General features: G+C 33.7%; 1 protein-coding gene and 1 long non-coding RNA gene across 5 annotated transcripts; both read right to left on the bottom strand.

Moving 5' to 3' along the window:
• Positions 1-18,556: 18,556 nt before the first annotated feature.
• Positions 18,557-24,012, bottom strand: LOC146996279 (uncharacterized). The gene is made up of 3 exons (XR_015041896.1): positions 23,890-24,012; positions 21,296-21,385; positions 18,557-18,698 (listed from the first exon to the last, which is right to left on the bottom strand). It is a non-coding gene; the product is annotated as an uncharacterized LOC146996279 (long non-coding RNA).
• A 49,065-nt stretch (positions 24,013-73,077) lies between these two features.
• On the bottom strand, positions 73,078-214,081 carry LOC118185135 (uncharacterized). Of its 4 annotated transcripts, none has more exons than XM_085820624.1 (15): positions 213,847-214,081; positions 129,040-129,103; positions 128,329-128,523; positions 125,534-125,649; positions 122,169-122,364; positions 121,146-121,325; positions 119,065-119,301; positions 114,584-114,835; positions 107,186-107,457; positions 103,067-103,254; positions 100,074-100,254; positions 99,642-99,746; positions 92,062-94,397; positions 76,412-76,650; positions 73,078-74,195 (listed from the first exon to the last, which is right to left on the bottom strand). In XM_085820624.1, the coding sequence occupies exons 2-15, from the start codon at positions 129,077-129,079 to the stop codon at positions 74,182-74,184; spliced, it is 4,551 nt and encodes a 1,516-aa protein (XP_085676750.1). In that variant the 5' UTR covers positions 129,080-129,103; positions 213,847-214,081; the 3' UTR covers positions 73,078-74,181. The 4 variants fall into 4 exon arrangements, with proteins under 4 accessions (XP_085676750.1, XP_085676751.1, XP_035210824.2 ...); XM_085820625.1 differs by having other exon boundaries at positions 125,534-125,646; XM_035354933.2 differs by lacking the exon at positions 213,847-214,081 and adding an exon at positions 130,481-130,722.
• Between the last annotated feature and the right edge of the window lie 74,277 nt (positions 214,082-288,358).

Here is a 288,358-nt window from a genome sequence, read left to right as displayed (position 1 = left end):
ACTATTTAATTTGCGTTTAGTAAAATAGAAAAAGAGACCATTTTTTTTGCGTGTGTCAAAGAAAGACATTGCTTCATTTAATGTTGCCGAATTTTTTGTGTTTTTTTTTAAATGCTATGAACTGTAGATTTGGAATTCCTTATGCCTAGAGAGCATGATACATGCCTAAAACTTACAATTTAGTCACCCATTAGCTTGATATTGTTCTCTTTTGATATATTAAATCCGAAAGGCAGCAAAGATATTTAATGTCATCTCATTCAATTTTAAAAAATTAAAAAGGTTATATTGGGAGCATTTAAGGAGGCCTTAAATAGTTAACATACTTTTTCAATGCAATTAGGCCATATTTCTTTCACCTTATGTCACTAATGTTTTTTATGTCCCATATTGAATCAAATTCAAAACCCCACCTCTTCCATTCAAATGTACTAAATGACAGCTAAACAACATGATCCGGATGTTTTAAGCAAATGATTTATTATTCTAGAAAAAGAATTCCCAAATGGGACTGGTATTGATCGCCTGAGGGTCGAGGAAAATTTTAAAAGGGGCGGAGGGAATGAGGATATAGAATTCAATTGGTGGTCGACAGCCTAATGTGCACTGGCAACTGATCGGCATACTCCACTGGTTTCAAAAAATTATTACTAAAATTGATAACTAATTGTTTATTGATATATATATATATATATATATAATGTAGTAAGGAAGAAATCATACAATCACTAATACACAAAAACTATGGAACATTTTAAAAACCGACAACATTTTGTTAAAATATATAATTTTCATGCAGTTAATGAAATATAAAAAACGTAAAACACCAGAAAAGCACAACCAAAAAAAAAAAAAAAAAAATACGAAAAACGCTAAACTTTCCGAGATACAAATTACTTGAAAAATTTCTTTTTCTGATATAAATTATTTCTTGAAAAATTTAAAAGAAGATTTTAACGATCACTTCTAAGACACTGAAAACTTGAATATGCCAGCATAGCTCACAGAATAGCTGATCTGCTATATTTTTTATTCTGATATTATGTTGAAAGAAATGTTATTACATTGAATGAGAATGCACAAACTTTACTCAAACCGTATGGTTACGCTAAGTTTTTGAACTAAAAAGTCATGCGAGTAAAACATCCCAAAGCAAAAGTTCTTACCGTACCAACATTACTAACATTCCCTCTTCTTACCTGGTGGAAGCAAGTTTTAAAGTCAAATCAATAATTTACTACAGAAAACGAGAAATAGGTTAAAAGTTTTTGAACGAAGATATTTAAGAATTAAGGAATTTTATGCCAAATATTTTTTTTTAAAAATCAGTCAAATACAGTCATGGGATTAATTATAATCAGATCACTCAACATCAAATGTAGCCATCAGATTAATCATCAAACTTTTGTTGCATTCAAATTTGAGATTTTGTTTTCGAAAACTTGTTTACATTATTTGTAAAATAAAAAATAATTAAAAATAAAAAAGATAATAAAATGTAAATCTAATAAATCATTTTTTCGAAAACTTTTGTTCATATTCTTAGTCTAATTATTATCTTCAAGTTATCTATGCGTAATTATTTGTATAATTATATTGCACGCTGTATATTAAAAAGAAAATTGTAAAGGGGTCGATGAAGAAAACCATTCTTTTAAAAGGGGTCGCTGCAAGAAAAGGGTTAGGAATCCCTGTTCTAGAAATATAATCAAAAATCAAAGTAAATTCGGCACTCCACATCTGCCTCTTTAGAATTTTCGATTCAGTATAAAAATTCAGGCCTTTATCATTTTGGAAAACACTAAACGTAAGTTCATTCTTCCGCAATGAAAATGTGCCTAAAATATTTGGCATGCTCACTCCGAATTACTTTAGGAAATAGCCGCTCTGATTATAAATAAAAATTGTTGGAGGCTTAGGATTGATATTAGACTAAGTTCAGTATATGCCCATTTATTTAAAAAAATACTGACAATACTATGAAGTAAGAGCAATTTCAATATGCCCAGATCAAAGAACTTTATTAGCCTTAAAACAGTATCCCGTTATCTCATTCAAAAGTTACGGTAGATAAAACATCACGAAAAATCTAGAATTCGAGTCGTTTTTCCAGTACCCGATAGCCCTCGTGTTCTTTCGTAGCCCACGGCATGACAGGCCCACTTTTACTTAACACCTCTCCCGGAAGTGGGGCAATGACCGCAAGTAACCCTGACCTTGAGCGCTCTGCTTTTTTATCTCTCTTTTTCTTTCGAGTTTCATTTTTTTCCCCTCTTCTTCCTACTTTTTTTCCCCTCCTGTCTGAAGTCTTTTGATGGAGACACGACCCAGCGAAATTGCACGCTAAGTGTTTTTATTTCAGAATCATCTTTTTCACCCGTGTTTTCTCTGAAACAGAGAGGAGTATTGTGAAATGTTTTCTACGGCTGGGCATTAAAAATTTCCATCCGATTTTGTGATGTCACAGACAGGAACTAAATAGAGTACGATGACGTAAAATTTCAATGTTTAATCTTGCTGCGATTATTCGAATCATAGAGATTTAGAAAGAGAAACAGAAAACGCATCAAGAAATAGTAGGAAGCATGCATTTTTCTGTGTCTTAACAACGTATGATCGATTAGGATGATCGCTTATATATATATATTTTTTTTTTTCTTGTAATCATTACCCAATAAAATCAGGCTGATTCAAATCTGTCAGAGTATATGCCCTTAAATTAGATATCACTATTTCACTATTACAGACATTATCTCAATTCCATCCTTGTGCCTTAATGATATTCATTGCATATCATTTTTCTTAAAAATTATATTGATTACACTGATATTTAAATAAAAATTTCAAACTATTATTTATTTTAAAATCAGGTTTATTAAATATTCATTACCTCAGATTTATAAATTGATCTGATTGTAAATTTTAATTCATTAATTTTGATTAATTTATGATTTATCAATTAATTAACTTAAAATTAATTTGATCAATCGTGATTTATTAGTTAATTTGATTGATACTCATTTATTAAGCTCAGAATTGTTAGTTATTTATTATTTTAGCTTAGATTTGTTTCCAATAAATTATTAGCATTTCAGATTTTTCTCAGATATTGTATTTTAAAGGTAAAAATCTCTTATTGATTTTAAAAATAAAAGTCTTAGATTTTTAAATTAATGAATGAAATATAATATATTTAACGTAAAACCATTTTTAATTTCAGCTTTTTTTATATAATTTTTATTTTAATAAATTTGAAATGCTTCTGCAATCGGAAGCCATAATTGAAGCATTGGCTTGCTTAAGTTAAGCTACTAGCTTCTTTAAGTAAGATTACATTTCAAAAGCTGAGCAAGAAACCAATAATTAGAACAGATATTATTACTGAAATATGTTTTTGACCAGTGCAAACCACCAAGATTTGAATCTGCCAGTTTTGAGTTAAAGATCAGAAAACTTAGAGTGATACTATAAGAAATTTTTTCGCTGCAAAAAAGGATGAACAGTCTTCCTCCAAACTTCACTTTTGCTATGATTATACATAGGATTTTTTTTTTTTTTTAATTCAGTTTGTTTTAAAATAATTTTCCTTTCCTTTCGAATCCGCTATTTAGATAATATTTTTTGCTCTTTCTAGAGGCAAATAGAACTCAAATTATATCTTACCAATAGTAAATTTAATTAATCCCGATATTCAGTTTTTATTTGAAACTGATTTAATTAGTAGCCTTTTTTTAAGCAATTCATAGCTTGTTTAATTCGTGCTTTTTAATTTACGGCAATTAATAATTTAGCAGTTCATGGTAATTCTTAATATTAGTAACTTACAGTAATCGTAATCAGTCGCATTCACAATGCTTATTTTATCAAGAATCTCTTCATTTCCGCTTTTCTATTTCCCATGTTTATTATTCCATTGAATAAAAAAAACTGTTTCTTGTTTGTTTTTCTCTGAGAAATCTTTTGTAGGTCATGATTTTCATTATCTCAGAGCTGTTACTATTGAAATAGGTACTTCTATATTTTGCACTGATTAAGCATTAAAAACAATTTTTGTTCTAAAAATCGATAGCATTCTTCCGTTAAAGACTACCACAAAAGCTTCTCTTTTATTCTGAAAGGATTTTATGCGGTTTGAATTTAGTTTTCTAATGTTAACAAATTTCGTTGCTTAGTTCTTTAAAGACCGTTTATTAAATTTGAATTCTTCGTTGTGCAGTTTCTTGCCAGCACTGCACTTTATTCCACAGCTTATAGATCAAACTTATAGAGTCAGAATACTTTGCATCAACAAATGTGATTCTTATCTTCGAAGAAAATAATTCAATAAATATTATGTTGTTTACACTGTCGGTGGCTTGAAGATATATTCAAATTTTCGTCTGCAATTTCGTCTTAAAATTCAAATTTTAAGTTATTCAAAAACATTTATAATAATTATCATAACCTTCTTATTACAATAATAATTTTCACAGCCTTCTTATTACAATAATAAGTAATGTGCTGCTATAATTTAGAAGATAAATAGATAACCTCATGGCGCACACAGTTTGACACAAGGATTTTCTTTGCAAACTGAAAACAATACCTCTTGAATAAGTATTGGAGGAAGGGTTTAGGGTAAGGGAATGGAAACACCAACATTATTCAGTTTTATTTTTCATCATTATTAACTTAAAGGAATTGAATTTCATGTTAATATAAAGAATATCGTATCGTCATGCGCGGTCAATTTTTATGAAGCGTGTATTATTTATACTATTAAGGTGTACGCGCACTTTACCAACTGTACATTTTATCAACTGCATTTGGGAAGGAGGGTCAGGAACAACGATATTTTATATGCATGTGAAATCGGCCTTAATTGATTTTTGTTAGGTGTTTTGTGGTATAATACATAAACTAGTGAATAAAAGTTTTCATTTTTAAAGGCATTGGCATAAGAGAAATCGAAATACCATTTTAAATAATGGTTCAGAGAATTTGACAGATGTCTCGTTTGTCGTCGTAACTCCCCATCCCTTCAAAAGAAGACTTACATCACACCTCCCGAACTTCCGGTCAGCCCGGCGGAAGTTCGGCCATCGATATCCCTTTAACCGGACATGGCAGCAAGCAAATCCCTTTCGTTCTATGTCCAAGTTAATGATGGGAGAATGGGGACTTAATTTCTGCTGCACTGGGGCATAGTTAGAAAGGTAAATTTATTAGATTCGCTTCCGGTCAATGTAGACCCAACAAATCTGTGGAACTAATGCTCGCTCGTAGAAGAAATGTTGTGAACCTATGAAAAGAATCAAGCAAGTAAAGTAATTGGTAAATGGTTTGTAAAAGTTCCCCTATCGTACTCTGAATAGTCTATTTTTAGAGAATTTCTGCATTTGCTGCCGTAAATACTTTTAAAAGTAGATAAATGTCTGGAAAATCAAAATTGTACAAATATACTGTAAATTAGAGTTACACTGCTCTTGCACTGGGCAAATTCTATAGCAGTTACCAGAAGCTGCAGGCAGTTTCTGTTTGGACCAGTATTAGTGCTATATCTGACGAAAATTATTGAACACAAGAGGTGGGAGGTGGTCGTGGATGCATAAAAAATTGATGGAAAAGAATAAGAAGTAGAAATCGCCTCGCGGAGGGGAAATTAGCGTAGCTTTTAATGCCGAGGTAGCTAAATTTTCTTATTATAATTACAGAAAGCTTTATTTAATACTTTTTTAAATGCTTATTAGGAATTTTAAAATGACTCTAAAATATTTCTTGCTATAAATTATAAAACGATGAAATCCTTCGATTTCATTGTTTTAGAATTCTAACCAGAAAATGCACTGCGTTCCGAATTTTAGTGATGATAACGAAATCGAAGATTTTAAGATCATGGTAAAAAATTGTAGGGTAGGAAGAAATAAACAAATCTTTCTGTAAATTTTAAGTTAATTGATATGGAACTGTATTGTCACTTCGTTTCGTTAGCTCTCACTAGGATGTAAATGAGATATGTATATTTAAGATAGAGTTCTTGAAAGTTTAGTCAGAAAGCTTTTGTCTGCGAAGCTCACTATAGGACTTATTATTATTTTGCCCAGCTATATAATTTAGTTATCCGGCGTTAACCATTTTATTAGACCAAGTCAACAGCGTAGTTAATAAATTTGAGCCAACGCTTGCTAGGCTGTTTGCATTGCAGTCTTCAGCATCTAATTAGTTTGAATTTTATATTCACGTTTCTGTTAATCGATCGGAGATTTAAATTATAAGTCGTGGATATTTTCAGTTTGCAGTTTTAAATAAAATGGTTATTTAAACCTTCTTCGTACTCAGTTGTCATTTATATAAATGGGGCAATAACTCATCTGACTATCTTAGTAGGAATTAAGAAATCAAGTTAATTGAGGACTGAAACTCTACAGATCTGTGAATAAATCCAAAGAGATAAAGATTTTTAGTTTACAGTTTGACCGTCAAATCCCGTTGAAAGCTCTTGTTTACTTCATTTTCTAACACTTATTAAATACGAAATTATGCATAAAAACGTCGTTTTATTTAATCAGTTAAAAGGTTTCATATATTAAAAACCTTATGTGTAACTGAAACAGTGGAATTTTAAACCTGTAATCGACACTTATTTTCATATCATAATATCTGTCATCAAAACTCTCGATAAAATTCCAATCAGTTTGTAAGGATCCTAAGTTTTACTAATGTTTATTTTATTTTAAAACTGTACTATCACTTCTTATTTTCTACTTCCGGCCAGAATTAAATGCCTTAACTTGTTTATGCAAATTGTCTTGCTAACACCCAAGTATTTCAGTTGTGGCTTTTTGCCAAGAGAGAGAGAGAGAGTGAGGAAGCGAGCCGCTTGCCACTGCATTCTTACGAGTTTTCTATCGGTTGCTGCTTACCTTTAAAGCCAGAGGTTTAGCCCTCTTGATATTTGACAAACGTATTGTAGTTTCAGCAGCTCGGCGTATTACATACGTACCCTTTTAAAAAAAGGCCAGCAGTCTTAGTGTTAAGCATTTGTATACTAATTTAAAGTTAGCTTTTAGTTAGAGATTTAGTTAGTAGTTTTATATTTTTACGTTCAGACCACGAGTGGTTGGTCTCTGTATCTCGAAGTACGGGAGCACCTGTAAAGTAATAGAGAATAAAGGGTTCAGTATACCCTTCCTGCTTGTGTCGTCTATTCCACACAATTTGGAACAGAACTTTAGTAAGCTCCTTGTTCTTATTCAGGATACGTGATGTTCCCGAAGCAAGTTAAAAGACATAAAACTCCTGACAAGTTTGCCAGTACTACAGTGTACTATCGGTTATATGGGTGCGGATATTCAGTTAGCGAATTATCCGTGCTTGGTGGTGTCCACGCATACACACTCAACGTGTGTAAAAAAGAAACACGCAAATCCAAGCATCGAAAAAAAAATAATCGAAATTAAATTAATTATAGAGAAATCGGAGATTTATCTAATTATGAAGAAGTTGAAGTAGTAATTGAAGTTATATGCCAAAAAGAATTGAAATATAAAACTCTTCGAAAATGTCTATCGAGAAAACAACTGAGGTGGTTCAGTGGGCGATTTGACTGAGCTGAACTTTCAATGCTGCAGTGATGCGGATATAGTTTCAAATAATCAGAAGAGGCAGAGAGTGATACTGAAAATACAAGCGAAGAAGATACTGACAATTATATTACTCTCGAAACAGCAATAAATTCTTTTGAAACTCTGTTATACTTCGTCGACCAAACGGAATTCGAAATATATGATAAAATAACACTTAGGAAAATACGCAGTAAAATTTGACAGCTATTTAAGCATTCTCAAAAACAAGTTAAATTACTGATTTTTATAAAAAAATAGATTCACGAAATACGTATGAAAATTCATAGTTCGGATTAACCGTGTTTTTTAATTCTCCGTGACCTGCTTGCTCGGCGTTAACCTGGTTAAAGGAGAGTACACTGTACTATGAATACTTTGAAAATCTGATATATTCTTTTGTGCTGAAATTTTAGCACGTTAAATAGAAGTCCGTCAAAAAAATGCGCACAATGTTATGTAGCATTTTTCTTTGGTATGATAGAGCAATGAAATTTTGTATGGTGTGTGACTTTGGATTTTTACTTAACAATTAATTGACTTTTCTCTTTTTTCTGTACCGAGGCGTCATAATGAGCAGAAGTCAAAAGAAACTGACGTCAGTATCTGTCAATAGTCAGCGAATGAGTCTGTTTACATTTGAGCAACACAACTGAGCCAAAGGTATTTTTAGGAAACTTCTGAAAGTGAAGGTGGTGGCACCACAACGAGCAGTAGTAATATGTATAGAAATGTGGCCTGTCAGGTTGTGATGACTTCAGTTTGTAAAACAACCTACTCTTCAACATACCGCACACCATCACAAATATTGACAACGAAATAAATACGGATACTCTCATTCAAGAGAACAGTTCGAAATAAGGCAGCTCATAACAAACATTGGAATGTCTAAGGGAAGTGTTGTAACAATTATTCACAGATTAGGTTATAAAAACAGCTGCGCTCATTGGATTCCGAATCTATTAACTAAGCAGATCATGCTTCTGAGAAAGTATGTAGTTGAGGATTGTCTTGAAAATTTTAGTAGTAGACAAGAAAGTTTCTCTCGTGTTATTAATGAATATGAAACATAGTTGTTTCGTCATGACACTAAAAGTAAACAGCAGTCAGTCGAGTGGAAGCACCAGAATTCATTTCCGAGAAAGAAGCGACTAATCTTGACACTACATAAAGAGATGGGGAAGATGGGGACTAGTCATCTGGTATCAAAACTGAGTTATTTTTATAGACGTTATAGCATCAACAAAGAAAGATATGAATAAGTGAACAAAACTTAATCGTGAACTGCAAAACAAGAGACTAGAGTTACGGAACACTTATGGTAAGCTGCTCCCGGACATTGCCAGACTTCACACAGAACACATGACAACATAGATGATTGCAAAACTGAGATGAACAGTACTGCTTTGAGATCTTTACAGTCCGAACTATCCTGTATCAGACTTCTACTTTTTTTAGGAAATGAAAAATTTATTTGCAAGTTTATTGTTTGCGTCAGAGAATGACGACCAGCTTCGGAACTATGAATTGGGGAACTTTAAAAAAGTTGCCAAAGCACCAATGTATGTACGAGCAATAGATCGTTAACTGAATGACATGATGCTTAGACTAAAGTTCCAAAACTACATCACACGAAGTTTCATTCTTCTGTCTCTCAAACACAAAAATTGCATAGAAATGTTAGATACGCTTTGGCTGCCATTTGTATAAATATGCATATATTAACTTGTAATTTATCTGGCAATTTCGAATTTAATTACATTATTATTTGGTATCTTGTTAATAATAAAACAAATGATTTTTTACAAGGCACAAAATATGCAGGTTTTAAAAATATCTTTTGCTAATTGCAATAAAATTGCAAATAATCATAAAAATTAACATTTGGATGTATTGTATATTAAATACAGTCTAATTTATAGCAATTAGCTATATTATTACAATTTTTTGGTATAAATGAAAAATTCCTTAGTAAATGTTTATGATACAGCATTGGAAATACCTTTAACTAACACTGGCCGCCCAGACGATATAGTAGTTAGAGGAGCTACTGCGATACCGAAGGACCCGGTTCGAATCTCGAAGAAAGCATGGATGTTTGTAAATATATAGTGTCTGTGCGCCATGGGGGATCTCTAAATAAATAGTCCAACCGAGAGATTGGTGATAGGGGAAGACAAGGAGGTTAGAATAGACTTCCTCCTCCTACTCTAGTCTCCTTGGGGGAAGAAGGGCGAGAAACCTCGGGATGCTGACTTTCAGAATTGGGGACCAGTGACCTAAGGATTAATGGTCACCGATATGGTACGGCACAGCAAATTACCAAGAAGTGCGTTTGTTGCTTCAAATCACTTGGTTTGTTAAGCAATTGTAGATTAACCAGGTGGAAAGCTAACGTCGATTTTCTGAGATTCTTTTGTGTCAGTTGTCCGAAAACGTTCTAAGAACGGACTTGCGACACTGCATGGAAGATAGATTAATCATACCTTTGACCTCTCCTAAAGACGTCTCTAACGTAATAAATAAATGTAAAATAAAACATAATTACAAAATAATTCTTTTGAGAACAAAACACAAACATGCCTAGTTATTTTCGCGCATTAAGCTGCAGAAAAATTATCATTAAAGACACAAAGTAAGAAATTTAGAACTAATATTTCACAAAGACCAGAAATAGAAATTCATAATTAATAAATTTGAAATAATACGAGCAAAAGTAATTAGGATAATAAGCTCAAAACTCATAACATCGTTAATGAGCTAAAAAAAGGAAAATAATTATCATATAATTTTATGGAAACAAGCAATTAAATAATTCTTTGTACAAAATTCATCTAATGTTATCACGAATAAGAAAAGCATGAGGCGCTCATAATAAATTCATGAAAATAATGGTTTATGCTTTTTACAATGCAATTTGATTATTAGATTTCATTCTTTAGGCGCCCACGCTTTTATTATTCGTATTATAAAATGGTAGATGCATTTTATAACTAGAATTGTTTAGTTTATTTTCCCCCCTAAACAATAAGAAAAATTATTCTTCTCCTTTTAGTTTAATTATTTTATAAGTTTAACGTACGCTTGTTTTAGTAAAACCTTCTTTTAGTATTTTTTCTTTCATATTTTTAATCTCAATGATAATCAAACAGATTATCAAACAAATTATTCAATTTTAAAACTGTTTTTGCAATAATGACTAATCTGTTTTTTTACTTAAGTAATTCTACTACAGCAAAAGGTTAAAAAAAAAATTCCAACGATTTTGCAAACAAAATCAGAAATTACGTTAAGATCGCATATAAACGTCGTTTAAAAGTTTTTTTAGTTCTATCCGATTGTGAAAGAGTAAAATTCTGATACTTTTATTTGGTTCGTTAAACGAAAATATGAGCGAGAAAGCGTTTCAACATTAAATTTAGAAAATCTAAATCGAATTTTGAAAAACTCGCTTCATTGTGCTGTCATCCAGAAACAGTAGGTATAAAAAATTTTAACACAATGTGGTTTAAAAATCGATGACAAACCTTTGACCATAGCTAAAAATACCATGAACGAACTAAATAAAAGCTTATAAAAATAGTTTCAGATTCCTTTCAGAATAATGTGTAAGAAATTTCTAGCAGTAAAATAACACCAATTCTATTTCTTATTCATTTAATTAAGACAATTTTTCCAGAATATCTCCTTTAGAATAAATGAAATAACACTATGCAATCAAATGTAGCCTTTCAGTTTTTGACATTAAAGGTCAAGGAAAGCATTAATTAAAATAAGCTAAATTTTGCTTTAGTAGTTTTGCTAAATTTTACTAATTTTGCTTTGCACCGAAATATGAACCATATAAGCAACAGCTGCGAGTGTAACAAATGTTACGAACAAAAAATGCAGGTATCAGTTTGTCGATAACATGCTATCATCTCTAGAGTCCTTCAAGGCCAGGTCACTGACCAGGAGTGACCGGGGCTTTAGCGTGCTCAACAATCCCGTCGTCCACTCGGGAGTCCCCCACTGCCCTTTAACCATGAAATGGCCGGAATCGAATACACGGTCTATTGAAACTCGGCTCCCCTTTCGGCAACGGCAAATAAATCATTATGTTAGACTCTTTTCTTGGAAGCCTTGTTTTTACCTGAACCTTATCCTTGTGGGTCAGGGAGTGAAAGGGGATACCTGAAGAAAAAGGGTAACTTGTAGAGGGGTGGGATCGCTTCATTGTTATATCTGAAAGTGTAAAAAAGAAAGTGCATAAATTTCTCTAGTTTCAATTTTTGAAACCCTATCATGAAAATAGCAAAATATTGTTAGTACCAGAGAGGGCCATTACTCTCAGTGTTCATTTTTTCGCCAAATCACTTTTGCGGTGTACCACTTTTCAAACCAAAAATCGATCATATATAGTACACATATGATCAACTTTTGATATCTATCTATCTATTATATATATATAATATATATAATCGGCCACCATACATATATTAAATATGATGGCTCTTGGTCGCCTTAACTGCAGTTCGCGAGTGACATGAGGCTCTTTGATCCTTTAAATGTGACTCCTGCATTAAATGGTATTTTATTTTCAAAATTCATTTGCATTTAAAACAGATGTCATGCAACGACAAGCATTTTTATCAGTTAGTAATTTAATATCTTAAATTACACGTGCATAATAATTTAATCGATTTCGAACTGCCCGCAGTGCGCTAATTGTAAGAGTACCAAACAAAGGAGTAAATAATTCCGATTCTACAAATTGCTACAGTGACCACCTTTTTAGAGCATGTAATGGTCATTGAGATAAAATGCCAAGGTCATTTAAAAACTAATACTCTCTAATCCTCCACCCCGCTTAGGGTTTAATTTCGTTACTGTTTCTCCTCACAGCTTTTCAGTGACGTCTTCTGTCTCGGAAGATTTGTTTTTTCGCTTTCGTGTTTCGGAACAGTTTCGTTTTTATTTCAGTCTTCGAATGGCTTGGATAATCTCTAAAGAAGCCCCTTTCAAGAAAGAAAAACGCAATACATTGGAACGCTTTCAAGTTTGAAATGTATATGAAGTCTGTTGAAACCAAGTGTAAACTTTACGGTGTATGAGGTAAAATTGCTCACTTTAACTTGATCAGCAAATATGTGACAACCTTCCCACGTAGTGATATACATTAGTGCTCAAAATTTCCATCCTCAGCATCATTAAACAAATCAGGTGGAATTTTGTATATTTTTCTGCACAGTTTTGAAAACCATTTATGATAATATGCTGTGCTGCAGTCACACGTTTTGCAGATAGGATATCTTTAGCAATACTTCCTCGGTAATCCTAAGCAGAGATTACAATTACTTCATCTATGATTGTAAAAGTTCAGATTTTTGGGATCATGGAAAGAATGGACTTCTTCATTAGACTGATCGCGATTTCCACTCTGGTTAAAAATTTCTAATTCTCGTTTAGTTAGATTATTAGAGACAGAAATCTTTCACTTCGAGTGATTCCTTTCAGAATAATGTGTAAGAAATTTCTAGCAGTAAAATAACACCAATTCTATTTCTTATTCATTTAATTTTTCATTTCATTGTAAAATTTTCATTTCAGTAAAATAGCAACAAGCAGTAAGGAACCGACCGGGCACAAACATTTCCTTTCTACAAACAGCTTTTCTCAAAATTTGGTATACCAATGGCGGGGAAATAATTGTAGTTTGAGATGTTGCTTCCCATGTTTCTGAACGATGTCCTTCTTTTCCAACACGTTACAATTATCACACTTACTTTATCTGCTAATAATTATGGTCTTCCTGGTTTTCGGTTATTTCTACCTGATTTATTACACATTATTTTGTCACATTTTATTGGAGTGTTACAAAATAAATTTTTAAGCTTGAAATACATCTGTGATTTTCTACAGTCTATCCCAGACATCTGTAGTTTTACCAAATGCACACAACTTTTCCTGTTATTAAGGGTTACTGTTTACGTACCTCGCATTAGAATGGCGCCGATATGGATGACGCAGTTTCGTTTTTTAATATCCTTAATAAATTCAAGATTCTTGGTGTATTTAAATCAAACTGAAGACATTTAATGATATAACATTCACACGTAAACATTTAGTAATAATTCAGCAGTACAGATAAGCATAAAATAATAATTACAACAGTTACAGGTCAGCTACGCTTTTAGCGACCGAATTCTACGAACGACAAACCTCAAAAGCGTGTTGCCAACGCAGGGTAACAAAAAGGTAGAAATTAATTCGACAGGCGTGGAAGTGAACATACTCCCACCCTATCAGGTTTAGTCCTGATACACAGGCAAAGGTGAAAGTTTATTAATTGCTCTCTTGAAAACACCAGTTTTAGTTTTGACAGTGGCTACGCGAACTAAGCCGTCCTTGCCTGGATGGACATCGATGATCCGTCCTATAGGCCAAGCTAAAGGTGGAGATCCATCTTCGATGACAAGAACCACAGACTGATGTGTTTCTGGAAAGGAAGTCAAAGTATCACCTGTAATAAAATGAGAAGGGGTTAAAACATTAATAGAGTCAATATCAGTATCGTTCACGTAAGTAAGTGGACGTGAATTCAAAATAGCCTCGATCTGGGTAAGTAGCGTTTACAACTCTTCGTAGGTTAAAAGAGTCTCTTTCAATACTCTTCTCAGATGAAATTTCGCTGAGCGAATGCCGGCTTCCCATATTCCTCCGAAGTGGGGTGAAGCAGGCGGTATAAAATGCCATTCAATAGATGACTTAGTTAGACCAAATCTGATTTAGTTCTTGTAGTTTTCGGCATGCTCCCACAAAATTGGTACCGTTGTCACTGTAAATATGCCGTAGTGCACCGCGACGTGAAATGAAACGTCTAAGTGCAGCGATAAACGAGTCTGCCGTCAGGTCACTGACTGCTTCTATATGCACAGCTTTAGTCGACAAGCAAACAAACAGAGCTATATAGCCTTTCGTTGTTTTAGAGCCACGACCCTTATTAAATTTCATGGTAATAGGACCAGCGTAATCCACACCAGATGCGTAAAAAGGTCGTTCCAAAGTCACACGATGTTCAGGTAAGTCACCCATCAATTGCGGATTTGAAGCAGCTATAAATCGATGACATATTAAGCAATGGTTGACACAACTGCGTATCAGTTTCTTTCCTCCAATTATCCAGTAAGATTGTCTGATGAGGTGTGATTATAAAGAAAGACCAGCATGAAGGTAAGTAATATGAAGTTCTTTCACTTGTAATTCGCTAAATTTATTTCGAGAAGGAAGTATGACAGGATGTTTGACGTTAAATGCTAAAGATGAATTTCGAAGACGTCCTCCCACCCGTAAGAGACCATCTTTATCTACGAAGGGATATAGAGAACGTAGTTGGCTCTTCTAGGGTAAAGGTTTCTCTTCTTTAATACATTGTAAATTCTGAATTCAACGAATAATGAAATTTTCTGCTACTCGAATCTCTAGAAAGGTTAGCGGCATAAGGCAGCTGGAGTTAATACCACTACGTGAAATGTTCTGAGTAACATGATGCTTCTTGCAATTAGTAATAAATCTTTGGCAGTAAGCCAGAATACGAACAATTTTACAACGCGAAGACTAATGCTCGAACAAATTAGCTAATAAATCATTCGATTCACGTATATGAGAAATAAAAATAGGATCAGATCTTTGTTCGGCCTTTACTTCAGTATCATCTTCAGATTTTAATTCATATTTAGGCCATTTTTCCTCTTCCTGACGCAACCATGGTGGACCATTCCACCACAAAGTACAATTTGGTAGGAGTTGAGGTTCAATACCATGAGAAGCAATGTCTGCAGGATTCTGTTTAGAGGGAACATGATTCCAATGTTTAATAGGTATCACTTCTATGATTTGAGATGTTCTGTTTGCCACAAAAGTTTTCCACTTACGTGGATGAGCTGATAGCTAAGACAGAACTACCTTGGAATCCGTCCACGCAAAGATTTCAAAATCAAACTTCTTTAAAATGTTCAATAGAGATCGCATTAATCTGGTCAACAAATACGCAGCACAGAGTTCTAATCGAGGAATGGACACTTGCTTTATAGGCGCGACTTTAGTCTTTGATACCAAAAGATTAACCTTAACCGTACCATTGCATTTTTGGCGACAGTAAATGGCTGCTGCATAGGCCTGCGAAGATGCATCAGAAAATCCATGTAGTTGGATAACACTGTCCGTCGTAAGTATGACACATCTCGGAATTTCACAATTATTGATTTCACTGAATGTCTCTTGAAATTTAAACCAATCATCTCCCACATAGCACAAAAACATCCTTGGGATATCCCAAGGATGTTGCTCGCGGGATATGCGCACATCCTTAGGACATCCCGGAATACCCCGCGAACCTCCTCCCGAGTGCTTAATGTCACATCCCGGGATATCCTCAGGACATCCTAACCAAGTCCCATCGACAGCGTGCGGGATGTTATTAGGATATGAACTCCTACTTACTACATCCTCAGGACATCCTACAAACCTCCTAAGCACATCCCATTATATCCTAAAAACATCCTATCTATGTCCCATCGACAGCATATGGGAGGTTATTAGGATTTAAAGTCCTTCTTACTACATCCTCAGGACATCCCGTAATATCCCAATTTCCTCCTAAACTCATCCTCCTGAGCGCTTAATGTCACATCCCAGTATATCCTTAGGACATCCTATCTACGTCTCACCGACAGCGTATGGGATGTTATCAGGATTTGAAACACTAGTTACAATATCTCTTTAACCTCTTAAATACATACTCTCAACTGCTTAGTGTCACATCCCAGTATATATACAGAGGAAAATTCCAGTGAAAGTATGATGATCTAAAATCTACTTTTTTTACACAGATAGTCTCAAATCCTTTTCCTATGGTTGCTATGGAAAAATCAGAAATGTTGAAAATATTTATACAACTTATTTTGTTTTTAAATCTGAATTTGTGAATATATTAAAACTGAGCAAGGAATTTAAAATGAATTATTAATACAAAATATTAAAACTGAAAATTTTGCTTTTATTTTTAAGATATTAAAAATCTTTTGATCATTTTTAAACATCCAATAGACCCCAAATTGAATTATTCATAATTAAATTATTTTACAAAATCAGTTTCTAATTTCAGTTAATTTGTATTAAAAATTGAATAATAAAATAAGCCATTTAATAATCTTTACATAAATGAATCATCTTTCTTTAAAACATGTAAGGAATTTATAGTGTTTTGATGACACTGTTGGGAAATTGTTAAAAGAAATAAATTGTATTTTTAAAACTAAATTCCTAGCCTCAGAATAAATAAATATGTTTTCGTAACATGAGAATGCTGCAGGCTTTTTTATATATTTAATATTTAGTCGTAAAAATTTGACATTATGTTAACAATTCTTTATATCATTCAAAAGGTAACTCAAGAAGCTCTTCTAAAATTCTATTTTTCTGCTCACACAATTAAAAAAAAAAATCTGAAAGGCCTCAGATTTTAGCAGTCACTCAAAGAGGCTAAAAGTTTATGAATGCATAGATTATCAATACAGATGGGGCAGTGGAAATAGCAAAACATTTTATAAGATACTGACACCAGAAAGTTATATATCTTCTATATATTTGAAAAATGAAGAAATATATCATGTAATTATGTAAAAATATTAAAATGTTTTCAATTAGATATATCATGAATTAAATGCATTTTAAATCAATCAGATTAAAAATTAAAAAAAGCATTGTTAAGAATTGTGTGTAATGCTTTTAAATAGCTTGGCTTATTAGTCAATAATATATTAGATTTTAAAGGTAAATATATTAAATTTTGCCAAATGACAAGACTTGAATGAAAAGCGAAACAAGTTTACGATTGACAATATGAAGTCACATTTCAAAACTAATAGCCCTTTTAGATTAAAAAAAAGTTCTGAAAATAATCTGCAATGGTTCATTGGTATTATTTTACGCAAAATTCAGTAAAATGAAATTTACCCGTTGAAATCAGCACCAAATTAAAATTTGGCATGTTAAAGGCTTTGTAAATTCTAGCGCATGTTAAAAGGTTGTCTCATCCATAATTTTATTACTAACCATTCATTTAAGAGCAAAATAAAACAGTAATTGCCATTTATATGACAATCAATATCAAAAATTTAAATCTGCATTTTACGCAACATAGAAAAACTTCAAAAGATCTACTGTTTACCATGCAATTAAGGCATTTTATTCTGCAATCAACTCCACCAATTATTAATTCCATTAAGTATATTCAGTTTACACTTTCTGCTCAATATATGCTATGTAAAATTTTCCATAAATTTATTAATTCATTTTATTTTGAGGTGAGCTTTTATTCAACTCTCAATGTCAACGAGAATGTTTAGTTCATTTTTTATTCGGTCTCAAAAGAGAAATCAAAATACGTGGATTTATGTACGTGTATTTATGAATCAAAATACATGAGAAATCACAGTGAGAAAAGCACTGCTACCTTAAACTGTGATTATATATAACAAATGCAGTGAATTATAGTTAAAAAATAGTGAAAATATTTATATTTATGGACTATTTCATATATAACATTTTCAGTTTCGCATATGTGGCATTTAAGAACTTTACGTATACCAATTTTTTGAAATATCTGCAAATTTTTGTATTTTCAAGGAAAGCTTATTCTTTCATCTTTAGTATATAAGTAATGGTAATTTACCAGATAAAATTACTTAATGGGGAATACAGAAAAATATCTAACCACTTACCTTTGTGACTTCATCTGCAGAGAGACTAAAAAAGTAGTTCAGCTAAATCTGCTATAATAAATATGTATAATAATGCTAAATTATGCAATATCTATTAATATGACAAATTTTTGTAAAGCTATTTATTTGGATGAAAAATAAACACATTCAGAAATTTATGGCACTATATTATGATTAACAGAGGAAAAACACTTTTCAAAATTCAAAATAGTTTTTATTAATCCAATTTATCACATTTTATTTGAATTCATGAAAAACAATCTTATATCCATGTATTCTTAAGTATATAAGAACTCTTGATAAATTGGATCTCTGTCATTGCCTTTCACAGCACCTAAAATAAAAAAACACTCACAATTACTATATGTGAATATAATTCATAATTAAATTTAAACAAATGACTATTAGAATGCAAATTAAAGGAAGCATTTAAAATATTTTAACATTTAGCACCTATAAACAGAGTAGCAATTATTTGATTTTTCGATTATAGTAAAATAAACATGGGGGATGCCTTTTAAAATTTTTTATGTCAGAAAATAAACTCAAACCACCAGCTGAACATATGAGCAGTTTTATCAATCAGCCACTGGTAGGTAACCTGGATACTGAATCAACATATAAAGTTGCCAAGATAAAGAAAGAAACAAAATTATGATAATCACATCTTACCTATTCATAAAACTATTTTAAATTTAATGTGTAGGCAAGTCCAAAAAGAGTGAGAATGAATTTATTTTGCAACACAAAGTAAAGTCTTGCAGGAGCAAAAAAAAAACTTGTCTCATGAGATTGGAAGTAAAAAATAATTAACTGCATCTGGTAACATTTATCTGACAACTCATAAGTAATTGTTAGCTACGTGCAGAAAATAAAATCTGATCATGTTAATGCAATTTTAAACTTTTGAATTTAACTGCAGAAATTTACCAAAGAAGTACTTGTAACAGTAGTAAATGAAGATGTGGCTAATCTTTACTGTATGGTACACTTCGGTTTCTGTCTGAAAAAAAATCGCAAAGTGGTATTGGTTGTTTGTGAAATGTGGAAGCCCGTTGCGTCAAATAAGTTTTTCGGTAACCCTAATGTTGGTGAAAGTAGCCTTTGGGGGGGGGGAAACCATCGTTTGAGTATGTCTGAGGTGACTAAGAGACGAAAAATTTAATTGAATTGCTTACCTGGAGGATGGTGGTGGGAAGCCTAAATATATGCATGTGAAAAAAAAAAGGTATGTTAAAAAAATGATGTTTCATTTATTTTTTTGTCTCTGTGTGTTAATTTTTGTTAGAAGATTTGTTGTTTAATGTTTTTATGCTAGGAAATATGTATTTTTGGTAACTTATTCCTCTCTGTTTGTGTATTTTTGGTTGTCTGTGTGTTAGGCAGTGGCAAATTTTTTCTGGTAACTATGATATTTTTAACTTTCTGATTTTCTTAAAGTGAAAATAGATCAATGTGTACATGGACAAAGTTAAGGCAGTGCACAATGCCCAGTTTGTGCAGTTCTCTGTTTTAATAGGTCGATGTGTACATGGACACAGAGTTTGTGTATGTCTTTGACTTCTTATTTTGGTTTTGTGTAGCGGCCACCTTGAAATTGGTGCCGATCCTCTCAGGTGACGATCTTGATATAAAAAAAAAAGAAACGATTCGCCAAGGGTTACATTAGAGTAAATTTTTATCAAAGATGTTCTACCATAATCACCATTTCAGTGGTTTAAACACTAGGTGGAGCAGTAGGCAGAGATGAAGATTTGAGTTTTGTTTACACAGCATGATGGTTTAGGCACTCCAGCCATTACAGTGAACAAAATTATAATAAACATAGCCACAATAATTGTCTATAAATATTGATGTATAACACTGCATTAACTAATATATTTCTTATGCTAGTATATACAGAATCCTTAATCGAAGGGAAAATCAGAAGACTGTGCATACATTTTCCTTTAACTGAAACATGGATTTGACCATACAAATCTCAGTCTTACGGGACATGCCACACTATGCAGATAGACAGTAAAAAGTGCTTGTGTTGTTTTTATTTGTTAGAGGTATGAAATAAATATACTTCTAGATTTTAATTTTTCCTTTTCTTGTTTTACATTTGGATTACCTATCAAAAAGTAAGCAATTTTGATATTATTACAATATCGGAGTTAAAATAACAATTATTGGACATGTTAAAGTAATGAAAATTTTAAATTAGGTTAAAAAGTAACCCTTAATGTGGCATATTTTTGAATTAAACTCTATCAACATTAAAAACAACAAAACGTCCCTCTTTATTAAGGACTTTGATTAACTAATTTTAAATACGGAGCTATGAATGAATTTTTTCCCTTGCATGTTATAATAACTGAAATAAAATTACTCTGATACAGTCAAAATTCCTAAATGCAAGTACATAAAATTTACTTTAGCAATTTAATGAGATGAGACACACTGAACACATGAATAAATTTCTATCAAAGAATAATTTATTAAATTTGGCCCATTCCATAGTAAACTTTAACCATTAGATTACATTATTACACCATGTTATCAGTTTGAAAAGCAAGTCATATGCCAGATCTTGGATGTAAAAGAAATGCACAAAATAATATACAGATTATTGAAAAATGATGTATACCAATGTTTATAGATATGATTAAATGTAACAGAAAATTTACTGTCACAACCACATTTTTAAGTGAAATGTATTATTTTAACATTTTACAATATTTAAGGTATGGCATTAAATGCAACATTATGTGCCTGGACATAAGTTAGTAAATTAAAAAAAAATAATAATCAAAGAATGAATGTCATGAAAAATTTCAAAAACAAGCAGAATTTAAGTTAGAAGACCTTTAGACACTTATGATAAATAAATTTGAGAATTCTTCACCCAAAATTAAATTATAATTAACTAAAACCAGTTTGACTGACCTTCTACAAAATCCTTCAGCTGCAATTTTTTCTAGCTTGAAAACCAAATTCTTCTCCACATGGTAATAACATCTCAACCAGTTGAAATTTCTGCAGAAAGTTTGATAACACAGTAACAGAATTAATAGAATAGAAAAATTAACACAAAAATATAGAACATCATTTAAACTTAACATTATTACAAATTTTGGTGCTTTCTGACTATCTGCAAAGCTGTGAAAATTGGCAAAATGGTTAGTTTATGGTTCATATCTACTGCTCTGTTCACAAGTAGTAATTCAAATAAGCACTTTATAAGAAACAAGAAATTTTAGGATGCACACACACAAAAATATATATATTGGGTCAATATTCACATATTTTTCATTGAATGGAATACTATTCAGAAATAAAGATTAAATATAAAGCATGTAAATACATGTGTGTGGTATGCATATTCATAGTTTGCTATTATCGTGTGCATATTCTTGCTGTTTTAGCTTAAGTTGAAGCTGTGAGGGTAGATGATAAGAAAGTATCAGAATTTTTCATGTATAAGAAAAAATTGCCCTGACAATAGTATCTCAATTGTTTAGCACTGACATTTACATAGCGCATTAGAAATATATAGTAATATATGTATAATAAAAGATAATTGCATATTATTAATTCATTTTTTTTAAATGCCAAACTTTAACAATTTTTTCACTAATTAAACAGAATTCTTTCACATGAACATCTAAAATCCATTCTTAACTAAAGAATAATAAAACCATGTAAATTTCTATCAAGCCCATCATTTCCGAAATGTCTACTTCTGAAAGTTCCCAGCATTTCTCAATATATTATTAAACTAAGCATCAATGATCGTCATGTTCGCTAATGTGGAAATATCTTTCACACTTCTTTGTTACCACAAATAACAAGTAGGCTTCAATAAATCTTTAACTGTTACATGCTACTTTTGTCTAAAATTTGTACAAATAATAAAATTAAATGAGCTCTTTATAATATGCTCAAAGAAATAATTTTGTATGAAAATTTGTATGTTATATATTGGCCTGATTAATGATTCAGGAAATAATTCAGGTTTTCAAAGTGCTTCCAATAATTCAAATTTCAGCTTGTGTCAAAATCTATAACACAAAGATAAGCAAATTTCCTTATGAACAATGCATTTTAACATTATTCAATCACACAGTACTGATTGCTTCAATAAACATTACTGTAACTGTGTTATTTAAAAGACTGTAATGTTTTAATTATTTCCTTAATTAAAACATTACAGTCTTTTCCTCCTTCTAACACCAAAAGAAAACCCAGATAAGAAATATAAAAATATCAGCAAAAATAAATTATATTATTGAATGACACTTTACATTAATTACACTTATGCATATATTATTTTATTATAAATTATTTCAAAATCAAAGAAGAGAAGGGGGAGAAACTTTAATATTGACATTTCTAAAATGATATAAACATTAATCATTTAGTACAGTTTGTTATTTCAGGCAAAAAGAATTCACTTTTCTGGATAGCATTTGTATTTCCATCTCACTTTCAATGAAACATTAAGAGAAATGCATATAATTAAACACCAGTTTATTTTATTTATCACACAGATTATGTCAACTCGAAAAAACCTATCAGTAAAATTCGGTAGTAATAATTCTGAATGTTAGGCAACTTGCAAGATTCAACAAAAATTATCAATACTTTTATTATAATGACAATACTACAGTAACATGAACATAAAATTAAACTGCATATAATTATAAAATAAGCCAGCATATAATAATGGTGCATTGGTTTCTAAAACAATGGGCTCGATGAAAAAATACATATATTATGGTAGCTATTCATATTCTTCAGCTTTCCTAATATTCTCATGTTCACTTTACATAACTAAAGTATCTAAAATACAATAAAAATGCAAACAATATTTATGAGAAAATGTTAAAAGCAATCATAAGCATTTGATTGAATGACCATATTTTGTCTTCCTGCAAGTTGAATCTTAAAATGATATGCAGTTTGAAAAATGCTTAATCATTTTATAAAATATTCAAAAAAGATTTTAAAAAGGTACTGTTCTGTTATCAGGACCGGCTTCAGAAATGTATTTATGTATGCTTGTATATTTGTATGTCTACATATACACATCTATGCACATACTTACGAACACAGGTTCATACATTTCCAATTCTGGTCCCAATAACAGAACAGTACCCCCAAAAAAACTTGAATTACAAACTAGATTAAGATAATGTTTCAACCATACATATTTTGGACGAAACAATGCAAATTCTTATTTTTATACAATTGTTCAAACTATTTAACATAAATTTATGGCTGCAATAAAATAATAAGCAATCTGATCACACATATTATTTTGAAACTGAATGCATAAACTAGACTAAAAAAAATTCAGTCATAAACATTTGGATAGCAGGGCAAATTAGATATTTGAAAAGACAGCCAGCCATTGAGATACACGTAATTCACGATAGAATGGTAACAATTCATAAAGCTGTGAAACATTTAACTGTCAAAATGACATAAATTCGAAAAGCAAAAAAAAGTAAACATACAAGTATTGCAACTGAACATACCTTTCATGCAACAAAAAATATCCATACAAGTTAACCTCATGGCGCAGCCATTTTGGATTTCGTTTCAAATCAGACAGATGTTTACGGATTTGCGGAAGAATACGAGGAACTAGTAGTTTGCCGGATACAATGTGCAATGACGCGAAAGAATATAGTTCTGTAGAACTTCCTACATTATTCCGTAATAAAAAGAACTATTTCCTAATTTTTTCTTTATCTAATTAATTAATTAATAGGGAAATAGTTAAACAATGCCGAATTCATTTTTAATGAAATGTAAAATTTTGCATGTATGGGACGACCACCTTCCATCCAATATTTCTGAGAATATAAACAAATTTTGGAATCTCAGAAATTTTGGAATCAGTAAATAAATATATAGAATATCGCCTCTCAAACGACCACTTCTGAAAGTGACCAATAGTTCTGAGATTATAAATAAATATTGATATTAAGCATTATTTCTATAATACGACCATCTCTATATAAGACCAAAGTTTCTAGAATCTTGGATAGTCATCAGAGATGTATCTTTACTGCGAAATTATCGCAAGACTGTAATTCAATATCAATAACAGATCGCGCGATTGGAAAACATTTTCTGTCCTTTAATTAGAGGAAAAAAATTTTCCTTATGAGGTATTTCTCCCGCTTTCCTAGCGTGCCTTCGTGGTGTAATAGTTCTGCACGCTGGGCCGGTATTTCAGAGCTCCGTGGTTCGATTCACGGCGAAGGCGGTTGCTAATTTTTCATCTCTACGGCTTCCCCAAAAAATCCTAATGTCTTTACAGTGGCGCCCGAACTAAAAAGGTGTTGGATGAGGTATATCCACACCCAGGATTTAGTGATTGGATCCCCTTAAAAAAAAGTCGGCCTTTAAAAAGAGAAGTAATATAAGGTATTTCTTCCGCTTTCCTAGCGTGTCTTCGGCCCACCAGCGGCCGAGCGGTAAAGTCGCTGAACCCTGGTAGTGCGATCCGAGGTTCGAATCCCGCGAACGGGCTGGCTGCATGGGTGTTTTCGTGGTTTTCCCCATGTGTAACGTGTATACGAGCCAGTTTCCCTTAGAAAGTCCTCCACGAAGACATCCCTCCCCTTAGGCAGATAGCCCTAGTGTGCTTTGCCATAATTAAATACACCACCACCACACCTAGCGTGTCTTCGTGGTGTAGTGGTTCTGCACACTGGGCCGATATTCCAGAGGTCCATCCTTCGATTCCCGGCGAAGGCAGTTGCTAATTTTTCATGTTTCCTGCTTCCAAAAAAATACCTAATGTCTCTATACTCAAATTAAAAAAAAAAAAAATTCGTTTCCGTAATTAAATATATATATATCTAATTTTACCTATATTTGTAGTAGGGTTTGTAATCTGTAAGTAATTATACATGTAATTTATTCATTTTTTATAAAAAAAAAATATATGTTATTTAGAATTTTGCAAATATTCTAGAAAATGCTAATCCATTGAAAAAAATCTTTTCCATGACTAAATAAATTTTTAAAAACGTCAGAAAAAATAGCAACAAAATAACAAGAATAAATCATCAATCATATCAATATTTTTAATGTACAGCATTTAGAAACAACTTAGTAAAATACATATGAAAAATAAAATAATGTGCAAGTTTCAGATGTGCAATGTCAAAAAATTAAAACTGGTAAATTTGAGAACAAATATCCTCAAAATACGAGTATTTGACAACGAAAGTCCTCCGGACAATGCAGAATGAATGTCCTCAGGATGTGAAATTGGTGAACTCCTCAGGACATCTGAGAATCAACATCTTCAGGACATCCTGTCATATCCCGGGACATAGCGACTTTAATAAGACATCCTCAGGATGTTAAATTACGATCTCCTCAGGACATCTGAGAATCAACATCCTTAGGACATCCTAAGTATATCCCGGGATATTGCGACTTAAATAGGACATCCTGAGGATGTTTTGTGCTATGGGGGCTTAGATATGCTGGGGAACAACTGAATCCCAGTCGCCTTTAACTAACCATAGTTTTTGATAGAATATTTTAATCAATATAGTGCAAGGAGATAAGAGACCTAAAGGATCGAAAACGAAACTGCGTCATCTCGCCGGTGCCTCCAAAAACTTGTTATACGTACCTCGTATTAGAATGGCGCCGACATGGATGACGCAGTTTCGTTTTTTAATATCCTTAATAAATTCGAGACTCTTGGTGTATTTAAATCAAACTGAAGACATTTAATGATATAACATTCACACGCAAACATTTAGTAATAATTCAGCTGTACAGATAAGCATAAAATAATAATTACAACAGTTACAGGTCAGCTACGCTTTTAGCGACCGAATTCTACGAACGACAAATCTCAAAAGCGTGTTGCCAACGCAGGGCAACGAAAAGGTAAAAATTAATTCGACAGGCGTGGAAGTGAACAGTTACCATGAATTAATATTAGACTTCTTAAGATTTAATGCGGCTTTTTCAAGTCTAGAACCTAGCAAGTGCAACCTCAAACAGGCTTATGCTGAAAGATACGGCATAACTTATAAAACACACAAGAGAAAAACATTTTAAATATATATGTTATGTACAAATAGTAGAATACTTTGTAGAGACATTAGGTACTTTTTGGAAGCAGGCAAGATGAAAAGTGAGCAATCGCCTTCGCCGGGAATCGAACCATGGACCTCTGGAATACCGGCCTAGCGTGCAGAACCAATACACCACGAAGGCACGCTAGGAAAGTGGGAGAAATACCTTATAACTTTATTATTCGGATGAAATGTAACATACATAATGCTCAATTGTATTAGACATACTTTTTCTTTTGTCCACGTATTAAAAATTTCTTAGGATTATTAGCTGATAGTTTCTAAATACGTTGTAGAGATATTAGGTTATTTCGAAGAAAGAGAGATGAAAATGAGCAATGCCCTCTCCAGGACTCGAACTACGGACCTCTCGAGTTCGCGTCGAGCGTGATGACCTAAGGCATGAAGGCATGCTAAGAAGACGGGAGAAATACCTTATAACGTTTCGAAGCGAAGTGAATTTCAGAAGAATATTAGTAACATTGATATCCAACCTCTTATACGGACATCTACAATATTTTATATTTAATATTTTATAATATTTCAAAAAATATCCATAATTAATAAAAGGAAGATTCAGGTGTCTATTTCTGTTAGAAATTTCGGCAGAAATATTGATGTGAACCTTCCTTTTTATCCCATCTGTTTACCCTTCTCTTACATTTAGCTCATGAAACTTCGTTTTAATTGTCTAAATTTATATATAATTAAATAAACACTGAAATTCATTTTCTCAGTATGATTTGAATAACACTTCAAATTTCAGTTAACAATTTAAAATTCATCAGCCATGGCTGAATAGGTCAGTTGGTAGACAACTAAAGTCATGTTCACGACCCATTGTTCATACACCATAACATAAGTTGTTAGAATCACCCGAAACCTATTTGTAGTAAATTATCTATGGCCAGAATTATCAAGACAATTCTAGTCGTAGTTCCTAGAAGAATCGAATGATAAAAAATTAATAAATAAAAATAAAATAAATAAGCAATCAGATTCCAATTTTTGAAATTTAAATCTTTTTTAAGTTTCCGAAGGTATGAGAATTGAGATGTCCCATCCATAGAAGAAACAAAATGAATCTGATAATCTGTTTCACATCTAAAAAATATAAATCCGTTATTTAGGCTTGATTTGATACGGCCGGCCCTTCTGATAACTTGTGATATGTATGCATGTGAACATACACATCACATGTTCCTTGTGATGTGTATGTATGTGGAAACCTAAACTCTCATTTTTATGCGGGATTCCAGAAGCGTGGATTATTTTTAAAAACTTTTCCCACCTCAGTGTATATTCGAGTCTATTCGTCTAGAAAGTTCTAACTAAAGCGTCTTTCCCCTCAACTAGACAGGCTTTACATGCTTTGTCATACTAAACAAAACAAACAAGCCTTTCTCGAATATAACAATTTTTCCTTAGTGGTGCACGCTGCCCCATTGCCCTTTTTTTAATATAAGAAAATTAATATAAGAAAACTGCATCTACCAAAAAAACGAAAGCCTAATATATATATCTAGGACCGATATTTAAAGCCTTTAACAAACACTCTGCTAGTCACATAGAGAAACAGATTCTATAGCTCTCGATTAACAAGTTAGCTTAGTGTTCCAGCTTTCAAACTCCGGCATTCACATTCAAAAAGTAAACACCGTTTAAAAGCAAATAAAAGACACATTTATAGGGAACAGCTTCACAATAATGACGTATGTCCTCTGACACAAAGGAAATTTGCTTTCATTTTGATGTCAAGTCATTCGAACCCTTTGACACATATATCATCGCTTTTGCTCTCCGAGTTCGAGGTTGCCAGCTTGCTTCCGGGAAAAGTCAACTTCCGTTCTTTAATAGCTCTACAAACTCAGTGGGGGCTGATTTTAGAAAATTGTCGTGGGTGGGTGAGGACTGGTTCTCAATAATGATTATATGAAAGGCTGCAGGTTTTCTTAAAGGCAAATATCTGTTTTCGACAAGATATTCACAGGAAACTCGTCACTATGCGCATTTGTGATTACAACAACTTAAACGTACAGATAGATAGATAAGACAGGGGAAAAAAACGAAAAATCGTGTTTCGATACAATAGACATTTTGGGCTAATAAAAATAATATATAATTTTAAAAAAATCTGAAAGCTTTGAGGTTTTATATTATGCCGAAAGGGGCGTTTTATTACCGTTTTATGCGTTACCTTTATTTATTAAATATCGCGTTCTTCTCCCCTAAATTATGAAATTTAATTCGACAGCAATATCACAATATATTTAAAAAGATCATATATTTAGAATTACCGATGCACATTCTCTCGCACTGGTGATAATTTTTCCCCCGTACAGCGTTGTCATTGCTCGCTTTGAAATCGTTGAATTTATTAATCAAAAATTCGTTAAAGTTTTACAAAATATGAAATAGACAATAAAACAAATTCCAAATTAGGGCTTCCAGATGCCCATATTCGAGTGGAAAACTACGTTATTCTGATTTTGATGTCTCTAGGTACTGTTGTTTTTTCACAAGGCGAGAAACTTACATACGTTTATGCAGATTCTTTATTATTTAATTTCTTTAAATATAATACAGGGCGATAATGTTTGGTGACAACAATTTGAAAAGTGAAACGCCTTTTTATAACGGACGACGCAAAATGCCGTAACGAAATGAATAGCCCTTCTGGGCAAATTTCTCCTTTGAGCTAAAACTATAAACTAAGCATTTATTTAAAATTTAAAAAATAATTATTAAAATAAAAAAAGAAGAATTTATCGTATATTTTAATTGGAGAAATAGATTAAGTAATTCCTTTTACGAAATTCGTTTACAATTTTATATCACTAGCGCCCAAATAACGTGGGCGCCTAAATAACGAAATCGGTTAATCGAACTGCATTATCAAAAACATGAGCCATTATCTTTCTAAATTTATCAAAGGCGCCCAAAACTTTTATTATTCATGCCACGTAATTCGTAAATTTTTAAATGAATTTTGTAAAGATAATTGTTTAATTTCTTGATCCCATTAAATATGATAAATTATTTTTCTCCATTTTATTCATTAAAGATTTTATGAATTTCAAATAAAAACTTACTTTATGAAGTTTTTAATTCTTTTTAAATTTTCATCTTTTTAGTCTCAATGACACGTTATCAATCAAATTATTAGATTAAAAAATCATTCTTCCACAATGAATATACATTCGTTTACTTCCAACAATATTGTTACGCCAAATGGTCGAAACAAATCCATCGATTTTGCCAAATTACATTAAAATCTTATATAAATTTCATATAAAAGATTTTTCACTGCTCCATATAATGATTATAACAGAAAAATTCTGAGATCTTATAGTTTGTTTGCTAAATGATTGTAAAGACAAAGAATCGTTTCAACATTCAATTAAAAAATATCAAAATCGGATTTAGAAACAATCTCTTCACCAAATTGTATTGTCAGTATAAAAAAATCTACAGAGCTGTTTAATTATTCTTTTCCACTATTTATAAAAAAATCTAACTATAAAAAGAATGAAAAGAAATTAGAAAATGGCAGGAAGCATCCTAGAAACTTAATTTCTTTGCAAGTGATATTTTTTCAAGCAAGGTTAGGCAGAATAAATAAGTAAATAAAATGAGGATTACAGGTAGCAGAATGGAAGCAAGAAAAACAAAATAACGGATAATGAAATAACTAAAACCAAATATAACCGAATATAACATGACGCTTAAAGTGGACCGTAACACAATTTCTCTTTATGCTTAAATGTCTGCAGAATATTTTTTTATCGTTGAATTAGTAGATGCTTGTCATACGTCTTTTAAAAGAAGGCGAAGAGTTTGTTTTACAATCTACGAAAGTTTCAAAGCGTTAAAGATGATACATTTTTACTCGTATATACTGAAATTTAAACATCATAGACGTAACATAGACAAAAATTAAGTGAGTTTCGAAGCCTGGATCAAAAATAAATATATAATAATAATAATAAAAAGAAATCCGAAATTAGTTAAAAATTTCATCCAAAAGTTTTTTTTCTGCTCTATCCGATGGTGCAAACCGAAAAATTCTGAAATTTTTAATTTGTTCGTTAAACGAAGGTATGGCCTAAAAATCGTTTCAACATTAAATTTAAAATAGTTACAAAAATTCGTTAGTTATATATATAGTTATTCATTAGTTATAAAAAAGTTATTTGCGTGATTAATCTAATGATCTTATAATGATGAATGATTATTTAAATTATGGCAAAGCATGCTAGGATCATCTTTCTACGTGGAGGGTGCCTTCCTGGAATACTTTAAAAGGAAAGTTGGCTCGTATTCCATTATACATACATAGGGTGAATTTTACCTAGGTATACACCAGAATTTACCAACCCTTTCTTTGCATCGAATACTTTTAAATCAATGGTTTTCTTCATCGATCCCCTTGCGTTGTTTCTATAACATAAGTATGCAATACAATCATAATACAAATAATTGCACGTAAATAACTTGAAGATAATAAGAGTAAGAATATGAAATATATAATAATAATAATAAAAGTTTTGAAGAAATGAATTTTTAGATTTATTAGGCCAAAGGGGAATTTGCCCAGAAGGACTGTTAATTTCGTTTTGGCATTTTGCGTTGATTCACTTTTCAAATTGCATAGCCACCAAATATTATCGCCCTGTATTATATTTAAAGAAATTAAATAATGAATAATCTGCATAAATTTATGTATTTTTCTCTCATTGTGATAAAACAACGGTACCTAGAGCCATCAAAATTTGAATAACGTAATCTTCCATAGAATATGGTCATGTGGAAGCCATAATTTGAATTGGAAATTTGTTTTATTATCGATTTCAGATTTTGTTACACTTCAAAGAGTTTTTGATTAAAAGAACTCAACGATTTCAAAGCGACCAATAGCAGCACTGTACAAAAAAGAAAAAAAAATTCTATCTCTATCACGCGGGGCTCTGTATCGGAAATTCTAAAGATATGCTTATTTTAAAATTATTTTGCGATATTGCTGTTGAACTGAATTTTAGGGTTTAAGTACGAAGAACGTGACACTTAATAAATAAAGGTAACACACGAAACGTTAAAAAAACGCCTCTTTAAGTGTAATGTAAAATCTGAAAGCTTTCAGATTTTTTTTCAGGGAGGGTATTACTGTTTGTAATTTCCCAAATATAGACAAGTTTTTAGAAACGAAATCCCAGGTTCTAATTGCACAAACGTTCGATTTTAATTAATGTGATGGCTGCGCTTGATGTATTGATGCATTTTGTGTTATATGTGGCGTAAAAGTGCTTACTTCTTAATTCATTTCGTTCAAAAATATTCAACCCGTTTCTTGATTAACCTTTCTGGTTCTGCGTTCTTCGTTTTTCATTTTTATTATTGTTTTTTCCTAGTGTTCTTGTGCTATACCTTTTCATATTGCATTTATTGCGCAAAAAATTAATGTATTTAAAAATTTGTTTATTTAAAAATATATTAAATAATTTTAGCTTTTTTTCCTCATATTTATTTTATATGATTTCTTCCTTCTTATTACATGATATAGCTTTATATCAATAAGCAATATCAATTTTACTAATAATTTTTTGTAACCAACGAGATCTTGATCATGACGATCAGTTGCGTCCCATCGAGCCCAGTTAACCCACGATCATCATTGGCTGCTTCGAAATTTCATCGACTCTCAGAGGATCAATACCAACTCCGACGGCGTAGAATTTAAAACCTTCTCAGACTTGATGTTTTTAACTACACTCTCTCAAATCTTCCGTATTCTTAGATACCTCTTCTTTATCACTTTTATAATTTCTAACAACTACGAATTTGTCACAGCAAAGCAATTTTACATTTACTTTCAACTTAACACGTAGATGAATGTTTGAAAAATTGTGTACCAAGTTCATAAATAGCAGATATTGGCGTTGGATTTTAGCTTTACGGCAAGAATTCAGTTATGAGTGAGAAGCCCACAAATGGTAATTCAACTTCTTTCAAAAAGATGAAATCCAGAAATTTTGTTGAGTCTATGCTTCTTTGTGATTTCGTACAAGCAAGTTCGCAGGTATCATTGTTAATTAATATACAACTTGGAACACCTTTTTCATTTATGTCATTAATTTTCGATTGTTATTCCCCATCTTGATAATTATTTAAAAACATTTCATATATAAGTAACAATTTAAATCAATATTTGTAAAATTATTGAACAGTTCGAACGTTTAATTAAAATAATATTTTCCCTTATTCAGCCTAAAGAAACGCTGCAAATGCAGGATAACGATTACCGATCTGATATCGATTCCTTTCAGTCTTTTTTTCAAGTGAGAGTTTCTATGTAATACACTTGACTATTATTTTATTTGCTATGATAAAACCGTTCACAGGAAATGTGTGAACATAACGTGAAAAAATATGAACAGATGTCGTTTCACAGTTAAACGAAAAGCGCATTTTGATTTGTAAATGAATTAGAAAATTTCTTGAATAGTGCCATCTAGTGGAGTTTTTTTTTATCTACAATAATAGATTTAATCCCAATACAATTTAGTTTTATACAAATTAAAATTAAATAAAATTTTTTTGTTTTGTTATTATTCAATTAGTATTTAACTTATTCAGAACCCGATCTAATTTGTCTATTTTTTCTCGAATTCACCTTCTCGCGTATTTATATGCTATAAATGAAAACTTTTCACGTATTTCCTTTCAGTCGAAATAAAATATATTTTAGACATTTTTAAATATCTCTAGAAATAATAAATTTGTTATAAAAATTAATTAAAATTCTTTATATGTTTCCAATTCAAGAAAAATGTTATTTTTTATCAAAACAATACAAATCTGAATAGCAGAATGAATCTTTTTTCAAATATTTTCAACTTTAATAACAAATACACTAGAAAATTACCTAATTACGTATTACTTGGTTTTCAGGAGGAAATATCTCATTTTAAATTTAAAATTCTATAAATTTTGCTCTTAACTATTAATAAAACCTCATAAACAATTAAATCAATCAAAACTCAATTAAAAGAATGATGTTACTACCAGGAAATTAGGTGGGAACCCGCAGTAAGCCTTAAATCCTTCTGAAAGCATCAGCTAATCTGTTTCATCTTAAATACAACAAATTACAACAGATACATGATACAGTAGAATTCAAGATCTATAATTAAGTTTTGTTCAAACTGCAGTTTACAGTTGTCTTTACGTAGCTTTATTTAACTTATTTCTCTAGTTAGTTGAATCAAATTCTGAACTTAATTTTTGATCCTCCTCTATCGACCCGATTTTCTTGAACGTTTTCAAATATACGTATTTGCGATGACAATATAGTATTCCACAGGAATTTTCAAAATTCTTTCTAGATTAAAAAACAAAAATTTTTAATTTAATACTGAAATTTTCTCACCGATCCTTAGTTAATAGACATCGCAAAATCTCAATTTTTATATCAACGATTACGTCAAAAAATATTCCTTCAAATGAAAATTCTTCGGACCTTGAAACTCAAATTGCAAATTTGTCGAGTTTTCAAAAATCATTCGGTTATTTGATGTGCTGTACAACTGCTAACGATGATGGATTTTTTATAACAAAAGATTTATCCTTCATTGTTGTCAACCCCTAAAACCTGATTTCAGATAATGCATGGTGATACATGTTACCAAAATCAAACTGAAGTTTTAATGAATTAAATGCAATTTTATTCCGCATTAATCTAAAAATATCTTCTTGACATTAGAAACAGTAAGTTTTTCTTGCATTATTCACTTATCCTCATTCTATACAATGAAACGTATGAAATAAAATATGTAAAAAAACTTTTAAAATTATACGGTTTTCCTCAAATACAGTGAAAGGTAAAATGTAATTTTTAGCTAATATCATATTCGTGCTTATACGCAATTAAAAGTAAAATCGTGAGACTCCTATGTACGAACTGTGTAAGCAGAGTTTCAAGGTACAATATGAGTTACAATATGGAAGTAGCACGTATAAGAATAATTACATTTAATGAGCTTGTAAGGATTTTAAGTTTTTTTTCTTCTTGTAAGGATTTTAAGTTTTTTATTTTAAGTTTTTAAGTTTTTTATTTTTAAAAGTTTGCTATTCTCTCTTTTTTTCTATTTCCTCCCAGAATAAGCGTGAGTAGGAATTGTTTATGCTAATGAGGTTGAAAATTGTATAGGTATTTAAGAAGTGGCTTTCAGCCTAGAGAAGAGAGAGCCTTCTTGCTGCCCTGCCACGCGTGTGCTTTTCAGTTAGTTTATGTCTACCTTTAAGGTAAGAACTTAGTTCCTGCTGATATTTGAAGACGTACTGTAGTATATTTGCATTTCACTCACTACATACGCAGTGTCAAAAGGCCAATCTTCGCGTTAATAGTCTCTGTAAAGCATTTCTACGTTTTAGACCAGAAGTGCTGGGCTCTGTATCCCGAAGTGCGGGAGCGGCTATACGCTGTGAGAAATAAAGAGTAAAATTAACTCTTCTTATTTATGTTGCTTCATCTACGCACATACGAACATAGTTAGAGTAAGCTCCGTGTTCCTACTTAGCTCCAGAAATGTTTCCTAAAGCAATTAGGAGGAACAGCACTCCTGAGAAGCTTAGATTTTTCTTTTGACAATTTTAATTTTAAATCCACCATAATTAGCAGTCCCCTCATGACCTCTTCTCATGTCCACTAACATAAGAACTTCACAGTGTTAGACTAAATACGAAAGAGATCTAGATATGAAGCTATGAAATAAACACATTGATATTTCTTCACGGAATCAACAATACTATCAAATACCTAAGAAGGCCAAGATATTTATGAGCAAAAATTGTTCTCTCATAAATGACAGCTGCATGAAAATGTTTTGGAAGATAGCACGGAACCCCTGTGAGATGCTTCACTGGATCAGTATCATCATGGCACAGTAACTGTATCACCATATAGTAAAATCCTGGTGTCCCGTATGTTTATTCCTATCCTGCATTTAGTACTGCACTGTGTAATTGAGTAAAAACCTTTTTATATGTTTTATTTCATTTCGTAATTAAATAGTTACTAAATTGAAATTTGCTTGATTAAACTGTTTTTCACTATAATGTGTTACTTTAAAAATAGGAATTCAAGCTCATTTTTTCCCCTAGATCATGACTCATTACGAGAGCTTATAATTGCTGTGGAAAAAAGTTCGAATCTTCTAATTTGCTAATATTCCCAGACCTCCTCTGTGCGGTGATGACGACACAATGTTACGATCATAAATGAGGGGAGTGTAGCAACTATCCCGAAGAGCCTATTTTAAAGAAACGGACTATAAAATAGTTGCCGACGAAAACTTGCTTCCTGTTGACTTAGTAAGATATAAGATCCTTCATAACATTTTGCGCAATATTTTATTTTTGAATTACTTAACAACGACTGATAAAATAACTTAATATTTTATTGATAAAATCATAAAATCAGAATATTCTGAAAAATAAAACTTTGTTTAAACTAGATGTTGAAAAAAATATTAGATTAAGCCCAGTCATTCCCTAGTTTTTTTAATAATTTTCTATTTTTCTTATTATTTAAAATCACACATACATATTTCATGGTCTAAACAAATGATCACAGTATAGCATGCAAAATGAGCTGCTAAATCTTCGCCTAAGAGACGATTTTTAAGTATTTAGGTTTATTAAATTTAATTTATAATAATAGAACTTTAAAAGTAAATAAATTTCCGTAACTGGAAATATCAACGATTTCAATAAATTACGAAAGATTCTTACAGTACATATTAAGTTCATTTTAACCATTCAGTACAGAAAATGCTGAGTGCATAACCACTTAGTTTGAGAGCACCCCAGCAATACGTCTCGTTAAATGAGATATTATAACTGTTTTTAAATGCTTGTTTCGTAAGTTTTATTTTTTAACTATTAATCCTACAATGAAACTACAGTATAATTAATATTAATTATGTTTTTATCTAAACTTCATCTATGGGACAATAATTTAAGAGCTAAAAATGATAATTCTTATGAAAATAAAAATTTCATTTAATAATTTATTTATTTTTGCAGTCAAACCCAGTTATAACGAATTCCCGAATATAACGAACGAGCTATTTCGATCTCGTCCAGTTTTATATATATTTAATGCTATTTCATACAGCTACAGCGAGCTTCCAAATGAATATGCTCTCGCTTTACATATGATAAATAAGTAATAAAATCATTTTCACTTGCCCTACTTTTAAAACGGCGAAACTTCACTGATTTTATTCGAATAACTGTACTGGGAAAATTTTCTGTCTCAAATATTCATCCGTATCTCAAACAGTAAACATATGGTGTTTTGTATTAAAGGTAAGGTGATTATTATTAGAAAAATGCAGAATGGATACAGCCGAATTGGTGTCTATCCGAAGTATAGTTTATCCAAATCTACAGTTAGTACCGCGTGGAATAATTAAAACTCAATAATTTTTACTCATGGGGGAAAAAAAACTAAATATGAGATAAATATTCGAAAATACGGATATTGAAGAAGCATTGCTGTAGTGTTTCACCATTCAAAGAAACCGCAACTATTTTCTAGACGAATACTAATCATAAGAATGTTGTTGTTGTTTTTTGTTGTTGCTGCTAATGCTCACTTGTCTGATCTATAGTCAGCCCAAGCCCATGAAATTCTTCGTGGCAAGGAGCGCAAGTTTACGCCTGTCGTTTGCAACAGCCTTGAGCAGCTTAGTGCTATTTAGCTCAGTTCTGCCCTAAAATTTTGATGGAGAGCACTCCGGAGGGACGGATCCAAGGGTCTTCCACCCCTCTTCCCTAAACATCTCGAGAGGACTTTCGGCTCGCCGCATATTTAGAGTGTCCCCCTGCTGCACGGACACTATACATTTACAACCATCCCTGCCTTCTCTGGTGTCCGCCGAAAACATCGCGGCAAAAACATCGTGGGAAAAAAGAAAGCAAAGAGAAAACATCGCAGTTCTAAAACATCGTGGTTCTAAAATATCGTCGTCAAAAACAAAGCGATTAAAAAACTTCACGTTTAAAAAAAATCGTCGTCGAAAATATTGCGTTAAAAAATAAAGCATGTACAAATCTTCGTATCACAATAACATCGCTCACATACGTTTTTCAGGTTTTTAAAAGTTGTAAATGCATATTCGCATAATGATTTGGGAGCGCAAGAAGGAAAGAGGGACATTTTTACTTCTATATTTCATATTTCTGAGTTAACTAATAATTTTTTTGCTGAAAAAGTAAGAGAGAAACTTAAGCATTTAAAAATCGAAAATGAGGAGACAATTAATGCAACTTATAGCACTTAATAGACTTTTAAATTTACATAAGCAGTTTTTATAGAGATAACTTCATGCAGTTATTATCTTCCTTTTTCAAAATATTTTAGACTATATTTTTAATAAAAAATTAAGAGTAAAACTTTATAAAAAAAAGATTAATTTATTAATAATCTTTGTTAATTAACTATGTAAATTTAAAATTAAGTGCTATAAGTTGCATTTATTTTTTCAATTTTTAATGGCTTAAGTTTCCTACTTACTTTTTCAGAAAAAATTTATTTATTCACTCAAAAATATGAAATATAGAAGTAAAAATATCCCTCTTTCCTTCTTGCGCTCCCAATTTATTATGCGAATATGTATTTACAACTTTTAAAACCTGAAAAACGCATATGTGAGATGTTATCGTCATGCGATTATTTGTACGTGCTTTATTTTTTACTGCGATATTTCGAAGACGATGTTTTTAAACTGCGAAAAAGGTTTTTGAACCCCTTTATTTTCTTTCGACGACGATATTTTGTAGCCCGCTCTTGTAGAAGTGAAATGTTTTTTTCTTTGCTTTCCTTTCTGCCACGATATTTTATACCACGACGTTTTCGCCTTGCGTTATTTTCTCAGTGATGTTTTTGTCCGCAACGTTTTTGGCTGTAACCCCTTCTCAAGGATTCGAACCTGGGCCCTTCGGTACGGCAGTCAACGACGTTAACTACTATACCAGTCATAAACGTCTATTTTTAGATAAGCATGTGTAACTGAAGCTTAAGCCGTAATTTTTATGCTAAGTAATTTATAGAATAAATTTATAGAAGTGTGGTGAAACTGAAAAACTAAGAAAAAGAAATTTAGTAATTGCATGTAATAATAATTGTAGTAGCCATTAATAAATTTTTTTAAATTAAAGTTATAAGGCATTTTCCCGTCTTCTTAGCGTGCCTTCGTGGTGTAATGGTTCTGCACGCTGGGCCGGTATTCCAGAGGTCCGTGGTTCGATTCCCGGCGAAGGCGATTGCTAATTTTTTATCTCGTCTGCTTCCAATTAACCTAATGTCTCTACAAAGTTATTCACTTCTCTTGGGAGATGGGAGAATGTTAATCAGTTTTCACACTGTTTTGTGAGATAATTCATTTTTTTTTTATTAGATCGGATATAGAAAATCAAACTTTCGATCCCCTAGAGTTCCTTCAACTGTATTTATTTAATTATTAGCCCAAAATAGGTGTTAATCCCGAATGGAATATTAGTCTCGAAACGACATTTTGCGTTGAAACACTTAAATTCGTTCTATCACTTTTCAAATTTTTGTCACAAAATATTATCGCCCTGTATTTAAAGAAATAAAATAATAAAGAATCTGCATGAATGTATATATGTTTCTCTCACTGCGAAAAACAACACTACCTAGAGACACCCAATTTTGAATAACGTAGTCCACCCGATCATGGGCTCATGGAATGCCGAATTTTGAACTTAATTTATTTTATTACATATTTCATATTTTGTAAAACTTCGAGGACTAACAAACTCAATGATTTCAAAGCGATCAGTGGCGACACTGTACGAAATAAAATGTTTTTATCTCCCGCGTGTGATACTGTCTATCTCGAGCTGTTTTTTATTGTTTGAGATTTTTTATTATTTTGGGATTTTGTTGTTGAATACAATATTATGTGGAGTAAGCACCAAGAACCTGATTTTAAATAAAAAAAAAAGTCTGAAATGTTTCAGATTTTATTGGTCAGCCAAAGCAATGATTTGTTAAGGTTTTTAAAGCTCTCGCTCAGCTCGCAGTCTACCAGTCTGCTGTTACACTCACGCCCACTAACCTATTTTTCTGTCTTTTTAGCTTTGTTATGAAGCGTCATTTTCTTCGCATTTACACCATATACAGTTCAACAGCAAAATTGAAAAAATTTTAAAAGCAGCATAGCAATATACGTTTAGAATTTCCAATGCAGCTTTAAGTATTGGCATACATTTTTGTGCTTTTGTTTTCAGTTTTTTCTCAGTTCATCATTCAATGTTCAGTTTTCTTACTAAAATGGCTTCACAAAACTTTTTTTTTTGTGTGTGTGTGTGTGTGTTTTTATTATTAACGTTTTGTGTGTTTACTTTATCTATTAAATATTACGTTCTTGGCGCTTACGCCACATAAAATTTGATTGAGCAGCAAAATTACAAAATATTTAAAAACTGCGTATCTTTAGAATTTCCGATAGGTAGTCTCGCGGAAGGGGGGGGCGCTGAAGCTAATTTTTTTCCACTGAGTTTATTAATCAAAAATTCGTTAAGGTATCGACTGCGCTCTAATCGTCGATTTTGATGAAATTTTTTAAGAAAAATTTTTATTGGTTTATTCCTATTTATTATTAAAGTTATCGGGAATTTTGGAATTTAATTTTCATACTTGGCAACATTTTCTTTTCCTTCTTTTTGTGTTTGCATTACATTAAGCCTATTTTTTTGAGAAATTAATATTTTTCAACTGTTCTGTTGCGAAAAAACTTGTAGTAACTTCATGAAATTTTCCACAAATATTCTATGAAATATTTTGAATCAAACGGATTAAAAATTTATGTTTACGTAAATATCTAAAAGTGTCTCAGAAAATTTTGCAAATGCAAAGAAATTTCTTGAAAGCAGTTAGTGCATGTGCTCAAATAGGTATATTTCATAGACATTTTATTTCATCACTTGCATTTTAGTAGATTTAATTCTTAATACCTTAATAAATATGAGACCATTTTTCACACAATTTGATGAACAATTGTTTGCCTCTAGAAAAGTAAACTGAAGGTTTGTCTTCAAGATTCCAAAACTCCCTTTTTACTCCATTATTATCATTAAATCTAAAGTTTGTTAAGTTTGGAGAGTAGATAATCATCATCTTGGAGCTAAATCTGAATTATAAAGAGGACAATCAAGCTCCTTAAATTCACACTGCTGTTTGTGAATTGACGGTGCTATTTTTGAATGGCTGAAAGAAGTCGGTAACAATCTCGCAGAGATTTTGTGCATGTGAAGGTTTTCATGTAGAACGCGCTAAATGGTTATTTTAGGCGGAAGTTATCTATAATTTCTTGAGTTTTAATCCCATATCACGCAACATTTTCTCCTGGATATGAGCAGTATTTTCTGTACCCTCGGTGATGTCAGTACCCTCAGTGATCGACTTTACTGAGAATTATCTTCTATGTATTCTTAGCGCATACGAAATTGTTTTACCTATTCTTTCACTGTAGGATAGGAGACGAATCGATATAGATATTGTTACGGATTTGGTATTTAAATAGCTTATGTTAGTTGAATTGTAAATTAAATGGTTTTCTTTCCCGCGCAGTGCAGCGCGTGACGAATATTAAAGAAAGCTAAGCCGGAAAATTGAAAATACAAGAGCGCATGCATGTAACATTTAATAAATATCTCTTTTTGATTTCGAGAAAGTACTAGAAAATTCTCGCGCGCGATTTTAAAATCTTATAAAAGGAGGAAAACATCTCAGTTCGTAGTAGAGTTCGTTGTTAAAGTTCGTTCTAGGACTGAGTTTAAAGTTGTTTAGAAAATGGTTTAGACATTTTTTTTTTATTCAAGTATAGGTTTGAAAATATAAATTTATCATAATTTTTAGTTTCTCTCTCTCTGGAGCTAGCCATGTCAGAAATAGAGATAGATGATTTACGGAAATATCTAGATGAACGGGTTATCCGTAACCTACCGAAGGAAACGTTTAATGAGATTTATAATCTGATTATGGAAAAGATACAATTAGAAAAATCAGGTTTGAAAGCAGAACCGGTTACTGAGAGAATTCAGCATATTTCAGAGCAGTTAAGTGATTTCCAGCTAAATATGCAAGCGCAGGAAACCCCTAAAATTAGGAGGACAAATTCTAAGCCTAAAAAGAAAAACGTGGTCGATGAGGACGGATTTATTGCCCCTCGCAATACCCTTAAAAGAACGAGATCTGAGACTGAGATAAATGAACCACTTCAAAAAAATAAATTTGCGGATTTACAGAATGACGACAAAATGGATAGTGCAGATACCGAAGGTGAATTTATTGCCCCCAGAAAAACGGCAAACCATATTCCCCCAATCGTGTTAGACGAGTTCAGTGACGACTGGGATAAGATAAAAGAGAGAATAGAGGAAGATTTAAAAATTAAAAGTTACAAAGCTGGAATGAAAGGAGATACCCTAACCATTCGAGCAAAAACCCCTGATGATTATAGAGCGATCACAGGCATGTTCGCAAGCGAAGGAGTCCCTTTCCACACTTTTAAAATTAACTCAGATAGACCGCTAAAAGCGGTGATAAAAAAGCTACCCAGAACGATGAAAGTAGAAGCTATTGAAAACGAGCTGAAGGAGTTAAAAATACCCGTAGAAAAAGATAGGCAGCTGACCAGCTATAGGGGAGGTCAGATAGTGAAGCTACCCTTGTTTCTAGTTGAAACCAAGCGAAATGATGATGGAAAGAAGATTTGGAATTTGGAAAAACTTCGAGGACTTGATGTCGTAGTCAGACAGTATAAGAAGAAGCCTGGACCTGTGCAGTGTCACAGGTGCCAGCGTTATGGACACTCAAGAGAGCACTGCCATTACAGAGCCCGCTGCATGAAATGTGCAGGCTGGCATGAAACGTTCACGTGCAAAACTCCCAAGGAGAAACTACCGGCGCGCTGTGCGCTCTGTGATGGAAGTCATGTCTCGTCGTACAAGGAATGTGAAAAGTATCCTAAAATCCGAAGAAATGAACCCCAACTCTCAGCGAAAGAGCAGGAAGCTAGATTTACTTTGAATAAAGATGACTTCCCCGCCTTGCCGGGTGGAAAAACTGACGAAAACGCCAAAACTTGGCCCAGTTGGGCGAAAGGCGGAAAATCTGAAGAGAACATATTTGATTGGTTCAAAAAGCAGCTTTGCAAAATGAAGGAACTTTTTACGAAGTTTAAGTCAGCAAAGTCCCTAATGTGTAAAATTGAAGTTGGCATGGAAGCCATCGAATACATTTCAAATATTGAATATGAGTTCTAATAACCATGCTCACGTGACAAATCTGATCGATGCGACGCATTCTTACTTAAGGATATCCCTTTTCAATGCAAATGGTGTTTACTACAAGAAACTTGAATTAATGGACTTTTTATCGGCTCATGATATTGACATTATGTTGATAAGTGAGACTCATCTCAAGTGATAAGTTCAAAATCCCCGGTTATAGCGTTATTAGAAGTGATAGGCTCAGGACTTTCCGCGGAGGTACTGCAGTTCTGATCAAGAATCACATTAAATTCAACACTATCAAGCTCCCGACGACGACGAGATTAGAATACACTGCAATTCTTGCTAGCAGTACGACCAACGAGAATTACCTTATAGTAGCAGCGTACAACCCCCCGCAGGATATCAACTTACAGGAGGTAGATAATAATGCAAAAGTAATTCGTAATGTCGAAGAATTTCCCTACCATACTTGCGGGTGATCTAAATGCAAAAGATCGCTCCTGGGGAGCCAGGATGGATAACAGAAATGGTAGTCTGCTTAAAAACTATATCTATGCAAATAACTTACAGCTAGTCACCCCAAGTGAATACACTTTCTACTGTCGAAGTGGCGGAAACATACTAGATATTGCATTACTTAAAAATATTAGTCAGACTCTCTACTTAGAAGTCAAGAAAGAACTGTCATCAGACCACTATCCAGTAGTGTTTGATTTTCACGGCTTTTACCCTGACCCTCCAAGGAAACGCACTAAAGTGAATTGGACCAGCTTTACAGATAAACTACGGAACATGCCTTGTAATCTCCATCTGAGAGACAGCGGAGAAATTGCAATTTATTCGCTGACTTCCAAAATTCAAAATGCGATTAAGAGTTCTTCGTATGCTTGCAGAGATACCTTGAGGAATAAACTCCCTGAAGATGTTTCTCGCGACATAAAGGAAAGAAATAGAATTAGGAAAAGGTTTAATGTTACGCAAGACTCTTCACTTAAAAGGACTATAAACTACCTCAACAGGAAAATTCAGGCCGGCATCATGGAATTCAGGTCAAGTAATTGGGATAATCTTTTAGAGCATTTTAGCACTGATACAAGCTCTATGTGGAAAATTGTAAATGCGATGAAAAAATATAGGACGTATCACATTGCTCCAATTAGTCACATGGGATCCACCCACTATTCTGAAGAAGACATAGCCAATGTGTTCGCAATCGTGCTCTGAAGGCCCTCCCTCCAAGGTGTATAGTGCTACTTACAAACATCTTTAATGCTTGTATCAGGACGAGTTATTACTCTTCGCAGTGAAAACACTCGAATATTATCACTATACTGAAGCCGGGAAAAAACCCCTCACTTGCAGACAGTTATCGTCCTATTAGCCTTCTCCCGGCTATCGGAAAAATATTTGAGAAAGCTTTAAGCAACAGAATTACAAACCACCTAGAAAGATTGGATCTGATAGACCCGGTCCAATTTGGTTTCCGGAAACACCCACCAAGTACTAAATATCGTTGAGTTTATCACGAGAGCTTTTTTCCACAAGACTGGTGTGGCAGCATGCTTCATAGACATTGAGAAGGCCTTCGACAAGGTCTGGCACGAAGGACTGATTTACAAGCTAAATAACTTTCTTTTTTCTGTCAGCCTTGTGAAGTTAATCATCTCATACCTAAAAAGAAGAACCTTCCAGGTGAGAGTTGGAGACTCCCTTTCCGGAAGGAAAATCATTGCCAGCGGCGTCCCGCAAGGGTCTGTTATTGGCCCAAAATTATTCAACATTTTCGTTAATGATTTACCCAACCCACTGAATGCTAAAACCCTGAAATACGCAGACGACACGGTGATTTTATCGGAATCTAAAAGCTCCCAACTTGCTCTTACTAACCTACAGTTTCACATCAACATAGTAGCTATTTGGTGTCAACTTTGGAGAATTAAAATTAATACCGCGAAATGTAAAATTGTCCAATTCCGTCGCTACAGAAGAAATGTCACTACGAACACGAATATCAAGGTAGAGAATGATGTGATTCCAGTTTGCTCGTCCGCAAAGTACTTGGGAGTTACCCTAGATGATAGGCTCACCTTCAAAGAGCGAGCACGTAACCAACCAAGTAAATAAAGCAAACGGAGTTTTCATGTCGCTTTATACTGTTATAGGTAGAAAATCGAAATTGAGCTTAAAAGCTGAACGCATGATCTATCTCACTATGATTAGGCCAGTTATGCTCTACGCCGCCCCAGCATGGGCAGTTGCCAATAAGACGGATCGGAAAAATCTAGAAGTCCTTCAAAACAAAATTTTGAGAGCCATCACTAACGCGCCCTGGTTTGTACGAAATAGCATCATTCATGCAGACTTGAAAATAAAGCCCATTCCTGAACAAATCCTCATGGAGGCGCACAACTTCTTCGAAAAAATGGATAATTCTCCAGTGCACACGCTAAGAGAACTCGGTAATTATGACCCTACGGTGGACAGCGTGGTGAAGAGACCTCGGTCAATTCACCATAATGCGCGGTGGTGATGTAAATATGTAAATAGTGTACATATGAAGTTGTGTTTTGTGCTCTATCTAACCTTACTTAACCAGTACTGTGTTACTGCCGAAATTGGCTATTTGCTTGGAAGCAGGCTAGAGACTCTGAATTAATTAATATGTGTTAAGGACTGTGTATTGTGTGATCTCACCACGCCCACTGCTGTGGTTCTACTCTTGATTCACTGCTGGACTGCGCACCCTATTCTCAGTAACCTTACGCTACTATCCTGACCGAATGCATCATGCATGGACTTGAATGCTGGATGTGCTAATTTCCAAGTACTAATTTCACAATTTTCGTATATTCAGCTTGACTTCGCCACGGAATGATTGCACCTTGTTCTAATGTCACGCCCCCCGGCGAGGTGCAGTAGCACCTTAATGTACTAAAAACCGTGAATGGCCTTCATAGGTTGCACTGATTGAACAGGTCAAAACTCAAAGTAGTTGTATACCTGAGGTGAATCAGACCTAAATAAATAAAGTTCGTAGTAGTTACTTAGTTTGTTGTTTTCAGAGTTTGTTTAGAAAACTGCTCTTGTAGCGAATTCGCGGATTAGCTTTCTTTTAGCAATTTTTTTAGTTATTAATTTAACCACAGAACGATACTCAGTTTTAAACATTTCAAAACAAACATGCACATTTTTTTTCTAATGGAAGTCTTAAATTCTTTCATTTAGTATTGCCAATGCATGACTAAGAAAGATATTTATTATCAACATATGTTTCATTTATGCGACCAACACTCTTGGATCTACTCTACGTAGTTATACTGCAGTATATCGGCACAGCATATGTTAAATCAAAAGCATTCACACTTTTATGACTATGCATATGTAACAAGTGCAAATTAATATCGTATATTCAATATTATCCCAGCATTGGACATTTTGCATTATATTACATAAAATTATAGTGGAATGTACAGTGTATTGGCCACAGCACAAACCGCAAAAGTATTCAGTAACGTGTAATAATGTAAATAATAATCCTAATTAGTAATAACGCAAAATATTCACATAATGGTTTGGTTCGGTTTATTTAATTACGGCAAAGCACACTAGGGCTATCTGCCTAAGGGGAGGGATGCCTTTGTGGAGGATTTTCTAAGGGAAACTGGCTCGTATGCACGTTACACGTGGGGAAAACCACGAAAACGCCCATGCAGCCAGCCCGTTCGCGGGATTCGAACTTCGGACCGAACTACCAGTGTTCAGCGACTTTACCGCTCGGCCGCTGGTGGGCTATTTACATAATTTTACTGTATGTGCTGTAATTACGTGGAATGTAAAATTGTTCATATATTGGAATTATATATCGTTATCGCTCGGATATAGTCAAAATGAAACAATTTTTTGCATGTAGCAGATTACCGATACCTTTCCCCAAATTGGCACATATCCACATGTAGTTCACACTTGTGAAGGGGCCATTTTTGGCAGCCTATCCTACCCTTTGCGTGCGCATGAAGCCTATCCTTTATGTGTACGCGATTAAAATTAATGATACATATCATCCTCCCAATGATTTAATGTAAAATAAATATTCTGAAGTATTTATCTTTATTCTAAAGGTATTTAAAATTAAGGTAATTTTTGAAACTGGTGTTTGAAAAGAATGAGTGACTTTCTGCTTTTTATGAAAATAATCCTGATCATAGGTCAGAGTTTCTCGATCTTTTTCTTAATCGCGTACCCTTTGGCCTATCACTACTACTCCACGTACCCCAATCTCACTTTTATTATCTATAATTACTAACATCTACATTTACAGGTACAATAATAACATTATAATACAGGGACATTTTTATATTTACCAGTTTTTATTTTTACCAAAATGGTATACATTGGTAATTATACACATTTAATTAAATTTAAAAAAAAAATAGGAACAAGGACCTTGAGGCTGTTTGACAGCACTCAATAATTTTAAATCCAGATCATAAAGTGACAAATACAGTCTCAAGTCTCAAGATTACGCTGGAAAATCTGTTCCTGTACTTATTGTTTCAGTAAGTATAGGGCCCACCAGCGGCCGAGCGGTAAAGTCGTTGAACACTGGTAGTTCGGTCCGGGGCTCGAATCCCGCGAACGGGTTCGCTGCATGGGTGTTTTCGTGGTTTTCCCCATGTGTAACGTGCATGCGAGCCACTTCCCCTTAGAAAGTCCTCCACGAAGGCATCCCTCCCCTTAGGCAGATAGCTCTAGTGTGCTTTGCCATAATTAAATACACATACTACACCAGTAAGTGTAGTTTTAGAAAGCCCTCTACATTAACACTGTGCTTGTGAACGGTAGCAGAATAGTAATTGCCTCGTTGAACAGTTCAGAGCATTATTCTTTCAAGTCAGTGTAGAATGGGGGGTTGCTTTTCAAACTGTAACTTAAGAAACAACGGCTTTTTATCTTTTCTCTGTTGTTCGATCTTTCTGTCAATGGCCATCATTACATCATATTTTTTTTTTTTTTTTTCGTGGACCCCCTGAGACCATGTCACGTACCGCTGGGGGTTCACGTATCACAGGTTGAAAAACGCTTGTAGGTTTTCCAAAAAAAGGGTTACCCGAATTTTCTCACTTCCGGCTAATTCGTATAAAAGGATTCTCCTATTATTTCTATTTAAAAACTAGACCACTGTAAGATTATCTCTTTCTTAGCCGTCAGCGATTATACAAATTTACATATTTAAGAACACTCTAAGTATCAGATTTAGCGTGTATCTGGTGCATTTATTGCTTAAATAATTACGTTAGCCTTCTGAGCTAAGGCATTAAAAGGCAATCTATAGATTAAAAATTTTCAGTTTTAGGATAGGATTGGGGAATAACGTCACCTTTAATTCTTCATATGGACAGATATACACAACTCTCACCTCGAAATCCATAACAGGATTTTCACCGTGGACACAATTTGAAAAATCTATGTTGTCCACAAATCTGTAAATTTTGGTTCTAATTTTCTGCAACTTGATTTTAAAAAAAAAATCATTATAAGTAGAAAATTCTGATAAGTTTTTAAATAAAAGTACTGCCATAAATCTTCAAAATACAAAGTAACATGAAGATTAGCCAATAACTTCTGAATCTGTCTGAGAAAATTATACGCAGTCAGAACGTACGAAGAACTTTAAATAAATGAAATACAAAGCTTTCCCCTAACTATCACTAGATGGCAGCACTACAAAGTTTATTCAAAAATAAATATTGCAGCTGATTTTTATTTCAGTTTTTGCAGTTCACTTCATGTTATTTGTTCGCATGGTCGAATGATTGTCATCGATTTTTAATCTACTCTCTGATAAGCTATTGCGTGCATATTTTGCACACCCTGTCTCTAGATGACGATGCAATGTAGTGAAGTGATTTTTTTTTCAAAATTTTTATTTATATTTTTTGTTAATTTAATAGTGAAACGATTTTTTTACACATATCTTCTTCGTTTAACGAACAAATTAAAATTCCCAGAAATTTATTGAATGCACTATCGAAATGATCGGGAGGATATCTTTTAACCTGAATATGTGATAAATTGTTACATCATTTTTGACTTTTTGGCAAATTTTCGAAAACGGTTCCATTGTATCCATTATTCGATGTCCATGGTTTTAAAAATTGCATTTTTTTTAATATAATATACTACAGGGTGAAGCAGAAAGTTTAACTATCGGTTGTTCGTTTCATTATGATGTATATACATTTCCTTGCTTTCGTATACTTTTCTCAGAACGCTCCAAATAAAATTAGCGATTGATTAGCGTCTTAAATTATTTGCAACAAAATCTATTGTCCATTTTTAATTTTTGGCTTTTCATAAGTATATATACATTTTTACCGGCATATCCTATTAAAAATTAATTTTATTAATTTTGTCATGGTATTATAATATTCAGTGCTTAAATTGTGCCGGAGCCCGTCTCCGGTATTTCTTTTTATAAAACTGAGCCACAATTTCAAGTGAAAAAAATTTAGAATTCCTAACGTTTTAGTTTAACAATAAGCAGACCTTTCAATACTCTGTTTCCCTAGAAATGCGAGGTCATAAGAACGTGAGACGTTCAAAAAGTCCCTTCACTCACATGCGGAAACCTTTCCCTTTAAGAAGGGCAATAAATTTGGGGGAGTTTGTTTAGGAACGTGCACATTTCTCGCCATGCCATCGTATCTAGTGTATTGTTATCGATGGTTACAGTTAGTTATCCTCGCAATAACGAAAATTTGTTCTGAAATGGGCGTTAAGTGACAGTGAGTACAGTAAGAGAGGAATACTGAGAAAAAATGCTCGAGCACGTCCTATACATCGTATTCCCACAGTATCCACTAATGTAACCAGCAACTTTGCTTTCATTTTTAGAAGTCAGATTCAGAACTCATTTTACCCCTAACATACATCCGCTTGATGGCTATAATTATATCAGCAAAGAGCCGCGGTCAAATAAAACGTTCTCACTCACCAAGATTCCCCTTATTTTTTGTTTCCATCCACTCATACCCTCACGCCCTCATTCAGTTTCGCCCTCTTTTTAGCATTATCTGAATTTTCATCAGCTATATTTTAAGCATATTTAAATTTTGTGATGATAAAAGAACTTTTTCTCCTCTACAATCAGAGCTTAAATTGCGCCGAAGCCCACCGGATCTCGGCTCCGTTGCTTCTTAGTTTTTGTAATAAATCATAATTCTAGAAAGGAGCGCACCGGAGCCCTAAATAAGAAGGTTGCGGCACTTCTTTTATGTAACTGAAACAATTTCAGTAGAAATTTTATCTCGAAAGTTTTATTTTTAGCAATAAAATTATATTAAAAATCGCTTATTAAATTTTAATTTATCTCTTTACATTTAATTTAATTATTTAATTATATAATAATTATTGATTAAATAACAATTTATAAACATTAATTAAATAGCTATTAAATAATTTGATAATAATTAACTATTTAATTTTAAAATTATTAATGAGTTTAATAGTCATTTTATTTATTTATTTACTCTTGTTCCTCTTTGCTGACGGTCTTCAATAGGGCTCCGACACTTCTAATTTTAGAAATTAAGCCCTGAATATTATATCCTTTTAGGGAACTTTAAAATTCTAACATCCAAAAATGGCTCCGTTAAAAAGATTTTAAATTTTTAAAAGTTACAAAACAAACTATTCACACACTTTTAAAGCAAGAATGATTAAAAATATTTAATTAGGCGATTTTTTTTTACAATTTTTTAGCCGCGTTTTTATTTTACTCGCTAATGGTATTGCACAATGACCAAAGCATTGTTATCTATTTTTAAACTACTCCCTGAAACTACATTTAAATTATTAGCAGCCTATTGCATTTTCTCGATGTTTTCATCATCTCTGATCGTCAATAAATATCCAAGCCGCAATAGACACGTTATCGTTTTTGAACCTAGAAAACCGTTTCCATACTTATGACTTCCTCATCTTTAAATGTCTGCAGACGAATAATAACGATCTAAGCTGCAGTTTTCTCAACAAGTACAATTTTACACTTCTATTCTGTGCTGTGTTTACATAGGACAGAAATGTCAAAATGCTGAGAACAGAATCGAGGGAATTGCAAATCAGAACCGAGGGGTTAGGGGTGAACCACTCGTAGTGATGTCACTTAGCAATCAAGCGCGTGGGAGAGCCTAAGCGAACAAGGCCTAGCAAGCACAATCCGCAATCACGAAATGCTTACTCGTTTAGTGTTGCCACTCTGGTTAGTATCAAGTACCTCAGTGTGGATATTAGTACTCTAATAAAAAATATATTAGGATTATGGCAAAGCACTCGAGGGCTATTTGCCCCCTAAGCAGAAAGTTTTTTTCGTCGTAGGAGAACTTACTTTCATCGGCATCTGGTAATAATATATATTTTCTTTTATGTTAAGAAACAAATTCATTTTTAATGAAAATGTCAATTTCCATGTCAGTTTCCTAAAACATATATCAAATTTAACATAGTAAATAAATTTCAAAAAAAAAAAAAAAAAAAAAAAAAAAAACTCAGTGGCATAACAGCTCTAATGGGTCAAGGCCCGCAGTGCCCGAAAATCCGCTTTCTTGACCATGGGCCCCAGGGTGCGTAGGCATATGCCCTGAACAAGTGGTCAGCTTGTTGCAGAACCCCTAGTGTTTAGTCCTATTATTATTTATATCCTTATCATTACTTCTAACTAATTAATCACGGTAAAACAAAACTGCTTACTTTGTTCCAATGGGTTCTGACAGGACCATAGGGCTGGAACTGATTTCTTCTGTGGCTCTCTGCAAAATCTTGAAGGGGATAATCCATAAGTGATAAATACTTTCTTTACACAAACATATTTAATAAAGACACAAACGGTTACAGAATATTTACATAATGAAAAAGGTTTAAATGTTCGCACGACGCAGCATGCGACTTCTCAGTTCCGAGTTCTCGTGATCTCTAAGCGAGAGTTCATAGTTCGAGATGACGTCACTCAGCCATCGGATCTCAGCAAGAGTTGAGTTGCAACATCCTCCACCCGGAAGGACAATTGCTGTAATTGTCCTTATTACATTCCAGCTCCACCGGATATAGTAGTTGCACTGGTCTTTTAATCGTATGTCCATTTGGCAATCGGACAGCCTCTCACCTTGCCATCTCTCCCAGGAAAGACTTCCATTATGATGCCCATCTTCCACATCAGCCTTGGAATTTTATCTTCATGCACTAATACAATAGTTCCTTTTTTCAAACAGGTGCCTGTTTTCGCTAGTTTAGAATGATGAGCAGGTTTTAAATTCATCAAATAATCCTGCTTTCATTTTTGCCAGATTCTTTCTACCAGTATCTGTTGATGTCTAAATTGACGTGTAAGATTCTCCTTTGTTCAAATTAATTTAGAACTTCCTTGCGGCAAGGACAGTAACCGTCTTCCTATTAAGAAGTGACCAGGGGTCAAAGATTCTGGATCTCCTAGATCCGAGTATGTAAATGTTAAAGGTCTGGAGTTCAATATAGCTTCCACTTCTGTTATGGCTGTCTCTAATTCCCTGAATGTCAAGGATGATTTGCCTATGATTCTCTTTCGAGCGTTCAGAGACTGAACTATACGCTCCCAAAAGCCTCCCCACCATGCCGCCATCTCAACTATAAATTTCCATTTGATTCCTTGCTTAGAGAACTCGTCTTGAACTTCATTGCTTTTCATCACCTCGTTCAATAGCTCTAATTCTTTTCTCGCTCTTTTAAAGGTTTTGTCGGTATACACTATTCGGCACAAACCTCTTCTCGCTATGAACCGTCTAAATGCAAGCACAAATTTGTCTGTAGAAAGATCAGCCGTAAGTTCTAAATGCACGGCTCTAGTTACAGCACAGATAAACAGTAAAACGTATGTCTTAGATAATTCTCTTCCACTTTTGACGTACAGTGGACCCGCATAATCTATCCCGAAGTTTTCAAACGGAAAGGCTTCTCGGCATCTGTGGTGTCCATTTCTGTTCCACATCTGTCTGGTGGGAGAGGTGCTATATCTTGCATGACAGGTTTAGTTCGAAATATTTTGCAGACATTGCAATTGTACAGAATACTTTTAATTTTCCTACGAGCCTTCAGCAACCAAAATTTATCTCTTATCTGATTTAAAGTATCTGCTATTCCTCCGTGCCCTACCACCTGATAACTGTGAAGAATAATTAGATCAGTCAAATGATCTTTGTCGGGCAACACGATTGGATGTGCTTGCTTGTAATCCAAATTTGAATTTTCTAATCGTCCACCAACACGAATTACACCACTTTCGTCTACAAATGGACTGAGAGACTTCAGTTTTGATTTTGAACCTAATTCCTCGTTGTTCTTCAATGCGAGTATTTCATTTGTGAAATTTCGCTCCTAAACACGTTTGATCCAATAAGTTTCTGCCATTTCCAATTCGGTAATCTGCAAACATCCTGATAATTTAGAGGTATTTTTAACATTGTTGATGAATCTTAAGCACCACGCAGTAATTCGGTAAATTCGATGTAAATTGCTGTAATTTTGGGTTTTAAATAAATCTTCGGAAGGTTCAGTAACGCTTGAATTTACGAAAACTTCCTTCGATGTTTTTCTTAGTTCCTTGTTGGAATCTTCAATGTTCTTTGTGGAACATAAATTCGGTTTTGGCCAGTGTTCCATTTCTTCCTTTAACCACGTGGGCCCTTCCCACCATATGCTATTCTGCTTCAGATGTTGGACATTTTCACCTCTAGTTAGCAAATCAGCTGGATTATGTTCACCAGGCGTATATCTTCAGTTCAAGACATCTGATTTCTTCTGTATTTCCTTCACTCTGTTCTGAACGAATGGCTTCCATTTTTTTCACATCACTTCGAATCCAGTGTAACGTTATACTAGAATCAGTCCACATATATACAATTAAATCAATGTCGCGAAGTTTCTTTTGGATGTATTTTGACAAGCGGGAGCCTATCAAGGCACCCATCAATTCCAATCTGGAAAGTGATAATTTTTTCAAAGGTGCTACTCGTAATTTTGATGTAATGAAACTTGTATGAATAACTCCATTTTTCGAATAACGAAAATACAGAACAGCCCCATGGGCCTTCTGACTCGCATCTGTGAAACAGTATAACTGTAAACCATCCTTTATATCCCTTTTCCCAGCACCTGCAAACTGATGTCTTGGTATTTCCAGACTAGAAATATGAGCTAATTCATCACACCAGCATTGCCAATTCTTTCTGAGATTTTCTGGTATTTCAGTGTCCCATGCTATCTTTTGTTCCCATAAATCTTGCAATAAAATCCTAGCTCGAATGGTGTATGGATTTAAAAACCCCAGTGGATCAAAGAAACGTCCTACAAATCTCAAGATTTCCCTTTTAGTTGGTATGTTATCTATTCTTTTGGCATCTTTTACCAAATCTTTAATTTCTATCAAAAATGTATCATTTGACCTATTCCATATGTATCCCAATACTTTAGAATAAGTCGAATCGTGTGAAAAATCTTCTTCATTCCATACCCTTTGTAAATTCGTTTCATTCGTTTTCCACTTCCGCATATTAAATCCACCTTCTTTCAGTATGGGTTTAATATGTTCCGATTCCTCGAATGCGTCTGATGCTTCATCTGCTCCAGAGATTAAATCGTCAACATACATATTTTCAGTTAGGATGGAAAATACCTTCGGATACTGCGACTTGTATTTGTCAGTGTGTACATTAAGTGTTGCTCTGACAAAAAACGGACTAGATGTTGCTCCAAAAATTACCCTTGTCATACGAAGAGCCTTTCTTTGTTTTGGTTCCATTTAATTCACCATCGTTCCATAGAAACTTAACTGCGTTTCTGTCTTCCTCAGCAAGAGAAATCTGCAAGAATGCTTGATACGATGTCAGCTGTAAACGCAATTCGATTTTGACGGAACTTAAGGAGCAATTCCAGTATGTCTGGACACATCTTGGGACCTGAATGTAAACAGTCATTTAATGACAAACAATTCTCCGCATGTGACGAAGCGTCAAAACCACACGGTGTTTTGTAGTTTCCTTGTTTTCTCTTATAAATGATGATGTGGCATAAAATACGTTTTTGGTCCACTTTCAATGTTAGTCTCTTCGGCGATTCCTTCTTTTACGTACTTATCAATTACTTCGCGATTTCTGTCATAGAAATGTTGATTATTTTGAAATCTACGACTTAAACTCTTAAATCTAATTTTAGCAATCTCCAGATTATCTCCAAGCTCATTTGAATTATGATTCCAGGGAAAGCGAACAATATAACGATTGTTTTCAAATTTAACAGATCTTTTGAAATTATCGAAAACTAAATTATCTTCTAATTCGAGTTCCTTATCCGAATCAAAATTTATCCCCATAGAATCGAGCTCCCAGAGATTCTTCAGCAAACTAGATAGTGATTCGTTCTGTGTATCTTTATTATTATGAACCACAACCTTCATCGTATTCACCTTAGTTGAGGAAATTCCGTAAGCCCTTTCTGTTCCATTAATGGTACAGCCCAATTTTGTTTCAACCGCTACTAAGGAATTACACAGTCTGTGAACCTTACCCGTAACTATTTTCCAATAAAAATCCGCTCCTATCAGTAAAGAAATTTTCAGCGGTTCCCTTGTCCCCATTCCCTTGTCCCCATTCATCGGAAAGTTGTATGCCCTGTTTTTTAATAAGATTAACTATTTTATTTCTAGGGGAATGAATATGTGATCCATTAATGACAGGAATAATTAAAGCTTCTATTTTGATTTCATATCGATTCTTCGAATTACGCAAAATGAGCCTGTTTTTTTTTAACATTCTGCGCTTTAGACGTCGTGCAACCGAAAGAGAATATTTTTATTTTTTCTTCTCCAATAACGGGAAATTTTAATTTCTTACAGATGTCTTCTCTAATAAATTTTCGCTGCGATCCTAAATCAAACAACAAGCGAACGCTTTGCTGGCGCCAACTGCCTGTGTTTATAATTTCAGCTCGTGCTGTCAGAAGAAATGAGTTATTTGCTGTTGCGCAATCGGAAACAGAAGAGACTACTGCCGTCACCATGGTGACGCTACTGCCCCTTGGATGGAACTCTTGTCTGACGCATTCGTTTCGTCAGTATGATGTCGCCGATCGCAAATACCACAAGTTAGTTTCGATTTGCACATTCTCGCTAAATGGTATCTTCTGAGGCACACGAAACAAATTTCCCTTCGCTTTAACGCTTCCTTTTTCTCTGGCACAGTTTTTTGACATGATTATGACGTATGATTTTCAGAACAGAATAAACAGCTATTAGATAGTGATGTGTTTAAAGCTGCCGCTGAAGGAATTCTACCCTTATGATAATCCCGATTTCTTTCGCTGTCTCGAAAACGTTCTCGAAACTGCCGCTTATTTTCAAAATGGGATTTCCTTTCAGTGACTTCCGAATCTGTTGGCTTAACTAAAAATCCTGTACGTTCTCGACTTTCTATTTCTTTTCTTAGAAAGTTGAGCAAATTCGTAATTTTTGTCTGATTATCATCTTCATATTTCCTATTAAATTCTAGTGCTAAATCATTCGGAATCACCTTTACTAATATCGGATACAATAAGGTACTGTACGAATCCGGTAAAATATTACACGATTCTAATCCTCTAATTTATACTTCACAACGATCATATTGTTAGCATAAATTTAGGTATTTTGCATAATGAAACTCGAAAGGCATACGAAACGAACGTGCGCCAAGGTATATATTGGCGAGAGAAAGTAAAGCTCGTGTGCAATGCAATATATTTGATTTTCACCCTAGCTACTTGTACCTGGCCAAAGGTCTAATCCAGCAGTACTTTCTTCTCTTTCAGGTACGATGGCAAAGTATATTCCTGTTTATTTTACTTATTGCCTAATATAGGTAAGTCTGATGATTTAGGACTGATGATGATTCTCTGTAAGTTATTCTTTTCAATACTTCAGTGTTTTAATGTCCTTGAACATTATTACTTTTTGTTATGCTTAAGTGAAGCAAAATTATCCTATTTTATTAAATAAATATTTCGTAGTTAATCTTTTGACTTATGATTCTTTAATTCTGTGCTTGAGGAAACGTACTCATTACGCCTTCAGTGCTAATGCACAACCAACAAGTGATTATGAGACTGAGAAATTGAAATTTTGTAATGCTGTAAGATTCCAGGGCATAAAGTGTTAAAACTCTTTGTTGAAAAAACTAGTCACAAAATTTAAAAGAATAATTGTAACAAGTAATAATGTATATTCTAAAAGAATCAATTTGTATAGAAAAATTAACAGATGAAAATTATTCAGTGTGGAAATTTAAAATAAAACAACTTCTAATAAAAGAAGATTTAGATGATGTTGTATTCGAAGAAAAACCGGAAACTGGTACTGATATTTGGTTAAAGAATGATCGTAAAGCTAAAGCTTTAATATGTCTAAACATTTCGGATTCGCAAATTATCCATGTTTTACATAGTAAATCTGCAAAAGAAGTTTGGCAGAAGTTAAAATGTGTCCATGAACGTGTAAATTTAACAAATAAGTTATTTCTTCTTAGAAAATTATATTCCATTAGATATAATGAAAGTTCTAAAATGCAGGAACATATCAAAGGAGTACTAGAATTGGCTGAAAAGCTGCGTAGTATAGGTGAAGAAATTAAAGAAAATAACTTAGTAGCAATACTACTATGTTCTTTACCAAATTCATACAACTCCTTAATAACTGCAATAGAAAGTAAATCGGAAGCTGAATTGTCGCTAGAATATGTTAAAAACAAACTAATAGATGAGTATTGTAGACGTGTGGAAACTAAGAAAGTTCAAAAGTACGATTCAGTTGCTTTAAAAAGTAAAAGCGAAAATAAACCAAAATATGTTACACAATTTTGTACTTATTGTAAGAGAAATAACCATACGATAAATGACTGTTTTCATTTAAAACGCAACGCTAGAACTTCCCCGAAAACAGATGTAAATAATAGTAAAGTAAAAAATTATTCTCAAAATTATAAAAGTAATGCATGCCAAATAGCAAATACGCAAAGTGTAGAAAACATAACAAAACTTAAAGAAAATAAGTATTTTAAAAGTACTGAAACTGAAAATACACAGATTCAGTTTAATCAAGTTCTAAAAGTGGAAAATAAACATGAAAACACGCAAACGCAAGAATGGGTTATCGACTCAGGAGCCTCCACTCATATGACGAGTAATAAAAATTTTTTCTCTCAGTTAAATGACTCTAATAAACAAATAGTAACTGTAGCCAATGGTGCTAAATTAAATTCTTATGGTATTGGTGAAGGTTATTTTAAAGTTCAAAACTTCAAGGGTCAGGTTACACAAATAAAATTGGAAAATGTATTGTATGTACCAGGTTTAGATAGTAATTTACTTTCTGTTCAATCTGTTACCAATAAAGGTTGCATTGTTACATTTGATAAGTGTTACATAAAGCGTAACAATATACTCGTAGCCGACGGCAACGCTCAGCAAGGTTTATATAAATTGACAGTAAACTCAATTGATGAGAAAGCATACTTAGCTAATAATGTTTCATGTTCAAATACGAACTGTATACTAAAATGGCATCAAAGATTAGGCCACAGAAATATAGATGCCATAAAAACACTTGAGAAAAATGATTTGGCAGACGGCATTAAACTTGGCAAATGCACTCATAGTGTGGAATGTTCTACTTGTGTAAAAGCGAAACTAACCGAAACACCTTATCCGAAAACTAGTTTTAGATCTAAAAATCCACTGGATTTAGTGCACACGGATGTGTGTGGGCCAATTGAAGTCAACAGCTTAGGAGGGAAAAGATATTTCGTAACTTTCATTGATGACTTTTCGCATTATACTCAAATTTATTTTATTACTTCAAAAGATGAAGTATTCGACAAACTTAAACAGTATGTTGCATCGACAACAAATAAATTTAGAAAGAAAATAAAGGTTCTCAGATCCGACAACGGTACAGAATACTGTAACGAAAGACTGAAAATTATTTAAAGAAACTCGGCATTTTTCACCAAACTTCGGTTCCTTATTGTCCGGCACAGAACGGCGTCGCAAAAAGGAAAAATCGCTCTTTAATAGAAATGACAAAGGCTATGCTAATAAACTCTAAATTACCGAAAGGATTCTGGGCTGAAGCAGCAGCTACTGCTGCATATCTTCAAAATAGGTTACCAACTAAAGCCACAGATAGAACACCATATAAATTGTGGAATGGTAGAAAACCAAACTTAAGTCACTTACGAGTATTTGGCTGTACAGCATTTTATTATGTGAACAAACAAAAACGGCGTAAATTCGACAACAGAGCCGAAGAAGGAATATTCGTAGGATATGATTTACGAAGTAAGGGATACAGTATTTATATAGGTGGAAGAAAAATAATAGTAAGTAGAACTATTAAATTTTCAGAAAACGCGTCTTTACCTGACAAACTTGCAGAAAATAATGCTGAAGATTTAGAATTAATTCACTTCAATAACTCGCAAGAAGATGAAGAAAATAATGAAGAAACACCTCTTGGCGATGATTTTACAGAAGATTCAAAAAGTTCCGAAGAGTTAATTAAATGTGAAGAAAATGTAGAAAGAAGGGTTTCTAGCAGATCAACCAAAGGGGTCCCACCTTATAAAGCAGAAGACGAAGAATCAATCTTACTTAAAATTAAAGATCCAGAAAGCTTTGAAGAAATTCTAAACTTACCAAAACGTGAACAAGAAGCTTGGATCAAGGCTATGCAAGAAGAAATACATTCTCTAAAAGAAAATGAAACCTATAAACTTACAGAATTACCACCAGGAAAACATGCAGTAGGCAGCAAATGGGTGTTTAAGACAAAATATGATGAAACTGGTAAAAATATAAAATATAAAGCACGTTTAGTAGCCAAAGGATTTACTCAAAAATACGGCAGTGATTATGATGAAACATTTTCACCAGTAGTGAAACACACTACGATAAGAGTTTTCTTAGCATGGGCAGCGTATAATAATGCCAAGGTACATCAACTAGATGTTAAAACAGCTTTTTTGTACGGCAATTTAAATGAAGAAATATATATGGAACAACCAGAAGGATTCGTGGTTCCGGAAGAAAGACAAAGTTTGTAAATTACAGAAGTCGATTTATGGTCTCAAACAAGCAGCTAGGTGCTGAAATGCAGAAATTGAAAATACACTGAAGAATCTGGGGTTCAGTCAAAGCAAAGCAGATCCGTGTCTTTTCACAAAAGTGGTTCGTGATAAAAGAATTAATTTAATAGTGTATGTTGATGACATCCTAATAAGTTCTACGGAAGAAGGACTAATTCTTAAAACAATTAATGATTTAAAGAAACGTTACCAAATAACGCATCTTGGTGAAGCTAAATATTTCTTAGGCATGGAAATAAATCGCAAGGAAGATGGAAGTTATCTCTTATCACAGAAAAATAAAATAAATCAACTTGTCAAGCAATTTCAACTTGAAGAAGTGAAACACGCTAGCACACCAATGGAAACTAACTATTATAACCTAAACAAGGAAGAAAATCTCCTAACTTCAAATGATAAATTTCGCCAAGTTATTGGAAGTCTTTTGTATATATCGTCTATCACAAGACCAGATATCACAGCTTCAACTCACATACTCAGCAGAAGGTGTAATAATCCACGTCAAAAGGACTGGAATGCTGTTAAAAGAATCATTAGATACTTAAACACGACAAAGAACCTATCAACCTTACAAATTTCGTCGAGTGAAGAACCTAATATTACAGTTTATTCAGATGCTGATTGGGGACAAGATATTGAAGATAGAAAATCTACATCAGGAAGTGTTATTTTATTAGGAAGGAACTGTATTTCATGGTTTTCAAGAAAACAAACTTGTGTTTCTTTATCCTCAGCAGAAGCTGAATATGTTGCACTATCGCAAGCTACGCAAGAACTATTATGGCTATTTAAATTAACAGAAGATTTCAATCTACCCCAAACGCTACCGATAAAGGTATTTGAAGATAATCAGTCTACTATAAGACTTGTAGAATCTGAAAAATTCAGTTCACGCACTAAACATATTGATACAAAAGTTCACATATAGGCGACTTGAATAACAAAGGAATAGTAAAACTTGCTTATCTTTCAACAGAGGAAATGGTTGCTGATATTATGACTAAACCAATTCCTAAAGCTAAATTTCAGTTTTGCAGGAATGAACTACAATTGGTATGAGTTTCATTAGCAAAACAGGGACAATGTTAGCATAAATTTAGGTATTTTGCATAATGAAACTCGAAAGGCATACGAAACGAACGTGCGCCAAGGTATATATTGGCGAGAGAAAGTAAAGCTCATGTGCAATGCAATATATTTGATTTTCACCCTAGCTACTTGTACCTGGCCAAAGGTCTAATCCAGTAGTACTTTCTTCTCTTTCAGGTACGATGGCAAAGTATATTCCTGTTTATTTTACTTATTGCCTAATATAGGTAAGCCTGATGATTTAGGACTGATGATGATTCTCTGTAAGTTATTCTTTTCAATACTTCAGTGTTTTAATGTCCTTGAACATTATTACTTTTTGTTATGCTTAAGTGAAGCAAAATTATCCTATTTTATTAAATAAATATTTCGTAGTTAATCTTTTGACTTATGATTCTTTAATTCTGTGCTTGAGGAAACGTACTCATTACGCCTTCAGTGCTAATGCACAACCAACACATATAATTTTCGAAGTGCTGTCACATTGCAAGACCTATTAACCGGAGTCAGAGTTAATAAATTGTTCATATGGATATCTATTATTAGTTCTTTGCGTCCGAAGCGATCTTTTAATACTTTCACAGCCTTCTCGTAATTCTCTGCTGTTAACGTCAACCCTTGTATTGCAGTTTCTGCATCGGAAGTAAGAATTGACTTTAAATAGTTAAATTTATGTACTGCATGTAGACTTTCGTTTTCGTGTACAGCTGTCTCAAATCGTGTCCAAAACCCGGGCCAACTGCACACAATTTTCCCGAAAATGTTTCCAGGGCCAATTTGGGAAGTTCTTTTTTATTTTGTTCTGCAATTCAGTGACATTTCCATATGAAGTAGAATTAGCGCTATGTGAATTAGTATCTAAATATCTTTTCGCGCGTAATTTCCAAATAATAATTTTACTTTTATACTCTTCTCTAGACATTATTTCATCTTCTAAATTTGTTACATCAATTAAAGCTTCAATACCATTATCCGCTAAGATTAGTTCTTCTTCTTTACTAATTAACTGAGCAACCGTTTCTTCAATAACATTTTTATCCCCCTCATTAGCAATTTCTGTTTCCATCTTATTTATCAGCCTCGTAACTACTGCTCTTATAGCAGATCGTTTCTTTTTTAATTTTTCTAAATCCATGTTTTTGCTTAAGCAAATCTATTAAATTTCAGTTCAAATTCAACCCAATGGCCCCCCGTTATCCTTATCGTTACTTCTAATTAATCAAGGTAAAACAAAACTGCTTACCTTGTTCCAATGGGTTCTGCCAGGACCATAGGGCTGGAACTGATTTCTTCTGTGGCTCTCTGCAAAATCTTGAAGGGGATAATCCATAAGTGATAAATACTTTCTTTACACAAACATATTTAATGAAGACGCAAACGGTTACAGAATATTTACATAATGAAAAAGGTTTAAATGTTCGCACGACGCAGCATGCGACTTCTCAGTTCCGAGTTCTCGTGATCTCTAAGCGAGAGTTCACAGTTCGAGATGACGTCACTCAGCCATCGGATCTCAGCAAGAGTTGAGTTGTAACAAGTCCCGAAGCGAACTTGGTACTCATTTTATCTACTCAAGTAATGGAAAACAAGGGATGAAAAGCTGAGTCGACCTTGACCAGCCCGGGATTCGAACCCCGGACCTGTGGTGCTGCTGCGCAACGCGCTAACCACTGCGCCACCGAGCCTCCAATTTAGCAAATAGGCTGCATTAAATTTTGTTTTCGTAACTGAATTTTTTTGTTTAAAAGATACTTGGGGGGGGACAGCACTTTTTTAAAAACAAAAACTTTTGATTGGTATAAGATGTTTAAGGAAGGCAGAGAATGTGTCAAAGATGAAACACACCCTGCCCAACAGCATGAAGTGAACGCCAGCAGTTCATTCTGGGTTCTGGCTAGATGAGAGTTTTTCATGTTTTCCTCACGCATAACATAAATACGAGCCAGTTCCCATTAAAAACATTTTCTACGAAATCATGCCTTAGAGAAATAATTCTCTTGTACTTTGCCACTGAAGTAACCTAACGTTAATCACGCCCTGGTACACCATCCACTTTAGTTAATAAACAAAACGTCTATCAAATAAAAAATTTAGTGTTTAATTTTCACTAGTTATGGTTAAGGATTTCATTTGGATTCAGTCAAGCAACTTTGAAGGATCCTTTGAGCTTGCGTCCATCACAGTTCAATTATTAGCAAAAATTCAATGCCGCCCACACGGTATCGTGGTTAGGGTAGCCTATTGCGATACCAAAGAGCCCTGTTTTGAACTCCGAAGAGGGCATGGATGTTTTTAAATGTATAGTGTTTTTGCAGCATGTAGGCACTCTAAGTACTATATGGCTAGTCAAAAGTCCTCTCGTGTAGTTTGTTGGTAAGGGAGAGAGATAGAAAACCCTCGGACCAACACCCGGATTGCTCTCCCTCAAAACTGGAGTGGAAGTAGAAGTCTAACCTCTTTGAGGCTGTGGCAACCATTCTTCTATGAACTTTTTGGACAAGACAACAACTCAACCAAATAGCTTGCGAAGTTATAGATCCAAAATATTAACAATACAACTACCTGGGCTAGCCTTTACTACTTTTTGAATGCTGTACGAATAACATTGTTTTGATGTATTTGTTTATGTGATTGCGGCGAAGCCTCGAGGGCTATCTGCCTAAAGAAAGGGATGATTTCGTGGAGGACTTTCTGAAGGAAACTGGCTCGTATACATGTTACACATTGGAAAAAACACGAAAACGCCCATGCAACCAGTCCGTTCACGTGATACGAACTATCAGTTTTCGGATCGAACTATCAGTTTTCAGCGACTTCACAGCTCGGCCACTGGTGGGCCTTTGTTTTGATGGAGAACCATATGTCATACTGCGTTACAGATTCTAAACGTCTTACTTTAATGGATTTTGTCTTACTTAAACGGATTTCCTCGATTTCAGACAGAAACTTCTTGGAACAATTCGGACCTAACTAAACACTCAGTAAAATAAGAACGAAGGCATGGTTTATAAATTTTGGTTTATTGAACAATCTACACTCAAGAGCCAAAACATTATGACCCCCTGTCAATAACGAGTTGAGCCACCTTTGGCGTGCAACACAGCTTCAACCCGCCTTGGCATGGATGCCACAAGTCCTTGATAGATGGCTGGAGACAGATTGTACCTGATGTTGTAGCAACGGTCACGCAAATCCAAGATATTGCAAAATGGTGGTCTTTGACCTCTGAGCTGCCGTCCCATGACATCCCAAATGTGTTCTATCGGATTGACATCCGGTGAGTTAGGCGGCCAGGACATTAACTGGAAATCAGGATCATGTTTCTGGAACCACTCCAACACAATTGTAGCCTTGTGACACGGGGCGTTGTCCTGTTGGAACATTTCATTTCCAGCTGGAAAAACAAAGGGTGCAACTGGTCCGCAATGATGTTAAGATACCCTGTAGCACTCATGGTCTGCTCTACCACAACCACGGGTCCCAGAGACGCCCAAGAGAATGTCCCCCAAAGCATAATACCGCCACCACCGGCCTGTGTATGACCTACTGTGCATTGAGGGAGCAACTGTTCGCCTGGAAGACGGCGTATCCTGACACGGCCATCGGCGTGATGAATGACAAACCGTGATTCATCTGACCAGGCTGTTAGCATAAATTTAGGTATTTTGCATAATGAAACTCGAAAGGCATACGAAACGAACGTGTGCCAAGATATATATTGGCGAGAGAAAGTAAAGTTCGCGTGCAATGCAAAGCATTCGATTCTCACCTTAGCTTCTTGTACCTGGCCAAAGGTTTAATTTAGTGCCTTCTCTTTTAGGTACTGCGTTGAAGTATGTTCGTGTTTCCTTCTTTTTTCTTACTGCCTAAATAGGTAAGCCTGATTATATTTAGGACTGATGATGATTCTATGTAAGTTATCTCCTTTTCGATAACTCAGTGTTTTAATGTCTGTGAAGATTATTACTTTTTGTTATGCTTAAGTTAAGCAAAATTATCCTATTGTATTAAAGATTTTGTAGTTAATTTTTTGACTTATGATTCTTTAATGAAAACTGCGCTTGAGGAAACTTACTCATTATGCCTTCAGTGCTAATGCACAACCAACTCTCTCCCACTGATCCATGGACCAGTCGCGATGTTCCCGGGCCCAGCGCAGGCGCAGTTGGCGATGACACTTGGTGAGCAAAGGCACACGAGTGGGACGTTTGCTGCGTAGCCCCATATCCAACAGTGTGCTCCGATACTTTTCTACTTGGCCTTGAATTGTATTCGGCTCTCAGCTGAGCCACTGTGTGGCTCCGGTTTTGCTTCACCATGCGAGACAGTCTCCGACGACCTTTTACTTTGATAGCGTGTGGACGTCCAACACCATGTCGTCTACTGCTGGTTTCACAGTCATTCATCCACTTTTCATACGTACTAACAACTGTAGATCACGAACAACCCACGAGTCGTGCAGTTTCAAAAATACTTGTTCCGAGCCATTACAATCTGCCCTCTATCAAAGTCGCTTAGATCCACAGCCTATCCCATCGCACACAGAAGTAAGTGAAACTCTCCAGCAGCAGTTAAATACTACTTTCACCTGATCACGTGCCTTCCACGTCATCCAGGCGCGTTCATCGCAAAATGTAGGGCTGGTCATAATGTTTTGGCTCTTGAGTGTAGCTATCATTTATACATTTTAGCAGAAAATCCCATACTTACAACTAGCAATTTTAAAGCCTATCACAATTCAAGTTGCATATGCTTTCCCTCATAACGCCAGATAATTCCACTACGTGCATGTACGGCTTTTCTTCTCAAAATTAGTGCTTTTATAATCTCGTTATGCATAGGGTTGTCATATTTTAAGAATGAGAGTCTAATAAAAAATGTGTTTTATATAGGTACCCGTAAAATTATATGCATAATGTGTTTTTTTATTGATGTAATACTGTATTCTGTAATTTACTTATGAAACCCTGATTTAAAAATAAAACCAAAATTTCAGTTTCAGTTATAAGATAGCCTATTATATCTTTACAAGCCTGTATGATATATAAAAGTTGGCATGAAGAAATAAAGGAAATTTTACAACACTGCTAACAAAATATTCAAGATATCGAAAAGTAGAATGCATATTTTTTGCTGCTTTACTACTCTGAAGATTATATGAATGAGTGGAATTCTTGTTCCTGTTTTTCTTGCACATTTTTCTTAATACATTATTGGATTTTATATGCTCATGAAAATAAGTAGTGATATCTTGAGATACAAGTTTAATTTGTTGCTTGACCAAGCATGTAAGTTTAAATTCTCGTATCTTAAATCAATTTTCGACGTTGAAACACTTCAAAATGTGATTAATTCGTGCCAGGACTCGCAAAAAGTCATTCCAATATTTTGTTAAAGTTTTCTACATAAGAAAAATATATTTATAAAGAATTATATATAAACAAAATAAAACCTTAAAAAGTATCTGAAATCTTTCAGATTTTACAGTACGCACAAAGGGATATTTTTTTAACGTTTTGTGTATTACCTTTATTTTTTAAATATCATATTCTTCGCACTTAAATCATAAAATTCAATTCAATAGCAATACCACAAAATTAAAAAGAGCATATCTTTAGATTTTCCGATACACAATCTCGTGCACTAGAAATAAAAAAAAAATTTTTTTTTTTTTTTTCCGTCAATTGCTCCCTTTAAAATTGTTGAATTTGTTAATAAAAAAATTCTTAAAGTTTTACAAAATATGAAATAGATAATAAAACAAATTCCATATTCAGGCTTCCACATGCCCATATTTTAGTGGAAAACAACGTATTAATCTCTAGGTACTGCTGTTTTTTCGCAATACAAGAAACATACATACATTCATGCAGATTCTTCATTATTTAATTTCTTAAAATTTAATGCAGGACTAATATTTAGTGGCAATAATTTGAAAAGTGAAACGACATAGCACATCAATGAAACATCACTTCATAGCACATCAATAAAAAATGCCAAAACGAAATTAATAGCCCTTATGGGCTAATGCCCTAATAATTTAATTTTTAATAAAACCTAATAAAAGACAATATAAAGAAATAAACAGATACATGTATAATAGAGTAGCGTATAACACATGTACTCAACCCCCTCATTTTTGCTTAATTTTATTTCCTTCTTCAGTAGTTCTTTTCCTTTCTGCCATGCTTGAGTCACTTTCATCCGAAGGGTGTTTCAATAGAAATCTGTCCAAAGAACTTTATTTCTTTCTTCCTTTTAGAATATTTCTGAAATCAGTTAGGCTAGGCAAGTGTTATCAAATAGTGTCTCTGCACGACAAGTTGCAACCTTTTCAGGGAGTTTCTTTTCAACCGAAGTCAACTTTTTCCTACACTGCCAACACATGCTTTATTTCACTTGAAGAGATAGCTTCTTCCACTTCTGCAGAAATTTCATTTGTTGCTTGGTCTGTAGTTCCATCAACTCCCCGTGCCAACACATCCTATATCTCACTTGAAGAGATAGACTCGACTCCTCCACTTTGGACTCCTTTGCAGTCTCCTACAGAAATTACATTTATTTTGCTTTGCCTTTAGTTCCATCAATTCCTCAGTCAGTTCTTTGAACTGTACAGTGACAAGTTCTTTGATATTTCCCAATCGACTTCTAGGCCCATGGACTTTCTAATATGCACAATCTTCTCCAGCACTTCCTGTTCATGTCTAAATCCTTCAAGCTCTTTGATATTTCCCAATCCTGTCAGGCCATATTAATAATTTTGAGGCATATGGCAATGTTATAGAAGCCTTTCCAGGACTCTCGAAGGATGAGATTTCAGTTCTCGTTAACATCAAAGCAATGTTAAAACATGTGTTTGTTAAAAGTTTCTTGAAACTTGTGATCACCTGTTGATCCATGGGTTGTAGGATAGAGGTGGTTTTTGGGGTAAGGTAGAAGATCTTTATAAAGCTGAACTGCTTGAGGATGTAATCCTCAAGGTTTGGTGGGTGGCAAGCAGCACTGTCAAGAGCTTGCACAGGTAAGTCATTGACCCTTGAGATATTTCTTAATGGCAAGACCAAAGACCAAGTTGATACACTTCACAAAAAAACTTCCTGGTGACCCATGCCTTTCGGTTTGCCCTCCATATAACCTGTAGCTTCTTTTTTAAAACCTTATGCGTCTTGAAAGTGCTGGGTTTTTCTGAGTGGTATACGAGCAGCAGCTTGACCTTGCAGTCCCCACTTGCATGTCAAACTTTCTTTCATGGACTTGTGACCTGGCATCTTCTTTTCTTCTACAATTATGTAAGTTTTGCTTGGCATCTTTTTCCAGAAGAGCTCTGTCTCGTTACAGTTGAACACTTGCTGGAGAATGCATCCTTTGGCTTTGCCCAATTCAGCAAAGGTTTTTCACAAACTGCTCAGCTGCTTTATAATCACAGCTCATTGCATCACCATGCTTGACAATGGAGTGAATGCCAGTCCTTTTTTGGAAATTCTTGAACCAATTCCGAACGGCTTTGAACTGCTTCTGTGAGGATTCCTGTGCTGAAGTACCTGGACTCTGCTGCAGCAAATCTGTGTAAAACTCATGCCTTCTCTTAGATTAAATACTTCAGCCTAGGTTTGAACCCAGGCAAACGGACCGACTGCATGGTTAATTTTCTCTATGTGTAACGTGAATATGAGCTAGTTTCCCATAGCTCCATGAAGACATCCCCTTAATCAGACTTAATCAGACCTTAATATGCTTTGCGGTATTAAATTAACATAACTTACAGCACACATATGCTGGCTCTATGTTTGTTTCTTTCTTATTTCTCATACACATGCTTGATTCAGTATAATGAAATTAATCATTAAATAGCTGGATTATATAATACACTTATTTTTAAAAAAATTACAACATTTTGATGGTACGAGCTGCTTCTCCGTCAACCACAATAACAGCAATTTCTCCATCTTTTCGTGGACAGAGTTGTGAAGCTTTGAAATAATTTTAACACCCCTAGCTATAGCCTTTATCGAGTTCTGCTTCAGAATAGTACATATGGTAGAAGCTGTACGATCATACTGCATTGCGAGGTCTTTTACTCCTTGCTCATATTTGTCAATTATTTCACACTTTCATCCCATAGATATCAATCACCCATTTTTTAATCACCATTATATGACAGATAAGTTAGTTACATAACTGTCAGTGCCAATAAAAAACACAAAGCGCAAGATTCGCAAATCTGACTGGTGGTTCAGATTTGCAACGCCAACTGCCTGTGACGTCACCAATGCTAGCTCGTGTCTCGAATTTTAACTCGCAATTCAGGCCAAACACTGGACATAGTGACTGACTGTATCTCAAAAACTCGTATGTTGGGCACTTGTATCTACAGCCTTTCTTAAGACAATTTTAATGACAACAGCATTGCACTTTTGAAAAATTAGGTATGCTTTTTCTTTCCAGAAGATTCAAAGACTGAAAATTATCTTTCACAAAAATAGTAATGCCTACTTTAATAATAATATTAAAAAAATCTGAAATGTTTCAGATTTTAAATTACGTCCAAAGGGGTGGCGAAGTAGCAAGAAAAACACTCAGAATATCATAAAACACTCAATAGCAATGCGCTGTATTAGAACAAACATCAGAGATCTTGAAATTGATATTTTAATCCATTAAAGAATGTTGAATTTTTTTGTATCACTTTTTGCGATGATAGATCATAAAACACAAAATAATGATACAGGTTCGTAGCCACATTTTAGTTAAAAAAATAAGCACCTATAAGCACTTTTCAAGCACATTTGAAGAAAAAAAATAAGCACCTGTCTAATTACATCATGCACAACTGCATAACCTTAAAAATTAGACTTGTAATTTAAAATATGAGAAATGAAGTACTTATTAAGAGAGAATAAGCATTATCTCAACCATGGAAAATAATTACTTTTTTGTTATTGTTGTTTTTAATTTTAAATAATAGTTCAATTTACAGAACTAGTTTACAATGAGAGGGAAAAAACTATGAAGAACTAAACTATATTACAAGATTTAATGATGAAATTTCAGTTCAAAATAGACAAAATAAATAATAAGGCATATTTATTGTATTTGCTTGGAACCTAATAATAAATACAATTTATTTTTCCACTAATATTGATATTTAAATCTAAATTTGAACATTTTCTAAATTTTCATTGTATATCAGTTTTCTCTTAACAGATATTGTAAGCAAAGTAATTTAAGTAAAAAGAGGAACATTTCTGAAATCAGAAGACAGAAATTTGCTTCATGCAGTCATCTTTAACAGTAAAAGCTTAACTAACCCGCATACTTGGAAATTGGTGAATATTCGGACAGTCGAGCGTAACTTGAAGGAGTGGAAGGGGGTAGACTGTAGCTGCTCTTTAGATTTTCCGCTAAATAAATGCTTTTGACATTTCAATATGTGCATCATATAAAAATAAGCCAACGGAACTAAAAAATATTCTGCTTAGCAAGCACAGTAAAACTCTTAAGTGTTCATAAACAAATCTCGAACTGAACATCAAAATTAACTATTTCTGCAAAATATCGCAAACGTTATTGCGCAATATGTGTGTGGTAATTCTTCCCTACGTGAGATTACGCAATCGGAATCAACAACTGCTGGTATTGGGAGAATAAAGAACTGAATAACTGGTGTTTTTCATTCTAATTTTCAACAGACGGCGCTAAATTTCCGGAATAGAATCATTCTTCGCTTGGGTTGGTAGACCGCAGAACTTTTAGTCCTATTCAATCCAGATTGGAAAGTGACCAAAAAGAAAAAAAAAAAAAAAAAAAAAAGTGTGTTGTTTGTTTTGCAGCGAGCTGCAACAGTTTCATTCAAGATTTTGCAGAGAAAGGGGAGACCTCCCAACCTTCGTACTGTATAATGTATTGACCAAAAAAATGAAATTATTTTGACCATTTGATTACTTACCCTTTATTTAAGCCATTCCAAATATTATTCCTTAGAAAGCTAATCTGTGTTAAAACACAACCATTTTTTGAAGTTTACTATATTTCAGCAGTTACTGCAACTATGTTATTATAAACATTCATACATATGCTCATAATATAAGCATAACGATCCTAATGAACACGAATATGAACTGACCAAGCAGAACGAGAAAGCAAATTTTTAAGATCTTGATAAAAATTCAAAAGTATGTAGTATTTGGGTGGGAGGAAAAGAATGCCGAATGTAGCAGAATTTTCTACTGCTTTCGCAATTCTTTGACCAAGAGAATGACGGGCACCTGTCTGTACTCTTCGTGCACACCAAAGGTTATGTTAATGCACAGAAAGGGGTAAAAGCTATTTCCGGGAGTATGACTCACCATCTGACACTTCATATTAGGAAGAAAAGTTGTTTATTCAGTTTTGGCTTTGGTACAGGGAAAAAAAAAGCACGTTCATAAAAAAAAAAAAAAAAAAAAAAAAAAAAAGCACTAAAAGTAAAAAAATAAGCACTAAAAACAAAAAATAAAGGCTTTAAAGAAAAAGTAAGCACCTATAAGGGCCTTTATATTTTATTTTCAAATATAAGGACTTATAAGCACTTACAAGGACCGCTACGAACCCTGTGATAGTTCCTTGTGAAAATAATTATTCACCATAGATTACAGTTACACGTCAGTTCCGGTGGACCTTCCTTCTAACGTTTTGTGTGTTATTTTTATTTATTAAATACCATATTCTTTGTACTTAAACCATAAAATTCAGTTCAACAGCAACGTCACAGAATATTTTTTAAATAAGCATATCTTTAGAATTTCCAATACACAATTCCACACACTGGAGATAAAAAGGTCCCCCCTCCCCCGTAGAGTGTTGCCATTACTCGCCTTAAATCTTTGAGTTTGTTAATCAAAAATTCGTTAAAGTTTTACAAAACATGAAATCGATAATAAAACAAATTCCAAATTTCATCTTTCAGATGCCCATATCCACAGTAGGATTATGTTATTCAAAATTGCATGGCTTTAGATACCATTGTTTTATCACAATGCAAGAAACATACATACATTTATGCAGATTCTTCATTATTTAATTTTTTTTTGATATATTACAGGGCGATAGTGTTTGGTGGCAATGATTTGAAAAGTGATATGCTGTTTATAAGGTTCCGACGTAAAACCACAAAACAAAAACAATAGTCATTCAGGGACAAAGGCCAATTTGGACTAAAAAAAAGGGGGGAGAAAGAGGGAGGATGAGGTTGTCCTCAGAATATTTTGCAATTTTTTGAGTAAATTTTTCCATTAGAAGTTTTGCAAAGAATTTTAACTTTAGAATTTTCTAGATCTCGGGGGCATTATAAGAACACTAACACAATGCAGAGAATTTAGACAGAACACTTGTTTCTCAGCTAGAAAACACAAATGAAACAAATTCCACAGAGATCTCCTCAAAGTATTGATGACATTTTCCCACTGATGGGTGCTTGATAACAAACATAAAAATATCAAGTATTTGTACATCTACAATAGAAAATGTGCCCATTTGCTAAAATAAATACTATATTTATCAACAAAGCATTTTTTTATACTCAGTTTTACTTGGTGTGCAACTGCCCCTTATTTTGGGATATGGTCAAGTATGACACATTATCTTTTGCTAACATTAACTTAAGATAACATTTTTTTTTCTATTATTTAAAAACCTAGGAGAATCAGAAATCAAAATATGTAATGAGTTATTAAAGTTTTACTGTAATATGCACTTTATTTACAATACATAAATTTAGTCTGCGCCCTTACATCATAACTTGAAATTTTTTCTTATAACCTCCCCCTTTCTCGCAAAGTTACAAACACTTAGAATTCATAAACACATAAAATTTTATGCTTCCAAATTCTACACTTGAAGAAACATAAAACTTATGTTCACAAAAATGCATATATTTGGCATCATGCTCTTGTGAATTTGTACTTTACAGATTCCTACGTTTTGCATATTATGTCCCTTGGTGAAACAAACTGAATAAAACTTTTAAAAAATGCATATATAATTTATTCATCTCTTTACACTGTTACACCAGCTAAAAAAGAACTGGTACAAAGACAGCAGCTCATATACTCAGGGGCAGAAAATACAAAATTAAATATAACCTACACACAAAGCAAATGATACGATCTATTTATATCAGAAGCTGCTACTGCACTTCCAACACACCACAAAATGAATACAAATTATACATGAAATTAAGAGAGCTAAAATATAAAAAAATACCTTGACGAATTTAACAATTTTCTGCAAAATATTATTTTAGGAAATTATTAAAGAAATATTTGATATATTACAAACAACAAACTAAGGATATGAAAACAGCTGTGAAAACTTCACTGGAAACAAATTTACATAAATTAAGTAGCAAGATAAAAACATTACTATAGAACTGTAGAAGCTAATTTTAGCAATCTTCTTGAATAAGCTATATTTTAAATACATGACTGAGCAGCATTCTGACTTTATGGGTCTCAAACACATATGTGTTAAGAAGTATTACAAATTTAAAAACTTTTAGTCAAAAGATTAGTTTTCTGACAGAATATACTCTCCTTTTGACTAGACAATACCTTAAGGCCAAACCTGATGCATTCAGAAGATGAAATATGGATAAAATTTCTTTTAAAAGATTTCAACATATTTTACATAAATACAAATCTTGAAATTATCAACATTAAAAGCATGAAGTTATAATTTACAACATACAATTTAAAAATTTTAACAAAAGAATAACTTTTGGATGTGCTGATTATATTTAAATTTGATTTTTTAATGAGGGAAGATAAAGAAAAATTTTAAGTAACAGCTTTCACATGACAGTTGAAATGCAGAACATAGCTGCCTTTAAAAACTCTTGTACATAGTACTTAGGAAAATATTTTTATCACAAATTGGCTAAAATAAGCCCAAAAAATAATTAGTACAAAACACTAATATGAACAAAACTAAACATGAACAGCAGCAAAGAAAAGCTTTGGTAAAAATGCCAGGAAACTAACTGCCTGACTGAATAAAAGTTCCATATTCTCTAAGTTTTCCATACAAAATAGGACTTTTAGAGTTTCATTGCCCAGCATTAGATACTTCAGTTGAAGAAATCTAAAATAATAATAATAATATTAATAACAAATAAAAATTTAAAAAATCAAAACATATTCAAATAAAGATACTTCTTCATTAAAGTGGCCATCTCAATTTGTTACCCAAACCGGTAAACTTATTTGGTAGATTTTTAATGTGGAACGTGCTAAACTTTCAGACTGTTCTGATTAAAAAGTTGCCCATGTGATATTACCCATTCAATATTTTTCTTTTTCTAAATTGTTTTAAGTTTTTAAATTTACAATCAGTTGGGAATTTTTTTAAATATATAACATGCAACACATTTGGTTTTCCTGTTTACTTTAGACCAGGGCTTCTTAAAACTTTTTTCAGTCACGACCCCTTTTAATCACAGAGATTTTTTTTTACAACCGCATTGCGCAAATCTGACACATGCGTGAGTGAAACTGTCAATTTTTTCACTTGTACTGTAATATAATATTGCAGTTTCAGGTCATTTCTAATTCTAAGACATACAACAATGTGTAGAATTTAAATAAGTAACTGACGAATTGACAGTGTCACCTGCAAGGCAAGTAAAATGAACGTTTATATTATAAAAAGAATGTGTCGAAACGTTTTCGTTTTTTCTTTGTCCGTATTGTCTAATCTTTATCTATTTTCAGATACATTGTGCAAAAATATTTGGTAATTGTAATATTATTATAAGTTAATGAAATATCGAAACTGCTAAAAGTTTTGGCGATTCCCTGCTACAGGTTCCATGACCCACAATTTGAGAAACTCTGCTTTAGACTATGCATTATTGTTTCTTCATTACTCCCTCCTCAAAAATAAAAAAAAAAATAATGATTACTTTTAATTTTCCATCAACTTGAAATGAAAAATAGGCAGTAACTTCCTACAAATCTTTTCTTTTTTTCTTTCTCTTCCCCATTTTTAACTTAACTTAAAAAAACAGTGCTTTTTTTCTTTCAAAAACACAGAATTTTGCATACTGAGCAAGGTCCATCTGCAGAGAGCGAAAATGGCAACTATTTTATTGGGAGATAAAAGTATTTCAGAATGCAACTGAAAATCTGCAGGCTGGGGGAAGGAGGGTCTTCATGTCAAAAAAAAGGTTTCACAGTTACAGAATTTCTTTTCTTACTGCTTTGTGCTTCATATTTCTAGGCTGAAGAACTAACTTCTATCAGATGATGCAATACACAATTAAATAAGAGTAAAATAAGAAAGTACCATATTAGAATCTATAACAGCAGCAGTTGTTGGATTACAGCCTCCACAATGATATAAAAAATTATTATTTTTCAATTGCAATTTCCATTTTTTGAAGTTGGCTCCCCCTTTTTCTTAAAATTTTCGCCAAATTAATTTTAAATGTTGCTAAATTTTGCCAAAGTTTGTGGTAGCTGCTTTAACAAAGAAGTATCCAAATAAATTTAATCATTAGTTATAATTTCAACAACAATCTAATATATATATACAATGAATGGAAAAAATTTATATCCTAATCATTTCAACACTCGGAATATGCATATTTTTTCCGAAGTTATACTGAAACTAAGAGATAGAGTGAGAACAATAAAATATATACTAATTCAGAAGTCTTCTGAATTAGTATTTATTCGGCGTGTTATTGTGTCTTAATTAATAAAATATATATTTGAAAGAAATGCACTCATGTTAAATTTGTGATATTTTTTGTACAAATCAAAATATCTAATGCTTAAGACTATTTTTGACAACAAAGTTGAAAATTTTATCCATAAATTAAACTTCGCACGCAATTCATGCATTTTGCAGTACAGTATGTTGATATTGCATGCAGTTTGCAGACAGTTCATTAAAATCTAGAAACATTGTAGACATACCTCAAAAAACTTTATTTCAATTTCAATCTGCTACTAATTTGTTTTTACTTTAAAAAAATTGGCAGGAAAATAAAAAAGTTAAAAAATACTACAAATTCTTATTAATAACTGGATTTTTAATAATTTATGTTTTATAAATAGCTACACTCTAAACAACTATAACATGCATTTAATTCACATTATAAATAGTGTATTACAAAACTAAATTAAGCACAAATCTTTTAGCTCTTTAAGTTCTTAGAAAACAATAAATACAAGACTTTTTAGCAACCACTTATTATTTGGAAAAACTGAACATGGCAAAAATACTTAATTGAATTTAAAAAAAAAAAAGTATTTATACATATTTCCAATTTCTAAGTTAAATCAATCACAAACCTGGTGTCATTAGGACTTGTTTCTGATCATCCTGCATAAGGAAAGGATTCCCAGAAATTTGATTGGAATTTCCCTTTGCCAGAAAGGGATCTGGGGACACTTTGCTAAAGTCGATGGCATCTACATTTTCAAAGATGTTGCTTTTTGAATGATCAACAGTTGAAATGTCTTTGCCATCTAATTGTATGTAGTCATGGAATTCACTAATTTCTTCAGGAAATTGTTCAGAAGACTCCATCCTAAAAGAAAAGATAAAAAAGTAAATAAAAGTAACATTTGCAATTGAAAACTTTAAATAACATTTTAGGAAGTTTTAACATCTCGAAAAATCAGAAAAAGATTTTTTAATTAATATATGCATATATAAGAAAAAGAAGAAAGTCAAGCATATATATATATATATTTTTTTTTCTATTGCTCCTAATCATAAAATTGCTGGTTGTAAAATTACAGCTAAATAAAATTAATACTCAAAATTAATTTCTATTTTAAAAGTTTCATGTGTTTTTGCATTTCATCACTTTTTAACATAGTTAATCGGAAAACATCAAAATATAGGTTCAGTTTTGTAGCCACTGTAAAATTTTATCAGAATCATAAGATTTTATTTTGGATGCAAATGAAAATGCATATTTAAAGTAACGAAATTCCACAACTGAAATATGGTGTTAAAAGCCTATTTTATTTACATTTTATATCATGAATGGTAATTCATGATATAAAATGTAATTGTTTTTGTAAAATACTGTAAAGCAGTTAAATTAAAATGTGTTCTTTTTAAATAATAAACTAACATTATATTAAGCAGTGCACTTTTAATAATACTGAAAATAAAGTTCTTATACATCACTGATTGGAAACAAAGTTTATTTATCATGGACAAAACTGAACAGAATAACTCTTCAAGTTGTTAATTAAAAAAATTTAATCTATTTTATAAAGAACACAATCATGGATCAATTTTCATATGGTAATTCTGCTAAAAAGCAACTTTTAACTTTTTAACTCGTGCATTCTATCAAATTTACATATTTATTTTAATAAAAGTCTGAAATGTTAGCAGCTAAGAAAATCGAAGGCGGGGAAAAACTGGTTATGCCATTGTATTCTACATAGATCACTATCTATATGTATCTGTCAACTTTGTTTTGTATTTTATATTACCAATAAACTGCTTTTAGCAATCTTGAATGGGGGAGGGGGGGAAACCAAGATTAAACATTTTACATGACTTTTTTTTTCAATGTAAATAGCTGAAAGAAAATAATAATTTGCTACACTTTTTTAAATAGACAATGGGCAACAAAAAGTGGCACCACTAACTTCTACAATAATCTATCAAAGACTAATATAAATAGCTAATAAACTTCTGAGTAAATATTGAAAATGTTCTCCACCAACCTCTATAAACTTGTGTACATAATTTAACAAATTCAGTTATACCCATTTTTATTAGTTTTACTAGTGTATTCCCTATAATTCTTCTACAATTCAACCAATGCAGTCAAAGAAGAAAAGGAAGCGTTGATAATGTTACTCATGAGAGAGGAATTATTGCATAGGAATTTACCATGCCAATGTCCCTTGCACAAACTTATGGTGTATAGTGTTCTATTTAATATTTCATAGTCTGAACCAGGCCACTATTTTGTGATTCACTCTACACAATATTGCAAGATACATACATAAACCACCATTTAATATCTTACATCATTCATGCTTAATACTTAACCCCCTCCTCCCAATTTTTCATATTTTTTCACTCTTTATAAGGCAGCACTCAGTTGACTCTCAGTAAGTAAAAACAAATTAAACTGCCTCTTGCAATCCACACTAACTAAGAGTTCCTTCTTGCAAATAATTAAAAACTATATTATTTGACAAGCAAGTGATTATTCGGTAAGCTTCCAACCATGCACAGCCACACTTTTTGGTGCTTGTGAAAGAGAAGCCAAACACTTGCCAGTGTTTGTGCATCTATATAATGTTCTTATAATAAGAAACTGTAATTTAAAAAAGCATGCCAAAGAAAAGTACCAATTATTCTATATAATGAAGAATATATGACGTCAGGAACATCTTTTGTTGATTATACAATAATTCACAAAAATCATAAAACTCAGATACAATACTAATCATATAAATTATACGTTAATTACATAGGCATCAATTAGATACATACTCTTAGATAAGAAATATGATGCACTTTGAAGGAGTTATCCGAATGGGACGAAAATCGGTAGAAGTGATGTACATGTACAGAAAAACAAACGATTACAGTTTGAGAAAAATTGGATGATTTATTGAAGTGATAGAGCTTCACAAAGTGAAAAAGTCAGTAATGCATTTGTCCACCTTTGGACCTTATGCAAGCAGTTATTTGGTTTGGCATTGATTGATAGAGGTTGCAGATGTCCTCCTGAGGGATAGCGAGCCAAATTCTGTCCAAATGGTGCGTTAGATCATCAACATCCCGAGATGGTTGGAAGATCCTGCCCATAATGCTCCAAACGGGCTCAATAGGAGAGAGTCCAGAGACCTTGCTGGCCAAGGTAATGTTCGGCAAGCAGTAGAAACGTGCAGTGTGGGGTTGGGCATTATCTTGCTAAAATGAAAGCCCAGGGTGGCGTGACATGAAGGGCAACACAAGGGGCCTTAGAACTTCGTTGATGTACTGCTGTGCTGTAAGGCTGTGACGGATGACAACCAAAGTGGTCCTACTATTAAATGAAATGGCACCCGAGTTGTCAGCCTGTCTGTCGGAAGACAGTCAGATTGGTATCACGCCGCTGTCTGGGGCATCTCCAGACTCACCTTCGCTGGTCATCAGGGCTCAGTTCAAAGCAGGAGTCATCAATGAAGACTATTCTACGCCAGTCAATGACATTCCAGTGCGAATGAGCCTGACACCACTGCAAATGGGCTTGACGTTGTACAGAGGTCAATGGTAGTCGGCGCAAGGGGCGTCGTGACCTCAGGCCCCTTTCTATGAACAGTCCTTGCGGTCATTGAAGCACTAGTTGCACGTATAATCGATGATAATGAAGTATCTGGGGTTGTGTGAGTGCCGCTCTGACAACTGCTTGGTCTTCACGTTCTGTCGTTTCTCTAGGCCTACCGCTTCCTTCTTGACACTGTGTGTGGCCATGGTTCCCCCATTCCTGCCAACATCGTCTAATAGTGGCATCGCTCCTGCTCAGATGTCCAGCTATTTGCCGATAAGACCAACCAGCTTCTTTGAGCCCAACAACACGACCTCTCTCAAATTCTGATATCTGCGCATATCGTTCGCGAATGATATGCGGAGATGTATGCCAGGCAGTTACTGTCTACCAGAGTATATGGAATGAAATTCGTGAAGAATTTATGACCTGGAATCGTAATTTCTCCTCTTAAATACTGCCTCTTGCAATCCACACTAACCATCTGATCTGCGCTGTGCTGTAGCGACAACCGTTCATTCATTGGCAACCAAAATGTAAAATTTTGCATTTTTCATCGAAACCTGTATACATATCAATTTGTGTCCAATTTGCATTATATCTTTTCGGTACGTCTTTTTTTTTTTTGGTCTAAGAGTGTATTACAAAATAAAAATATGATTTGAAGCAAGTTATGCAAGTTCAGTTTGATCAGTAACAAATAATTTTAATTTGGAAGATATATTGAAGAAAAAGAAAAATATCACCGAGAAATGGTAGCTTGCCAGACTGCGTGTATGATAAAAATCCTGCATCATTTTGAAACAAACACTCTGCAAGCCCAGGGCTCTTTGAGGCTTGAATGAAGTCACAGTGAATAATGTTTCCTGCTTATTCTGCTATTTAATGTTTAATTATTATAGAAAATTTTTTATGCGGTATGATAAATACAAGTCAGAAATCAATAAAAATACTTTCTTAACAGTAAAATTTTTATCAGCTTGTTATATGATGATAACAGTATACAAGATGGCACAAAAATAATAAATGCGTTTGAAAATAAAAACATACATTACCCAATTAAGAGAAATACATTTACAACAGATTGTAATTTTTATCCACATTTTTGTTCTACTGCTTTAATATTCCTTAAAGTGCAAAAAGAAACTGAATTTTGCACAAAAATAATTAAGCAATTTTTATGCATATCCTCTTTTCTTTAAATTCATCTGTGATCAAATTAAAAAAATTAGGAGCAATTATTATACATAATTCACAATTTTATTTGTTTCATATAAGATAATTACATCAAAGCCATATTAGCATCAAAATGCTTTTATTTTGTCCAATGCACACTACAAAAATCTTAGTAAATAAATCTTTCCGAAAACAGAGATAGGCATTAAAAAATAATTTGAAAAATTTTATAAAATTTAGAATAATTTGTACGGTAGTTCAAAATAATGGAATAAGCCAAAAATAAATTTAGAATCTAAAGACCATGATAATTTTATTATTAGAGCTTCTTTAGCTTTTACAATGACTAGAAGTTTAGTACTAGAAGTACTAGAAGTTTTCAGTATTTTCACCTCACCTTGAATTTCCCACCACACTAAATGGCTATTATGTTAAGTTCATTTAGAATTTAAGAGGTACACTGCAAATAGCCAGTCACAATCACCTACAACTTCCTTCGGTTGTATAGTATCTGCTCTTGACCAAGATATCCTCAATTTTTGGGCACCGTTGACCTGATTTATGTATTACCATCTTGCTGCATACTTATTATACAGAAACACAAAAAATACAGCATATACTGTGACCAACTGGTCAGTTAATATTATAGAATGAATTTTTTAGTTGAAATAATACTGTCAGATAAAAGATCAAATTGCCGAAATGATTTAGATTATGAAAAGCTTCACAGAAACACTTAATAAGCAGCAAAAATTAATATTAACACAAATTTCAAAAGATCTGGTTACATAATGCCCTAACATGTAAATCATTTAAATGTATCCCAAAATTACTAATTTCAACAACTATTTTTCGACTTGAATTTTGAATTATTAACCAAAAGAAGTATGCTTTGCATTTTTAGATTGTTTACTAAAAAATCGGAAAAATGGGTCTGATTGCTGCCTTAAGACACAGAAGTCCAAGCTTCAGCCCCAGTTTTAGAAGGCCCCTAAATTCCTCATGATTCTTTCTCTTGCATAAATGAAAGTGACTGACTTGAAAGCATGCTGTACATAGAACTCTATTAATTGGGCTAAATAAACAATAACTGAAATTTATTCCGGCTGATCCTGGGGAAAAGCCTAAGTTGTTATATGCATTACATCTGCCATAACTGCAGATAGCAATTTGCAATGTCCTGCTATCTGGTTTAAAAAAATACAGGTTGTAATAAGGCATAAAATCTTAACCTCCAAAAATATTGCTTATATCCATCCTATACTATTTACAGTGCTAAATATCAGTATGAGAGTTGCTATTTATATTTCTGACCCAATAATGAAAAAACAAATGTTTATGATCAATTTTTTTTTGTTGTTGTTGTTATTTTTCAAAATATTTCCATGAAGATCAATATACTTTTGCATGCGTTTGAACAAATTTTTGAAGCACTTTTCCCACTCTGATAGAGGCAACTCCAAAACATGCGTTTTGAATGCATCAAGTGCTTCTTCAGGTGTCACATATCACTGTCCACATAATTTATTTTTGATGCAAAGGAATTAAAAAACATTCACTGGGTGCCAAATCAGGGCTGTATAGCAGATGAACCATCAATTCGATGTTTTGCCCACCGCTCGCATTGTCATGATGAAGAACGATTCGCCTTTTCTGCTTTTTGCGAATTTCTCCAATGGCTTCTGGCAAACAAATCGTCATGAACCATTCAGAACTGACCGTTCTGCATTGCTGTAATGCCACTGTTGCCACATGACTGGTAATAATGAAGAAACAGGCAACCATTTACTTCAATGTGCTTCTTTCATGAACAACTTTTGTTGGATTTGGATCGTCTTGGAAGACCCACACAGTCGACTGCTGTTTTGTTTCGAGCTCATATGCATAGATCCATGATTTGTCATGTATGTAGATGTTACACACAGCCTTTGATGCACCTTGAACGTATTTTTCTAACATTTCCCTGCACCAATCAACACGAGCTTTCTCTTGAGCATCTAATGCCCAAAGATGCCTCAATCTCATGGTATGTCACATGACGATCTTACTTTATCAGTTCATGCACGTCATTGATATTTTCTGGCATAACAACTGATTTTGTACGACTTTTACGGAATTCATACTGGAGCGAACATAGACCAAGATTGAATTCGTTATACCAGTTTTTTAGTGCTGTAGGATAGTTGGGATAGTGCTTTATCCCTATATAAAGAATTAATTTCATCGAAGCACTCGTCTTGATAATCCACGCCGAAAGTTATGAAAAATAGTCGCACAAAGATGTTCATGAGTAAATTCCTCCCCTTTTTTTACAAGATGAATTTTTTTAATTTATACAAATCATGCTAAAATGACAAAATGTTCTGAAGAAGTTATGGTTAAAAATATTAAACTTTTGATTGAAATTATTTGCAGTCGCCTAGCAACACTTACTGTTGCCAAAGCCAGAAATATAAATAGCAGCCTTCATAATTAAGTAAACTATTCTGAGGCACTTTACAGAGCTGGATTTAGGTTGACTGACAGCAAAGCGAAAAACACAAACATAGCACACTAACTTCTGTATATGTTTCCATAATATAAAATCGAATGGAATAAGAGGGGTGACCACACATACAGTAGATACAAACATGGGGAGTTGAGATTCATGGCTTGATCAACAACTTGCATTGCCCATATGACCATTATTATAATATGATTGGCTGACAAAAAGGTTTGAGCTCAAGAAAGCACGTTTTTTTATAGATTCAATGAGCTACTATACTCTACAGCATATTTAATTTTTTTATAACTATTATTATGATAATTTATAACTATTTAATGCTACTTTTTGAAACTATTTAAAGGCTGACTCTACAGTCAGATTATCGTAATGAACGAAATGAAGAGCAAGATTGAAAAAATTTCCTCTCGCTTTCTCATTAAAACAAAACAAAGAGATTTGAATGGCACAGACCCTAATTTTCCTTCACCCCTCCAAGTGTACTGAGAAAATGATGTACTCATTGGTCATCTAATAGGACAAAACCTAATACTGCCTACAGAAAACTTCTGAAAAAATAACCAATTGCCCACTACTCATCTGTATAACTTAAGACGAGCATATATAAAAGGTAATCTTAATATCAAGTCACACATCTACAACCGGTTATTTGCACGACAAACTGTGAGGTGAGAAAAAGATTGTCAGTCTAGGGTTGTTTGGATTATTGCACTGAAAAAATTCACCAGAAAAAAAAATTTTCAGAAGCTTTTGCTGGTTAATATCTCAGCAGAGGAAGAAAAAAAAAAAAAAAAAAACTGTTTGTTTAGGGGGTACAAGTAGACCTCCCTGCAGCCCTCTAGCTACACCCATGGTGACAACATAAAAAATGAGCTGCCTACAAGCCACAAACAAATTAAACTGAAATAAAAACTAACTGACAAGTATCAAAATACCTAAATAAATTTCAGTTTGAGACCAATTTGGTTTTTAGATCAAATGAAAGGTATCTTACAACTAAAATTTCTCTAATTCTTCTGTTTTGTAGTGCTATCCTATACTTTTTTGTCAGTGTGTATGGGTAAATTTTCAAGATAATTGCCATAATAAAGTATTGAAATTTAAAAATCTAGCATTTCAAGATAATACAGGAAAAGAACACTAGTTTTGGATAAATGAATACATAACACACACACTTGGTCATCTGGAAAGTTCTACATATTTTTTTTATGATAATCACAAATGACACATTACAAAAACACAAGAAAATTTCATTGAATCAGACACATGCCATTTTGTTCCATGACTTTTTCCAATTTTACAGCAATTGGAAAACTCCTTTTAAAAAAAGTCACAAGGTTTAAAAAAGTTATTGAAATTGAAAATCTATAAATACAAGATCTGGTGAATATGGGGGAGGGGAAGGAGTGACACAAAATATCACAGACATACTCAAAAGTTTTTGACATTCATCAAAATGTGAGGCCAAATACTGTCATGATGGAAGATATCTCAGCAATTGGTCAGTTTTGGACACGTTGCTTTAATTTAGTCTTTTAAAACTGCCATATGGGAACAAATTTTTTCGAACGTATTGTCTGATTTGGTGGCAACAATTCATAACATAGCATTTCGCAACAATTCATACAATAGCATTTCTCTGTAGTCTCACCATACAGAAAACATTTTCTAGGGTGATGCAGCTCCCTTAATGTTACTAAAGGAGATTCATTTTGCCTTGTAACATTATTGTACAGAATCTGCTTCTCATCTCTAGTAATAAAAGTAGTCTTAAAAAGGCAGTATTTCATTACCTTTCAGCAAATAATCACATGCTGAAAACTTGAGCAAGCATATCCTGCTGTGCTATGTAGCCATACATCGTAGCAGCTTGCATACCCAATTTTTTTTCCAAATCATCTTTGTACTGTTCTACGAATATTTAATTTGTCTGATAGTTTCTAAACTGTATAACATATGTTTTCAACACTTCTTTTAATAGGCCACTCTTTACAAAGAACGGTCCTCCGGATGAGGTATCATTTTCAAAGCTGAAATTTCTCCCCTTAAATTTTCCAAATTATCTTTAAAGTGTGTTATCCCTTTTTGCATAAAAGGGAAAAATGTTAGTAAGGTAAGAAAAAAAAAAGAGCATAACAATAATGTTTACATAAAAGAGCATAATACACCAAAAAAAAAAAAAAAAAAACTTTTAACTTTTGGGTTTTCTATTCCTAAGCCACCACTCAAGGCAGAAATATGTATGCAATGCTAGCAGAACAGATGTTATTTAAACATCTACTTTGGTCAAGGTCACCACTCCTTATCAACAGAAACAAAATATTTAGAACAAAATGTATTCAATCTGAAAAACCCTCAGAACTTTCCAGATGACCCATAACATAAATATAAAAAGGAATAAATACAAAGTAAAAGTCCAGTTCAAAACTTAAGTCCAATGATGCAGCTGATGGCAGCTACAAGTAACGGTAATAAGGTAAAATAAAATAAAAAAATAACAATATTTTAAAGTTTCATGGTTTATTATCTCAGAATAAGCCACTTGCAAACATCAAAAAACAGAAGCACAGCAGCAGACCTCAAGATAAAGCAGTGCATACCATGCCAAAACCTAAAATGAAAAATGAAATTTACATCTTTCGCTGCATCATCATTATAAAGTTTGATGGTGAAAGAAGTAAATAAGATAGCCTGTTTCTGAACTGACAAAGACACATAGTAAAACTCAAATTTTAAAGAAAATCTTAGTATAACTTATGACAATCTTAGAAAAACATACGAGAATCTTAGAAAAACAAAACAATCTGTGCCTTTATCAGTGCAACCCCTACAAGCGGAAGCAAGCAATAAAAAAATTGAAACATAAAAAACATAGACAAATTCAAAATATTGCAAAATAATAAGACAAATTTAAAAAAATATTTTGAGTAGATCAAATTGGTCTAAAATTAAACTTGCAGAAATAACAATCTGACCCTTGAAAAAAACAAAACCATATGGTGATTTCCTGTTATGTTTTTACCACCAATCCTCGAATTCCATATCACAGATTATGTTCTTACTGCATTAATATAATATTAACAAGACATAGTGCACAATAAAAATTAAGCTTTATTTAGGAACTTCGCGCACACTGCTCGACAGCCTGCCTGTTTCGCTCTGCTCGCTACTCGTAAGAAAAACTTCTCCTCTAGGGTTGCCACACTTATCGGAGGGCGCAAGGCGCACTCCTTATCGCCATCACCACAGAGTTTTCCCCCCAGTTCCTTTAATGGCTATTCAAAGGAACGACATAGGTTATGAAATTATCTCAGAGTATCCGTACTGTCGGGTATTTTTACATGATTACAAAATTAAAATATAAAATTAGAAAAGATCAAAATGAAATTCAATATATAACAAGGTATTGACACATATAATAAAAATGAAATAACAAAAAATATGTTAAGATATGAATTTAAAAAAAAATGTTTTAAATTGTTATGTAAGAAGCAAGTTTCTTAGGGAAGTGAACATGTCTTCCCGATCTGGTGACAGTTTGTGTCTTAGAGAGTTCGTTTGCAGATTTATTCTGCTGAACTGTCTTTAAGTCTTTATTTGTTTTCAGTTCAGGCAAATTAAGAATCCGAAAGCAAATAGGCTGGTTTCACACGGTCTATAGACACAGTAGATTTCAGACCGTTAATATCAATTGTGAAAGTTTTGTCCGTTCTAGAAAGGACTTTATGCGGACCTGTATATGGTTGGCACAGAGGTGGCTTTACTCGATCGACACGTAAGTATACATGCGTACACGACTTTAAGGTAGCACTTACGTAACATTTTTCTTGGCAATGTGCAGATGTTGCTATTGGATTCAACTGTTGCATTCTATGCCGAAGATTCGTGATAAATTGTGTGTCATACGGAGATATCTTAGATGACGTTATCATATCACTAGGCAGCTTGAGAGTTGTGCCGTACACCAGTTCAGCACAAGATGACTGTAGATCTTCCTTTACGGCTGTCCGAATACCAAGCATAACAACTGGTAGTGTTTCAGTCCAGTTATTGGTCTCATGAGCCTTGAGAGAAGATTTTAAATGTCGATGAAATCGTTCAACAATGCCGTTTGACATTGGATGATAGGCTGTTGTTGTGATTCTGTTCGTACCCAAAATGCGCGTGAATTCTGCAAAAAGTGCAGATCTCATTTGAGAACCTTGGTCTGTTGTTATGATCGATGGGCAGCCAAAACGAGATATCCAACAGTTGAAGATGGCTCTGCAAATGGTTTCCGTTTTCATATCAGGGATGGGAATGGCTTCAGGCCATCTGGAGAATCTATCTATTAGAGTCAAAAGGTACACATTGCCTTCTGATGGAGGTAACGGTCCGACGATATCCATATGGATTTCTGAAAAACGTGCATCAGGAAGAGAGAATGTGCCCAGTGGTGCTTTAGTATGCCTAGTAATTTTCGATTTTTGGCAAGATTCACAGGATTTCACCCAATTTTTGATATGACGTTTCATATCGGGCCATACATAACGAGAACAAATAAGCTTCGTAGTAGCTGCAATTCCTGGATGTGACAGATTATGCAGATGATTAAAGATGAGTCTGCGAAAGGAATTCGGAACAAATGGACGAGGAATGTCTGTTGATATGTCACAAAGAATATTACCATCAGAATATTGGCACGGTTTAAATTCCAGTTTCAAAGATGATGTGTTGTTTTTGAGAAGGTCTTGTACCTCCGGATCATGCCGTTGAGCTTCCGAAAATTTTTTAAAATCCAAAAATGGAGATTTTGTTATGGAATCAATTTCGATTCTTGAAAGAGCGTCAGCAACAACGTTTTTTGAACCTTGCACATGCCTAATATCAGTAGAGTACTGAGAAATAAAATCTAAATGGCGCAATTGTCGAGGTGAACATTTATGAGGGTTCTGTTTAAAAGCATATATTAACGGTTTTTGATCCATATAAATTATAAAATTTCTGCCCTCTAACATGTGTCGGAATTTCTTAATTGCAGAATAAATAGAAAATAATTCCCTATCGTACGCGGACCATTTCTGTTGACTTTTACTGAGTTTCATAGAGAGAAAAATGCTATAGGTTCCCATGTTTGTTGAGACAACTGCATAAGTGTGCCGCCGATTGCGACGTCTGAGGCATCTACCCAGATGCTTAGCTGGGCTCCGGGAATAGGGTGTCTCAAAAGGGTAGCCTGAGCAATGGCATTTTTGGCAGCAATAAAGGCTTGTTCAGCATTCTCGTTCCAATTTAATTGTGGGGTTGAATCCTGAACACGAGAACGAGATTTCTTTTTATTCATATAGCCTTCTAACAATTTCATTAAAGGAGAAAGAATATGTGCTGCTTTAGGTATGAAACATCTATAAAAGTTAAACATGCCTAAAAATCGGCGAAGCTGAGTGAGAGTGGTAGGTTGAGGAAAATCTAAAATACATTTGACTTTGTCAGGAAGAGGTTCAATTCCGTTTTCACTAAGGTGAAAACCTAAGAAATCAATAGATGTTTGACCAAAGGTGCATTTTGAAACATTTATGCAAAGTCCATATTCCTGAAGTTTGGAAAATAAAGCTTTCAAATGCCTGCAATGTTCCTCAGAATCTTTAGAGGCTATGAGCAAGTCATCGACAAAAGCGTAAACGCCTTCTAAATCCCACGTGACTTCATCTATAAAACGTTGAAAAGTCGCGGATGCATTGCATAAGCCGAATTGCATACGGATACTTTCGAATAAACCGAATGGTGTGCATATGGCGGTTTTGTGGATGTCGGCTGGGTTAATTGCTATTTGATGGTATGCCTTAATCAGGTCGACATGACTAAAAATTTTAGTACCGTGCAATGCAGCAGTAAAATCGGCTAAACATGGAATAGGGTATTTGTCTTTTATTGTTTGAGCGTTCAATGCTCGATAATCTCCTACAGGTCTCCATTCCAGACTTCCCTTTTTTGGAACCATGTGAAGTGGGGATGCATAATTGCTGCTCGAAGGTCTCAAATGCCCCAATTGCATCATAGTTTGAAATTCTTGTTTTGCTATTTTTAAGCGATCTGGAGCTAACCGACGAGGTTTTGCAACCACAGGTGGACCTTTAGTTATGATATAATGAACGGTGTTATGTTTAACAGGTTGGTTAGGATCTGGTAATCTAGTAACTGAAGGAAATTCTTTTAAAATTTTGTGATATGGTGTATCACTAAATACAGTTTTTACTGAATAAATGCTTGCATTTTTCACGCAACCGACGGTTTTAAAATGCGTTTTTAAATCTTTGAGACATTTGTTTCTGAGATCAGGGACCAATTCAAAGAAATGGAGAAAATCTGCTCCAAGAATGGGTGTACTAACATTTGCTATAAGAAAAGTCCATGTAAACTGTCGTCTTAATTTGAAATCCAAAGAAAGTGTTTTTTGACCATAAACATGAATAGTAGAAGAATTAGCAGCAAAAAGTGTTTGTTGGGACGAATTCCGTTTTTGAGAATTATTTGCTGGAAGTAAGGACACGTCAGAGCCGGTATCGACCAAGAATAAAAGGTTTGTTCTACGGTCACGAATGAACAGGCGACGTGAAACTTGAGGCAAAGAATAAGTCGCCTCTATTCTTTGCTGGTTTCATTTCCCTGCCATGAACAAGGTTTTGTACATTTGTCATCTCTACACTTTTTCCCAAAACGTCTATGATACCAGCAAACAGAATAATCTCTCCTTTTGGAATTGCTTCTTTCCTTATTGCGATCTCCGCGATTTGGCGAGCGACCACGAGAAAGAGAAATGCGATCAATACGTTTGTTTAATTTTTCTATTTGTTTAAATAATTTATCCTCAAGAGACTGATCGACTGTGGGAGAAACGGCACAAGTCCCTGGGGTTGGATTTACTTCTAAAATTCTGTCAGCAATTTCTGCAGCTTTATCTACAGTTAAATTGCACACCGCTGCCAAAATAGACTGAACAGTCAAAGGCAAACGTTGAAGGAATAATTCTAACATTAAATTATCAGGAACATTTAAAGATTCTGCTCGACGTTTCATATTTCTAAGCAAATCGGAAGGTTTTCGAGAACCTAATTCTTCTCCAGATAATAATTGGCGAATTTCTTGCTGAGAAGATTCTCCTGAACGATTTATTAACTCAGTTTTAAGCTTTGCATATGGATCAATAGGGTCTGGTTTCATAAGTAAATCCCGTACTAGTGATGCGATATCTGGAGGAAGATGAGAAACTACATAATTATATTTAGTAATGGATTCTGTGATAGGTTTGGGGGTGGCAAGAGCAAAAGTACTTTCACACATAATAAACCATAAAGATGGGTCTGATCGGTTATAAACCGGAATTTGGACGGCATAAACATCAGACATTGTGCAAGGTTTTTAAGCCAAAATAAAAGCAAAAATTTAACTAAAGAAAATGAAATTAAATGATAAGTAGAAAACAGAATTATAAAATGATCTATAATTACTACTCATCTGTGATCCGGAGGACAAAAACCGATATAATCCATTACTTCTGGTTTGGAGATCTTGAGTGATGGCTTGTAGTCAAAACCGAAAGTGCTTGAGAACTGTTCATACGATTTAACACAGTCCGGGTTACCATTATGGTGATTTCCTGTTATGTTTTTACCACCAATCCTCGAATTCCATATCACAGATTATGTTCTTACTGCATTAATATAAATATTAATAAGACATAGTGCACAATAAAAATTAAGCTTTATTTAGGAACTTCGCGCACACTGCCCGACAGCCTGCCTGTTTCGCTCTGCTCGCTACTCGTAAGAAAAACTTCTCCTCTAGGGTTGCCACACTTATCGGAGGGCGCAAGGCACGCTCCTTATCGCCATCACCACAACCATATGCAAATTTTTTAATTCAAAATTGGGTGAAGGAGAAAAAAAACTAAATGCAAAATTTGAAAACATAGAGGCTGGATTATAAAATAAGAGCATAATTCAAAAACAACCAAAAAGCTTACAAATCTAACATTTAAAAATTTTTTTAATAGATTTAAAGTTTAAAAACATGGAAAACAGAAATAATGCAATATAAGGCATTACATTTAATGCCTTATTACATTTAATACAAAAATGTAAATAAAAAATATATAATAAAAATAATAAACAGAGGAGTCAGTTCTTAAAATCTGTAATACTAGAACAACAAAAGTTTTTAAATGAAAAAAAAAAATTAAATGAACATATATATAGTCCTGAGTAAAGCCTAAAATGTATCCTAAATCTGAGTTTAAGTGAAGCATTATTTCACTTCATTTCATGAAAGGAAAAAGTTTTAGTGTTTATTAGCTCGATGTACGGAAAACAGCACAAAGTTTAATATTTAAATAATATTTTTTTTTTAAATTGTAATGCATCATGAACAATTTCTTTGAAAAGCAAACAATTTTTTTAAAAAAAATTGCGAAGAATAACTAAATTAAAGAAATTTAAATTGTTGTGCAGTAATGGCTGCATCAAGTAAACAGTTAGCAATGTCGTAAACAAACACAGAAAATGCAAAACAGGAATTTAGATAAAATGTTACAGCTAACTTAAAACAGAATAAAGGCAGAAAATGAAAGAAGTTGCCAAATGTTACAGAACATAGAACTCACTCATGTGGACTTTCTTAAAACTTTGAAGCTGAGGTAGACACATTTTGTTAATAAAAGTTTTTCTAAGATTATTGATAAAATTTAAATTTATGTTCTCATCAGTTCAAACAGGCTATCTCACTTATTTTGTTGCACCAACCCCCTGATGACAATATAAGGAAAGATGTAAATATCATTTTTCTTGTTTGTTTTTGGCATTTTATGCCCATTTCTTAAGTTTGCCACTGTGCTTCTGTTTTTTGGTATTGGCATGGCATGCAATTTTTTCCAAACTGAATATAGGATGAATTCTAAACATGTTTTTATTTTACATTACTATATATATATATATATATATATATATATATATATACAAAACACTAAAGTTCAATAATAGTAAAATAATACTAACCTATGTCCATTGCTAATCACTGAAGGACCGAGATGACTCCCATTTGATTTTGACAAGCTATCACCATTGAAAGTATGCTCAATTATAAAAGACTGCTCTTGTTCCACAGTATTTGAAATAGATGTAACAGATTTTGATTCTGGAAAGTTTTCGACATGATTAAGACCTTCAATTGATTCTTTTTTATTGTCTTCTACAGTCATTACTTGCGATAAATTACTATCTAAGGAACTATCTTCACTGTCCGTAATGGAAGCATATTCAAAATTGGAGCTTAATTGTTCATTATGTAAACTTTGTTTCATAAAGTCATTTGAAATTTGGTCATGATCAACGGAAGATATTATTCCAATACAATCTTCACTTCCTTCTGCTTTTATAACAGTTATATCAGCAAAATCTGAAGATTCACTGGTAATATTCTGGTTATTAAAATCACTAATTTGCTCAGAACCTGAAATTATTTGTTGTTTATTATCTATGATATCGCTATATACCTTAGATTCAGAGAAAGTAAATTCAGACTGATTTGTAGAAAAAGGGTTATTTTCAGTAAACTGTGTATTAATTTCATTAACACCCAAACCATGCATTTGATTTAAATCTACTGCCACTTCGTTGGTAAATCTTTCCGATTCAGGTGTAGAAAACTGAATATTCTCTTTTTCTGAATAAATATCAAATGGATCTACAGGATTATCTTCATTATTACGAAATGGATTTTGTTGCGATGAAGGGAAATGTAAAATATCATTCCTATTTTCCTTATCTGCTTCATTGTTTACATCAAAATCATTCTGATATTTAACTTCAGCTTGTGTGTCATGTTCTACAGCACTGAAGCTGGATGTTGATGATTTAGATGGAACAACATTCTCTTCACCTATTTCCCGTGGTTGCTCAAGTGCACTTTGTAAAACACTGGATGTTTCATAATCATACATATCATCCTGTGCAACACGTTTAGTTTCATTTATATCTGTTTGAAATTGATTTTCATAATTTAATAACTGTTTTTGAAAAGATTCACTAGAACCAAAATTAATTTCTTCATCTGGCTGCTTTGGAACAGCAGAACTAACAAGAGTGATATCTTGCTCTGAAAAAACATCATCTGACACTCCAGCTACCTCTGTATTATATGCTGACGTTTGGTCTAGCATATAAGGACTGTATTCCTGTTGCTGTTTATCAAACGAAACAGAGCCTTCATCAGATGTCTCATATATGGGATCTGGGAGTTTCATATCTGAAGAAATACTGTAATGAGGATTTCCATCAGATATGGCTTCTTCAGGATCTATATCTGAAATAGAAGGATTTGGCAACAACAATTCAGTAGGTAATGTATTTGATTCCACTGCATCATCATCATCACACAGTGCAACATTTGTATTAGAAATTTCATTCTCTTTGATTGCATTATCATCATACTGTTCGGCATCTAAACCAAAGGCTTCATTTGCATCAATATTATCAACAGCTTCTTTTGAAATTCCAGCATATGTAGGGACAACTTCAGTAGGCTCTGCCAAATCAGTTTTCAGACCCTGAACATCGGAAGATGCTGATTCGGTTACAGAATAACTTTGATCCACAATGGCTTCAGTAACAGGTTCTTGTAGAAAATCATTTGAAGAACTAATATATTCATGACTTTCTAGTACCTGCTGGTTTTCAAAAACCTTCTCATTTTCTACATCATCCAAATTAGACAGATGCTCATCAGCTGTATTTTTGGCAGTACCTTTAAATTCTGCAAGATTTTCAGCAGATACTGCACTATTAATTTCAGGTTCAGGAAGTAAACAATCACTTTTTTTACCCATATCCAAGCCTAAATCAGTACATTCAACAGTTGTATCTAAGCCTAAATCAGTAGGTTCAGCAGCAGATTCAATTGCAGTTGCATCAGTACTAATTTCAATGGCATGCCCATCATTAGCATATGATTGCTCAACAGTAAATTGAGCTTCAACTAAGTTATCTTTATTGGGAATAATTATTAAGCTATTATCTAGAGATGCAGTTTCACTAGAAGGCATTATCAAATCATTACTATTAAGAGATTCACTTTCACTGACAACTTCATAGGTAGGATTCACTTCTGTTGAATTTCCAACACTTTCTTGTTCAATTTTGGTTTGATTATCATCTACAGACACTGATTCACTTGCCAAATCGCCTCCTTCATTGCTTTCTAATGAATTGGCACCACTTGAGAAACCTTCATTTTGGTTTTCTGCAGAATCAAGTTGATCACTACTGCTGACACTTCCAGATGGTGATGTACCACTTGCTTTTCCTCGGGTTCTACTCATTATTTTTTCCAGTCTCTAAAATATATTAAAAAAAGAAACACATATAATTTTATATAATTAAATTATATGTCCAGATTCTTTACTCTGTGATTAATTATGAGCAAAAGCTGGTACTTTCAATTAGCAACACCATCTTTGAGACTTGGCTGCCAAACCTCAGAACATTACTAAATGTGGTTGGTTAATAATCAAAAAGAAAATCATTAAATGAAATTTTGAAAATTTTTTATGTTAAATAATGGCTATTTGGCAAAATATTTTGGCAGTTTTCAAAGATGATGTCACTGACAGAACAGAGAAATTTTCTATGAAGAATTATTTCAAGGTACATACAAAAGTAGCAAAATGTATTAAATGCTTATTATTATTATTTTTTAATTTCATCATAACTAGAAGTGAAATGCTAACTTTTTTATTTAGCTTCATTAAAAATTTAATAAAATTTAATTATAAGTTCTACTATATTAAGAAGGAAGCCTATCAACATACCTGCCAACCTCTAAAGATAAAAATTCAGAAGATTTCTCCAAAATTCAGAAGAACACGAAGAATTAATATCATGCTTTGATATTATAAAAATAACAATTTATACAAATAGAAAAAAGAAAATTGCACTTGCATTAGTAAATCTCAATTAAGTAGTAACTAAAAAATTTATTAGGAAACATAAAACAAGAACTTAATGTTACACAAAAAAAAAATTATTGCAATGAATGAGTGCATTTTTTGGCTTTAGCCAAAAATTCTTTGGAAAATTTCCTGTCATAACAATTAGTTTCCTCATAACATTTAGCAATTAAAATGTTTTCTAGAGTTTTTGGTGAAATTGAAAAACGAAACATAGTTTTGTTTTTGTTCACAACACTGAAGACTCTCTCGCGCTCAGCATTACTGTGTGGAATTACAGTTGCAGCTTTCTCTGCTGCCAAATTAATTAAGTGGCATGGGCATCCAATAACAATTAATTCATTCTGTTCTTTTTTGAGGAAAGAGGCTACACCCTTTTTGTCACCCACCATGACATGAGCATTATCTGCACCAAATGAAATGCAGCTTGATATTGGGATGTTAAGTTGTTTCAACTCATTAATTACCAAGGAGGCAATATTTTCCCCTGTAGCGTTTCCATTTAACAATGGAAGATGCAAAAGATGAGTTTTCATTTCATCAGAAACATCACAGAAATATGTGACAACGATGGGGTAAAGCTTCCAATCGCTGTCGTTGCTGCCATCGATTGACACCGAAAATGCTGAATTCTGGAGTGCAGCTATCGTTTTACTCTGTGCATCGCAAGCAATTTCGTTCACAATAGAAGATGTTTTCGTGTGAGCACAAGCATATTTCTGAGCAATCTTGGAATCGGGAAACATCCGTCTGAAATGCTCACAGAGAGAACCGGCGTGATCAGCAGCGCTTAGCGGCACGTTGTGTTCGATGAGGAATGCAGTAAACAAACACTCTGCCAAAATGACATCGGCATCCGAATTCGTAGCCGAATTTGAAAAAAAATCATCCACTTTCTTTGACGATGTCGAAGCCGAAGCATAACTTCATGCTTTTTAGACTTAACATGCTTCACAATGTCGCTTCTTCCACTGTAACTTATTATGAAGTCACACACGCTCACGTTGCAAAATGCATAGTTATTTCCTTTGAAGGATTCTTTAATTGTTGGAAAATCGGCTTTGTCGGCAGGCCGAAAATATTGAGAATATGGTTTTTTTTTTTTTAACTCATTTCGTAACAACGACGTATTAAGAAAATTCGTAGCACGTGCAAACAAAAAACAAAACAGAATGCGACAATCCACGCTCGCTGAGTAATTCCCTTGCTGCTGAAGCAAACGCGAAAAAAATAATCTGGCGCCCACAAAGAAAAGAGTGGGAGAAACAAGTTCAGCCCATTGGATTGGCTGGTTAAGCGGCAAGTTGGGAGAAACCGCAGGTTACTGGATTCAAAGTAGTCGGTAGTTGGCGGTAAAACACGATGCAATTGGCGAAAATCGCTGAATTGGTGAAAAATTCTAAAATTTCGACAAAAATCACTAAAAACACTTGAAAAAGGAAAAAAATCGAAAAAATGGATTACGATCGTAAAATCGTAAAGACAAACGCATTTTCGTAAAAATTACGAAAAATTCGTAAAAGTTGGCAGGTATGCTATCAAGGAAAAACTGTCACTTCTAAGCAAAATTTGATTCTTACCTTCAAAACTGAATTTAATGTGTGTTGTCTTTTTCATATAATCTAGAAATACCTGAAAAGTCCATGCGTGACTTCGATTGTCAATTTCTGACAAATGAAGTCACGCATGGACGTTTTGCAACTATCAATTATTTAATTAGTTTTTGCAACTATCAATTATTGAACACATGCTTCTAGTTATAAAAAACATTTCAAATAAGGAAAATATTTAGAGATTGGCATTTTTAAATTTTAAAATTCAATTTTGAAATCTAACATTTATAGGTGTTCTAATTCTTGCAGTTATTTAATAAATATTTATATTCATTCTAAATATATAACAAAAATTTAGACTCGCATACGACACTCAAAGTGTATCTCTAGTATCTTTACTTTTCTAAGGATAGTATTTTAACCTTTTCTTATTTGAAAAACTGCTTTCAAAAATAACTCTAAACAGATTTAATTTTTATAATTTAGAAATTGACAAACGATTCATTATTCCGTCATACTACAGTCAAAAGTCGTTAATTCGGACACCCATAATCCGGACCTCAAATCTACAAACTGTCTGCGCATGCACGTAATACATTTACGCATGCGCGTTTAATGTATAACGGCCAGTATAAGCTAAGCTAAAATTATCTAATTCAGTTAATGTTGCAGATTGCATTGTTCCTTAATCTTTGAATTGGATCTGGCTTATTATTTTTTTGCAGACTGTTAGAGCAATTTTATAAAAGTAAGCTTAAACTTTCGATTATGTCAAATAGAATTTCCGATATATATTTACTAATATGTAAAGGATCTACAAAGAGAAAGTATATTTCGAAGTCCATTAAACAAAAAGTGGAACTGCTGCAAAAAATGGATAAACTAAACATATCCTTTGTTTTTCTAACCATTCCGAAATCTGTTTATCAATTTCACGCTGCTCTGCGAGGGAGGGGAAGGGAGGGGAACGTCGCCGCACTCAATGAACTGGAAGTTGATCTGTCAGCACTATCCATATCTTCAAGGGCAGATGTTTTTATTTTATTATAGCTTTCGGCTAGATGCTTATAGTTCATTACTAAATGTGGTATTTCATCTCTATGTACTCTGTCTTTTATATGATTTAAATCAAATTCATTATAAATATCACGAATACACATCAAATAGTTTTCTGGTTGCAATTTTCTAATTTCGACTATGCGTAATGTATGCTTTACGCATGCGCGCGTTGAAAAATAAAGTAAACAAATAAATATTAAGCTTTTTGTAAATTTTGATACCCTTTAGATCATAATTGTTCTTTATTTCATAAATTACGGTTTAATACTTTTTAATTTTATAATTTCTGACTGCCATCTTACCAGATTTAAACTGATGATCTATAATTCGGAACCGCCGAAGTCCCGACGAGTCTGGATTAATGACTTTTGACTGTATTAAAATTCCATCATCAATAGCAAAAATTCTATTTGAACTATCACTGTAAAACCGCAATAGCAAGTTTAATTAATTTTCATCTACATCTGGTCTTAAAAACAATACATATTTACAAATAAAAGTTTAAGTAAAAAAAATAAGAAATCTCAGATTAAAAGATTCAATGCCATTATTAATAAAATTCAGCTAACAATTAAGTAGTTAAAGGGACTTTAACTAAAGACTAACCTCTGCAATACATCTCTATTCCTGTAAGACTAACTTCTGAAATGCATATCTGTATTTAATATCTCTGCAATGCATATCAAACTTTGTACTCATGGTTAAATAATGTTATTTCAAAAGATTATCTTTTGGAGATCTTATACATAAAACAATATCTCACAACCTGAACATAAAATTCAGTCTCATATTAAATTTTTAGATTATTTAGAAATATTTTTTACCACTATTAACTGACATCTTGTACTGCATTATCCACTACTTATTATGATAAAGCATTTTTAATTAATTTTACTGGTGAACATTGTTTATGAACATTAACATGATTTATTATTTTTTTTAAACTTTTCAATTAACTTTATAGATACTGCCACAAAAATTTGGGTATTTACGTACTATCCCATTGAACATGAAACTGTTGTCAAGCAGCGCAATCGATTGCCAGTTATTTATAAGTTTGACATCACAACACACTCGTGACATTTACACTTTCATTTGATATACCCCAATTGATTCTGGACAAGCCACCTTTTGTTTTTATGAACAAGAATATAAATTGCTGTTATTTTATTTTTTCCTTTGCATTTAGGATGTGAAAGGCTTTTAAGCTGCATAATCACTTCTGTGACTGAATTCTGATTCATTTATAGCTGATCAAAAGAACAAACATCTGTTGAAAGGGAGTAAATAACTGGATATAGCCGACAGAACGGTAATACATTGAAACTATCATCTATGGGAGATTTGCATTCATACTGTTCTACACAAAGCTTTTGGTAAAATCAGAGGGTCTAACAAAATAACAGAAATTGACAAAAAGCCTATTTACAAAGTGTGTCAAATACTTCTGCAGTGGCTATTTGATGAATTGTGCAGAGACTAATGATGTTCTTACTGTTAAATTTCCTATTGTTAAACAGACAAAAATGAGACTTGGAATTCTGCATGAAATACTGGCACAACTTTGGTGAGATTTCCACCAACTTTCATTGTCAATGAGATAATAAGCAAGTACCAAAATTTCTTACCTTCATACAGATTTAAATAATTTCAGAATCATCAAAAAATATTAGCTGCAAAAATAAGAGAGCCCTACTACAATAAAAATAATGCCCTATTACATTTATTTTCATTTGTAGTTGAGCTCTTTAAATGATAAATGAAAAAATGAAAACTTATAAAATATCACACGTAGTTTTCAACATGTCATAATCCTCATTTACATATCATAAATTTAAATTATTTTTTACACAATTTTTAGAACGAAATACATTAAAATACAAATGTTGTCTATAATATAATGCCACCCTTTAAAATATCCTAAGTTTCCTCTCAAATTTCAAATTATGAATCTCTAAATCTGATCCTACAGCTTAAAGATGCATAGTTAGGTTAATGGAAATGCGAAATGAATTCTTGCCTTCTTCCTCTCAGCTCGTTCTTCTTCCTCCTTACGAAGCTTTTCTTCAAGTTCAATTCTTTGTTTTTCAGCTTCTTCTTTGGCCTTCCTATCTTGTTCAGCTTTCTAAATTTATAAATATTATAATTCATTATGCAAACAGCAAAATGGAGCTAATATAATGCCTCATACAACAAAGTTTAAATTAATGCTTTAAATGTTGGTACAGAAAATTACTAATACCAAAATTTACTTTTACTTTAAAGTTATCCAATATCAGAAATAAGATTAACAAGTTATAAAACTTAGATACAAAAAACTAAATTTACCAGTCAGCAAAAAAATCTAATTGTAGGTTCTGAACCAATTTCACATTTAAAATATTATAGAATATATATAACATTACGTAAAAAAAGAGATAAAATACATGAAAACAACTCATAAAATGCTTACTAAACGCAATTCTTCTTCACGCTTCGCCTTCTCTTCCTCTTCTTTACGTTCTTGTTCTTCAATTGCTTTTCTGAGTTTTTCTTCTTCCTGTCGACGATGCTCTTCTGCAAGACGAATTTGCTCTTCTTCCATTTTTCTCTGCTCTTCCTCCTCTTTGCGTATACGTTTGTCTTCTTCTTGTCTTAATTAAAAAAATAAGTGGATTTCTTAGATTTAGGTAAAATTATACTGTTAAAAATAGAACATTATGCAAGGGCTGAAAAGGATAAAAGAAATTTGGCACTCTTCCATTAAAGACAAAATGGCATATCTGGCCTTATTTCTTTTCCCACGCCTTTAGCTAAATACCAGACAAAATGGAACAATTCAGACCGAGAACCATTCTCAAATGTCAATGAAATTCTCCTACAGACTACTGATGGGAAGGGAACAGTTATTAAATCCTAAACTTTATTCACGAAAAAAAAAAAAAATTATTTTTCTCTCTTTTTGTGAATTTAGTTTAGGACCAAATAATAAGAAATTAGCACTACCTGAGCAATTATTCTAATCAATTGCTGTGCTGTGATTCATATGAAGCAAGTTTTGGTTTGGAAAATTCAATAGACACTAACCTCTGGCATCTTGAGAAGGTCTGAAAAATCATGCTTGTGTTTGGACACACGTAAATTTCCCAGCATAAAAGGTTGCATAACCATTAGGATTTCAAGTTACAATAAAATTTTAATTTAAAGATGCGATTATTAAATACATGCTTTCTTTCTGAAGAAAATCTCTTTCTTAGAGAAACAAGATAGCTACTTCTTCATCTCTGGCCAAATCCCAAGTTGCAGAAGATGGGGAGGGAGAGAGAAAGATACTAGATGGAAAACACAGTTGCACCAATGATGGGTACAAAGGCATTTAAGGCCAGGATAAAAGCCAAAAAGCAAATTTATGCTATCTGGTGCTAAGAAAATTTGCCAAAACAAACAAAGGTACCATACGGTATGGCTCTAATGGAAGCACCAGAAATATTAATTAAAACATCATGATAAATTTACTCAGTCTCTATATTGTAAATAATTCATTGAAACCAATTATTATACTCATATCAAACCATTAAAGACAACAGAAGGTTATAAATTTATTAAGACAAGTTTTTCACTAGACATTCAAAATTATTAAATATTGTCCACAAATTTAGATTCAATGCAAAGCAAATGCAGTATGATTACTGCCAATACCATACTGAGTATAATGCAAATACTGTATAAATCATGAAATTAGTTGTTTATTTCATCTCATGATTTGCTATAAGTATGCACAATGCAAGAAAATAGTACAATTATTAAAAAATTTGCAATTTACCACATAAAACTAATATTGTGTATACACGTTTGATTAATGTTACTTTCGGCATGATACAGGCAAATCATATCAGGATGAAAAATCCATAAAACTTCTAACTTTATTTTAAAAATAATTATGGAAAATATATGACCCAAATCTAGCATCTTCCAGTTTTCAAATAACATAACAAAACAAATTTCAAGAATGATGATCTGCTCTAGAAGCATGCTGGATACATAAATGTTTACATGTCAATTTTTTAGCTATCTCAAATTAATTTACGGCAAAATATCAAAACAGAAATAAAAATAATGTAACATTTTTAATATGTGTGGTATTTTAACAAATCTTTAAATATACTGAAATATGCAACCCACATAAAGTTTACTTTACTTTAAAAACCACTAGCCGTAGACTTGTACTTCCCGTTATCAAAATGTTGCAAATACTTATGCTCCAGAATTTTCAAATTAAAAAACACAAATTTTATAAAAATTATGAAATCTAACTTCTTATACAGTGCTTCAGCACCTATACTAAGAAAAATTTTATACTCGTTATAAAAAATAAAAGAAATAATTTGACAAGATACTTAATTTCAATATTTGAGGTATTTGATGCCATTTCTAGCTTGCCTCGAGGAGTTATAATTTGAGATCGATTCCAAACATTATTTTATTACTTTAGAATCATTATCTAATCATCATGCAAAAAAATTCATTAATCATAGATATTTAAAATTTTTATTCTTGCTACAAGTTCTTACGAGTTGACCATGTACTAATGATGAAAAGACTGCTAGTGCTTTCTAAAACCAAATTATGTAAGATTCTGTGAATAAGGTATCTTTTTTTCGGGGAGTTAATATATTGAATAATACTTTTCATAATCATTTGCTTAGAAATACCTTTCACTTAATCTATTAACACCAAAAAACATTTTGATAACCCATAAACATTTCTACTACACTGAGAAATGCTGGAAGTAATTTGTCCTGGATCAGTAACTGGATGGTTTAGTTTGTATCAACACTAGGGAAATAATAACACAGACAATTATTTTGAATATGAATTTATTTTTGCTTTCTTTCTTCTTTTTCTAAGCACAATCAAATAAGAATGTTATCTGCAGTAAGAATACCTTCACCAACTAAATTATCTTCCACATCCAGATACTTTCTGACTTTCCTACTTTCTAATCTACACATACTACATTTTACTTTATTCATACAACTTTTTAGGAAAGTATTTGAGCTACCATGAAAAACCTTTTTAACTCTTTAATTCTAATAAAAACACACTGCATAAAAATTCTAATTATTCAGTTTAATTATCCATACTTCCCTACATGTTTTAAATGCAAAATTTGAAGTTCTGAAATTTTCATTTGCACTTGGATCTCGGAATCAAACTGATCCAATTCACTGCAATCCCCTAAATGTGTTTTAGCAGAGTTCTGTATTTGCATGGTTTAGTATGCAACGGTTGGTCAATGTAACAAAATACAGATATAACTGTTTGAACATACAAGTTATAAAAGAAAGTCATGCAAATATTTCATTGTTCATATATTACACCATACCCACAAAATAAAACAGCATCCTTTAAAAAAACTGAAAACATAACACACTTAAACTGAAATAAAAACTCTCATTTCATTACTTTAACTGTTCCAGCCTTTGCCGCTCTAATTCAGCTTCTTTTTCAGCCTGTTCTCTTGCTAAACGTCGTTTTTCTGCAAGAGCAGCCTTTGCTTCTTCCTCCGAGATGATACGTTTAGCATTATTCTTTTCATTTTCTGCATTAATATCTTGATCAGGAGGTGGGGAGCTAGGAGGGCTAGTGGTTGGCTATAAAAAAATCATCATTCAGAGCATAAAATAATATACTTTTTAACATAAAACTGTGATTTTTTTTTAAAAAATAAAAATAATTTTCCTAATCTTGGATACACTTGTATTTTTAAGCCTGTAATTCACATTTAAAACAAATAAATTTTTCATTTACCAAGGAATTCAATTGAAATGTTATATTTAAATCAAAGGTAAGTAACACAAAAATTAGAATATAATGCAGAAACATATAGAAGTCCAGGAACATTCTTCTGCTTAAATTATGAACTAAAATAAAAACAAAAAGATATTTTGAATTTGCAAGATGCTTATGAAAACTTATTACCATATGTAGTTTATCAACTGTATGAATCAAGGATAAGAAATTAGACTGAACAGTACTATTTAGATTATTCCAGAGCAGATTAGAGCTATCTTACCTGAGAGCCAGAATAACCGACATGGTAACCACTGTGGATATCAACATGCTAGATCATATGTGGCAAGAACACTATTATCAAACTTGACACTCTTCATGCCTTGAAAGGAACACATACAGAAGTACACAAAACTTTTTAAGGTTTATCTGTCTATCACTGCTATCAGTTTATTTGCATCTTCAATGGTTTCTAATATATTAATAATTAAAATGTGTCAGAGACTGTGTATACCCTATATATTTGTTCTATTTAATTTAAACATTAGATAGCTCTAATCTGCTCTGGTATATCTAAGGGAAAAAATGACTTTGTAGTGGATTTTTTAAGGAAAACATGCTCATATCCATGTTACATTTGGGAAAAACCTTAAAAAATTTTACACATAGGAAACCCCTACGAATTCCCATACAGCCGGCCTGTTCATCTAGTTATACTGCTTGGCCACATTAACAGAAGTAAATTTGCAAGCTTTTCTTTCCAAACTAAAACAAGTCTATAGATGGCACTATCAGGGATAATCAATCTAGTCTAACTGAGAAAAATGCGAAGTACACACAAGAAAGCTCAAGCTGTGTGCTCGTTTCTATAAACAAAATCAGCAATACAAACACACAGAAATTTCAGAACAAATTGCCAGAAAGATCCTGCAAACAGCACCCTTCACTGGTAAAAAAAAATTCAGAAACAAGAAGTATCTTGGATCAGAATTTTTACTCTGGCGTTACAAGAAGTATCTTGGATCAGATGTTTTACTCTGGCGTTTTGTGAAAAATATTGTTTTATCAGACAAAAATAATGAATATTGATGACCTGAGAGCCAAAATAACCGACATGGTAACCACTGTGGATATCAACATGCTAGATCATATGTGGCAAGAACACTATTATCAAACTTGACACTCTTCATGCCTTGAAAGGAACACATACAGAAGTACACAAAACTTTTTAAGGTTTATCTGTCTATCACTGCTATCAGTTTATTTGCATCTTCAATGGTTTCTAATATATTAATAATTAAAATGTGTCAGAGACTGTGTATACCCTATATATTTGTTCTATTTAATTTAAACATTAGTTCAATAATTTCACAGTTTACCACATATTATGAGGAAATTTTGGAAGAATGAGAGACAATAATTCTCTATAAGATTTAAGGTTGTATGTTAATATGCCTTAGTCTACTTTTCCTAGTATTAGACATAACTGTAGCTCAGTCTTCCTGGTTTCTGCATCATATTTCAAAACCTTATACAGTCAAAAGTCGTTAATCCGGACTCGTCGGAACTTCGGCGATTCCGGATTATAGATCATCAGTTTAAATCTCGTAAGATGGCATGCAGAAATTCTAAAACTAAAAAATATGAAACCGTAATTTATGAAATAAAAAACAATTATGATCTAAAGAGTAACAAAGTTTTACAAAAAAAAAAAAAAGCTTAATATTTATTTGTTTACTTTATTAAACATTTCTATCAATATAAATTGTTTAAGTTGCTTCGTTTTATGTGATAATACTTTCTCTTTTATTCTATAAACAGACATAATTTCTTGTTCAGTTACAAAGTTCCGCTGTTCAAGTCCCGTAATTGCTGTGCCGAGAATACCGACTAACTTGTCAATCGAAATTTTTTCGTTTTCACTAACTTCTCTGTCACCTTCTTCATGTCTTTATCCATTTTTTGCAGCAATTCCACTTTTTGTTTGATGGACATCGAAACATACTTTCGTTTTGTAGATCCTTTGAGAGCTCCAGCATTGGAAATTCTATTTGACATGATCGAAAGTTCAAGTTTACTTTTATAAAATTGCTCTTACAGTCTGCAAAAAATAATAAGCGGGATCCAATTCAAAGATTAAGGAACAACGCAATCATTAACATTAACTGAAATAGATAATTAGATAATTTTACCTTACACCATCCGTCATAGATTAAACGCGCAGGCGAAAACGTATTCTGCACTTGTGCACACGCATATGCGCAGTCGTCAAGGTCTTACGCACACGTGTAAAGCGGCTGTGCGCATGTGCCAACGTGGCGCATGCGCAGAAAGTTTTTAGCTTTGAGGTCCAGATTATAGATCATTCCAGATTATGGGTGTCCGAATTAACAACTTTTGACTGTATATACCTATAAATCATACGCATTCACCGACTAAATTGCCTAGTCTCAGAACCTGCTGGCAGGGTTGTTGCTGCCATGCCAATCCTAACAAAGATCATCTTCGATTTTACATTTCAAACTATTTACAACAGTACACTATATTTCTGCTGCATTAAAAATTCTCATCACACAATAAAAGACATTTCTATCATTAATTTATTATGAAATCAGTAACAGAATGATCATTTGCCCACATATTTCAATACTGGAATCTATTTTAGGCCATACCTATATAAGTTTTATTTACTAAAAAAATATTAATATTTTAAAAGGCAAATTTGTTTTTATCTCATTTGTCATATATTACGTTTTCATTTAAATTTTATTATTATTATTCCTATAATGTATAATATTTTACATATACATTCTTTTGCAAAAAAATTGAAGCACTAAAAAAGACTTTTTGCAATCATGAAGAAATTTAATATGCAAAAACATCTTGATCGAACATGTAAATGATCAAAATTTCAAGACAAATGCATACAAATGATCAAAGTTTCAAGGCAAATGAACAGGAATTGTGATTATAGTGCGCAATTCGTTAAGTATAAAACCATTAAGAGAGACAAAAAATTTATCTTTTTTGTTGCTACCATTGCAATTCCGTAAAGTAGCAACTAAAGATGACATTAGGACGATATTGAAGACCTTGCAGACAACTAAACGACTTCGAACGTTTGTAGCATTGTAGGGTTGAGTGAAGCTGGGTGGTCATACCAAGCAATAAGCTGCCACCTGCAGCGTACAGACACTGCTGTGCCAAAGATGTTGGCAGAAATGTTGCTACAAGGAAATTGCCAAATGAAGGCTCTGGAAGGCCAAAGAGCACAAATGCGAAGAAAGATAGGATGATTGTTCACCAGGCCCGAACTGCACCAAGGGTCCCATTGTCAACTATTCAACGCACTACAGCCACATGTATACCTCCCGTGGTACCGTCCACCATCTTATGGCGATTGTCTGAGACACAGTTATGCTCACAGAGGCCTTTGACCCCACAACAATGCCAGAGTTTTCTGGAGCAGTGTTGCAGCTGATCATCATGGCTTGTCGGGATTATGTCCGGATACCGTCACAGTTATACAACATAATAAACGAAGTAAAAACAATGTTATGATCTGATTTGTGAAACTGTACCCTCCTGAATGACTTGAATGTTCTAGGCACATACATAACTTCATATAAATTCACTATAACAGTTGGCAATTTAATTATAGCAATAACTTTTCTATCAGAATTGTTTTCCCCCTAGTTCTTAGTATTAACAAAAAAACTGAGCATTTGCTAGTTTAACCTGTTTAACAAAGGTTATAAAATTGCTTTATTGTAAAATTAAATTTTATCTTACCTTAGCTAAAGGATTAGTTTTATCTTCAGATACATCACCAGTTGATGGTGGGGCAAGAATATCAGCTTTCTTCTTATTTGTCAAACTTTTCTTGGCAGAAGACACTTTCGGAGTTGAAGTTTTAACAACAGGTGCCTGTTTAGCAGATGCTAGCTTACTTGATGGCTGCTTAGTTGCTTTAGTTACACCTGGTTTAGGAGCAGATGAACCAAGTGATGACTGTTTTACCTTTTCTATTGCTTTAGGAGGACTTTTGCTTATTGATGGTGCAGCTATTAAATGTAAAAGAGCAAACTCTTAATTTCCCTTCAGCACAAGTATAATGAGATGACAGCATAGGTTCTCAGTCCAATAAAAATACCTTCATTAACATCTTTTTCAGTCATGTATATATTCATAAATAATCACATTGCTTTAATAAATTTCTTAAGCAAAATGACAGTAAAAGAACAATACTTCAAACAAATTATTTTACGAAATAAGATAAAAAAAATATTCAAAACAAATGACTTTATGAAAGAAAACCGATTCATTTTAAAATAAGGCATAAAACATTTAATTAAGAATACAGTACAAAGTCCGTAATCCAGACATCCATTATCCGGAATGATCTATAAGCCAGACCTCAAAGACACAAACTTTATGCATGCGCAAAGCATACATTAGTATGCTTTACGCATGTGCGCGTTGAAAGAAATGTTTAATAAAGTAAACAAATAAATATTAAGCTTTTTTTTTGTAAAATTTGATACCCTTTAGATCATAATTGCTCTTTATTTCATAAATTACGGTTTCATATTTTTAATTGTATAATTTCTGCATGCCATCTTACCAGATTTAAATTGATGATCTATAATACGGAAAAACCCCTAATCCGGAATCGCCGAAGTCCTGACGATTACAGACTTTGTACTGTATATAAATAAAGTATTGTGCTTGCATCATTACAATATTAGCTCAGATAGTTGCAGTTGTTTTATTCTCTTTGACATTTCTCTGTCTTTTGAGTTAGATCCTAAACTCTTGCTTGGGTAAAGAGCATTAATTATAGATATTATTATGCATATAATAGCTGCATATGTGATAACGAATGAGATAAAGTACATTTCATTTGAATGAGAATCCATCATCACTTAACAGTTCTCAATGTCTCGAATAATTTTCATAAGTACCTGAAAAATCCATTCAAAGTGAGACATTACTAACATCATATTGCAGCCAGCACAACATATGATGAAATTTTTGAAGAATTAAAGGCTTTAACTCGTATAAATTTTAACATTCAGGGAGTGTCTGGTTTGATTAGGTCAATGGTCCCAAACTAGTTGGCAGTCTTCGTGGGCTGTGACCACAATCTAGTTTATAGTTTTAGAAATATACAGATATGGGCAGAGTTTATATGTTCGAGTGCTGTTGAAGGAATCAGAGAAAGAATGCATACATTGGGGCTTGCTTGTATGCCAGACAACATGACCTGTATAAATAAGGTGAGAGTGCTTCTAACATCAGTAAATTAAGTTCACTAGCCAGCAGTGGAATTTCAATACTCTAGTGTTTCCAGTTTTCTTTCTTTTTTTTTAATTTTATTTTATTTATTTACTTGTTATTTTTGATATATACTTCAGTCAGTCACTTGTTAGCTAACTGGGTGCACTGCTGTGTAATTCATATTGCTAACCAATGGAGAAACTACATCAGATCATGCATTCGGCTCTTATGCAATTTCAGTTTCAAATTACTGTATTAGATTAGTTGAATATGACAAAGCACATGAAAGCTCTCTGCCTAAGGTGTGTAATGTCTTCAAAGGTAATCTGGCTAATATCTATGTTATACATGGGGAAAACCATAAAATCACCCATGCAGACAGCCATTCACTGAGGTTTGAACTGAGAATCAAACTAGCAGTAGCACTTACTACTGGTGGTTAGAAAGTGAATCATAAGATATATGAGCAAATAAAAACAATTCTTGACTTCTAGAAAAGATCCATTTTTTTTATTACTATATAATTTAGTAATTAGATTCTATATTTTCCTAGTTCATGCTAAAATTCATTACTAATTGGATTAAAATAACTTTCAGCTTAATAATAAGCAATAAAAATTAAACCTTCAAATGCTTGCATGCATTTTTCTCACTTTTTCATTAGTCTTGTAAATTTTGATTCTAATTTTAGGAAATTATTAAAATTTTATTAAATATATTTTCACAAAATTCCAAGTGCATTTTTTGGAGCTGCAATATGCATATTGCATTTTTCTCATCAAATATGACATAACAGTTAATCTGGTAATAAGAATTGTAACCTATTAAATGTATCACTAAATTTTTTAAAGTACTTTTAATGCAGCCTCTAGCTCTTGAAATAGAACAATAACAGGCTAGTTTACATTTTGGGGTACCCCTTGGATTATTGCCACGTTGTTGTTCTATTTATCACCAAGTTGTTCTTTCAGTTATGGTAAACTGAGTATTTTATGCGTGATCACGCTGAATTTAATTGTTGGGAAAATATTTCTCAAGGCTTATTTCTGCGTTGGATGACAGTTAGGAAGTACGTTGCTTATTTTGTGCTTTTCACCATGAAGTGGCTGACGATGACAAAATTAGCATGAAGTTTCTGTACGATTTGGAATTTGGAACAAATGGAAAAGAAAGCATTAATCGATTGGTGTGTAAATGAAGGTTCAATCATAATTCAATGAAATATAAAACCTGGAACAACAATCACATCTGATTGCTGGAAGTCATACGATTATCTTTCTGATCATTCCACCTCTTCGTAAATTACGCAGTGGTTCAAAAACCGGAGCCCATATTAACACTATCAAAGGTATGTGGGATGTAATAAAAAGGGATTTAAAAAAAAATGCCACTGACAGATTGGGACTACTGAGGATACTTTTGACTCTTACTTTTGTGAGTTTATGTGGCGGCAGCACTATACAGATTCTAGTTCAGATCATTTTAAACAGTTTTTAAATGCTGCTAAGGAATTCTGTGTGATTCACATTGATGACACAAATTTCTAAATAAGGCAAATCAATCCTTTTTGTAATGCACAGCATATATTTCCATTTTTATGCTATTTCTTTGTTTTATTTTGATTTAAAATTTAGTTTGAGATTATAATTGTTTCGGATGCCATTTTACTTGGGAGGGCATTGCACTAAACAGGAATGGTGCCAAAAAAGTCAACAAATTTTGCCAAGAGGACCCTGAAATATATTTTCCCCCAATAACATAACAAAGTTTTAAACCTGTTGTTTTAAATGGCAGACATTATAAAATAAGAGTTACTTCATTAAATATATACATTATTAATACATACAAGTTTCATGCTGTGCTAGTTTGCCTTCTTTATCAATGTGATGCAACTTTAACAAGATTACGGTATAAATTAACCATTTGACTGCTATGCGGCTCAAAAGCGCTGCGTTCATTTGTGAAAAACGTAACGCAGCGCATTTGCACTGCGAGTTTCAGTGTGTCTTTGTTGCTCCGTGGGTGTGCACACAGTCTGACCTCATGCGTACTTTGTAACACGAGTGCATTCTAAAATAACTTTTACCATTTTTATATATTATTTTAAAAAATAACCATGTTACGGGTTATTTAATTCAGATGTTGATTCAATTGCTAGTGATTCCGAGGATGGTGAAAGAACAGATATAAGTAGTGATGATAGCATTATTATAACTCATCAAAGAAAAAGACCGAGGATTGAAAGTGAGTCTTCTGTCTATCTTCAGAAACAGAAGAAACACCAACTTTTACAAATATTGCTAGTGATTCTGAGGATGTGAAAGAACAGACACAAGTAGTGATGATAGCATTATTATAACTCATCAAAGAAAAAGACTGAGAATTGAAAGTGAGTCTTCTATCTCATCTTCAGAAACAGAAGAAACACCAACTTTTACAAATATTCCTCTGAGAAATGTGTTTTCCAAAGCAACAAATAATTTTTTCAAGACTCCTGGACCTAGATGTGCACCTCCCCCCCCCCCGATGCTACACCCATAACATATTTCAATTCATTTTTTAACACATCACTGCTTGAAACCATCGTAAGGGAAACAAATCGATATGCTACCCAGTTTTTTGCCTCGCACACTGTTTTGAATAATTCTCAAGCAAAAAAGTGGATGCCGACAATATACGAAATTAAAGCCTTTATTGCAGTCTTACTCGAAATGTGGATTACGAGAAGGGCAACAATTGATAGTTATTGGATAAAAGGTTCCTGATATATACCATGGCTTACGACAATGTTTTCAAGGGATAGGTTTCAACCGATTTTGAAGTTTTTTCACTTGATTGACAATACATTATTATTTGAACCAGGCCATCCGAATTATGACCCATTTGGCAGGTTTGATATGCTTGTCAAACATGCAAATACTGTATTTCAGCGGCATTATATACCAAATCAACAATTATCTATCGACGAGTCGTTAGTTGGTACTCACTGTCATTCTGCCATAAAACAATACATCCCAAACAAAAAACACCATAAATGGGGGATCAAATTTTGGATGTTGTGCGACTCGATTTCTAAATATTGCTTGATTTTGTTTTGCTACAAAGGAGCTAAAAATACAGATGACAGAGATTTAGTACAAAAATATGGTCTTGGATTTATGGTTGAGGAAAAATTGCTTTCAACTGGATATTATCTGCACAAAGGCTATCTATCATCTGTTTACAGATATTTTTTACACAAGCTTATGCTTGGCCAAAGCCCTTTTGAAACAAAATACATATCTAAGTGGAACAATTAGACATAACAGAAAAGAGATTCCTCCAGAAGCTAAGAAAGCAATCGCAGGAGAAGCGAAATACATCAATACAAAATGAAAATGTATTGATGTGCTCTTTCAGGGACAAAAAGTCCAAACCAAACCCAGTCATATTGATTTTATCCAACTCGGATACTAATAGTGTGACGATCAAGAAAACGAAAGGAAATTTTGAATACAAAAAGACGAAACCAAGCATGATTGATGACTACAACAAATACATGGGATGTGTGGACAAGTGCGACAAAATGTTATACGCGTATTTAGATGACCGAAAAACCCTAAAATATTGGAAAAAAGTAGTATTCAACATATTTGGAAGAATGGTGCTGAACTCTTATATGTTGTATGTTTCCAACACTACCAGAAAAAAAATGAACCGGCTCAAATTCACATCGAAAATTATTACCGATATCGAAAAGGAGTGGATAAATCATAAAAATAAAGTGTTAACACAACCATCTTCATCAACCAAAAAATTACAGGGACGTAACTTACGACAATGTGCGGTGTGTAGCAACAGAAGGAGCGGGATGCGCTTGTTGTAAAAAAGGCCTTCATGCTATTTGTGCGGCAAAACATAGTTGTTATACATAAATTTTTCATGTAAGAGTCAGTGATCTTCCCCTAATCAAAATGATTCTTTACGTGCTGATCATAAGAGAAGATCAATAAACTTTATCTTTTTATAAATTTTAATTTTCAATGAAAAAAACAATTTAGTGCTTATTTTTTCTTATTCACAATCACAATTAATATTGTTTCTTTATAATATGAAAAGAATTATTAAAATTGATTGATATTTGTCTAAATGAGAGTGTTTTATTTGACGACATCAAGTCAAAATATGTCCCGTAGTTTTCGGGCATTCTTGCAAGAATTGCTTAGCAGTCAAACGGTTAAATAGAAATCAATTTTGTAGGAGTTCATGGAATATTTACTTATGGAATACATTAAATCTCATGGAATACATTTATTATACTGCAGACACAAAATATTATTTTTTATTTTTCTGCATTTCACAAATAGGGGGATTTTGGGGGGGGGCTAAATATCTATCAACAACCATTCCTAAGCTGCTCTTTTTGTTAAAAGATATAATTAAAAAGTAAGGAAAAAGAGAGAAAAAGAAATTAAAATAATATTAATTTGCACAATAAACCTCCAAAAATTTTATAATACAAATATAAAAAAATATCAAAACTAATAAGAATATTTGCCCTTTTTTTTAGATATAATATTTGACTGCAGTAATATTTTGAAATTATAGAAAAGCACACAAACTGGCTAGGGCCATTGGTCTCAAACTGGTGTCACCCCAAAGACCCACAGCAATTTTATGGGGCCAATAAATTTCAGCCATGTATCTGCTTTAATACAGTACTTATAGATTTATTCATTAGGCAGTGGATTCCAATATACTGTTTATTAAGGAAACATAACAGCACTAGCATAGCAAATATTTAGATAGTCATTCCAATTGATTCTGAAGCTGGCACTGGCACATAATCAAAAGTACAGATGTAAGGCACATATATAATACTCTAACAGACCCCCCAAAGTAAACTAAAAGAAAAAAGGACATTAATCATGGCATCTCAGAAAATGACAATTTAAAATATAAACATCATTAGAAACATGTGGACTGTGTTTATATGGACAAAAATAAAATAAAATGGATAGATTTACAATATCAAATTCCAAATGCCATCAGGTGTTCAGCTGTAGTAAAAAATAGAGAAAGGTATAATTTTTTACACAATCATTAGAATTTTTTTCTTCACGTGTTGATAAAAAATTCAATACATAAGGAAACAGAGTAAGTTGTCCACATTTATTTTCAAGTTTTGTTTCCACTGGGAAGTATTCTGTGACCATTTGGTAAGTTTTCTAATTTGTTTATTTTATGTTAAAAGTAAGTTATTTAGTGGCTACTCCAAAATATTAGAATTATCTGAAGTAAATCTCAATGCAAAAATTTAATATTTAGTTGCTAGTACATCTGAATTATGATATGTAATAAAAAGAAATTTGTTGCAGATAGAAAATAAGCATGATAATTTTTTCCATATGGGTTATTGCTATTATTTGTTTATGTGCTTTTTATAAATATTTAGTAAGTAAAATTATAAATTAATTTAGTTTGAAATTTTGTTAATAAACATATGGCCTCCTAGTTGCTTTCAAGTCATGCATATGTCCCACCAGCTGCCTTCAGGTCGAGCAAGCAGCCCGCATGCAATCTGAGATCACTAGGCTAGGCTATATGCTTGAAATCACATGTTTAAGCTTCAGCACATACATGATAACATGATGCATATAAAAGGAAAATATGAATCTTTCTTTCTGCTTTCAAGTCTTAAAAGATCATTTTTACAAGATAAAACACATTCATTCAACATTTTATTAAATTGAAATTAAGGTTTAAAAAGGAATAACTATGAAATTATGAATCAAGATATTGAAATAGCTAAAAATTTCTTTTGTAATTAAACACTATAGTTAATTGTTATAATAAAATTATTTATACAATAAAATGCTTGGATTAAAAAAAATTTATGTTATATTTCAACTGAAAATTAATCACATTTACCTTTCTTAACTTCACCAGTCTGTGCTACCTTTTTGCTTGCTGTGTAGTTTGCCTTTTTAATTGGAGATATTTTCAATTCTGGAGGTTGCTTATGATCAGGCACTGAACCAGCAATTGAAACAGGTCTTGGTTTTCTTGGAGAGGAGCGCATTCGCCGATTAACTGCACTAGCAGCACGACCTGAACCTCCAGATTGCTCAGATGCTGAAGAAAGAGGTCTAGTTGGTGAGCGAACATTATCCTTCACCATACCTAGATTAATACATTTCATAGGATGATTAAAAAAAATTTTCTGAACAAAATTTTAAACTGATAAGCAAATACTAAAAATAAAAATAAGCTAAAAATTCAACATATGTTTCAGTATTGTGAAAATGATATTTGATATAAAAATATTTGTTTACATAATAGCTGCTGAAACTCAAAAGCAAGATTCTCAAATTCCACTCTAAAAAATATTATCATTTCAGTCAACATACCAGAAGATTAAAGTATATATATGTTTATTATAAAGCTTATTCCAATGAAATGTATAGCAGAAGATACTTTTTAACGAGTTCAGGGGGGAAATGAGTAAAATTTTATCCCCTATCCACAGGTTATTGATGGGAGGAAAAAGAGAGAAGGAAGAAAAATCCACTACATGGGAATATGGCCATATCAAATATGCTTAAGGAATTAGTGAAATACCACTTCAAAACCTTGAATAAACTGAATGCAGAATCAAGAAGTTTAACTTTTAATACAGTCAAAACTCGTTAATTCGGACACCCATAATCCGGAATGATCTATAATCCGGACCTCAAAGTTAAAAACTTTCTGCGCATGCGCCGCGTTGACACATGCGCATAGGCAATCTACGCGTGCACGTAAGACCTTTTACGACTGCGCATATGCGTGTGAGGAAGCGCAGAATACGTTTTCGCGTGCGCGTTTTACGTATAACGGATGGTATAAGCTAAAATTATCTAATTATCTATTTCAGTTAATGTTGATGATTGCGTTGTTCCTTAATCTTTGAATTGGATCCCGCTTATTATTTTTTGCAGACTGTAAGAGCAATTTTATAAAAGTAAACTTGAACTTTCGATTATGTCAAATAGAATTTCCGATTCTGGAGTTCCCAAAGGATCGTACAAAACGAAAGTATGTTTCGATGTCCATCAAACAAAAAGTGGAATTGCTGCAAAAAATGGATAAAGACATGAAGAATGTGACAGAGAGGTTAGTGAAAACGAAAAAATTTCGATTGACAAGTTACTCGGTATTCTCTGCACAGATTACGGGATTTGAACAGAGAAACTTCGTAACTGAACAAGAAATTATGTCTGTTTATAGAATTAAAGAGAAAGTATTATCACATAAAACGAAGCAACTTAAACAACTTACATTGAAAGAAATGTTTAATAAAGTAAACAAATAAATATTAAGCTTTTTTTTTTTTTTTTTTTGTAAATTTTGATACCCTTTAGATCACAATTGTTCTTTATTTCATAAATTACGGTTTCATATTTTTAATTTTAGAATTTCTGCATGCCATCTTAGGAGATTTAAACTGATGATCTATAATCCGGAAAAATCGATAATCCAGAATCGCCCCGACGAGTCCGGATTAACGACTTTTGATTGTATATACTTAAAACAACAGCATAGCAGTTATTTTTACAAATTTTGTAGGGATGTGTGTGTGTGATTATGGCAAAGCCTCAAGGGCTATCTGCCTAAGGGGAGGGATGCCTTCGTGGAGGACATTTTAAGGGGCTCGTATACATGTTACACATGGGGAAAACCACGAAAACGCCCATGCAGCGAGCCCTTTCGCGGGATTCGAACCTCGGGCCGAACTTCCAGTATTCAGTGACTTTGCCGCTCGGCCGCTGGTTGGCACAAATTTTATAGGATAAAAATATAATGACATATAGCATCTCTAAAATGCCTTGACAGAGTTATACATTAAAAAAAATCATAGTATTAAAAGCCCTTTTGTTTCCTTTTACATTTTTTGTTCCCGATTGTTTTTACAATTTCGTTTCAACCTTTTACTGTCATTTCAAAGTTCATAGCCCTCCACCAATTCAGTACTTTCTGATTAACTGCACCCCTACCAGAAAAATGCATTCATGAGAAAAATCAGTCATTTTCAAAATAGTTATGTAGCAACCCAGGCAAGGTAACTGTGCACCTGCCAAAACATATGCAATATGCTGATTTTGTTAAGCAAAAACAGATCACTTATATAGAGAGAGAAAGAGAAAAAAACAAGACCAAAAAAAAGGGGTGGCCTCAAAAAAAAATTATTACTAATGCTTTTATTTTTTTTAAATTTTATTACTTTATTATTTGAAGTATAGCCACTGAGTGAAACAGCTGTTACCTTTTGTGCAAGCAAAAAGTAAGCAGCCAAAAAATTCTCGAAGGCTTTCCAAAATCACCAATGACTTCAGAACTTTTCTTTGAGGATGTGGATAATCAGAAAAATACCAAATTTCCATCTACAACTTTTAATAAAAGATAGCCTGATGCAACTGTTTTTTTCACATACACACCCAAAAATCAGTCATGCATATTTTATGAGCAATAAATGTATTTATTTCTGAGCCTTGCATTAAGTTTAATAAAACCTGGTTAAATCTATTATAATTATTAGTATGTAATAGTTTTTGTAGTTTGCACATATTTAAAAATTAATTCTGCTATTATAAAGAATATATCACCAAATAAAATCAAAACAAACCAAAGATATAAATATCCTAAAACCCAATTTAAAATAAATAAATAAATAAATAAATAATACAATACAGAATTTAAAACTTTTCAGTAAATTATAAAACCTTGCACTAGCATACATTAAATACTTGGAGTAGATATATCTATTTACGTGCTCTGCATGAAATATTTAGCTTAAAAATTAACAAAATAATTATTTCAAGGGGAAAAGATAACAACACATACTGCAATGTTATTCAAAATCAATGAATTATTCCCAATTAAGTAAGGTCTTTAAAGTCTCTTTTTAAGTGTATTAAGCCAGTATACTTCTTAATATTTTAACACTTTGATATGCAACAGACTGTTAAAAATTTGTTGTCTGAACAGCATTTCCTTCCTATTTTAATAAATACCAGTATTATACAGTCAAAAGTCTTTAATCCGGACTCGTCGGGATTTCGGCGATTCTGGATTATCAATTTTTCCGGATTATAGATCATCAGTTTAAATCTGGTAAGATGGCATGCAAAAATTCTAAAATTAAAAATATGAAACCGTAATTTATAAAATAATGAGAAATTATGATCTAAAGGGTATCAAAATTTACAAAAAAAAAGAAGCTTAATATTTATTTGTTTACTTTATTAAACATTTCTTTCAACGCGTGCATGCGTAAAGCATACCTTACGCATAGCCAAAATTAGAAAATTGCAACCAGAAAACTATTTGATTTGTATTCGTGATATTTATAATGACGAGGAATTTGATTTAAATCATATCAAAGACGGAGTACATCGAGATTAAATACTACATTTAGTAAGGAATTAAAAGCCGAATAAAAACATCTGCCCTGAAGTTAAGGATAGTGCTGACAGATCAACTTCCAGTTCATTGCGCGCCACAATGTCCCCCCCCCCCCCCCGCGCAGAGCAGCGCGAAATTGATAAACAGATTTCGGAACGGTTAGATAAACAAAGGATATACCTTTATCCATTTTTTGTAGCAATTCGTTTTTTGTTTGATGGACATCGAAACATACTTTCGTTTTCTAGATCCTTTGGGAGCTTCAGCATCGGAAATTCTATTTCACATAATCGAAAGTTCAAGCTTACTTTTATAAAATTGCTCTTACAGTCTGAAAAAAATAATAAGCCCGATCCAATTCGAAGGTTAAGGAACAACGCAATCATCAACATTAACTGAAATAGAAAATTAGATAATTTTAGCTTATACCGTCCGTTACACATTAAACGCGCATGCGAAAACGTATTGTGCGCTTGCGCAGACGCATATGCGCAGTCGTAAATGTCTTGCGCGCACGCGTGAAACGCCTATGAGCATGCGTCAAAAGGGCGCATGCGCAGAAAGATTTTAGCTTTGAGGTCCGGATTATAGATCATTCCGGATTATGGGTGTCCAAATTAACAACTTTTGACTATAATTATTAATACTTCTCAAATATCACTACTTACAAATAAAGGAAAGAAAAATTATAGCTTCAAACAAAGCCACTGACAATATCCAGTGGGTGATGGTTCACTATCTCTTTCTTTCTTTACATGTATACTTTCTTTACATATATGTAATAGATACATTTTGCTGATTAACCCCCCCCCCCACACACACACACCCACCAAAAAAAAAAAAAAAAAAAAAAAAAAGAAAGAAACTTTTGTAGATCAGCATGAATTCTAGAAGCATAGATTCAAAAAATTATTACTATAGCAATATATTTAAGGCTCTTTGGTTATATTAATAACCATAAAACTTACTTGATGTACCACTGCTAGCAGTACTATTAGCTTTATTTGCTTCAACATAATGCTTTCTAGGCTGAGCTAACTGATCTAGACGAGTCATGCTCACAGATCTTTTACGTGTTGAAGAAGCTGCAGATGTTCGAGGCGCTGCAGTACGATCATAAGGAACTGTGGGCATTAGGTCATTCTTTCGACGGCCTCTTGGAGCAGGTACAGAAGCAGTCATGCTCCTAGACATAATATCATCACCTACAAACAGAATATACAAATTGTGATCTATATCAAAGGAAGAATATATAGTGAAATACGCAGTTTTGACCTTCTGAGCAGTACTTCTTTCAGATCTGCTGATGAAGATTTGCAATTATAAAGTATTTATAAGCTAGATTTGAAAAATAACTTATTTTATTCTTAGCTTCCCTAATCTTCCATTTAACAGAAAGCCATTTAGATTGTTAAATAATATAAGATATAAAATAATTTAAATAACGAGTTATTTGTGTATATATAACTCATTAAATTATATATACACATACATAAAAAGACAGAATATTTGACTGGGTAAAGTAGGCATACAGCTCAGAAGGTTAAATCCAGTTATATATCATTAAAAACTATGAATTGGCAAACAGGAGTAACTATGATATTTAAGTAATGAATATATACAAAAAAAATTTTGCAAAGTATCTGTTTCTGATGTCAGTTCTGTAAAATTACTAGCGACAAGTGTCAAAATGTCACCAAATGAAAGAACAACATATCAAACACTTAGCTAATTTATGAATGTGAATGAAAAAAGGAATCAAATATATACCTCTCGCACAAAAAGTAACAATCAGATTGATTTTTCATCCATACAGCCAACAGTTTTATCATTTACAGTTTTACAGGCATTAATTTCTACTTCATTATTCAATAAAAGTAACGTGTCAGGAATTGTTATTCTATTGGTATTTAATGCACAGAGTTTATGAAACCAAAAACATGACTCTACCAAATATCAGGAACATAATTAAATCTACATAAAAAATTAAAAACTGAAATATTTAAGTAACCATATTATCCCATTCTTTAAAACCCTCAAAATATAAAAACTTACATGATGGCTTATAAATGCATTACTAACATACTGTGAAAATATCAATATTCTATTGTTATACACTCACAGCAATAAGCATTCGATAACTATTTATCAAAACGATGGAAAACAATTTATGAAACTTTCAAGCAAAGAATATATGCATCAGAATTTAAAATTATGTAAAATTCAAGTTAAGTAAAACAGGACATAATGTAAAATTATTTACTCTGAAGAGTCCATCTCTTTCAAACATCAAAAATATTTTTATGAAATTTCTATTTGACATGTTTCTCATTTATATTATACATATTAAGATGTGTCACAGTATTAATATGTACACTTATCAGTACAGTTTTGAAAAAAATTAACCTCAGTAATGTCGCTGCTTGAGTTGGCCTCCAACCGGAATGTTAGCCATACAGAGTTTAAAAGCCAGCTCGTCAGAAGATACTAGGGCTATGACAGTGATATGAGCACGGATGAACTGGCCAAATGCAGCTTGGAACTTACTAAAAGATGATAGTATACTTCGTTCTGCAGAAGACTTGAGCACCCAAGTACTCAATCTCAGTACTGAATTAAATTATTTCAATGAAAAACTGGACAATAAAACCACTTTCTGATATTTCTAAATACCCCAGTGGGTGAAACAACAGGAAATGGCAATAATGAGATATAAAACACAAGGCTTTGTTTTAACTTTCTAGAAGATACAATTTCAACTTGAATAATGGATTCTGAATCATTACTAAGATTCATTCTACATGAAATGTAAAGCACTGCTCTGAAATTTTATTAAATCAACAAAAAATAAGGAAATATTTAAAAAAATATAGAATAGTGTGGAAGATATTAGTAAATAGAAGGATGAAGGGAGCAAATACTTTACCATTTTCATGCTAATAATGCAAATGACAATGTTAATAGAAAATGTTAGTTACAGACAGCACAAAAAGCAGCCTCTCAAGAGTGATGCAATCTACATGCCATATTCTTTCAGATCCCTACTCACCAATAAGAGCACCAGAGCCTACCAGCCAGCAAGGTGGAGACATAGTCTTTCGTTCAAAGTGAGAAGTGCATATTTGTGATGAATTTGATTGAGGACTAATACTATCAACCAAAAAGCTGTGCCCGCTAGAGTTAAAAGGAGAAACTGATCGGCTTTCGTAGTATGTTTCATTGGTTTCTTCTGTAAGATATTTTTAATCCATTATTATTCATAGATGAATAATCAAAATAAAAGCTCAATTATTATACTATATTATTAATTTCTTTTGCAGAAACTTTTCAAAAAGTGGTAACTATCACATTGTATAAGAAAATAAGTAAAAATTACTCTTTATTTATTCATATAATGATAAAGCTACAGAAATGCTACATAGTTACAAAAACTAATTTATGATGAAATATTTTATAGAAATACCGAATATCAAAGGTAACACTTCGCCAAGAAACTTTTTCCTTGTGGAAGGATAGTAAAATTTTAAAAATATCTCAGTTATTTTAAAATGTGATTGAAGTTCACAGATTGGAAAGAGAAATTGTTACATGGAATTTTTTATTTAAAAAATTATCACAATCACATAAATTTAGAAGTTTTTTGGAATTTTTAATTTCAAATTCATTAAAAATATATATGCTTTTATTTTAAGATACTGAAATTTATATATATATATCGATCAAAAACGTGTTGTTGTCGCAGCTTACTTATAAGATAATTTGACTATTTACTTTATTACTATTTGATTATTTAATAAAATGTTAACATGTTTGATAGTTTAAAATTACTGACTTAACTCTACTCAAAATCATATATTTTGTAAGTTAAATACAATATATGAAAAACCTAATTTAAAAAGCTCTATATAAAAGAAAAATATAAAATGTTATTCAAAGTGCATTTTATACTTAATACATAAATCAGACTTCTGCATTTCAAATGTTCGATTCCATAAAATGTATACTTTATTATGACAACATGCATTTTATTTTGTATGACAACACTAAATTTTATTGTCATTAAAATATATACCTTTTGATAATAAACCACTTGTAACAGAAGATTTATTCAATTTCTCCGAATCTGCTTGATATGAATGCAGAGACTCAACATTTCTAGGTACCGAACTGCCAAAAGCAAATGATATGTTACTTCTTTGAGCATTTCGGCGGGCTTCTAATGCAGCTTCTCTTTCCATATGCTTTTTAAGAAGAGCATCATTCCTTTCCTGAAAATTAAAATTCCAGCAGAAATTAGATATTTTAATTTTACAAGGATTCTTTTCAAATATTTAAATTTGTATGTTAAATTTATAAATGTATGAATAATGTGTAAATAAATTTATATGTTAAATGTTACATAATATATGTAATGTTTTAAGTGCATAAGTGCCACTCGGTACTTTTAGCAGCTTTCGGTACCCGTCATGGCTAAAGGTTAAGGCATACAGATGAAGACAACAAAAACTGGATTTCGACAAATCACCAATCTTTATTTTCGCACATATCGAGAACCATCCTTTTGCAGAAAAAGATGTTTTTTAATCATAGGGAGACCACAATAATTTCCATGTACTTAGGTTTTAAAAGTACGATTTAAGCATTTTGAACAGGACAGCATAAGCAGCACAGAGTTGTTTACAGGATAGAAGTTGGGAAAAGAAATGGCGTAGTTCAAGAAAGAGCATTTATACCTAGTAGATGCAGAAAGTACTCAAAGCTGTGATTGGTTAATTATAGTTACCTTTTCAATCAACGTTATGTAGCATGGAAAAATCTCGAATTTGGAAGAACACATGAATTTAGAGGGGAGAACATAAAATCTAGAATAGTTAATTTTGAGGTTGCCAATTATTTCTTAAAGCAGCCATCATCATTTTTTTATACCTTACACACTAGAGAATATGTAAAATATAAAATATCTGTCTTTCAAATAATAAATAAATAATAGCCCTTCAACTCTCGTCTTCATTCTAAAAAAGAACAAAGCAACAATTTTCTAACTCCCTGCAGTTCTGACGTGCACTTAGCACTTATCCATGAAATCTAAACCCAACATCTGGACATTAAACTGTCATGTGATCTGAAATGGTATGAAAGGTTAATTGTGTCACAACTCTCTCACTTCATTTTGCTGCTTTGCATTTCTACTAGTCATGCAGTTTCCTTTTTCAATTTTCCTCTATTGTTTAAGAAATATAAGCTTTACAAAATTGGGGCGTGCATAGCGCACCCACAGTGATAATGTGCATTATCAAGGAATAATATTATATGCAGAATTTATCATTATGTGTCTTCTTTGAGAGAAATCTTGCTAGCCACACTGTTATAATGACAGGAAATACTGCCAATCCGTTGCAGCTTACTTTCCACCAAGTCATCTTACACCAAGTCAATTACAATAATGAAGCAGTTATATTACATATATATATTTCATAACACATAAGAACATATCCCTCTCTATTAGCAATAAGGGTAGACCCACAGGGTAATAGATTTAAGTATACACACATTTTCTTTGATATAAAATAATCACTATTAATTTTAAATTATTCCAAGAATCGAATAGCTACCAAAAGACTTTGCTTAAGCGTTCTAACATATGAATTTTAATAATTTCCCCAATTTTTTTTATTTCAACAAAATTTATATTAGCATTTAAAACTTTGAAGTAGTAGCAAATTATTTCCTGGAAAAAAAAAAATAGCCCCATTATTAACTCGAAAGGTAAACAAAATTTACAAATTTAACTTTTGATGCAGCTTAAATCATAACACTAAATTTACGCATATTACAGAAACAGACAAAATGTTCAATTCCTTAATTCCAGAAATAAAATTATAAAAATGGGTATATGTGGTAACGCAGGTATATGCATAGAGTACGTGGTTTAGGTATACATGAATTTGTGCTTCTGAAATTCAACAGCCAGTATCTCCTTCTGCATCATGTACCTGTTTTTGTCATACCGTATCATGATGGGACTGTGGAGTTTATTAGCTGATGAAAAAGAAAGTACAGTCAAAAGTCGTTAATTCGGACACCCATAATTCAGAATGATCTATAATCCGGACCTCAAAACTAAAATCTTTCTGCGCATGCGCCGCGTTGACACATGCGCATAGGAGTTTACGCGTGCGCGTAAGACCTTTTACGACTGCGCATATGAGTGTGCGCAAGTGCAGAATACGTTTTCGCGTGCGCGTTTTATGTATAATGGACGTATAAGCTAAAATTATCTATTTCAGTTAATGTTGATGATTGCGTTGTTCGTTGTTCCTTAATTTTCGAATTGGATCCTGCTTATTATTTTTTGCAGACTGTAAGAGCAATTTTATAAAAGTAAGTTTAAACTTTCGATTATATCAAATAGAATTTCCGATATATATTTGTTAATACGTAAAGGATCTAAAGCGAAAGTATGTTTTGAAATCCGAAATCTGTTTATCAATTTCACGCTGCTCTGCGGGGCGGGGCGGGGGCAAGGCGGCAGGGGGTGTGTAATGAATTGGAAGTTGATCTTTCAGCACTATCCTTATCTTCAGCGCAGATGGTTTTATTTTATTTGGCTTATAATTGAAGATCAGATGTTTTTATTTTATTTGGCTTATAATTCCTTACCAAATGTAGTATTTCATCTCGATATGCTCCTTTAAAACTCGGATAGCGAAGAAAAGTGACAGAGGTTATTGAAAACGAAAAAATTTCGATTGACAAATTCAAATTAGTCGGTGTTCTTGACACAGCAATTATAGGACTTGAACAGCGGAACTTTGTAACTGAACAAGAAATTATGTCTGTTTAATAGAATTAAAGAGAAAGTATTATCACATGAAACGAAGCAAAACTTAAACAACTTACATTGAAAGAAATGTTTATTTAAGTAAACAAATAAATATTAAGCATTTTCTTTTTGCAAATTTTGATACCCTTTAGATCATAATTGTTCTTTATTTCATAAATTACGGTTTCATATTTTTAATTTTAGAATTTCTGCATGCCATCTTACGAGATTTAATCTGATGATCTATAATCCGGAAAAATCGATAATCCGGAATCACCGAAGTCCCGACGAGTCCGGATTAACGACTTTTGACTGTATAGTATTTCTTCAGAAATACATCATATTTGCCCAACAATACAAAACAAAAATTTGCGCTTCTTAGATAATGGAATTTTATAGAAATGCAATACGAGAAATTACAAGCAAAGTGTTAAAATGCAGGTTGGTAACTTGTTTGAAGATGGGAAAAATGTGTGTATGGTCTTTTTTCTGGAACTTTTCCATTAAACTACCAAAACACTTAACAGTTAAGAAGTATATGAAAAATTGTAAGCACCACGTTAAATACAGCTATTTAAATTAAGACTACAAGTGATGAAATTAACTTGGAATACCTGTTCAGCTTCCCATAGTTGTCGTTTTCTTTCTTCAACGGCCATTCGTTTTTCACTTGCTCGCATTCTGTCTTCTCGCTCCAGAGACGAAGGGCCAGAATTAGTTCCATCTACTGCTGAAATATATATAATTAAACCAAAAATATAATCCTGACATACAACTGTTTGAAACATTTCATGATAACAGAAAACCTTTGAACATGAATTAATTTATAATTTATTTTCCCAACCACTTAAAGAAGTGAGTATTAATGAAGGTAAGAAAAAAACTGTTCTATTCTGTTTTGAGGACCATAAAAAAATTGTAGCGAAAATGTATGCGCAAAAGTGCCAAATCTAGCGTATGCACTGATTTCAAATTGTGTAAGTTTAGATAGTTCTAATTTCTTAAAACGCCATTGAAATACTAATTTAATTTTTAATTTATTTTTTGGTATCCTATGGATTTAACAATTTAGGAATTGCCCACGACGAAAAGTCTAGAATATAATTTTTTCAAAGAAAAGGCATCATTCATTACAGAAAGTAATGTTTGAACAAGCAACGAGATGAAATTATGCTTTAGCGATAACTTGGTAGCATAATAGCACTGCAGGAATCCATTCTTTTTTTATATAAATTATATAATAATGATCTGAAATAGTTATTTACTCTTATGCCTCCATTCAGTTATGTTTAGTGTTTTTTATGTAAATTATTATAATAAAAAAGTATTATATGAAATTAACCTTTCATCTAAATTAAAACAATAAAATCTTAAGTTATTTACTATTGTACTTCCTTTCTTGCATTAGGATTGCCGCAATTATTTTTAGCAGCACTGGCATCAACAATAGTTTGGCGATTTTTATGGCCCTCAAAACGGAATAGTACCGAAAAAACTATTTTTCATAAGATATGTATTGGTTTGCCCATGGTGGGATTGAAACTAATGCTTGTAATTTTTTATCTTTTCCATTACAAAAAAATCACATGTCAAATAATTTTGTCTTGAAAGTTATATGTGCCAACTTGATACTTCTAATGAGATAATTGTCAACTAATTTGAATGTGGTAAATTTTTTCTCTAAACATGAGAAATATATCTCTTAGGTTAATTATTTTAATAAAAAGGGAACAAAATAGAATGATACACTTTAAATAAACTTTCCATTAACAGTGCTTACTTTGTAAACAAAAATACAGTTTCAAGAGATAATAACAAAAAATAAAATAATTTCATTCATTTATTATATTTTTTGTTCTTGGCATAATGAATCATGATGGTAAGAATATAATGACTCATTATGACACAAGAAATTTTTTTTTGGAAAAAATAACACCTAGGTATTTTAACATTGATATACCAAGCATATACTTTGGATCATGTTTAGTGTTGGCGATAATTTTCAAAATCGCACCAAGGCTGCACCGTATACTGTCAAAAGTCGTTAATTCGGACGCCCATAATCCGGAATGATCTATAATCTGGACCTCAAAGCTACAAACTTTCTGCGCATGTATCGCGTTGACTCATGCGTGTAAGACCTTTACAGCTGCGAATTTGCCTGCGCAAAATATGTTTACGAATGCGCGTTTAATGTATAACGGACGGTATAAGCTAAGCAAAAATTATCTAATTATCTATTTCAGTTAATGTTGCAGATTGCATTGTTCCTTAATCTTCGAACGAGATACGGCTTATTATTTTTTGCAGACTGTTAGAGCAATTTTATAAAAGTAAGCTTGAACTTTGGATTATGTCAAATAGAATTTCCGATTTATATTTACTAATATGTAACAGATCTACAAAGCGAAAGTATGTTTCGGAGTCCATTAAACAAAAAGTGGAATTGCTGCAAACAATGGATAAAGGCATATCCTTTGTTTATCTAAACTTTAACGTTTATTTATCTAAACTTTGTTTATCTTTAACGCCGCGGCGCTTGAACAGCGGAACTTTGTAACTGAACAAGAAATTATGTCTGTTTATAGAATTAAAGAGAATGTATTATCACATAAAAAACGAAGCAACTTAAACAACTTACATTGAAAGAAATGTTTAATAAAGTAAACAAATAAATAATAAGCTTTTTTTTTTTTTTTTTTTTTTTTTTTTTAATTTTTGATACACTTTAGGTCATAATTGTTCTTTATTTCGTAAATTACGGTTTCATATTTTTAATTTCATAATTTCTGCATGCCATTTTACCAGATTTAAACTGATGATCTATAATCTGGAATCGCCGTAGTCCCGACGAGTCCGGATTAACGACTTTTGACTGTACTAGGATTTTACTCAATTATCTTTTACATGTGGTACTGGTCATAAGACCTAACCATGTATATGTAATTAGTGAAAATACATTTCAAGTTATCCTCACAATTTTAAAACCAACATTACTTTGATAACATAAGAGTAAAATAAGAATAAGAGAAAAAAACAGAAGTCTTGATAATTTTTTTTAATGCAGGTTTTTACTTTGTTTTAATAATTCTCCCCCAAAAAGGTTAATATGATTCCTTTACTATTAATTTTTTTAAACTAGTAATTAAAACATTTCTTCCATATTCACGGGGGGGGGGAGAGCACTCAAAATTTTATATTCGATTAAAACAAGGCAATTTTTTTTTGACAAGGACATGCACCTTGACGGAAATAATTTTCAACACACTTGTTTCAGCAAGTTTGTTTGATTCTAACTTCACTAATACACTTACTTCTACTGATTTCATACATTTCAATGCCATTACTTGTAAAAAGATTATTACAGAAGTAACAAAACATTAACATTATGGTTAAAAACATTTATTACCTGTATGAGATGCATCTCTTAAAAAAGCGGACTTCTGTTCCTCTGGAAAGTTTCTACGATCTGGTAAGGATTTCCACGTAGGTGAATTTGAATCATTGCTTTCTTCATCTCCTTCTCCAGGAGTAGCACTTCTTTGTTGAGAGAGGCACTTTTCAGCATTAGTTTCAATCCCACCATGGGCAAACCAATACATATCTGATGAAATATATTGTTATAAATATTTTAAAAATAAAAATACATATATATATATACATATAACTAATTCTACTTTATCAAATAGCTAAAAGTAAAACTATCCAGCATGTAACAAATTTCGGGGAAAGTGCAGAATCACCCACTGCTTGGCACGTTTTTAAGAATTGCACATACTCGGTATCTATGTACACATCACTCTATTTTCACTTGAAAAAAATCGCAGAATTACACAAAAATGGCATTGCGCACTCACTCGACTTTATCCATATACACATTGACCTATTTTCACTTAAAAAGTCAAAGAAAATGGACAAAAATCCAATTCTTCTTACTCTTGTAAAAAGTGCCAAACAAATAAGTGGGCGATTCTGCACTTTATCCCAAATTTCTTATGATTATACATTTAGATCAGCCCCTTACAAAAAAGAGTACTTATGAATTTCATTTAAATCCATTAAGGTGAAATTTGATAAATGTACATCTTAAGTATGAAATGAACTATTTATTTAACATCACCTTTAGCTGGACCTCTGTTTCCTGTAGGTGGCCTAGACATGATGTCCTAGAACAGTTCTTGCTTCTGAAAATGCAAAGTTAGAAACAAATAAGATATACAATTATGACAATATACTTTTAACTGATCATTTTGAATAAAATAAACATGTTTAATGTACATATATACAAAATACGAAATATATACTTAAATATAAATATGAAGATTATCTATATATGTGTGTGTGTGTGTGTGTAGTATGTACATATAATTTCATTCAAAACATTTACTAATAAAAATCACATTTTCTTCAATTTCCTCTTCCATAACTGAATTATAAATTAAAGAAAACTAATATTGGCTGATAACAAATGGCCTATATAGTTATAGACAGACTATGTAGTATTATAGGCTAATTATCATAAAATGCTTTGATCCAATATAACTTTTTAATAAAGTGAAAATGAAGATAATGAAATTATACATACATTCTTAAAATAAACAATATTTATACAATTAATCAATTTTCAAAGATAAAATTAACTAGACTGCATACATAATAAATGGCATATAGTATTACAGCCTAATTATCATTAAATGCTTTGACCCAATATAACTTTTAAATAAAGTGAAAATGAAGATAATGAAACTATACATACATTCTTAAAATAAACAACATGTTTATACAAATCAATTTTCAATGCTTTGACCCAATATAACTTTTAAATAAAGTGAAAATGAAGATAATGAAACTATACATACATTCTTAAAATAAACAACATGTTTATACAAATCAATTTTCAATGCTTTGACCCAATATAACTTTTAAATAAAGTAAAAATGAAGATAATGAAACTATACATACATTCTTAAAATAAACAACATGTTTATACAAATCAATTTTCAAAGATAAAATTAACTAGATTGCATACATAAGAAATGGCATAACAGTAATAAATGAATATAATAAATGGCATAGCATAATTTCGGTGCGTGTGACTCATAAATACGCTTAGCACTTTCGTACAATGTACGACAGATTAAAAATTATATTTCAAGCAGATGTGCAATACCAAAATAAGAAACTCTTAAATATGCAGGGGGCTTTTAGATTCAGCAATACATTTAATTTCCAAACTTTTCATTACTTTATTTGGTTACAAAATTCAGAAATGCAGTGGCAAAAAACAGTGCGAAAGGGAATTTGAAAATATTAATGAATATTTAAAAAGTATAATAAATTGGAATGAGTAACGTTTCCGTTTCCTGTTTATCGACACACGACGCATTTATAAAACAACATTGACTTTTAATAAAAATTAAACAATTGGTACACACTGATAAATATAATCTCTTAGTCTTAATATATGCAAATATTAAAAAGTTTACATTAATGACTCGCGACACAACACCAAAACATAAATTTCATATCCAGCGATTTCCAAACAGAGAAACTGGACTTACGCACACGACATCCAGATTCATTCAGAAAATATCAAAATGCCGGTAAGCCCGTTTGTTTTTGCAACTGAGACTCTATTTGAAATCATGTGTCGGAGAAAATACCAACTCTCCAGACAAACATTCATCAGCCGACGGTAAGAAACTGAAAGTTGATCTCGCGCTGAATACAGAACAGTCGACGATTACGTAATTAACGAATGACAAGACAAAATGCGAAACTTCTCATCGTCTGTTATCTTCCACAACCAACTTCTCTGCACAATGAAACACAATCATGACGTCACGGACGGAAATCGAGATAGCATTTCTGTTTTAAGTATCGCTGTTTTGGCGATTTTCATCGCACGCATGTGGCATTATTGCCATACATTTGCACGTTCCACTGGAGCCAATGCAAATCTAAAATTAAATTAATGTAACATATAATAATTTAAATAATACCGTACAAGATGTAATTTATTATAATTCTCGTTACATTAGTGAAGTATTTATTAAAAACAATTCCATTTTGAATTTAACGTTTAGCAAATAGAAATATCTTAAATAATTATTCACATTTCATAAATTTTACGATCAGTTCAATTTAAAATATCACAAATTAATAGCCATTAATTAGTATTACTTGATTACTATTAAAAGGAAGAAATCAAACGATAAAAACAGATTACATATGTTTTATAAAAATTCGGTTAAAATCGTTAATTAAAGTTGCTGAGGTTATAAACATTAAACACAGCCTGCCACAAAATATCTTTAATTTATTTTCTAAATTACAAATTCACTGCTTATCACTACAATAAAGTTAAGCCATTAAAATATGTATAATTTCTCAATAACTTTTTCACAAGTTCCTCAATAATATTTTCACGAGTTTTACATTATAATAAAAAATATGCTTTTAATGTCATATATTATTATTAATTTTCATGACAAAATTTCTGATTTTTCAACGACAATAATCTATATTTATTTTAATACGGTCTTGCTTGTATTTTAACAATATTTAATGATTTTTCGCGTTCGAAACGAAACTTAGACGAAAATTATTTTCAACAGGAACATTTCGAGGATCTGAAAATTTTAGTATACCCGGAAGAAGGGCGTATTATCGAAAACCGTATAAATAGCGTGTTACTATGTAAATATAAATATAGGTTACACTTAGTAATGTATTAAGTTTGCATTATCTTTTCATTTTCTAGTCACCTCCCCCCTTCAAAAAAAGTGTTGCCGTTTCTTTCATCACAAAATGTCAGCGAATAAGAATGCAAGGTGTTTCTTACTGCGCTTTATTTTGATGTAAGATGAAGGAGGTCCTATCACCCCCCAAAAAAGTTATTAATATAATATCATTTGAAAAAAAATTGCGTCAAGTTCATCATTCGACATGCAGACAGCAAACAGGACACCAGAAAAGAAAAAATTCTTCGCAATACGGATATACTTATGTGCAACACTAGGCTTTTTGCTCATCTGCTGGTAACAACACAATTCACGAGACAATCGCTAACAACACAATTCACGGGAAAAAATTAATTATATTAAAACATGTTTATATACCAATAGCGCCCACCGTTCGGGAGGGGGGTATATACAACAAAATACATTTCGTTTAAAAATGTAAAACAAATTTAATGACGCTGTAGAGACATTAGGTATACCACGAAGATATTCCATCACAGGTCGATTATCACGATCATCCACAACAATCATAATTCTCCTTTCTCTGTCATCATCTACCTTCCTATGTTTTGGTTGTTGTTCTCCGCGAAGAATGCATTCAACTTGGTATTCCACATGCTCCTGTTCTTTTTGAAATCCTTCTATGATGTTATAAACGCCAACATGGTCCGTCCAATTAAGGTCTCCCATCTTCTGTGCCAATCCTCGACAGCATTTTGAGTGCGCAGAGCATTTATAGCTGCCTTTTCTAGATCACTAATGATTCTAGATGGCCTCAGTTCAATATTATTTTCTTCAGCGAAATCAATTATATCTTGGAATAATCTTTTGTAATTTTCTTCAGATTTGCTAGTCATCAAAGCATATACTAGTTGCAGCTGTGGAAGTATGTTAACGCAGTCCATTAAAATTTTGTGTGCATTAAAATTTGTGTGGTGTACCATAAAAACATAAAATTTCTATGCCTTGCGTCATCAATTCAATGCTTAAGGTCTAACAAGAGTGAAAACTCTTACACAAAGACTAAACAACAGGAAGCTCTGATAATTTTATCGGTAATTAAACGCGGGATAAAGAAACGTTTATTGCAATCGCCACGGTTCATTGATGGAACACTAAAACATCTTTGAAAATTTTTTCCGCCCCAATCGACGAAAATTGTTAACACAACCTATGAAATACTATCCGTTCATGTCTTCAAAAAATTCTCAACAAAGAATTATTTTGTGCTTATAAAATATAAAATTGATGAAGCATGAAAAACAGCACTTAAAGTATGCTAAGGGTTTTTTATGCGAGTGTGTATGTATGAGTGTGCACGTAAAATTATCCACTAAAAGAAAGTGATGTCAAGCGTGAAAATTCCGCATTTATTGAGCAGTAATTTCATAAAGAGTCATTTCATGCAGAGAAATCCATACACTGTCATATTTTTTCTTTCTAAGCATATTAGAAAGTGTTCAAGGAAAAAAACTGTTAATACACGTATTATAGTTTTGAATATTTCTAGATATATGTCAAAATTTGAAAGCTTTTCTGACCAATATTTGCGAATATCGTTATGCAACAGGATCACTTCGTTGGAGGCGTTTTCAGTTCTGCCTCAAAGCTATTCACTCTTGGGCCTTTTAGACAGTAAAACTTTAAGCTCATCACTGAAGAAAGCGGTTTTAGAAAACAACGCATTGAGCTTGAACTGCTTTCTATTGTCTCTTTAGAAACTAAAATATGTATGAGGTAGATATTACTAAACCAACAGGCTTTTATCCTCCGCGGTTGGTAGAAAAGGAAAATTTCGACACATCTTAATTTTTGGTTTTTTAATCGGGGGGGAGGGGAAATCTGTGTGGCTGTTAGTATGTATTTATATCAGTTATTTATATAATTTATGAATTTCAAAATTTCTCCCAAAGCATAATGCACTGACTATTTTATGAAGAACTTCTCTTGTGGAGTTTCAGGAGCAACTGCCCAGAGTGATATTACATATTATGTTAAAACTAGTCTGATAATAACTGCATAAGGCTTCCAACAATACAGCCGTATTAAAAGTGGCTGAGGACTAACACTTCCTATGGCCATTTTTGTTGCTCAATCTTAGATTTTGATTAAATTAGAATCAAAGAACCTGTGGAGAGCAAAAGTACTTAACCACATGAAGGTCACGATTAAGCAGTGTTGAACACACTGCCTTGACCAAAGTGGCAGCGGTTATATTCTTGTATCATGGCAAAGCACACGACGGCTACCTTGCCTAAAGGAAGGAATATCTTCATGGGAGTATTTTTTAAGGATAATGGTTTGCAATCATGGTTACACATGGGGAAAAATCGAGAGAATTCCCTCAAAGCCAGTTCTTTTTGAATTCGGATAGAACTAGCAGTGTTCTGACGAGCATTTGCAGTGATGGTGAAACTAAGGCTCCATTCCCACGGTAGTTTTCCGATCACAAGAACGTTGTGGTTAGACAACCAGACTTCGCTACTTCACAAAACCTGGTTTAAGTATTTTGCCTAAATGTTCCAACTTTATGCAAAACTTATAAGAACCGACCAATCACAGTGAAGCATATACTAACTGACATTCGGCCGACAGTTTCGTTGAGTCAGCTGCGCATTTACGCATGCGTAACTTTATTTTCCCTGACTAGTTATGGCTAACCCCTTTACACAGATTGAAAGACTTAATAGCCTTTACGTAACAAAGCTTTGTATCAAAAAGCCTTCGTCTGAATGAAGTTGAAGGGAGCATTTACACGATGCTCTAGTTCTAATTACTGTCATAGTTCTATGGCGATACGAATAAATAATGGGAAACTTATAGATTCAATCTGTAAGAAATGTTTGGTTTCTCTGAAAGGTAATTTTCATAATGTCTTTACACGTTTGCACTGCATGCATTTATTTAATACTCTATTTAAAATTTTCAGATTTGTGCCAACTTTTGCCCGAGTTGTTTGTGAAGGCACACTAGATTGGAAAAGTAGACATCAAGAAGGCGTAATAACTATTCAGAGGATATGGAATACCGAGTTTACCAGTAATAACTACTCAGAGGATATGGAATACCGAGTTTACCAGTGTTGATGAATAGGCTGTGAGTTCGATTTCCAACGGTAACCAGCAGTTATAATTACATCCTAAAGCATTCTAGCTCCATCACGGTAATACCATTCGAAACAAGGCCTCACCAGAAAAAAAGAGGCCCAAGCAGAATGTGAATATGATGCGAACATACCCGGCCTACGAAAAGGTCAAGTACATATTAAAAGAAAGTAATGTATTAATTTCGGTGGCACAAGGAAAGAAATTGCACCTGCCCATCCCCAGCCGAAGTAAATCATTCCATGCTTTGTTATGATTTTATATGGTATGTTTTCAATGTCTCCAAATACGTGCTAATGCTGTCCATTCTTCTGCGTTTACTTCTCATCCGTTAATTAACCTAGATTGCGCGTCCGCCTGCACATCGTTGATTGTCTACTACTCTATACTAGCTCTTTTCTTTTCTCTATCTCACTGTAAATTATCGAAATCTACCACATAATTCTTTATTACGTCTGTGCACCTTCTATACATGCAAGTCAATTTTCAAAACATTTCGAAGAATAAAAGTATGCTGCAGGTACACTAAGTTTCAAAAGCATCGGATTAGCAATTCTCACACTAGACACTCGTATGTTTTCACACACTATATGGGTAGGAAATCTGTCAAATATTAAAGCTGAACAATGTATAAATCGTAACATTAAATACGCCCATTCGTTATTTTAAACATATACCCACATTGAAAAATTATTTCAATTCTGATCATAAATCCTGCACAGAAACTATCAAGGCGTTTTCGACTATTAACTCTTCATATTCTTTATCTGGTAAAGGTTACGTACTGCTGTCTATACTGGGAAAAAAAATTTCAGCTACTTTTTTAAAGAATACAACTACAAAATTGGTTATGCTCTCAGAAATTAATAACAGGTTCAAAAAACTTATAAACCAAAATGGGAGCAAGTGTTACAAAGGTCATTTCAATTTCAACCTTTGTATTTTAACTTGTAATTTTCAAACGGCAAACCCGGAAATATTTTTTTTTGGGGGGGGGGGGGAAATGCAAGCGCAAACAGAAGCGAGACAATGCTTATAACTTCATTGCCTTTTTCATCTCATTTTCTAATTGAGACGCATGCGATTAAATCCAAATCAGAAATGTAGCTACTGTTCTCGTGTAAAATTTTGTAACATGACCCAAGAGAAACTGGAAACGAGAAAACCCTTTCCATTTTACTTTTCCAATTCTGCGAGCCAGTGAAACGTTGCATTACATCACGTTTCGACTATTAAAGTGACCTCATCCCCAGAAGTGGTGTATCACGCTTGGCAAGATCTGACCCAATGCCTAATAAGTACGTGGGCAGCAGGATAGCCAAAATAAACATTGACCGATTGAAAAGAATTTTGAAAGCTTGCGGCAGAACTATTGAGAAAAAGAAAAATGACCTGTAATTTCTTGGACATTTTGGGGCTTCGTTAAAATAAGCCAGCCCTCTCACAACCGGGAAACGATAACAGAAGAACTAGACGGGAAAAGCATATAAAAAGAGAAATTATGTCAGAGATGTTGAGGAAAACGCTTTCGCTGGCGAATAAATAGTCTGTCTTCATGTTAAAATCGTCTGCGTACCTCATTGCGAATAAAAAGCATATTCGTCGTCTTTATTTGTAAGATTAAACTGAATTTTGCTACAGTGTTGGTGCATTCTTTTAAGATGAGAGAATATGTTTGATTATTAAAATAAGAATTGCTAATTTAAGCTATATAAACCTATTTTAGCTATCTATCAATGAAAAGCTCGGTCTTAGTTTTATACTTCATCTAAGGCAGCGTTTCTTAAAACGTTTTTCAGTCGCAACCTCTTTTTATCACTGAGATTTTTTCGCGACCCCCAGTATCCCATAATATTTACAAAATTTTTGTGGGACCCCATAAGTATTGCACAAATCCGACACACGCTAGAGTGAAACTGTCAATTTTTTCCCCTCGTACTGTACTACTGCAGTTTTAAGTCATTAAATTTAATTACTAATTTTAAGACATAAAACAATATGAAAATTTTAAATAAATAACACACAAAATGACAGCGTTATGTGCAAAGCAAGGTAAATGAACGTTTATATTATAAAAAAGTGTTTCTTTTTTTTTTTTTTTCTTTGTCTGTATTGTATTTATCTGTTTTCAGATACATTGTGTAAAAATATTTGGTAATTTTAAAGAAACCAAATAAGTTAAAGAAATATCAAAACGGCTAAAATTTTTGAGGACCCCCTGCTGCAGGTCCCGCGACCCCCAAGGGGTCGCGACCCACAGTTTAAGAAAACCTGATCTAAGGCTGCAATTATTGCACACATAAAATATTCAAATTCAAAAGTGAACTCACTTAACTCTATTAAGCTGATAACATCTTTTATGAATTTATTAATTTAAGTAAGTTCAAATATCTTTGACAGAGAGTAAAGTAATTCTCTTTTTATATTTTAAAGAAATCTAAAATGTCAATTTGATTATTTCTTTTCTTTTGTATAAAATATTCAAACAAAGGGCAACGAAATACGATTGATACTTACACTGTAATTTCTAAGAGCTGGTGTGTAAGGATAAAGTCGATTCCCTCCCCCCCCACACACACTGTAATTTTTGTCAAAAAAAAAAAAAAAAAAAAAAAAAACACTGTAATGAACTAAATGACGAGTTTCAAAACCAATTCTTTTCACAACTATTTATTAATATTCAGTTTATTAATTTTTAAATTACATAAACAAAAATAAAAAAACACATGGTAAAATTAATTTTACAGAATTTCATTCAAACATGACTTTATCGCAACAGGGGAGGGAAAAAAAAAGAAACTATGCTCAGTCTTTAAATTTACTCAAAACTGAAGTTCAGATGATCGTTAAATTTGATAAACAAGTCTGATGCGTTTCAAAAGACCATCTGACGAAGAAGTCTCTTCTTTATAAAACCGTATTTGAATCCTTTCATTATCTCCAGTAATTACGGTTGTTCAGGGTTTTTTGCATATTTGTGTATTGTTAGATGTTCTCTCTGGCTTGACTTATCAGAATAGACACAAGTTATTACTTTTGGTTTATTAAAGGAATTAACTATACACATATATGTACATCCAGCCGCATTTTGGGGAATCATAGTTCAAACACAACCCACTGCCGATTGCATTCACTTGTGCTCTCTCCTAATCTACGCCTTCTACGGCGGCATTCTTAAAATGCCATCCGTAGGTGGATTATAATATGTTTATTTGCCCACTGCGGCTATATGCCTAAGAGGGGGGATGCCTTCGTGGATGTCTTTCCAAGGGAAAACCATAAAAAAGAATCAAGCGGCCAGCCCTTTTTTCGCCTGGAATCGAACAACTGCAATGAATCTCAGTCCACGGAAGAGAGGCTTCATAAGATCTTTGTGTAAAAGAATTATTAACTGGATATTATTAAAAACCACATGTCCACAGAAAATCACGAATTCTTCATGGAAATTATATTTGAAAGTACAAGAAGATCAAAACATCAAATTAATAAAAGCTCCAGTTTGATCAGAATTGACGTAAATTGCTCAGTTTCACGAACGTGCAAAAATACTGCCCGACCAAAACTGCAAATATAAAAGGAACCATATGCCTCATCTCACTTGATTAGAAGAAGATAATGGTTACCGGGTATAATTTTCAGCAAGATGATGGATGGTTAACATGATACAACATCTGGAAGTTTTACGTCATGCCTTCGGAGACAAACGCAGGCGGCCTTGCAAAATCAATGGACCTCTTCCACCACCACTGAGATAAATATCTGTCTCGATGGTGCCTTTTTCCACCAGACTTTTTTTGCCGGGAGGGAGGAATGCGACACAAAAAATATTACTTGGACAACAATGCATAACAGGTTGAACGGAAGATCACCACATATTTATATATTTATGACATGCTTCCCTCTTAAGCACTACACAGCAAGAGACAACTACCCCGTGGAGTACTTTTTAAGGGAAACTGACTCATATTCACGCTACACATGGGGAAAACCACGAAAACGCCCAAAGCCAGTCCGTTCATCGATACTGGAACCACCGACCGAACAGTGTTCAGTAGCTTTACCGCTCGGCCGTTGATGGGTCAGATCGTCATATATATATATTTGAATTTAAGAAATATTCTTTCATAAGAACAAATAATAAAGTTAAATTAAATTTAAATGATTCTCTTGCGCCATTGCTGCACATTTGGACTGCAATGCACAGGAACAAGTTCCCATGGGTTAGTTTAAAAAAAACTTGGTATCGGGAAGAAGGTAGGCGTTATTTTGAACATTAATGTAAGCAGAATGCCACTTCTCATTTTTAATCAAATGTACTGTGACTTTTTTAATCACCATGCATTTACTTAGTGGAAGCAAAGCATAGAACTACTCATTTTCAGTTCAACCATTAGTATGAAAATATGAACGCATAAGATATTACGAGAGAGTTTCGTATGTTTTTAATTTTTAGTTATTGGATGTTCGGATTTTGTTTTCCAACATTAATGATTACTTTATGCAAAACACGAAGGAAGGAGAATGACTTTAAAAGCACTAATGCTCGAGGTGAAAGAGTGGGCAGTAATGTCCGGAAGGTATTGAGAGTTTGACTTTTTGCACTATCTGTTAAGCAGGCCAGGTAAAACTTGACTTCCCGCTTTCTACTTAAATAGATATCTGAGAAGGTGAAAGATGACGTCATAACAAGAGTATGAGTCAGAGACCAGCTTTCTTACAGTGACCTTGGCCTGTGCAAAGTCGTTTTCTTGCAAGACACGCCAACCATACAGAAAAAAGAAAATAACCTGAGTAGCCAACTGGATTTTTCTTTTACACCCGGAAATGCAAGCACTCCTATATTTTTTACTGAAAGAAAAAGGCAGTTCCCGCTAAAAAAGATAATTTTTTTTCCTATAATACAAAATGAAACTGAGAATTAAAATGTGAGCCCAGTTTCGGAAATCTAGCCAATAATCGGTGCTTTTTTATCTGGAAAAATTTCGCCTATTATTTTAGTAATTTAATCAAATTTTCAACTAACACGTATGTGTGTAAAATTTCAAGCTACTCAACTTCTTTATTGGCAAGCTGTCTACAAATAATTTCTAAGTTTTAATAATATTAACAATGTATACGAGTATAATGAGATAATGTACACCAGTCATCCCCGACTGCAAACTTATTGAATCACAAAATAGTCGTAATTCAGCACGCGGAAATAATATGTCTCAGAATCACACTGACAAAGTTACAAGAACACTACAGGGCATCCTTCGATAAGGTGGCGCCGTTGTCAGCAAGCAGACTCTAAATCACGAACAGTTTTTGGGATCTCGCGTCGGAGATCTTAAAAATTAGCCTGCCTCGCCCCCCAGAAAACAAAAACTTAAACATCTTGAGATTAAAAAAAGCAAAACTGGTAGCTATTAAAAAGTACGAGAACATGACAACGAACGAGAACATGAAAATTCAACAAAAGACTAAACATTTATGGTTAGTAAAAAAAGGGGGGGGGTTAAGTTGTTGCGTGAATCCTTCACAGTATCCGTATGCTGTGTTAATGTTTGACACTAGGTTTACTGACATTTTTGTGTACCCATATTTACAAACACCCGTCAAACTGACGGCTATAGGAAACCACGTATTTTCTTAAAAACTAACTGAAACGTTTCCTAAAACGTCTTGACTCATTGATTGGAACTCAAAGACTGCATATTGTTCCTTAGTCTTGATCCTAACACTTTATAGGTTTACGCTTTAGGCATGTAAGACTGACATGTGACTGCTCTCCCGGACCGCGGTGCGTTGATACGGTTCGAAGTTATCGGAAGATATTTCCGTTCAATTATGATTTTTTTTTAGTATCTACGTTGTAATAACTTTTATATGTTTGTCATCAGAAAAATTTGGGCATGCAATTATCTCATACATGGATAATCGTTAGCATAAATTAGAAAACTATAAAAATAATGGTTTTTTTTTTTTTTTTTTTTTTGTAATTTTTCTCATGAAATCCATCAAAATGACGGATCCCGTAAATCCAGTATTAAAGGGAAATTGCCTTGCAATCCTCCTCCTCCAAAGAAAAACCCAAGATTACTATATAAGGTTTGCTCTTCCTTGACGTCACTGCCTCATAGTCTGATCCCAATAGCACCTATATTCTCTACTCTCCTTGTGTTTTTGTTTCTCCCATTTGAGTCAAATAACATCACTGAGCTCAAGTCTTGAAAAGTGCCTAACCATGCTTGTCTACTAACCTTAGAAGTACCTATGCCAACTGAATACATCTGGAGTCTGATGATCATCTTAAGGCTTCTGATCTTAAAGGATATTCTCTGATCATTTCAAGGAAATCTGATCTTATGCGTAACGCAAGACTGTTATAAGAATGGAATCCAAAAGTTAGTAGTCAAGAAATGCATATACGGCAAACAATTTTCAACATTTAGTTATTATAAATAGTTTGTACAAGTCGATATCTCTTCATATGTTCCTTTACACCACGAATGGCCCACACATCGATCGCCCAAACAGATTGCTCGAGGAGCGATTTTTGGTCGATCGCAGCCAAGACGAGACGATTTCAACATGCCTAACGCGCAATGAAAACGCAACTTAGCCGCGACTCATGAAAACAAACGGTCATTTTAATATCATGGCCAACGTTGACAATTCTCTTTCTGCGCCAGCTTTCCAGAGAGTGGCGTCCTACGTCACTTGACATTCGCTTGCTGCCCAACACTTCATTTAACAGGCTCTTCAGTGCGCTGTCTTCTACACCTCGGTTTAACAATGCATAATAGTCTTCCTGCCTTCAATACTCACTCGCCGATTACAGCGGTGCTTTGCTTTTATGTATACATAAAGCCAACGAACAAAATCTTCAAAAGGCTGAAATTTATTCAAATACTGAAAGGTGAACTATTATTCAGCTTACTTTATTCGAATCCTGGAAAGAACGTAAGGATGCGGAGAGAACAGGTTACGGAGAAGGAAATATCAGTAATATTTTCTCGCAGAGATTCGAAATCCAGACCTCACCACAGCGAACCAGCTATGCCTTCCAATTACACCACGTAAACATCAGGTGAGAAAATTTCTTATTCGGAGAAGGTGAAAATGCCTTCCAAGAGAATAACTTTCCAATTTTGCTTTACGTATCAGCATAATACTATGATAACAGACTTCAGATTTTTTTTCAGTTTTCACTTTTATTATTTTTTAGAATAAATACGTTCATGAATATGAAAAATACACTTTCCACATGCAATCCACAGGCCACGTCCATAGGGCATTGCCGGCATGGATATTCGAACGCCGCATGAACCGATCTACGATCCTAAAATTTAAAATACATGTATGTCTACTCTAATATGCCAATGTCTAATTAAATGCAACAATTACCAACAAGGCCATATCGATATCGTATATCGATGTGATCTTTTGGGATCAAAATCCGATTTATTTACCTTTTTTTTTTTTTTTTTTTTTTTTTTTTTTTGTTGTTGTTGTTGTTGTAAGACGTCTCTATACTTGTACATAAAACTTGTTACTTGCAACCGGCTGCCATATAGGGGAACCAGCTCAGGAAAAAATGCCGGTTATTGTTATGTTAATCTATTCCATAAAGCATAAGTTTCATACAAAAATAATAAATAAATACTTAAATTATTAAGAAATGCGTTTAGCACTTTTAGGTCACTAATATTTAAAGCAGTTACAGACCAAACAAAATTTAAAAATATAATAAAAAATCTTACACTTTGCTTAATTTCTCTTGAAAACTGGGTAAGCTTGGGCCCGCAAACAAGGCTAAATTAAAGATTTTATGCTGCGCGTAGTGGCAACATCTTGCCTAAGACAATGGTTGACAAATATGAATAACGTAACGTGATGTTAAGTGATAGCCCATAAGTTTGGATGAGCTCTGCTAAGAAGACTTCTAATGCCTTCCCCCCCAAAAAAATGTGACAAAAAAAGGCAGAATGAATTATTTTTTAGATTGTAGTTCATGGACGGTAATTTGAGCTAATGCAAAATTGTTCTTGCTATTTCAAAGCTCAATTAGTTTATTAAACACTTCATCTGCCATTCAGCCACGAAGACTAACTAATCAAAAGATTTTGGCAGTAATTCTAAAATTATTTCATGAATGGCGTAGATGAAAGAAACCCCAAGGAGAATATCATCACCGTAATAAAATATACATCGCGATTAAAATAGTTCCTCGTTGATAAATTCTCGCCAACGCCGAAGGAATAAAAACAGCGCAATACACCATTAATAAAAAGGCATACACTGAAGATGGCAGTCAACACGTATACGATGTGATGACTACAGGCGCTTTATTTGTTAAAAGCCTCTGAAGTCACTAATAGGTTGTCGAGCGGCAATAGTCAAGAAGACGGAAGATACCGCCTTCAGTTGAAATGGGTGTGTGCCATTTCGTTGACGCTGTTTTTTTTCCTTTTCTAATAACCTATAGTTAATGGGGCTGAACTAGATTCACCGCAAGTTCTTTCTCAGAAAGAATCCGGGTTAGTCAAGAAAGTGAGTAATAAAAGTAATAACTGATGTGCCCAAATTTTTGTAGGCAAACACTGAATGAAGAGAAGCAAGCACTATTTTTTAAAACAAGGGCTTAGAATACAAACACATAATATATAACCATGTTTTGTAGTAAAAATACAAGCGCTCGACTGAAATTAATTCACAGACTTGATTTGTATGGCGCTACTTTTTTAAACAAGTCGATAACTCATCCAATGAGAAGTTAATCTACCACTGAAAAACTAAGAACTAATATATCGCTTGGAAACTCAAAAAATTCAACTTAGCGTGACAGTTGGCTGAAGTGAAGGAATCAAATGCGATAAAATTAAGCTGACAAGTGAGCACTGCTTGGTCCTAATCGATATATTGGTTAATGCTCCTGGCTGCTGCATCATTGTAAGGCGGCTGGGGTTCGAATCCATGGTGTTTGCATATGTACAATGTCTATTTAATATGGAAGCATTCAAAATACACGGCGATCCAAAAGTCCTCTCGAGTGGTTGGGCATAAGGGAAGAGAGGTGGGTGTTTTCCATCAGAATTAGAAAGGAACTTCCATGTTCTCGCAGAAGTAGCATGTTGTCTGTTCTCATAGGAGTCCTGAGGTGCACCTTAAGAAACGTGCTCAGTGATAACATGGCTAAATAAGCAACGGGTTCATTTAACCACTGTCGACAAAACTGTGAGTTGGGAGTATACGGCCATTTGAAACAACAGCACAATTTTAAAACAATGCAAAAAATTGCTATGGCCATTACATCCAAGAATATGAATTCTTCATTTTAAGTGTCGCTTATTTTATTAAGCAAATGTCAATTATACTGGTTTTGAATTTCATGTCTATATTTTGACAGTATAAACTTAGCTCCTTTAACACAAGGCAATAATAACAAGCAATTAAACCATTCCTTATTTCAAATGGAAAAGCCAGGTTTAGATTTATTTTAATTCTCAATACAATTTAGACTAGTTTCGGCTTCTATTTCTTCAAATTTTCTTTTCTGCAATGTAAGGAATCAGAATTATCTTTGCAGGAAACCAAAGGAAGGATCTCTGCACTTGGCAAAAGAACAAATGCATTCCAGTCAGAACCCAGAAAATAGTAACATTTTTAAGTTTGTGTTACCTATCTTATATCGCATACTAATTCTGCATCAGAAATTTATTTCATAAATTACCGTCATCTTGCAGAGTGAGCGCGAAACTATAAATGAACTTCAGTAAATCAACTTCTAACTATTAAAGGGAATCCGCTTGAACACAAGTTTAAAAAGTATAAACAGCTATAAATTTAAACAATTAAAATCGAATTTTCCTTTTCTTCTTGTCAGCCATGAAAAATAAATTGAACTCAATTACCGTATTTTTTATCTTTCTAAAAAACAGGGTATTGGTAAACTTTTTTAATAATGCTGAATAACACATATCAGAGGAGAAAGAATTACTACTTAAACAGTATTCAGAGCAGAATGACTTTTTTTTTTTTACAAAATCTGCGCATAGTATGCGAAGAGCCCACCAGCGGCCGAGCGGTAGAGACGCTGAAAGCTGATAGTTCGGTCCGACGTCCGAATCCCGCGAACGGGCTGGCTACGTGAGCGTTTCCGTGGGTTTCCTCATGTGTAACGTGTATACGAGTCAGTTTTCTCTAGAAAGTTCTCCACGAAAGCTTCCCTTCCCTTAGGCAGACAGCCCTCGAGGCATTGCCATAATCACTTAAAACACAGTATGCAATCTTTTCCACTTTCCGAGATTGCTATATTACACAATAATAATTTCGATAAATCTCCACTTTAAAAAAAAATAATAATTTTTCTTATATCTAAAATTTCCACATGAATGCCCAAAAGGATATGCCATATTTCTTCCAAACGGACCTTTTTCTTCATATGTTTTGAAGCTTCTTCCAGACATGGTTTCATAACGAAATCAATGTCTTGAACGTTTTATTTCTTTCTTCATTTTATTTTATATTTTTATATTTTATTTATTTATTTGAGTTTTCCAAGTCACAAAAAGAAACGTTCTTTCCAACTCAGATGGCACTCTAACAGAATGCATTTACGACAAATGAAAGATGTCCGTATTCCATGACCCTCACTGCATTTTACGTCTGCCCCTAAATTTAGTCGCACATTGTTGGCACCATCTCAGTAACCGAAGAAACTCGAAAACAGCAGAAGGAAAGGAACCTCAGGGAGTGAATGTCTTCTAAAATATCTTTGTAGAATTCCAAATTCCTCTACGCTTTTCATTGAATATTCAAGCAACATCCGTGTCTCCAGATCTAACAAATAATTAGACTTGGGCAAATTTAGCAAAACAATTAATTATCCCAGTACGGTAAAAAGATCTTTGACGAATAGGTTCAAAATGGGAATCCAATAAAACAAAAAAGTGGGAAGTACCATTACTGAATTTGTAAATTTAAATGCTCTTTCAGCATCTGTGTTATAAAAATTACAAACAATTTATTAGCTCTTTCTGAGCGAAAGTTTATTTATCAGCCTTTTTTCTTAGCGTTTCCTTCCTCCCTTCTACACCAGTGGCCGAATTAACCATTTGGAGTAGAATGACTACTTGTATTCAAACAGCTGAATACAAGTAGTTCGACCCGCATTCGAACTCCGGCGAACCAGCTGGATTGCGTAGTTTCGAGTTTTTCCCATGTGTATCGTGAATACGAGCCCGTTTCTTTAGAAAGTTTGCAGTGAAAGGTAAATAGCTTTTAGGCAAACAGCCCTCGTGTCGTAACCCACGCCTGGCATCTTTTAACTACTACTGTCTCTGCGCATCTAATGTTTTGCTTAAAAATAAAAGAATTCTATTTCAACCAGCAAAATGAATCCTGATTATGAAATGGAATGGTTAAAGTGAATAGTTCAAATTTTAATTTCACAAATAGAGTTATGCTAATTTAAAATACAATACAATGATATTAAAAGTTAGCAGTCGCAAGCTTTATCCTGTCTTTTTATTGTAATATGCCCACATGGAATTGTAAAATGATTGAATCTTTCAGCTCATACGTAAGTTATTTAATAAAGGCAGAGAAAATTTTCTTCGAATAGATGATCACAAATTACGCTTCACTCTCTATTTTTCCATAATCAAATCACGTTGCTTTGATTTACAATCAATCATTTTAAATCAAAATACCGAACAACATCAAAAGTCTTATTCCCTAAGACGACTACTCTACAGAATATATAAAATTTGCTCAGAACTATGAATGGTTCCTTCATAGAGGTTTTGGTGCATTTAATTCAAGCTTAAAGTTTTGGAAGATCTGGTTTGTTTATTTGATTATGGCAAAGCACTCAAGGGTATCTACTTAAGAGGAGAGATGCTTTCGAAGAGGACTTTCTAACAGAAACTGGTTCGCGAAAACCACGAAAACGCCCATGCAGCTAGCCCGTTCACCTGGAGTTGAACCCAGGTCAAACTATCAGTGTTCAGTGACTTTTCTACTTGGTCGACGGTGGGCTACAGTTTTAAAAGAAATTCACTAAAAAAAGAAAAGAATTAAAGCAACGAAAGTTTCAGTTACCCATATTCTGGCTGATTTCATAATACCTCGTGATGTATAGATGTCACAATGAATTCAGCACTATTATATATATATATATAAATCGCGAGTTCATGTAATTTTCTATAAAAGGTCATTTTATGGATTTCATTCTAATATTTTTAAAGATAAGCGGTTATCATTCGAGAAAATTAAATTATAGCAATAGCCATGATTCTCACCACAACTCTGTCAGTCATTGTTTAATCGGTTTAAGAGAAAGCAAATACCTTTTCATGTAATTTTTTTTAAGATTCTAATTATCACGGTATCATCATTCTGCAGAATGCAGCAACTGAAAGAATGAAACTTCACTTGTTTAGTCAGCGATGTCAATCAGTTCAAGACCTGATACTACATCTCATCACTACAGCTACATTTTCCAGAGAACAAAAATACCCATTCATCCTTTCGACCAGCTAACTTATGATAAAGTAAATCCTTTGACGTCGCCATCATGTGGTTCAAATTAATATATCTGCGTGAAGATACTGCAGTTTTCTTTTAGTGTATCATTAGGAAGACTTGATCACCGTATAAAGATTTGATCTTTTCCATCTGAATTTTTACAAGCGAAGTAGTGCTTAGCTCCATTTTCTCTCCTCTTAATAATCTAGCTTATCGTCTTCAGTGAAAATGAATGGTCAAATAGATGAAGCCATTGAACACTGGTAATTTGTCTCGGATTCTATTCCTTTGAAAGTACTGGTTATAAAGAAATTTTCCTATGGTAAATACTGAATATAATTCAGCTTAATTTACAAAGCGCTTGATGAAGGCAAGGTTAATTAACAGTTATAACGATACCGTTGAGAATAAAAAATTAGCTAACTAAACAATTAAAAATCGTATTTTTAATACATATTTTAGTGCATTTGTAGAAAATCCAACGAAAATTTTCACTTATTTGAGGAATAAGAATTATATTTGGGGAACTTAAAAATTTCAGTGACCATATCCAGCGCCTTGCGTTTTAAAACAAAATTATTGATAACAACTACCAGCAACTCGTTTTTTTATTTCAAAAACGCTTCTATAACGGAGGATAATTTCATTTATGAATTCGTATGATTTGATCCTACTTGTTAATGCACAAAATTCTTAACATAACAATTAAATGTCGTATGAAAAAATACTGTGCACAGGAAAAATCATACATTTTGAAATTATTTATAACATCTAAAATTACACAAAAATATAAAAAAACTCCGTGAATTGCATATAAAGGCATACATTACGATTTCTGCTCCATACTATATTCTCTAATAATATTAAAATAAGTAGTTGTTTGGAACAGGCATTTTAAAACATTTAGATTTAAAATGTAACATATGTAAATACTATGGATTCTATTTAAGTGTAGATTTCTTACCATTCATTATTGTTATATTATCTATTTATTTATTTTAAAAACCTTTTAATTCTTTTTTAACGGTCAAGCAATTACACGATTTTGAATTTCACTCTTCGTTCAAAAGAATACCCAACAATGACAAGAAGAAAATGTAATGAAGAAAGTAGAGAAAAAGATTCAAAATGCGAAACATAAAAGGAAAACACTAAACCGTCCGACTATTATGTTGCACTTAACAAGGTGTATTTCGTAAATTTAAAACCACTGGACGTATGTAACTAAACTAAAGTAAAAAATATGATGTGTACACAAAATGACTTCCTTCTACGGAATATTAAATTATACGCATTTTTTTTTCTTGCATTTCATTTAAACTTATTGGATTGAATTAAATCTACTTCGCCGACAGCGTATAAACTACAATAGAATAAATGCATTCTTTAAAATTCACTCTAGTATTTGTTTACCATAGCGACACTGGCGCTAGATTCACTTAACAGTATTAATAATTACACGACAGTTAACTTATATAATAATTATATAACGGAAACTAAGTTAACTGTTATATAATCCAATAATTATATAACAGTTAACTTATATATTTCGTTCATATTATAACTCATAATGCACAAAATTTATATGATTTAAAGAATAGAATTATCTAATCGTTGCCATATGTTCTATTCAAATACTATAATAAAGCTAGAACGATGTATAAAAGAAATTAAGCAAACAAAACAAAAAAGAAACAGTTTTTCACAAACGATTGAGTATTTCTTATTTAATTAATTCAGTTCTCACTTCGCGCGAAGGCAAAAATACATAAAAACTCAAAATATCTATATTAAAAATTACGAAGTAAATCTTAAACACTTACTTCCTCGAAAAAATTCCGGAAAGAATTAAGCATGATTTAATTGGCAATAATAAATGAATGCGTTATCTTTGTTGTTGCGAAGCTAAGTTTCTCTAGATTGGCAACAAATCCACGAAGCTAAGTTTCTCTAGATTGGCAACAAATCCACTAGTTTCCTGTTTCAAATGTAAACAACATCAATGGCCGCCATAAGAAAAAGGCTTAGCGGCACTTAGACAACTTTAAAATTGTTGATAATTCTAAAAATATTGCACACACATTGACTAAAAGCATAAAAACCTTAACCGGAAGATAAAAACAACATAATGCAATCATTTTTAAAGCAAAAAATGTACAATTTACAAACATATAAGAGTAAAGAAACTGAGATCACTGAGCCGAGTAACAGAGTGGATATATATATAAATATATTTATATACGTTTGGTGCGGCCGATTTCAACCAAAATACGAGGTGCACATCTATATGTTATAGCAGTCCTGTATACAAAATTTCAACGTTCTGAGGCTACTCGTTTTTGAGTTATGCGAGATACGTACGTACGTAGTACGTACATACGTTCGTACAGACACCACGAAAAATTCTCTTCAGAATTAATTTTAAAGCAGTTTTATAATTTTTTTGAAGGAAAAGAGTATTTTATTCTGTCCTTACATACAGATATCACGCAAAAACATCGTTAAATTGCATTCGATATCGGTCAAACTGGATATTTTCGTTGAAATATGCTGCCTGAAACTTTTCGCGACTACAATACTTCCGTTTTACTTCGTACAAGGAAGTAAAAAGAATTTATTCCTTTGGTCATGAACGATTCGAATTTATTTCATTATTATCAGGAATTATGCGAACTTATTTTATTATTTTACCGAATATTCGGAATTTCATTGATATTTTTGACCGTTCAAAATATCTATGATTTTATCTCCTCTTTTTGTTACACCATGTAACCTTATAAACCTACCACTAATCCCCTCCCAAGCAGTTTTAGTAAAGAATCACTTATTTCGTTAACATTACAACGATCTCTCATTAACCCTATCACAAACATCAATAATTTGTACAATATCATATATTGTCTGCTCTGAGAGCTACCACCATTCTTTCAGGAATTTAAATAACTGGGAGTAAGGTCTGCAGTTTAGCTTCCAAGTTATATCAGTGCAGTTTTAATTAGCATAAGAAGCCAAGAGATTTAAAAACAATATCAATACTTCTGCCCTTATTTTATGTATTTATCTTTTAATTACTAAATTTCATCAATACATTGTTGAAGGAGGGAGAGAAATAACGTTAAAAAACAATATGCTTCTCAAATAATAAATAAATATTAAAGCATTCATAAATATATTATATTATACTTATATGATAATTTTATTAAATGTTTTTCCCATAAATGTAACTAATAAAAGATACTCCAAAGGTCAGATATAGTGCAAATAGGGTATGGAATAATCTTGCTTATATAGACACCGCATGTTTATATTTTTATTATTATTTTATAAATTTAGAGATAAAAGTTTACTTTTCTATTAAATTACTTTCACGGTAAAGGCTCACACATATCGCTTTGAACGTATATTAATCGACAATGTATTTAAAATGATATTTGTTAGCTACTAGATTAGTTACATAAAAGAATATATTTTTGACATAAATATTTAAGTTAAAAAATTCTGAATCGCTTACTTTTTAACGTTTCAAATATGCAAACATGAATATACATGTACGCATACTTTAAAAAAGTTAAGCTATTTGAAATTCTTCTTCTTCTTCCCCCCCCCCTTTTTTGTTGTTGTTGTTTCAATAATATAAGACATTTAAACAGCTTTCTAAAGTTTCGCAACAACACGAAAGTGACGTATCAATAATTATAATCAACATTTCAATACGCTGTCCCCCCATGTTAACTGAAAAAAAAAAAAATATATATATATATATATACGAATTAAATGGAATCTGAATTCACACTATCGCCAAACAGCATGGAACTGCAACTTAATATCGCCAAATTTGGCGACCAAATGGAACTCTGGCAAACTTCGTAGACAGGACGCACGCGCTGATTCACCGAGGGGCAACGTGCCCTTGTAAAGAGAAACGCTCGGCTGACGAAAAGAGCGGCTAGAGTAGGCGAAGTTTAAAAATAAATTACGCCTCACGAGTGCAGAAGTGACACTAAACGAAGCAAGAGAGAAAAAAAAAGGGGGAGAAAGAGGATTATGAGTGACAGGCTCAGAGGTTATACAATACACAGAAAACGAATTGGAACGCTTGCTAGACTTCCTCATTGGGCTTTCACCATGTTTGTTCGTTATTGATCCAGATGTTTCTCTAATGGTTTTGAAAATTATTTAAAGGCTTGTTATTTATATTTTATCAAACCAATGCTTTGGAGAAAAAATTGTTTTCATTTACGGGTATTGTAAAAAATGTAACTAAAAATTCTAACTTGCAATAGTCAATAGTCATATTAATTTACAAGTATCTCTAAACTCGCTATTTTAATTTGGATATTTTCTTTTTCTGTCCTAAAAACAGAAAATGTTTAAAATAAAGCTTTCTAAACAACGTCATTTCAAAATTAATCCATGTCGCATCATTCTTGCGTGATTTACATAATGCTTTAGCCAATTAACAATTTTAAATTTGGGACCGAAACTTTTTAACAACCAGTGGGGAAAATACAAACAGAAGAATCTGCATAAAACATTTTGAGTTAATTCCAAAAGCTCACAGATTATTTAACTATTAATGCTGAATTCAAAATCATTGAATAAATCATTCGATAATTACTGCGTAGTACTATAGAACAGCAATGTACATACAGGTCGTCCCCCTCCAATAAAAAAGGAAAGGAAAGGAAGCAAGCTATTTATTTATCAGTTGTCAATTTTCCTTAGTGTTTACAAAGAATTCAGCACTTCTGTAAATAAAACCATGAAATATAACATTGTAAAAAAGCGCGCAGAACCACTACACCAGCGTGCAGAACCACTACACCACGAAGGCACGCTAGGAAGGTGGGAGAAATATCTTATAAATAAAATAAAAACCGAAAAATTTTCTGTTGTGTAATTGCTAAAAACTCATGTTGTTACATCAAAGCAATACAGAAAATTGCATTCCCAACTCTTTTTTTTTTTTTTTTTAAACTTTAGCTTTCTTTACCAAAATACCTGTTTTAAATACAGTGACAATCTCCTTTAGAGAAAAAAAGAGAGGAAGATACGATTAACGTATTTTAGTAAACATGTAAAATAAAATGTACAATTTATATAATCGTTTCGATTTCAATAAAATGATAAATAAAATAAAATACGGGTGTTTCTATTTTGCCGTAATGATTTTCTATGTAAGTCACCTGTACAAAATATGACGATTTTCCTATTTAGGTATTGTTGATAACGAATTATCTTTTCGAAAACATAATTACGTGACTGAATAAAGCAATCACAGAAGCGATGAAACTGTACAAGCACGAAAACAGCTAACGGTATTAAAAATAGGGGGAGGGTAATCCAACAAAGTTTCTGATTATTCTTTATACTGAAAAATTTCACTAAAAGATTGCTGTAGTATTTAATACCCCTTGTTTTTATCTTCAGCATTTTCTATCGTTAAAAAACCTTTTTGTTTGCGATCGATACTTGTCACTGATGTTATTAATTATCTGTCACAGGTCAAAGACCAATTCCTAAAAGTCCTAGAAATTCAAAATTGACAGTTTATTTATTTATATACTTACTGTTTATTTTTATATTAAAAGCCACATATTTCATTTTTTAAAATAGGAAATGGATAAATAAGTCTTAAAAATAAATTAAATTTTTATTTATTTTCAAGGTTTTAAGCAAAAATAAACTTTTTTTATTTTTGCTTAAAACCTTGAAGCAGCATATTTCTGGTAAAAAACAGCAACATAAAACATAATGCTTATGATTATTCTTAGCAACTTTAATGGAATTTGTCCGTCATGTAAAACACGACAGGAAAAACGTCAGTGACGTAATGGTGCAAAGAACGTTGTAACGATTGCTGCGATTATTAGGCAGATACGATAATACTATGGCGTGACCGTACTTTCCTCGCGAGATGACATCATTTTCCTTTAACAACCCACCAGCTTGCACATCTTTCGCTTTGAGGGTGAGAAAATGTACCGGACATGCACACATACATCATGTTCCTAGTCACGATAGTATTATACCGAAGTTTGTCGGGCAAGATAGATAACATTTAGAAGCGAATCGAAAAGTTTTCCTGCAGCGTGTAAATACATTTTTATTTACACAGTGTTTAATACAGTAAGTTTTTAATACAGAGTACAGATGAAAATATACAATATTTTATACATTACAAAAAACAGTTATAAAAAAAATTCTGTTTGCAAATAATGCGCACATTAATTATGTAAGACTCAAACAGATGTATGATATGTTTTTAGATGCGCATATTGAAAATTTTCAACCTATCCCCATATACCAGTGGGCCCCAACTCCCGATCAAATGGTACCGGACCGCCCATTTCATTGAAACTGAATTTAAATTCCTAAGTTTATACCTCAAATTAAAAACATCTGCGTTTCATTAAAATTTAATTTATTTAAAGAAAGGGGTCCACGAAGGTAGTGACATAATTTTTTTTAATGTTTTTTTTTTTAAAAAAAAAAAAAAAAACCGCTTCCGCAACTATTTGCTCTTTCAGTTAGTTTTAATAAAAAAAATCATCATAACTGTAAATATCATAAATAAAACACGAAAGCGCGACGCGAAATTTACTTTATATTTATTTTTTGGTGTAACTGTATTTTATTTTGAAGGCATGTTTAAATGCAATCAAATTAAAATTAACAAATCAAAATAATCTAAAATATAAACAATCAACGTCACCCCACCAGCGAGCCGCGGTAAAATTATCAAACGTTGACCGGTTCGCTGTGATAAAAAGGTTGGGGAACAGCTTCTATATACAACATAAAAATCAAATTCAATTACAACTATTTGTCTCGACCAAGGGTTCCCAACCGGGCATTTCATCGATTTCATCAACCCCCAGTGGGTCGATGAAATTTTAAAGTGTATCAATGATGATCAGAGCATCAATTGCCGAATATGCGCAGGCAGTGATCGGCATAATAGAGTTCCCATTGATTATTAAAAGATATTAATATTGTAAAATTGATAATTAATTGTCTATGGTTATAAACCTGTATATAGTAAGGAAGAATTCATGCAAAATAAGGTGGAAATGCACAAAAATTATTTAGCATATTGCAAAAAGTGTTATATAAAAAATTAAATGCAGCAGCACAAGAAAACACACACACTCATTCTTCAGAGGATTAGCCCCTGGCAAAAAATTTAAAAGAAGATTTTGATGCTCTCTTCCAAGATACTGAAGCTTTGAAAGTGCCGGTGTGGCTCATAGAGTTTCATCATTTTGATACAAAAAATTTGGATTGCATTGGAGAAAATGAATCGATGTAAGTTAAAGGTTGGGAATCCCTGATCTAGACAAATGTTCTCAAATTTTTATTCGCTCTTATCCTTTTATGATCAGATGAATTTTTCCTCAATTGCCTTCTTTCATTATTATGCAAATATTACTTAATTATTATACAATTCATTTACTCCCTAAATTCTTATAGTAAAATAGTGTGTGTGTGATTATGACAAAGCCTCGAGGGCTATCTGCCTAAGGGGAGGGATGCCTTCGTGGAGGACTTTCTAAGGGAAACTGGCTCGTATACACGTTACACATGGGGAAAACCACGAAAACGCCCATGCAGCCAGCCCGTTCGCGGGATTCGAACCTCGGACCGAACTACCAGAGTTCAGCGACTTTACCGCTCGGCCGCTGGTGGGCCTTATAGTAAAATAGAATCACATTCTTATATAATAATTAAAAAAAGAAAAAGAAAAAAGAAAAGAAAGAAAGAATATTATAAGAATAATTGCAAGAATTACTTAAAAATATACAAACACCTAGTACCTTTTGGAAATGAATTACAGCAAAGCAATTAAAAAAGTATTACTGTTCCAAGCTAATTAGCGATTAAATCTGAGACTTCACAAAATGTTCTAATGTCTAAAACACAAGCAATTTACTTGCAGGAAAAAAATCTTAAAAAATAACTTTTAATGATCTTACCAAACAGCGATAATTTTTACGACAGCTATTTTGAAAACATTTGCTCTAGACTGATTAGAAAACCTGAAACTGGTTTATTGTGAATTCAAATGTTAAACTGACATGCTTGCCGCAAGACTTTTGCGCCGAGCTGTACTTCGTTATTTCCGTTTCAGACACTACATTCAATTCTATAACGCAATCATCTTATTTGGCTTAGTTAACTAAATATAGCAGGCACTCGAGGGCTATTTGCCTGGAGGAAGGGATGCTTTCGTAGAGGACGTCTTACGGAAAACTGGCTCGTAAAGAAGTTAACCATAAGGAAAACCAAAGAAATAACCATGCAGCTAGCCCGTTCGCTTAGGTTCAAACCCTAATGAATTGAAGTATTCATCGCATTTAATGTTGATTTTAATCAACTGAAGGATTAGTAGATTTATTCCGTCACGCAACTTATCGGAGAAATTTGAAATTTAAATGTTAATGGTATTTTTGATAATGAATAAAAATAAAAAACTTGGATATTAAAAATACTCTAGTAGATAACTAGTTGGCATGCCCACTTATTAAATTCCTCTCCAGCTTTTTTTTTTAAAGGAAGGGAATCATTTTACCAGCACCATAAGAAGTATCAATTGTAAAATACATCATAAATGAGTCATAAAATTACGCCTTACAAATTACTACATTGCACAATAAAATTATTCTATACAATATTCCCTTTTTTTTTGTCATCACGCACTAATGTGGTTTTCTTATTATTGAACATTTTATTTTTCTAGGAGATTTTCATTTAAAGGCCTTAGAATGCTTTAAGAATTGGAAAAAATTGTAATCCACCGCCCTGTAACAAATAAAAAGTCAGGTTTTCGATCTTTATTTATTCAAACTGGCGCATTTATAAACTCCTTTTGGAACAACAGCATCATACTTAGGAATAGACATAAGGATGATTACAGACTAAAGAGATACCACCTTCATAGTTCACACGTTTAATAAATACGGTTACCCGAAAAAAGTGCAGCAATCTCATTTGGAATTTATATTTGTTTTAAAAAGCAATGGTAATTCCGATCATAACAAATCAGCAGGTTTTAAAGACTATTTTATAACGAAATTCAAACCATAAAATCTTTTACACAATTAAAATAAAAAGCATCAATTTTACGAAAAGTACTCCAAAAGGTCACAACAAAATAAGGGATTTTAAGACATACGAAAGCTATATAATTTCTGCACGAAGCGTTGTAGCAAAAATTACATATAATATATCAAGTTATTTTGGAATTAATGGCTTTTAAAACCCGTCCTAAATTTTTATAGTTTGTTGTATTTTTGCCTCACGTTTCTTATTAAAAAATACAATTTCTAATAAAAATAAAAACGTAAGCAGAACGTTTCTCTTTCCCATAATGTTTTCAACTGGAATATTCAAAAAATGATTCAATTTAGTCTCGAAAGTTTATGAATAAGACAATAAAAACATATATTCCATACGCACAAATCTAAAGTTATTTAAAATAAATACAATTGCTGCCTCTTTCAATCTATCTAGTTTCAAATATATTTTTAAACAAGAATATTTTATTAACAGCTTATTCGACTGCTTTAATACAAATATTTATCATAAAAAACCTTCTATTTTGCTGTAATTAATCAGCCATAAAAATAACATATATGTCTCTAAACCTGTTTTAAGCGCAAAAAGTTGCAAACAGAAAGTATGGGTTATTAAATTCAGTAATCAATCCCTATACAAAAATCATAGTACCTATAAAATCACACACACACACAAAAAAAAAAAAAAAAAAAAAAAAAAAACCCACTTAAAATACCATTACCCTAATTTTTTTGGATGATTATGTTAAACAAAATAGGATGTTTTATTTTAAATACACTCATGTCCATAAATTAAGGATAATGCAAAATCAAGCAAAGGAAGAGTTAGAAGCAAAACAAATTTAACATATTTGTAAAACTTATTTATTAAACAAAAGGTAAAGAGCAAAAAAGGATGCTATATGTTTGATATTATTAAAAAAATTAGCGATTTTTTCTCCCTGGAGCAAATTACAAAAAAAACCTATTTTCAAAAAACCAGTATTACATGGTTGGTATGATTGTTAATACATTGTATGTCTCCCAGACGATGCAATACAGTCCGTACAACGCCTAGGCATGCTGAGTATCAAATTATCGATCTGATCTTGGGGGATATTACACCACTCAAAAAGCAATGCTCTCCGAAGTTTCGGTAGACATGTAGGAAGTTGACGAGCTGCAACTCGTCGGCCAAGCATGTCCCACACGTGCTCTACTGGATTCAAGTCCGGCGAGAATGCTGGCCAATCCATACGGGTGATATCCTCCGATCGAAGGCATTCGCTTACGATGTTTGCACGGTGAGGACGGGCGTTGTTATCCATAAACACAAATTGCGCGCCCATGGCGCCCCGAAACAAACGTACATGTTGTTCCAGAATGACGTCCCGATAGATTTGGCTTGTCATGGTTCCAATTTGAACATGCAGGTCAGTTCTGGAACCCATAATAATTCCATCCCAAACAAGCACTCCTGCACCACCGTAACGGTGTCGTTCAATGATGTTTTCTTGGGGGTACCGGGTACCTGGAGCTCTCTATATGAAAGTCCGGTGAGAATCAGACTGCAAGCTAAAGCTGGACTCGTCGGAAAACATCACACAAGCCCACTGTTGCGGTGTCTACAATGCATGCTCTCTTCTCCAGGCTAACCGCAGACGACAGTGAGTTGCAGTAAGTGGAACGCATCTGACAGGTGTACGAGCATATAGACCAATCTGCCTAAGCGTCTGTACATGGTCTGCCTTGAAATTGTCGTATCAGTGGCTGAAGAGAGCTGACGAGACAGGTCTGAGGCTGTGCTCCGCCTGTTTCTTTTGGCAGTAACTGCCAAATACCGGTCCTCATTCGGCGTTGTAACTCTGGGGCGACCTGTGCTGTAACGTCTACTCACATTACCATCATCTTGGAATCGTTGCCAAAGCCTGGAGATAACACTCTGGGCAATTCCAAGTTCGTCTGATACTTCCAGTTGGGTACGCCCACATTCCAGACGGCCGATAATTCTACCACGTAAAAAATCATCCAAATGCGTCCTTTGTGTCATAACTATTCGGTTATTGCACTGAAATGCTTATAAAGCGCCTGCGAACAATTTTACTTCTTTGCCTGTATTCCTTATATATCACTGTCTTACACTTTCGTCATTGTGACGTACCATCGGTGTCATCTGGTTACTTCCTGAAATTTGCATATGATTCTTGAAGATGTGTGTAGTGATTTTACAGATGATATATTTATTTTAGAGTTCGATTTCCGCGTGACTTCGAATTATCCTTAATTTATGGACATGAGTGTAAATTTCAGATCTGTATCTGAAAAATTATAATTTGTTTTACATTTTTGCTAAAAAGCACTGTAGCCATAATTTTATTTATTTAATTTATTTTTTATTGATAATACATTTTCTCTTTTTTAACTAGGGTACCTAACTAATTAATAAATATCTCAACTGTTTCTTTACATGAATTTTAATTCTGCACACAAGCACTAAAAATTCTAACAAAATACTCACTGACAGGAATGCACATCAGTATATTCGCTAATATAGCAATATGAATCAGTTTATTTATATATCTATGCTGAAAGAATTAGCTCTGAGATATACATGGGAATCGGAAGTTTGTAAACAACTACTGTTTTTCATTTATTGAAATATTACATTAAAAAGGAATTCAGTTAAATACAGCTGTTAAATTTATAAAAACATTTGTTTCTATATTCCTTGACACTGACAAATCTTTTGAAAGTAGATAACATAATTTTAAATATGAATTTTTCCTGGGTCTTTTTCTTTTTTAAACAAGCAAATGGTGATTTTCCAATTGATTTTGCACTTTCAAGATAAAATACAAGATATGAAGCACTGTTGCTATATTAATGATATACTCGAACTTTTTAATGATTATTTAAGCATTGCAATCTGTTTTTTTGGGCTTTCGTTTGAAGAATATCTTCAGAAATTTATACTATGTTAAATTTAATTTGTATGATAGAATAAGCTAATATTTTAAGGTTGAAAATACCATATGATATGAAAAGTAACATTTCAATGTGTTTGTCCTGCATTTATCTGAAGAATTTCTTGGGGAATACATAATACTTAAAATTTTAATTTGTACGAAACTATTATTTTAGGGGTGACTAATATGGCAATTTTTATTCTTTTGCAACATATGCTGTTAATAATCCAAAAAATAATCACATAGGATTAAAAAAAATCACCGAAAAATGCTTCTTGTAAAGAGCTGGATGAAAAAACTATTTCGCGGGCATAAAAAAAAGAAGCATAAATGTTACAAAAGTCCAAAACTGTAGTATTTTTAAAAATCTTATGTCTCAAAACTTCTAACTGGTTGAGTCATACACATTTCCTCCGATCCTTACACTGTTTAACAAATGAGAAGCATCTACCGAATGCAGATAAAGAAAATTATCACATGCCTCAGAGATAAGTCAATTATTGTATCAAACTTCCGCTGCCTGGAAACGCTTGGTAATAATCTCCCTTTTCGAAATCCCACCTGTCGCGATGCATATTTAGGCATTAAAGACAATGAGAATTTCCTCTTAACTTACTTATTGCATTTCAAGCCACAGTAGTATGATTATATCATTTACACTAATAACGCAAGAATAAGAATACAAGTATATAAAATAAAAATTTGGAAACATAATGCCACAAAAGAAGGAGAAAAAGAAATAACAAATCCGCATTTACACTTTAATTAAAAGTTTCTGCTTTCGCTACGCCGCAAAATTCTGTGCTGAGGCAGAAGGAGTAGAACTATTTACGGTAAATATTCTAACCCCTTGTACCGCAGAAATCAAGAGTGAGTTCCAGCCGTAGAGTCATTTGGCTTATTTCGCAGCAGAAAGCATGAACAATCAGAGAGTCCTCGACCGGACCTCCGGATTACCAGCCGGACGTGCTTCCAACTATCTGCATGCGGTAAGAGCCTTAATAGCTGCCTGCGTTAAAGTAAATTATGGTGGTGATAAGTTATCATTCATCAAATTTTTTACATCTGGCACCATTTGCAAATTCACCAGGTTTATTTCGGAGTAGAAAAAGGAAAAACGTAAAAACAGAGTAACAAAAAACTAAAAAAAAAAAAAAAAAAAAAAGAGATGCCTTCACTGGAATTCGAACCTGGTCTTTCCCATTGTTAGCCGGACATGCTTTTCATTTACACCATGAAAGCACATAGTAAGGAAGGAGGAAATGCCTTACGTAGTTAAGAACTGTTTATTGTAATGATTCATTACAGAAAAAAATCATTATATTCTTATAAATCCCTATGTTCAGTACTGCTTTTATTTTGATAATGTTCTTTTACGTTTCTCAAAGTAATTTCTCAATTTTTCTATTTTTAAAATCCAAAAAATCTTGTATGAAGATAAAAAATTCGTACCTTGAGATCGTGTCATATGTATTTTTTCGTCAAATTTACTAACGCAACAAATGGTCATATTTCTGTACCTACGAAGAATGAAACGATGCGTCAAAGAATAACATAGGAATAAAAAAGACAGTATTCAAACACCAGTTTCATTTTGCCATTACTAGTTTAAAGCAAAGAAATTCCCTTTGAAGATTGGCCCCAGTGACCGAGTAGTTAAGACCGCAAAAAGCAAGTAGTTCAACTTGACCTCGAAGTCAAGGACAGGCTGACTGCAGGGTTGTAGCTCGCGACGTTTTTCCTATGTATAACATGAAAATGAGCTAGTTTCTTTTAGACAGTCTTCCACGAAAGCATCCCTTCCTTCAGGCAGATATCGTGTGCTTTACCATAATAAAATTATAAGGCTCCCACCCTCTCAGCATGCCTTCGCGGTGTAATGGCCAGCACACACGGCGTGTATTTGAGAGGTCCAGGTTCGAATCCTGGCGAGGGCATTGCACATTTCTCACGTTTCCAGCATCCAATATATTGTTGAATATCTGAAAATTTAGGGGTTTTAAACTTTTAACCTTAACTTAACTTATGGTGCCGGAAAATTAACTAAAAAAATTAATTCATCATTCATATATCATAAGAAAGTTCTTATAAACATACAAGTTAAATTTTAGGTTCGCGTTGTGAGTAAACCTAAGTAAAAGGAAAAACAATAACCCCGAATTCAATTAAAGCTCCGTGTTTCTTAAAAAGGCCTCCCGGCTCAAACAAATGAAGGGACATGACAAACCACAGTAAATTAACGCACAAAATAAACAAGTGCAATTAAAATTCTAAATCTAACACATTTATTAAATTCTTGAATATAATAATATTATTAGTAAATACTTGGGTAACTGATCAGTATCCCCTACCACAAATTTTTACTATGAAAATATCGAACTGTCATACAAAATTTCAGCTTACAATAATTAAAACATTTAATTAATAATGAACAATTTTTTACAAATTAAGAAGGTGTAACATATTTTAATTCTCCAAATAAATGGTTCTCATTAATTAGAAACTAACATTTTCTAACTCAGCCACTCAGTAGGTGAAACAAATTTAAAACATCCCCAAACTGGCCATCACTTGAAATAATAATCACTTCTCAATTTTACTAACTGTAATATTTAATTTATATAAGTAATAACAATATAAACAGGTAGATAAATCATTATTAACTGTTCCACTATGGCATTTGGGAATACTAAAAGAAAGAGAAAATAATCTTAAAAATTTCACTCACATATTCTTCGGAATACACAACCTTGAGGGTAGTGTCCAGTTTTCCTAGTTACGGAGGAAGTCTATTTCCTTGAACCAACACTTTGATTACAGTTTAACTAACACTCTCGCGCTGAAGTTCATTCTGTACAAGAATATCTGGAAACGGAATGAAGTCCTTTTTGTAAACTAACCGCCAGATCAGGGAAAAGTTCGTTCTTCAGTAACATATTTCTGTGTGGAACATCTAAACGGGATGTATATAAGATTACAAATGAGAGGGAATTTCTCCTGCCTTCGTGGCGTAAAAGTCAGCACACTCGGCGCGTATTCGAGAGGCTCAGGTTCAAGTCCCGGCGAGGGCATTGCACATTTCTCATGTTTCCAGCATCTAATATACCTACAAAATAACCTAACGTAACTCCTTTCAAGACTTAATTCTCCATTTTCATTTCGTTGACTAATTCTTCATTTTCGTTTCGTTGACATTTCCAATTTGTGGTTACAAAACGAAAATGAAAAGCGTACAGACAAGTGATGATGTAGGTTTTTTGGAAGGTGAAACCAATTACCTTATTGACCATGGTCGAAGTGGCAATAGCAGTGACGCACAATGCAGACGGCGTAACAAATGTAATTTACTCTTAGAAGAACCATAAAATCCTTGAATTAGCACTCTTAGAAGTAAACTCTTAGAACTATACAATCCGTGGATAAGCACAATAGTATATATTTATCACATGACGATTACGCTGTTCAAACATCATATTGAGTAACAGAGTAAAATGGAGGCGATCTGCTCTCCAAAATTTTTAAAATATGCACTAGCACTTTTTTGGAACGATACATAAAGAAAGCAAAGCGAGAAACATGGTTTAGACAAGCAGCAGTAAACGAAAAAAAGTGATGTGTAGTACTTGCGGTTATATTCATAAGCCAGCAAATCTTTGTTTCAATACTGAGCAGCGATTGGGCTAGATTTCACAGTGCAGAGAAATCGCAAGAAAAGAGTGATGCAATATGTTGCAGAGTAAAGGAAAATGGTGCGAAGGGTATCGTTGAAGCGGTGATGTGTTTAATTCAAATTTTTTTAATTTAAAGGTCTATTGCCAGTTGGTTCCAATTAAGTTTAATAAGTTTGTTTCATGTTTTATATTTTACATACATATATTGTAACTTGCAAGCACACAAATTGCATGTAAAATCAGGAGAAGAAACTAAAGATGGTTAACAGGTAACATCACTGACACAAACTCATTATCAAGTTATGATTAATGAACATTTAATTTAATGCCTTAGTAGTAAAAACGAGATAATACTGAGGTTTTTACTCTAACAATGGGATGAACCAGATAAAACAACAAAATGGCTTTCAAAATAAGACGTGAGGTCAGCCTAACTACAGCTAATAAGGCCCATAAAGGATATTCATAGCAGGAGTTGGTAAATAGGATTTAGACTTTAATTATTGCTGACAATATTTGCTTTTTTTCACAACATACAGTATATTTTTAAATTTTAAACTACAGAATATCACCAAGAAAAACGAATAAATTTATGAAAACTAAGCAGTCTTCACAAATTCGTATTAAATTCTGCATGAGTTACAGCTGAAACTGTAAAATGGAATTTTGTTTTAGAATTAAATTCTTTGAATACATGGAAAAAAAAAGTTATTTTGTCACTGATATTTATAACAGACGACACTATCGCATGTACGGTTTTTTTCAGCCTCGGGCATCAAATTTCTAATAGGACATTTCTAGAACTCGTCGTTTATTTATACACCATTTGCTCGGGAATACTCAAGTATAGAAAAAAAGATACATTTCCCAGTTAAACTTTTACATTAACAGGCCGTTTTATTAGGTTTGAGTATTTTAAGTAGGTAATTTTAAGCCGTATCACTAGGTTTTATTTTAAGAATATTTACTAAATTTAAATGCATGATTCTTCTTGTTTTACTGACTGTACCCTCTGTCACCAATTCTTAACTTCGCTCTCACCCCATTAAGATTGCCAATTACCCACAACGCCCGGGAAGGGGGTAATTTAAATGAACAACAAGGGAAACAAAAAATTGGTCTGCAACTAGTTTCGGCGCGTCATCTGAAATAACGGAAACATTCTGCGTAATTTTTAAGGCACTTATCCACTTAACATGAATCATCATGTCGGAAGATTTAAAAGATCAAGGTTTATCTTAAATGGGTGAAAAATTAAAATTAGCATGAAGAATTCGAAGATATATACAAATGCAAGTCAGCTACTCCTACACAGCTGCTAAATTTTGCAGTCGTCACTTAGAAACTTTTTATTATCTAATGAAACATTTTAAAAGTAAATAAATATACGAGACGGCAGAGAAGCAAACCAGCGTGAATTTTTAAACTGAGCTTCAACCACAGAAATGCTCAATGCATTTAAAGGCATGGGGCCCATTTCTTCAAGAAGTAAAAACATTTTTATGGAAACAAGTTATTTCAATAAGAGAAATTTTAAAAAGGAAGCAACAATCAAAAGGGAAAAGGAGATAATTACAACGATATCGTAAGGGCACTTTTCATACAATTTTGAAAATTAATTTTGGAATTAAAAATTTGAAAGCTTATAGATTATGATGAATGCAGAAAAAATCTATCAACTTCATTTAATGATACTAAATATAATCGGTTTTTTTTTCCAGAAAAGGGGTAGGGAATAACACCCTTTAATTTAAGAACTAATTGCCATTTTCATCAAACTAAAAATTTCAACTGAAATTTATAAATTAAATCATCTATGTCCGATCTGGATGTGATATATCTTTGTGTTTTAAATGAATGCATTTAATTTATCAATAAAGTAATGGAAATTTATCTTTCGTCGTTAACTGTTTAAGTACTCAAATAGCACAGAGTACTGTTACCATTAGAGTTGCCTAGTTGCTAACCATAGAAATTTCTAAGGGTGACGACTTGCTAAAGCTTCAAAGTTATTGTATATTTTTATCTGCAATAAATTTTCGCGTTCGAGAACTTGCCTGTTATGTAGATGCCAAAGAATACCGCCAAATAATACAGAAGTATATAACAATTGTTGATTCTGTTATGAAAACAAACTTCATGTAATATACACTATTTTACTAGTTTCTGAGACCTAGCAATGCATAATTTTTTAAACATCTCCTAAAATTTTTCTTAATGTGATTGAAAGTAAAGGCAAAATTTTGCAATTCCCAAAAGCAGACTTTTTTAATTCTTTATTTATAATTTATATTATTTTTGGCCACTACGTAATATTTTGAGAAATCTATACATTTTATTTAAGGAACGTTTTTATAAAGTAATATTTACTTTTAGTATTTTGGAAGCCCCTCTCAAAAATCCTTTCCTTCAGCAAACATTTTCGTTTGGAAAGGAAAAATGAATAAAGCAATTTTTTATTCTTTTTCGATTTTCAGAAGTTCATCAAGTCCAATATTAGCCATTTTCCTACTCGTCAACTGGTAGAGATATTATTCTTTGATTAATACCTCGCACCATTTTCCTTTTCACAGTTTTTCCAGTCATATAAATTACATAACGCTTGCATAAAGGCCTAAATTTCACACATTATAGATATTTTTAAATATCACTTATTAACCAACAGTAAAACTATAAGTAATTTTCTCCTTCCTTACCGCGTGCCGTAGTGCTGTAATCGTAAGTACGCCCGGCAGGTAATCGGAAGGTCCAGAATTCGAAATCTGCAGAAGGCAATGATGCTTATCTCACGTTTCTTGCTGCAGAAATCCTAATAAACACTACAGAAGGCTCCAGACTAAAATATGGTGGACGACATATAATTCGTCACCACTTGGATTTGGCAAACGGGTCCTCTTTCTCCCTAGTCGCATTTTAAGTGAGGAAGATTATAAAGAATTTTCTCTGCATTCATTTCATAGTGTAATTGTAAACCTGTACGATTGGCATGACAGTCGAAAAGTCTGGAGTTCGAATCCAGACGAGGGTAGTGCTGTTTACCTCACGTTTCTCTCTCCAAAAATCCTAACAAACTCTATAGGAAGTTATAGACCATTATTTACAAACAGAAACTTCAAGCTTACTTTTTTTTTCACCGTACAATTTGACTCATAGCCCTGGGAACAACAGCTGCAAGAAAAAGGTCGTGTCGCTCAATTCCCCACCTCCATTTCTGTTCAGCGTGTTTTTCTTGATGAAAAGGGCGAAAATAAAGGCTGTCTTGACTACAATCTCAAATAATAAGAGAAAATAAATGCTGCGGGATGATGACGACAGGCGTTACGATATGAAGTGCTAAGTAACAAAACACAGTTACATCAGAATATAGTTTAAAAGTAACAGAAAATAGTTACAACATTCCTATACAAACTGGAGTTTGAAATGACTCAAAATGACCACTAGACTTAAAAAGAGCTATTTTTTTTAGCCTAGGCTTAGAAAATTTTAATTCTTTACTTATTTGCTTTAATTCAGTATATTCCTTATGGAGAATTCTTTTTCAATGTTTTGTCTGAAGAGGTTTACACACCTTACATATTTTTTAAACTTTAATATACTTTAAAGGTAAACAATATAGAAGATTCTCTGAAAAACACCACTTGGTAGTATCACAAAATTAGCACAATAAGGATACAGGAAATAATTTCTCATTGAAACAGCTTCTTATGATGAGTGGTACAGAACATTTGTGAAACAATGAGCAACGAAAAAAATGCTGTAGCCATTAAAAAAATAATATAATAAGAACACTGTTGTTCAGAAAAAGTCTCATTTTTATTATGAAATTAGCAACAGTCAAAAATAAGCTGTCTTCAGTCATTTCTTCGTATTCGCAGTTTACTGTGACCGCCTTATTCTTCCTAAATTATAGAAATTAAATGTTTAAATGCTACAGTACATAAACCACGTGAGTTCAGACTGTAATATTACGAAATGCAAACAGCGTGAACGCGTCCACTGCAGACTTTTATTTTAAGCTAGAGGTTTTCAACTTTTTGAAATTCTGAATCACATAAAATAAGAATAAAAAATATATGTACCATCATTTACCAATGCATGTACCAAAAGAGTAGCCATTCCACATTAATTTAAATCTTTTGTGCAAAAACTGTTCTACCAAAAATAATTTACCATTAGTGGTATTATTTTGAGAAAGCCTTAGGCAACTCGAATACTGGTGTCCGAAATTTGCTGAGTAAAACACGTGATCGTCTTATTGCATTCGTGAGCGCGATACTGCTGCTCGTGCAAATATCTTAGCGTGACGTACTTGATGGCTCGGATGAACACTCATCATTGCGATACTTCACCCTTTAAAGGCATCCACCTCTTCTGCGATTTTTCGGTATTGAAGAAGGTGCGGGGAGGTAAAATCTTTCCTAAAACTCAAAGGCCGCCGCTTCATTTTTCTGATAATCCAATGAGAAGCCCTCTTTGTGTGACAAGGATGAGAGAGTGAGTCATCGAACTGGGAGAGATATCAAGACACGTCGATGAAAAACAGCAACAGCTACATGAACCGCATTAAGAAAGGCTCAAGGATCTGGAATCTCTCCATGATTAATCTCTCTCAATGATTGCGAAAAACGACTTTTCGACTCGTTCACTTGTTTATCTAAAAACTCAAGCGTTGCTATTTTAACAAAATCAACAAAATAATTCATCGGTGATTAAAAATCATCTGAAATATTTTCGGCTATCACCATTTATTTATTTGTTCAAGTCTGTGCTCCAAATGAGTATCAGAGAGGGAGGGGAAAAATATAGTTTTCGCAATATCCAACTGAATTTTGATCATGAAGAGAGGACTTTTGTGAGAGAGACTAATGTCATTTTAAGAAGTTTATTTATCATCAGTGCGATATCTGGAATACAAACTCTCCGTCTTACGAAATGCTAGAAATCAAAATAACTGTATACGGTACGCACCGCTTAAAGTCACCACATTTGTCCATGTGCACTTTGATAACACTAACCGAATGATAAAAAGTAGCCTTCGAAATAGCAGTGGAATTTAACCAATTTAATATAAATATGAAATACACCCAGAAGTAACGCCGGCCGATTTGATAAGTACTTTTACATCCTTTTATCCAGGACAAAGCAAAAATTTATATATCAACTGCTCATAATATCTTAATACTCATAATAATGCAAAAGTTAATTTATGAACTGTTCATGATGCTCCTGGAAATTATTTGTCCTATGCTGTACTCCTAACTCCCAAAGGGTTATTTTACTGGATGAGAATATGCAATTTAAAATTTAAAATTAGGCAGAAAAGCAACTTTAGTTTGGCCTAGATGCTTTGGAGAATTTATTTTCAGGGGAAAGATTTTCTACAGAATGTTTTTTTTTTTTTTTTTTTTTTTTTTTGCTTCTGAAGATCAGGGATCAATGTCTGATTGCCCTTAAAATCGACAGTTACTGAAAATCTTCTTCAAACTAAGTGGTTTTTCTGAGGCTGGCTAATTTTACACACCGGTTCACTAAACCCGAAACCAAGCTGTTTGGCAACATTTTTCTGACACTTGATAATTTTTATAATTTGTTTTAACTTCTGTGCTGTTTTATCTTCAATTAAAAATATTTATTCTACAATATTTTGATCATATTAACCGAACTGTTGATCACTGTACGAAATGTATTTTCATGTATAGATACATACAGGTAGTACTTCGGCACTTCGATAACAATATCCGAATGATAGCATTAACCGCAAGCAGCGTCAATTGTAATGCTATGTTGTATTTAAACTTTAGTGTTGGAAACTTTGAGTGATGACTTTCGATATAACTATAATAAAGATTTGAATATTATGTTTCATATGAGGTGGTATCAGATAGGCGAAATAAATCTGTAATTTTGAAATTATTGCTAGAAAACTGTGTCAGAAGGTAAAAATAAAGATTCAATAAATTATACTGAGTAACTATTTAAGCAATTTGCTTCGCATAAAAGGCGCGGGTCAAAACAAAAATTTGTATCGGAATCTTACTGTAACAAAACACTTAAATCAAGATAAAACTTATTTTCGAGCATTTTAACCATATTATCAAATTAAAGAAATAAATGCAGTTAATTTGCGTAATCGAAATAATTTATACATCAAAAGCTTACGAAATAAGAGTTTTATGCTTCGATTACTTGATTAACTCAAAATGCTGAAATAAACGTATTAGTTCAGCTGCTGCTAATAATTGGTTCCACTATACACTGCCAAGCACAGCGAAATAATTTCTTGATTAGTATAATTAATCTTTCTGATCTCTAGAACAAATAAGAGTACATGTAGTTTTGAATACTTACACGTGCACAGCATTAAAACATGCGCTACACAAAATTTTAACGATTAACAGTGATTTTGGTGGATGAATGTTCAAATTAATCCGATTTTGGTGCATGAATGATCAAATTATTCCCTAAAACTGCGACAAAGCACACAAGACAATCCTGTCTATGAGAAGGAGTGTCTTTATAGTTACGTTAGAAGACTACTTTGTTTCACAAAATTGATGTTTAAGTTCAGTCCCTAAAATACTTGTTTTTAAATGATAGAAGTACGCGAACGGGAAAAGTTAAAATTAAAAAACAGAATAAATTATTCGCATTAACAAGAAAATGAAACCTGTTGCCAAATTTCAGATACAAATACAACAATAAACATTAAAAATATGCAGTCAGTCTCAAAAATAAAGTGGAATGCGCAAATAAGAAATCCAAAGATAACCTTTCTTTTCGAGTTTAAATTCATACACTATATAGATTATGTTTCCTATTACAGCGTTTCTCAAGCGTTTAGTCCGCGGACCCGAGTGGTCTTCGAAGCTTGCCCTTGTGTCTCCTAGATTTCAAAAAATGACAAAAGATAACATTCAAAGTAACTAATACACTACAGGTGAAAAACCTCAGAATTTGGAAATGATACATAGGAATCATCTATTACAGGCGCCGGCAAACATTTTTGGCTGTGGTCAAAATCAAACCAAAATAGGAATCATCTATCATAAGCGTCGACAAACGTTTTTGGCTGCGATGAAAATCAACCAAAATGTGTATGTTTCCGATCAGTGGTATTTTCGTTTTAAACAAATTTTGTTAAGAAAATCATTACAGTTCGCTTTAAACTTTAAAAATAATAATTATATTATTCTCGTAATCAAATAATAAGCAACAAAAGCTAAAAGAAAAGTATGAATATGAAAAGGGGACTTAAAACATACGGTTTAGATATGAGGTAGAGGTTGCATCGCCGAATGCAACTAGGTAACCAGTGTTAGCATATACCGCAAGCCCGCAGTCACACAACAACGCCTTAAAAGGGGGGATGCCGCACCTATGCGTCAGTTCGCAAGCAGCGATAGTTCCATGCAATTGCAGACAGACATAGCGGAAAGCAAAGAAAGGCATCATTTGCATGATAAAATGGGTTGGAGAACTGTTGGGATGTTGCAAGCTGGTGCAAGACAATCCGCTGTTGCGAAAGCTGAATGTGCATCGTAGTGTGATTAATAGTCTGTGAAATTGTTACGAAAGAGATCAAAACCCTTGTATAAGACGTGGGTCTGCATGCCGGAGGATTACCATAAGATGAAGCTGATGATCTCTTTCTGTTGCTATGCGCAAGACGCCATACATCACTAACAGCAAGACAGATGGAGTCGCATCTCAGCTACCGCATAACTGTGTCGCATCGATTGCATGAAGATGGAATGTACGCTCACTGACTGGGTGGTTTGTGTTCCTTTGTCCCCATTGCATGTCAGAGCGCAAATGAATTGGGCCCGTGAACATCGTATTTGGACACCACAAAGCAGTTAAGGCCACGTACTCTTTAAGGATGAATATCGGTCAACCGAAGGGCAATGATGTGGCGAGAGCCAGGGACACGCTATCGGATGCTTAACAGACGATTACAGAGAAAGAGGGATACTTGAATGGGCTGGTATAGCAATGAACGGCCGCACCAACCTCTACGTGATTCCTGGTGGTTCCGTCACAGCTGTCCGATATATATAACGACGAATATGTGTACCGATGCCACACTTACGGACGATAAAGACCGCCCGAATACAGCTTGAGTGGTACGAAGTTATCTGAAGAATGAAACCATTCCACAACTGCCGTGGCCTCCTAGCTCCGGCACACATTACTACAAGAATGGACGCTTCTGCCTCAACAAGCGATCGATGACAATATTGCCAGATTGCTCCACAGTTATCAAGCATGCATCTCAGCTAGAGGGCATCATACCGGCTATTAGCGCGATGTTTCCGTTGCACATTCTTCCGACCCATTTCGCGATGTGATGGTCATAATAATGTGTTTTTGTATGTCTTTGCTTTATGGTTTGCTATGTGGTCTAGTAATGCCACAGCAACCTCTTGGATTAATTTAACGCATAATAGTTTTTGTTTTACTCCGTGTTCTGCTTTTGTTGCTTAAAAGTGTATTATAAAAACCAACATTAATTGAATGAACTTTACTTTTTCTTTACCATCAATGGCTCCCCTGATGCTGCACTTGTGACGTCAATTTAGTTAAGTCTGGCTTCTAGTAAGTCGCCTTAAAATGAACAAAAGCATCTGAATTTTCGGTAGTTAAGCTGCTTCTCTTCTTACTAAAAATAAATTTCATTTGTGAAACCATTTGCTCGCATTTATGAGTTCAACCGAATGCGGGACAAAATGGCAAAGCCAAATTTTTTGAATTATGGATCGTCGTTGCCAAACATAATCGATTTCTTTTCGATATTAAGTTACAATTAAAATAAAAATTCAATTTCATTAATCCAACATTTTAATCAAACTGTCAATATTATTATTTATTTTCGGTTTTGTGTATTCTTCAAGCGGTTGTTTCATATTTATGTCCTGTAATTTATTTTTACGTTTTGTACTTTATTTTCGGAAGTCAAGTGGGTTCACTTGAAACTACGAAATTAGTCACTCAGTGACCTCGTGGGTGAAGCCTGGTCTATCCCTTTTCTCCTAAGACTAACCCTTTACGAAATTTATTACCAGCTATCCTACCCACGAACATCCTTAGGGTTAGCAGTATAAAAGATTTAAAGCATTATGAATGTGTTGCTTCTTATCGAGACGCATTAAAACACAGAATAGCTATCCAAGAATCTGCAGAATCATCCATGTCATTAATGTGAGTAGCAGCATTTATTTAATTTTTAGTTAATAAAATAGAAATTATCCAAACTCTAATAGTCATGAATTATTAAAAGCAAATATAAATTTTCTTATATTAACTACTTAACACCAATATAAAATTAAATGAATTTTAATTAATCGTATTTTAAAAACATCAATGTAATGATAATACCATATGCCAAAAAAAGCATGATGCGGTCTGCAGGACATTTTTATTTACAAAAGTAGTTCCTACATGAGAAAAGTAGAAAAAATGCAGTTCTATTACAAGAAATGAACATATCGCTTATAAACATATAAAACATAGAACGCAGCTAAAAGAGAGTCATCTGGATTGAAAAAAAAAATTGTAGGAATCGTATGGAAATCAAAAACATCAAAGTTCGAGTTATATATATATATGCATATTATTTTTTCATTCGATTCATTAACAATATGCGCTTATTTTTTATCTAAAAATAGATTAATACTTTTTTATTGTAAAGTTTCCTCTAGTTATTTGAACATGCACACACAAATATACAAAAAATATTAATTGTTATTTCAACTACATAACAATTTATAGCAAGAGCGGCACTGCGATCAGGCCACGAAAGATAAAATTTTCTCAACAGGTGTGTTTGTCGTTCCAGCCTTGCTGAGTAAATATTGACAGAGTTCTGGTCTCTAAGAGAAGTCAGAGCAAAGGGCGAGATTCCTACAGACTGTGAACCTAAAATTTTTCGCTCTCACCGCACGCAGAACACTGAAGATTACATTAAACTATCTCTTCATTTAGCAAGCCATTTACACTCACTTTGTAAGATTATGAGCGAATGTTGCGAAGCCCTTTTTATACAAATGTTATGCTTTCGGCATAAATTTTCAAACCGCAGAATGATTTATTTGGGTGAAAAGTATGGTGTTAAATTCTGTGCTCGAATTGTTCCGTTTTCGCTAGTCTTCTGGGCGCTTCCAATGTGTATCTGTTACAGGAAAATATAAATCTACAATGGCATATAATTAAGCTGAAATCTGAGATAATATAAGTCCTGTTATCTATTAACTTTTAAAGTCATTACTTCCACAAGTTCCACAAGAATGAGAAGATTCTCATTTGTTTTGGAAACCAGCTTAAATTCAGCAGAAGCCCGATTCGGTACTTCTGATTGAGTAAAATCGTTATTCCAACCGAAGGCGTAACCAAAGTTCCGATATTTTAATTTATTATTAAACTATTTGTTAATAATTTATTAACGTTTCGTTTATTTTCATCTCCCGCCAACCTATATACGTAGATAAGGCAGATAATGTTTTCGGTCCAAAAATTCCATAGTGAGTTTGCAGTGAATAAGCACGATTTAGAATTCCCATAACATGTTTTTTTTTATTATTTTTACAATGATGTCTGTCTGTCTATATGATTTTTGGGAAAATATATGAGATAAACAAAAACTTCTTAAATTTCGTACTTAAAACATGTATGTGATTGACAACAAAAAATTACATTTATAAGCTTTAAATGTATGTTTTGTCAAATTCAACGAGAATAAACCCATTCTGGAGACGAGCTCTCGTTATGAAGCAATAAAATTATTAGCTTAAATCCTCTATTTTGTGCCCGTTTCACCGTGTCACTTTTCAAGCAAAAGGATCCTGCCATCAAATGTTATAGCTATGTATTTACTTTTTAAAGAAACAATATAACAGTACAAAGAGCTTAACGAATATAGAAAAGGTATAAGAATACTTAGCATTCTATTTCGAATTCTAAGCACAGGCTGCTTTTAAAGATTTTGTGATTTTTAAAAATTTTTTTGCGCCGCAGTTGCCAAGAAACTAATGTTTAATAAACAAAGCTAAAAGGACAAAGAAAAAAGCTGGTTATCTTATTAAATTAAGAAATATCAAGAACTGATAAGAGACCAGAAAAAAAAGTATGGCAACACTTGAAACTAAGTTTTGCGATTATTAAGTCATTGATTTGTGAATCTGAAACACTACATGACCGGAAGATACACGTACTACGATCGACGAAATATTTTGAAATAAAGGATGTGTTTACACGAGCACGTATATGTTCTTTCTTTCTTTCTTTATTTATTAACAAATGCCTTCTTTTGGCACTTAATAAACCGCCTTGCTTCGCAGTAGCTTTGAGTCACCTAATTATAAACATTAAGTGCGGAGCATGTGTTTAAATGTTCTTTGTCCTTGGGTTGCCCACAGACATGAAGAAAGCATACTGCAGAATTCCCAAAACCAACGTTAAAGGAGCATTGAGGTAGTTGCCGTCCACTCAAAAGATAGAATGATGTTATGGCTGTAGCACGTGCAGGTTAGTTTAGGTCATTTGATTTTTGCAAAACGCACTAGAGCTATCGACTTTCTAACGGATAATGACTTGGATTTGTATTATACATGTGGAAAACCACGAAAACCGACCCCGCAACCAGTCTGGGTCGAACTACCAGTATTCAACGTGCTTAAATGCTCCGGGCACTGGTGGGCCGTAGCCAAAAGGATAACCAGGAATAATATATTCTTGCCCAGTATAAACAGCCAGGTCTTTTCCCTATTTTTATGCACTATTTTGATGCAAGAATCTTCTACATTTTTGTGTGTTACCTTTATTTACTAAATATCATGTTCTTTGTACTTAAACCATAAAATTTAGTTCAATAGCAATGTCGCAAAATAATTTTAAAATGAGCATATCTTTAGAATTTCCGATACACAGTTCGACGCGCTGGAGATAAAAAGGTCCCCCCCCCCCCCGTAGAGTGTTGCCATTGCTCGCTTTGAAATCTTTGAGTTTGTTACTCAACAATTCGTTAAAGTTTTACAAAATAGTATGAAATCGATAACAAAACAAATTCAAAATTTGTGATTTCAGATGCCCATATTCGCAGTTATGGACCTTATAAGAAATAGACTAAACCAAATGGGTTTTCTCCCTTGTCTGACGCGTTCCCGGCTGTCACCTTGATCACATCCGGAGGAGTAGGGACGACTTGCAGAAATTCAACAGTGGTTGCCTATTGCAGCTTGTATAATTGTCAAGAAAAAGCTGGTTGTGGCGCCTCATTTCACAAATTAGAATTTCTCCATATTTTTATTTTTGAAGCTGAGATTGTTTTTTATAAATTTAGCATATTTATCAAGCATAATTAGCGTTCCAAATAATTATAAAGGTCTGGATATTTTTTTAGCTTTTCCTATGCTGTAAGGAATTTTGTAACTACTTCTTTTAGAAAATAATATTTTAAATCTGAACTAATAGAAAATTTCAAACAAGCAATTTTTATGCTTTTTATTGGTGTAAATAAGTAAAAAATACTAAAATATTTAAAAACAAATTTTGGAAAGTTTTGTTTAAAATTCTAAATTGTGCTGCTTTTTTAAATTACAGATAAATATTAATTATAGCACAATTTCTATAGAGGAATTTTATTTCAATTATATTTCATAATACATCACAGTGATAAACACTTTCGACTTCTTAATTTTTATACATTTAATTCTAATATTAAAATTGTATTTAACCGTAACAATTAATTTTGCTTGTATTTTACAGTGATTTTTTTTTAAATTTACTTTTAGTTCTGCGTAAATTTTTTTTTTTTTTTTTTTTATTTACTGTTAATTTATTAGCTCGAAGTGGCATTTTGCGCTGTTTCACTATAAATGTCCGTGTCTCCTTGCAAATTGTTGTTACCAAATATTATCGCCCTGTATTATATTTAAAGAAATTAAATAATGAAGAATCTGCATGAATACATGTATGTTTCTCACACTGTGACAAAAACGACGGCATCTAAAGCCATCAGATTTTGAATAATGTAATCCTCCACCCGAACATGGGCATCTGGACGGCCGAATTTCGAATTTGTTTTAATCTATTTCATATTTTGTAAAACTAAGGAATTTTTGATTAGCAAACTCAACGAGTTCAAAGCGAGCAATGGTAACACTGTGCGGAAAATAACATTTTTATCTCCAGTGCGGAAATTCTAAAGATATGCTGTTTTCAAATGTATGTGGTTAACGGGCGAAGAACATGACATTCAATAAAAATAGGTGACACACAAAACGTTAAAAAAAGGTTCCTTTTGGGCGTAATATAAAATCGGATGCTTCTAGATTTTATTTTATCTTTTTTTTTTTCCCTTCATTACACTCAGAAAATTTTATGCTCCAAATTTCATAAAGTACTAAAATAAAAAATCCACTTTAATGTTAATAATTTAATGATGATATAATCAAATAAATAATCGTTTTATAATGTTATTATAGTTTTGAAAATCACTGCCTGAAAATGTTCATTAAATTAAAAAAAAATATCAGATCTTGTTTAATGTTATCTTATTTATTTCAAAGCATCACGTACTATCAATCTTATTTATTTCAAAGCATCACGTACTATCAATCTTATTTCATTTTACTTTATTTTTACGTAAAATTAAGTTCATAAATTTTGTGCTTAAAGAGTTTTTACCGTTTTACCAAAGTAAAGATGTTTGTACAAGAATTACACGTGGGAAAAAAATGCGCGAAATGCAGTAAAAAGTGCTTTAATGAGATATATTAAATCCTATTTGAAAAAAAACTGTGACTTTCATAATCTCATCACTATACGACGTATCACATTTAATAATTAAAAAGAGTTATGTGATACACACGCCATAGGTTTCAGTGTTAAAGTAAACCAGATCGTCCCTACTCTTTCTTGCCGACATGTCGGTGACGTGCCCCCCGCCCTGGGTTAGTCTATCTTTTATAAGGTCCATGTTCGCAGTAGGATTACGTCATTCAAAATTGGATGGCTCTAGATACCGTTGTTTTATCACAATGCGAGAAATATACATACATTTATGCAGATTTTTCATTATTTAATTTCTTCAAATATAATGCAGCATTCTACCATTTTGTGGCAACAGTTTAAAAAGTGAACCGGCATTTTATAAGAGTCCGATGCAAAATGCCAAAACGAAAGTAATAGTCCTTCGGGACTCAAATCCCTTTGAACTAAAAAAACATATTGATTCAGATTTAAAAATAACATATATGGGTAATATTTTCTTTGCAGTCACTGAGGTAATTTCAAGAGTTAGATTTACATTTATTTACTGCCGTGAGCAAATATATGTAAAAGTATTCCTTGCTATTTCTTATAACATGGAGCGAATTACATATACTTACCACAGCTGCCATCCATTACAAGAGAAGACATTTTCAAATGTCTATTCTGTGGCTACATTTTTATTTTTAAAACAAAGCTAAAACATGAAAAAAGATGAAACGCATTCTTAAGAAACAAGAGCAAACAATCAGTGGAACGATACGATCTCCTTTCTTGACAATTTAAACATTTTACACTAAATTCAAACGAAGTTTCAAAGGCTCATTCGAAGTATTCGATGGGAATTTGTATCGTCGCTACATTAAACTTCTACATCTGCAGTAAGTTACGTACCTGCCTCATCGGAATATCAGCTTTCGAATATGCTATAACTCGTAAATGAGCTTTATTTTAAACACGAAATTCATTTTTCAAAGTTCTAGATCCTTAATAATTTTTTGAGCTTGGATATCTAGTTTTAAAATAATGATTACATAGCAATATTCAGGCCTAATTTTTAAAAACAAGTTAGTGCAGTTTTGATGATCCAAAGTAATTTCCCTTTCAGATTTTATTAAAAATAATATTTACAAAATAAAGCTTCTTATTTTCTCTCTCTGCAATAAGTGACATTTTATCCCAATGCCAAGCTTCATTGAATGAAATTAAATGGAATATATTCAGAATTCAATCGCACCTAATTTAATGAACACAGACGATATCTAATAATCAGTAATTTTTAGAACGCTATATGTATAAAATGAGGACATATTTCATTAAAACAACCATCTTTTATATTTTCATGTAAATTGTGGAAAGAGATGAGCTTCACAATTTCTATTCCTTAAATTGTCTGTCTCAAATAAACAATAAGAGATTCGATGTTTTGAAGAGAATTTGATAATCAATGCTTTGAAACACCTGTTTCTCTCTCTCATGCACGTGTGCGCTTCTACATACAAATAATAATAGTAATAAAACAATCATTAAATAAACTGATACTTTTCCGTTAAGCAGATACCAGATTTGGCGTGTGTGACAGATACACACACGTCAACTATGTCTCTTTAAACGAAAAGTACACACACACACACACACACAAAAAAAAAAAAAAAAAAATCATCGTGTAAAAAAAAAACTACACTTTATGGAACCGTGAATCGTGGTACACCATCTTTACAAAAAAGTTTAAGCAGCTTAACAAATTTTGTAATTACTTTTAATTAGCAAATTCTACATTATTATCACTTTCCAGACGACTTGATTCTTCTTCAAGCTGTCTAGGTAGGTCTTGTCATAGACCATTTCATCGTGATAAAGATGTCAAAACCGGAGGGGGAGATTGCTGTAGAACTTACGTTATCACACTACTTATCTCCATTTGTCAATACATAGTGAAAATGAGTCATCCAATTGATATCCAAGAAAATATTTCAGGAATATACTGTTCAACTGACACAGCTTAATGACAAATTGAATGAAGAAGCAAAGTAGATAGTTACCTAGACAAGATTAGTGAATCACGTGTAAGTATTGTCAAACTATCAGTCAGGATTACTAAAGGAATCAAGTCGGTAACTTGACCGATACAGATGATTTAGAATGGGATGTTTCAACAAAGCATACATAAATCTAGATATACTACGCCAAATGAGAAAAAAAATTTCCTATTAGCTTAATATTTATACCTGTTTTTATCCAGACGCTTTAAAGAGGAATGTGTCCTACGTAAAAAAATTCTTTTACTTAATTTATTACATGCTCCGCCATTAGGCACTAAAGGATTACAAATAGTGATACGCTGCGGAGGATTTTCTAAAGGAAAGTTGGCTCATATCCATGTCACACATTGGAAAACCAAGAAAACGTTCATGCAGCCAGCCGGTTCGCCGGAACAAAATGAGCGGCTTTTATCGCTCAGCCGCTAACAGGTCTACGTTAAAATTTAAAACCTATATTTTACTATTTATATTTTGGAAGAGAGTGAGATCATTTTCTCAGGTCTTTCCAGAAAATTCTGTGTTTTTCTTCATTTCTCAAGTATTTCCTTGATATTATCGGATTTTAAAAAGTTTTGCTTTAATACTATTCCACAGATTCAGATTTTGTAATTTACTTTCATAAATCTGCGGATCTATAACCAGCGTTCCGCCGCGCAGTAGGTATAGTGGTTAGGGAAACCTGACTGCGACACCGAAGGGCCTGGGTACGAGTCGCGGAGAAGGTTGTAACTTACCGTCCCTTCATAGGAGGCAATGGTGGCCCACCTAATAGGTGCCTCCATAATAAAGAGACCACCACATCTGGCCTTGTATAGATTAATGAACTGTGTTACACTGCAACTGTTCATAATCTGCCATTGGAAAAGATAACCGGCGTTCCCAACGTCACCAACAAACGTTTAACATGACGACGACTTAAATCAATTTTTATTTCCGATATATTTACTACACTTGCAAAAAATAATAATAATAATAAAAAAAAATAATAAATAAATAAATAAATAAATAAATAAATAATAAAAAATAAAATCTGAAATGTTTCAGATTTTAAATTACGTCCAAAGGGGCGTTTTTTAACATTTTGTGTGTTACCTTTCTTTATTAAATATCATGTTCCTCGCACTTAAACCATAAGATCCAGTGCAACAGCAATATCGCAAAATAGTTTTAAAACGAGCATATCTTTAGAATTTCCGATACAGAGACTCACGCGCTGGAGATAAAAATGTTTTTTCTGCACAACGTTGCCATTGCTCGCTTTGAAATCCTTGAGTTTGTTAATCAAAAATTCGTCAAAATTTTAAAAAATAGGAAATCGATCATAAAACAAATTTCAAATTTCAAATTTGGTCTTCCACATGCTCATATTCGTTGGAGGATTACGTTATTCAAAATTCGATGACTCTATGTACCGTTATTTTATGACAATGTGAGAAATATACATACATTTACGCAGATTTTCATTATTTAATTTCTTCAAATATAATGCAGGACTCTAACATTTTATGGCAACAGTTTGAAAAGTGAACCGACATTTATGAGTCCGACGCAAAATGCCAAAACGAAAACAATAGTCCTTCAGGGACAAAGTCCCTTTGGACTAAAAAAAATTATCTTGTCTAAAAGCTTATGTTGGTAAGACAAAATACGAAATCAGCGTATAGAAAACATTTAAAAACGCCATTAAACCCATTTTTAAAACGTAAAGATTCATTTCAAATTTGCAACTGGTACATACTCGTAAAAGCTCTTGAAAGACTGATATACATTTAGGTCGCAGTTGCGCGAGGGAACTCTGCAGTCATTAAAATATCAGTTCTCTAAAATTCTTCTAACTTTCCGAAATTCATTTCATTCGAAATTCAATTCATTTCATTAAAATTCCACATCGCTGTGTGGACCGACTCAACCATAAGACACGTTAACTTCTCTTGAATACAACAATTTAGGAAAGACACATAAGCAGTAGCGTAGCTACAAATTTTTCCGCCCTGGGTGGTCTCTGAATTTGGCGCCTCTCTTGATATACAAACAAACAAATTTTTAAAAATGTCAAAATGATACATAGGGGAAAAATTAAAACTCTACGCTTATTTTTTTGGGGAAGGGGAATCCTTAATTTTACTATTTTAAAATTAATTATTATTATTTTTTTCGCAAAACCACCGATCACAATGTAAAGGTCTACGTGACTGGGGCAGTTGCTATTATTATATATATAGTACGGAAAAATTTCTTACATGCAAAATAAACATTTGTAAGCTTCTGTACATTTGTACTTCTTCTTTTCTTTAGCTCTTCTCACAAATAGCAACACTTATAGCAAGTGTGAGAAAAGTTCGCAGTAGTATCAGAATATCTGGAACTCCGTTCTGGAGATCGTATTTTAGAATAAACTACAAAAGTTCAAAAGGATATACATGCTCCTATTTCGTTTTTCCCAACAATAACGGATATAAAACTGTGAAATACTTCTCTTTTAACAAGATACACTTCTTCATTAATGTCATCGAGATGATAATTCACTGGTATTAGTAATTTTCTATCAAAAGTTTTGATGAAAAAAAAGTATATTAAGTATATGTACTCGTAGCTATTGAAATTTCAAGGTGATTTCTTTGAATATTTCTTCTACAACAAAAACTACTTTTTATTTTAATTGAATTCCATATGGTAATTCAGAATCTCATTTCACCTGCCTCGACGATCCACATGACTACCTCCTATAAAACAATGTTTCAAGTGAAAAAAAAAAGTCCCCCAAAATGTGCCACTGCACATAAAGTTCACTGTCGTTAAGATTCTGTTCTTAAATTTCGTATCTTATATCACATTGCATGGGAGATAACTATGAAGAATTTCGAAAAGGGGAATTTGGTAGAATTCCTCGTTTAAAACAGAAAAGTAACTCCTCTCTTTTAAACATTCGGTTTCGTGGAAATCTAACAAAAGGTAACATTTTTTAATGCTGTATACCCCATCGTCATAGTCAATACGAACGCGGACTCGATAACCCATAACTACTTAAAATAAAACTTAAAAATGTGGGGCGTTGTACGACTATCTCGTGACGACGTTGACTGAAGACGAGGTGAAGAATCTTCTCAGGCTTCCACATGTGCACAATGTCAAACATCTGCGGTACTTCCGTTGCCTATAACCCAAATATAGACCCGATGGGGGAACAGCGACCTCCCTGTTGAAGACGGTATATTTAGAATCAGAAAAAGAAAGTGAGGATTTCACTGAAATGGCGAAAGCAGGACGGAAACAATAAATATTTCTCTACAGCTGACATCTGCTCGGCGGAATTGTGCCAGGAAGAGCAAGAAGTGATTTAAGGCCAACAGTTATTGGAACAGAAATATGAATGGAATTTAGATATTGCTCAAACGCAAGCTGCTCAGGAATTTTATCATTTTTTAGCCCTTTTACTTTCACTTAGCATACTCCATTTGCAGTCAAACTTGAAACACAGTTTTTAACTCAGCTTACGTTCTGTACACTGTTTTTCTTTCCTTCGAAATGTTTTTTTAATGATTACGACTTAATTGAGGTGATATAGTTTAACCTTTGAGATAAATATTTTTAGCGCTCTTTCAGCATACGACGTCAAACACGGACACAGGAGACATATTTCTTTCCAAAACTAAATTTCTTCATAATTTACAGTTTTGATATTACAGACGTTTATAGCGGAGTCTTTCTAAACTTTCTCGAGTATCATTTGGTTTGTCGAAGCAGGAAACATGAAAAATCAGTAATGTCCTAAACGGAATTCGAGCTCTGGACTTTCCAACTGCTAGCTGGACGTACTTCTAATTACATCACGAAGGCACGCGGAAAGAAAGGAGAAAATTCCTTATCCTGTTATTTCACTTAATCGCATATCATACATTTGCCTTGGAATGCGTTCTGCCACTGCACAAAACATAAAATTTTTAATTTACCTTATATATGATCTCGCACAGAGCCATTATTCGGCAAAATATCAAATCTTCATCTTTCAGATTTAATCAATCTAATCCCTCAATAACTTAAGAAATTAAAAAAGAATAAACAATTCATTTTGAATAGTCTGAATTTTATTTTGTTTTTAAATAAACTATCTATCTGATATAAAAAAATACATGTTATTTCTATTATAACCAATTGATATGAACATTTGCAATATTGTTGTTAATTTATAAAAGAAGGTTTTATTTCTATACAGTATATATCTAGCTGAAATCGTTTCATTTTTTAAAAGTAACAAATCTTTATTTTTAACTGGATTATAAAATTTCTGGTTGTTTTGAGAAAATTTTTGCTTCTATAAAATGAAGCACACGATTTAGTGCTCCTGTTTTTAAGTTCCAGAATTCTAGTCATTCCAACACATGTTACCGTTTCACTTTGATCGTCTCCACTTTCCCGATTCGTTGAAATTTCGCCGCCAGTTTAATTAAAGCACAAGGACAACCTTTTGAAGCTTTTTCTTCTCTTGTAGACAGCTTTCGATCGTATGTTCCAAAGTTGGCAATGGTGAAAAATTTATACAAAAGAGCGCCGAACTTTACAGAATTGTTCAATTAAAGAATTTCCATCAAAATTTTTACCTCAACGAATTCGACCCGAAATAAATTAATTTCTATGAAACGTACTGCCAATCAAGACGAAGGATTTTGCATAATTTTTACAGAAGAGATCATACATATGTTTCCTAAAGAAAGATGCAATGCACAACTAGGAAAAGCTGCTGCAGATAGTGGCGTAACTAGAACTTATGGACCCCTACGTCAAAAGTTCCCAAAAATTTATAGTACTAAAAAAAAGGGAGGGAAGGAAAAAAATCTGAAAGATTTTAACGGCCATCCAAAAGGATCTGCTAAGGTTGTTTACGCTCTCTCTGAGCACGCAGTCTACCAGTCTGTTGTCACACTCACCCCTGTCAGCCGCACTTTTTTTTTTTTTTTTTTTTTTTTTAGCTTTATTATTAAGCGTCCATTTCTTCGCACTTACGCCACATACAGCTAAACACAAAATCACAAAAGTTTTAAAAGCTTTTAAAAGCATATGTTTAGAACCCCCGATGCAAGTGTTAAGCGTTGGCATACATTTTTATTTATTTATTTTTTCAGATTTCCACCAGATTATTCTATCAGTTTTCTTAGCAAGATGGCTAACAATTTTTTTGTCTTTTCATTACTTTATTTCATTTGTATGTGTTAAGTTTATTAAGTATCACGTTTATCTTATATCTTTATATATATATATTATATCTTTATATATAAATCTAGGACTAATTTTTGACAAAGTAAAAAAATTGAAATTCGTAATTAATAAATTTCAATAAATCCTTTTATATGTAGAATACGAATTTTTATAGATATGAGGCACAAAGAAGACTCTTAAAAAACTTGAAAGAAAACGGATTCTATTACATATATCCGTTTTCTTTTAAATTTAAACATATAAATGTAGCAGGACATTTAAGGACACCTATGCGACGGCATTCCTTACATAACTTTAATAACGCCTCTGGTTGCAGAAGCAGCGATTAGGTTTCAGATAAAAATTTAAAAGATTACAGGATTTTTGAAGTGATATTAACTTAATGGTAAGAATTTCCATTAATGTTTTCAGATTTAATATTTTTAACCGCTGTGATACACAACAAGCTTCAGAGAACTTTAAAAAGGATGAGTTTGATGAACATGACATCATATATTTCATAGTTTTCGAAAGCCTTTCTCCTTCTCCTTCCATTACTGGACTTTATCCCCTTCTTAACTCTTTCTTAATACTGGTGTTACCTCTATTACCTATCCTAAAATTTCATGTTTTTTTTCTGAATATAGTTTTCTTTTTCCCACAAGGAAGAACGATTATGTTGGTTGTAGAAGAATATACTTTTTGGTTTACCTTTTTTTTTTTTTTTTTTTTTTTTTTTTTTTTTTAGTTTCCACTATTAAAAAATAAATCGGTTGAATAAACATCATGCACCTCGTCTTGAGACTCGTAAAGATCATTTAAACGATTAATAAATATTTTATTCATCACTCAAAAAATTACTTAAAAAAATCCAAATATTAACCAAAACATTGCTTTAGAAAACAATACCTAACAACATATTTTAGCTAGAGAAAAAAGGTTATTCAACATGACGTCTTATACAAAAAATTTAACAGTCTATGTATGTGGATTTTATGTACACACAGAGATAAAGAAAGATATGATCAATTTATCAAGAACTATAGTTGATACGTGACATATAAACTTCTATCAAACTTGATACGTTCATCACCTTCTATCATCATGCATTGTCAGCATATTCGTCATGCATGCTCACCATCTCATTATCAATTCCTGAAGATTAAATTCTGCCTCAGATACTTCCATGCGTTAATAATTAGCACTGGTAATAATTCAGACGTCCATGTGACCAAGAAGCTTATTAATCTTAGTCGCTTTCCTATTAGCATTTATCTTAGTGTTGCATACATTAAAAAAAATTATAAAATAAAGCCCGGGAGGGAAACTGATAGCTTTCAGATTTTATGTATTACGGCCAAAGGGGCATTTTTTCATTTACATACACATATATGTTTGGAGAGCATCTGGGCTCACCCCTTTGAGCTAAAAGTACAGCATATCTTCAAAATTTCCAATAGACAGTCTTGCGCGCTGGAGATAAAAATGTTTTATTCCGTAAAATGTTGCCACTGCTCGCTTTGAAATCGTTGAGTTTGTAATAAAAAAAATTCTTTAAAGTTTTACAAAATATGAAATAGATAATAAAACCAATTCGAAATTCAAAATCCGGGCTTCCAGGTGACTATATTCGGGTGGAGGACTGCGTTATTCAGAATTTGATGGCTCTAGGTACCTTTGTTTTTTCCTCGATGCAAGAAACATACATAAATTCATGTAGTTTTTCATTAACTATTTTCTTTAAATATAATACAGGGCGATACTATTTGGTGGCAACAATTTGGAAAGTGATTTCACGCTTTTAGCGATTCGGCGCAAAATACCGTTTCAAGACAAAGAGCCTTTCTGGCTTATGCCCCTTTGGAATAACTACAAAATATAAAGACCAAAGCCATCAGTATATTACCTAGTATTTTAGTTAGCTCTAGGTCCTACGTTTGAAACTCGCTAACTGTTTATTAAAGCTTTCCTCTATATTTAAAAGTTTCCCTTTTTCTGATTAAGCTTTCCTTAACCTTTACTACTTATTTTCCCCTAATTCTAGTCATTATTTATGATGTAATGGTAGCTGAATCTAATCCAAAGGCATTCTATTCTTGGATAGACATTGTACCCCATTTTGAAGTATATCAATCGAGCCACTTAACAAAAATATATAAGTAAAACAAAGAAATCTGAATCTTTTCGGATTTCACATTACGTTTAAAAGAGAGTTTTTCTAACGTTTTGTTTGTTACTTTCATTTAATAAATATCATGTTCTTAACACTTAAACCATAAAATTCAGTTCAACAGCAATATCGCAAAATAATTTTAAAATAAATATCTTTAGAATTTGCAATACAGAGTCTCTCAGGCTGAAGATAAATTTCCTCCTTCCCCGTACAATGTTGCTATTGCTCGCTTTGAAATCGTCGAGTTTGTTAATCAAAAATTCGTTAAAGTTTTACAAAATATGAAAAATATAATAAAACTAATTCCAAATTTGGGCTTTCAGATGCCTATATTCGGGTAGACACGTATGTTATTCAAACTTTGATGGCTCTAGGTACCGTTGTTTTATCAGAATGCGAGAAACATACATACATTTAAGCAGATTCTTCATTATTTAATTTCTTTAAATATAATACAGGGCTCTAATATTTGGTGGCAACAATTTGAAAGTGAACTGACATTTATAGTGAATCAACGCAAAATGCCAAAACGAAATTAATAGTCCTTCTGGGCAAATTGCCCCTTTGAACTAATAAATAATGTAAACATATGAGTAAGGTTTATTTAAGACGTACATCATCTAAAACATTTTGTATCAATAAGCTACACCCAATGTCAACTTGTCAGCAATGTGAGACTTATAGGCCGAACGTATACCAAAAGAGTTAGTATCGATTCACCTAGCATTTCCACACGAAACATTACCGATCTTCTAAAGTTCTGAGCATCGACCTATATAGGATGGACCAACGCAGCATAAAAAGAACTTCAGCGACAGAACTAGGTCTCCGCCGTCACTTTTATGACAAGTATTTAATACCTGTCATTCCCTTATCTATTCATCCTCTTTTCTGAATTCATAAAAGAGGATGAAATTTGCCCGAAACTGAACATTTAACTGCAATAAATGACTAATGCTAATAATACTTAATAACAGCGTTAATAACATTTCTTAAGCAACTGGAAGAAAATAAAACTTCAAGGTACGCATCGATTTTTATTCAAACATAAACTAATAAGCATACTCAATATCACTGATTTGCAGTCCACTTCATAAATTAGAATCCCTCCCCTACCGGCAACATGAAATTGGAAGACTGTTTCTTGGAGAAAAACCAAACAATTGAGTATTACACAATTTGCACATTTTTCAAGTAACTAGGTTCAAAATATCACTTAATAAACTAAACTCGGGTTCCTAAGACTAGCTAAGAGACTTATCGCTCCAACTATCATAACAACTGGGAAGAAAGTTAGCACAAGCTTTCTATTAAAACTTCAAACTTAAAAATTTGCACAACTCGCACCTACAAAACAAACAATCTCCGTTATCTGCGGAATTAAGCTAACAGAAAATGTAAAGTTTAATTTCTTTATAAGGTATTTATCCCGCTTTCCTAGCGTGCCTTCGTAATGGTCTGCGTATTTCTTCCGTCTTCTTAGCGAGCCTTCGTGTGGTAGTGGTCAGCACACTCAGTGCGTAATTGAGAGGTACGCAGTTCGATTCCCGGCGAAGGCGTTGCTAATTTTTCATTTTGTCTGCTTCCAAAAATACCTAATGTCTCTACAACTTTAACGGCGCAAATTCACAAATCAAAACCTTAACAAGCTTTAGCTCAAAATTTTTTAATTGCGCGTCCAAACCCGGCTATCAAAAGGCTAATGCCGGCCTCTAGTAAATTTTAGAGCTGGGCGAGGAAACTCTGAGATACGTACAGCTTGGTATACATCTTGTATGAGAGTGAAAAGTTTTGTTTGGTTATTCGATATTTGGAATATGACTCGAGTTCGATAAGTCGACTGCGTGCACTACACTTGTTTACCTCTTTCGAGACACTGCTATGACTGCCCATAAGCTTCAATACGCTTGTTGCTACTCTTCAGCAAAGAACCTTCGCATAAATCTGAATTTTCAAGTGATTTTGAACTTTTTCACGTAATTTGTTTTGTAAAGTCATTGACAATGAGTTTTAGGAAAGTTAATGAGAAGAATCACGCAGCCAAGAAAATTGTTAGAATCCCCATAAAAAAGAAATTGTTGAAAAGTATGATGATGACATGTATATACATCTATATATACATGTATTAACTACAGCATACCGCATGCCAAGTACGCTGGTGTCTACAATTGTGAAAAACAAAGACGCTATTAAATCGGCTCCGTTGCGAAGACGGTGAATTCGATTGCAAACAAAAATCAGAGACGTTAGAGCGTACTGAAATATTCTTTTGATATGGATATCAGGAAAACATTTATGCATTGTTGTGAGGATTTATTTAATTAATTTAACAGTTAATTGTATTTCTTCCTTCTTTCCTATTGTTCTGGCTTCCAACTCGTGTTTCCTTTCCAGAATGTAAATGAGTTAGCACGCGCGTATTCAAATGAGGTAGAAAAGAAGTTAGCATTTAAGAGAACACATTAAAGCAGAAGCAAGTCTATAATAAGTAAGGTGCACGAGGAGTCGGAAAAACGAATAGAGAAATAACGATTATAAGAGGCTAACAGATCCAAAATTATCGAACCCTAGAAGAAACATTATCGGTAGATCCCAATAACTTTCGATCATCAAAGAAGTTCCTTACTACCACTTAAGCGATAAAAAAGCTTTAACCAGATTTGAGAAGAGATAATTTAAATCAGTTTTTCCCAAACTTTTTTATTCTAAAATTTTTAAGAAAATCTAGAGTAAATTTGGGTTTTTAGTTATAATAAATGACAACACAGATATAGTCGACGAATAAAATAAACATTTATTCCTATTTTAATATCATAACTATAAATTATTTTTAAAAGTTTTTCAATCTTTAATTAAAAAAAAAAAGAACAAGAAGAAGGAAAAAAAAAGACACATAAAAATCTAACAAACTAAAACAAATAATACCAAAAAAAGGGGGGGATTTGTTTCCATTGACTTCTATGTGCCTGAGCTTCCGGATTATAAATTATTTTAATGTCAGGCGCAATGTTACAAACCTGCATTTTTATATCAGATGGAGCATCAAATCAGCTTCTATATTTGGATTTTGCAGCAACACAAAGTGAAAAACAAATACGTTGTCACAAAAGGAAGTAATAAGTTCGAATATTTTTGAGAAACTAAAAACGTTAATGATAATCGTTTAACGATAGTTCTCTAAAACTTTTGCTTAAATTGCGTTGTAGTCCACTGCAGCTCGGCTTCAGTGCCTCTAAATCTTTTAGACAAATTGTAAGTTTCAGCTGGGGCACACCGTAGCCTAAATAAAAAAACTCAGGCACTTCTTTTATGCAACTGAATTTCGATTTCAGCAAGAAAATTCTTTTTGTCTCGAAAATTTTATTTTAATAACAAGCAATCATTAAAAATCGATTCTATCTTCTGAATACATATTGTTTTTTCCTGGGAGTCAAACCTTGGAGGAAGGTTGAGACTTTTAAGAAAAGAAAAGCTCCACCGATACGTCAAAGGCTTATTCTCGAAAAGCGCAATGAATTTATGAGAGCGGGTACGTGTTTTCTTTCCTGAAAGCATTAGAAGTAATTACCCTGGTCGTACGTGTCTAATGTTAGCGACTTCCCATGGAAAGACAGAAGTTCTGGAACGATGCAACGAAAGACGAGGGACGAAAATTGTTAGAGTCTTAAGTTTGCTCTCAGCTAACTTTCGGATTTGGGAGAAAATGCTTTTACCCTGTCACATTTTGCTTCATAGCTAGAATTACCTCAGCAGGGTATTGCGATCAGCAAGTGTTGAACTTTCTATCTTTGTTTTCATGCTTACACATCATCCGTTAAAATTTCTTACTATGTTATTATTTCTACTATGTTATTTCTACTATATACTTACTATGTTATTATTTCTAGCATTCTCTCTATTCTCATGAGCGAAATTTTAATTGTAACCATAGCTCAAAATAAAAATATGTCCAGTATTTTAACATTATTTATCATTATTTTACTAATTTATTAAATTTTTATTTACCTCAAAATTAGGTCAAAGAGCAAACTGTTTTGTTCATTTTTGTTTAAGCTGCAGAATTCTTTTCTGAGAACAGGAACCTCTAAATGATCGGCATCGAAATGTGGCCCTGTTTTTCCTAATTTTGAGATTTACAATGTGAAATCATCGATTTTCAATAATGATATGTGCATTTACAATGTGCATTCATCTCTTTATATTTTACGGAATTTTTATTTTCATTTTTTAAACTACTAATAATTGTAATTATTTTTTTATTTATTTATTTTTGTTCATCTTTCCTGACATTATTCCATAGGACTCTGGAATTTCTAATTTTAGAAATCAAACCCTGATCACTGTCCCACCACCGGCCAAGCGGTAAAAGCCGCTGTACACTGGTAGGTCGGTCTAGGGTTCGAGTCCCGGCGAACGGGCTGGCTGCATGGGCTTCTTCGTGGTTTACCCCATGTGTAACGTGGATATTAGCCAGTTTTGCTTAAAAAGACCTCCACAGGGCATTCCTCCCTTTCCGTATAGTGCCTGACGGCGGAGCAGGTAATAAGTAAAAACGCTCATCAGTTGTCAAATCAACTTTCAAACCGCATTTTCATAATTCTTCTCGGAACACTTAGCAACTTTTTACACAGTTTGGGAAACGCTGGTTTAAGTAATAGAGGCTATAATGCATTATTACAAATCATGAAAAACCAACGGAAGAAATAGAGAAAACTTTCCACAAAGTGAACTGTTCGGCCCTGGCCAAGTCGCGATAGAAATCTATTGCGTTAAAAGCACAAGAAGCTAGCATATTTAAATTAATTTTTAACTTGCTGGACAACAAGATATGCTGCTCTTTCACGCTCGGAGGAACGAAGACACAAATAGAGATTGCTTTCGAGCAGATTAGAAGCATGGACCTTATAAAGCCAATAAATTAAGTTAAATAATATTTCTGCGGATATAAATTTTTGCTCACTTGTACATCAATACCATTTTCGTCTTCATGGATGACGCAGCTCCAATAAATATATCACAAGGATGGACTTCAAGCAAATTTAACTGAGAAACAGGAAACTCTTTTCTCGTATTTATTATTATTCGGTGGTGTCACCGATAAAAATGAATATTAATGTTTCCGCTTGGTCCATCATAACACTTCTGAATCCTTCGCCCGTTTATCCCGCAATGGTTTCAGATTTTTGCAAGAAAGCATCTTCGTGCTTTATCTCATGGATTACATAAGTAGTTGAGTTGCTTCCCGTGAAATATCAGCTTTTCAATTCTTGAGTTTTTCATCTTTCTTTTTTTAAGTTGTAAAGTATTAAATTTGAAAGGTATGTTAACTAACCAATTATTATGATTTGCTATAAATCCTTCTTTCTGCAGTCCTCACAAGAATGAAAGTTAGTTGTTTTGCGTATTTAAGCTGAGGGTTTTGAAGCTTCTTCTGGTAGCCGCGTCTTGCTGTAACTCTCACCAGCGCTGCCTAAAGTTACATTCCAACTTTAGGGTCTAGTTAGCTCACGTTTTGAAATACGCGCAAGTAAATAACTAACCAGCCTAAAGAGATTATTTTATGTGTAGTCTCATACTACGTTAACTGCATTAAAATTCAACTTCCTCTTATGTTAATTTAAATATTCGTAAGGCAGCGGAAATTCGCTTGTGGTACATGCAGCGCCTTTCTATTCAATTTTAGCTTAAATAAAAAGGTTACCTTATTCTATTTCCGACTTGAATCAGAATCAGTGATTGTTTTACACTCAGGGACAACATGCTAGCAGTCTAACAGGATCTGCAGAACTTAAAAACAAGCTTCCAGTTACAGCAAAACTATGCAAAGTTGTTAAGTTTATCCATTTAAAATTTTTTGTACTTTGAAAAATAAATAAACAAGTACACTTTGCAATCTCAAATTCCAATTACAATGAGTTTACATTTGAAGAATTTTCCATTAAAGTTTAAAAAAATTAAAAACAAATTTAATTAAAATATATAAAAATCGTAAGAATTAAAAAAAATATTATAATGTGATCTTGGTATGCTAACATCAGTTCATCATCAAAAACAATTTTAAAATAAGAAATTGCAATAGGCCTACTACTAGGAATATCTATTATTACCAAAATTTAAAAAAAAATCTTACATTTGAAATGAACAGTTTAAAATCAGAAAGTTAAATGGTAAGGGGGGGGAACTGGTATCATAATATTTCATTCGTAAACTAACGTTACATAAAGCCTCAGGCTCTTAGTTTAACAAAGAAAAAACATTATTTAAGACGCAATTGTGCTTTTATTTCATTAGATCGGTTTGCGTAAGAAGTATTTCCCTCAAGCAGCAATGCTAAACGAGAACAATATGCAAACTGAAAACAATAAATACTTCGAAATGGTTCCCTTCGAAGCACTAAAAATAAACATAACAGTTGAATTAATTTTGGTAGACACATTAAAAAAATGCACAGTTTCAAAGTGCTATCCATAGTTGATTTTAAACTAGTCTTACAACAACAACAACAAAAAAAAAAAAAAAAAAAAAAAAAAAAAAAAACATGAGGTTCGAACAAAAGGTTCAAATTCTGACACCATGGAAAACCTGTTCCTCACTATATTTAATGCATTGATATAAATAATATCAGAAAACTTACGACAAATTTCATCTAAAATGCGTTAAATATATCAATAGAAAAAAAAGTCTGGTTTTTATCTATTTATCCAACGAAAAACCAGAAAATTTCTATAAGCGTGCAACCTACAAACACTCTCCAACATAACGAAATTCCGAGAATTCCCATTAAAATAACACAACGAATGAGAAATAAATGATGGAAACAAAGTGTTGAGCACATTAAATGCGAGTTCAAATTAAAATACATAATGCCGGAAACGCAATTTCAGAAACAATTTCAGAGAATAATGGATCCTGTTCCGCTCATTTCTCGGGCGCGACATTCAGAGGAAGGGGACGTCGACATTATCAGAAAGCGGACCACACGGAGAGTGTTTAAATGCCATTTGGATTTATAAGAAGATGCATGTCAGGTGTTAATTTTATGTAGTTATCTTACATGCCACACATGAAAACTTCCGCATAACTGATATACAACTGATATACTTTATTTTACTTTAGCTTCTAAAAATTTACTAACAATAGCAGTTTTCTGTCATTACAACAGTTTAGGCGTAGGTCGTAATACGGGGATAAAGCAAAAATTACAATCTTAGAAAGAAATGAAAAAGCTAGCTAAGAATCAAACAGCATTATTATTAAACTCCTAATTGCACTTGAATTAAATCAATACTGTTATAGCTTCTGAAACACTTTTCTTTATAATGCTTAGGAATCTTTTTTAAGCTCTTTCTCTCAAAATCTACATAGATTAGTTTTTAAATTTAGAAATGCCATTAGCAATAAAAATTGCATTTCACATAATATAAAAAAGTATTTCAATCAACATTTATATTACATAAAACAGCTGATCTGAGATAACTCGAATAAAATTTTGTATGAAAAACATATTATTTTTGCGCGTCCTTTAGAATAATCAAATTTATTAAAAATTTCATACTGAAATATAATTCAGTTACATTGTATAGAACATTTATAGCTGTTTCACACTTCATCTCCCTGCTCTCCGAAGATGGAGAAAACATGTCCGAGTGGGTAAGACTGCTGAATATTTGACAGTTTCAAGAAAGTTCAGATCACGGCGAACAGATTAGTTGCACGAAACTTCAATAGCTTTCCCCATGTTTAATCTATTATATTTCCCTGTCCTTAAAAAAATCCTCCATGATGATATCACTCCCTATTACATAAATGCTTCAGTTCAAACAATTTTAACGATTTCAACTATATCTGCAGTCAGCAGTGCGTGCAAAAAATGTAATAAATTTACACAAAGGAATTCGATCGGAAAATAAACTGAATATTTAGGAGTTAAATGCTTATGGTAAACCATTAATTGACTTTCATACAGTTATATAGTCATATTAGTATAGTCACAGTATTTATGTTGTCACATAGTCTTTGTATTCATATAGTCATAGTATCCATACAGCCACACAGCGGTACATCATTACTTGACCATATAGTCTAATAGGTGAAAGTAACTTTTGCCAAAGTGCCGGTACCTTTGTATCACCCCCGTTTATGATAATTCCTGACCTGCGATCCGCCACCTTTATTCAGTTAGGCCACTGTTTGTCAACGATGGCATAAATGTGTCCGTAGCCTTATGAAGTTCAGTTCATAATTTGGAGAAAGCAACTTCCATCAAACAGCCGCGGGATTTACGTTTGAGCACCTTTAAAATGGTTTCTGGCTTGGCGAAAGCCCCATTATACAGGTACCAGCACTTTTATGTGGGATTTGTCAGTGTTTGACAAGGATGCTCTGTCATAAAGGTGCCTTTACCCTTATAAAGTGTAGTTTATAATTGAACTTTCGTCGAGGTGCCAATACTTTTTAATTTACAGCCCCCTTATGATGGCTTCTGTTTTGGTGAACAGTCATCGACTTACATAAAATGTGCTGGAAGCTTTATGATGGGGCACCATTCTGAAACTGTCCGGGTTGTGACACCTGAAAATTTCCGACTTTTATGCTGTGGAATAAAGAATTGACACGGTTAAATGATGAATTTACCATTACTTTATCTTTCGACTCCCCCCTTTTTTTGTTGTTGTTGGAGGAGTGGGATTATTAAATCTTTTCCTTCCAAGGAGTTTATTATTCTTTTGTTGTCTCAATGCTGCAGTTATGATTAATGGTCTTAGAAATTTTTAAAACATCGATACCAGGTGACAAGACATAGCCACAAGCACCTCGGTAAATTTCCCGAATTCCTGATAGCCCCAACTGCCCCTGATTGTTAGAATATTTAAAATGAGTTCAGAGAATTAGTTCACAACATCAACATCGATTTTCTATACAATTATAAACAGAAAAAAAGAAAAGTAAAACACAAAGGTTTATTCTCTTTTTATTTAATCGTGAATCATTATCATAGAATGTGACAGACTGGTCAAAAGCACTTTATGCACGCTTTTTAAAGCTTTAAGAGAGCCGGACACTCACCTTCAAGGAAAAAGTGTAGGCGTCTTTTTGTCGCGAATGTAGGTGCACTAATGATCATCCTTTATTGTTGTTGTAACAATACTCTCTCTAGAAATATGAACTCTGATGGGAGAGATGAATTTATTATGATTTTACGGTAAATACACTTCAGAGAAAACCAACAATACTTCAAGTTATAAGTATCTTTCCAACAGTACCCTTTTATGACAGGTAATAAATTTTATTTTTTGGTCTATAAAGCGGCCAACACGGTCATTACTTACCCTGTTAAAATAGTTCAATTCCCTTTCCAGGTTCTCCAATCTATGATAAAAAGGAAGTGAACAGCAGTAAAATATTTCTACTTCCAGTTCCGAAGGAAATACATAATTTCCTTCATTTAGGAGCTTTGAATTTTCAGACTTTTTCTACTGCTTAGCAGTTTTTTGCTTTCTTAATTACAGTACCTGTTTGTTTCAATGTATGTCTGATAGTTCCGGCTCATTAGCATGAGGTATGATGAAAGTTCACGTACAGAACTGTTGCAGCATGTTTAGGAAACTACTGTAGCAAATAAAAACTAAAAAGATAAAATGGAAGCAAATCAAATAGCATGAAAGTTATGGCTATTCATTAAGCCATAAAATTCTTGTTTTGTTCATATCTCAGGGATTATCTCATTGATGACTCCATAAAATTGCTACTTATTTATTGCCTTCATTTTTCTACAGCTGTTCTAAACTGTTATAAAAATGACGTTTATATTTCGCGTAAATGGGACTCCAGTCACTTTCACAAATTTTTTCATGATTATAAAAAGCGGCAAAACTAATGTTTTTTTTTATTTATTTTATTACGTATTTACTCTTATATGTGGCTTTTCTGCGATTATTTTAAATTTCTGAAACCTGTAATATCACAGGGAATTTCTAAATCTTCGCTTATCAAACTAAAATAGATTTTAGCATATTTTACAAGCTACACATTATCTTGAATTCAAGAATACAATAGGGAAAGGTTACATTTCAAACAAGACGCATGCTTCCTCTTTCCCTAACACATTAAAATATCCAAAGTCTTATTATACAAGCACTTAGTTTAATTGGTACAGTCGTTAGGGAAACCTACTCTACCGTACCGAAGGGACCGGGTTCGAATCCCCGAGAAGACATGGATGTTTGTAAATGTATAATGTCGGTGCGCCATGGCGGCAGTCTAAATATGCGGCGAGCCAAAAGTCCTCTCGTGTGGATTGGTGGAAGGGGAGAGGGGTGGAAGACCCTCGGATCCCCTCTCGGGGTACTCTCCCTAAAAACTGGGGTGGAAAATAGTCCAACCTCTCTTTGGAGTAGGCTGTGGCAACCAATGTTCCATGTAATATGGACATGACAATAACAACTTAGTTCATTTTCAGTAACAAAAATTTACCACGAAAATTGATCGGTTATAAAATTATTCATAAAAACTTCTTCACTTGGTTGAATTAGAATTCCTTGAAATTTCTTCATTTATCCAAAGGCCTGGATTTCAATGAATAATTTTATAAAATATCTAGTTTTTCACAAAAGTTCTTAAAATTTCTATTTCAGAGGAATTATTTCCCACAAAACCAACACAAAGATTACATTTTTATCTAATTTTAAAATAATTCATTCATTTCTCTTCCATCTACGGCTTAGAGATTTTAATACGAACTTTGATTACGATAAATTTCAATTAAAATGTTTATTATACAGAATTATTATTATAAATATTATAATTATTATTAAAATGTTATTATTTATTATAAATTATATTATGTATATTGCATGAAGGTTCTTCAAAAAGAACTCTCATGCAATACACCCTAAATTCTATGAAAAATATATAAATTAAAAAAAATAATTGCACAGAGTTAGTACGAACAAATTAAATTCTTTATTTTTAGTCAATTTAATTAATACTTTACAGCCTCCTAGACTATGCGCCAAATTAATACAAGTGAATGAAAAAATAAAGGAATTAGGATATTATAATTACCTACAAGACGCTTTTGATAATTCCATTGCGTCATTCTTTGTTTTGAATAAAGAACGTGTTTGAACGATGACGTAATAACTATGGCAACCCTACTGCCAAGGATGGCGCTCTTTCTAAAATACCTAACTTCCGCTATTTAACAATGATCAAGACAAATGAAACGTTCAATTCGGATGGCCTTGTCTTTTGTCTACGCACTCTGCCGGCAAGTTTCAGAAATGCTAACTTCCTTTCATTCTTTTACAAATAATGAACTTACGTCTTCGAAGAGACAGGTACTGCACACAAGTTAACAATAAAAACCATTAATTATATAGAAAGGAGAGTTTATAATATCTGCATCTCTAAGAAATAACAAAAATGAAAATCAACGGTCGTGGATCACACATATCGTTAAGAGGTGAATAACTCAGTTAATGACGTAATCTTGCAATAAAGATTTATGTTTTCATTAAATTTGTTATTTTATAGCTATACATCCGTATTTAAAAAAGAGTGTTTTATAGCAAAAATGGATAAAAAATTTCAAATTAAATATTTATTACTAACCTTTAATGTATGATAGAAACAAATATAAGTGAATACAAATATTTTTAATGTATGATGAATGCAAAATGACAGAAACAAAGGATTTCTTTTTTAATATTATGAATACCACTTAAAAATATATTACTCATAAGATAGGCAATAAATGAAAAAATTAGCACCTCTATGCACATTAAACAACGGTTACTGCAGTGCAGCATGAGTAATAAGTTTCCTAGCTTCAATTTCATACACATTTTGCTACAGTATGATTTTAAATCATGCATTGTATAGTGCATAAACGACAAATCTATGGTTTTTGTAAACACTATCAGTTATATAAAATCAGGTAGCAATATATATTGCAAATTTGAGCAAACAATTGATAGGGAAGAATGCAGCAATGGTTTTTGAATTAGCTGCAGACTCAATAATCAAACATCCTGTTCGAATAACTGGATTACACTCCGTCAGTTGACCAAATACATGTTTAGTTTAATGCAAGTAAAGAAGTTTTATTAATTTATCTATTCATTTGTCCTCTGTTTTTGATTTTTAATAAGAATTACATTTTATAAAAAGTACAATATTTTATTTCCATAAACATGCTTTTGGAGGCTCACAATTAAGCAATGAAATTATTATTTACTTATCTAAACACATAACTTTTTTCCGTTTCAATTAAAATTAAGAAGGAATTCAATCAATATTTATGAAGGGACTAAACAAAGAATTTATTGTCAACGTTTATGAAAGAGAAGTACCTCAATTATATAAAAAAATAATGTTATTTTTAATTTTAAAAAATGCTCTACTAAATTTTTGCTGACAAACAAAGATTAAGTTAAAGTTTAAAACAAAGATTTTTTTCCGTAAAATAAATTGCCTACATCATTTCTAATTCCAATAATTTTTTTAAAATTTACACAAAAAGTAAAGCTATAAAATAAATAATCTGGTATACACATTTGTGCAGTATTGTATACATATTTTAAATCTAGCGACATTATTCAGTTATTAAGAATATTTTTTACGTGAGTTTTAAACCAGAAATAAAATTATTCAGGTTAAACAGAAACGTTATGCATTATGCAGTTTCAGAAAAAGAAGTCATAGCAGTATATCGATCCGAGGTTAGTCTGGCAGACCATTCCAGACACACCATTTAATAAAATAAATATATTATTTTCCCAGAATTCTTCTCTTTCAACCAGTATGACCGCACCCTCTTCCTCCAGGTATCATGAATTAGAGGTATCATGAACTCCTAACATATCCATACGAAGCAGAAGTTCCCGCTGTACCCTGGATCTGCATGCAATTTTACGAATTAAATTTCTCCGTTTTCCCTTTAGAATGTAATTACGTCAACATACATATTATATTTTCTTTGTATATCAGATGAAAATAATCATGTGAAACTCTCAGAGGAAATTTTTCTTTGAGGGAAAAAAAAAATTGATCTCTTTCAAACCGGAATGCATCATGAATATCTACTAAAAGTATCGTTCTACAGGTACACTGCCCAAGTTTATCTCGGGTGAGCAATTATTTTATAATAGCCACCTACTGGTGGGTGAGGAAAATACAAAATAACAGTCTAATAATGTAACAGATGGACCGCGATCGACTGAAAAGCACGCCTCTAAAGCACAACTCTATTGTTCTATTCCGTTCTTTTTAAAGAATACTAAAATTGGAAGCAAAAGAAAAAATGACCTGGGATAGGGAAAAAAAAATTAATTACAGTGCTACGTTTCTAAACAAGAAATAACTGACGCTAAATCTAACATTTAGCTTGCATTTAAAAATGACTATTCTGTGGCAAATATATCACTATTTTATTCGCCCACCATTCTTTCGCGTTCAACAGAAGTATCCATCAGCCATTACAAATATTTACTATTTACCACCTTGCCTACTGGCATAGCATATGGTGGTAGGGCAGCCGGCTGCCATAGCCTTGAGTCCAGATTCGAAATCAAAAGAGGCATCAATGTTTGTAAGTCATGCGGTAAAAGGGCATTAGTGTCTTTGCGGCATAGATCATCATAAGTATTTGGGGCATGAGTGCACTTAAAGTATTCTCCAGCCGAAAGTCTTCTCTCGAGGTTGCTGGTAGAGAAAAAGAGGTAGGAAACCCTTTAATCCGTCCCCTGGTGATTTCTTCTTTAAAATTGGAATGAAGCTGGGTGGATTTCTACAGTCATTTCCAAGGCACTTAAAGTCCATGCCAACGACAGACATGCGCTCCTCGCCACGATGAAAATCGTAGATTTGGCTGACAAGTGTGATAAGACACAACAACGTTAGAAATATCCTGTTATTTTCCAGTAAATAAATCTCACCAATGGCCGAGAGGTTGATATCACTGAGCACAGGTAGTTCGATCTAGGGTTCGAATCCCGGGAAAAGGGCTGTCTGGGAGTCTTCGTGGTCTCCCTCCGTGCAACGTAAATATTAATCCGTTCCCCTTAAAAAGTTCTCCACGACACCATTTTCCCCTTTAAACAGATAGCTCTCATGTGCTTTGCCATAATCCAGACACTTCTCCTTAGATAGACAGCATCTGTGTGTTTTGTTATAATCAATCTATTAAGTAAACCGTTTTTGAAAATTACTTATTACAATAAATAAAATTTTAAAAGAAAATAAAACTAAGAAATGAAGACTTCAGCCAAATGAGATATTACATGACTTGAAAAGGAAATAAACATACAGGTTTTCAGTCTTTTATTTAAAGTTAGAAATATCCACAGTTGAATTGTTCCATTTCTGTGTCTAGTTATACTACGCTATATTATCACAGTAATAACCATTCGCGTGACTTTGCAATTTGCTAGTCCTCACAGCTGTTGCCAATCTAGTAGTAAATTACTAATTTTGAGAATTCTGGCAATCTGTGAGTAGAAGCTCCTTAAATAAGTTTATCTCTAAAATTGTGAAAGTAGTACCCGGCATAATCTAATTGAAAAATTTAGCAATTTAAAACAATTTATATACAAAATAATTTCTAGTTTACATCATTTTTAATAATGTACTTAATTGCAATTTTTATATTGCAATTTCTTTATATTGCAATTTCTAAATTTTTATATTGCAATTTCTAAATTGCAATTTTTATAAATCCAGCTTTAGCGCAATTTCTAGAAGGCTTTTTTAACGTGATATATTAAGTAGTAGATTATTTAATGACTGATTCTGATAAATATAATAGCATTTTTAAAAATACGAGTATGTAATAAAAGTTTAGTCTATTTCATCACTCTGCTTAATATTTTAATTAATATCTCTGGATTTTGTGGACTTCCTTAAAATCACACATATAATTTTAAATTTCATTTATGACTCCTTAAAACATTTTTATTTCACGAGAATCTTCTTAAATTCCAACTGAATATTTGTCATTTTTAATTAATAACACCGATTTCTTGCTTTAATATAACGACTGGTGAAAATATTGACTAGCTGTTTAATTGGCTGTTTAAAAAAATGTACTACATTTAATCGACAGTTGTTTTTTATTAACTAATCCTTTTTTTAATTTTTAATTCTCCTAAAAGTATGGATCTATCTAACATAATTCTATCTATAGAAACGCCTTTAACTAATGGCGATACAATCCCTTTTACCAGAGGAAAAATTAAACAGGCAGACATTGAATAGAAATGAAACTCCTCTTCCCTTCTCTGATCTTAAGTTATGAACATGCAAATTTTGAAATCTCAAAATCGTTAAGCTGTCAGAAGGCGTGCAATCACGAAATGCTTTTTTTAAACACAACTGTCTGGAATGATTGTTTGTGTCAAATAACGTCATACATTTGTCGGATTTGAATACCATCGTGTCGTGTATCTTTGGGAAATTAAGCCTGTCCCTGAAGGTGAACCCTACAGCGTCAGATCCCATTTGGCCATCTGAAGATGCTAATTTACATCCAAGCAGTTGAATTAATAAAGAGAAGATGTATTTCTGAAATATTGGACAACCTCATTCAGTCACTAAGACGTTTATGCACCCTGAAATAAGCATAATCTGGATAGCCACTCCATTAGATGAGTGTTGGACCGTTCTTACCGAATAACATAATTTCTGCATGGCGCTATCCGCAACTCCTCTTTCAATTTTATTGCAACTTTTTATGATATGGAAGAAGACATTGAAGAAACCTTTTCCGAACAAGATGAAAGACCACGTGTTGGCCAATGTCAATCATGACTAGATAAATCCTTCCGGTAACGTCATAATAATATCAAACCGTTATTTTGAAATCGAAAACCACTATCGAGCAGTTCAGGTGAGGTAAAAGATGACGTTCGCCACACACATTTGATCATCCCAGTGGTTACAGGTGGCGATTCGATCGAAGTCTTTCAGCTACCTGTTGCTATCTTGTTGATTGTCCCCAATGAATATACAGGGGCCTCTAGGTAGTTGGTAAGACAGTATTAGTACTGCTGCGATGTTAATTGCAGCGGAGTTCGATCCTGCTGGGGCTTCTGCCCAGTTTCCTCCCCATCAACCACCTTACTCAATCTTCTACTCAAATGCTGTAACAGACCAAATTCAGGGGGCAGACCTCAAATACACAGGCTCTGACGTTACTCTTTCTTAGTAACTGATTTATCCGGCGCCTCCACCAAACTGTAGATAAAGTGATCATATTAAGATAAATGAAGAGGAAAGTACTCCAAGATCTTAACTCAAGATGTTATTATTCGAACTGAGAAAGAGTTTGATCATTCCAGACTTGGAAGAATCGAGAAAATGGAGAAAACTCTCCAATGAATGAAATACAAAGGAAATAAATTAAAGCAAAAAAATCAACCTTTAGATGACTTGATGGGTTCTGAACTCGAAACCTTCCGAAAACGATATCTTACACACTCAGCCACCATGGGTTTGGAAGAAAGAAAATAATTCGCTATAATACCGTTGAAGATTCTCCCAAGGACAGAATGATCGCTTGACTACTGAATCTGTAGACTCTACTGTAGCTGCGGCGAAGATCTTTGAATAGATATTAGCTGATGCCATGAACCATAACCAGACGTCTGCAATGGGTGCTGGATGCATGAAAATCGTTGTGAAAGGCTATGGTATTATTTTATTTTTTATGGTATTATTCTAATTTTGAATAAAAACTCGTAAGTTTATAACATCATTTCGCATCAACATTCTTTATACATGTGAAATGTCTAAAAGATATTTACATTTAAAAATACTTCATTTTTTTAAATGAATCTGTAGATGTCATAACAGAGACGCCAAATTCTAAAACTAACAATTTTCTCTATAATACAGTTCCCTTTTAGTACCCGGATATATCATTACACAATTATTTTAATTTAACAACACGTAATTTTGAAACCAAAACGTGACAGAAAAAAAAAAAAAAAAAAAACATGATCGAATCAAATCGTGATTGAAATTAGTATTGTTAAAAATGATTGAAGATTTTTTTTTTTTTTTTTTTTTTAATTTTTAAACGTAGATTAGTACAGGAGAATAATTTTAGCCTTGGTTGCAAAATGTACAGTGGACATTTTTCATTTTCACATTTATATTTCTCATTTCTCTATTATGTAATCTTTCATTCTCGACAACAGTAGTAGAGAGAAACAGAAAAGCAAAAAATAATGTTCGAAGAAGTGCATTTATATGTGTACATCTACAGTAAAACCGAGCTTCATTAAATCGAAATCCGGCTTAACCCGAATAGTGTTGGAAAATAAAAAATTCAATCTATGAATTCCAAGACAGGCATTTACATTTTTTTAAATTAGTTTTTTGCTGACATTTTATTAATTACAAGTAAGTTTACAATGTAAAAAAGCAAAAAGTGGAAAATAAAATTAGTGGAAAGTGAAATCTCTGCTTAGGAGGTGACTTTGAAATACTGTTACGAAATGTACAGGTACGGTAAGATAGCTTCCCCGTAAAGCAGGTTTACGGTTGCCAGAAAATGGTAAGGGAAGGCAGGGTTGCCACATTTTGTGATAAATCGCGCATTTGGCGACAAAACTGGTGAAATGCCACGGACGGATGGAGAACCTTCTGGAACGAATTCTTGCCGGTTTAGCGCAGAATGTTCTCGAACACAAGCCAAAAGCTATATAAAGCCTGCTGGTACGCGCAGAGTCGAGTTAGTCAGTTAGTCCATGCGGAGTCAGTCGATCGAGATGAGAGTCAAGTCTCTTAGTGTATTGTGGTTAGTGCATCGTCGAGAGAGTGTGCTAAGCTCCGAGAACGACTGAATCGAGGAGTAGGGAGCTGTGCTCTTGTGTATCATCGATTGTATCGCGAGTTGTAGCGTGGAGAGTCTCGAGAGTACGTACAGTTCCGAGAACGACCCAGAAGAGTCGGAAGCTGTACTCCGGTGGTTTGCCGCGAAGCTATCTTCACCATTATAGCCTGACTGCCTAGGCTGTGTCGCTGATTGTTACAGCGTGTCTATAGTAGTTCTTCGACGATTGTAAAAACGTGATTTTGAAGCTGTCTTGGGTGTAATACTGGCCAATAAAGTGTGTTTCGATACTTCATCGATTGCTGTTCTCGTTATTCACTCCTAATCCGTACGAAAACCGTAACGTACGTACGTAAAGTAAAGGAAGAAAAATAACGTAACAATACTATTTACGTTTAGCGATGGATGATGTCATGAAAGCTTGCATTCCCTTCCCCCCAGTACGATGCACATAAATTATAGTTCTATTATTTTTCATACGACTTTAACTTTTATACGCATCATACGAGTTTCTAAACTCACTTATGAGTATTAATTAAACTGCTTAAAATAACTGTAAATATTTTTGACAGTAAATGTGGTTTCAATAGTTTAAAAAAAGGAAAAGCGTAATTTTTTTAGTTTATTTTAAATAAAATGCATTTAAAACTCACTGTCAAAAATGATATTTATAAAATAAAACACTTTAATAAAAGAGATAATTATGAATTATACGACAAAACGAGTTGTCTAAAATGGCTTCATCTCTAATTACTTCGTGTAAACGATGTTATCATAAACAAACAGGTAAAAGGATTTTCCATTTTGTTTTCACGAACACCGATGTGCTAGGAGGATCGGCTGTGCCCTTATGATGATGATGATGCTCGATACTTGAAATTGTCACTAAAGAACTTAATGGAAGAAGAGTTCAAATTGCCAACGTTCAGTGTGTTCCATTTCATCAAGTTCCATATCATCAGAAATAATAAACACTTAAGTGTAGATAATAAATAAATAAATGTAAAGGACGTTAAGTCAGCTTTGTATTTAGAAAAATTCAATTTTATATTGGCATTGATTTTAACAAAGGAATTGTGATCTACAGAGAAGCTGATACTATTTCCTCTTCTTATAAAAAATATTCTGCTACGGATGATACAGCTAAATAATCGATGTTTTCGGCCATTCGATGTTTCGGCCACATACGCTTAACAACAGTTGTCAGGACTTGTGTTTCTCTTGATTTGCTTTGGAAACATGGTATGCCTTGAATAAGAACAGGGAGCTTACTCAAGCTATGTTCAAGAAGGTGTGAAGTAGACGACACAAGCAGGAATGGTATACGAAACCCTTTATTTTCAATACTTTACAGGCACTTCCGAACTTCGGAATACAGAGACCAACCACTTGTGGTCTGAACGTAAGAATATAAAACTACTAACTAAAACTCTAACTAAAAGCTAACTTTGAATTAGTATACAAATGCCTACCATTAAGACTGGCCTTTATTTAAAAGTATTAAAGTAAAAGTATTAAAGTATTAAAGTACTATTAATGTAAGCCGAGCTGCTGAAACTACAATACGTTTGCAAATATCAAGAGGGCTAAACCTCGGGCCTTAAAGGCAACCAGCAACCGAGTGAAAACTCGTAAAACTACAGTGGCAAGCGGCTTGCTTCCTAAAACTCCTTCTCTCTCCCTTCACTCTTGGCAAAAAGCAACAACTTAAATACTTGGGCGTTAGCAAGACAATTTGCATAAACAAGTTAAAGCATTTAATTCTGGCCGGAAGTAGAAAATAAGAAGTGATAGTACAGTTTTAAAATAAAATATACGTTAGTAAAACTTAAGATCCTTACACAGTGTCCGGTCGTTGTATTAAATTTTTCTTGGCGTAGAAACCAAATAAATTTAAAATGTTAAATAAGAAATACAAAATAATTAATGAGATCATTAGTTAATGATATTCGAGAAATTAGACTGATGAGCGTGCATTATCCATGGCTTAATTAATGAAAGAGAATATACTGCCGGCTAGATGTGGTTGTTCCCAGACAGGAATATACCTCCTTCCAAAAGAAAAATGGTCTTCTCTTAACATATATTTTCTTCTAATTAGATGGCAATGGTATAGGATAAATTATTACTAAATGTTTAATGAATTCTGCAGGTGAAGTACTGACTGGCGCGATTTACTGATTAATCCGAATGAGCGATGATAAAATAATAAGAAATATAAACTATTTTTAACACAGTGTATATGTATTTGTGCTGAATAAGTGTTTTCCTTGACTATCTAGCATTTCTGACAGACACTGAACACGTTCTGGAGATCTTGTGAAGAGTTACAAGCAAACAGGAAATTCTGTTGAATGATTTTAAAAAATACATCATATCGTTTCGTAAAATAAATTCTCATTTCACCCAAGTAAGGAAAACTATAAAAAGATATTATAGATATGTAGGAAAAATTCTGATTTATTGATAAAATTCCAGACTGAAATCGAAATGTTATAGAGCTTTGGTATCTCTTTTCGACACAAAAAGAAGGAAAAGCATAACAGTGATTTTGTATACGTGTTTGTGTCGTTAACACTTTTGATAAACAAATCTAACCCCGGATTTTCAAAAACGAAACGTTTGGTATGCATTCCTTTAAGGCAAGGCTAAATTATACACTTCGGCAAATGCTCGGGGCTATTTTCCGGAGGACATAGCTTTAAGTTATACTTAACAAGTAATATGATATTCCAAAGTGAGTAATTCTCACGGAAATCTCCAACAACTGTTCTTTTAAGTAAGTCTAAATGCAAATAACTTTGCCCTACGAACAAAAGAAAAGTCAAAAATAGGTTAAAATTATTTCAAATACGAAAAAATGACGCGAACATTCCCCCCTTTTACGTTTTTACTTCTAAAAAAGAAAGAAGAGGCCTATTCCAGTTAATTTTGAAATTTCAAGTTAGGGTTCTAAAAGTCTTACTGTAATGAATAAACTGAATTCTTATAAAATTTTGCATTTCGTTTCTAGTGAAGCGATTTGTTTTATGCATGTAATTCCTAGCTAAAAAATGTTAAACCCAAATGTGTATTTCTAAATTAATAAGGTAGATGAATTAAAGAAAAATAGTGTGAAAGGTATTAAAAACATGGGTGATTTAACAAAACATTCAATGGTATCGATAAATCGAGAGGTCCGGTATTCAATCCTTAATTTAAGAAAAATATTTACACACATTTTGAGTTAATTTCGGAAGCCATAATGAAAAATCAGGAATCAGTGATTTTAAAGAAAATTAAAATGAACGATTTAGTAATGATTACTAAAATATGCAACGAGTGCAGTGAATCAAAGATTCTAAAACAGATTTAAATAAACAGTTTAGTAATGAGAAAGTTAACTAAGATAAAATACGCGATGAATTTAAGGAATCACTGGTTTTAGTAATTATTAATAAAATATCCCATGAATTTAAGGAATTAGTTGTTTAAAAATGAAAGATTTAGTAATGTGATACTAGAAAAGGCGAAGAGAAAAAAACGTGTGTGCCAAATGTTAACTGGTGCCATATTTCTTTTTTATATATTCGCTATGCTATTTATATTTGGGATATAAATTGATTTAAAGTGATGCCATATGTTTTTATATTCGCTATATTATTTATATTTGGGATGTAAACTCAGAGAAGTATCTGAAGTATCCGGATTTGGTCCGGAGAAATATTTGGTTATTTAACTATTGCTTAGAGCTCTACAACAGGTTGAAAATTTTAGGTTAAATTTTTTGTTCTTTTCGTATAGTTTATTCACTAAGTTTATACAAACTGTTAAATCACAAAATTATTAACTCAGCATTTTAAAACTCTGTAAAATATCAAATTGTTTAATTTTTTGTTTTGAAGCTGTGGATGACAACGATTTTCAAAGCAGGTTTAAAATGAGATCTTTTTTACTCTGAAAAGCAGGGAAGATGTTATTTTTATATATTTAAAATTATGAATTTTAAGCTTACTGTACAAATTTTATTATTATGACCTAATTTTACGATTGTCATTCTGTGAACTGTTTTGATGCGAGTTTTAAGATATTATGAAAAGAATGAGATTCAAGGTATGAGTTGCTACTTTAGTTATTATTTACTGTTCCCTTAATTATCATTTCCAGCGTGAGCAGTGAACATCAGCATTTTGGTTAATATAATTCTGAAAGGCGAAGAGAAAAAAAAGGGGGAAGAAAAATAAATAGGGAAAAGAAAAACTGTTTGTGGCTTGGATGTACTCAGCTGGTCAATAATTAAGTTTACAAGCAATGTTTTCGAAAATGACAGTAATAAAAAACAATCAAATAGATCACTGGAAACTATAGGACTAGGGACAGAATACAGGTAAGTTGATAGTTCATTTTAATTTAATGCATTATTCAATTCGTTATAAAATCGGAAGCTTTACGTAGTACATAATGTGTACAATTTCATCAGTCACAAAAATGAATGAAGAATTAAAGAAGCACGATAGCACGCGCACTTGGTAAAATTTAGGTAAAATCGCATAGTACGTAATACTAATTTTTTTTTTTTTTTTTTTTTTTTGGAGTCATATAATTTTGATGGAACAAGAATTAAATTAACAGTTTCCTGCCTATCCACCACTATATATATATACGACCCAATTAATTACTGAGGTGTTTTTGACAGCTATTTTGTTTTTATTTATTTATTTTTTTTTTTTTTCTTTATCCTGCTGCTGTTGCTAATCGTGACATCTCGCTTTCTGCGCTATTTTTCACTGGCTACCGATAAATAAAGATTTTTTTCTCCTCTCTCGCAACAGTTCTGCCTTTCTTAAATTAAAAATCCGTAAAATCGGTTATCTAATTATATCTTTTAAATAAATGGGAAAATAATTCTTTGAAATAAGATGCGTTGCAACGAATAAAATTCTAAATTTTACTCTCAAGATCTCAAATTTTACCCCCACACTGCAAGCAACAATTCCCAAAAAATGCTCAATCTCGGTATAAGAAGAGAACTCAGATACAGCTTTATTTGATAAGACTCAAAGCGTGAGAAACCAAACACACAATTTGTTGCAAAATATATGTCCTTGGCGAAGGCTAGCAATAACACTTTTCTTTTTCTCAGGATCAATGAATTTTCTCCTTCACAATGGGATTCTCCGTTAGCGAAGATTACACTAACAGTCGAATCAAAATCGAATCCCGATTAAGGTAACGACGTTTGTAACATATCTCTCCCCTTTGCAAGTGTAATACCGGTCATCTTTACATTTCATCATGGACAACATTCTTATGATGAAATGCAAAATTACCGTTCGGGCATTTTCCAGTACGTACCGAAATCGACCTGTTTGATGTATTCCCCACTCCTCCTCTTCTCCTTCGGAAAAAAAAAAAAAAAAAAAAAAGGCCAAAGCAGTCCATATTATTTAAAGACACTTTGGCCAAAGCAATCCATATTATTTAAAGACACTTTTTCCATCATTTTTAAAACATCATCTGGTACAAAGACTGATGACTGGAGTTAAAAATCCCTCATTATTATTTTTGCTCTTGATGTTTACTTCATAATTTATTATGAAATGCTAATTAGTTTTCGATAACGCTTACTAATTTTTCAAAATGAAGAAATAAATAAAGGCTTCATTATCATTTAGATTGATCTTCTTTTTATATATTTGTTGATACAATGGAGAACATCTTACAATTATACGCGCCATTAGCTCTTAGACAGCATTTGTTATTTCTAAGCAAAAGGAAATGACAAAATAATCTATTAGTTAACTAAGATTAAAATAATATCAGCAACTATTGTCAAAAGCTGTATGGGTTATTTCAATCATTGTCCAAGTTGATGAATGTTAATTTAGAAACTAAAAACAAAACTAGCACATTGATAGCACAGCTTTGACAAACTTTTCTGGATTTTAATTCTGTATGTGAAAATAATCTTATTAATGGTATTTGAAAATCTTGTTTTCTCCTAATAAGTTACATTCAATTAAATTATAAAAATAGTATATTACGTAATAGTAAATATTACAACTGACAACGTTGAAATATGTAAAATCGGATGTTTTCAGGAGGTTTTCGGGCTGTGCAGCGATACCATTTCTAAAGAATCCAAACTGACTTAAATTTGATTTACAATGCATGACTAAGGTTGTTAAAGTATTTATTATACGATTCTGATGTAAAATACATTACTATTTAATTAGGTACCGTATTTCCTCGCGCATTTCTTCTCTCCCCAACTAATTTTAATGATCGAAAATGGAGAGGGCAAACTTACGCGAATATTTTACTTTCCAAAAGACGCGATTACAGTACGAGAATAATAAATGAAAAATAGTTACGGATAAACTACTATCTAAGTAGCTACTAACTAAGTAGTTAACCTAATAATATTATTTTCTGTATTCCAAGTTGTTTCTGTATTTTATAATTGTATTCCAAGTTCGAACACTTTTTATAGATAAATCATGATATTTTTTGCCTAGCTTCAGTTTTAAAATATATACTTGAGGCACTTACTTGCATTTGAAGAAAGAGCGGAAAGACGAATGCAATATTTCACCGGAAAAATCATTAAATTTAAATTAGCATCAGAAGAGCTGATTTTATAATTCATTCTATACAGGTGGAATACAAGGCGATTATTTTTTTAAACTTCATTCTGAAAAAAACACTAGTTTTAAATTAAAAAAATATTCATTCATATTAAAGTTAGTATTATTTTTCATCTATATCAACTAGTCTAAGGGAACTTATTTAAAAAAACAGCCGTTTTCCTGAATCATCATCAAGAATGAGGATGACATTTCGAAATTTTTCAACTACGAAGGCGAAAGATGGAAAAACAAACAAACAAAAAAAAAAAAAAAAAGGATGGCGATGGAAGCTAGAAACATAATTTATAACAACTAAAGTTGTCTAACTGCTTAATTAACTAACTGTTAACTCTTAAAAATGACTACTTCGCCTATCCTTAACTCTCACTTTGGACACTAAACACCTAAACACAAAAGGTGAAAGTTAACATAAAATTTTATGCCTCATAGCTTGTGGGATTAATTTAAAATAGACTACACTAATTTATGATTTTTGATGGCCAGTGGCCTACTGTAACTTTACAGTGTATTATTAACTGAGTTGAAACTTCCGTAACTCTATGCGAAGCTACAACTCCTTAACTACAAATACATACAACACTTCAGGCATTTACGTCTATTCTGATCAGCGGCTGTCTCTCTCGGCAAGCATCAAACGGCAGCACCAGTGAAGCTTCTATTGCAAATCATGCCGGCTGCGATTTTTTTTCTCATTTTAACGCCGTTTATTATAAAATTCTGCATAAACCTCTGGAGTGAGTGAATACGTGATAAAACGAGGTATAAAGGAAAGAACAAACATAAAGCTAACTGTTAATAACACTAAACGAATGTTATAACTATCCCCTATAATTTGATGATAAAAAAACATATTTAATTACTTTTATTTATTTATTTATTTATTTATTTTTGTTTACTGATTTGCAAGAGGTTGACTAAAATTAGGAATTTGCAATCAACAGTAGAACTGTAATCAAACCACAGTGAAAATTATTGTAAATAGAGATATACATAAAAATCCATAAACAGCGGCGCACACCAATTTTAATTACAGAGAAGAACATTTACTGTATTAAATTATATTTATCATTTATTTTTCCTCTTGAAATCGTTTTGAACTATGTTCTGTCTTTCCAGATTTTTAAGACTACATTACGTTCTCCTAAAAATAAAATAAAATAGCTATAAGCATAAAATATTAAAAATTAAATTAAATAAACCAGCATAAAAGAATTTGCCGGCCAGTGTGAGAGGGAGATCTCACTCATCTCATTTTTAAAACACACGATTTGTTTACCGTCTTCTTATACTGACAGATTTTTTTTAAATCTGAGAGTGATAACCAGCCAGCTTTCCTTAGAAAGTCCTCCACGAAAGCATCCCTTCCCTTAGGCAGCCAGCCTTCGAATACTTTGTCTTAATCAAATAAAGCAAACACTTAAATCCGGAAAGTAAAATATCTGAACCTCTTGAAAACGCAGGAACTCTCGCAATTGCTATTTGCGAGACAAATCCGTTTCTGCAGCCGAAGTCAAACTTTATTTACCACCTGAGAACAGTGCAAGATTTACGTATAAACTACACAAGCTATAACGTTAGGGCCTCCACTTTCTTGGGTACCCTCCAAAAATTAAAATATAATATAAATTTAGTATTAAAATATAAATGTAATATTAAAATATAGTATAACAGACTTATAAAGGGCCCCATATCTCAAATAGCTTAGATCTAAATTCGGCTCTATCCGATACCGCCAAAACTTTCAGAGACAAAATAACATAAGTACATTTTTAATGTTTCAAATTCTTACAGGAAGGGTTTTACAATCCAATCCAATCAAATCCAATCTATCTCTTGCAAGGCACTTTAAGAAGCACATATTAGTCTCATATGTGAGAACTGCCTATTATCACTTATTGGAATTTTTCTCTCCGATTATATTTGTTTCATCTGCAAGCTTTTCAGGATTTTACTGTTTAATTCAATGACGGTAAAAGACAAGAGAATATATAGACAAGCACGAATTCATCGATCGCGCAATGCAATGGTATTCAACAAAGACTACAGGTTAGATTTATGAAAAGTGAAATTGATTTTCTTAATACGCCCATACATTCCGAAAATCGGAAAAATGAATGCTAAGCATAGATATAATTGCAAAAATTTGTAAGAAACCATATTTTTTCACAAATCAGTACATACTCTCAAATCTGAATATATAATTATGGAAAAAATACGATATTATTTTGAAATCAATGTAAATTATTTCTAGTATGCATCTTCATTTCGGATGTTATGAACTCGATTCCATTAGCCCTAAACATCAATTAAACTAAACAATTTTTTGCACATGAGTTATTAGGAAATTGAAGTTTAATGTTTGGTATCTATAACATTTTTATCGACCACTATTCCCCTAAACCTATCCTTGCATTATTACACATGATACCCGGCAGAGCTCATTTAAAACTACAACGGTTTCCATCAAGCACAATATCATACTCACAACCTCATCATGATAATAAAACAGCAGTTTCCTCACTTATTAAGAGCTAGTTGAAAATGATTTCATATGCCAACTTGGTAAAACTATCTAATTCTTATACGATGAATAAGAACGTTTAGTAACATAACGAAACATTTATTTTTTGAAGAATGTTAGCTAATACGCTACAGAAAATCCTCTATGATCGCAAAGAGAAATAAACGTAACAAGCAGTTGCCAATTCTTAAAGCTTAATTAGAGTTCAAATTAAAGTGTTCTTAAACTCATTTTCAATGCACTATCTTAACAGAAACTCCAAATTAACCAGGGTAAAACAGATTTACTCAAAACCACGGTTCATCTGACAGCAGTTAAGCATACAGGAAAAGGGATGAACCATCAACAAAAAAGTACTATTAACAATTTCCATATATTTTTCAAGTAGCTTAGCAGCGGAAAAAATAAACATACTAGCTTTACACGGATGGTTTTTGACAATATCATGAATATATATACTATGGCAATATACTACACAGTTATACCAATATAAACTTCGCAGGTCGGTTTAATTCGCTCCCAATAAATCGGGAGCTGACTGTATTTATATTATATTCATGACAGGAAGAGGGGGAAAACCTTCCTAGTTTTTTAATAGCATGGGGGAAACCTTCCCAGCTATTTTAAGGTAATGTCTTTTAAATTAAAATTTTTTTAAAGCATTAACAATTGCAGTAGCATAAAATATTGACCTATTCACACTATATTGTACTTACTTGCAATATATAATATCTTAATCCAAGCTTGAATGACATAAACAAATATTGTTTTCTATCCTCTCAGAATGGAGACTTCTAGAGGAAGAAAATATCCTAAGAACATCACGTCACAGGGGCCGAGGCACCTAACTAATTCAAAGCGAATAAGAACGTCAAACCTAGTCGAAGTTTATGTGATTCGAAAGACAAATTTCTCTTTGCAGTCTCCTCGTCACACGTCTGGTCGAATTGTTAGAGTCGAACTTCACCGTCCTGACTTGGGAATCATTGGCGAAATATTTTGTCGCCAACCTTCTGAAAAGTAGCCAAAATATGGATCGGTTTGCCCCCTTCTGTTTTAAAAGTTTACTATTGAAAGCATATTTTGTTTTCATTTTTAACTTAAATGCGCAAATAAAATTCTAATTCACAGAAATTACGCACAGTGGAAGTTACCATTGGTGATGCAAGTTCGTTATTTCGTATTTATTTTTAAAAGATTAAAATATGGATTTAATTTCAGAATTCAGTATTATCAGTACAAATGATTGACGCCCGATAATACGACTCCACGCATAGATTTTGTTGTTACTGAAAAGCAAAGAAATAATACTATTTAATCCATCATCTTTTCTTTCATAAATCCTTTTTTAATGGTTTATGTTTTGTTGTTTAAAAGATTAATGAAAAATGTTACGATGGAAAAAACATTTACCATTTTCAGGCTTTAAAAAAACTGGTAAATGAAAACAATAAATATTTTTTACCTAAAAATCTCAAAATTGTAAGAACTTCATGAACAACAATAACAGAAAGAAAGATTTGAAATTTGAAGGTAACTCATTTTAAATTTCATGTAGATGTACTAGTAAGTCGTCCAATCCTTTTTGTGCATTAATTCTGTCCCGATAAAACATAATATTATTTAAATTTTTTTCTATAGGCCTCACTCCCGTTCTGACGTTTCAGCAAGTTTGAGAGATTTTTGGCAATGAGAAGTCTCTTTTTGCCCTTAATATGAAAACAGCTCAATAGAAGTCTCTAGGAAATGAGCTGTACTCAATTCCCTTCAGGTATACTTACCCTTCAGTAATACATAATTACCCTTCAGTAATTCAATACTTACCCTTCAGGTAATCCTCAAAGCAAAACTTGAGGACAGAAATATTCCCAATCAGTGGAGCATATATGTTAAAACTTTGAAAATATATATCTAAATGTCTGCACTTCATCATAAACTTGAAAACCATAAGCAATGGAACTTTAAAAACCTAAATCGTGCGAATTCATTTCCAGGGCCTACGGGCGGCTAAGCAACTTGAATCCATAAATACGAGCAAGTTTTCTTTAGAAATTTCTCCTCGAAGGCATCCTTCTTATTAGCTCGATAAGCTAGCGTGTTTTACCATAATTGGTTTAAAAAAATTCTAAAAAGTGATAGATTGTTCCAAGCTCGCTTCCCGAAGAGAGTAAGCTGGCTGCATGATTGCTTTGTGATTGTTTTCTCGTGTATGACATGAAAGCAATCCAATTTCACTTGGACAGTCCTCAGTAAAGACTAAGACAGACAGTCCACGAATGTTTTGCCTTAATAAAAATTTTAGTTTAATCAACACATGGAGACTCTTAGTGTAAAAGTAAGCCTCTCTTTATAATAGTTGCACTGATTAATCAATGCATATTATGCTATTTTTTACACTTAAAAATGTGCGGTATGAGGTATTTGTGATCTCTTGATTTCATTCTACGTAATTTTATTTTCTTAAAAAATTGTTGCTTGAAAATTTATACTTTATTGTTTGTTTTTAAATTTTTAACATATGACAGTATAATCTCAATAGTTTTTTTTTTATAAAATAGAAATTATTTTGAAACATGTAAACATTTTAATGCTGTATGATAAAACATTTCTAAAACGACCACCCGCGGTTCTATACGAATTTGATCTTCTGTGAATACAGTCGCCTTATAGAGTCGATGATCAGTACCGATGTTTATTTATGCTTTGTGGAATAATGGTAACTTTTAAAGGTGGTCGTCTTAGGGAGGCAGATGCTAAGAAAAGTTAAACTGTATTTAATAGTTTCTTTATTATACCTGGTATTCTATTCTATTTAAAAGTTAAACGATTTAAAAGTTACACAAACTACTTCCATTATTTCTTCCATCGTGCTTTACATATTTGCATATTACTAGGAAACACTGGAATCAATATTATCATGAACTTTTTTTTTCTTTGTGTTAATATGATCCACATTATTTGAAAAAAAATATAGGTCTTTAAGGATGCATATTTCTGTACGACTTTTTCTTGTCCGGCTTTTACGTCTTGAATGAAATTTTCCAAAGTATATTATTCTCTCATAAAAATTCCCCTATCCTATAAAACCATTTATTTCGAACGTTTGCCTTCTCTTTCCCTCTAACAGCTGAAATATTTAGCAGGTGCAAAACAAGATACCTGACTATCTTATCTGATTTTCTGGTCGAAGAATAATATTAAAATCACCCAGGACTTCTTAATCAAAAATTTTAGAAATGTTAAGAAAAACAAAAAAAAAAAAAAAAAAATTAAATAAATAAATATTTATAAACAGATAGTTTTATTACTCAAGATTTTAAATAATTGATAAGAAATTTTATTTGAGATTTATATAACAGGTAGGTAATAATTGTGAGAAAGGGATGATTAGATTTTCTCCTCGAGTTATGAATTACAAAATTGTCAAAAATAACATCTGTATACGCCACTGGCTGGGCTCATAATGACTGTTAAATATTCAACAGCGACTCCTTACCGAGCCATCAATAAGAAAACAAAATTAATTGGACCGAGATTCGTATTCAAGCAATGTTATAAACGTCGATGAAATACTGTTTCTGAGAGTTCTGAGACCGCTGAGAAGTCTACATTTACATTTAAAGGTAGAGGCAACTGGGAAACTTCTACACAGCTGCATCATTCTGTTCAAGAGCCAGAGCCAAAAAAAAAAAAAAAGTTAAAGATGTTTCACAACTTTTATTGGACGAATTACTCATGAGTTGGCAAGGCATTTTTGCCTCTTCACCATGGACATCCGTATCTATATTTGACGGAGTATTTCATTCTCCCAGCTCCTCACTCTAATAAAAAGTTGTAACACTATTCCGTGCTTATTTTTTTTTCGTACAACATTTTTATTTTCTCGTGTTTTCATTCTTCTAATCTTCCAAACTTTTCATCTTCAAAACCAAATACGATATTTACTTTTCATTGTCATCCACCAGTCCAAGAAAACCGAGGAATCTCCAATTAGTACTTTATTTTTAAAATATTTTTATTTTATGATTTGTTTTCCTTATGTAAAAATCAACTTGAGTCTGTTGTATAATTCAGACTGTGTACTCACTGCTCTATGGTGAATTTATTGCTCTAATGCAGGTGTCCCCAACCTTTAAGAGCGTATTCTAGAATATCTCTTGGACGGTGGGTACCATTAACGTTTTCAAGGTGAATTTTTAGATGGATAGAGTTAATAATAATACATGCACATAAAAAAAGAGATCGGTCCCATTTCGCTTTGTGTTGGTATTTGTTGGACGCAATTTCTATTTCATTAAAAATGAGAAAACTTTCACATTTTCACAAACATTCACAAAAACATAGAATTTTATTCAAAACTGAATTTCACATTTTTATTGTGATCACACGGTGGCGGGCACATTTTAAATGATCGACGGGCGCCATGGTGTCCGCGGGCATAGGGTTGGGAACCCATGCTAATAGCCACTGTTGTACTGAACGCAGTGCATTTCACACGTTTCGAAATTTTATATTAACTTTTTAAAGAGTAAGGGATATTTTACTAACTGCATTTCTTAGTTTACGAAAATCGCACAGAAAGCTATAATTTGTTTTAAATTTATTTTATATCTACAGTTTTAAAGGTGCCAGTTCTTTTCCTCGTTAATTCATCATTCCACATTCCACAACTGACCCTTTTTCTTCCAGATCCAAAAGGATAGAATATGCATATCGTCATAAAAACGTAGCATAAATATAGTATCAGTGTTTGCCTGTAAGGAAAGAAATTCATTCTGTATATCCACCGTTCTCAAATAGTCCCGTATAAGCGAATAATACACAGAACTCTTCCGAAATACTGAGAAATTCTTGTTTAAGAAGAAATAAATTCTTTTCCCAAAATATAGTTTGACTTAGCAAAAATTACGTTTACATACAGCCCTTTGAACTTTGCACGACACATGTTATACAGAAATTTCGCGTGTTCGAAATTCAACTCTTCTTTTAACTATTAGTAGCAACGTCTTATCTATTAGAGTTACTTCTTTATTTACACTGAATATCATAAATTAAGGAAAAATCATAAAAATCACGATTACTGAAAAAGTTACATGTAGAATTTAATGAAACCACAATATACAACACATAGTAAGGTATCAAATAACATAAAAAGAATTTACCAGACAAATACGGTAGTACAGAAATTAGCACATGTATAAAATGAACAAATCGAAGCTGTCAGTTTGCTATCGGAAAAGTACCTTCAATATGGAATATGATCTCCTCTAGAAGCAGTACAGCACATACAGCGATGTGTGATGCTTTCAACTCTGCTGTCTATCAGTTTCATAGGAAGCGAGAGCCATTGCTCTTGCAAAGCAGTTGCAAGCGCGACAAGGGTCTGAGGGGCGGACTGAGAGCAGCTAGACGTCTCTCCAAAACATCCCAAACGTGCTTCATAGGATTCAAGTCCGGGGATGGAGCTGGACACTCCATGCGCATAATTGTTTCCTGTTGAAGATAATCATCTACGATGCGAGCCCTGTGTTGGATTTGCGTTGCCGTCCTGTAACAGGAAAGCATCACCTATTGCCCCGGCATATGGGCGCACATAAACATCAAGGATGCCATTTCTATAAATCTGAGCATTCACGGTTCCCCTTGGAAAGACATAGATGTTTGTGCGTCCACCCAAAAAGATGCCACCCCAATCGCAGACACTGCCCCTTATGTATGCATCTCTTTCACGGATGTTTGACGGATGATAACGGGTTCTAGGTTCTCTCCATATCCAATAACGCTTACTATCGCTTTCTAGACTAAACCTGGACTCATCCGTAAAGAGTAACGCCCTCCATTGATCAGGCGTCCAGTGGACATGTTGTCGTGCCCACTGAAAACGGTCCCTCCTATGGCGTGACGTGAGCGGCACACAAATGACTGGTAGCCTCGCATACAGACCACCTTCGTGTAGCCTTCTACGCACAGTTGACGTTGACGCGAACCTTCCGGTGGCTGCAGCAAGGGAGGATCTAAGAAGAGTCGGAGTAGCGGTTCTATTCCTGCGTGCACACAATGTCAAATATCGGTCATCGGCGCTCGTCGTAGCAGTTGGCCGTCCTTGGCTGAACCTCCTAGATGCCGAATCTGTGGTTTGAAATGCCTGCAAAGTCTATGAACCACAGAAGGACTCACATTTAGCCATCTGACCACTTCTATTTGACTTTGTCCTGCCTCTAGTCTCCCAATGGCTCTCCATCGCAGTTCTGCAAGCAAATGATGCCTGAAGGTCATTGTTACGAATTGGCTATCTCAGATTTCTGTTGTCACTGTCACAGTGAAATATGTGGGCTTGCTCTCAAACATGGACTTTTATGCTCCTCGCAGATGACGTATTTCGAAAGCAGCGCCACTAATTTGCATATCGCAGTTTTACTCAGCTACTCTTACTTGGCAACATATTCAAATTTTACACGGTTTGGCTTATTTTTGAGGGAGTTATCGCTACTTTTGTAATTTTTCCTTGATTTATGATAATACAGTGTAGTAAGTTATACCAGTCTCTTGTGAATAGGTCCACCAATGGTCGAGAGATTAAGACCGCTGAAAGCTGACCAGCTTAAGCTGATCTGGACCATTTCAAGCTGAAACCGCTTGAAAGCTTGTCCTGCGAAAGATACCAAGCAAATATGCTGATTGCATGGCTTGTGTTCGTAGCGTTTCCCATATGTAACATGTATACGAGACAGTTTCCCTTAGAAAATCTTACCCAACGGTATCTCTTCCCTACATTTAGTTAACCTAACCTAAGCTAACTTACTGTGACTATTTACCAGCAACGAGAATATAAGCACTATAGAAACTGCCACTATAACAACTATAAATGGCCATTTATAGGCATAAATATTTGTAAGCGTACAGTGTCTGTGCGGCAAGGAGCACTGAAAATACACAGCGAGCTGAAAGTCCTCTTTAGAAGTTAGTACGGGTGTAGAAGACTCTCAGACAGTTCCCGCGGTGTTCTCTCTCAAAATTGGGGCGGAAGCTGAACGGCTAGCTAGATTCAGCAGTACCTCAAACACCTGTGGTACTACAGAGGCTAGCTGCATACCTAGCGTTTAGTGATACCTGTTTATGAAAATACGTTTCATTAGAAAAATGATTATACACAAATATCGTCTGCGCAAATAGTTCGCAGTGGCGTGTTTAATCATATTTTCTCAAAGAGTTTCTGGCATTTGACAGAAAAAGATTTGCTTTAAAACACTGTGTAGTGAAATTTGTAAAAGAATATCATTATCATTCAGTACAAGGCATCTGAAATGGACCTATCACGCTACCAGGTTAGAACCATCATTTACTTCCAAATCTGGTGCTTTCCAAATCTGTTGCAAAAAGTCAACTATAAAATGTCATAAAATCATGTGTATAGCTTTAGGTACTAGTGTTGTATCATATGACACTATGAAGATTTGCTATTGAAAGTTCAAAAACAAGGACTATGGCATTCAAGAAGCAGAGCGCTCTGGCCGGCCTATTGATGTTGATGAAGTCCGCCTGCGAGAGCTTGTGGAAAAAGATCAGTATGCAAGCCACTCGAGAGCTTGCTAAGGAGTTAGACGTTAGTGCCATGTCCATTAGTCGCACTAAGCATCGCATAAACTTGACGAACAATGTTCAATCGCTGGGTGCCGCAGGAGCTGACTCAAGCAGATAAGGCCAGACATTTGTTGGAGCCTGCATTAATCTGTTCAAATAACAACGCAAGGATAAAATTCTAGACCGGATCGTCACTTGTGATGATTAATGGATATACGTCAAAAACACAGGTCGAAAAGCACAATTTGACTAGCAAAAAGATCATGCTTTGTATCTGGTGGGATTGCTGTGGTATTATCCACAAAACGTCTGGAAAAAGGTAAAACTCTCGACAGTAAGGTCTACAGCGAGATGCTAGTTCTTGTTGACGCTGCTATCAAGGTAAATTATCGAAATTTGTCACACACCCCATATAGCCCCGATATCGCTCCTTCGGACTTCTACCTTTCTTCACACCTGCAGCTACATCCTCGCTGGTGCTATCATCCATTCTGCACAGGACGTCCGAAATGAGGTTTGTTTGTTTTTGGACTCGCGACCACTAAGTTTCTGGGCCAAAGGCTTTGAAAAAACTACCAAAATGTTGGCAGAAAATCATAGATTTGGGGGTGATTACTATCCGCACTATAGGTCCTGATTTCATGTTTTTTTTTTTTTTCTAACTTTATTAAGAACATTTTTTGGCGGAAAACTTTCGTTACATCCAGATGTTTAAATGCACAATATATTACGAGTTTTTCAAAATCAAATGACGATATTCTGAAATCGCGTAGAAAAGTAAGAAATACAATGCAGCAAGAAGACAAAGTACCTGCTGATGTTAGACACAGTAAATCGACGTAAAAATTATTCTAGTTGAAAACGGAGCAATATGAGCTCGGAAATGGTGCCGACATAAAGTGTAGACATGCTAATAAATCGATCAACAGAATTAAGGAAATACTATTACCGTTTTATAGGAACTTATTTTTACTTCTTATTAAATACAACATCCATTTCTATTACTCCTTTTAAAAACATCATTTATGACAAATTTTGTTATGTCTATAGCTAGAAGAATGTTTGTGAAAATAAAAACGGATTATTTTGCTAAAATATATGAGCGGCTATTGACCTCCAACAAAGCTCAGATCGCATAAATTTACGAGTGTTATGGGAAAAGCTAAAACAGGATGTTGGGGTATGTAATTTTTGAATTTAATTGATAACAATGCTTTTTAACAGGATGTTGGGGTATGTAATTTTTGAATTTAATAGATAACAATGCTTTTTTTTTGCGCACCACCTATTTTTCTCTTGCGTACCACGGGTTGAAAATCGCTGACTCTAGCCATTTTTCATTATTTTGCCACTTAAAGTCTTCTCAGTTTACTCGCTATAAAATGCCCTTTGTCATTAATAATTGACTATCTAAGATAAATCTAATGATCGAGTGATCAGATAGCACCTACTATATCAAAATGCATATCTATTAACGTTACAGCTTCCAGTCCGTTAAGAAGGAAAAAAGCAAAATCTTACCTACTTTTATCTGTAATAACGTTTTGCATAAAATTTATATAATTATTTATTAGAAGCTCTTTGTGAAGTGCTCAAGTGAGAAAAAGGAAGTTGAAGAAAAGGATTAATATGCGTTATCTGATTTACTCAAACATAAAACATAAATAAATAAATAAATAAATAAAGTAGAATCAAGGCTAAATATTCGTTTTATAAAGAATCTTCTTTAACAATGACTTTTGCAATTGTTCTACCAATGCTTTACTTGCAAAACAACTACACTATATTGTTTGTAATGGATTTTAAATCCATTATAAACATGTTGTTGTTATAGAAATTACTGGTTACTAATAATTTCTATAACATTTCTATTAGTATTGTTTACAAGGTGCTTAACAAGAGTTTTTCTTCTTTTCCTTTTTAAAAATATATCGGAAAAGCGGAAATCAAAATTCTTTTTCTATTAAATTAAAAATGAATCCTAAGAAATCCAGGATGATAAAGAATATAAAATAATACATTTAGAAAGCTATTCAAAATAGTAATGCCAAATGAAGGGATGAAAATAAAATTAGTGGAGTATTACTCTATCAAAAGTTAATCTCCATGTGAAGAATTTTCCCTGCATTGATAAAGAAAGCATTCAAGTCGTAACTATACACTTTTCTTACTGGATCGTATACTCACGAGGTTTGCAATAGATATTTCACTCAAGTGGGAGGAATTTCTGTTTTTTTTTTTTTTTTTTTTTTTTTTTCAAGGACCCAAAATTTGTGCGGCAAAAAGAGTTGCATCTGATGTCAGGTTTTCATAAATAAGCAAGTGTTTATGTATTTCATTTCAATATCCAAAAAATCTGATGTGGACACCCCGTAACTTCCTTGTATGGGCTATTAAATTATACACATTTTTTGCTGCATTTCATTTAAATTATTTCCTCGAATCTCATTAGAGATATATTTCTCATTTAATTAACTCTGTTCTTATTTCGCGGCAAAGCGAAAACACGTACAAACTCAAACATCTTCAATAAAAATTGTGAAATACAGAAAGGCATAAGACACGAAATACAGTTAAAATAGTTTAAAAAAGCAATTTTATAATTAAAAGTAGTTTTTACATAAAAACAAGCAATTCGACCAGCGGGCAAGAAAGCAGATTTTTTTCAGTGCACAAAACTGAAAGTTTACTTTTGGACCCACTCGGCAAAAAAACATTGAAGGTGCAGAAACTGACTTAATCCACTATTCTCGTGAGTTAGAAATATAAACAAATGGCGATTCGTTAGGCTTAACTCGCCACTCAAAGTTTTAAATTTAAATTGTTGATAATTCTACAACTATTGCATGCAGACTAACTAAAGGCATAAAAACCTTAACCGGAACACAAAAGCTACATAATTCAATCAATTTTTAAGGCAAAAAATGCACAATTTACCAATATATAAGAAAGATAAGCTCACCGAGCCAGTTAAGAGAGTGGGAATTATATATATTTTTTCTTACACCTTAATGTTTTTTTTTTTTTTTTTTTTTTTTTTTCTTACACCTTAATGTCTTTTTCTTACACCTTAATGTGTTTTTCTGCGGACGCGTCGGGAAAATGGAACAGAGAATTGAAGCTCCAAAAAGATTTTTTCGGGACAATTCATGTTATTTAAAAATTTTTTTCGTCAAACAAGAGCTTCAATTGTCTGTTTCGGAGAAACGCGTAATGAGGTTAGCTTGGTTCGACATTCAACTAATTTTTCCTTGAAAAGCCTAATTGGAGGTCCAATTGGGCTAATTTACCATTTTCCGCTTTGTAATTTTTATAATTTTTATAGTTTTTACAATTTATGTTTTAATTATTAGGTTTTAATTTTGTTTTAACTTATTCCGTTGATCAGTTTTTTATATGTATTAACTTTTCACACATCACATCGATAGGTTTTGCTCTTTTTTTGTGCATTCACATGTTTCCAACAATTGATTTTAACAGTTTTATGTTCTGTATTTTATTTTGCGTGTATGGTGTTTTTTCATCTTTCCATGTTAATATTTTTAAAAATTACTTCCATATTAATATTAAAAAAATACTGCTTTGAACTATTTCTTGGAGCCACAGCTCCTGGTAACTTTTTAGCGAGCTCTCTACAATATTTCTTTCGCACTAAATGAATTTAAGATCATACAGCATTTTATATATATATATATATTATATATATGCTATTGGTGCCACTGATTTCAACGAAAAAGGAAGTTGCATAGAGACTTATAGTAGTCCCCTATATACAAAATTCAAACGTTCTATGGCTGCTCGTTTTTGGGTTATGCGAGATACATACGTACGTACGTACAGACGTCAAGGAAAAAAAATCTCTTCTAATTCCATTTTAAATCCGTTTTAAAATCCGTTTTGGCAAAAAAATACTTTATTCTGTCCGTACGTGTAAAAATGCTGGACCTATACTTTCAATGAGGAAAAATGAAATTATTTTAAAGAGCGATTTTTATTAATTTATCCCTCACCTCATAATTGATTTAATTATTTTATTCAGGCCTTGACAGATTCTGACAAAGTATCCTTTTTATTCTTTTCCAAGAAATACAGTGTGAAGATAACTAGACGCTTGAGTGAATGGGAACATCAAAAAACTGTAATTTCAACCAGCATAACACTGAATTTCTTTGTTTTCGAACTCTTTGACCATAATCACCATTACCATGGTTACCTGAAAAAAGGGTTTTATTCTTTTATAAAATATTACTTTTGAAGCCTTTTGCTTCGGGAAAAATGACTGATATAAAATGACTGTAAGAACATTAAAGCACTGTTTGGAATTGTCAAAGTTTACTGAAGTTTGAATTGCTAATAAAATAACAGTTTCAAATTTAATTTAATTACGTTTAATGCTTAGTTTGCCCATTATAAATGAAAGTTATAAATGAGAAGAAAGGTCGTGAATTTTAAGAAGTTAAGGAAGAATTTAAAAAAATTGAAAGTTTTCAGATTTAAACGATAGCTCAAGGGGATTTATTAAGGTTTTTCACGCTCTTGCCAAATGCGCAGTCTACCAATCTGCTGTTTTACTCATTCCTGATAACAATTTTTTTTTCTTTTTAGCTTCATTATTCATAAGTATAATTTTCTTTGCTCTTACACCATATAAATTTCAACAAAGAAATTACAAAAAAAATTTTGTAATTTAAAACCTTAGCAGCATATGTGTAGAACTCCTGATGCAGCGTTAAGTGTTGGCATACCTCTTTCTATTTTTTTTCAGTGTTTTGTCAGTTTATCATATCAAAATTCAGTTTTCTTATTAATACGGTTTACAAAACTATTTTCTTTTTTTTTTATTATTAACGTTTTGTGTGTTAACTTCTTGATTTATTAAATATTAGGTTCTTCGTATAAGATTTAGTTCAACAGCAAAATCGCAAAATATTTAAATACTGCATATCTTCAAAATTTCGGATACAAAGGTATCGCGTGCTGGGGATAAAGTTTTAATCCGTACAGTGCTGCCACCGCTCGCTTTCAAATCGTTGCGTTTGTTAACCAAATATTTGTAAGGTTTTTCAAAATAATGAAATATAAAATTTGAGATTCAAAATTTGGGCTTCTAGATGCACATGCTCTACGTACCGTCGTTTTTTCACAATACGAGGAACATACATGTATACATGCAGTTTCTTTATTATTTAAAAATCTGTGTAAAAATAATACAGGGCGATAATATTTAATGAAAACAATTTAAAAAGTGATACAGCCATTTATAGTTATTCAATGCAAAATTCCGTTTCGAGACTAATAGCCCATCTGGGCTAAAGCCCTTTTCGGCTAAAAATGGACAGCATAAATAAACAAGATTACGATGAAAAGCAGACGATGGTATCTTGATTTCAATACAATTCGAAACGAATATTGCATATTAAGCAACATTTAATGAAGAATTCAATACAGCGTTATGTTTTAAATATTCTGAACGCTTTATGAATGGACTAGTTTATGAATTTTGTCTTACTCAAATAAAAATAATTCCTACATTCAGACATTTCTACATACAAAATAAATTTATCATTGTTGTATTCTAGCTGAAAGAAAAGTGAACTGAGTATTAGGCAAGCGGTTGTTTAATTTTATTGAGTAACATGAGTCAGGTGCATTTTGCATATGTTTAATGCAAATACGAGTGTTTTATTCTTATTCAACTAAATAATCTTCAATAAAACAAAATAAGAGAAACTAAAACGTTTCGAGAACAATTTCTTAAATAACACTGTTTTAACCAAATTTTTATCACTAAGCATTTTTTAAATAATATTTTAAGTATGATAATATTCTTAATATGTCATTAACAGAGTAATAATAAAAATCTAATAGTGGCAGTTGTGATATCCAAATCAGTACAGAAAAATTTAAACGAATTGAACGTAATTTTTCTTAAGTTAAACATCATTTGTAATCTGGCCTTTATATTGTTGCATTAATTTTTTGAGTGTCCTAAAACAATTCGTGCATTTAGCGAAAACTATTTAATTTAATATTTTTATTCGCATTTTTTATTTAGGACAATGGACTTTAGTCTTTAGGACAATGCGCCCGCCAACGGTTCTACGTGTGCCCGCTGCTGTCATTTAACTGGATATATAATGTCATTTAACTGGAAAAGACTATAACAAAGGTGTAAGAGTATAAAAAAACTTCGCAGAATAAATCATAATGCAAAGGCTATGCTCTGTAAAATATAAAATTAAGTCACAAATACAGAATAAAGTACAATCATTACATATATGCAGAATTAAATGTATACTTTAAAGTTCGCCAACTAGCTCACAAAGCAGGAAGAGTTGTGGAATGAAGTACAATTACGGTATATGTTCAGAATAGAAAACATCCATGGAATAGAATCCAAACCTTGTATCATTTTCCCATTATAACAGACCTACAAAGAGAACTTTCGCAACAGTGGATTTTAAGTATCCTCACTTTGCAAGCCCATTTCCGGCATAAATGTCCATTCCTCACTTGAGCCTTTCGGTATGGAAAAAATCTTAATTGATCCCCACATACCTACCAATCTAATGACCTTATTATTGAATGAATTAGCAATCTAATGACCAAAGGATGCAGTAATCCCCAATATTCTACGTTAAAATTGTTGTTAAAATTCTATTGTTTTAATCTATGCAATCGTAAGATGAACAGAATATAACATGGCTTCGTTAAGGAGGAAAAACTTAAAAAACGTCATTTTGTGCATTGTGACTCGTTCATTCTCCTTTTCCTGACGGTAACATTAGAGCGCGTTTGCGTATTTTATCATGGACAGAGATAAGAGTTATGCCTACCGTGCTCTTAGTATTTTAGGGAGCATTAACATGATAGTCTAGTCGTCATTACTGTCATGATCGTAAGGCGTAAAAATTGTTAAGACGTACACCTGCTGAACAGGATTGCCTCCCAACCGGTATAGTACTGCCCTACCGATTTGTTTGGGTTCGAATCCCGGAGAAGGTATGGCTGTCTGTAAGTGTCTGTGCGGTAAGGAAGCATTCAAAATACACGGCAAGCCGAAAGTCCACTCGAGAGGTTGATGGTAGGAAAAGAGGTGGGTGAGAGTCCTTCAGACCGCTCGCCTGCGTGTTCTCTCTCAAAACTGGAGAGGAAGCTTAAGAGTTAGATAAGTTCAACAATACCTCAATCACTTGTGGTACCATAGAGGTGCTGCCCTAGCTTCTTCTTTTACCCGCTGAACAGGATTTAAGACGTAGCCAAACATGGAAGTTAAATTGCGCATGCAAGAATATGCAACTGGTTCAGCGAAATCGTCGATCGACTGTCAGTTCTAGTTCCGTTCGCTGGGAGTGATGAGTTCTTATATCAGGTTGGGATCAAGTTGAACAGTTAGAACATTCAGACAAAATCCTTGTATCAGTTTTCGAAACGTATCAAAGTCTGGTTGTGTAGCAACAAAGTTCGCCTTATACAACTTGTAATCGCAATCCTCGTGTGAGCTCTCCGTTGTAGCTGACAATACGAATTTTCCCAACTTGGTCACAGTTTTGAAGAGGAACAGCTTTGGGACAAATCCAAAGACTTCCTACTCTTCTTCTCCTTTACTTTTGACTCGACAATATTTTAAGCACCTCATGCCGCAAAGATACTACACATTTACAAACATCCATATATTATCAGAGATTCGAAACTCGGCCCAAGGCTATGCTAGCTAGCTTCCCTAGCATCCTACCATTAGACCGGCAAGCATCTTTTTAAATATTTCCAATTATCAGATCATCTAGTCAACAAGGAATCGAATAAGAGAGATCCAGCTTTCGAATAAAGGCTATCGGGCTGGCTGCATAAGTGTTTTCGTGATTTTAGGTATGTTTATCGTGTATGCAGTATTTTCTGGACGTATACGCCAATAAAGGGGGTGCAGTCCGCGTTGAACACTGGTAGTTAAGTCCATCCTTCGAATACCAGCGTGCGGGCTGGCTGCATGCGTACTTTCGTGATTTAACGTATGTGTATCGTGGACTCAGTATCTTCTGGATGCATATGTGAATAAAGCGGGCGCAGCCCGCTCAAAACCGCTGAACACTGGTAGTTCGGTTCAACTTTCGAACAGCCGTTAAAGAGCTGTCTGTATGGGTATTTTCGTGATTTTCCGCATGTGTAACGTTTATAAAGTATCTTGTGGATGCAGACGTGAATACAGCCGGCGCAGTACACTGGTAGCTCAGTCCAACTTTCGAATTCCGGCAAACAGGTCGGTTGCATGTTTGTTTTCGTGATATTACGCATATGTATCGTGTATGGTGTATCTTGTGAATGCATATTTGAATAAAGCGGGCGCAGCCCGCACAAACACGATAAACACTGGTAATTCAGTCCAACTTTCGAACACCCGCGATAGGGCTGTCTGCATGGGTGTTTTCGTGATTTTACGCATGTGTATCGTGCACGCAGTATCTTCTGGATACATACGAGAAAAAAGCGGGTGCAGCCCAGGTAAAATCGCTTTACACTGGTAATTCGATCGAACTTTCGAATATAGGCTAAATTTAACATGGGAACTCATGAACTTAGAACAATGAAAAGCGGGCTTCAGCCCGCTCAGCTGGCGGGCTTGCCCGCTAGTCTATACTATTAAAATCTGTGTGCCTCTGTCTGTTTGTGTGTTTGTAACATCATCTCCTCGGGAACGGCTGGGTGTAGAGCTTAGCGGAAGGTACCGTTGGATTCAGAATGCCCGTGGCTCGCCGGATTGACCATCGGCATCTTCGTGCGACTTTAATTAGCCGAGATATTAATTAAAAACTGATTTTCTCCCTACATTTCCCTACGTTTTGCACTTTCTTTCACGGGTTTCCCCTATTTTAGGGATTTGGCCGAGTGACAAATTCGTTTTTCTCGAATATCTGCGGAACGGCTCCGAGTTGCGATTCGAAACGCATATCCCCGTATTCGAAAAAAATCAAGGAATCCATCGATACCGGTCCCATCTTCGTACGACAATAATCGGCGGAGTTATTAATTAAAAACTGCGAAAACGTTATTTCATTTTTCGGAGTGGCAACCGTCTCGGAATTAGCTGAGATAAAATTGCTTTTTCGAAAGCGCCGGGGGGATGACAATTGCTTCTGCTCGAGATTTGTGCTGGCGAAAGGTCACGTGTTAATTTCTTTTTTCTTAAATATCTATGGAACGGCGCTGAGTTGGAATTCGAGGCAGGTGTCTGCGGATTCCAAAAAATTCTACGAATCCAATGATACCATTCTCATCTTCGTAGGACGTTAATCAGCTGAGATATTAATTAAAAACTGTGAAAACGCTAATTTTCGGGCTCATTTTTCCGATTGCAACAGTTTCTTGAATCGCCGCAGATACAAATCAAGGTTATATTCTAAAGTTGAATAAAGCACGCGATTGCATGTTACCTAACTGTATTTTAAAAATATTTCGTTAATGTACGCATTTTAAATAAACAGCTGCTTTTCACAATTTTTTTTTAATTTCAGGTTAGGATGATTGTCACGTTAATTCTTTTATTGATATTGAATAAAAGTTATTATATTACATTAAATTTAAATGATGACGTTCTTGAAGTTGTACAACTTTAATCAGCTGGGATATTAATTAAAAAATCTGAAAAAGCTATTTTTTAAAAATATGTTGTTATTTTTTTAATAATAAATTTGATTTTTTGGAATAATATATTTTTTTATGTTATTAGATACGTGCACTTAATTTAGATATTATCTTTTAATGCAAATGATATTTTAAATAAGTTAGCACCAATAAAAATTAAATTCACACTTTTTTTTTTTTTTTTAGATTAAAGATTTTTCTTTGCTCCTTTGAGATGGTATACGGTAACTTTCGAATCCCGGTGAGCAGGCAGGCTACACTCATGTTTTTTGTGATTTTACGCATATCTGTTGTGTATGCAGTGTCTTCTGGATGCATAAATGAATAAAGCTGAACTCTGGTAGTTCGGTCCTAATTTCGAATCCCGGCGAACGGGCTGGGTCCATGGGTGTTTGCGTGATTTTACGCATGTGCCTCGTGTACGCAGCATCTTCTGGATGCATAAGTGAATAAAGCGGCCGAAATTCGCTCAAAACCTCTGATTACTGGTAGTTTGGTCCAACTTTCGAATCCAAGCGACCGTGTTGGCTCAATATGTGTTTTCGGGATTTTTCGCATGTGTAACGTGTATGCGGTATCTTCTGCATGCATACTTGAATAAAGCGGGAGCAGCCCGCGCAAAACTACAGAACACTGGTAGTTCGGTCCAACTTTCGAATTCCGGGGTACTGTACATAAAATTTGGTCGCATACGTGAATACAGCGCGCGGATACCGGGTAAAACCGCTGAACACTGGTAGTTCGGTCAAACATTCGAATCTCTGCGAGCGGGCTGGCTGCATGGGTGTTTTCCTGATTTTCCGCATGTGTATAGTGTATAAAGTGATTTCTGGATGCATATGTGATAAAAGTGGGCGCAGCCTGCTCAAAACCTCTTAACGCTGGTAGTTCGATCCAACTTTCGGTGTCGGCGAACGAGCTGGCTCCCCGGGTGTTTTCTTGCTTTAACTCATGTGTATCGTTTATGCAGTATCCTCTCCATGCTTATGTGTATAAAGCGGGCGCAGCCCGCTCCACAAAATCGCTGAACACTGGTATTTCGGTCCTACTTTCGAATTCCGGGGTACTGTATATAAAATTTGGATGCATACGTGAATACAGCGCGCGGATACCGGGTAAAACCGCTGAACACTGGTAGTTCGCTCAAACTTTCGAATCTCGGCGAGCGGGCTGGCTGCATGGGTGTTTTCGTGATTGTTCGCATGTGTATCGTTTATAAAGTATCTCATGGATGCATACGTGAATAAAGCGGGCACAGAATACTGGTAATGCGGTTCTGGTAATGCGGTAATTTCGAATCCCGACGAACTGGCTGGCTCCATGGGTGTTTTCGTGATTTTACGCATGTGTATAGTGTATGGAGTATCTTCTGGGTGTATATGTGAATAAAGCGGGCAGAGCCCGCGCAAAGCCACATAACACTGGTAAATCGGTCCAACTTTCGAATACCGGCGAACAGGCAGGCTCCATGTTTGTTTTCGTGATTTTACGCATGTGTATCGTTTATGCACCATCTTCAGCATGCATACGTGAATAAAGCGAGCACAGCACGCGCAAAATCGCTGAAAAATTGTATTTCGGTCCAACTTTCGTATCGGCAGCGGGCTGGCTGGAGGGGTGTTTTCGTGATTTTACGCATGTGTACGGTGTACGCAGTATCTTTTGCATGCACACATGAACACTGTTTTGGGCGGGCTCCCGCCCAAAAGCGCTGAACACTGGTATTTCGGTCCAAATTTCGAATACCCGCGAAAGGGCTGGAAGCATGGGTGTTTTCGTGATTTTCCGCATATGTATAGTGTATGCGGTAACTTCTGGATGCATAGGTGAAAAAAGCGGGGGAAGCCCGCGGAATGCCGCTAAAAAATGGTAGTTCGGTTCAACTTTTCAATACCGGCCAAATTTAACATAGGATATCTTTTAAAAACGAACAATGATAAGCGGGCTTCAGCCCGCTCAGCTGGCGGGCTTGCCCGCTAGTCTATACTATTAAAATCTGTGCGCGTCTGTCTGTGTGTTTGTAACATCATCTCCTCCGGAATGGCTGGGTGCAGAGCTTAGCGGAAGGTACCGTTGGATTCAGAATGTCCGTGGCTCGCCATATTGACCATCGGCATCTTCGTGCGACTTTAATTAGCCGAGATATTAATTAAAAACTCATTTTCTCCCTACATTTCCCTACGTTTTGCACTTTTTGGTCGGGTTTTCCCTATTTTAGGGATTTGCCCAAGTGCCAAATTCATTTTTCTCGAATAACTACGGAACGGCGCCGAGTTGGAATTCGAAACGCATATCACCGGATGCCAAAAAAATCAACGAATCCATCGATACCGGTCCCATCTTCGTACGACAATAATCGGCGGAGTTATTAATTAAAAACTGCGAAAACGTTATTTCGTTTTTCGAAGTGGCAACTGTCTCGGAATTAGCTGAGATAAAATTGCTTTTTCGAAAGCGCCGGGGGGGGGGCAATTGCTTCCGTTTCAGATTTGTGCTGGCGAAAGGTCACGTGTCAATTTCTTTTTTTTTTTTTTTTTCAAATATCTATGGAACCGGGTCGAGTTGGAATTCGAGAGAGGTATCGCCGGATTGCAAAAAATTCTCGGAATCCATTGACACCATTCTCATCTTCGTACGACTTTAATCAGCTGAGATATTAATTAAAAACTGTGAAAATGCTAATTTTCCCCTTCATCTTTCCGAGTGGCTACAGTTTCTTGAACCGCTAGAGATAAAAATCAAGGTTATATTCTGAAGTTTTAATAAAACACGCGATTTCATGTTACCTCACGGTGCACTGAAAATATTTCGTTAATATCAGCATTTTAAACTAACATTGTTTTAATTTCAGGTTTTTATAATTGCCACGATATGTTATTGCCAAATTCTTTTATTACTATTCAGTAAAAGTTGTTATATTACATTAAATTTAAATGATGGCGTTCTTGAAGTTGTACAATTTTAATAAGCTGAGATATTAATTAAAAAATCTGAAAGCGCTATTTTTTTAAAATATGTAATTTTTTTTGGAATAATAAATTTAATCTTTTTGAATAATATATTTTTTCATGGTTTTCGATACGTCTACTTAATTTACATATGCTTTTTGAATTTAAATGATATCGTAAATTAGTTCGCAACAATAATAATTATTAAATTTTTTTTACGATTCAAATTTCTTAATTAAATTTTAATTGAATATGAGCTTTTCCTTGCAGCAACGACGCAAAAGAATTATTTAAATTTAATTTAACTTAACTATATTCTTGTGAAACAACTTTGTTGAAACTTTGTGCGGATTCTGTAAATTTAAACATTTTTTTTTCGTTTTGGGTTTTAAATTGAACATGTGATCCTTGGAGACGGTATATGAGAACTTTTTTTATTATAAATAATTATGAATTATTAATCGTATTAATATATATATATTGATACAATTTTGTGTGTGATTATGTTGAAGTTTATAAAAAATAAAGGAATTTTAATAACGAATCTATTGTTTGAATAACAAACCCGAAAATTTTCGCGATTTCTCTTTCTACAACGGCCCATTAGCGGCACCGTAAAGTCAATGAACATTGGTAGTTCGGTCCCTTTTTCGAATCCCGGCGAACGGGCTGGCTGCATGTGTGCTTTCGTGATTTTCCACATGTATATAGTATGTTCAGTATCTTCTGGATGCATACATGAATAAAGAGGGCGCAGCCTGCTAAAAACCGCTGAACACTGGTAGTTCGCTCCAACTTTTGAATCCCGGCGAGCAGGCAGGTTACACGGGTGTTTTTGTGATTTTACACATCTCTATCGTGTATGCAATGTCTTCTAGATACATAAAGGTATAAAGGGGGGGGGCGCAGCTCGCGCAAGAAAGCAGAACACTGGTAGTTCGCTCCAACTTATGAATCCCGGCGAGCAGGCTGGTTGCGTGGGTGTTTTCATGATTTTCCATATGTGTATCGTGGAAGCAGTGTCTTCTTAATACATATGTGCATAAAGCGGGCCCAGCCGCGCAAAACCGATGAACACTGGTAGTTCGGTCCAACTTTTGAATCCCAGCGAGCAGGCAGGCTACGCATGTGTAATGTGTATGCAACGTCTTCTGTATGCATAAGGGAATAAAGCGGGCGTCAAAGTCACTGAACACTGGTAGTTCGGTCCAACTTTCGAATCCCGGCGAACGGGCTGCTGCATGGGTGCTTTCGTGATTTTCCGCATGTATATAGTATATTCAGTATCTTCTGGATGCATACATGAATAAAGAGGGCGCAGCCCGCTAAAAACCGCTGAACACTGGTAGTTCGGTCCAACTTTTGAATCTCAGCGAGCAGGCAGGTTACACGTGTGTTTTTGTGATTTTACACATCAGTATCATGTATGCAGTGTCTTCTAGATACATAAATGAATAAAACGGCCGCAGCCCGCGCAAGAAAGCTGAACACTGGTAGTTCGCTCCAGCTTACGAGTCCCGGCGAGCAGTCTGTTGGGTGGGTGTTTTCATGATTTTCCATATGTGTATCGTGGAAGCAGTGTCTTCTTAATACATCTGTGCTTTAAGTGGGCCCAGCCCGCGCAAAACCGATGAACACTGGTAGTTCGGTCGAACTTTTGAATCCCAGCGAGCAGGCAGGCTACGCATGTGTAATATGTATGCAATGTCTTCTGTATGCATAAGTGAATAAAGCGGGCGTCAAAGTCACTGAACACTGGTAGTTCGGTCCAACTTACGAGTTCCGGCGAGCTGGCTGGATGCATGAGTGGTAACCGCTGGACTGGTAGTTCGGTCCAACTTTCGAATCCCGGCGAGCAGGCGGGTTACACGGCTGTTTTTGTGATTTTACGCATGTGTATCATGTATGCAGTGTCTTCTGTATGCATAAGTGAATAAAGCGGGCGCAGCCCGCGCAAGAAAGCTGAACACTGGTAGTTCGGTCAACCTTACGAGTTCCGGCGAGCAGGCTGGCTGCATCAGTGGTAACCGCTGGACACTGTTAGTTCGTTCCAACTTTCGAATCCCGAAAATTTGCGGGCTGGCTGCATGGGTGTTTTCGTGATTTTACGCAAGTGTATCGCGTATGCAGTATATTCTGGATGCAAAATTTAATAAAGCGGGGGCAGACAGCGCGAAACCGCTGGACACTGGTAGTTCGTTTCAAATTTCCAATACCCGCGAAATTACATTAGGAATTCTTTTAAAAACGAACAATGATAAGCGGGCTTCAGCCCGCTCAGCTGGCGGGCTTGCCCGCTAGTCTATACTATTAAAATCTGTGCGCGTTTGTTTGTTTGTTTGTTTGTTTGTAACATCATCTTCTCCAGAACGGCTGGGTGCAGAGCTTAGCGGAAGGTACCGTTGGATTCGGAATGTCCGTGGGAAGCCATTTTGACCATTGGCATCTTCGTGCGATTATAATTAGCCGAGATATTAATTAAAAATTATTTTCTCCCTACTTTCCCTACTTTTTCACTTTCTTACTCGAGTTTTCCCTGTTTTAGGGATTTGGCTACGTGCCAAATTCGTTTTTCTCGAATATCTCCGGAACGGCGCCGAGTTGGAATTCGAAATGCATATCTCCGGATGCCAAAAAAATCAACGAATCCATCGATACCGGTCCCATCTTCGTACGACAATAATCGGCGGAGTTATTAATTAAAAACTGCGAAAACGTTATTTCATTTTTCGGAGTGGCAACTGTCTCGGAATTAGCTGAGATAAAATTGCTTTTTCCAAAGCGCCGGGGGGGGAATTGCTTCCGTTTCAGATTTGTGCTGGCGAAAGGTCACGTGTCAATTTCTTTTTTTTTCCAAATATTTATGGAACCGGGTCGAGTTGGAATTCGAGAGAGGTATCGCCGGATTGCAAAAAATTCTCGGAATCCATTGATGTCATTCTCATCTTCGTACGACTTTAATCAGCTGAGATCTATACTATTAAAATCTGTGTGCCTCTGTCTGTTTGTTTGTGTGTTTGTAACATCATCTCCTCGGGAACGGCTGGGTGCAGAGCTTAGCGGAAGGTACCGTTGGATTCAGAATTCCCGTGGCTCGCCGGATTGACCATCGGCATCTTCGTGCGACTTTAATTAGCCGAAATATTAATTAAAAACTGATTTTCTCCCTACATTTCCCTACGTTTTGCACTTTCTTTCACGGGTTTCCCCTATTTTAGGGATTTGGCCGAGTGCCAAATTCGTTTTTCTCGAATATCTGCGGAACGGCGCCGAGTTGCGATTCGAAACGCATATCCCCGTATTCGAAAAAAATCAACGAATCCATCGATACCAGTCCCATCTTCGTACGACAATAACCGGCGGAGTTATTAATTAAAAACTGCGAAAACGTTATTTCATTTTTCGGAGTGGCAACCGTCTCGGAATTAGCTGAGATAAAATTGCTTTTTCGAAAGCGCCGGGGGGACGACAATTGCTTCCGCTCGAGATTTGTGCTGGCGAAAGGTCACGTGTCAATTTCTTCTTTTTCCAAATATCTATGGAACGGCGCTGAGTTGGAATTCGAGACAGGTATTAACGGATTCGAAAAAATTATCTGAATCCATTGATACCATTCTCATCATCGTACGACTTTAATTAGCCGAGATATTAATTAAAAACTGCGAAAACGCTATTTTTCGTTCTCATTTTCTGGGTAGGTGTTGAAGATAAACATCAAGGTTATATTCTGAAGTTGAATAAAGTACGCGATTGCATGTTACCTCATTGTATGTTGAAAATATTTCGGTTATGTCAGTATTTTAAACAAACAGCTACTTTTTGCTATTTTATTAATTTCAGGTTAGTATAATTGACACGATATGTTATTGCCATGTTAATTTTTTTATTGATATTGAGTAAGAGTTGTTATATTACATTAAATTAAAATGATGACGTTCTTGAAGTTCTATAACTTTCAACAGCTGAGATATTAATTAAAAAATCTGAAAGCGCTATTTTTTTAAAATATGTTATTATGCTTTGGAATAATTAATGTTTCCGAATGATATATTTTTTCATGGTTTTAGGTACGTCCACTTAATTTACGTATCGTGTTATATATTTCTGTTATGGTTTTTTTTTTTTTTCAATATTTAAAATTTACTTTTGATTTTTTTCTTTTTTAAATTAAATATTTTCTTTACAGATTTTTAAAAGAGAAACTGAAATTACTATTTAAAATACTAATTTAATTTTTGACTAAATTTTTTTTCGTTCAGGGTTTTAAGTTGAATATGTGTGTTCTTTGGAGATGGTATATGAAAACTTTTATTATTACAAATAATTACGACTTATTAATTGCATTAACATAATATTGTGTGAGATTATGTTGAAGCTATAAAAAGTAAAGGAATTTTAATAACGGATATACTGTTTTAATAAACAAACCCGAAAATTTTCGCGATTACACTTTCTAAAACGGCCCATTAGCGACTGAGCGGTAAAGTCACTGAACACTGGTAGTTCCGTTCGGGGTTTTAAATTGAATATATTTTCCTTGAAGATGGTATATGAAAACTTTTTTTATTATAAATAATTATGAATTATTAATTGCATTAATATATATATATTGATATAATTTTGTGTGTGATTATATTGAAGTTTATAAAAAATATAGGAATTTTAATAACGAATCTACTGTTTCAATAATAAATGCGATAATTTTCGCGATTACACTTTATACAACGGCACATTCGCGGCTGAGCGGTAAATTCACTGAACACTGGTAGTTCGGTCAAACTTTCGAATCCCGGTGAACAAGCGGGCTGCATGGGTGCTTTCGTTATTTTCTGCATGTGTAACGCATGTGCAGTATCTTGTGCATGCACACGTTTATAAAGCGGGCTCAGCCCGCGCAAAACCGCCGAACAGTGGTAGTTCGGTCCTACTTTCGAATCCCGGCAAACGGGCTGGGTCCGTGGGTGTTTGCGGGATTTTACGCATGTGTACCGTGTATGCAGTATCTTCTATATGAATAGGTGAATAAAGCGGATGAATCCCGGAAAAAACGTTGAATGCTGGTAATTCGGTCCAACTTACGAATCCCAGCTGGCGGGTTGGTTGATTGCGTGTTTTCGTGATTTTAGGCATGTGTATCGTATACGGAGGATCTGCTGGATGAACACGTGAATAAAGCGGGCGTAACCCTCTCAAAACCGTTGAACGATGGTAGTTCGGTCCAACTTTGAATCCCTGCCAACACGCTGACTCTATGTGTGTTTCATTGATTTTCCGCATGTGTAACGTGTATGCATTATCTTCTGGATGCGCACGGGAATAAAGCAGGGGATACAAGCTCAAAACCCCTTAACACTGGTAGTTCGGTCCAACTTTCGAATACCGGCGAAATTACAATGAACATTGAACAATGAAAAGCGGGCTTCAGCCCGCTCAGCTGGCGGGCTTGCCCGCTAGTCTTCTATACTATTAAAATCTGTGTGCCTCTGTCTGTTTGTGTGTTTGTAACATCATCTCCTCGGGAACGGCTGGGTGTAGAGCTTAGCGGAAGGTACCGTTGGATTCAGAATGCCCGTGGCTCGCCGGATTGACCATCGGCATCTTCGTGCGACTTTAATTAGCCGAGATATTAATTAAAAACTGATTTTCTCCCTACATTTCCCTACGTTTTGCACTTTCTTTCACGGGTTTCCCCTATTTTAGGGATTTGGCCGAGTGCCAAATTCGTTTTTCTCGAATATCTGCGGAACGGCTCCGAGTTGCGATTCGAAACGCATATCCCCGTATTCGAAAAAAATCAACGAATCCATCGATACCGGTCCCATCTTCGTACGACAAAAATCGGCGGAGTTATTAATTAAAAACTGCGAAAACGTTATTTCATTTTTCGGAGTGGCAACCGTCTCGGAATTAGCTGAGATAAAATTGCTTTTTCGAAAGCGCCGGGGGGATGACAATTGCTTCTGCTCGAGATTTGTGCTGGCGAAAGGTCACGTGTTAATTTCTTTTTTCTTAAATATCTATGGAACGGCGCTGAGTTGGAATTCGAGGCAGGTGTCTGCGGATTCCAAAAAATTCTACGAATCCAATGATACCATTCTCATCTTCGTAGGACGTTAATCAGCTGAGATATTAATTAAAAACTGTGAAAACGCTAATTTTCGGGCTCATTTTTCCGATTGCAACAGTTTCTTGAATCGCCGCAGATACAAATCAAGGTTATATTCTAAAGTTGAATAAAGCACGCGATTGCATGTTACCTAACTGTATTTTAAAAATATTTCGTTAATGTAGGCATTTTAAATAAACAGCTGCTTTTCACAATTTTTTTTTAATTTCAGGTTAGGATGATTGTCACGTTAATTCTTTTATTGATATTGAATAAAAGTTATTATATTACATTAAATTTAAATGATGACGTTCTTGAAGTTGTACAACTTTAATCAGCTGGGATATTAATTAAAAAATCTGAAAAAGCTATTTTTTAAAAATATGTTGTTATTTTTTTAATAATAAATTTGATTTTTTGGAATAATATATTTTTTTATGTTATTAGATACGTGCACTTAATTTAGATATTATCTTTTAATGCAAATGATATTTTAAATAAGTTCGCACCAATAAAAATTAAATTCACACTTTTTTTTTTTTTTTTTTTAGATTAAAGATTTTTCTTTGCTCCTTTGAGATGGTATACGGTAACTTTCGAATCCCGGTGAGCAGGCAAGCTACACTCATGTTTTTTGTGATTTTACGCATATCTGTTGTGTATGCAGTGTCTTCTGGATGCATAAATGAATAAAGCTGAACTCTGGTAGTTCGGTCCTAATTTCGAATCCCGGCGAACGGGCTGGGTCCATGGGTGTTTGCGTGATTTTACGCATGTGCCTCGTGTACGCAGCATCTTCTGGATGCATAAGTGAATAAAGCGGCCGAAATTCGCTCAAAACCTCTGATTACTGGTAGTTCGGTCCAACTTTCGAATCCAAGCGACCGTGTTGGCTCAATGTGTGTTTTCGGGATTTTTCGCATGTGTAACGTGTATGCGGTATCTTCTGCATGCATACTTGAATAAAGCGGGAGCAGCCCGCGCAAAACTACAGAACACTGGTAGTTCGGTCCAACTTTCGAATTCCGGGGTACTGTACATAAAATTTGGTCGCATACGTGAATACAGCGCGCGGATACCGGGTAAAACCGCTGAACACTGGTAGTTCGGTCAAACATTCGAATCTCTGCGAGCGGGCTGGCTGCATGGGTGTTTTCCTGATTTTCCGCATGTGTATAGTGTATAAAGTGATTTCTGGATGCATATGTGATAAAAGTGGGCGCAGCCTGCTCAAAACCTCTTAACGCTGGTAGTTCGATCCAACTTTCGGTGTCGGCGAACGAGCTGGCTCCCCAGGTGTTTTCTTGCTTTAACTCATGTGTATCGTTTATGCAGTATCCTCTCCATGCTTATGTGTATAAAGCGGGCGCAGCCCGGTCCACAAAATCGCTGAACACTGGTATTTCGGTCCTACTTTCGAATTCCGGGGTACTGTATATAAAATTTGGATGCATACGTGAATACAGCGCGCGGATACCGGGTAAAACCGCTGAACACTGGTAGTTCGCTCAAACTTTCGAATCTCGGCGAGCGGGCTGGCTGCATGGGTGTTTTCGTGATTGTTCGCATGAGTATCGTTTATAAAGTATCTCATGGATGCATACGTGAATAAAGCGGGCACAGAATACTGGTAATGCGGTAATTTCGAATCCCGACGAACTGGCTGGCTCCATGGGTGTTTTCGTGATTTTACGCATGTGTATAGTGTATGGAGTATCTTCTGGGTGTATATGTGAATAAAGCGGGCAGAGCCCGCGCAAAGCCACATAACACTGGTAATTCGGTCCAACTTTCGAATACCGGCGAACAGGCAGGCTCCATGTTTGTTTTCGTGATTTTACGCATGTGTATCGTTTATGCACCATCTTCAGCATGCATACGTGAATAAAGCGGGCACAGCATGCGCAAAATCGCTGAAAAATTGTATTTCGGTCCAACTTTCGAATCGGCAGCGGGCTGGCTGGAGGGGTGTTTTCGTGATTTTACGCATGTGTACGGTGTACGCAGTATCTTTTGCATGCACACATGAACACTGTTTTGTACGGGCTCCCGCCCAAAAGCGCTGAACACTGGTATTTCGGTCCAAATTTCGAATACCCGCGAAAGGGCTGGAAGCATGGGTGTTTTCGTGATTTTCCGCATATGTATGGTGTATGCGGTAACTTCTGGATGCATAGGTGAAAAAAGCGGGGGAAGCCCGCGGAATGCCGCTAAAAAATGGTAGTTCGGTTCAACTTTTCAATACCGGCCAAATTTAACATAGGATATCTTTTAAAAAAGAACAATGATAAGCGGGCTTCAGCCCGCTCAGCTGGCGGGCTTGCCCGCTAGTCTTCTATACTATTAAAATTTGTGTGCCTCTGTCTGTTTGTGTGTTTGTAACATCATCTCCTCGGGAACGGCTGGGTGTAGAGCTTAGCGGAAGGTACCGTTGGATTCAGAATGCCCGTGGCTCGCCATATTGACCATCGGCATCTTCGTGCGACTTTAATTAGCCGAGATACTAATTAAAAACTGATTTTCTCCCTACATTTCCCTACGTTTTGCACTTTCTTTCACGGGTTTCCCCTATTTTAGGGATTTGGCCGAGTGCCAAATTCGTTTTTCTCGAATATCTGCGGAACGGCGCCGAGTTGCGATTCGAAACGCATATCCCCGTATTCGAAAAAAATCAACGAATCCATCGATACCGGTCCCATCTTCGTACGACAATAATCGGCGGAGTTATTAATTAAAAACTGCGAAAACGTTATTTCATTTTTCGGAGTGGCAACCGTCTCGGAATTAGCTGAGATAAAATTGCTTTTTCGAAAGCGCCGGGGGGATGACAATTGCTTCCGCTCGAGATTTGTGCTGGCGAAAGGTCACGTGTCAATTTCTTTTTTCTTAAATATCTATGGAACGGCGCTGAGTTGGAATTCGAGGCAGGTGTCTGCGGATTCCAAAAAATTCTACGAATCCAATGATACCATTCTCATCTTCGTAGGACGTTAATCAGCTGAGATATTAATTAAAAACTGTGAAAACGCTAATTTTCGGGCTCATTTTTCCGATTGCAACAGTTTCTTGAATCGCCGCAGATACAAATCAAGGTTATATTCTAAAGTTGAATAAAGCACGCGATTGCATGTTACCTAACTGTATTTTAAAAATATTTCGTTAATGTAGGCATTTTAAATAAACAGCTGCTTTTCACAATTTTTTTTTAATTTCAGGTTAGGATGATTGTCACGTTAATTCTTTTATTGATATTGAATAAAAGTTATTATATTACATTAAATTTAAATGATGACGTTCTTGAAGTTGTACAACTTTAATCAGCTGGGATATTAATTAAAAAATCTGAAAAAGCTATTTTTTTAAAAATATGTTGTTATTTTTTTAATAATAAATTTGATTTTTTGGAATAATATATTTTTTTATGTTATTAGATACGTGCACTTAATTTAGATATTATCTTTTAATGCAAATGATATTTTAAATAAGTTCGCACCAATAAAAATTAAATTCACACTTTTTTTTTTTTTTTTTTTTTAGATTAAAGATTTTTCTTTGCTCCTTTGAGATGGTATACGGTAACTTTCGAATCCCGGTGAGCAGGCAGGCTACACTCATGTTTTTTGTGATTTTACGCATATCTGTTGTGTATGCAGTGTCTTCTGGATGCATAAATGAATAAAGCTGAACTCTGGTAGTTCGGTCCTAATTTCGAATCCCGGCGAACGGGCTGGGTCCATGGGTGTTTGCGTGATTTTACGCATGTGCCTCGTGTACGCAGCATCTTCTGGATGCATAAGTGAATAAAGCGGCCGAAATTCGCTCAAAACCTCTGATTACTGGTAGTTCGGTCCAACTTTCGAATCCAAGCGACCGTGTTGGCTCAATGTGTGTTTTCGGGATTTTTCGCATGTGTAACGTGTATGCGGTATCTTCTGCATGCATACTTGAATAAAGCGGGAGCAGCCCGCGCAAAACTACAGAACACTGTTAGTTCGGTCCAACTTTCGAATTCCGGGTTACTGTACATAAAATTTGGTCGCATACGTGAATACAGCGCGCGGATACCGGGTAAAACCGCTGAACACTGGTAGTTCGGTCAAACATTCGAATCTCTGCGAGCGGGCTGGCTACATGGGTGTTTTCCTGATTTTCCGCATGTGTATAGTGTATAAAGTGATTTCTGGATGCATATGTGATAAAAGTGGGCGCAGCCTGCTCAAAACCTCTTAACGCTGGTAGTTCGATCCAACTTTCGGTGTCGGCGAACGAGCTGGCTCCCCGGGTGTTTTCTTGCTTTAACTCATGTGTATCGTTTATGCAGTATCCTCTCCATGCTTATGTGTATAAAGCGGGCGCAGCCCGCTCCACAAAATCGCTGAACACTGATATTTCGGTCCTACTTTCGAATTCCGGGGTACTGTATATAAAATTTGGATGCATACGTGAATACAGCGCGCGGATACCGGGTAAAACCGCTGAACACTGGTAGTTCGCTCAAACTTTCGAATCTCGGCGAGCGGGCTGGCTGCATGGGTGTTTTCGTGATTGTTCGCATGAGTATCGTTTATAAAGTATCTCATGGATGCATACGTGAATAAAGCGGGCACAGAATACTGGTAATGCGGTAATTTCGAATCCCGACGAACTGGCTGGCTCCATGGGTGTTTTCGTGATTTTACGCATGTGTATAGTGTATGGAGTATCTTCTGGGTGTATATGTGAATAAAGCGGGCAGAGCCCGCGCAAAGCCACATAACACTGGTAATTCGGTCCAACTTTCGAATACCGGCGAACAGGCAGGCTCCATGTTTGTTTTCGTGATTTTACGCATGTGTATCGTTTATGCACCATCTTCAGCATGCATACGTGAATAAAGCGGGCACAGCACGCGCAAAATCGCTGAAAAATTGTATTTCGGTCCAACTTTCGAATCGGCAGCGGGCTGGCTGGAGGGGTGTTTTCGTGATTTTACGCATGTGTACGGTGTACGCAGTATCTTTTGCATGCACACGTGAACACTGTTTTGGGCGGGCTCCCGCCCAAAAGCGCTGAACACTGGTATTTCGGTCCAAATTTCGAATACCCGCAAAAGGGCTGGAAGCATGGGTGTTTTCGTGATTTTCCGCATATGTATAGTGTATGCGGTAACTTCTGGATGCATAGGTGAAAAAAGCGGGGGAAGCCCGCGGAATGCCGCTAAAAAATGGTAGTTCGGTTCAACTTTTCAATACCGGCCAAATTTAACATAGGATATCTTTTAAAAAAGAACAATGATAAGCGGGCTTCAGCCAGCTCAGCTGGCGGGCTTGCCCGCTAGTATAGATAATAAATTTTGTCGTATTATTCATAAAGCGACGAAAGTTTTTAGTTGTACACTTAATACCAAGGGTCCCTAACAGTACGCCCGCGGGCACCGTTGTGCAGTTTTACATGTGCCCGCTGCTGAAAAGAAGATTATGCAAATAGTTTTATATACTGCGAAAATAATTTTTTTTTTATCATTGTTGTGTTTTAGCTGAAAGAAAAGTGGACTAAATATTCGGCAAGTGGTTGTTTAATTTTGTTAAGGAACGTGCGTCAAGTGAATTTTGCATACGTTTTATAAAAATAAGGGTGTTTTATTTTTTATTCAACTGGATTATTTCATTAAATTAAAATAAGGTGAACTAAAGCAATATGCGAAAACCTTTTTTCAATTACACAGCTTTAATCTAATTTTAAATACAAAAAATTTTTAAATAAATTTTTAACTATGATAATATTCTTAATTATGATTAAGAACTAAGTTACTAAAAGAGTTAAATAAGCCAACAATGGCAGTCGTCACATTCAAATTGTCACAGAAACATTTCAACGAATTTAATGTAACCTTTCTTTCGTTAAACGACATTTTTATACTATCCCTTACTTTATTATGTGAAATTTTTTTAGTGTCCTAAAACAATTCGCGCATTTCATGAAAACCACGTAATTTAAATTATCCAATCCTATGCCCGCAGTACCAATATGGCGGCCAACGGTTTCACGTGTGCTCTGCTGTGTGCTACCAGGATTAAAAAATTACTTTTCAATGAAATGTTATATAAATTTTTTATACTTAGTAATTAATTAGAAAAATATGAGCGCATTTGTTTGAAACATTATTTGTTTATAATTATATGTATATAAGTTATACAGTTTAAATGGACTTGACCAGACATCCCGGTTTGTCGCAGTTTGAAGGTATGGTGAACAGAAATTTCCTGATGAATCGGATCTGAGCTATCTGTACCTGATCTGTGCCTAAGAAATGTATGAAATTCCAAAATCGTTGTCATCTCAGTAGAGATGAAGAGTTTATGCTCCAGTGGTTCCTGAGTAAATCTTTTCCGCCAGCAGCATTTTGAGAAAGTTCGTATGTGTGTGAAATTTCGTCTCTGCTACACTTAAAAACTCGTCAACGTTTCTTAAGATTTCTTCTTAAACTTTTGCTTGCCGACGCATTTGTGTAGACATTTCTGATCGTTGGACATGTTTTCGTGTTGCTACTCTTTTTTCACAGAGCTCATCGAAATTTCTTTTCAAAATGCTTAACTGAAATGCTAGTTTCAAGTGAATGCAGAAAGCATTTGTTTAACATGAAATTTGGCTGTATTGAAATTTACATAACATCTGGATTTTTGATAATTTACAGAAACATTTCTGACACATTTTAATGATTTTTTTTTTCATTCAGTGCAATTCATATGCAAATTTATTTTATTGACGAGATTAAAGAAATTCCATTTAAAGTGTCTTAGTTTCTGGAAGATATTCCGTATTCTGAGGAAGGAATGTAACACTTCGCCTTGATATTCTTTATGTCCTCATTGGAAAGGAAAAGAATAGTATGTGAAAGCTACAACCTCAGTTACCCTCAGGCAATAGTTCAGCATTTCGTGGACATCAGCCTCCAGATTTGCATCTTGGATTGCAAATCTGGAGATTTGCATAAATTCTGCATCAAATTGTAGGTCTCTGCACAGTAGAAGGTGTTTCATTGCTACATTATATTTTGCCGATGCCAGGGTCATTTTATGCTTTCGAGAATGACAAATTCAATTTTAAAGTCAGATTTAAATCAGTAAGCACACACACAGGTAGCACTAGTACATTATATTTGAAGATGTCAACATCACGCACTCAGTTTTCGAATTCAATTTTGGACACAGAAATCATGTATTTTAATGACACAGAGAAACGTCTTTTTAATAAAACAGAATTAACGCTTTTTGGCCGCAAATAGTAAACCGTTTTATTATAATTTGAAGACTATTAATTTTACATTAATTAATTTTATTTTCTATTAATTAGAAAATTTTAATTTATGTCATTTATTTTAATTTAAGTCAAGTGCATGATGATGTCGCGGTTTAATTCAAGCAGCTTATTTCAGTTTAATTCAGAATTCACAGAAGACAATTATACACGAAGCCTATGATGAATACTTTTACTTTTGTCTTGAATATGCATACAGAAATCTACAAATAACAGAAACCACTTTACCATTATTTAGTTAAAATGGATTAAGAAATATATCAATAATAGTCAGGGTCGATAAGCAATTTTAGGTTAACTATAAAATACTTTCTTTTCGATAATAAACAATTTAGAGAAAATATTATTAAATTATTTAAAAGTTTAAGAAATTTTCTAAATATTCTTTGATACTTAAAAATTTGAAATGGGTTTGATTGAAAGTTTGAAATTTATTTGTTGAAAAATCTGATTTGTTTTCAATAAAATTCTGTTTTCGCTTATTTTGGGAAAAATAATAAAGAACGAAAATTTTCCTGTTTGCTTCATGTGATGACTCATTTAATCTCACTTACAGATATTTTATCTGTGCTTTATTTATATTTAATCCTTAACACCTTGTCTTTTTCTCAATAAGTATCTAATATAGAAGGTTTACATCTATAAAATCCATAGCAGGACAGTTTGCTGAGCTTTGAAGTATGAGTAAATATTTTAGCATCTTAGCAATAAGTCATTTGCTAATTACTTTTATGTGTTATCTTGTCGGGGCGGCTGTCATAGCAACAAACATTTACATTAATTTTTTTCTCATAAAGAGAATCTCTCCTGTAGATAGCTAATTAAACCGATCTTTGACTCCCTCTTCTGCAATGATTGATCAATCCCTCATCCGACTTCAGGTACTATCCCAAATTCAGGTTCAGCTTCTTGTAAAATTAGATGCCCTGAAAACTAAGTACTGAATCACTAGTACGTGACAGAGTTTATGGAATCTATTCAGAAACATTTTCTTTATCGATGAGCTTATCTTAATAGAGTAGCGCATTACATCACTTCCGCAGCGCATACTTGTGACGTTGAGATTTTTCTTATATCAGATTATCTTCAGTTATCGCGAAATGATGCGCAACCTAAAAAAAGTAAGTTTCTTTCGTAGCTGAGCAAAATAAACGAGTGAGTGAAAAAATATTCTGTAGTCAAAAGAACATTCGTAACCATTTTTTGAAATATTATACTTATTTTGAATATTATTAATAAATCTAAAATGCCACCAATCGTACTTTTCTACTTTTACACTGCTTTTTTCTGAAAACTAAAATAATTACTTTTGAAATTCCTGAGCTTTGTCAAGAACTGTTTGTATAGATTAGCCAGGACGTGATGCAAACAAATCCTTAAAAATTCCTTCCTTTAAAATGGAGGATTATTTAGGGCTTTACTACTATTCAGGTGACCAATCAGGTTTATACCATTCAGGTAACAGTGCGATTTAGCTCAGTTCCACCCCCAATTTTGAAGAACATCCCGGGGGGGACATGTCCTAGGGTCCACCCCTCTCCCTTTCTACCAAACCACACAAGGGGACTCTCCGCATATTTGGAGTGCCGCACCGACACTATACATTTACAAACACCCATGCCTTCTCCGGGATTCTAACCCGGACCCTTCGGCACGGCAGTCAGCGACACTAACCACTATGCCGGTTGAGCTGCACACCATTTGTAATTGCAATTACTTCTGGATTGGAGTTTTAAAGATTCGGATTCTACACTTAATGTTACGAAATTTCTAGGAATCATTCATATAAATATATAGTTTTAAGCGCAATTCAAGACATTTTTATGTAAAATTTCATCACCAAATGTTAGGAGAATACAATTATAAAAAAAATATAAGAAGAATTTTTAAAGGATTTTCAAAAAGGCTGCACCAGTTTAAAAAAGCAAACTTGTAAAGCTTAACAGTAAAATGGGGAACTATTTCAGGAAATTTCTATTAAGTATTTATAATACTAATAAGTACATAACGTTTTTTTATTTAATACTAACATTATATATCGGCCAGCCAAACATTAAAACCACTCTTGAGCTTTCTTTTTTCTTTTCACGGACAGCAGGACAGTCGATCCACTCGGAAAGTTAGCATATTGGCAGATAGCCCTGCTGACGGGATTAAACTTTCCAATGTAAAGCACTGAGCATGACTACACACATTTAACACAGTTACTGATACACAACTATGCACATATACATGTTTTGCAAAAGAATCGAAGCGCCATGAAGGAAGTGGTTGTTTGTGATGAAATTGAATATGTGTATAGCTCATATACAGATCATAAAATGATTAAAAAATCAAGGTCATAGTACCTGTTCACGGCTCACGATCACCCATTGAGTGTTCAAATTAGTAGCTGGTCGAAGCGCCCCTAGCGGCAATGCATACTTGAATTCGTTGAGGCAAGGTGTGGTAGATGTTTCTAATGTCATCCTGCGACACATTTTGTCAGGCATCCAGATCTGCGATATTTTGTGTTGCCCGAATCTGGCGACCTAACATGCCCAAGACATCCTCGATTGTTGAAAGGTCTGGTGACCATGGTGGCCAAGGAAGAGTATCAGCCGCACGGAGACAGTCCAGAGATATGCGAGCGGTATGTGACCTGGCATTATCTTGTTGGGAAATGGTCCCAGGATGACGTGTCATGAAAGGTAATGCAACCGGCCGCAAGATAGTATCAACATACCGTTGAGCTGTTAAAGATGTAGAGAGGATGGCTAAAGAGGACCTGTCATAAGAAATATCGCCCCACACCATCACACCAGGGGCTGTGGCTGTATGCCTTTGTAAAACAAAGGCTGATTGGGACCGTTGGCCCCGTCCTCTCCAGACACGAACACGGTGGTCATCTGCTTCAAAAGTGAAGCGGGATTTATCGCTGAACACTATACGATGCCAGTCTGATGACAGCCATGATGATCGGCTGCGACACCACTCCAGATGACTTCACCGATGTTGTGGGGGTCAAAGGCAAGCGTCTTAAAGGCCTCTGTGAGAGTAATCCCGCCACAGACAAGTGCAGTGAGACGGTGGACGGTACCACGGGAGGTATAGACGTGGCTGTAGTGCGTTGAATAGTCGACAACGATACCGTTGGGGCGGTTTGGGCCTGGCAAACAATTATCCTATCTTGCCTCGCATTTGTGCTCCTTGGTCTTCCAGAGCCTTCATTTCGTCGGCAATTTCCTTGTAGCAACCATTGCTGCCAACTTCATTGCACAGCAGTGTCTGTACGCTGCAGGTGATGGCCTATTCTCGATATGAGCATCCAGCTTTACGAAACCCTGGCAGAAACAAAAAAGATAAATTTTCCACCTCTGTTAGTGGTTTTATACTTTGCAAACTGCGCACTAGAAATTCGCGCTATGATCGCAATTCTTGTTCATTTGCCTTGAAACTTTGATCATTTGCATGTTCGATCAAGATGTTTTTGCATACCAAATTTCGTCACGATTGCAAAAGTCCTTCTTGGTGCTTCGAGGTTTTTGCAAAAGAGTGTACATGTGGATCAATAAAAAAATACACTGGTGGAGAATTGCTAAGGATGGATCACAAATCAAACGGCTATATAGCGAGTAAAACGTGTGATTGGATGACAAGTGAAATAAAATAATGCCAGAATACCAGAAAAGTAATTTATTGCAATCTGAAATCCAGGAGACTTTGAAAATTGTTCAAAGAACAAAATGGTCATTTTGTGTTGAATACGTAAAAGTGAAAAAAAAAACGCAGTTTCTGTCCGCAGGCTTTCTGGAGTAATATGTCAGTACGGGATATGGCCGCCGTGGAGGGTAATGCAAGGTTCCACACGTCAGATTATTCTTTCACAACATTATTCAGCCGCTGTTGGGGTAATTTATCCCGTTCCTCGGTCAGTGCACGGACGACTGTGTACTGGTTTATTGGAGGGCATTGCCGACCAGCAAGTCTCCTCGCCAAAGCATTCCAGCATTTTAATGGTATTCAGATCTGAAAAATGTTCAGGTGATACGAGGCTTTGAATATCCTATCACTCTAACAATCTTGGAGAGCGACTGCTGGATGTCATGTTGCGTTGTCGTCCATGAAAACAAATTTATCACTGACAGCACCACAGAGCATGAGAACATGAGGAAGCAGAACATCATTAATGTATCGTTGGCCAGTCATAGTCCCAGCTGGAAGCACATAGAGTGACGTGCGGCCATTGATCATGATCCCAGCCCATACCATCACACTACATGTGGGATATCGGTCCCTTTCCTGTATGTTTCCCGGAATATGCGCAGTACCACTCTCACGCCAGATCAACTGATGTCTACAATTCGAAAACAGACTGAACCTACTCTCATCTGAGAATATTATATAAGTCCAGCATTATTCCCTCTCAGCTGCCATGCTGACGACAGCATTGCAAATGGACGGAAAGGTGACGTCTAGACAAGCATGGCGGGCGTAGTTCTCTTTGATGCAAACTTCTGGCTACAGGCTTGCCAGTAGAAGTAACTGATTTGCCACCTCAGTAGCTGTGCTACACCGATTCCTTTTTGTCGGCATCATTATGTACCTATCTTCTGGAAGCGTCGCACTGCGAAACGTGATGTTTGATGCACATTACATTTGCTGAAATGATTCCCAAAACCTTGAAACAACACAGTGGCTGACGTCGAATTCTCTAGCAACATCTGTTATTTTTCGCCTTTCTTCAGTCTTGCCAATAATACGGCACGCGTTAAGTCATCAAAGTAATGTCGAGAAGACATATCGAAAATAGCAAGTTCGTCAAATGAATTTTTTCCCTTTAAATTTTGCATTTGAACAACAACAGTCAAAACGCGTCAAATTCTACATAACTCTTATCTGCTCTATCAAGTGATGAACAACTTCAGGAATCCAAAATTTGCATACGCATAATACGTGTTACTGTATCTCGCACTTAAGCGAATTTCCACATTTTCCTATCTTCCATTTCGTGGTTGCTATCGCTGCTGCTAATGTCATTCGTTCTTAGCAATTGCCCACCAGTGTATTTACATAGATATGCAAGTTAAAATGTATACACAGATCAATGGAAAGTATGTGCCGAGGTCGCAAACAATGAGGTTGCTTGCTGCGGGTTTGGAGACATCTCCTTAAGTAACTGGGCCATATGGGCAAAGAATTCTGAAATTTATTCGAGCTTGAGATGTACATAGTTAACCAGAATGTCTCCTAAATATTTAAGGACCCTCACAGCAAATTTCTAACGCAATAAGCATGAAACTGAAAGGTCAGTAACTACTATAAAGTAGACTATGATTTTTATCCAACTGGCTCACTGCTTCACATAGTCCTCTGATTATTGAAGATTGATATTGAGATTATTGAAATAATCTTACCAAGATTGTTACCTGCTGTTCAAGACTACTTCGAAATTAGAAACCCAAGCACATTGCAGGTGCTCTTCGAATTGGCGGTCAAGTTTCAAAATCGCAGAATAGCGGAAAAAGCTAGAGGGGCATCGTATTCTCAAAGCATCCGAAGGCAATCTTCAAATGAGCAGACCAGAAATGCAAACCGCTCTTATGGGGGAAAGAGCTATCAAGCTAACTCATCGAACCTCGAAGGTCAAGGCTCAAAAAGGAAATTCGAAAACAAACGTCCGCGTACCGAGAAGGCAGAAGTTGAAAGGAAAGCTTTAAACGAGTAGAGGGGCCTGTGAAAGCGAGGGTCCAGACCCCGGAAGTTTTAAAAAAACCCTCAAAAAGGCACTTAAATACGGTCATCGTAATGAACTCACATCTACCAATTATACAAGTCCTGGTTGGCGATGCACCAGTAGAAGCCCTCATCGATACAGGAGCAGAAGGTAATTTTATGAGTAATACATTTTTCAAGAAGAATTTTTATAGGTTACGATTATTTAAAAACAAAAACCCAGAAATTATAGCGGCGCAAGGAAAAACCTGTCACTGCATTGGGAAATTATCATTAAACATACAGGTAAAAGATGAAAGCCTCAAAGTATTAATTTTTTTAGTAAAAAATCTGCAAAATCCACTTATTTTAGGTATGGAGTTTTCAAGGGCCGCGAGGGCCAAACTGAATTTTCAGAACAGTTCTATTGTGCTGGAGATGGGCCGGAGGGTGGTGGAACCAGTGGAAGAACCGCAAGTCGACCTTAGCCATTTGAATGACCATGAAAGTCAAGCCATCCAGCAAGTGGTGAGTACTTTTTCAAACTTGTTTTCAGAACGGCCTGGTAGCTGTCAAATAGTTACGCATGAGATACAGTTAACTGCCGACAAACCCTGTAGGACTAAACCTTATCGCTATGATAAACAGAAAGAGCTAATCGTAGAAGAACATATTCAGGAAATGTTAAAGAACAAAATAATAACGCCCATAAATAGTGAGTACGCGAGTCCAGTCGTACTCTGTAGGAAAAAGAACGAGTTTCCTCCTTCGGATAAAAGGGCTTGGAGGTTTGCTATCGATTACAGAAAACTGAATAGTATTACTAAATTCCCAGTTTACCCTTTGCCGGTTATAGAGGAAATTATTAGAAAGATTAAATCTACAAGATACATGACTACTTTGGACTTAACGTCTGGCTACTATCAAATAGCTATGAGACCCGAAGACATACATAAAACCGCGTTTATAACAAAATCGGGCACTTATGCATTTTTACGCATGCCCTTTGGGTTGTGTGGGGCCACATCAACATTCCAGAGAGCTATGGACATTGTTCTAAAGCCTGTACTAGGAAAATCGACTTCGATCTATCTAGATGATATAATTATAACGAGTAGTACGTTGGAATAACATATTAAAGATCTAGAAGAAGTTTTTAAATTATTAAAAGAGGCCGGTCTTACAATTAACGCCTCAAAATGCAAGTTCGCAACTAAAGAACTTAAATATCTGGGTTATAAAATTTCGCAAAAGGGTATAGAAACTCAAGATTCAAAAATAAAAGCAATCAAGAATTTCCCACCTCCCAACACCGCCAAGAAACTTTCTTCTTACCTTGGGATATGTTCTTATTATCGGTCATTCATAAAAGATTTTGCTAATATTGTTGAACCCTTGTTAGTAATTAAAAGAAAGAAAAGTAAATTCGCGTGGAAAGCAGAAGCAGATACTGCTTTTGAAAGGTTAAAAGAAGCGCTCATCAATGTCCCTGTTTTGAAATTCCCGGAGGAGGACGAAAACCTGGAAATTGCAGCAGATGCGTCAGACTATGCTGTGGGTGCGGTTCTTATGCAAAATGGCCATCCTTTGGCATTTTTTAGTAAAACGTTGAATCATACACAAAGGAATTATACAGCTACAGAGAGAGAAACATTAGCCGTATTAATGGCTGTACACAAATTTCGAGTTTATTTCAGGAAAGCGCCAGTAACAGTCTTTTCGGATCATGCGGCTGTTGGTAGACTTTACTCGGGGAAAAACCTAACGCCCAGGTTAATAAGATGGGCTTTAAAACCAGAGTGGCTTTAAAACTCCAAGAATATAATCTAATAATCAAATATAAACCGGGTAAGGAAAACAATGTAGCTGACGCACTTTCTCGTATAAAACTGGACGACGAAGGCAATGAACTTAAATGCGCTGTGTTCACTTCAAAAATTTTAGATTCTAGAGGTACAATTATTGCTGAATTTAAAGCTGATTCTGAATTTGGAAGTATCTATGCATATTTGAAAGACCCCGAAAGCTTTGAGCACACAGATATCTATGCGATAAGAAATAGAGCAGAAAACTATGAAATAATAGATAATTTATTATTTTATACGAAAACAACAAACGAAAATCTCGAGTACAAACCAGTCATCCCAGCCTCGCTTCGATTAAGCATTTTGAAGGAATTACACGACGCGAAAACAGCGGATCATTTAGGGGTCAGAAAGACTTTAAAAAGGGTACGCGAGGCGGTATATTTCCCGCAATTATACGAAATAGTAACTGCGTATGTCAAGTCCTGCAATCAATGTCAGTTAATAAATGATATTAATTACAGCCCGGCCGGGTACTTAAATAGCATTCGCGCTACATTTCCGAATGAAATTTTAGGCATAGATCTTCTTGGTCCTTTCCACCAGACTGAGTTAAATAAAAATCGTTTTCTTTTAGTAATTGTAGATCATTTTTCAAAATGGACAGAAATTGTTCCACTTAAACGCGCGTCAGCCAAAACAGTCGCAGATGCATTCTTACACAGATACATTTTAAAATACGGTGCACCGATAAAAGTCATTAGCGATAACGGTAAACAATTCGTTAGCCAAATATTTGAAAATATTTACACTGGACTTGGCATCGCCATATCAAAATGGTTCCGTATAGATCACAGGCAAACATAGCAGAAAGAGTTAATAAAAATATTGTAAAAATAATTCGAAGTTATGTTAGCACACATCACAAGCGCTGGGATGGCTACATAAATGAGTTAGCTTATGCTTTAAGAACGGCAAGTCACGATACTACGGGAAAAACTCCAGCAGAATTATTTTTAGGACGAAAGTTAATTACGCCATTAGATAAATTATTCTTTGTGCAACAAAGAGAGCAAGAATTTAAACAGAAAGACATGCAAATACTTATTGACCAGGCGGTTAAAAGCTCGGATACGGCAAGAAATAGACAAAAGTTATATTATGATAGAAAACGCCGTGAAGCAGATTTTAAAGTTGGGGATAAAGTGTTGAAGCGGAAATTTTCTTTATCAAGTGCCCCAGACAATTTTACTGCAAAGTTAGCTTCAAAATTTGAAAGCCCCTATGGAATTCAGGAAATCAAGGGAGTCGTATTGTACCTTAAGAACGAGAGAGGGGAAATCTGTAAAGCAAGTCCCGACCAGGTTAAAAAATATTATAATCAAAATGATTTTGAAATCCTTAAAAGTTTCTTGCAGGACTCAAGCGTAAAAGAAGTAGAAGGTCCAGAAGTAAACCGTCACCCGTTCCACCACCCAAGAAGCAGAGAACTGAAGAGAAACCTAGCCCTTCTACAACCCATGCGACGGTACCGAAAAGAAGAAATGAAAACTTTCAGACTCCAGCAATTAAGAAATACAAGAAAGCAAAGCCGCCGCGTAAAGAAACCTTGGTAAAGAGGAAAACACCACTTACAACTTATCGCAGTAGAAATTCTACATCGAGGAGAACGCTTCCAGGACCAGAGAGTCAGGTGCAAACAAGGGCGCCGTTCCCGAGAACGAAAAGACAGCAGGAGGAACGAAAAGACCACCACCAACAGAAGAAATTCAAGCATGATTCCAGACAGGAGGACGCCAAGACCAGCCGTCCAGGGGAAAAACGGAAAAGACAGCAACCCGACGACTACCACTCCAAGAGGCCAGCATGCAGAGGGCGAAAAAGAAAAAGCAACGTGGACGACACTCGGAGGACACTAAGGAGAAGACTGACGTCGATGAAACCTATAACGTGGGAGCAGTTCTGCCAGAAGAGAATGTCGGAGTTCCAATCATCGAAAACTCAAAGATAAGTTAAAATCTTCTATAAAATTTTTTTCTTTTGTTCCGAAATGTTATGCATAAATACGAAATTCTATGTTTTGACGGAAGTCAACTTGTCTCGGTTGAGACTTAGTTTTGTTTTACTTTATTTAGCTAAGGCAAAAGTATTATTTTCTTTAAGTATAGAATCTAAGAACAAGCAGTTTCTGTTGGTCGAAAGACTAATTCTGTTATGTTAAAGCCAAAATTTGGCCGAAGATAAAAATAACTTCGTATTTTTGTATTAATAAGAACTTTAGTTTCAGTGCCGCCAGCTTGGCGAAGAATGAGTAAAGTAAAAATTTCTTTTTCTTATATTCATTTTATGGTAAATTGTAAAAATCATATGTATTAGAATTTTGTAAATATATGTAAATACTTAAAAGTTATGTAAAAGTAGAATTTAGTCTAGAAGCATAAAATTTTAGATGCTAAAAGTAAATGCTCAAAAGCAATGAATTCAAATTTAAGTATTAAACTGTAGATAAAATCATGCTTTAGAGCGAAAGCTGCATGTCTAAAGATGAATGAGGGGGAATTTAAAATGAATGTGTTTTATAGGGTTCTCCACCTACACTTGAATTTTAAGAATGTAAAGTAGCTCATCGAGTTGTAGAATGTCGAGTAAGGTGTGTCTATTTGGTCGTTGGATTCTAACAAATCATTGTGGTTAGGGGAAGTGTTGCAATACTAAAACACGAATATTCCCGTTTGACACCACACATGGTGGAGAGCCAGAGTAAAGTTAAATTCATGGTTGAATACTTGAATGAATGTGAATTAAGCAGTAACTAAGGAAAATAAATCGTTCAAAAACAAAAACTTATTCAGTGGCAAGAAAGTGTAAATTATAATGTATTTAGAAAGATACTGATACTTATTCCTTCCAGATGCTGGAAGGAAGACAACAGATTGATTGCTGAAGTCCAGGAAAGGTTGCTGTATGAAGAGAGAATTAAATAAGTATCTACAGAAATTTATTCTACCTTTTGTGAGATAACAGATTTTTTTTTTTTATGTAAACGAGGCTCTTAAAATTTAGTTCAGAATTGTGGAAACTTTTCAACAGGTCGTTTCTAGGACTGCTTCCAAGTTTACCAAATTCTGGCAGCGGCAAATGTAGGGTTTATATTTATTTTAACTAACATTTATTTTAAGTTCAAACTATCTTTCCTGTCAAACCTTACTTTCCCCTGGAATTTCCAATGCCAGAGTATGTAAATTTTAGTAGAACGCGCAAAGATTCAAATTGTCAGCGGAAGTATTCTGAGTTAAATAGAAGGGAAACGAGTTCGAAAGTGTGCTTTCTTGCTTCACGAGCGTGGAGGTGGCTAGTTAGAAATTGAAGAACCACGCGTTTCGTCCTGTGTGCTTGCCTCGGCAGTTTGTTAATTTTTCAACGTAATATTCAGAAGTTTGCTGAATTATCAGCGGTATCTTAGAACGCGGTGAGATTAGTTACGTTTAGAGAGCCTCTTAGTTAGTCACTTGTTATTATCTCTTTTCAGTTTCTTATTTTTACTTTACCGCCGGGTCGGCGTAGTTTGTGAGCGTCAAGAGCACGCATTTGTAATTTCTAAAGTTGAATAAAAAGGGACTTAAACCCTTCTCAAGACTTTGTCTACTTTCCAGTTCTCAGCAGTCACCACTATTGTTGCGTGAAGGTTGGAAGCGCGCAACATTACAACTGATTAATTTTCAGCAACTTTTGCGCAGAAATGGCTTGATATAATTTGTTTTAAAATTAAAAAAATTGTGATACTGTAATATATATATATATATATATATAATTGTATATGTAGCATAAACAAAATGGGAAGTAGGACTATTTTTTTAATTCTGAGACTTGGTTTAAAAGATTTAATTCATAAACAAATTAATGGAATCAAAATACTATCAAAAATGCAAAAATGCAAAAAATGCAAAATAACTAGGAATTTCAAGTCAACGTCAATTCCAATCAACTAAGCAATTAAAGTACCAATTCCAAATGGTACAAAAATAAATTGAAATAATTTTTTTTAAAAAGAACTAAAGTTTGTAAAAGAAAAATAACACGAAGAACTGAAGAATGGAAGTAAATTGTCTGTCAAGCATTATCTAATAGTAGTAGAAAAGCAAATTCAATTTAAATGCAAATTAAATGAAAATTATAGAAAAATGAATAATTGAAAAGTCTGTGAGAAAATGCCGACTCATCAAGGGGAATTAGCTTATCTCAATCTCTCTCCAATCGCTTAGGCATCGTGTTTGGTCCTTGTCATGCATATGCAACCCTAAAAATATTCTTTATTCATTTTAATAATCAATGCACTAAAATTAGCAAACCCATACGCATGTTCAAGAATTCCCCTACACGATGTTTTACTTACATGTTTGAGTCTCTTGAATTTATTATTATTAGATACTTGCGTAATTTTGCGTTTTTAAGTTATTGTTCTTAAAGGATTTATATCGTATAGGGGAAATCTTGAAAATGCATATGGGTTTGCTAATTTTGGTACATTGATTCTTAAGATAAATAAAAAATATTTTTTAAGATTACATATGCGTGACAAAGACGAAACAAAATGTCTGAGCAATTTGGGAGAGAGTGAAATAAAGATAATTCCACCCGATGAGTCGGCATTGTCTAACTGACTTTTTAATTATTCGTTTTTCCATAATTTTCATTTAATTTCTATTTAAACTGAATTTGCTTTCTTACTACTATTAGCTAACACTTGACACAGAATTTTTCTTTTTACTTCCATTCTTCACTTCTTCGTGTTCATTTTATTATTCCTTTTACAAATTTTAATTTCTGCATACCTTCGGGGTGTAATTGAAGGCGTACTCGACGCGTATTCGAGAGGTCCAGGGTTCGATTCCAGGCGGGGGGCATTGCACATTTTTCACTTTTCCAGGTTAAAAAATCCTAATGATTCTACAGTGGCTTCCGAACTAAAAAGGTGGTGGATGATGATTCTTCAACGCCAGGATTTGGCGACTGCGTCCACTAATCCCCAGCGGTCCTTTAAAAAAAGGGGGTAGTATATAAGATATTTTCTCCCTCCTTTATGCACTCCTTTGTGGTGTAACGGTAGCACACTCGGCGAGGATTCGAGAGGTCCAGGTTCGAATCTCGGAGCAGGCACTGCACATTTTTCATGTTTCTTGCTTCATCAAAAACCCTAATGATTCTACAATATATATATATACATATGTCATATATATGAAGCTTGGCATCAGAATACGGACATTGTTGTGACTGAGTGTAAGTTAAGACATTCAATGACGACACAGAAGAATATAACTTTATAGCTCCATATCCTTTATTCATTGCAAATGGCAGATCATTATTCTTTCAGATTCTCCAAAAACTACATATCCAATAATGATTTAAATTAAAATAAGGTGAAATTTAAGCTTTCAACTTTATACCTATTCTAACAAAGGGAAGAAGAAGCGACAGAGCACGGCAAGCTCTTATGGCAGCTATGGCAGGATGCAGTCTCATGAAAAATGGTGCGAACTTCTCATTTATAGAAGCAGTTACGTAACATGCCCGAATGTTCTCGAAAGTATTGGTCTAGGGGGAAGATCCTGAAAGTGCGGAAAGTTAATTAAGGGTTGCCGTTTTGCGTAGAGCAAAGCCATCGTATTTCTTATTTTTTACATTTTCCCTCCTCCTATCCCTCAAAATGAGAGACGGACAGCAAAGCATTAGTACATTAGTGAAGCAAGAAAAATTTTAAAAGTATGAGGAAAGACATGAAGAAAAACATCCAGGACATAGCTTACAGGCTTTAAGCTTACAGACCTATAAGATTTAGCCAATCAGAATAACGAACAATTTTACTATAAATATCGTTGCAATCCTACTACCCTCCCCCTTTCTTTGCATATGCTTGCTGGCTGAAGGACGTCTCTTGCTTGGCTGCTTCTGTTAAAAATGTAATGCGCCATCGTCAGAATTGTGGGGTGCAGATTGGCCTCCACTGTGAAGTGCAACAAGTAATAAAGGTATATTTGGAATATCAAGTGATTTTGTGATTCTTCAAAAATTCCTGGCATCTTCTGCTGTGTAATTGATATTTTCAGTGATCCTGTAATCGTCAGTCCACTCGAGGCTGCAAAATAATGTCTTCCCTAGTCAAGCATTCATCTTTCAACAATTTACTACATTTTACTTACTAAATCTTATCATCACATGTACTATATATACACAATTTCCAGTTTATCGTTTTTCTTTTATTAACTAACCGATTCCTATTGATAATGGAAAATTTCAACATTTTTTAGAATGCGTGATTTTATAAAATATTCCATCTTACAATTACATCTTACAAAAGGAAGGAAAAATATGGCATCAAGAGAATTCGCCTGTCTGGGAAACAGAACAAACATTCTGATGCGTATGTGTGAGCTTGTAATTTCGTCTTGACTAATGATGCCATTGACAGCATATTTGTATTTGCAGAAACATCGGTTTTGGATCAGCTGATGGTCGTTCAACTTAATTTTTTGCTTGGGAAGTAAATAGCATTAGAATCTTGAGGCAGTGTTAAGTTCCGTATACCAAGAGACAATACACAATAAATACTTTTCCGGCTACGTCGGCTGCTAGGTTAACATTGCTAAAAATAGCTTCTTTCGATAATTTCTGCCAAGATATGTACATATCCAGTACAGCAGCGTGCATTAAACAAACTCTGAAAAACCAACTCCTAAAAGTCAATGAAAGTAGTTAAGAAATGTAACTTCTATTGTTCTAACATGCATTAATTATGATAATAAGTACAAGCATAATTACGAAAAAAATGGAAAATGCGCACAAAAAGCATAAAATTACATTGCCAAACACCTGGTGCAGAATGTATACGGTTTATATATATATATATATATATAAATCTTTACCCGGTTTTATTTTCACAGCCGTTGTAGTAGCCATACAGTTTCAGTTACAAAAGTGTTTTAAATGATGTAAATATTCACGTTTTGTGATGGCTAAATTTTTAAAAAAAATCACGTTTTTAAAAGCTACATTATTTAATTTTTCATGCATCGCTTCGTCCCTACGCTTGTATTTAGGAAACTTTTATACTCATTATAAGTAATAAAATATAAAAATGAAAAACGTTTAAAAATGTGCTTCCGAACATCAAAATTTGATCCAAATATTTTATTCTAAACTTGAGCTCGCCGCATATTTAGATACTTGTTTGGAATTTTGTCCATTTGACTTTCCGAACTATTGGAAGACATCTTGTTACGACTCGGAAGTACCTGCTTTCGGGAAAGCCGATGAAATTTCGGATGATATTTCAAGGAACCATTTATCCCTAGAAATATCCATGTCATCTCCGCAATAATCATCATATCAATGTTCAGTTTTCTTAATAATGATGTGATATTCCTGAAGAATTTTTGCTTCTGCAAGCGAAATGTTAGTATTTTTACAGAATTAAAAAATGAAATAATAGTTTGTAAAAAAGTTTCTAAACTTACATTTGTAAATAGTATATTGTCAGTAAAAGTGCTGACCAATATAAATGCAATTCAGAAAAGGAGGTTTTATTCATAGAATCTCATAGAATGAGTGTTCTAGAAAACACTGGCAAGTATCATTATTGTAACATTGTCTAAAGAAATCTCATTGTCTCGTAACATTGTCTGCAGAAATCAACAGTAAGAAATATTTCTATTTTAAAGAATTTTTGGATGATTATTGTATTATGATTCTAAATTAATAAAATTTCATAAGAATATTATTGTGGTATTTTTTGAATTTTAAAACCTTTAAATTACTCGGGTGAAAATTCCCTCAGCATACTAATTATAATAAAATTATAAATTACAGAATGTACGACACTAGTAAGTCACAGAAGTATATCATTCACTGACATTTAAAAGAAAAACGTCAACCTCGAATTATTCTAAACTATTTATTAACCGACCCTTCAAGGCAAATTGAAAATGGCATCAAAAATCGTAAAATTTGAAAACATCGAGTTCATATTTTGTCTTGCGAGAGTCAATTAAAAAAATTACAAGCATATCAGTTTTTCCTAAAGTGAAGCATAAAGACTGATAGACCATATGCAAAGTTAGATTTTGTAATTCTATAAAGCTGTAGAGTCATTAGGAGTTTTGGAAGCAGGAGCTCATGAAAAATGAGTAATGTCCTCGCCGGGACTCGCTGGACCTCTCGAAAACTCGTCGAGTGTGCTACCGTTATACCACGAAGGCATGCCGAAAGGCGGGACAAAATACCTAATAAAGCTTGTTTTCTTTTGTTTAATTTATGAATGCTTTTGCGTATAATCTAATTAGTTGCGCGCACGTCTGCATATATGAAATGACTGTGGAAGCTTTTACAACTGTTTCTGCACTGAGAATGTCGAGTTTTTACAATTTAAGCGATTTTTAATGTAATCCAATAAATAGCCGAAGCACGTGAGATGGGTCACAGCATTTCGAAGGTAGAGCTAAGATTTGGATTTTCGTATATAATCATTTGGAGAAAGTATCACTTTTGCAAGAACTGTGGTAAACTGTATAACTTTGGATTTACAACAAAAATGTAACCTTCTGATTTTGGATCAACACGAAGAACATCAATTGCCAAGATTCATCGATGTAACGTAATCTCAACACCTTAATTCAATGTTAGAGCTTCGAAAAGAATGGGAAAGAGGCCTAATAATTCTTTCATAAAAGACGATACTTAATCAGACTACCGCTGATGAGTGCACGAGACAGAGCCAAGAAACATACATACATTCATGGAAGATTCTTCATATTTAATTTATTTAAGTATAATACAGGACGATAATATTTGACGGTGACGATCTGAAAAGTCATACAGCCGTTTATAGCGATTTGATGCAAAATGCCGTTTCGAGACGAATCCCTTCTCACCTAACGCCTCTTTGAGCTAAAGAAATTAAATTTTCAACCTAAGCTGCTTAAGCTCTAGATTTTATTATTTAAAGACCTAATTTTAATTGTTTTATTAAATATTTGTTACATATATAAACAAGTGTACTTTAAAATTGCCTTTCTCACTAGTTGATTCACTTTATAGTCACTCTTTTCTTTTTCATTTTTCTCTTCCCTTCTTAATAAGTTATCCAATATTACGCTGTTATCTTATTCCTACCCACTTATCACCCTGTTATGGTAGTTTCTACAACCAAAATATTTAATATCTTTTTTGAAAAAAATCTTTCATTTCCAAACCTAATTTGTTATTCTGTTACTGCAACATAGAATTTATAAAAGAAACTAACTAATACTTATTCTCATTTGAAGTTATTTTTTTTTCTTTTACTGCATGAATCTTAGAACAGACTTGTTATTTGTTATTTTTTATTTGATACCCATAATTCAATATAGCATTTATTTTTTAAGAACTTTCTTATGTATTGTGTCATACTTAAATAGCTTGATTATTATACTGGTGGAATTATTTTAGATCAATATTAAACACATAAGTCACTGTGTTTGAGTCACTCACAATATTATAAATTTTAAATTTTATTCTCCGTTTAAAATTTTATTCCTGGCTTCACCCGAAAAACTATCATTTTCAAAATACATTCCTGACTTAAACCGCCGTAACAATGCAGCGATGGCTATACTATTGTTAATTTAAATAAGAACCGGATAGATGACATGGAGTTAAACACATACATAAAATTTAATTACTGAAACTTACAAGTTGCCTGCAGTAGCACAAAATATATTTTCTTCTTGCTTGCACTTTTTTACCTATAGGCAAACCAATTTTTGTCTTTTTGATTAACCGTTCTTGTGTGATGAACAACCTACGCATTTACAAGCGGACGCTCTCTGCGTACAAAATTATTTCTATAGGTGAAATTCACATCTATTAATTCATGAAACTGATTGCTAAACACAAAATTAAGAAGATTAATAATAATTAAATTAAGAGAAGAGAAAGAATTAGGCCACCGACACAATTAGTTACACTTTGGGGATGGTTGGATGCTCTGTAGCCAACAACTAGTGCATACAAACAGATTTATTAACGATAAACTAATTTGCCATTTGAAATGTAGAAAGTGGAGCTTAAAATTTTTATCTAGTTCTACGCTGGAGGCAAATTTTATGACTATAAATTTTTAGGGACTATCATTATAGATATACTACTTACAGTTAAAAAATATCAGATAACATTTACACCAAAGAAACTAAATGGAATATCAGTAAAGAAAAGCTTTTAGTAAATAAAAGCTTTACAGTAACTTAACAATATTTTTAGTTTTATTCCAGGTAAGAAATAAATTTCTCTTTGACGTATTAAGCTATTGAAGTTAACGTTAATTCGTTATCTCGAAATTTCTGAGAAAAACAAGCAACTCTTTTCTGATTTCTAAATTCTTTTCCTGATTACAATTGCCAACAGTAACAGTAAGCCGAAACAGAAAGAAGATGTAGTACTTTTCAGAATAATATAAAATCGTTCCTTTGAAATAAAAAATAGTATAGTAATCTGAAAAACAGAGCTAGTATTTTCTTTATTTTTTGTAAAGAATAAAACGAATAGTGAGACGGGTCAGCGCGTGTTGAGAAGAAATTGTAGTTCGTAATTGTACTTTTTTTTAATAAGCCATCAGCTTACCAAATAGGTTTTCTTTTATCACTTAGTTCACATTTTAATACACTGTCAAGAATTCGTCATTTATACTATCCCGATAGCCATTACCTCTTAGAAGTATAGTCAGGACAGAAAGTCGCAGAATGGAATTATTTGTCTTTCGTTTCGACTTTGATGAGTAGCTCAGAGGGGCACATTTTGATATTAGTTAAAGTACGAATTATGCACGAAATTAAATTTCTGTTTGTTAAAAAAATGTTGCACAATTTGTGTTACAAATTATATTTAAAAAATAGAACTGCTGTTTGTTACAACCCGAGTCTCATTTAAATAATCAAACAGTTTGGTAAAGTGTGACATATAATAACAAAGAATAGAATTGGGTCTCCTGTTTTGTACCCAGGCTTGCGTTGATGTACGGATGTTGCTGACAGTTTTGATTTAATTTTGTTAATCTTCTGTTAAATTCGTTATGATGCATAAATACGTCATACTCATATCCATTTATATTTTCGTGAAAACTTCTTGAAAAGGGAGCCAAGCTTTCTATGAACGATAATTTTTGTTTTCGATAGTGTATAATGTCGTTTGTTACCACGGGTTTTTAATATACTGTAAGATTACTTACGTTCATTAACCAGTTATTATGATGCTGATCTGTACTAGAACGTCTCCTTTCGGTATTTCTCACCAGGATACAAATCATCTTTGAGATTATTTAAACCGAGTGTTTTGAATCTTAGAGAGGCAGTTTTCTGGCGTTCTCGTCGGCGCTGTTAGAATTCCTAGCCAGATGCCCGCTTTGCATTCTTACACTAGTCGATGTTTTAGACTTAAACATCAGTAAAATAGTGAGTCAGCTTATAGTTTATTTTATTGAATGTGTAATCTACGTTACGCGCACTTGAATTTAACTGAATGTAATTGTCTAATTTACATCGCCACAGCTAGTAGTTTGTCAATACCACAAGTCGTGACTTTTATATTCAAAATTTAACTTAAAAGGTTATTTAAACATTCTCAAGAACTTGTCATAATATTTCAGATGTAGCCATAGCTCCCTAAATTGTCTAGCAGGGTAACATGACTTAACTTCAATTTCCAGATCAACAGCAACCCTATATTATGTTGCAGGAAATTTTGAGGGTAATAATTTACACTATATATTCTAAAAATCAATGTATTCGATTTTAACTCAACATATTTTATAAAACATTATTGAAAATAATTAGCTGAAAAGGAAATTAGAACCGCTTAAGTTGTGTTTATAGTTCTTACAAATATAAAAATAACAGTAAAACACTCTTGCTATGAATAAAAGAACTTCTTTGTATAAGATTCATGTTCAAATAATTTGCTATAGAATCTGGATTTCCCATCGCCATCAAATAAAAGATTCAAAAAGGGATGTGGACATTCGTAAAATTGAAAGGATAAGCTTAATTAGCCCAAATCTTGTCAGAAGACCAACTTAGTGTAAAATATTATAAGAATCGTAAAATACGCTATGTACGTATTAATTTCTTTACTTAATGCGCCTGGCCTTTTTTAAAAAAAAGGCGCACTACAAACAGAGTTATGCAAAATCTGCTAAGAGAGTGCTGCATGCTTCTTTGGCGCTTGGTAGGTGTAATAAGACACGCATTGCGTTTAATAAAGAAACTGTAATTTGTTTATATAACGCATTGTAGTTTAAAATTAACAAATATTGACTGAGACGTTAAAAACAAATCATTTAATGCTTAATAATTCTTAGGTACTAATATCTATTATGATTGTCTCATTAATTTATGAAATAAACCTTTGATGGTTTTAAAGTTGATTTACGAAAAGCGAACTTCTATTGTTTATGTCAAGGATCTGGATATGAAATTTCACTCGAATATCGAGCATCACTGTGACCGGGAGGCAGTGTACTCCCATACCCATTCTTTCTCCCCCCCCCAAAAAAAAATTTATATACAGGCAAAGTGAAGCAAAGCAACGAAATCAGAGCTTGCATGAAAAGGACGAATGGAAATGGGGTAATGAGATTGATACCAGAACCTTGTGCGATCGGCTTACACGTGCTGCGCAAAAAAAGGCAATGTTATACTACTATGCTTGAAAACAAGGCTGGGGAAACGTGTTACACTATGCTGCTCCAACGGAAGTCAATAGCAGAGACTGCTTTTATTATGTAATCTGAAATGGTACTTAAAGACGACACTATCTTCGTAAAACATGTGTACTTTAAGCTGAGTGACTGAACTGAAATAAATTGTTGCCTCCTTCCTTTTGTCCATTAAAAAAAAAAGAAGAAGGAGAAGGAAAAGAGCAAGAATATCGTAGCTAAATAAATTAGTCATCTTCCACGCTTTTGCTACTGAGTTTGAGAAGCTGCAAAAATAAATACTATATGATTACCATTATTTAATAGACATAATTTAAGATTTGCATCGATTAGTTACGCTTCCGTATAATTCCATTTTAAATTATACGGAAAACAAATTAAGTACACTCAACAACAACGGTGGCCAAACTTCATAACAGTAAGAGCCACATGCTGCAATTCGAGAAGCTTCATGAACCGCAACTAGATTTTCCAAAAGCCACAATTCCATACTTATCGATACATTAATTTAAAAGCAGTGAGACAGGTTTCAGAAGGAAGAAAACATTTGATTCTAAACAATCATTCAATGACAGTTTGCTTTCAGTATCTGATGATGCATTGAAGACAAAGTGAAGTTTTCTGGTGTTTTTTCTAACTATAGCTTGATGCTGTAAATTACTCTTTTCCAGTTTTTAAATACTCCCTTGCTTGCGCAGTACCTTCTTGTAAACGTTGGTATATCACAGATTTGTTATGCTCATAAACTTCACATTCCTCTCAATCTGTGCTACAGCGACACAAATAATTTTTCTGCTTGCGCAAAATTATGCCGTAATTCCCTAGCATAGTCGTTTTACGACAAGCAAACCGTATATCTGTTGCCTTCAAATTTTATGGATTCTTGAAATCCTCGTATTCTAAGCTGTGATTGTCATTAAATATAACAGAAATTGCCAAAACTTTTAACGCGTTTTCTGTTCCGGTCACAGACCACACCACTTAAGTTTTCACCGCTACTAATGATTAAGAAATTTTAGCATCCACGAGCATCTAATCATCCATTAATAAAGCATTTACAAGCAAACGTAACTTTTAAAGATTTTTTTCACAAAATCGTTTGGTAAAACCAGTATAATATATTTTTTTAATGTTTTATAATAATATTAATAAGTTTCTTAACTAACAAGAGATGAAATAAAATAATTATATTTATAAACTGATCAGTTCAAATTTACTAATAACTTTGTAAAAAGAAATTAAATATATTAATTACTTCCTTTTGGGCACTGAATAGGTTTAATTTATCATATTTGATACATATATATTATTTGCAAAAGAGCCTCACCACTCGTTTGCGAGATTGGCACGCGGCTTGCGAACTGTGCAGTAACCATTCCTGCTCTATAGCATAAAAGCGACGCACAAGTAGGATGCGCACCAGCTGCGTGTGCTGCTTAAGACAGAATATGATTAACTTTGGGCGGTCAATGACTGGCTAGCAAGAGCTCCAGCGCATTGCAACGGAGCATCCGTATGGTGTATAAAACAGAGGATATTCCAATGCTAAGGCATAATTTTCATGTGAATGTGATGCCATCAATTCACATGGACTGTACCAGTGCCTCGCAGACGGGTTTGAGAGCAGTATTAGCAAATGTCTCCTTTTGAGAGAGGACGGGCAATTGGACTAAAGGAAGCAGGATGGTCAAATTGCCGGATTGCTAGACAGTTGGCTGGAGCTATGCTACCATTCGATGATGTTGGCAGGAATGAGTGAACCACAGCAGTACAAAGAGTCAAGAAGGTAGCGGCCGATCGAGAGCGACGACAGAACATAAGGATAGACTGATCATCCGACTGGCCCTCACAGCTTTCCTATCAAAAGTCCGATGTGTAACCGAGACACTAGTGACTGCAATGACCGCTGATAGGCGACTCATCGAACTGGGGTTAAGCTCATGGATGCCATATCGCCGACTGACCCTCACCGTTGCATATCGCCAGACAAGTTAACAGTGGTGCCAGGCGCTGTAATGTTGCCGAACTCCTGGGATGGAAGTTGTTAAACAATCTAAATTTATTTTTAAACTTCACAATTGAATTCTAGGTTATAACAAGATTAGATTTAGTATACAAAAACAACACTATAGTAATACTGTTATAGAAGGGCAAGACAAAGGTCTTCTCTGACACAAGACACGTCTTGCTCCAATAGAATCTTTTAAACAACTCCCCGTTCTTATTTTGTTTCAAGAACAAGAAAACGGGTGTACCGCAGGGGTGTAGTCCAAAACTCCCCTTCGACTAGTTTCACTTGGTCTAGCCTACAGCTATCCGGAAGCTCTGTGGTCTTTCCTATGAGAAAACGAAACTAACTGTTTGCGCACACACTTTATTTGCCATAACCCATTCAACTAGGGATCTCACAGACTGGAGTAGAATTATTTGCAACGATGAGCCCAGCTTCGAAATGAGCTCCAATAACTAGGCAAACCGTGCCTTGAGACGTCCAGGACATCGGTGAGATACTCATCTGACTATCGTCCGCAACTCAGTGACAACCAGGAGTTATGGTGTGACGTGCCAGTTCATTTGATAGTTGGACCCCTTTGGTTGTCATCCGTGACACTCTTACAGCATGAAAGAAGGCATGGCATTCTGTTCACGAAATTCTATGACCCATAGTTTCGCTCTTCTTTTCACGGAGCCCAGGGCTTACATTTCAACAGAACGATGCTCGGATGCACACGGCGTGCTTCTCTACTGCTTATCTTCGTGTTTCTCCAATACTTACCTGGCCAGGGCGATCATCAGATCTCACCGCAACAGAGCACATTTGAGCTCTAATGAGCAGTCGTCCCTGGATCGCGCCGATGGAACTCACCATTTGGAATGCTTATGTCAAGCAATCTCTCAGGTGAACATACTCCAACTCTACGAGTCAATACATAATCGGATAACAGATTATATTATTACAGCGTCAGAGGTGAGCGTCAGCGTCAGCATTATTGACTTTTTTTTGTACCTCTATTTCCTGAATAAAATATTCATTTCCTATGGTACTAGGCATGTACATCACATCTACCGATTTTCGACCCATACGCCTAACTCCTTCTTGGTGCGTCGCTTTTTATGTTATAGAGTGTATTTTAGCTGCATACTTAGGAACTGGAATTTGATCGCCGGCTGATGTATGAGATTATTCAAAACTTTCCTTTCACTATCAGTCATCCATCTGTTATTAGCATTTTGGATTAAGAAAAATAAACAATTCACGTAATTGATGCAACTTAGTCATAGAACTGGATTCCAGATAAGTATGAAGCTGTATTATGCAGCCACTGAATACAGATGGATTGACAAACCACTAAACCTACAAAATGAAATGCATTGAAAAGAAGTGCGGAATGAAGTTAAAAAAATGGTACAAAGAAAGCTTGGTTTGCGAATTTAATTCACTTCTGAACGCCTTTTCTTATGCGAAAAGTTCTTAAACCCAGCTTATTTTCCGCCAAGGAGTTAACATAAAATTTATTCATTCTTTCTCGAACCACATATGATTATTTACCATATTCTCCTCCTTCTTTTTTCCTAATTTTATTGTAGGAAAACAGATAGTGGAAAATTATCCAAATAATTTAATTTCCAAAGGACTCGGTTATAATGAAAACAAAACAAACCAAAAGTAATCATGGATAAACTACAAGTAATTGTTACACTATTTCTTCTTTAAAAAAATCGACATTCCAACAAGAACACATAGTAATATTAATATTACAATATAATAATATATCTTCATTTCTACTTCTCTGCAACTTGAATCTCTTATTGTTCTAACTTGAATTCTTATTGTTATCTCTACTACTCCTTATGTCTCAAATTATCCGTAAATAATTAGAGAAGGTGAATGAGCAGCCGACTCAGCGAAGACTGAATGTCAGTTCCTGTCTGCTTCGTCGTGATTGATTGTTTCTTATATTAGGCTGGCATAACAACTGGATAAGAAAGGTTCGACGTGAATTTTACAGGCAGTTTGCGAAAATTTGTCTTTATTAGTAAGACGAAAACAATGGCTACGTAGACGAATCTATTTTGAAATTTAAAGGAGCTTGTTATCTGAACGCAATGAGGGAGAGGAAAATTACGCGAATACTTTTTAAAATTTCGAAACCTGGCGCTGAAAATCTAAGGGGAAGAAAATACTCGAAGAACTATGGTATTTAAATTTTACAATCGTGTTTTTTCACAAGTTCAGAACTTAAAAACAATGGAAATCATGAAATCTAACAGTCTGAGACAAAAAAGATAAACACAAAATTAAATAGATAAAGCAGATGAAAACTTAATTTAATTTTACCGTATCTGTAGGGAAAGGAGTGAGTGGCATAAATAGAAAGTAATTAGGAAGAGGATGAGTTTACATATTGTTATTTAGGAGTTCCTTTCGATAAAAATATCAGATAACTGTTTTCCTGGGGTTTCCTTGTGTCTTAGAGTCTCTTGACCCTGCATTAGACTCAAAAGGCCTCTGTTTCACTAAGGATTGAGTCCACAGGATCCCTCGTTTTAAGATGTTTTGAACATGGCTTTGTCACTGAGGATGCATAGACTCCAGCTTGCTATTAAATTTTCAGGGTGACGTCATTAAATAAAAATCGTTGCATCTTTCCCGTTCTGAAATTGTTGTGCTTCTTTCTTGCTGACGCCTCGTTATGGTCCTCTAACTCCTACAGGCACTATATTGGAGATTAAAAAAATGTCCCAAGATTCAACGCCTTAAAAAACTCTTTTTAAATGAACTCTCTCTCTCTCCTTGGTTTTCTTCAGTCCGATTGCACAGTTCTGTAAGTTGCTTAATGACAGGATTTGTTAATCAACGGAAAATATTAAAATGATGTTTCAGAACGTTCATGACAGTTAATTACGTAACATAAGTTACCTCAAACCATCTTTGAAAACCATTTGTTGCCAACATGAGTGTTCATAACTCGAGACACCGTTTGTGATCCGAAATGTTTTCTGTTCAGATAATTTCTTCGTATTCTAAATTCTTCCTAATCCAAGGCGTTCGTGATCCTAAGTTCCACTATTCAACAATATCAGTTCCTCCGAGTTCAACAATATCACGCGTTCGTTTCTAATTTATGCCATGCCACTACAATAACGCCGCATCTTAATAATAAATTATTTTTGAGTTAATACTATATTGAGAAGGGTAAGTTTCACGTCTATCGTCTCGCACAGTGACAAGAACAATTTTGAATCAAAAATGCTTGAAGAGTTTTATTCATCACTTTAGAAGTAGATGCAAGTAAATTCCTCTCAACTTTAGCAGAGAAATGATGCATCTAAAAAATTAAATCTTTCCAACGCAGTACTTTTGTTGCAGTCTGATGACATAAATTAAAAGACCATGAATAAAAAAAGAAGCAAAATGAACGTGAAAAGTTATTTTTAGACCTGTTTTAGAATGCCATTCTACCACGAACGGTTTCTTTCAAACATAGACTGTTGGCTTTTCAAATATTTAAATTTCTTATTTTTTTTCTAATTTTTACTTCAAAAATAAGGAGTTTTGACTGATAATATTTGTAATGCACAAAGTACTAGCTACAAAGGATTCTTCAGGATTTTGAAATCCTTTCATTTTCACGTTACTGCTCGAACATGCTTTTATTATTCACATAACGGGAAAAAATAAAATTTTAAATTCGCGCAAGCCAACTTTCTTCTGACACATCGCTGGGTAGATATGAGTTTCATTTTCAAAATGTCAAGTTTACAGCTCAAAACGTTTTTTAATTTAGAAAGTGCAAAGTATTTATCCTTTGTAACTCCGCAATCATGCTTTAAGATAGCAGTATGATGTAGATGTACCAAACCATCAGGGTATTCTGGGTGATATCGACCATTCAGTTCATTGGTTGCTTTTTGAAGGAAAAAGTCTCAAATGGCCAAAGTTTCACTCCTTAAAAAATCTGCAGTCACCTCGAACTTGGCATTCTGCAGCTAACCATTTAAAAGATTTTGCGAAGGCGAGAAAACCATACCGTTTGCAGATGTTGAACATTTAGAATCAGATAATTATATCAAGCAATACATTCAAGAAGTATTGCGTAATCACAAATTTGCCTTCTGTTTTAATGTGAAAAACGGAGGTTTTATTGGATTCGAATGATAAACCATCACAATGTGTGAATATGGAGCATAGAAAATTTTCATCATAAACAGTCTTGAATCTTCTCATTAAATAGACATGCGATTCACCAAAACTAAATGTCTTCTGCGCTATTTCAAAGGCAAATGTGTTTAGTTCTTATTTTTTTTTCCTTCGAGAATAATAGATGTTGTTCGAGTTTGATACGTTATAGTCTGACATGTTGAATTTGTGGTTATTTCCTCAAATAAAGGATGATCCATAAAATTTTATATTGCAACAAGATAGATTCTGTTTCAGCGACACACTGAGGTTCGTCGCTATCCCTATATTAGCTCACATGTCAACAGACTGGTCGAAATGAGAAAGATGGCTAAGTATCGTTCAGGTGACCACCAATGCCTTCCATCCTAGCGCCGAAGATTTCCTTTGGGGATATGCTAAAGACTATGTTTACGTGTCTTCACTGCCAGTCCCACCAATGGCCGAGTGGTGTTAAATAGGGATAATTTCTTCCTGGGTTCGAACGCAGGCGTATAGGCTGCGTGCATGGTTGGATTTCGTTGTTTTCTCTTTCCTTATGTAGATATCCATAGTGCGCTTTGCCTTACTAAAATAACCTACCACATTGCTAGCAATTTAGAGGATTTTTCAGAATCACTGCAGTTAGTGTGGAGAACCATCAGGTGGGGCATATTGCAAGGCCTGTGGATATAATTGGGTATGCTTGGTATCGTGTAGCAAAAGATGACACCACATGAAACATTCACCGTGTGATTACTAAAATTTGAAAGATTTTTATTCCATTTAATTTAGTACGCAATTTTTTATCTGCAATATATTTTACTAAATACAGCATTTTGAAACCCGATGAATCTATTGCGGTAGTCTTGTATATATTAAATCATTTAATATAACTACAGTTCTGTATGATGTTTCATTTTGCTTTGTATAATATAGTCTATATATAACTGACTGCATTTCTTTCAGCCTTTTGAGTAGTATAATAATAATAAATGTCAGAAACTTCCTGCAGAAGTGCGGAAGATACTGGACCGATCGATTTCACATTGCTTAGGGTAAGCAAACATGTTCTTCTAATAGTAGTCCAGCTATATAAATAAAGCATATTCAATAGCTTGAATACATATTCGGGGATAGTTGAACTCACGATCTTAACGTCTTCGATTTAGTATTTTGCTCCAATTGTTTGCCTGTCGTTAAATATTTCAACTGAATTATTATAGGATTATGAAAATTAAGGGTTACTTAACAAAAATTGGCATATTTCCTATCGTTTCTCAGATAGAAGAGCGGCATTTACACAGAATCTTTATATTTTTATAGACAACAGTTAATTGAATATGACAAAGCTCACTGAGGTTTTTTGCCTAAGGGGATGGCTGTCTTAATGGAGGCTTTCTATGAGAAACTAGCTTGTATTTACGTTACCCATGGAGAAAAATATGCAAACAAATCAAACTGTCAGTCCGTTCACCTGGGATCGAACCTGAGTCTAATTCTAAGTAACAGATAGAAGCGCGGGTTCCAAGGCTGAATACTCGATCAATGGTAGGGCTCTCAGAAATCATGATATGCAAAAATAAATATTATAAAATTTTGAAATGAAATTAGCTTCTGAACGAAAACACATAATGAAAAGAAAAATGATTTTTAAAATATACGTATAAAAATTAATGGAATTTGGAATAGAAATTTAAAAAAAGGCATGATTTATATTGGCAGAAATAAATAATTAGCAATGACCGTTCAAATTGTTTATATGTTATACAAATAGAGAAAAAAACTTGCGGGAGGAAATCCCATTGTTTTTCAAGCACATCGAAAGAGGGAGAGAAAAATGGAAATTTGTTAGGAAGGGTCTGCTTTTTCAAATTTGACGATCTGCAGCTTCTTATACGTTCAGATATGCAGAAGTTTGAGAAGCGATCCATTTTCTAGATATCCTTAATTTCTAAAATGCCGAAAATGAATATCATTCTTTAAGGTCGTTTATTAGTATCATCCATTAAGAAGTTAATCTTCAAGTTCCTGGGTTATTTTAATTAGAAGAAATTTTCTTACGAGTATTTGTGCAGTAAAAGAAATCATCGTTTAGATTCCTTTAGTCCAATTTTTAACTCCACAATACTTTTCTTCTGAAAAATAAACAGAATAATTTTCTTTACAAAATTCATTTACAATTTTATATCCCGAATAAGGAAAGAATGGACGCTTAAATAACGAGAGTTAATAATTGAATTGTATTATCAGAAACACAAGCCAATATCTTTAGAAATTTATCAAAGCTTTTTGTTGTTTGTTATATAAAATTAATTGTAGAGGACTTTTGTAGAGATGAATTCAATTTCCTATTCCCATTATATGTGATGAATTATTTTCTCGTTTTAGTTTATTATTCTGTAAGTTCTAAATAAAAGTTTATTTTATAAAACCTTTCTTTTCTACCTTTTTTTACTTCGTAAAAACGTTTGGACATATGAGAACAGAGAATAATATTGTTGATGAGATACAGAATGTTAATGTAGCGATGATACAAGATGCTTTCAAAAACATGCAATTTTGTGTCTCTTTGTGCCTGGCAAAGAAACGAAATGCCTTCTAATACAATATGATACATAAGTATTCTCAGAAGGTAAATTTCCAGGAGTTCAAAATAATTTTTGCTTATTTATTCTTGACCTAAGCTTTAAAGTTAGAATCTTGGTTAAATATGTATCACCATATATTTTTAATTTTTTAGAATCGTTTGTGATGTTTAATTTCAGCGAACGTAATACTGACGTTACACTTTACACATCATAAACAACAGAAGCAAGGAAGTTAAGCATGCAGAAGCGAAACTGCCGGTGAATGATCCTACTAAAAGCTGAGAAAGTAAATGATTTCCCACAAAATCCCACCATGAATCGGAATATCGCTTTTGTGCGCTAACTGGGGGATTATTTATTTTTACTCGGAGCATGGATAAGAGATTATCCACGCGTAGCTTTTAGTCTCTTTTATGTTAGTAGCATTTTTCTTCATCAACAGCCCGTGCAGAGAATTCCATTATACGAAAGGGGATGAATAAAGTTTCCAGATTTTACGAAGAATGATTTCCCGCTTTCAGAATATGGTGTTTGAACACGCGTTTTCGGTTATTAATTAATTTTTTTCTTATTATTTAATGCACTGGTAGTTCGAATGATTTCATTATGTCAAATTCAGTAACATCAGTGTCGTAGAATTATTCGTTAGTAATGTAAAATATATTTTAAAATCATCTGTGAATATCGCCGCTTAGATTTTCTGATGAGCAGAATATTTTGTTATACTACGATATTACCATTTATACCATATATTACCATTTTATGTGACTTCCTGTGCTCTAAGTTTGAAAATTATGTAAAACAATAATGCATGCTCAAGATATCTTTAGTATCGTCTTTCTAAATAAAGATCATTTTTTATCTTTAAACAAAGGGTTCTCAAACCTTTTTTTACATCGACTCCTTTTAAAAGAATGGTTTTCTTCATCGACCCCTCTTTCATGTTTCTGTATAATATACAGCATACAGTAAAATAATAATACAAATAACTGCACATAAATAACTTAAAAATAACAATTAGACTAAGAATATGAATAAATGTTTTGAAAAACAAAATGGTTTATAAGATTTATTATTTTTTATATTACGTATTATTATTTTTAATTTTACAAATATACGTAGATAAGTTTTCAGGAGCAAAATCGCAGTTTCTAATTAGACAAAAGTTTTTTAATTAATGTGATTGCTGCGTTTGATGTACTGATGTAATTTGTTTAATATTTGCCATAAAACTTAATTTTTAAATCACCTCGTTCAAAAATATTCGTCCTGTTTCTTGTTTTCCGTTAAAGTTTGCTTCTACTAGGCCTGAAGAGAGAAACTTAATAATGCTGTTGGATGATAATTTTTATTTTGAGATATTTCTCTCACATGATTTTCAATTTCCAAAATTTACCGTACACATATATTTTAAATAGACTTGTGCTTGAACATCCTCCTTCAAGGCAATCAAGTCTTCTTGCATCATAATATCTATAAAGATCAGATATATTGCGGTTCTGAGCCACGCTGGAGCTTTCAAATTTGTGATGTCTTGGAAGCGAACGTTAAAATGATTTTTAGTTTTTGCAAGCAGTTGTGCTTATCAATATAGATGAGAGAAAAGTGAAATGCAATGCACTCTCTCTAAGTTTCGCCTGCCCACGGTTCCCATGATTTATTTTTCTCTAGAAAAAGTTATCTTAGATAAGTAATTTTACAATATCGATGTTTATTTATGTTCATAGAAATACTGGTTTCATTTAGAGGTGATTTTTTTCTTGAAGATTCATTGCATCTGCTTATGCTTTCTAGCTATGATAATAGTTAAATTATAAATTTCCATCAATAATTTGTAAAAACTATATTTATTTCTTAAGAGGTATGGCTGTACGGGCTGGCTTCATAGGCACTTTCGTGGTTTTCTCCATGTGCAACTTGGAGTAAACTCCTTTCAAAGACACAAGCCAGTTTCCCTTATAAAGTCCTCCACGAAGGCATCCCTTCTTCGGCATATAGTTCTCGCCTGCTTTGCCATAATTAAATAAACCAAACCTTAAGATATATCGTGACTTCAAAATTTACAGTGTATTCATTCATAAATTTCATTTATACACGTTTAAGGCAATTTTCAGGCAAGTTTTTCGTAAATGAGAAATTTTTGATAAAAAATATGACTAAAGTTAACATTTTCCTTTTTATTAATGTTTTCCTGAATTCCAATACCGTCAGACTCTATCTAGTTTATCTTAACCATTTGCCCTGTAAGTGTGCTCCCAGGCACTACTAGTATTAAGCTTTCTTATTCCAAGTATGGCTCTTTGACACTATGCCAGGATTGTTCGAGAGATAGTCTGCAGAACTGATGTGGGTCCAAGGCGCATAAAGCGGCCCACAGATCTCTCAGAATAACTCAATTTCAATTCTTTTTCAGCACTTAAAGTAACGATATCTGCAGACAAATTGCTAAGGGCTTTTAGAGATTGCAAAAGAGGAAACCATTTCAGATAATTTCCATCAAACTATAGAAAGAAGGTGATCAGAAGCTGGTTACCAAGCGACAAAATATATTTAACGAAATGGAGAAATGTTGCTGATTTTCAGAATTTTTATAAGCATAACTGACAAAGATTTTTCCAATCAAGCGAAGTTGAGCAACATTTGTTCTCTTTAAGAAACTGCATATAGAAGGAACATTTATGAAATTATTAAAATATTTGTTGATAAATTTTGCAGTTTTGACAAATATTTGTCAGTTGCAAAGCAGTAATATTTGTTAAATCAGGACTTATAGTTATTTGTTAAATCAGGACTATCGAAAATGACATAAATTCCCTGGCATTCCTTTATGTTATTCATTACACGCTTTATTTGGTAATTTATTGCATCATTAAGATAAAAGTACTCTTTTAAAAGATAGTCAAGGTTAACAACTATATCAGAACTCTTATTAACACAGGTTATGAACAAGCATGGAAAACAAGGAATCTGTATAAGGAGTCCTCTTTACAAACAGATGAGGTGGTTAAGTGCAGAAAGTTATCATTAACCTTTTTCTTAATTGAGGTAAATGATATCTCTGAGGTAAATGATCATCAGACACTACATGTCTGGAAAGGAAATTTATATTATAAGTTTTCTTTGACAGTTCAAATTTTTTAACATATTTTACAGTTGAGTTGAGTTAAATAAACTCAACTTCTTAAGACTATAGGAGAGAAACTAGCTGATATTTGGCATTATGGGCCAGATTAGAAAAAGGTGAAATGAGCCGAAACATTTTCCTGTCACTATAAGAAAAAAATGTTTGATAAAATTTAAATATCGCAATTATTGATGTCTGCATAAAAAGGAAAAATGGGGCAGTTGACCCCAAATAAAAGTATGCTTTGATACTGAAGTATTTACAATATATGTATCTTTGTATTGATTAAATTCTGCATTTGTAAGTCCTATCTAAATTAAATAATTATATAAAATTTACTGATGCAGTTATTAGTCTTACCTCCCCCCTGGAAAATTTTTGCTCACGATTTCCTTTTGCCCCAAGGTCCGCAGAAATTATTTTTAGACTTCTGCTGAGACATACAGAACATCATGGACGATTCAAGATATTTTAATATCAAAGACTGTCACGAAGATCAGAACTGAGAATTTCATAAACCTTTATTTCTGGATTAAAATAAAATGAAACTATTAACAACCAAAATCATAAAAAAAAAAAAAAAAAAAAAAAAAAAAATATTTTAACACACTATTATCTAAAAGCCCTCTTTGTTGGGTGCGCGCGTTTTTTTATACTGACTCATAGTGAAATGTCTGACTTTGTGACGTTAAGGATAGGCTAGAAGGAGCGTTCTTATTATATTCACCGCGAGGTTATTTATGAAATTACGTGGAAGCTGTAAATTTAACTACACATATGCATGTAGAAAATTATCATTCACTATCTTTACGATATACGTAATTTGATAAAGTATATAACAAAACTGTACTGCTTAATAACGAAGTCAGAAATGGTATTAAAGAATAACCATCCAAAAAACAACAGTTGGAATTCTGTGGTAGATCTGAGAGATCCATTCTTTCCAAATTTTCATTCTTTACAATCAACGTCATCATAACTTGTATGTATTATTGAGAAATTGAAATATATATATATACTATATATATAAATTTATGCAGAATATGTACATTAATATATATATATATATATATATATATATATATAATTTATCAAGAATCGCTACTAGAAGTTTCCCCACACATTTTTCTTTATCACGACTTCTGCGGTTCGCAGAAATAGAAAGTGATATGACATACATACATGATTTATAACAAATCTATTTAACATGATTTGTGCAAGTATTGTTAATCGCTCTCAGTTATCCCACTGATAAGCATGTTGCTTGCAAAATGCACAGTAATATAATTTTCCTTTAATTAGTAAGTTTAATTACCTGCAATTTCGTGTGGGAATATCCTTTATGTTCAAATCGTCGCCTATCACTTAAGAAATAAATGCATTAATAGGGCAAAAATTCACCGTATTCGGACACTCCTGCTCTATAAAATAAGCAAATTAGCTTTTGAGGTGCTTCGTTAATTTTTCAGAATTAGTATACAATATCTCCTGCTTAATACGTAAACACGTAGTTTAGCCTTATGTTATCAAAGAAGGACCTTGAAAGGTAAACAGCATATATCGAATAAATTTTCTGCAGAAAGGGATAAAAAAGTACTGCTTGAATTAAGGGACACCCAGTAAAATTTAACCAAATTTTTTGTATATATTTCGACATTAATGAAATTAAATACAGTATGTTTCACTGAAGTTACCAAACAATACCATGCATTAAGAGACCATAATTAAGATACTAAATATTGGTACCGAATTTATATGAATAAAACGATTAAATCTTGTGTTAAAATTATAATACATTACTTTTTATTTAAAAATAAAATTAGCAACTTTAAACCTAAAAATAATTCAAAGTTATTAACCAATTTTCTTGTCCAAGAGTTGAAGCTCAAATTTTAATTCATATACACCATGCAAGATTCTATAGCTTAGCAGTCTTGTATAAGTATAACACAAAAGTATAAGACAAAATATAAGCTCCCAATTCAAAAATATGATCAATAATTAGGTCCCTGAATTTGCAAAACACTGGTAGTTTTGCCTAAATGTTCTTTTACAGTTAGCTGGATGTTAAATGTTCTCTGAGCGAATGGGCTGGCTAGATGAAACTTACATGAAAACTTGCATGATGTTTCTTACATGTAGCATAAATATAGACTTTTCATTAATAATCTCTCTTCCATGGAGACATCTTTTACCTCAGGCAAAAAGCCTCGTTCGTTATCGTCATCATATAACCCAATCCAATAAACATATACACATATTTCCCTCAGTAAACTGGTTTACAGCTTAAGTTCAGCGTTAATTCAGCTCCTAATTTGGTATTTAGCGGAGAATTCGAGAGTTCACGTTTGCAGAACAATTTCTAGAGAGAATTTTCGTATTTATTAAGAGCTGAGTCCACAGATTGCTTTTGGCTGCACGATAAAATCATTTCACTTGTTAAGGATTGTAATTCGCCTGTTATTTATTGCGAATCAGATAATCGGTAGAATAATTGATATAAACTTTGATTTTAAACCGTAAAGTATCATTTATTTCCTTATTTTTCTCTTCATGTATTTTTCTTCTTGCCACACTTTGGATGCCTCAGGTTTTATTGCACTACTTATAAAAATTAAAAAATTTCATGATGCAGTTTTCAAAATTCTTCATATGCTTAGAAATCAAATCAGCAATTTCCTACGTAACCTTGTTTCTGAGAGTTCCTAAAGTGCGGAAGATGTGGCAAATGGTGTTCCTCAAGATGCACTGATTTCGCTTGCCAGTTTTTGTAGAATAGTACTTGTACTCAGCACGCACCAAACCAGTTGCGTGCTGAGAACCTTGAATCTTCCTTACAACAACTTTTCCTCATAAGAAACTGTGAAAAATATTTATGATCTTTCTGAATTTGAAGTTTCTAGAATATTCATAAACATTATTTTTGATGTAGTTGATCCTGTCGATGTTATACATCTGATTTCCGAATTTCATTTTAAAGGTCATCAAGACATAATCAGAAAAAATTAAATGTTTTTTCATTAATCTGAAAAATAATTTCTGGATAAAGAACTTTTTCCGAGATTTCCAATAATAGTTATTTGGTGTTATTCTTCTTGCTGTTTTTAAGGTTTTAAGTTAATTTGTTTTTAAGGGTTAAGTGGCTGGTCTTTTTCTGAGTAGATGACCAGTTCTGAGACCATTTCCAGACCATTTCTGAGTAGATGACATCAGCATTATTGTTATAATAAGATTCAGAATGGCGAAGAGAAAAAAAAATGGGGGGAAAAAAGGCAAAATGGAAAAAAATTGTGTGTGGCGTCATTGTCACGGATGTTGTTCTAGTAATTTTCTCTCACTTCTATGTGGAGTCACATTCAAACTCAGTCATACGTCCCTATTTATATTTCATTGCATTTTTCAGTTACCACAAATTCTGATTTCTCCTACGTCCTCCCAGGACTCTTTCATCAGCTCTTTAGCATTAACCCAAATGTCCTCGCTTCTATACAGATTATAAGGTATTTTCCCAATCCTTCCAGCATGCCTTCGTGGTCTAACGGTAGCACACTCGCGCGTGTCGGGTACGAGTCCGGGGATGGCATTGCTCATTTTTCATGTCTCCCACTTCAAAAAAAGCTAATGACTCTACAAGATTAAAAGTCTAAAATGCACGTTTATAATAAATTTATAATATAATATTACATTATATTATATATAATATTACGAGTAAAAGTAAGTTTATAATATAATATTATTATATTTATAATATAATATACGAGTAAGTTTATAATATAATATTACGAGTAAAAGAGGCTCGTACCTCTGTCCCTCCGTTAATCCTATCATCCAGTCAATCGTGTTATCATTTGCTTTAAATTCTGCTGAGCTTGGGACTCTAAGCTTTCTAATTTTAAGTCTGCCTTCTGTAAATAGTATTATGCAACTTGCAAGAAGTAGCATCAGAATAAAGTTTTATTTTATCAGAATAAATTTTGAGATCTTATCTTCGGTTCAGTTATCGTTAGGGAAGGAAAAAACTTGCTTGGATACGATAAAGCTAGTACTAGTAGCTTTGGTAAGTTTAAATATCTAGCATATTTTAATTAAAATGGCTAGAACTTTACAATATTGATGCATTTAAGTAATACTTTAGTTGATGCATTTAAATAAATACTTTATACACACCAGTTACTTTGCAGATTAAAACTCTGTTACGTATTAATAGAGTTATTCTGAGCGTCTAAAATACTCGCTGTTAAATTTACCTTCAAGCAAAATAACTTTATTTGTAAATTTCTAACCTTATACATAAATATGCTAAAGGAAGAATTGTTTCTTATTAATTATGGGTGCCATGAAGCCAAACACGACAACTCGTAGGCACGGCAGCAAATTTTGGCATATACCGATTGCTGATATTATATTATAAATAGGTGCCCGTAGTGATCAGTTTAACGAAATTTTATCGGCAGTAGTTGAGTTATGACCGCTACAAATTTAAGTATAACACAATACTTTTTTAGTATTTTGACTCATTATTTATTTATTATTTATTATTTTTCAAACCTCATTCTAATCCAAATTTTTATCCTTCTGTTTGTAGTGAATTTATGGTATCGGATAAGATCTCCAAAGTTCGTATTGGCGACAATCTGGAAAATCAGTAGCCAACTAATGGTCCCTGTAACCGATAAAAACAAAAGAATTATTGTACTCAATTAAGTCGTATTTTGATTTTCATGCCAAAAAAAGGTAAATCTCAGCTTAAATTACTGTTGATTTTGAATTAAAAAACTCTCTGCATTTCAAGAGACTGCTTAACTCGGGTCTGTCTTCAGCAGTGTTTATTTGTTTGATTATGGCAAAGCATTCATGGAATTCAAACCTCGGACCGAATTCCCAATGTTCAGCGACTTTACAGTTCGACCGCTGCTGGGCCTGTCTTTCAGCAGCGAATAGCATTTTGGACTCACCTGCTTTACAGTACCTTAAGTATATACGAGCACACAGATCCAACTGTTGAGGAAAATCGAGAGGTGGGAGCAAGTGGAAAAAGGCAAAAATATATAAAGCATGTTTTTGAATGCAGAAGAGACAGAAATATTCTAAGGCGTTTCAGAGAGAATACAGAATAACAGTTAAAATCATTAACTCGAAATGAATATCCTGAATTTCTCAAGGAAATCTAGTTCACTAGTTGAATGTACTTTTGAAATTTTTAACAAACAAAATATCGAAAGGATGGATGAGAAACCATCTATGATATTCCGTAGAAGATTGGGGATTTTGGCTTTTGGGATATCAGATTCATTCCGTAAAACAAAATTTCAGAGATCAATAAAATTAACCGATGAATGCTAAACCATATTGTCAAAAGCTATTATTTTTTAAATAAATAAATAATAAATAAAAATAAAAATATATTCAAATCTAAATAAGTTTTTAAGGTTTGAAACTCTTAATTAAAATTAGAATTTTAAATAGAATTTGTTAGCAAACGAAAAATAAATATTACTTTGGAAGTTGAATTTGTGGAGAATCCAAAATAATAATAATAATAATTAATGAGGGAAAAAGTCACAATTATTTAAACAGTAACTGCTTTTAGCTCTTTTTCTCATTTTCGCATTTTACCTCTTAAGTCCGTTCTCAACAGCTACAGCGGGAGAGATTTCTCCAATTTTTGCATCATAAAATGGCTCACAGGATCTGAAAGTTAATTGAACAGAAGTCGGATGCGGTCCAAAATGCAGTCTTCGTCAGTGTTCCACAATTAGCGGATATAACCGAATTGGGGACAATTATCTACGAGGCTTGGAGTAAAAGATTTAAGCAGTGTTTCAGATATTTCGTGCTTAATCATGTTGTGGGGATAATACGATCAAAGGGAAAGTTTACTGGTTATTAGACAAGTGGCTCTTTTTCTGCTACAAGTGTATGTATTCATGATGACAATCATTAAGTTTTTAAAGACTAGTGAGAAAAATTGTTAAGACTAGTGAGAAAATTTTTGTATTTTTCTTGTTAAGGGATCAGTTACTTTCAGAATGTCAAAATATGCCAAAAATATAGCACAGTTTAAATCTCAACGTATACAGAACTTATTGATTCATGATTGTGAAATTTTATGTACTATTTTGTAATTCTTCATATTTTATTCGCTTCATATTATGCACTGCAAGTATTATGGATAAACAACTCACTATATTCAGATGATTTTTTGTTTCCAAATTACTAACATAATGTATGATTAAGATGATCTAAGACACAATAACACGCCGAATAAATACTAATTCAGAAGTCAAACAACAAAAATCAGCGTTAATTTACAAAATTTTCACAGGACTAGTTTCGATGGTTTTACCGAACCATCATCTTCAGCTGCAAAACCGCAAATGAACAAGATAAGAAATAATGTTTAGATAAGATAAGAAAGCCTGGACAAGAATAAGCAAGTGGCGCCATCTGTTGGCGAAACCAGAACTAAAACATAATTTCTCTAAAAGCCGAAGGCAAATTTGGATTGGAATTAGGATCGTTAACTAGAACAGAAAGATTTTTATGAATGTGAAATGCCTCTAGAAAATCCAGTTCTCCAATGGAAGATGTTTTTTGAATAATTTTGGCAGCAGAAAAATTGAAAGTGTGATTTTTGGACCAACAATGTTGAGCAACAGAAGACTTCTGTGTTTCCTTTTTTCTAACATATGCCTCATGTTCTTTGACGCGAAATTTTAAGGCTCTCTTAGTTTGGCCAATGTAAATTAAACCGCACTGGCAAGGAATCCTATAAATACCCCAGGAATTCATATCCGGAATGGGGTCCTTGAGTATAGAACTTGGAATTTTATTGATGGGAGAGTAAACAACCCGAAAGTTAAATTTCTGCAAAATATGTGCAACTTTATAGCTAATTGATGGAAAGAAGGGAATGACAACAGAATTTTTATAATCTCCTAAAATAAGAGTGTGGCTTTTAGTGTGTTGAGATGAGAATTTTTTAACTGCTTGATTAATAATGTTGGGTGAAAAGCCCCTGTTAATAGCTATTGCTTTTAAATAATTTAGTTCTTCATCAAGGGCTAGTTTGGAGGAGCAAACTTGAAGAGCACGGAAAACATAGGAATAAAATGAAGCTAACTTTTGTTTAGTCGGATGACATGATTTAAAGTGTGGTGGAAGGCAAACCGATGAAGGTTTACGGTAAACTGTAGTACTGAAGTTGGATGTGTTACGTGTGACCAGAATGTCGAGAAACAGAAGAGAATTGCAAGTCTCAAGTTCAAAAGTGAACTGAATAGCAGGATCAATAGAATTCATTGTTGAAAGAACTCTATTTAAATCATCTTTATTAGCTTCAAACAGGGTAAAAGTATCGTCTGCGTAGCGGAACCATGCCGGGAAGTTTAAAGTTTCAAACAATTTTGATTCATAATAATGCATGTAGATATCAGCCAGGATGGGACTGAGGGGGCTTCCCATGGCTAATCCCTCAGTTTGCTTGTAATATTTATTTTGGAAAACAAAATGTGTTTGTTTCAAACAGAGTGAGAGAAATTAGCTCATCAATTTCGATGCAAGAGAAATGAAATTCGCGAAGTCTAGTTTCTAGACATCTTAATGCACCCTCCACTGGGACATTGGTGAATAATGATTTTACATCAAAAGAAACCATGAGTAAATTACGAGGAGAAATGTTTTTAACCTTTTTTACAAACTCTATTGAATTTTTTATGGTGTAAATGTTATTGTCTAATAGAGTGGAAAATCTAGAAACTAAATATTTAGCTAATGGATACGAGGCAGTACCTAAATTTGATACAACAGGGCGGAAAGGAATACCACTTTTATGAATTTTGGGAAGAGCATATAATCTGGCACAATTCGCAACAAATGGGATAAGCGAATGTTTTAAGTTGCTTGAAATGATTTGCGAAGATTTGATCGCAGTTTTTATTTTGGATAAGTCCGAAGGTGAAGGATCTTTAGGGATCGGATTATATGGTCCTTCGTTTAAGAGTTTAGTGACACCATCGATGTAAGTGTTCTTATCCATGACGACTATCTGGCCACCTTTGTCGGCCTTTGAAATGACAATATCCGGGTTAGAATGAATCTCGCGCATTGTAGCTCTTTCTCTCGCAGTTAGATTTGGTTTCAAAGGTTTATTATTGAATTTCACATTATGAGCGATAAGATGCCTAATCATTTCTTTCTGTGAATCGGAAACTTTACTGAACTTGAAAGCTTTTTCGATAGGAGCCAAAATCTTTGGAATCGAGGGTTTACAGGTTTGTGAGAAGTTAAAATTATATTTTAGAATTCTCTCTTGTTCTTCTGAAAGACTAACATTAGAAATATTAACTATTGGCTTGATGTTTACAATGGGAAGATTTTTTGAACTACTTGAACTGGAAGACTGTAAAAGAAGTTTTTCGAATTTAACTGCAAGGGTGTTTTTATGACGGTTAACTGCATTCTCCGTTCTAGACCAAGACTTTTGTTCAAGGGCAGTGAATTTTGGATATGTTTTAGCGAGTTCCAGATGAAGCTTATAGAGTTCATGTTCAATTTTGGACAATTGTTGACGTGTATCCCTTATCACGGACCGAAGTAAGGCAAGTTTGCAATTTAACAGAATTCTTGAAACGCGACTCGAAGGTTTTTGATTAGATTTGATTTGAATAAAATTGGGGATCAATTTTTTACATTTACATTTAAGTAAAAAGTCAAGATGATTCAGGAAATTCCTGAATGCAGTTAACCGTCATAAAAACACCCTTGCAGTTAAATTCGAAAAACTTCTTTTACAGTCTTCCAGTTCAAGTAGTTCAAAAAATCTTCCCATTGTAAACATCAAGCCAATAGTTAATATTTCTAATGTTAGTCTTTCAGAAGAACAAGAGAGAATTCTAAAATATAATTTTAACTTCTCACAAACCTGTAAACCCTCGATTCCAAAGATTTTGGCTCCTATCGAAAAAGCTTTCAAGTTCAGTAAAGTTTCAGATTCACAGAAAGAAATGGTTAGGCATCTTATCGCTCATAATGTGAAATTCAATAATAAACCTTTGAAACCAAATCTAACTGCGAGAGAAAGAGCTACAATGCGCGAGATTCATTCTAACCCGGATATTGTCATTTCAAAGGCCGACAAAGGTGGCCAGATAGTCGTCATGGATAAGAACACTTACATCGATGGTGTCACTAAACTCTTAAACGAAGGACCATATAATCCGATCCCTAAAGATCCTTCACCTTCGGACTTATCCAAAATAAAAACTGCGATCAAATCTTCGCAAATCATTTCAAGCAACTTAAAACATTCGCTTATCCCATCTGTTGCGAATTGTGCCAGATTATATGCTCTTCCCAAAATTCATAAAAGTGGTATTCCTTTCCGCCCTGTTGTATCAAATTTAGGTACTGCCTCGTATCCATTAGCTAAATATTTAGTTTCTAGATTTTCCACTCTATTAGACAATAACATTTACACCATAAAAAATTCAATAGAGTTTGTAAAAAAGGTTAAAAACATTTCTCCTCGTAATTTACTCATGGTT

Source organism: Stegodyphus dumicola, chromosome 7 (assembly GCF_044657685.1).
Source record: "Stegodyphus dumicola isolate Sdum_Otavi_A_Nest chromosome 7, ASM4465768v1".
Taxonomy (NCBI): Eukaryota; Metazoa; Arthropoda; class Arachnida; order Araneae; family Eresidae; genus Stegodyphus; species Stegodyphus dumicola.
This window is presented reverse-complemented; position numbering and strand designations above follow the sequence as displayed.

Bases quoted from the DNA above. Each gene is read 5' to 3' on its own strand.
- LOC118185135 (XM_085820624.1), bottom strand. From the start codon at position 129,079: ATGTCTAGGCCACCTACAGGAAACAGAGGTCCAGCTAAAG. The intron at 125,650-128,328 runs GTAATAAATGTT...TATATATTTCAG, and splicing joins AAGAGATGCATCTCATACAG to CAGTAGATGGAACTAATTCT. The intron at 99,747-100,073 runs GTAAGCATTTTA...TTATAAATTTAG, and splicing joins GTGAAGAAGAATTGCGTTTA to AAAGCTGAACAAGATAGGAA.